The sequence below is a fragment of the Oncorhynchus gorbuscha genome, linkage group LG23 (assembly GCF_021184085.1).
Source record: "Oncorhynchus gorbuscha isolate QuinsamMale2020 ecotype Even-year linkage group LG23, OgorEven_v1.0, whole genome shotgun sequence".
NCBI lineage: Eukaryota > Metazoa > Chordata > Actinopteri > Salmoniformes > Salmonidae > Oncorhynchus > Oncorhynchus gorbuscha.
Window position 1 is genome coordinate 24852509 of NC_060195.1, and position 288358 is coordinate 25140866.

The window sequence follows — 288358 nt, forward strand, 5'->3', positions numbered from 1 at the left end:
CCTGACAGTCAGAGGGAAGTCTCTGTGGTGTGTATGGCTGATGTGGTGAAGGGGGAGAAGGAGGACCCTGCTGTGGCCCAGAGCCCCCCAGAGGAGGAGAAGGAGGACGAGGTGGAGATGGAGGACATAAAGAACTGTCGGGTCAGCCAGGAGGAGGAGGGCGTGTCTCTGAAGGAGAAGAGGAGATCAGTACACAGTCAGCACAAGTGGTGAGAGAGAGAGAGAGAGAGAGAGAGAGAGAGAGAGAGAGAGAGAGAGAGAGAGAGAGAGAGAGAGAGAGAGAGAGAGAGAGAGAGAGACTGTCCACGCCCCACTGTGACAAGGACAAATGGATATATAGCAATACTACGGAGGTAAACCAACCAGGCCATGTCAAAACTCAACTGAGTACACCATGCCAGGCTGGCTGAGACTGTCTGGCACCAACTGTGAAGTGACATGGCTTCAAAACGACAAGGCTGTGATTCATCCAGATGGATTGATCTTAAACACTTACATAATGTGACTAACAGCACAGCTATAATACTACTCCTTTTATAACCAGACAGTGCAAGCCCAGGCCTCACAGACTACACCAACAACAATCAACTATATCCCCAACAACAATCAACTATACCCCCAACAACAATCAACTATATCCCCAACAACAATCAACTATACCCCCAGCAACAATCAACTATACCCCCAACAACAATCAACTATACCCCCAACAACAATCAACTATATCCCCAACAACAATCAACTATATCCCCAACAACAATTAACTACACCCCCAACAACCATCAACTATACCCCCAACAACCATCAACTATACTCCCAACAACAATCAACTATACCCCCAACAACCATCAACTATACCCCCAACAACAATCAACTACACCCCCAACAACCATCATCTATACCCCCAACAACAATCAACTATATCCCCAACAACAATCAACTATATCCCCAACAACAATCAACTACACCCCCAACAACCATCAACTATACCCCCAACAACAATCAACTATACCCCCAACAACAATCAACTATACCCCCAACAACAATCAACTATACCCCAACATCCATCAACTATACCCCCAGCAGCAATCAACTATACCCCAACAACCATCAACTATACCCCCAACAACCATCAACTATACCCCCAACAACCATAAACAACAACCATCAACTATACCAACAACCATCAACTATACCCCTAACAACCATCAACTATACCCCTAACAACCATCAACTATACCCCAACAACCATCAACTATACCCCTAACAACAATCAACTACACCCCCAACAACCATCAACTATACCCCCAACAACAATCAACTATACCCCAGCAACAATCAACTACACCCCCAACAACCATCAACTATACCCCCAACAACCATCAACTATACCCTCAACAACCATCAACTATACCACCGTGTAAGTCGACCAAGAGAAAACAATGGGTAATATTGGTGTAGCCTAACTACTTGTCAGTCTGTTCTGTAACTCTACTACATACTATGGAATTAGAGGCAGAAACTGCCTCTGAGTAGGTTAACTCCAGGTTTTGATGTAGTCACCACTGGCTGTTTCTCTACCTATACAACCACATGCTTCCCATGTCATCTTGCAAATCAGTGGACCCATTTTGGTCCGCTAAAATGTTACCAGGGGCTCGATTAAATCTATTTCGGCGAAGTTCAGGTAATTTCCGATTGAGTCGACAAATGCAGCCTTTACATTTAATTTGCGTTATAGCACTGAACTTCAGCAATACGGATTCAATTGAACCTAGTCCCAAGTGTCATTTAGGACATATTATCATCAAGGGTATTGATACAGCCCAAAATAATTCATCTATCTGAGCTTCTAGATTCTAGCATGTGGATTCACTGTCTGTGTAGACTAATAGACTGAGAGACCAAAAGTCAGTCTTAAATCACTTTGAAACATCTATTCTTCCATTGACTCAGCTGTGTCCAATCTTATTAAGTTCTTCTGTGTACAGTGGGACAGAAGTTTCCCTGCCCTGAGAAATGTTGTGCTGGGTATGGTACAGTGGGACAGAAGTCTCCCTGCCCTGAGAAATGTTGTGCTGGGTATGGTACAGTGGGACAGAAGTCTCCCTGCCCTGAGAAATGTTGTGCTGGGTATGGTACAGTGGGACAGAAGTCTCCCTGGACTGAGAAATGTTGTGCTGGGTATGGTACAGTGGGACAGAAGTCTCCCTGGACTGAGAAATGTTGTGCTGGGTATGGTACAGTGGGTAGAAGTCTCCCTGCCCTGAGAAATGTTGTGCTGGGTATGGTACAGTGGGTAGAAGTCTCCCTGGACTGAGAAATGTTGTGCTGGGTATGGTACAGTGGGACAGAAGTCTCCCTGCCCTGAGAAATGATGTGCTGGGTATGGTACAGTGGGACAGAAGTCTCCCTGCCCTGAGAAATGTTGTGCTGGGTATGGTACAGTGACGTGATACAGAGGATAGTTATGTCACTTTTCATATTCTCAGAGAAAACTTTAAAAAACTAAAGCTAGTCCTTAACCAACCGTAACAAATACTCCAAAATGTTTCAGTCTGAATAGTGCTTTTAGCTACTGACTTTAGAATGTATGTTTACGGTACTGGAATATGTTATGTTGTTTACTTGGAAGCATACAGTAGCAGCGTACACGCTTAAGTCTTATTCATATAGAAACCATAGGCCAGCACTGCAGTTGATAAATATACATCATTAGGATGGTATTTTATCTGTAGTGGTCATTTGTTTTGTGTCAGGGTGGCTGGATAGAAACATCTATCCTGGATAGAAACATATACTTCCAGGGTTGTATTTACTAGGAACCAAACAGAAGCAATTTGGTTGAAACAGGGAGGGACCTACCTGATTTGTCCAATAAGAAATGCTTGTTTTTGTTTTCTGTTGCAAAACATTTGCTATGGTGTATCATAATGTATAGGCCCCTGATCCATAGTAGTGAACAGTGTTTCTCTCAAAGACATACAACACCTCTTCTCACTCGTTGACTCCAATTCCTTATTGCTGCACTTCATCATTTTAACAAAGAACCAATGGGATTTCAGTGTGATATGATGTTCAATGTCAACAGGGCATTAAGGCTGTGTTAATTTTTTTGCACAATAGATATTTCCTTATTAGCCAGAGAATTCGGTTTTAGCCATACGATGACAATATTCCTGAGTTGAATTTGAATTATGGAAATTATGTGAAACCCTTGATACCAGATTATTTCATCTAGTTTTGCTTGAAACTGATCTGTTTTCATTTACTACAGATGCATAGCACTTTGAAAATGCTTTTTTATTTTTATTTAACTAGGCAGTTAAGAACAACTTATTATTTACAATGACGGCCTACTCCGGCCAAACCCTGACAACACTGGGCCAATTGTGCACCGCCCTATGGGACTCCCAATCACGGCTGGATGTGATGTAGTCTGGATTCAAACCAGGTACTGCAGTGACATCTCTTGTACTGTGATGCAGTGTCTTAGACCACTGCGCCACTCGGGAGCCCCAACCTTGTAGAGATAGTATCAACATTGAAAATATTATAAAACGCAATAAAGAACAGCTAACAAAATGGCGTTTATATGCTAAAGACATGTTTACTTTAATATACATCATAGATGTGAAATGGTCAAGAAATCAAAAGCTTACTACTGTATATATCTGACTGTATGTCACAGTCATAAATGTTTCACCAGCGAACAGTACTGTAACTCCATATGTGAATGGTACTATATCTGGTTATAGCTCTGCTAAGCACAGAATATGACTGATTTCAATGAAGATTTCATGTTTTCAAATTAACTGGCAAACAAAAGCACACCAAAGTATTATTTTTGTGGATTCGAAGGAATCGTCACATACAGGAATCGAAGGAATCGTCACATACAGGAATCGAAGGAATCGTCACATACAGGAATCGAAGGAATCGTCACATACAGGAATCGAAGGAATCGTCACATACAGGAATCGAAGGAATCGTTACATACAGGAATCGAAGGAATCGTCACATACAGGAATCAAAGGAATCGTCACATACAGGAATCGAAGGAATCGTCACATACAGGAATCGTTTCCTGTATGTGTTACCAGGATGTGGTCTCCTCTGCTGGTCATGGCTGCTACATGCATTATCAGTTCACAGTAATGATCTAACTCCTTAGTCTTACACTGTGTCCATTGAGTGTAAAATATATTTAAATGTGTTTGTAATGGCCTTAGAATCATATATTGCATGTGTCTTCATTGACCGAAGCTGGAAATAACTCATGAGGAAAACATATATATTATATGCATACTATTAATCAACAACCTGATGTTTTGAGTCATCTCAAATGTGAAAATGCAGCTGTACAGTGAACAATTCTTAAGGAATCAAACTAAGTATATATTAAAGCTATGCATTTGACCTTTGTTGTTCGTATGACTAATTGTTGAGGTGGACTTAACCCAATGTGGTACTGTTAGAGCATTTCGTTCTGATACTTCAACCATCCTGTCATTCTGAGGTAAGAAATGAACAAGCACAAACACACCAGGAAGATTGTTTAATACATCTCAGTGTCCATGTTTGATTCTGGTTCTCATGGAAATAGAACATGACATGTAGAATATGGTTTACTACTGTATAATTAATACAGTGCATTATATGTGGTTTACTACTGTATAATTAATACAGTGCATTATATGAGGTTTACTACTGTAGAATTAATAAAGTATATTATCATGCAAGCAAAAAAAAGCATCAGGCACAAGCTTATTTGAACTGCAATACTGAACATTTAATTCTACAGGATCTCAAATAACCCTGTATCTTATCATACGCAAATTATAAACATCACTTCCTACAAGATAGTTTAATACTTCTGGTGAATGATGTCCCTGAAGCTCAGAGACAGATGAATCCATGTTTTTTGACATAATATCACGTAAACAATACAAGAATAATAACTTTCAAAAATAGTGTAGCCTGTCAGGAAGAGACAAAGCTCACCTGGTAGCTACATACTGTACAAGTCCCGGTGGGGGTGTGCACCACCAGACTCTCCTGTGGTGTCCACTCTGTCTCTTCTGAACACTCCCCCACACATGCTTCCTCAGGGCATGGGGGAGTGTCTCTGAGTCGGGGGAAGAGGGGGAGCCCTTGTCTGGGACAACAAAACAATGAATAAAGACAGACAAACAGATGAAACGCTTCAAAAGAGACTGAATGTAGTTATACAAAACATTCTAACTACAGTAATAGTGCATTTTGAGCTTTGGAGAGGGCATTTAGCAGATCAACTGAAAATATTTAAGAGCATGTTCACGCTTACGGAGCATAATATAATGGCTGAAAAACTGAGCCGCCTCGCTTTATGCACCAAAATTCAATGAAGATGATAGGACACCACAAAAAAAGGATATAAGAAAATGAGGAAGTGGCACAAACCCTGCCCAGCTCTACCCAGCCGTACCCAGCCCATCTCTACCCAGCTCTACCCAGCCCTATCCAGCTCTGTCCTACCCAGCCACCCCACCCCTACCCATCTTTACCCATCCCAACCCCACCCAGCCCAGCACTGCCCTGCCACACCCCGCCCTGCCCTACCCAGCCCTGCCCAGACCTGCTCTACCCAACCCTACCCAGACCAACCTATATCTACCCAGCCCTACCCACCTCTACCAAGCCCTGCCCAGGCCTACACAGCCCTTTCCAGACCTACACAGCCCTGCCCAGGCCTACACAGCTCAGCCCCACCCAACCCTGCCCAGCCCTGCCCAGCCCTACCCCCTACCCAAATCCTACCCAACACTACCCAGTCCTACTCAAAACTACCCAGTCCTACCCAGTCTGACTCAAAACTACCCAGTCCTACCCAGCCCTAATCAACACTACCCAGTCCTACTAAACACTACCCAGTCCTACCAAGCCCTAATCAACACTACCCAGTCCTACCCAGCCATACTCAACACTACCCAGTCCTACCCAACACCACCCAGTCCTACCCAACCCTACTCAACACTAACCAGTCCTACTCAACACTGCCCAGCCCAACCTTACTCAGCCCTGCTCAACACTATCCAGTCCAACCCAGCCATACTCAACCCTACCCAGCCCTACCCAGTCCTACCCAACACTACCCAGACCTACCGAGCCCTACTCAAAACTACCCAGTCCTAATCAACACTACCCAGCCCAACCCAGCCCTACTCAACACTACCAAGCCCTACCCAGCCCAACCCTACTCAATGCTACCCAGTCCTACCCAGCCCTACTCAACACTACCCAGCCCAACCCTACCCAGCCCTACTCAACACTACCCAGGTCTACCCAGCCATACTCAACACTACCCAGCCCAACCCTACTCAACCCTACCCAGCTCTACTCAACACTACCCAGCCCAACCCTACCCAGCCCTACTCAACACTACCCAGTCCTACCCAGCCATACTCAACACTACCCAGCCCAACCCTACTCAACCCTACCCAGCTCTACTCAACACTACCCAGCCCAACCCTACCCAGCCCTACTCAACACTACCCAGTCCTACCCAGCCATACTCAACACTACCCAGCCCAACCCTACTCAACACTACCCAGTCCTACCCAGCCCAACTCTACCCAGCCCTACTCAACATTACCCAGTCCTACCCAGCCCTACTCAAAACTACCCAGTCCTAATTAACACTACCCAGCCAAACCCATACCTACCCAACACTACCCAGTCCTACCAAGCCCTACTCAACACTACCCAGTCCTACCCAGTCCAGTCCAACCCTACCCAGCCCTACTTAACACTACCCAGCCCTACTCAACACTACCCAGTCCTACCCAACCCTACTCAATACTACCCAGTCCTACCCAGCCATACTCAACACTACCCAGTCCTACCCAACACCACCCAGTCCTACCCAGCCCTACTCAAAACTACCCAGTCCTAATTAACACTACCCAGCCGAACCCATCCCTACCCAACACTACCCAGTCCTACTCAACAGTACCCAGTCCTATCCATCCCTACCCAGTTCTACTCAACACTACCCAGTCCTAATCAACACTACCCAGTCCTAATCAACACTACCCAGCCGAACCAAGCCCTACCCAACCCTACTCAACACCACCCCGTCCTACCCAGCCATACTCAACACTACCCAGACCTAACCAGTCCAGTCCAACCCTACCCAGCCCTACTCAACACTACTCAGCCCTGCTCAACACTACCCAGTCCAACCCAGCCATACTCAACCCTACCCAGCCCTACCCAGTCCTACCCAACACTACCCAGACCTACCGAGCCCTACTCAAAACTACCCAGTCCTAATCAACACTACCCAGTCCTACCCAGCCCTACTCAACACTACCCAGTCCTACTCAACACTACCCAGCCCAACACTACCCAGCATTACTCAACACTACCAAGCCCTACCCAGCCCAACCCTACTCAATGCTACCCAGTCCCACCCAGCCATACTCAAAACTACCCAGTCCTACCCAGCTCTACTCAACACTACCCAGCCCAACCCTACCCAGCCCTACTCAACACTACCCAGGTCTTCCCAGCCATACTCAACACTACCCAGCCCAACCCTACTCAACCCTACCCAGCCCTACTCAACACTACCCAGTCCTACCCAGCCATACTCAATACTACCCAGCCCAACCCTACTCAACACTACCCAGTCCTACCCAGCCAAACCCTACCCAGCCCTACTCAACACTACCCAGGCCTACCCAGCCCTACTCAACACTACCCAGTCCTAACCAGCCCTACTCAAAACTACCCAGTCCTAATTAACACTACCCAGCCAAACCCATACCTACCCAACACTACCCAGTCCTACCAAGCCCTACTCAACACTACCCAGTCCTACCCAGTCCAGTCCAACCCTACCCAGCCCTACTCAACACTACCCAGCCCTACTCAACACTACCCAGTCCTACCCAGCCCTACTCAACACTACCCAGCCCTACTCAACACTACCCAGTCCTGCCCTACCCAGCCGTACCCAACACTACCCAGTCCCACCCAGCCCTACTCAACACTACCCAGTCCTACTCAGCCCTACTCAACACTACCCAGTCCTACCCAGCCTTACTCAACACTACCCAGCCCAACCCTACCCAGCCCTATCAAATCCTACTCAGCACTACCAATTCCTACACAGCCCTACCCAAACCTAACCAGACCTACCAGGTCTTACCCAGTTCTACCCATCCCTCCCCATCACATCCCTGCCCTACCCACCCCTAACCAACCCTACCCAGCCCTATCCTGTCCTGCCCAGTCGTACCATTTCCTACACAGCCCTACCCAGCCCAAGCCAAACCTTCCCAGTCTTACCCAGTACTACCCATCTCTCCCCAGACCTACCCTACCCACCCCTACCCAGCCCCTCCCTACCCATCCCTACCCACCCTACCCAGCCCAGCCCTACCCAGCCCAGACCTACCCAGCCCTGACCTATCCAGCCCTGCCCTACCCAGTCCATCCCTACCCTGCCCTGCCCTGCCCCTCCCTACCCAGCCCCTCCCTACCCACCCTACCCAGCCCTGCCCTACCCAGCCCTAGTCTAGTCTACATACCGGTCGTATTCTTCCAGCTGAGAGGTCAGGTGAGCTGTGTGTGCTGCCTGCACTCTCTGAGAGGATGTGAGAGAAAACAAGGCCAGATACACAGTGTTCAGAGAAAAGAAAAGGAACAAAACAGTGCGTGTACTGTACATTGTTAATGAAGACTACTGTGTTTCTAACAGTGCGTGTACTGTACATTGTTAATGAAGACTACTGTGTTTCTAACAGTGTGTGTACTGTACATTGTTAATGAAGACTACTGTGTTTCTAACAGTGCGCATAATGTACATTGTTAATGAAGACTACTGTGTTTCTAACAGTGTGTGTACTGTACATTGTTAATGAAGACTACTGTGTTTCTAACAGTGCGCTTACTGTACATTGTTAATGAAGACTACTGTGTTTCTAACAGTGTGCTTACTGTACATTGTTAATGAAGACTACTGTGTTTCTAACAGTGCGCTTACTGTACATTGTTAATGAAGACTACTGTGTTTCTAACAGTGCGTGTACTGTACATTGTTAATGAAGACTACTGTGTTTCTAACAGTGCGTGTACTGTACATTATTAATGAAGACTACTGGGTTTTTAACAGTGCGTGTACTGTACATTGTTAATGAAGACTACTGGGTTTTTAACAGTGCGTGTACTGTACATTGGTTTTATGTGATGACTGAGAGTTAATCCCCACCTGCCCTGCTGTCTGACAGGTTCTGTGATTTCAGTGAGAAAGAAGCCTGCAACCTGTCCTCCGGGTCCTTAGGGGGCGTACTGTTTACAGACCAGGACCCAGGGCCAGATGAGAAGCAGAGGAGACTGCAGGGGGTTCCAGAAATAGGGATGGGTGGAGAGAATGGAGGAAGAGTGGGGGTGGGAAGGCTCTGCAGAATTAAATGTAGAAACAATGGGAATTCAGATCGTGAAAATAATAGTAATCCCCTTGAGAATGCAGTTTTTTTAACAGACTCCAAATTCTATCTGCAGAGTTGAATCTTCTATCACTTGACTAGTCTTATGGAATGTGTTGTACAGTATTATACCACAAGGTGGAACACTTCACAAATAGACCTCATCCATACTGTATGTTCAAAGCTTTCTTTCTCATCACTACATGTATGTTTTGAGTCCAGATACTTTTGACAACAAAGTGTCATTCAGAGGGTAAACCAGATCTCTCACCTCCTCTTCCTCCTCTTTCTCCCCGTCCCCCAGCAGCTCCACCACCAGAGAAGGAAAGACCCCCAAGCGTCCGTCCAGCTCTCCCTCCCAGAAGCCGTCGTCAACCTCCCCCTGGCGGCAGCGCAGCAGCCTAATGACCGCCCCTTCTGGGAAGGACAGCTCCTCTGGACCCTGGCCCTGGTACTCAAACAGAGCCCGTGCCAGACCTACACCACAGAACAGACCAGACCAGAACCAAACACACAGACATCAGACTGGTACTCAAACAGAGCCCGTGCCAGACATTCGTCACAGAACAGACTCAGACAAGTCAGTAATACATGGGTAAACATTGTCTACATTAATAATGATTAACAAGATGGCGACAGCATTACTAATAATTAACAAGATGGTGACACAGTTATATCAATGACGGCTTGAACCTGGAATTTGGCCACTTGTCCAAATGGTATGAATCATGTCACAAACATTCAGAGGTGGGAGAAAAGCTTTCTGGTTAGTGATGATTCTTAAGACAGAAGAGCCCCTACTAACCCCCAGAGTGAGGGGAGCAGCCCTGCTGCCTCTTGGAATGTTCTGATGAGGAGCTGGAACTGTTGAAGGACCAGTCCAGCTGGGGACAAGGGAAGCCCTGCGCCAGGCAGACAGAGGAGCCCTCTCCTGGTGACCACAGGAACTGCAGGTACCTCTCAGGGACGTAGCCAACCTGGCCTGCTGCATTACGGGCCTGGAGAGGAGCACACAGTCAGTGAGTGTCAATAACATGGCTTTAGGGATGGTATATTCAGGGACAGTTGGACTTCATAGATGTGTTAAGAAGATAGTATTATAGCCATTCAATTATTGCGTCTAGTTGGGTCAATTATTGCGTCTCGTTGGGTCAATTGCGTCTCGTTGGGTCAATTATGGAGTCTAGTTAGGTCAATTATGGAGTCTCGTTGGGTCAATTATGGCGTCTCATTGGGTCAATTATGGAGTCTCGTTGGGTCAATTATGGCGTCTCATTGGGTCAATTATGGAGTCTCGTTGGGTCAATTGCAACCAACAGGCTTAACGCGCAGCTGCAGGTTAGTGCTGGATTTCTTAAAAAGCTACTAACGGGAGATTACGTGCACCAGCGTGTTAAAACAAACTGCTTGCAACCAAAAAGCCACAAGAATAAATCAGATCAGTTCATCTCCCGTTGTACTGTGTCAAATTAGTTAGATACCGCACAGCTGGGTCTAGCTTCACTACTCCAGGCCCCAATTAAATATTGACTATCAGGAACATTGAAAATAGCAAGGCTGGTAATTAATCAATATTTATTGTAAGAATATGCACTAGACAACACACATTATTGTTGTCTATCAACAATGACAAGCCACCAGGGTCTGACAATCTGGATGGAAAATTACTGAGGATAATAGTAGACGATATTGCCACACTTATTTGCCACATCTTCAATTGAAGCCTACTAGAGAGCCTGTGCCCTCAGGACTGGAGGGAAGCTAAAGTCTATCCGCTACCCAAGAATAGTAAAGACCCCTTTACTGGGCTCAAATAGCTGACCAATCAGCCTGTTACCAACCCTTAGTAAACATCTGATTTATTTTTTGTTGACCAGATACAATGCTATTTCAAAGTAAATAAATTGACAACTGACTTTCAGCACACTTATAGGGAAGGACACTCAACAAGCACAGCACTTACACAAATGACTGATGAGAAATTGACTGAGAGAAATTGATGATAAAATGATTGTGGGGCTGTCTTGTTCGACTTCACTGCAGCTTTTGACATTATTGATCATTGTCTACTGCTGGAAAAACATGTGGATAAGTTACTTGTCTAACAGGTGTTCTTTAATAGAAGCCTCTCAAACATAATCCAGGTAGAATCAGGAATTCCCTAGTAGCTGTTTAGGCCCCTTGCTCTTTTCAATTTTTACTAACGACATGCCACTGACTTTGAGTGAAGGCAGAGTGTCTACGTATGCGGATGACTTAACACTATACACGTCAGCTACTACAGCAACTGAAATTAATGCAACACTTAACAAAGAGCTGCAGTAAGCTTCAGAGTGTGTGGCAAGGAATACATTAGCCCTAAATATTTCTAAAACTAAAAGCATTGTATTTGGGACAAATCATTCACTAAACCCTAAATGTCAACTAAATATTGTAATAAATAATGTGGAACTGTATCAAGTTGAGATGACTAAACTGCTTGGAGTAACCCTGGATTGTAAACTGTCATGGTCAAAACATATTGATGCAGTAATAGCTAAAATGGGGAGAAGTCTGTCTATAATAAAGTGATGCTCTGCCTTCTTAACAACACTATCAACAAGGCAGGTCCTACAGGCCCTATTTTTGTTGCACCTTGAGGTCCCGGACCGTTGACCGTCTCAGGAGGTTCCGGACCGTGGAACGTCTCAGGAGGTCCCGGACCGTGGACCGTCTCAGGAGGTCCCGGACCGTGGACCGTCTCAGGAGGTTCTGGACCGTGGACCGTCTCAGGAGGTCCCGGACCGTGGACCGTCTCAGGAGGTCCCGGACCGTGGACCGTCTCAGGAGGTTCCGGACCGTGGACCATCTCAGGAGGTTCCGGACCGTGGACTGTCTCAGGAGGTTCCGGACCGTGGACCGTCTCAGGAGGTCCCGGACCGTGGACCGTCTCAGGAGGTTCCGGACTGGGAAATGTCGCCGGAAGCTCTGGATTGGGAAATGTCGCCGGAAGCTCTGGATTGGGAAATGTCGCCGGAAGCTCTGGACTGGGAACTGTCGCCGGAAGCTCTGGACTGGGAAATGTCGCCGGAAGCTCTGGACTGGGAACTGTCGCCAGAAGCTCTGGACTGGGAACTGTCGCCAGAAGCTCTGGACTGGGGATCATCGCAGGAAGCTTGGTGCTTGGGGCCGGCACTGGTGGTACCGGGCTGGTGACACGCACCTCAGGGCGAGTGCGAGGAGCAGGCACAGGACGTACTTGACTGGGAAGACGCACTTGAGGGATAGTGCGAGGAGCAGGAACAGGACGCACCTGACTGGGAAAGCGCACTTCAGGGCGATTGCGAGGAGGAGGCACAGGATGTACTGGACTGGGGACACGCATTTCAGGGAAAGTGCGAGGAGCAGGCACAGGATATACCGGGCTGTGGAGGCGCACTGGAGACACGGTGCGTAGAACCGGCACACATTGTACCGGAACGATGACACTTCACACGGTGAGTATGAGGAGTTGGCAGAGGACATACTGGGCTGTGAAGGCACACTGGAGACGCGGTGCATAGAACCGGAACACATTGTACCGGACCGATTACACTCTTCACATGGTGAGTAGGAGGAGTTGACAGAGGACATACTGGGCTGTGAAGGCGCACTGGAGACATTGTGCGTAGAACCGGGACACATTGTACCGGAATGATGACACTCTTCACATGGTGATTACGAGGAGTTGACAGAGGACATACTGGGTGGTGAAGGCGCACTGGAGATCTTGTGCGTATAGCCAGCATCAATGGTACCGGTTCGATAACACACTTTGCACAGCAAGTGCAAGGAGCAGGCACAGGTCGTACTGGGCTGTGGAAGCGCCGGCATCAATTGTTCCGGAACTTTAACACACTTCTCAGGATGAGTACGGGGAGCTGACTACGTAGTGCTCAAACACACTATACATAAACAATATCCCATAACCCAAGGGTGGAAAAATGCTTAAGTATGATCCCCAATTAGAGACAACGATAACCAGAGGCCTCTAATTGGGAATCATACTAATCACCAACATAGGAAATCAAACCTAGAACCCCACATAGAAGATATAAACTAGAACAAAAAACCCTAGTCACGCCCTGACCTACTCTACCATAGAAAATACAGGTTTTCAATATTCAGGTAGCTAAGATGGGAAGAAGTCCGTAATAAAGTGAGGCTTTGCCTTCTTTTTAAAAACTTTATTTAACTAGGCAAGTCAGTTAAGAACAAATTCTTATTTTCAATGACGGCCTAGGAACAGTGGGTTAACTGCCTGTTCAGGGGCAAAACAACAGATTTGTACCTTGTCAGCTCGGGGGTTTGAACTTGCAACCTTCCAGGTTACTAGTCCAACGCTCTAACCACTAGGCTATGCTAACAACACTATCAATAAGGCAGGTCCTACAGGACCTAGTTTTGTTGCACCTTGACTACTGTTCAGTCATGTGCTCAGGTGCCACAAAAAAAATGCAATTGATTCAGAACAGGTCAGCACGGCTGGCCTTTGGATGTACTCAGAGAGCTAATATCAATAACATGCATGTCAATCTCTCCTGGCTCAATGTGGAGGAGAGATTGACTTCATCACTACTTGTATTTGTGAGAGGTATTGACATGTTGAACGCACCAATCTTTCTGTTTGAACTACTGGCACACAGCTCGGACACCCATGTATATCCCACAAGACATGTCACAAGAGGTCTCTTCACAGTCCCCAAGTCCAGAACAGACTATAGGAGACACACAGTACTACATAGAGCCATGACTACATGGAACTCTATTCCACATCAAGTAACTGATGCAAGCAGTAAAATTAGATTTAAAAAACAGATAATAAAACACCTTATGGAACAGCGGGGACTGTGAAGCAACACAAACATAGATACAGACTCATGCACACACACACACACACACGATAACATACATACAGTACATAAAGCTAGCTGCCATTGGACTCTGCAGCAGTGGAAACGTGTTCTCTGGAGTGATGAATCACGCTTCACCATCTGGCAGTCCGACGGACGAATCTGGGTTTGGCGAATGCCAGGAGAACACTTCCTGCCCGAATGCATGGTGCTGACTTTAGAGTTTGGTGGAGGAGGAATAATGGTCTGGGACTGTTTTTCATGGTTCGGACTAGACCCCTCAGTTCCAGTGAAGGGAAATCTTAACGCTACAGCATACAATGACATTCTAGACGATTCTGTGCTTCTAACTTTGTGGCAACAGCTTGGGGGAAGGCCCTTTCCTGTTTCAGCATAACAATAACAGTGTGCACAAAGTGGCCTTCCCCCAAGGCCAGTCAAGTTCTTCCACACCGATCTCGTCAAACCATTTCTGTACGAACCTCACTTTGTGCACAGGGGTACTGTAGAGTACAGTACAGTAAAGTACAATACAGTACATTATAGACATCTATGTTTGGGCTACATTATAATATAATTTGATTAGACTATAATTTTATGAAAACATATATTCTATTAACTCAATCATGATTGGCTTGATTTAGTTACCAATTTTAGAATGTGGATAGTTCAGGATACTTTATCTTCCGATAAAATGTGAATGTTAAATTGTCACAGTAAACGAGGAATGATTGTTAAATAGTCAAATCTGTGCTTAGTCTGCTCAAATAGAAGGTTTAATTTATTCTGAAGATAATACCCACCAGAGGGCTAAATAGTCTTGAAAAATGTTGGCAGTAACCATGACTTAAAGTTAACACTTTTAGGGAGCGGTAACATGGTGGCCAATAGTTGTTGCAGTTGAGATCTCATTAATGGTTTACAGAGAGCTCGCCTAATGTTGACAGTGCTTAATGTTGGTTGTAATTGACCCGTTATTTTTCACAACTGTTACGGATCAGTAAATATGAAGTTGAAGCGACATAAAGCCTCTCTTTCTCAAACAGGAAGACCGACAGTTTGTTTACACTGTGCTTAGTAGAAACAGGAAGTGAGGAGACCGCAGGCATTTGGTAGAGTGGGCAAATGTGTGGGAACAACTGCCTGCTACAGTAAATAGCACTGTTCCATGAGACAAAAGTTGCATCGCAAATGGCACCCTATTCCCTACATAGTTCACTGCTTTTGACCAGAGCCCTATGGAGCCTAAATATGGAATAGGGTGCCATTTGGGATGCAGCCAGAGATAAATCTGTCCTCATTTACCTTCAGCCAGTCCTCCATGTCTCCATCCTCTATCACCTGAAGCTCTTCTCCCTCTGTGATTGACAGCTCGTCTCCTTGGCAGGCCTGCAGGAAGATGGGCCAGAAAATTACACACAATAACACCTGAGAGGAAAATCCCATTCCTGTAATGTTGACATTTCTAAAATGTTAAGTCCTGATATTGTCACCTGATAGCTGTAGAGAACCATGCAAGCCAAGGGGTATCCACACGGCACCGAGCAGGAAGTTGAATCGATGAAAGTGTCACCATCTTCATCGTAGTCGTCGAAGTCTGTGAACTCAAACTCGTCCTCGGAGATATCTCCGTTGGACATGCGTGCCTCGCTCAGCCTCCTGTCCCTCTCCAGCTCCTCGTCTGCCTGGGTCATAGCACTGCTCACCCATGGCTCCACGTCCACCCCCGCCGACGCCAGCAGCGCCAGCCTGGACTCCGCCTTCACCCGGCTCACCTGGACACACACACACCACTTACTACCTGTCACCCCTCCCACACGTCTTCCACACGTCTCTCACATGTACCTTGTGCCAGATTACTTTTCCTCAATGTCATCCCTTTTACAGTCACAACTCAATGTAACACCTCAGACACTGTAACAACTCAGACACTGTAAAATCTCAGACACTGTAACACCTCACACACTGTAACACCTCAGACACTGTAACACCTCACACACTAACACTTCAGACACTGTAACACCTCACACACTGTAACACCTCACACACTGTAACACCTCAGACACTGTAAAATCTCAGACACTGTAATACCTCACACACTGTAACACCTCAGACACTGTAACAACTCAGACACTGTAACACCTCACACTCTGTAACACCTCAGACACTGTAACACCTCAGACACTGTAACACCTCACACACTAACACTTCAGACACTGTAACACCTCACACACTGTAACACCTCACACACTGTAACACCTCAGACACTGTAACACCTCAGACACTGTAACACCTCAGATACTATAACACCTCAGACACTGTAACACCTCAGACACTGTAACATCTCACACACTGTACCAACTCACACACTGTAACACCTCACACACTGTACCACCTCACACACTAACCTCTCACACTGTAACACCACACACACTGTAACACCTCACACACTGTAACACCTCACACACTGTAACACCTCACACACTGTAACACATTAGACACTGTAACACCTCAGACATTGTAACACCTCACACTCTGTAACACCTCACACACTGTAACATCTCACACACTATAACACCTCACACACTGTAACACCTCAGACACTGTAACACCTCAGACACTGTAACACCTCACGCACTGTAACACCTCACACACTGTAACACCTCAGACACTGTAACACCTCAGACACTGTAACACCTCACTCACTATAACACCTCAGACACTGTAACACCTCACACACTATAACACCTCACACACTGTAACACCTCACACACTGTAACACCTCACACACTAACACCTTACACACTAACACTTCAGACACTGTAACACCTCAAACACTGTAACACCTCACACACTGTAACACCTCACACACTAACACCTCACACACTGTAACACCTCAGACACTGTAACACCTCAGACACTGTAACACCTCAGATACTATAACACCTCAGACACTGTAACATCTCAGACACTGTAACATCTCAGACACTGTAACACCTCACACACTCTAACACCTCACACACTGTAACACTTCACACACTGTAACACCTCACACACTGTAACACCTCACAAACTAACACCTCACACTGTAACTACTCACACACTGTAACAGCTCACACACTGTAACACCTCACACACTGTAACACCTCACACACTAACACCTCACACTGTAACACCTCACACACTGTAACATCTCACACACTGTAACACCTCAAACACTGTAACACCTCACACACTGTAACACCTAAGACACTGCAACATCTCACACACTATAACACTCACACACTGTAACATCTCACACACTGTAACACCTCAAACACTGTAACACCTCACACACTGTAACACCTAAGACACTGCAACATCTCACACACTATAACAACTCAGACACTGTAACACCTCACACACTGTAACACCTCAGACACTGTAATACCTCACACACTAACACCTCAGACACTGTAACACCTCACACACTGTAACACCTCACACACTATAACAACTCAGACACTGTAACACCTCACACACTGTAACACCTCACACACTGTAACACCTCACAAACTGTAACACCTCACACACTGTAACACCTCAGACACTGTAACACCTCAGGCACTGTAACACCTCAGATACTATAATACCTCACACACTAACACCTCAGACACTGTAACACCTCACACACTGTAACACCTCACACACTATAACAACTCAGACACTGTAAAATCTCAGACACTGTAACACCTCACACACTGTAACACCTCAGACACTGTAACACCTCACACACTAACACTTCAGACACTGTAACACCTCACACACTGTAACACCTCACACACTGTAACACCTCAGACACTGTAAAATCTCAGACACTGTAACACCTCACACACTGTAACACCTCAGACACTGTAACAACTCAGACACTGTAACACCTCACACTCTGTAACACCTCAGACACTGTAACACCTCAGACACTGTAACACCTCACACACTAACACTTCAGACACTGTAACACCTCACACACTGTAACACCTCACACACTGTAACACCTCAGACACTGTAACACCTCAGACACTGTAACACCTCAGATACTATAACACCTCAGACACTGTAACACCTCAGACACTGTAACATCTCACACACTGTACCAACTCACACACTGTAACACCTCACACACTGTACCACCTCACACACTAACCTCTCACACTGTAACACCACACACACTGTAACACCTCACACACTGTAACACCTCACACACTGTAACACCTCACACACTGTAACACATCAGACACTGTAACACCTCAGACATTGTAACACCTCACACTCTGTAACACCTCACACACTGTAACATCTCACACACTATAACACCTCACACACTGTAACACCTCAGACACTGTAACACCTCAGACACTGTAACACCTCACGCACTGTAACACCTCACACACTGTAACACCTCAGACACTGTAACACCTCAGACACTGTAACACCTCACTCACTATAACACCTCAGACACTGTAACACCTCACACACTATAACACCTCACACACTGTAACACCTCACACACTGTAACACCTCACACACTAACACCTTACACACTAACACTTCAGACACTGTAACACCTCAAACACTGTAACACCTCACACACTGTAACACCTCACACACTAACACCTCACACACTGTAACATCTCAGACACTGTAACACCTCACACACTCTAACACCTCACACACTGTAACACTTCACACACTGTAACACCTCACACACTGTAACACCTCACAAACTAACACCTCACACTGTAACTACTCACACACTGTAACAGCTCACACACTGTAACACCTCACACACTGTAACACCTCACACACTAACACCTCACACTGTAACACCTCACACACTGTAACATCTCACACACTGTAACACCTCAAACACTGTAACACCTCACACACTGTAACAACTCAGACACTGTAACACCTCAGACACTGTAACACCTCACGCACTGTAACACCTCACGCACTGTAACACCTCACACACTGTAACACCTCAGACACTGTAACACCTAAGACACTGCAACATCTCACACACTATAACAACTCAGACACTGTAACACCTCACACACTGTAACACCTCAGACACTGTAATACCTCACACACTAACACCTCAGACACTGTAACACCTCACACACTGTAACACCTCACACACTATAACAACTCAGACACTGTAACACCTCACACACTGTAACACCTCACACACTGTAACACCTCACAAACTGTAACACCTCACACACTGTAACACCTCAGACACTGTAACACCTCAGGCACTGTAACACCTCAGATACTATAATACCTCACACACTAACACCTCAGACACTGTAACACCTCACACACTGTAACACCTCACACACTATAACAACTCAGACACTGTAACACCTCACACACTGTAACACCTCACACACTAACACCTCACACTGTAACACCTCACACACTGTAACACCTCAAACTCTGTAACACCTCAGACACTGTAACACCTCACACTCTGTAACACCTCAGACACTGTAACACCTCAGACACTGTAACACCTCACTCACTATAACACCTCAGACACTGTAACACCTCACACACTGTAACACTTCACACACTGTAACACCTCACACACTGTAACACCTCACAAACTAACACCTCACACTGTAACTACTCACACACTGTAACAGCTCACACACTGTAACACCTCACACACTGTAACACACTAACACCTCACACTGTAACACCTCACACACTGTAACATCTCACACACTGTAACACCTCAAACACTGTAACACCTCACACACTGTAACAACTCAGACACTGTAACACCTCAGACACTGTAACACCTCAGACATTGTAACACCTCACACTCTGTAACACCTCACACACTGTAACACCTCACACACTATAACACCTCACACACTGTAACACCTCAGACACTGTAACACCTCACGCACTGTAACACCTCATGCACTGTAACACCTCAGACACTGTAACATCTCACGCACTGTAACACCTCACGCACTGTAACACCTCACGCACTGTAACACCTCACGCACTGTAACACCTCAGACACTGTAACACCTCAGACACTGCAACATCTCACACACTATAACAACTCAGACACTGTAACACCTCACACACTGTAACACCTCAGACACTATAATACCTCACACACTAACACCTCAGACACTGTAACACCTCACACACTGTAACACCTCACACACTATAACAACTCAGACACTGTAACACCTCACACACTGTAACACCTCACACACTGTAACACCTCACAAACTGTAACACCTCACACACTGTAACACCTCAGACACTGTAACACCTCAGGCACTGTAACACCTCAGATACTATAACACCTCAGACACTGTAACACCTCAGACACTGTAACATCTCACACACTGTAACACCTCACACACTGTAACACCTCACACACTAACACCTCACACTGTAACACCTCACACACTGTAACACCTCACACACTGTACCACCTCACACACTAACACCTCACACTGTAACACCTCACACACTGTAACACCTCACACACTGTAACACCTCACACACTGTAACACATCAGACACTGTAACACCTCAGACACTGTAACACCTCAGACATTGTAACACCTCACACACTGTAACAACTCAGACACTGTAACACCGCAGACACTGTAACACCTCAGACACTGTAACACCTCACACTCTGTAACACCTCACACTCTGTAACACCTCACACACTGTAACACCTCACACACTATAACACCTCAGACACTGTAACACCTCAGACACTGTAACACCTCACGCACTGTAACACCTCACGCACTGTAACACCTCAGACACTGTAACATCTCACGCACTGTAACACCTCACGCACTGTAACACCTCACGCACTGTAACACCTCAGACACTGTAACACCTCAGACACTGCAACATCTCACACACTATAACAACTCAGACACTGTAACACCTCACACACTGTAACACCTCAGACACTATAATACCTCACAAACTAACACCTCAGACACTGTAACACCTCACACACTGTAACACCTCACACACTATAACAACTCAGACACTGTAACATCTCACACACTGTAACACCTCACACACTAACACCTCACACTGTAACACCTCACACAATGTAACACCTCACACACTGTAACACCTCAAACACTGTAACACCTCAGACACTGTAACACCTCACACTCTGTAACACCTCAGACACTGTAACACCTCAGACACTGTAACACCTCACTCACTATAACACCTCAGACACTGTAACACCTCACACACTGTAACACCTCACACACTGTAACACCTCACACACTGTAACATCTCATACACTGTAACACCTCACACACTGTAACACCTCAGACACTGTAACACCTCAGGCACTGTAACACCTCAGATACTATAACACCTCACACACTGTAACACCTCACACACTGTATCACCTCACACACTAACACCTCACACTGTAACACCTCACACACTGTAACACCTCACACACTGTACCACCTCACACACTAACACCTCACACTGTAACACCTCACACACTGTAACACCTCACACACTGTAACACCTCACACACTGTAACACATCAGACACTGTAACACCTCAGACACTGTAACACCTCAGACATTGTAACACCTCACACACTGTAACACCTCACACTGTAACACCTCACCCACTGTAACACCTCACACACTGTAACACCTCACACACTGTAACACTTCACACACTGTAACACATCAGACACTGTAACACCTCAGACACTGTAACACCTCAGACATTGTAACACCTCACACTCTGTAACACCTCACACACTGTAACACCTCACACACTATAACAACTCAGACACTGTAACACCTCACACACTGTAACACCTCAGACACTGTAACACCTCAGACACTGTAACACCTCACACACTGTAACACCTCACGCACTGTAACACCTCAGACACTGTAACACCTCACGCACTGTAACACCTCACACACTAACACCTCAGACACTGTAACACCTCACACACTGTAACACCTCAAACACTGTAACACCTCAGACACTGTAACACCTCAGACACTGTAACACCTCACTCACTATAACACCTCAGACACTGTAACACCTCATACACTATAACACCTCACACACTGTAACACCTCACACACTGTAACACCTCACACACTAACACCTTACACACTAACACTTCAGACACTGTAACACCTCAAACACTGTAACACCTCACACACTGTAACACCTCACACACTAACACCTCACACACTGTAACACCTCAGACACTGTAACACCTCAGACACTGTAACACCTCAGACACTGTAACACCTCAGATACTATAACACCTCAGACACTGTAACACCTTAGACACTGTAACACCTCACACACTCTAACATCTACACTGTAACACTCACACACTGTAACACCTCACACACTGTAACACCTCACACACTAACACCTCACACTGTAACACCTCACACACTGTAACAACTCAGACACTGTAACACCTCAGACACTGTAACACCTCAGACACTGTAACAACTCAGACACTGTAACACCTCAGACACTGTAACACCTCAGACACTGTAACACCTCAGACATTGTAACACCTCACACTCTGTAACACCTCACACACTGTAACACCTCACACACTATAACACCTCACACACTGTAACACCTCAGACACTGTAACACCTCACGCACTGTAACACCTCACGCACTGTAACACCTCAGACACTGTAACATCTCACGCACTGTAACACCTCACGCACTGTAACACCTCACGCACTGTAACACCTCACACTGTAACACCTCAGACACTGTAACACCTCAGACACTGCAACATCTCACACACTATAACAACTCAGACACTGTAACACCTCACACACTGTAACACCTCAGACACTATAATACCTCACACACTAACACCTCAGACACTGTAACACCTCACACACTGTAACACCTCACACACTATAACAACTCAGACACTGTATCACCTCACACACTGTAACACCTCACACACTAACACCTCACACTGTAACACCTCACACACTGTAACACCTCACACACTGTAACACCTCAAACACTGTAACATCTCATACACTGTAACACCTCACACACTGTAACACCTCACACACTATAACACCTCACACACTGTAACACCTCAGACACTGTAACACCTCACACACTATAACACCTCACACACTGTAACACCTCACACACTGTAACACCTCACACACTGTAACACCTCAGGCACTGTAACACCTCAGATACTATAACACCTCAGACACTGTAACACCTCAGACACTGTAACATCTCACACACTGTAACACCTCACACACTGTAACACCTCACACACTGTAACACCTCACACACTGTAACACCTCACACACTGTAACACCTCAGACACTGTAACACCTCACACACTGTAACACCTCACACACTGTAACACCTCACACACTGTAACACCTCAGACACTGTAACACCTCAGGCACTGTAACACATCAGATACTATAACACCTCAGACACTGTAACACCTCAGACACTGTAACATCTCACACACTGTAACACCTCACACACTGTAACACCTCACACACTAACACCTCACACTGTAACACCTCACACACTGTAACACCTCACACACTGTACCACCTCACACACTAACACCTCACACTGTAACACCTCACACACTGTAACACCTCACACACTGTAACACCTCACACACTGTAAGACAACACTGTAACATCTCAGACACTGTAACACCTCAGACATTGTAACACCTCACACTCTGTAACACCTCACAGACTGTAACACCTCACACTATAACACCTCACACACTGTAACACCTCAGACATTGTAACACCTCACACTCTGTAACACCTCACACACTGTAACACCTCAGACACTGTAACACCTCAGACACTGTAACACCTCAGACACATTAACACCTCACACACTGTAACACCTCACACTGTAACACCTCACCCACTGTAACACCTCACCCACTGTAACACCTCACACACTGTAACACTTCACACACTGTAACACATCAGACACTGTAACACCTCAGACACTGTAACACCTCAGACATTGTAACACCTCACACTCTGTAACACCTCACACACTGTAACACCTCACACACTATAACAACTCAGACACTGTAACACCTCACACACTGTAACACCTCAGACACTGTAACACCTCAGACACTGTAACATCTCACACACTGTAACACCTCACGCACTGTAACACCTCAGACACTGTAACACCTCACGACACTGTAACACCTCACACACTAACACCTCAGACACTGTAACACCTCACACACTGTAACACCTCAAACACTGTAACACCTCGGACACTGTAACACCTCACACACTGTAACACCTCAGACACTGTAACACCTCAGACACTGTAACACCTCACTCACTATAACACCTCAGACACTATAACACCTCACACACTGTAACACCTCACACACTGTAACACCTCACACACTAACACCTTACAACTAACACTTCAGACACTGTAACACCTCAAACACTGTAACACCTCACACACTGTAACACCTCACACACTAACACCTCACACACTGTAACACCTCAGACACTGTAACACCTCAGACACTGTAACACCTCAGATACTATAACACCTCAGACACTGTAACACCTCAGACACTGTAACACCTCACACACTCTAACACCTCACACACTGTAACACTTCACACACTGTAACACCTCACACACTGTAACACCTCACACACTAACACCTCACACTGTAACTACTCACACACTGTAACAGCTCACACACTGTAACACCTCACACACTGTAACACCACACACACTAACACCTCACACTGTAACACCTCACACACTGTAACACCTCAGACATTGTAACACCTCACACTCTGTAACACCTCACAGACTGTAACACCTCACACACTATAACACCTCACACACTGTAAGACCTCAGACACTGTAACACCTCAGACACTGTAACACCTCACGCACTGTAACACCTCAGACACTGTGACACCCCAGACACTGTAACACCTCACGCACTGTAACACATCAGACACTGTAACACCTCACGCACTGTAACACCTCATGCACTGTAACACCTCAGACACTGCAACATCTCACACACTATAACAACTCAGACACTGTAACACCTCACACACTGTAACACCTCAGACACTATAACACTCACACACTAACACCTCAGACACTGTAACACCTCACACACTGTAACACCTCACACCTTATAACACCTCAGACACTGTAACACCTCAGACACTGTAACACCTCACGCACTGTAACACCTCACGCACTGTAACACCTCAGACACTGTAACATCTCACGCACTGTAACACCTCAAGCACTGTAACACCTCACGCACTGTAACACCTCAGACACTGTAACACCTCAGACACTGTAACACCTCAGACACTGCAAACACACTATAACAACTCAGACACTGTAACACCTCACACACTGTAACACCTCAGACACTATAATACTCACACACTAACACCTCAGACACTGTAACACCTCACACACTGTAACACCTCACACACTATAACAACTCAGACACTGTAACACCTCACACACTGTAACACCTCACTAACACCTCACACTGTAACACCTCACACACTGTAACACCTCACACACTGTAACACCTCACTCACTATAACACCTCAGACACTGTAACACCTCAGACACTATAACACCTCACACACTGTAACACCTCACACACTGTAACACCGCACTCACTAACACTGTAACACTAACACTTCAGACACTGTAACACCTCAAACACTGTAACACCTCACACACTAACACCTCACACACTGTAACACCTCAGACACTGTAACACCTCAGACACTGTAACACCTCAGATATTATAACACCTCAGACACTGTAACACCTCAGACACTGTAACACCTCACACACTCTAACACCTCACACACTGTAACACTTCACACACTGTAACACCTCACACACTGTAACACCTCACACACTAACACCTCACACTGTAACTACTCACACACTGTAACAGCTCACACACTGTAACACCTCACACACTGTAACACCACACACACTAACACCTCACACTGTAACACCTCACACACTGTAACACCTCAGACATTGTAACACCTCACACTCTGTAACACCTCACACACTGTAACACCACACACTAACACCTCACACTGTAACACCTCAGACACTGTAACACCTCATGCACTGTAACACCTCAGACACTGTGACACCCCAGACACTGTAACACCTCACGCACTGTAACACCTCACGCACTGTAACACCTCATGCACTGTAACACCTCAGACACTGCAACATCTCACACACTATAACACCTCACACACTAACACCTCAGACACTGTAACACCTCACACACTGTAACACCTCACACACTATAACACCTCAGACACTGTAACACCTCAGACACTGTGACACCCCAGACACTGTAACACCTCACGCACTGTAACACCTCACGCACTGTAACACCTCATGCACTGTAACACCTCACACACTGTAACACCTCAGACACTATAACACCTCACACACTAACACCTCAGACACTGTAACACCTCACACACTGTAACACCTCACACACTATAACACCTCAGACACTGTAACACCTCAGACACTGTAACACCTCACGCACTGTAACACCTCACGCACTGTAACACCTCAGACACTGTAACATCTCACGCACTGTAACACCTCACGCACTGTAACACCTCACGCACTGTAACACCTCACGCACTGTAACACCTCAGACACTGTAACACCTCAGACACTGCAACATCTCACACACTATAACAACTCAGACACTGTAACACCTCACACACTGTAACACCTCAGACACTATAATACCTCACACACTAACACCTCAGACACTGTAACACCTCACACACTGTAACACCTCACACACTATAACAACTCAGACACTGTAATATCTCACACACTGTAACATCTCACACACTAACACCTCACACTGTAACACCTCACACACTGTAACACCTCAAGCACTGTAACACCTCAGACACTGTAACACCTCACACTCTGTAACACCTCAGACACTGTAACACCTCAGACACTGTAACACCTCACTCACTATAACACCTCAGACACTGTAACACCTCACACACTATAACACCTCACACACTGTAACACCTCACACACTGTAACATCTCATACACTGTAACACCTCACACACTGTAACACCTCAGACACTGTAACACCTCAGGCACTGTAACACTCAGATACTATAACACCTCACACACTGTAACACCTCACACACTGTATCACCTCACACACTAACACCTCACACTGTAACACCTCACACACTGTAACACCTCACACACTGTACCACCTCACACACTAACACCTCACACTGTAACACCTCACACACTGTAACACCTCACACACTGTAACACCTCACACACTGTAACACATCAGACACTGTAACACCTCAGACACTGTAACACCTCAGACATTGTAACACCTCACACACTGTAACACCTCACACTGTAACACCTCACCCACTGTAACACCTCACACACTGTAACACCTCACACACTGTAACACTTCACACACTGTAACACATCAGACACTGTAACACCTCAGACACTGTAACACCTCAGACATTGTAACACCTCACACTCTGTAACACCTCACACACTGTAACACCTCACACACTATAACAACTCAGACACTGTAACACCTCACACACTGTAACACCTCAGACACTGTAACACCTCAGACACTGTAACACCTCACACACTGTAACACCTCACACACTGTAACACCTCAGACACTGTAACACCTCACGCACTGTAACACCTCACACACTAACACCTCAGACACTGTAACACCTCACACACTGTAACACCTCAAACACTGTAACACCTCAGACACTGTAACACCTCACACTCTGTAACATCTCAGACACTGTAACACCTCAGACACTGTAACACCTCACTCACTATAACACCTCAGACACTGTAACACCTCATACACTATAACACCTCACACACTGTAACACCTCACACACTGTAACACCTCACACACTAACACCTTACACACTAACACTTCAGACACTGTAACACCTCAAACACTGTAACACCTCACACACTGTAACACCTCACACACTAACACCTCACACACTGTAACACCTCAGACACTGTAACACCTCAGACACTGTAACACCTCAGACACTGTAACACCTCAGATACTATAACACCTCAGACACTGTAACACCTTAGACACTGTAACACCTCACACACTCTAACATCTCACACACTGTAACACTTCACACACTGTAACACCTCACACACTGTAACACCTCACACACTAACACCTCACACTGTAACACCTCACACACTGTAACAACTCAGACACTGTAACACCTCAGACACTGTAACACCTCAGACACTGTAACAACTCAGACACTGTAACACCTCAGACACTGTAACACCTCAGACACTGTAACACCTCACACTCTGTAACACCTCACACACTGTAACACCTCACACACTATAACACCTCACACACTGTAACACCTCAGACACTGTAACACCTCACGCACTGTAACACCTCACGCACTGTAACACCTCAGACACTGTAACATCTCACGCACTGTAACACCTCACGCACTGTAACACCTCACGCACTGTAACACCTCACGCACTGTAACACCTCAGACACTGTAACACCTCAGACACTGCAACATCTCACACACTATAACACCTCAGACACTGTAACACCTCACACACTGTAACACACACACTATAACAACTCAGACACTGTATCACCTCACACACTGTAACACCTCACACACTAACACCTCACACTGTAACACCTCACACACTGTAACACCTCACACACTGTAACACCTCAAACACTGTAACACCACAGACACTGTAACACCTCACACTCTGTAACACTCAGACACTGTAACAACTCACTCACTATAACACTCAGACACTGTAACACCTCACACACTATAACACCTCACACACTGTAACACCTCAGACACTGTAACACCTCAGATACTATAACACCTCAGACACTGTAACACCTCAGACACTGTAACATCTCACACACTGTAACACCTCACACACTGTAACACCTCACACACTGTAACACCTCACACACTGTAACACCTCACACACTGTAACACCCCAGACACTGTAACACCTCACACACTGTAACACCTCACACACTGTAACACCTCACACACTGTAACACCTCAGACACTGTAACACCTCAGGCACTGTAACACATCAGATACTATAACACCTCAGACACTGTAACACCTCAGACACTGTAACATCTCACACACTGTAACACCTCACACACTGTAACACCTCACACACTAACACCTCACACTGTAACACCTCACACACTGTAACACCTCACACACTAACACCTCACACTGTAACACCTCACACACTGTAACACCTCACACACTGTAACACCTCACACACTGTAAGACATCAGACACTGTAACATCTCAGACACTGTAACACCTCAGACATTGTAACACCTCACACTCTGTAACACCTCACAGACTGTAACACCTCACACACTATAACACCTCAGACACTGTAACACCTCAGACACTGTAACATCTCACACACTGTAACACCTCACACACTGTAACACCTCACACACTGTAACACCTCACACACTGTAACACCTCACACACTGTAACACCTCAGACACTGTAACACACACTGTAACACCTCACACACTGTAACACCTCACACACTGTAACACCTCAGACACTGTAACACCTCAGGCACTGTAACACATCAGATACTATAACACCTCAGACACTGTAACACCTCAGACACTGTAACATCTCACACACTGTAACACCTCACACACTGTAACACCTCACACACTAACACCTCACACTGTAACACCTCACACACTGTAACACCTCACACACTAACACCTCACACTGTAACACCTCACACACTGTAACACCTCACACACTGTAACACCTCACACACTGTAAGACATCAGACACTGTAACATCTCAGACACTGTAACACCTCAGACATTGTAACACCTCACACTCTGTAACACCTCACAGACTGTAACACCTCACACACTATAACACCTCACACACTGTAACACCTCAGACATTGTAACACCTCACACTCTGTAACACCTCACACACTGTAACACCTCAGACACTGTAACACCTCAGACACTGTAACACCTCAGACACATTAACACCTCACACACTGTAACACCTCACACTGTAACACCTCACCCACTGTAACACCTCACACACTGTAACACTTCACACACTGTAACACATCAGACACTGTAACACCTCAGACACTGTAACACCTCAGACATTGTAACACCTCACACTCTGTAACACCTCACACACTGTAACACCTCACACACTATAACAACTCAGACACTGTAACACCTCACACACTGTAACACCTCAGACACTGTAACACCTCAGACACTGTAACATCTCACACACTGTAACACCTCACGCACTGTAACACCTCAGACACTGTAACACCTCACGCATGTAACACCTCACACACTAACACCTCAGACACTGTAACACCTCACACACTGTAACACCTCAAACACTGTAACACCTCGGACACTGTAACACCTCACACTCTGTAACACCTCAGACACTGTAACACCTCAGACACTGTAACACCTCACACTATAACACCTCAGACACTATAACACCTCACACACTGTAACACCTCACACACTGTAACACCTCACACACTAACACCTTACACACTAACACTTCAGACACTGTAACACCTCAAACACTGTAACACCTCACACACTGTAACACCTCACACACTAACACCTCACACACTGTAACACCTCAGACACTGTAACACCTCAGACACTGTAACACCTCAGATACTATAACACCTCAGACACTGTAACACCTCAGGCACTGTAACACCTCACACACTCTAACACCTCACACACTGTAACACTTCACACACTGTAACACCTCACACACTGTAACACCTCACACACTAACACCTCACACTGTAACTACTCACACACTATAACACCTCACACACTGTAACACCTCACACACTGTAACACCTCACACACTAACACCTTACACACTAACACTTCAGACACTGTAACACCTCAAACACTGTAACACCTCACACACTGTAACACCTCACACACTGTAACACCTCAGACACTGTAACACCTCAGACACTGTAACACCTCAGACACTGTAACACCTCAGATACTATAACACCTCAGACACTGTAACACCTTAGACACTGTAACACCTCACACACTCTAACATCTCACACACTGTAACACTTCACACACTGTAACACCTCACACACTGTAACACCTCACACACTAACACCTCACACTGTAACACCTCACACACTGTAACAACTCAGACACTGTAACACCTCAGACACTGTAACACCTCAGACACTGTAACAACTCAGACACTGTAACACCTCAGACACTGTAACACCTCAGACACTGTAACACCTCAGACATTGTAACACCTCACACTCTGTAACACCTCACACACTGTAACACCTCACACACTATAACACCTCACACACTGTAACACCTCAGACACTGTAACACCTCACGCACTGTAACACCTCACGCACTGTAACACCTCAGACACTGTAACATCTCACGCACTGTAACACCTCACGCACTGTAACACCTCACGCACTGTAACACCTCACGCACTGTAACACCTCAGACACTGTAACACCTCAGACACTGCAACATCTCACACACTATAACACCTCAGACACTGTAACACCTCACACACTGTAACACCTCACACACTATAACAACTCAGACACTGTATCACCTCACACACTGTAACACCTCACACACTGTAACACCTCACACACTGTAACACCTCAAACACTGTAACACCGCAGACACTGTAACACCTCACACTCTGTAACACCTCAGACACTGTAACAACTCACTCACTATAACACCTCAGACACTGTAACACCTCACACACTATAACACCTCACACACTGTAACACCTCACACACTGTAACACCTCACACACTGTAACACCTCAGGCACTGTAACACCTCAGATACTATAACACCTCAGACACTGTAACACCTCAGACACTGTAACATCTCACACACTGTAACACCTCACACACTGTAACACCTCACACACTGTAACACCTCACACACTGTAACACCTCACACACTGTAACACCTCAGACACTGTAACACCTCACACACTGTAACACCTCACACACTGTAACACCTCACACACTGTAACACCTCAGACACTGTAACACCTCAGGCACTGTAACACATCAGATACTATAACACCTCAGACACTGTAACACCTCAGACACTGTAACATCTCACACACTGTAACACCTCACACACTGTAACACCTCACACACTAACACCTCACGCACTGTAACACCTCAGACACTGTAACACCTCACGCACTGTAACACCTCACACACTAACACCTCAGACACTGTAACACCTCACACACTGTAACACCTCAAACACTGTAACACCTCGGACACTGTAACACCTCACACTCTGTAACACCTCAGACACTGTAACACCTCAGACACTGTAACACCTCACTCACTATAACACCTCAGACACTATAACACCTCACACACTGTAACACCTCACACACTGTAACACCTCACACACTAACACCTTACACACTAACACTTCAGACACTGTAACACCTCAGACACTGTAACACCTCACACACTGTAACACCTCACACACTAACACCTCACACACTGTAACACCTCAGACACTGTAACACCTCAGACACTGTAACACCTCAGATACTATAACACCTCAGACACTGTAACACCTCAGGCACTGTAACACCTCACACACTCTAACACCTCACACACTGTAACACTTCACACACTGTAACACCTCACACACTGTAACACCTCACACACTAACACCTCACACTGTAACTACTCACACACTGTAACAGCTCACACACTGTAACACCTCACACACTGTAACACCACACACACTAACACCTCACACTGTAACACCTCACACACTGTAACACCTCAGACATTGTAACACCTCACACTCTGTAACACCTCACAGACTGTAACACCTCACACACTATAACACCTCACACACTGTAAGACCTCAGACACTGTAACACCTCAGACACTGTAACACCTCACGCACTGTAACACCTCAGACACTGTGACACCCCAGACACTGTAACACCTCACGCACTGTAACACATCAGACACTGTAACACCTCACGCACTGTAACACCTCATGCACTGTAACACCTCAGACACTGCAACATCTCACACACTATAACAACTCAGACACTGTAACACCTAAGACACTGTAACACCTCAGACACTGTAACACCTCAGATACTATAACACCTCAGACACTGTAACACCTCAGACACTGTAACATCTCACACACTGTACCAACTCACACACTGTACCAACTCACACACTGTAACACCTCACACACTAACCTCTCACACTGTAACACCACACACACTGTAACACCTCACACACTGTAACACCTCACACACTGTAACACCTCACACACTGTAACACATCAGACACTGTAACACCTCAGACATTGTAACACCTCACACTCTGTAACACCTCACACACTGTAACATCTCACACACTATAACACCTCACACACTGTAACACCTCAGACACTGTAACACCTCAGACACTGTAACACCTCACGCACTGTAACACCTCACACACTGTAACACCTCAGACACTGTAACACCTCAGACACTGTAACACCTCACTCACTATAACACCTCAGACACTGTAACACCTCACACACTATAACACCTCACACACTGTAACACCTCACACACTGTAACACCTCACACACTAACACCTTACACACTAACACTTCAGACACTGTAACACCTCAAACACTGTAACACCTCACACACTGTAACACCTCACACACTAACACCTCACACACTGTAACACCTCAGACACTGTAACACCTCAGACACTGTAACACCTCAGACACTGTAACACCTCAGATACTATAACACCTCAGACACTGTAACATCTCAGACACTGTAACACCTCACACACTCTAACACCTCACACACTGTAACACTTCACACACTGTAACACCTCACACACTGTAACACCTCACAAACTAACACCTCACACTGTAACTACTCACACACTGTAACAGCTCACACACTGTAACACCTCACACACTGTAACACCTCACACACTAACACCTCACACTGTAACACCTCACACACTGTAACATCTCACACACTGTAACACCTCAAACACTGTAACACCTCACACACTGTAACAACTCAGACACTGTAACACCTCAGACACTGTAACACCTCACGCACTGTAACACCTCACGCACTGTAACACCTCACACACTGTAACACCTCAGACACTGTAACACCTAAGACACTGCAACATCTCACACACTATAACAACTCAGACACTGTAACACCTCACACACTGTAACACCTCAGACACTGTAATACCTCACACACTAACACCTCAGACACTGTAACACCTCACACACTGTAACACCTCACACACTATAACAACTCAGACACTGTAACACCTCACACACTGTAACACCTCACACACTGTAACACCTCACAAACTGTAACACCTCACACACTGTAACACCTCAGACACTGTAACACCTCAGGCACTGTAACACCTCAGATACTATAATACCTAACTAACACCTCAGACACTGTAACACCTCACACACTGTAACACCTCACACACTATAACAACTCAGACACTGTAACACCTCACACACTGTAACACCTCACACACTAACACCTCACACTGTAACACCTCACACACTGTAACACCTCAAACTCTGTAACACCTCAGACACTGTAACACCTCACACTCTGTAACACCTCAGACACTGTAACACCTCAGACACTGTAACACCTCACTCACTATAACACCTCAGACACTGTAACACCTCACACACTGTAACACTTCACACACTGTAACACCTCACACACTGTAACACCTCACAAACTAACACCTCACACTGTAACTACTCACACACTGTAACAGCTCACACACTGTAACACCTCACACACTGTAACACCTCACACACTAACACCTCACACTGTAACACCTCACACACTGTAACATCTCACACACTGTAACACCTCAAACACTGTAACACCTCACACACTGTAACAACTCAGACACTGTAACACCTCAGACACTGTAACACCTCAGACATTGTAACACCTCACACTCTGTAACACCTCACACACTGTAACACCTCACACACTATAACACCTCACAAACTGTAACACCTCAGACACTGTAACACCTCACGCACTGTAACACCTCATGCACTGTAACACCTCAGACACTGTAACATCTCACGCACTGTAACACCTCACGCACTGTAACACCTCACGCACTGTAACACCTCACGCACTGTAACACCTCAGACACTGTAACACCTCAGACACTGCAACATCTCACACACTATAACAACTCAGACACTGTAACACCTCACACACTGTAACACCTCAGACACTATAATACCTCACACACTAACACCTCAGACACTGTAACACCTCACACACTGTAACACCTCACACACTATAACAACTCAGACACTGTAACACCTCACACACTGTAACACCTCACACACTGTAACACCTCACAAACTGTAACACCTCACACACTGTAACACCTCAGACACTGTAATACCTCAGGCACTGTAACACCTCAGATACTATAACACCTCAGACACTGTAACACCTCAGACACTGTAACATCTCACACACTGTAACACCTCACACACTGTAACACCTCACACACTAACACCTCACACTGTAACACCTCACACACTGTAACACCTCACACACTGTACCACCTCACACACTAACACCTCACACACTGTAACACCTCACACACTGTAACACATCAGACACTGTAACACCTCAGACACTGTAACACCTCAGACATTGTAACACCTCACACACTGTAACAACTCAGACACTGTAACACCGCAGACACTGTAACACCTCAGACACTGTAACACCTCACACTCTGTAACACCTCACACTCTGTAACACCTCACACACTGTAACACCTCACACACTATAACACCTCAGACACTGTAACACCTCAGACACTGTAACACCTCACGCACTGTAACACCTCACGCACTGTAACACCTCAGACACTGTAACATCTCACGCACTGTAACACCTCACGCACTGTAACACCTCACGCACTGTAACACCTCAGACACTGTAACACCTCAGACACTGCAACATCTCACACACTATAACAACTCAGACACTGTAACACCTCACACACTGTAACACCTCAGACACTATAATACCTCACAAACTAACACCTCAGACACTGTAACACCTCACACACTGTAACACCTCACACACTATAACAACTCAGACACTGTAACATCTCACACACTGTAACACCTCACACACTAACACCTCACACTGTAACACCTCACACAATGTAACACCTCACACACTGTAACACCTCAAACACTGTAACACCTCAGACACTGTAACACCTCACACTCTGTAACACCTCAGACACTGTAACACCTCAGACACTGTAACACCTCACTCACTATAACACCTCAGACACTGTAACACCTCACACACTATAACACCTCACACACTGTAACACCTCACACACTGTAACATCTCATACACTGTAACACCTCACACACTGTAACACCTCAGACACTGTAACACCTCAGGCACTGTAACACCTCAGATACTATAACACCTCACACACTGTAACACCTCACACACTGTATCACCTCACACACTAACACCTCACACTGTAACACCTCACACACTGTAACACCTCACACACTGTACCACCTCACACACTAACACCTCACACTGTAACACCTCACACACTGTAACACCTCACACACTGTAACACCTCACACACTGTAACACATCAGACACTGTAACACCTCAGACACTGTAACACCTCAGACATTGTAACACCTCACACACTGTAACACCTCACACTGTAACACCTCACCCACTGTAACACCTCACACACTGTAACACCTCACACACTGTAACACTTCACACACTGTAACACATCAGACACTGTAACACCTCAGACACTGTAACACCTCAGACATTGTAACACCTCACACTCTGTAACACCTCACACACTGTAACACCTCACACACTATAACAACTCAGACACTGTAACACCTCACACACTGTAACACCTCAGACACTGTAACACCTCAGACACTGTAACACCTCACACACTGTAACACCTCACGCACTGTAACACCTCAGACACTGTAACACCTCACGCACTGTAACACCTCACACACTAACACCTCAGACACTGTAACACCTCACACACTGTAACACCTCAAACACTGTAACACCTCAGACACTGTAACACCTCACACTCTGTAACATCTCAGACACTGTAACACCTCAGACACTGTAACACCTCACTCACTATAACACCTCAGACACTGTAACACCTCATACACTATAACACCTCACACACTGTAACACCTCACACACTGTAACACCTCACACACTAACACCTTACACACTAACACTTCAGACACTGTAACACCTCAAACACTGTAACACCTCACACACTGTAACACCTCACACACTAACACCTCACACACTGTAACACCTCAGACACTGTAACACCTCAGACACTGTAACACCTCAGACACTGTAACACCTCAGATACTATAACACCTCAGACACTGTAACACCTTAGACACTGTAACACCTCACACACTCTAACATCTCACACACTGTAACACTTCACACACTGTAACACCTCACACACTGTAACACCTCACACACTAACACCTCACACTGTAACACCTCACACACTGTAACAACTCAGACACTGTAACACCTCAGACACTGTAACACCTCAGACACTGTAACAACTCAGACACTGTAACACCTCAGACACTGTAACACCTCAGACACTGTAACACCTCAGACATTGTAACACCTCACACTCTGTAACACCTCACACACTGTAACACCTCACACACTATAACACCTCACACACTGTAACACCTCAGACACTGTAACACCTCACGCACTGTAACACCTCACGCACTGTAACACCTCAGACACTGTAACATCTCACGCACTGTAACACCTCACGCACTGTAACACCTCACGCACTGTAACACCTCACGCACTGTAACACCTCAGACACTGTAACACCTCAGACACTGCAACATCTCACACACTATAACAACTCAGACACTGTAACACCTCACACACTGTAACACCTCAGACACTATAATACCTCACACACTAACACCTCAGACACTGTAACACCTCACACACTGTAACACCTCACACACTATAACAACTCAGACACTGTATCACCTCACACACTGTAACACCTCACACACTAACACCTCACACTGTAACACCTCACACACTGTAACACCTCACACACTGTAACACCTCAAACACTGTAACACCGCAGACACTGTAACACCTCACACTCTGTAACACCTCAGACACTGTAACAACTCACTCACTATAACACCTCAGACACTGTAACACCTCACACACTATAACACCTCACACACTGTAACACCTCACACACTGTAACACCTCACACACTGTAACACCTCAGGCACTGTAACACCTCAGATACTATAACACCTCAGACACTGTAACACCTCAGACACTGTAACATCTCACACACTGTAACACCTCACACACTGTAACACCTCACACACTGTAACACCTCACACACTGTAACACCTCACACACTGTAACACCTCAGACACTGTAACACCTCACACACTGTAACACCTCACACACTGTAACACCTCACACACTGTAACACCTCAGACACTGTAACACCTCAGGCACTGTAACACATCAGATACTATAACACCTCAGACACTGTAACACCTCAGACACTGTAACATCTCACACACTGTAACACCTCACACACTGTAACACCTCACACACTAACACCTCACACTGTAACACCTCACACACTGTAACACCTCACACACTGTACCACCTCACACACTAACACCTCACACTGTAACACCTCACACACTGTAACACCTCACACACTGTAACACCTCACACACTGTAAGACATCAGACACTGTAACATCTCAGACACTGTAACACCTCAGACATTGTAACACCTCACACTCTGTAACACCTCACAGACTGTAACACCTCACACACTATAACACCTCACACACTGTAACACCTCAGACATTGTAACACCTCACACTCTGTAACACCTCACACACTGTAACACCTCAGACACTGTAACACCTCAGACACTGTAACACCTCAGACACATTAACACCTCACACACTGTAACACCTCACACTGTAACACCTCACCCACTGTAACACCTCACCCACTGTAACACCTCACACACTGTAACACTTCACACACTGTAACACATCAGACACTGTAACACCTCAGACACTGTAACACCTCAGACATTGTAACACCTCACACTCTGTAACACCTCACACACTGTAACACCTCACACACTATAACAACTCAGACACTGTAACACCTCACACACTGTAACACCTCAGACACTGTAACACCTCAGACACTGTAACATCTCACACACTGTAACACCTCACGCACTGTAACACCTCAGACACTGTAACACCTCACGCACTGTAACACCTCACACACTAACACCTCAGACACTGTAACACCTCACACACTGTAACACCTCAAACACTGTAACACCTCGGACACTGTAACACCTCACACTCTGTAACACCTCAGACACTGTAACACCTCAGACACTGTAACACCTCACTCACTATAACACCTCAGACACTATAACACCTCACACACTGTAACACCTCACACACTGTAACACCTCACACACTAACACCTTACACACTAACACTTCAGACACTGTAACACCTCAAACACTGTAACACCTCACACACTGTAACACCTCACACACTAACACCTCACACACTGTAACACCTCAGACACTGTAACACCTCAGACACTGTAACACCTCAGATACTATAACACCTCAGACACTGTAACACCTCAGACACTGTAACACCTCACACACTCTAACACCTCACACACTGTAACACTTCACACACTGTAACACCTCACACACTGTAACACCTCACACACTAACACCTCACACTGTAACTACTCACACACTGTAACAGCTCACACACTGTAACACCTCACACACTGTAACACCACACACACTAACACCTCACACTGTAACACCTCACACACTGTAACACCTCAGACATTGTAACACCTCACACTCTGTAACACCTCACAGACTGTAACACCTCACACACTATAACACCTCACACACTGTAAGACCTCAGACACTGTAACACCTCAGACACTGTAACACCTCACGCACTGTAACACCTCAGACACTGTGACACCCCAGACACTGTAACACCTCACGCACTGTAACACATCAGACACTGTAACACCTCACGCACTGTAACACCTCATGCACTGTAACACCTCAGACACTGCAACATCTCACACACTATAACAACTCAGACACTGTAACACCTCACACACTGTAACACCTCAGACACTATAACACCTCACACACTAACACCTCACACCTTATAACACCTCAGACACTGTAACACCTCAGACACTGTAACACCTCACGCACTGTAACACCTCAGACACTATAACACCTCACACACTGTAACACCTCACACCTTATAACACCTCAGACACTGTAACACCTCAGACACTGTAACACCTCACGCACTGTAACACCTCACGCACTGTAACACCTCAGACACTGTAACATCTCACGCACTGTAACACCTCAAGCACTGTAACACCTCACGCACTGTAACACCTCACGCACTGTAACACCTCAGACACTGTAACACCTCAGACACTGCAACATCTCACACACTATAACAACTCAGACACTGTAACACCTCACACACTGTAACACCTCAGACACTATAATACCTCACACACTAACACCTCAGACACTGTAACACCTCACACACTGTAACACCTCACACACTATAACAACTCAGACACTGTAACACCTCACACACTGTAACACTCACACATTAACACCTCACACTGTAACACCTCACACACTGTAACACCTCACACACTGTAACACCTCACTCACTATAACACCTCAGACACTGTAACACCTCAGACACTATAACACCTCACACACTGTAACACCTCACACACTGTAACACCTCACACACTAACACCTTACACACTAACACTTCAGACACTGTAACACCTCAAACACTGTAACACCTCACACACTAACACCTCACACACTGTAACACCTCAGACACTGTAACACCTCAGACACTGTAACACCTCAGATATTATAACACCTCAGACACTGTAACACCTCAGACACTGTAACACCTCACACACTCTAACACCTCACACACTGTAACACTTCACACACTGTAACACCTCACACACTGTAACACCTCACACACTAACACCTCACACTGTAACACCTCACACACTGTAACACCACACACACTAACACCTCACACTGTAACACCTCACACACTGTAACACCTCAGACATTGTAACACCTCACACTCTGTAACACCTCACACACTGTAACACCACACACACTAACACCTCACACTGTAACACCTCAGACACTGTAACACCTCATGCACTGTAACACCTCAGACACTGTGACACCCCAGACACTGTAACACCTCACGCACTGTAACACCTCACGCACTGTAACACCTCAAACACTGTAACACCTCGGACACTGTAACACCTCACACACTGTAACACCTCACACACTAACACCTCACACTGTAACTACTCACACACTGTAACAGCTCACACACTGTAACACCTCACACACTGTAACACCACACACACTAACACCTCACACTGTAACACCTCACACACTGTAACACCTCAGACATTGTAACACCTCACACTCTGTAACACCTCACAGACTGTAACACCTCACACACTATAACACCTCACACACTGTAAGACCTCAGACACTGTAACACCTCAGACACTGTAACACCTCACGCACTGTAACACCTCAGACACTGTGACACCCCAGACACTGTAACACCTCACGCACTGTAACACATCAGACACTGTAACACCTCACGCACTGTAACACCTCATGCACTGTAACACCTCAGACACTGCAACATCTCACACACTATAACAACTCAGACACTGTAACACCTCACACACTGTAACACCTCAGACACTATAACACCTCACACACTAACACCTCAGACACTGTAACACCTCACACACTGTAACACCTCACACCTTATAACACCTCAGACACTGTAACACCTCAGACACTGTAACACCTCACGCACTGTAACACCTCACGCACTGTAACACCTCAGACACTGTAACATCTCACGCACTGTAACACCTCAAGCACTGTAACACCTCACGCACTGTAACACCTCACGCACTGTAACACCTCAGACACTGTAACACCTCAGACACTGCAACATCTCACACACTATAACAACTCAGACACTGTAACACCTCACACACTGTAACACCTCAGACACTATAATACCTCACACACTAACACCTCAGACACTGTAACACCTCACACACTGTAACACCTCACACACTATAACAACTCAGACACTGTAACACCTCACACACTGTAACACCTCACACACTAACACCTCACACTGTAACACCTCACACACTGTAACACCTCACACACTGTAACACCTCACTCACTATAACACCTCAGACACTGTAACACCTCAGACACTATAACACCTCACACACTGTAACACCTCACACACTGTAACACCGCACACACTAACACCTTACACACTAACACTTCAGACACTGTAACACCTCAAACACTGTAACACCTCACACACTAACACCTCACACACTGTAACACCTCAGACACTGTAACACCTCAGACACTGTAACACCTCAGATATTATAACACCTCAGACACTGTAACACCTCAGACACTGTAACACCTCACACACTCTAACACCTCACACACTGTAACACTTCACACACTGTAACACCTCACACACTGTAACACCTCACACACTAACACCTCACACTGTAACTACTCACACACTGTAACAGCTCACACACTGTAACACCTCACACACTGTAACACCACACACACTAACACCTCACACTGTAACACCTCACACACTGTAACACCTCAGACATTGTAACACCTCACACTCTGTAACACCTCACACACTGTAACACCACACACACTAACACCTCACACTGTAACACCTCAGACACTGTAACACCTCATGCACTGTAACACCTCAGACACTGTGACACCCCAGACACTGTAACACCTCACGCACTGTAACACCTCACGCACTGTAACACCTCATGCACTGTAACACCTCAGACACTGCAACATCTCACACACTATAACAACTCAGACACTGTAACACCTCACACACTGTAACACCTCAGACACTATAACACCTCACACACTAACACCTCAGACACTGTAACACCTCACACACTGTAACACCTCACACACTATAACACCTCAGACACTGTAACACCTCAGACACTGTAACACCTCACACTGTAACACCTCACGCACTGTAACACCTCAGACACTGTAACATCTCACGCACTGTAACACCTCACGCACTGTAACACCTCACGCACTGTAACACCTCACGCACTGTAACACCTCAGACACTGTAACACCTCAGACACTGCAACATCTCACACACTATAACAACTCAGACACTGTAACACCTCACACACTGTAACACCTCAGACACTATAATACCTCACACACTAACACCTCAGACACTGTAACACCTCACACACTGTAACACCTCACACACTATAACAACTCAGACACTGTAACACCTCACACACTGTATCACCTCACACACTAACACCTCACACTGTAACACCTCACACACTGTAACACCTCACACACTGTACCACCTCACACACTAACACCTCACACTGTAACACCTCACACACTGTAACACCTCACACACTGTAACACCTCACACACTGTAACACATCAGACACTGTAACACCTCAGACACTGTAACACCTCAGACATTGTAACACCTCACACACTGTAACACCTCACACTGTAACACCTCACCCACTGTAACACCTCACACACTGTAACACCTCACACACTGTAACACTTCACACACTGTAACACATCAGACACTGTAACACCTCAGACACTGTAACACCTCAGACATTGTAACACCTCACACTCTGTAACACCTCACACACTGTAACACCTCACACACTATAACAACTCAGACACTGTAACACCTCACACACTGTAACACCTCAGACACTGTAACACCTCAGACACTGTAACACCTCACACACTGTAACACCTCACACACTGTAACACCTCAGACACTGTAACACCTCACGCACTGTAACACCTCACACACTAACACCTCAGACACTGTAACACCTCACACACTGTAACACCTCAAACACTGTAACACCTCAGACACTGTAACACCTCACACTCTGTAACATCTCAGACACTGTAACACCTCAGACACTGTAACACCTCACTCACTATAACACCTCAGACACTGTAACACCTCATACACTATAACACCTCACACACTGTAACACCTCACACACTGTAACACCTCACACACTAACACCTTACACACTAACACTTCAGACACTGTAACACCTCAAACACTGTAACACCTCACACACTGTAACACCTCACACACTAACACCTCACACACTGTAACACCTCAGACACTGTAACACCTCAGACACTGTAACACCTCAGACACTGTAACACCTCAGATACTATAACACCTCAGACACTGTAACACCTTAGACACTGTAACACCTCACACACTCTAACATCTCACACACTGTAACACTTCACACACTGTAACACCTCACACACTGTAACACCTCACACACTAACACCTCACACTGTAACACCTCACACACTGTAACAACTCAGACACTGTAACACCTCAGACACTGTAACACCTCAGACACTGTAACAACTCAGACACTGTAACACCTCAGACACTGTAACACCTCAGACACTGTAACACCTCAGACATTGTAACACCTCACACTCTGTAACACCTCACACACTGTAACACCTCACACACTATAACACCTCACACACTGTAACACCTCAGACACTGTAACACCTCACGCACTGTAACACCTCACGCACTGTAACACCTCAGACACTGTAACATCTCACGCACTGTAACACCTCACGCACTGTAACACCTCACGCACTGTAACACCTCACGCACTGTAACACCTCAGACACTGTAACACCTCAGACACTGCAACATCTCACACACTATAACACCTCAGACACTGTAACACCTCACACACTGTAACACCTCACACACTATAACAACTCAGACACTGTATCACCTCACACACTGTAACACCTCACACACTAACACCTCACACTGTAACACCTCACACACTGTAACACCTCACACACTGTAACACCTCAAACACTGTAACACCGCAGACACTGTAACACCTCACACTCTGTAACACCTCAGACACTGTAACAACTCACTCACTATAACACCTCAGACACTGTAACACCTCACACACTATAACACCTCACACACTGTAACACCTCACACACTGTAACACCTCACACACTGTAACACCTCAGGCACTGTAACACCTCAGATACTATAACACCTCAGACACTGTAACACCTCAGACACTGTAACATCTCACACACTGTAACACCTCACACACTGTAACACCTCACACACTGTAACACTCACACACTGTAACACCTCACACACTGTAACACCTCAGACACTGTAACACCTCACACACTGTAACACCTCACACACTGTAACACCTCACACACTGTAACACCTCAGACACTGTAACACCTCAGGCACTGTAACACATCAGATACTATAACACCTCAGACACTGTAACACCTCAGACACTGTAACATCTCACACACTGTAACACCTCACACACTGTAACACCTCACACACTAACACCTCACACTGTAACACCTCACACACTGTAACACCTCACACACTGTACCACCTCACACACTAACACCTCACACTGTAACACCTCACACACTGTAACACCTCACACACTGTAACACCTCACACACTGTAAGACATCAGACACTGTAACATCTCAGACACTGTAACACCTCAGACATTGTAACACCTCACACTCTGTAACACCTCACAGACTGTAACACCTCACACACTATAACACCTCACACACTGTAACACCTCAGACATTGTAACACCTCACACTCTGTAACACCTCACACACTGTAACACCTCAGACACTGTAACACCTCAGACACTGTAACACCTCATGCACTGTAACACCTCAGACACTGTGACACCCCAGACACTGTAACACCTCACGCACTGTAACACCTCACGCACTGTAACACCTCATGCACTGTAACACCTCAGACACTGCAACATCTCACACACTATAACAACTCAGACACTGTAACACCTCACACACTGTAACACCTCAGACACTATAACACCTCACACACTAACACCTCAGACACTGTAACACCTCACACACTGTAACACCTCACACACTATAACACCTCAGACACTGTAACACCTCAGGCACTGTAACACCTCACACTCTAACACCTCACACACTGTAACACTTCACACACTGTAACACCTCACACACTCTAACACCTCACAAACTAACAGCTCAGACACTGTAACACCTCACACACTGTAACACCTCAAACACTGTAACACCTCGGACACTGTAACACCTCACACTCTGTAACACCTCAGACACTGTAACACCTCAGACACTGTAACACCTCACTCACTATAACACCTCAGACACTATAACACCTCACACACTGTAACACCTCACACACTGTAACACCTCACACACTAACACCTTACACACTAACACTTCAGACACTGTAACACCTCAAACACTGTAACACCTCACACACTGTAACACCTCACACACTAACACCTCACACACTGTAACACCTCAGACACTGTAACACCTCAGACACTGTAACACCTCAGATACTATAACACCTCAGACACTGTAACACCTCAGGCACTGTAACACCTCACACACTCTAACACCTCACACACTGTAACACTTCACACACTGTAACACCTCACACACTGTAACACCTCACACACTAACACCTCACACTGTAACTACTCACACACTGTAACAGCTCACACACTGTAACACCTCACACACTGTAACACCACACACACTAACACCTCACACTGTAACACCTCACACACTGTAACACCTCAGACATTGTAACACCTCACACTCTGTAACACCTCACAGACTGTAACACCTCACACACTATAACACCTCACACACTGTAAGACCTCAGACACTGTAACACCTCAGACACTGTAACACCTCACGCACTGTAACACCTCAGACACTGTGACACCCCAGACACTGTAACACCTCACGCACTGTAACACATCAGACACTGTAACACCTCACGCACTGTAACACCTCATGCACTGTAACACCTCAGACACTGCAACATCTCACACACTATAACAACTCAGACACTGTAACACCTCACACACTGTAACACCTCAGACACTATAACACCTCACACACTAACACCTCAGACACTGTAACACCTCACACACTGTAACACCTCACACCTTATAACACCTCAGACACTGTAACACCTCAGACACTGTAACACCTCACGCACTGTAACACCTCACGCACTGTAACACCTCAGACACTGTAACATCTCACGCACTGTAACACCTCAAGCACTGTAACACCTCACGCACTGTAACACCTCACGCACTGTAACACCTCAGACACTGTAACACCTCAGACACTGCAACATCTCACACACTATAACAACTCAGACACTGTAACACCTCACACACTGTAACACCTCAGACACTATAATACCTCACACACTAACACCTCAGACACTGTAACACCTCACACACTGTAACACCTCACACACTATAACAACTCAGACACTGTAACACCTCACACACTGTAACACCTCACACACTAACACCTCACACTGTAACACCTCACACACTGTAACACCTCACACACTGTAACACCTCACTCACTATAACACCTCAGACACTGTAACACCTCAGACACTATAACACCTCACACACTGTAACACCTCACACACTGTAACACCGCACACACTAACACCTTACACACTAACACTTCAGACACTGTAACACCTCAAACACTGTAACACCTCACACACTAACACCTCACACACTGTAACACCTCAGACACTGTAACACCTCAGACACTGTAACACCTCAGATATTATAACACCTCAGACACTGTAACACCTCAGACACTGTAACACCTCACACACTCTAACACCTCACACACTGTAACACTTCACACACTGTAACACCTCACACACTGTAACACCTCACACACTAACACCTCACACTGTAACTACTCACACACTGTAACAGCTCACACACTGTAACACCTCACACACTGTAACACCACACACACTAACACCTCACACTGTAACACCTCACACACTGTAACACCTCAGACATTGTAAAACCTCACACTCTGTAACACCTCACACACTGTAACACCACACACACTAACACCTCACACTGTAACACCTCAGACACTGTAACACCTCATGCACTGTAACACCTCAGACACTGTGACACCCCAGACACTGTAACACCTCACGCACTGTAACACCTCACGCACTGTAACACCTCATGCACTGTAACACCTCAGACACTGCAACATCTCACACACTATAACAACTCAGACACTGTAACACCTCACACACTGTAACACCTCAGACACTATAACACCTCACACACTAACACCTCAGACACTGTAACACCTCACACACTGTAACACCTCACACACTATAACACCTCAGACACTGTAACACCTCAGACACTGTAACACCTCACGCACTGTAACACCTCACGCACTGTAACACCTCAGACACTGTAACATCTCACGCACTGTAACACCTCACGCACTGTAACACCTCACACTGTAACACCTCACGCACTGTAACACCTCAGACACTGTAACACCTCAGACACTGCAACATCTCACACACTATAACACCTCAGACACTGTAACACCTCACACACTATAACACCTCACACACTGTAACACCTCACACACTGTAACAACTCAGACACTGTAACACCTCAGACACTGTAACACCTCAGGCACTGTAACACCTCAGACACTGTAACACCTCAGACACTGTAACATCTCACACACTGTAACACCTCACACACTGTAACACCTCACGCACTGTAACACCTCACGCACTGTAACACCTCAGACACTGTAACACCTCAGACACTGCAACATCTCACACACTATAACACCTCAGACACTGTAACACCTCACACACTGTAACACCTCACACACTATAACAACTCAGACACTGTATCACCTCACACACTGTAACACCTCACACACTAACACCTCACACTGTAACACCTCACACACTGTAACACCTCACACACTGTAACACCTCAAACACTGTAACACCGCAGACACTGTAACACCTCACACTCTGTAACACCTCAGACACTGTAACAACTCACTCACTATAACACCTCAGACACTGTAACACCTCACACACTATAACACCTCACACACTGTAACACCTCACACACTGTAACACCTCACACACTGTAACACCTCAGGCACTGTAACACCTCAGATACTATAACACCTCAGACACTGTAACACCTCAGACACTGTAACATCTCACACACTGTAACACCTCACACACTGTAACACCTCACACACTGTAACACCTCACACACTGTAACACCTCACACACTGTAACACCTCAGACACTGTAACACCTCACACACTGTAACACCTCACACACTGTAACACCTCACACACTAACACCTCACACTGTAACACCTCACACACTGTAACACCTCACACACTGTACCACCTCACACACTAACACCTCACACTGTAACACCTCACACACTGTAACACCTCACACACTGTAACACCTCACACACTGTAAGACATCAGACACTGTAACATCTCAGACACTGTAACACCTCAGACATTGTAACACCTCACACTCTGTAACACCTCACAGACTGTAACACCTCACACACTATAACACCTCACACACTGTAACACCTCAGACATTGTAACACCTCACACTCTGTAACACCTCACACACTGTAACACCTCAGACACTGTAACACCTCAGACACTGTAACACCTCATGCACTGTAACACCTCAGACACTGTGACACCCCAGACACTGTAACACCTCACGCACTGTAACACCTCACGCACTGTAACACCTCATGCACTGTAACACCTCAGACACTGCAACATCTCACACACTATAACAACTCAGACACTGTAACACCTCACACACTGTAACACCTCAGACACTATAACACCTCACACACTAACACCTCAGACACTGTAACACCTCACACACTGTAACACCTCACACACTATAACACCTCAGACACTGTAACACCTCAGGCACTGTAACACCTCACACACTCTAACACCTCACACACTGTAACACTTCACACACTGTAACACCTCACACACTGTAACACCTCACACACTAACACCTCAGACACTGTAACACCTCACACACTGTAACACCTCACACACTGTAACACCTCGGACACTGTAACACCTCACACTCTGTAACACCTCAGACACTGTAACACCTCAGACACTGTAACACCTCACTCACTATAACACCTCAGACACTATAACACCTCACACACTGTAACACCTCACACACTGTAACACCTCACACACTAACACCTTACACACTAACACTTCAGACACTGTAACACCTCAAACACTGTAACACCTCACACACTGTAACACCTCACACACTAACACCTCACACACTGTAACACCTCAGACACTGTAACACCTCAGACACTGTAACACCTCAGATACTATAACACCTCAGACACTGTAACACCTCAGGCACTGTAACACCTCACACACTCTAACACCTCACACACTGTAACACTTCACACACTGTAACACCTCACACACTGTAACACCTCACACACTAACACCTCACACTGTAACTACTCACACACTGTAACAGCTCACACACTGTAACACCTCACACACTGTAACACCACACACACTAACACCTCACACTGTAACACCTCACACACTGTAACACCTCAGACATTGTAACACCTCACACTCTGTAACACCTCACAGACTGTAACACCTCACACACTATAACACCTCACACACTGTAAGACCTCAGACACTGTAACACCTCAGACACTGTAACACCTCACGCACTGTAACACCTCAGACACTGTGACACCCCAGACACTGTAACACCTCACGCACTGTAACACATCAGACACTGTAACACCTCACGCACTGTAACACCTCATGCACTGTAACACCTCAGACACTGCAACATCTCACACACTATAACAACTCAGACACTGTAACACCTCACACACTGTAACACCTCAGACACTATAACACCTCACACACTAACACCTCAGACACTGTAACACCTCACACACTGTAACACCTCACACCTTATAACACCTCAGACACTGTAACACCTCAGACACTGTAACACCTCACGCACTGTAACACCTCACGCACTGTAACACCTCAGACACTGTAACATCTCACGCACTGTAACACCTCAAGCACTGTAACACCTCACGCACTGTAACACCTCACGCACTGTAACACCTCAGACACTGTAACACCTCAGACACTGCAACATCTCACACACTATAACAACTCAGACACTGTAACACCTCACACACTGTAACACCTCAGACACTATAATACCTCACACACTAACACCTCAGACACTGTAACACCTCACACACTGTAACACCTCACACACTATAACAACTCAGACACTGTAACACCTCACACACTGTAACACCTCACACACTAACACCTCACACTGTAACACCTCACACACTGTAACACCTCACACACTGTAACACCTCACTCACTATAACACCTCAGACACTGTAACACCTCAGACACTATAACACCTCACACACTGTAACACCTCACACACTGTAACACCGCACACACTAACACCTTACACACTAACACTTCAGACACTGTAACACCTCAAACACTGTAACACCTCACACACTAACACCTCACACACTGTAACACCTCAGACACTGTAACACCTCAGACACTGTAACACCTCAGATATTATAACACCTCAGACACTGTAACACCTCAGACACTGTAACACCTCACACACTCTAACACCTCACACACTGTAACACTTCACACACTGTAACACCTCACACACTGTAACACCTCACACACTAACACCTCACACTGTAACTACTCACACACTGTAACAGCTCACACACTGTAACACCTCACACACTGTAACACCACACACACTAACACCTCACACTGTAACACCTCAGACACTGTAACACCTCAGACACTGTAACACCTCACGCACTGTAACACCTCACGCACTGTAACACCTCAGACACTGTAACATCTCACGCACTGTAACACCTCAAGCACTGTAACACCTCACGCACTGTAACACCTCACGCACTGTAACACCTCAGACACTGTAACACCTCAGACACTGCAACATCTCACACACTATAACAACTCAGACACTGTAACACCTCACACACTGTAACACCTCAGACACTATAATACCTCACACACTAACACCTCAGACACTGTAACACCTCACACACTGTAACACCTCACACACTATAACAACTCAGACACTGTAACACCTCACACACTGTAACACCTCACACACTAACACCTCACACTGTAACACCTCACACACTGTAACACCTCACACACTGTAACACCTCACTCACTATAACACCTCAGACACTGTAACACCTCAGACACTATAACACCTCACACACTGTAACACCTCACACACTGTAACACCGCACACACTAACACCTTACACACTAACACTTCAGACACTGTAACACCTCAAACACTGTAACACCTCACACACTAACACCTCACACACTGTAACACCTCAGACACTGTAACACCTCAGACACTGTAACACCTCAGATATTATAACACCTCAGACACTGTAACACCTCAGACACTGTAACACCTCACACACTCTAACACCTCACACACTGTAACACTTCACACACTGTAACACCTCACACACTGTAACACCTCACACACTAACACCTCACACTGTAACTACTCACACACTGTAACAGCTCACACACTGTAACACCTCACACACTGTAACACCACACACACTAACACCTCACACTGTAACACCTCACACACTGTAACACCTCAGACATTGTAAAACCTCACACTCTGTAACACCTCACACACTGTAACACCACACACACTAACACCTCACACTGTAACACCTCAGACACTGTAACACCTCATGCACTGTAACACCTCAGACACTGTGACACCCCAGACACTGTAACACCTCACGCACTGTAACACCTCACGCACTGTAACACCTCATGCACTGTAACACCTCAGACACTGCAACATCTCACACACTATAACAACTCAGACACTGTAACACCTCACACACTGTAACACCTCAGACACTATAACACCTCACACACTAACACCTCAGACACTGTAACACCTCACACACTGTAACACCTCACACACTATAACACCTCAGACACTGTAACACCTCAGACACTGTAACACCTCACGCACTGTAACACCTCACGCACTGTAACACCTCAGACACTGTAACATCTCACGCACTGTAACACCTCACGCACTGTAACACCTCACGCACTGTAACACCTCACGCACTGTAACACCTCAGACACTGTAACACCTCAGACACTGCAACATCTCACACACTATAACACCTCAGACACTGTAACACCTCACACACTATAACACCTCACACACTGTAACACCTCACACACTGTAACAACTCAGACACTGTAACACCTCAGACACTGTAACACCTCAGGCACTGTAACACCTCAGACACTGTAACACCTCAGACACTGTAACATCTCACACACTGTAACACCTCACACACTGTAACACCTCACACACTGTAACACCTCACACACTAACACCTTACACACTAACACTTCAGACACTGTAACACCTCAAACACTGTAACACCTCACACACTGTAACACCTCACACACTAACACCTCACACACTGTAACACCTCAGACACTGTAACACCTCAGACACTGTAACACCTCAGATACTATAACACCTCAGACACTGTAACACCTCAGGCACTGTAACACCTCACACACTCTAACACCTCACACACTGTAACACTTCACACACTGTAACACCTCACACACTGTAACACCTCACACACTAACACCTCACACTGTAACTACTCACACACTGTAACAGCTCACACACTGTAACACCTCACACACTGTAACACCACACACACTAACACCTCACACTGTAACACCTCACACACTGTAACACCTCAGACATTGTAACACCTCACACTCTGTAACACCTCACAGACTGTAACACCTCACACACTATAACACCTCACACACTGTAAGACCTCAGACACTGTAACACCTCAGACACTGTAACACCTCACGCACTGTAACACCTCAGACACTGTGACACCCCAGACACTGTAACACCTCACGCACTGTAACACATCAGACACTGTAACACCTCACGCACTGTAACACCTCATGCACTGTAACACCTCAGACACTGCAACATCTCACACACTATAACAACTCAGACACTGTAACACCTCACACACTGTAACACCTCAGACACTATAACACCTCACACACTAACACCTCAGACACTGTAACACCTCACACACTGTAACACCTCACACCTTATAACACCTCAGACACTGTAACACCTCAGACACTGTAACACCTCACGCACTGTAACACCTCACGCACTGTAACACCTCAGACACTGTAACATCTCACGCACTGTAACACCTCAAGCACTGTAACACCTCACGCACTGTAACACCTCACGCACTGTAACACCTCAGACACTGTAACACCTCAGACACTGCAACATCTCACACACTATAACAACTCAGACACTGTAACACCTCACACACTGTAACACCTCAGACACTATAATACCTCACACACTAACACCTCAGACACTGTAACACCTCACACACTGTAACACCTCACACACTATAACAACTCAGACACTGTAACACCTCACACACTGTAACACCTCACACACTAACACCTCACACTGTAACACCTCACACACTGTAACACCTCACACACTGTAACACCTCACTCACTATAACACCTCAGACACTGTAACACCTCAGACACTATAACACCTCACACACTGTAACACCTCACACACTGTAACACCGCACACACTAACACCTTACACACTAACACTTCAGACACTGTAACACCTCAAACACTGTAACACCTCACACACTAACACCTCACACACTGTAACACCTCAGACACTGTAACACCTCAGACACTGTAACACCTCAGATATTATAACACCTCAGACACTGTAACACCTCAGACACTGTAACACCTCACACACTCTAACACCTCACACACTGTAACACTTCACACACTGTAACACCTCACACACTGTAACACCTCACACACTAACACCTCACACTGTAACTACTCACACACTGTAACAGCTCACACACTGTAACACCTCACACACTGTAACACCACACACACTAACACCTCACACTGTAACACCTCACACACTGTAACACCTCAGACATTGTAAAACCTCACACTCTGTAACACCTCACACACTGTAACACCTCACACTGTAACACCTCAGACACTGTAACACCTCATGCACTGTAACACCTCAGACACTGTGACACCCCAGACACTGTAACACCTCACGCACTGTAACACCTCACGCACTGTAACACCTCATGCACTGTAACACCTCAGACACTGCAACATCTCACACACTATAACAACTCAGACACTGTAACACCTCACACACTGTAACACCTCAGACACTATAACACCTCACACACTAACACCTCAGACACTGTAACACCTCACACACTGTAACACCTCACACACTATAACACCTCAGACACTGTAACACCTCAGACACTGTAACACCTCACGCACTGTAACACCTCACGCACTGTAACACCTCAGACACTGTAACATCTCACGCACTGTAACACCTCACGCACTGTAACACCTCACGCACTGTAACACCTCACGCACTGTAACACCTCAGACACTGTAACACCTCAGACACTGCAACATCTCACACACTATAACACCTCAGACACTGTAACACCTCACACACTATAACACCTCACACACTGTAACACCTCACACACTGTAACAACTCAGACACTGTAACACCTCAGACACTGTAACACCTCAGGCACTGTAACACCTCAGACACTGTAACACCTCAGACACTGTAACATCTCACACACTGTAACACCTCACACACTGTAACACCTCACACACTAACACCTCACACTGTAACACCTCACACACTGTAACACCTCACACACTGTAACACCTCACACACTGTAACACCTCACACACTGTAACACCTCACACACTGTAACACATCAGACACTGTAACACCTCAGACACTGTAACACCTCAGACATTGTAACACCTCACGCACTGTAACACCTCAGACACTGTAACACCCCAGACACTGTAACAACTCAGACACTGTAACACCTCACACACTATAACACCTCACACACTGTAACACCTCACACACTGTAACACCTCAGATACTATAACACCTCAGGCACTGTAACACCTCACACACTGTAACACCTCACACACTGTAACACCTCACACACTAACACCTCACACTGTAACACCTCACACACTGTAACACCTCACACACTGTACCACCTCACACACTAACACCTCACACTGTAACACCTCACACACTGTAACACCTCACACACTGTAACACCTCACGCACTGTAACACATCAGACACTGTAACACCTCACACACTGTAACACCTCAGACACTATAACACCTCACACACTAACACCTCAGACACTGTAACACCTCACACACTGTAACACCTCACACACTATAACAACTCAGACACTGTAACACCTCACACACTGTAACACATCACACACTAACACCTCAGACACTGTAACACCTCACACTCTGTAACACCTCAGACACTGAAACACCTCAGACACTGTAACACCTCACTCACTATAACACCTCAGACACTGTAACACCTCACACACTATAACACCTCACACACTGTAACACCTCACACACTGTAACACCTCACACACTGTAACACCTCACACACTGTAACACCTCAGACACTGTAACACCTCAGGCACTGTAACACCTCAGATACTATAACACCTCAGACATTGTAACACCTCAGACACTGTAACATCTCACACACTGTAACACCTCACACACTGTAACACCTCACACACTAACACCTCACAATGTAACACCTCACACACTGTAACACCTCACACACTGTACCACCTCACACACTAACACCTCACACTGTAACACCTCACACACTGTAACACATCAGACACTGTAACACCTCAGACACTGTAACACCTCAGACACTGTAACACCTCACTCACTATAACACCTCAGACACTGTAACACCTGACACATTATAACACCTCACACACTAACACCTTACACACTAACACTTCAGACACTGTAACACCACAAAAACTGTAACACCTCACACACTGTAACAACTCACACACTAATACCTCACACACTGTAACACCTCAGACACTGTAACACCTCACGCACTGTAACACCCCAGACACTGTAACACCTCAGATACTATAACACCTCAGACACCGTAACACCTCAGACACTGTAACATCTCACACACTGTAACACCTCACACACTGTAACACCTCACCCACTAACACCTCACACTGTAACACCTCACACACTGTAACACCTCACACACTGTAACACCTCACACACTGTAACACCTCACACACTAACACCTCACACTGTAACACCTCACACACTGTAACACCTCACACACTGTAACACCTCACACACTATAACATCTCACACACTAACACCTCAGACACTGTAACACCTCACACACTCTAACACCTCACACACTGTAACACTTCACACACTGTAACACCTCACACACTGTAACATCTCACACACTAACACCTCACACTGTAACTACTCACACACTGTAACACCTCAGACACTGTAACACCTCACGCACTGTAACACCTCACGCACTGGAACACCTCAGACACTGTAACATCTCACACACTGTAACACCTCACGCACTGTAACACCTCACACACTGTAACACCTCACGCACTGTAACACCTCAGACACTGTAACACCTCAGACACTGCAACATCTCACACACTATAACAACTCAGACACTGTAACACCTCACACACTGTAACACCTCAGACACTATAATACCTCACACACTAACACCTCAGACACTGTAACACCTCACACACTGTAACACCTCACACACTATAACAACTCAGACACTGTAACACCTCACACACTGTAACACCTCACACACTAACACCTCACACTGTAACACCTCACACACTGTAACACCTCACACACTGTAACACCTCACACACTATAACACCTCACACACTATAACACCTCAGACACTGTAACACCTCAGACACTGTAACACCTCAGACACTGTAACACCTCACGCACTGTAACACCTCACACACTGTACCACCTCACACACTAACACCTCAAACACTGTAACACCTCAGACACTGTAACACCTCACACTCTGTAACACCTCAGACACTGTAACACCTCAGACACTGTAACACCTCACTCACTATAACACCTCAGACACTGTAACACCTCACACACTATAACACCTCACACACTGTAACACCTCACACACTGTAACAGCTCACACACTGTAACACCTCACACACTGTAACACCTCAGACACTGTAACACCTCAGGCACTGTAACACCTCAGATACTATAACACCTCAGACATTGTAACACCTCAGACACTGTAACATCTCACACACTGTAACACCTCACACACTGTAACACCTCACACACTAACACCTCACACTGTAACACCTCACACACTGTAACACCTCACACACTGTACCACCTCACACACTAACACCTCACACTGTAACACCTCACACACTGTAACACCTCACACACTGTAACACCTCACACACTGTAACACATCAGACACTGTAACACCTCAGACACTGTAACACCTCAGACATTGTAACACCTCACACTCTGTAACACCTCACAGACTGTAACACCTCACACACTATAACACCTCACACACTGTAACACCTCAGACACTGTAACACCTCAGACACTGTAACACCTCACGCACTGTAACACCTCAGACACTGTAACACCCCAGACACTGTAACACCTCACGCACTGTAACACCTCAGACACTGTAACACCTCACGCACTGTAACACCTCATGCACTGTAACACCTCAGACACTGCAACATCTCACACACTATAACAACTCAGACACTGTAACACCTCACACACTGTAACACCCCAGACACTATAACACCTCCCACACTAACACCTCAGACACTGTAACACCTCACACACTGTAACACCTCACACACTATAACAACTCAGACACTGTAACACCTCACACACTGTAACACATCACACACTAACGCCTCAGACACTGTAACACCTCACACTCTGTAACACCTCAGACACTGTAACACCTCAGACACTGTAACACCTCACTCACTATAACACCTCAGACACTGTAACATCTCACACACTATAACACCTCACACACTGTAACACCTCACACACTGTAACACCTCACACACCAACACCTTACACACTAACACTTCAGACACTGTAACACCTCAAACACTGTAACACCTCACACACTGTAACACCTCACACACTAACACCTCACACACTGTAACACCTCAGACACTGTAACACCTCACACACTGTAACACTTCACACACTGTAACACCTCACACACTGTAACACCTCACACACTATAACACCTCACACACTAACACCTCAGACACTGTAACACCTCACACACTGTAACACTTCACACACTGTAACACCTCACACACTGTAACACCTCACAAACTAACACTTCACACTGTAACTACTCACACACTGTAACACCTCACACACTGTAACACCTCACACACTGTAACACCTCACACACTAACACCTCACACTGTAAAACCTCACACACTGTAACACCTCACACACTGTAACACCTCAAACACTGTAACACCTCACACACTGTAACACCTCAGACACTGTAACACCTCAGACACTGTAACACCTCACACACTAACACCTCAGACACTGTAACACCTCAGACACTATAACACCTCACACACTAACACCTCAGACACTGTAACACCTCACACACTGTAACACCTCACACACTATAACACCTCACACACTGTAACACCTCAGACACTGTAACACCTCACGCACTGTAACACCTCAGACACTGTAACACCTCAGACACTGTAACACCTCACGCACTGTAACACCTCACGCACTGTAACACCTCAGACACTGTAACACCTCAGACACTGTAACACCTCAGACACTGTAACACCTCAGGCACTGTAACACCTCAGACACTTTAACACCTCATGCACTGTAACACCTCACGCACTGTAAGACCTCACGCACTGTAACACCTCACGCACTGTAACACCTCAGATACTATAACACCTCAGACACTGTAACACCTCAGACATTGTAACACCTCAGACACTGCAACATCTCACACACTATAACAACTCAGACACTGTAACACCTCACACACTGTAACACCTCAGACACTATAACACCTCACACACTAACACCTCAGACACTGTAACACCTCACACACTATAACAACTCAGACACTGTAACACCTCACACACTAACACCTCACACACTGTAACACTTCAAACACTGTAACACCTCAAACACTGTAACACCTCAGACACTGTAACACCTAACACTCTGTAACACCTCAGACACTGTAACACCTCAGACACTGTAACACCTCACAGACTATAACACCTCACACACTGTATCACCTCACACACTGTAACACCTCACACACTGTAACATCTCACACACTAACACCTCACACACTAACACCTCACACACTGTAACACCTCAGACACTGTAACACCTCAGACACTGTAACACCTCAGACACTGTAACACCTCAGACACTGTAACACCTCAGATACTATAACACCTCAGACACTGTAACACCTCAGACACTATAACACCTCACACACTAACACCTCAGACACTGTAACACCTCACACACTGTAACACCTCACACACTATAACACCTCAGACACTGTAACACCTCACGCACTGTAACACCTCACGCACTGTAACACCTCACGCACTGTAACACCTCAGACACTGTAACACCTCAGGCACTGTAACACCTCAGACACTGTAACACCTCATGCACTGTAACACCTCACGCACTGTAAGACCTCACGCACTGTAACACCTCACGCACTGTAACACCTCAGATACTATAACACCTCAGACACTGTAACACCTCAGACATTGTAACACCTCAGACACTGCAACATCTCACACACTATAACAACTCAGACACTGTAACACCTCACACACTGTAACACCTCAGACACTATAACACCTCACACACTAACACCTCAGACACTGTAACACCTCACACACTATAACAACTCAGACACTGTAACACCTCACACACTAACACCTCACACACTGTAACACTTCAAACACTGTAACACCTCAAACACTGTAACACCTCAGACACTGTAACACCTCACACTCTGTAACACCTCAGACACTGTAACACCTCAGACACTGTAACACCTCACAGACTATAACACCTCACACACTGTAACATCTCACACACTGTAACACCTCACACACTGTAACATCTCACACACTAACACCTCACACACTAACACCTCACACACTGTAACACCTCAGACACTGTAACACCTCAGACACTGTAACACCTCAGACACTGTAACACCTCAGACACTGTAACACCTCAGATACTATAACACCTCAGACACTGTAACACCTCAGACACTATAACACCTCACACACTAACACCTCAGACACTGTAACACCTCACACACTGTAACACCTCACACACTATAACACCTCACACACTGTAACACCTCAGACACTGTAACACCTCACACACTGTAACACCTCACACACTATAACACCTCACACACTGTAACACCTCAGACACTGTAACACCTCACGCACTGTAACACCTCAGACACTGTAACACCTCAGACACTGTAACACCTCACGCACTGTAACACCTCACGCACTGTAACACCTCACGCACTGTAACACCTCAGACACTGTAACACCTCAGACACTGTAACACCTCAGACACTGTAACACCTCAGACACTGTAACACCTCACGCACTGTAACACCTCACGCACTGTAACACCTCACGCACTGTAACACCTCAGACACTGTAACACCTCAGACACTGTAACACCTCACGCACTGTAAGACCTCACGCACTGTAACACCTCACGCACTGTAACACCTCAGATACTATAACACCTCAGACACTGTAACACCTCGGACACTGTAACACCTCAGACACTGTAACACCTCAGACACTGCAACATCTCACACACTATAACAACTCAGACACTGTAACACCTCACACACTGTAACACCTCAGACACTATAACACCTCACACACTAACACCTCAGACACTGTAACACCTCACACACTATAACAACTCAGACACTATAACAACTCAGACACTGTAACACCTCACACACTGTAACACCTCACACACTAACACCTCACACACTGTAACACCTCAAACACTGTAACACCTCAAACACTGTAACACCTCAGACACTGTAACACCTCAGACACTGTAACACCTCACGCACTGTAACACCTCACGCACTGTAACAACTCAGACACTGTAACATCTCAGACACTGTAACACCTCAGACACTGTAACACCTCACGCACTGTAACACCTCACGCACTGTAACAACTCAGACACTGTAACATTTCAGACACTGTTACATCTCAGACACTGTAACATCTCAGACACTGTAACACCTCAGACACTGTAACATCTCAGACACTGTAACATCTCAGACATAATAACTGAAACACACTACATATGAATAAGCAATAATACTAATAATATTCATTAAACAGCACAGCAAAATAATAGTTGTAGTCATCAAGGCCATCTGGGGTTGGCTGTCGCATCATACTAGGTTCATATTAGCAGTACATTAACAGCATATTGGCTGAATTATGTTTCCTAAACCCAACTTCTTTCTTGTAAGTAAAGAAACATGGTTTTTCAGGCCAATACAATAGATTGATTACATCACATAACACTTACTCTGAGCCCAAGACAACTGAATAAAGCAGGAGGAGGTGGTGGGTTGAATGAACAGTTCCAAGTGACGCATGATGCCAGCAGCATTTGCATTTGTCCTTGTGGGAAGTAGGAAGTAGGCAGTGACACACATTCCATTCAGATCCAGATAGAGGGCATCCACCTGGCTCATCAATGAGCCAGGCAGAGTGGAGGAGAGAGCCCTGCCGTTAGCTCTACAAAGGCTCAAGTAGTAGAAAGCATCCTGCATCTGCAGAAGCATGGCTATAGGCCTAGAACACACGCAGCCTTGGTCTCATCACCCACCAGTCACTTAGCATTAAATAACTACATCCACCTCTACACTGCACCATAGGTGAAACCTTTGAAGATCCCTTTTTAGTTCCAGGTAGAACCCTTTGGGTTTCATGTAGAACCCTTTCCACAGAGGGGAACCAAAAAAGATGATCTTATGGGGACAGCCAAAGAACCCTTTTGGAACCCTTTTTTCTAAGAGTGTAAAGAAGGCTAACACCAGCGTATCAAAGAGGAACTCTGATAAAGCCTGGTTAATGACTGCTTGCCTTATCATTATCCATTTCCTGGTAGGGTGGAATAGTAGGAGGGTAATGTGAGGTCATTAACATTACGTTGGGCTTGTAGTAGCTAACAGTAACATTACGTTGGGCTAGTTGTAGTCCTACCTGTGCTTTCCTCACACTCTCCTTCACCCCCACCATCTTCTGTTCCACGCTGACTCCTGTGTCTCCTGACAGCAGTTTGAAACGCCTGTCCAGCATCTGCAGTGCCTATGAGGAAGGTAGACAGAGGTTACACAAGGTCAAACTCCCGAACCAGAGGTAAACAGAGCTTTCGCCCACTACTCACCCTATCTCCGTGTGAGATGATCTTGTAGTCTTTGGCAGCCTTAGCAGACCACTTGCGGGCCTCCTTGTCCAAACAGCTCTCCCCCTCAGCACTGGAGATATGTTGCTTCAGAATGCACACCTTTTGAATGAACAGGAGGTGAAGCTGGGATTATCTCACACACAAAAGACTATATGGATATTTCAACATTTTCACCTCAATCAGGGTTTTATTCAAACAGCTTTGTGGATATTAATTGTGATATAATGGTGTTTACATGGTAATCAAGAACAGTGGTACTACAGTGAGCCACACCTTGTCTTTAGGGGCAACCTGGAAGTGAAAGCCGGCTGTTCTGGTGAAGACCGGGAAATCCTGGAGGAAGATCTGGATGTTCCGTTCTCTAGACACCTATCAGAGAACCAAACAAACTGTCACGTCCTGACCTCAGTTCCTTTTTTATGTCTCTATTTTAGTTTGGTCAGGGCGTGAGTTGGGGTGGGCATTCTATGTTTTGTATTTCTGGTTTTGGCCTGGTATGGTTCCCAATCAGAGGCAGCTGTCAATTGTTGTCTCTGATTGAGAACCATACTTAGGAAGCCTGTTTTCTCACTATGGGTTGTGGGTAGTTATTTTCTGTTTAGTGTGTTTTGCACCTGAAAGAGCTGTTTCGGTTGTTTCTTTTATTCCTTGTTGTAATTTAGTGTTCAGTTTATTAAAATAATGATGAACACTTACCACGCTGCATCTTGGTCCTCACCTTCTTCCACCAACGGTCATTACACAAACACTCATTACCTCCACATTGGTACATTATTTCTTACATAGTTCACTACTTTGGGCTAAAGCCCAAAGGTCAAAAGTAATGCAATATATTGTTATTTGGGACACAGACACTAGTTCACTTGTCTCCCATAGAACAGAACATCAGTCAGTGGTCTGTCTGGCCTCCATCAGCAATGCCCAGGTGAGGAATGTCACAGCTCTGGGTATTACAGTGGGGCTACTGTCTGTGGAAGGTTTTTACTGTGAAAAGGGCTTCAGTGGATCCCACGCACGGCCTCACCTTGGTGTAGTTCTCGCAGATCTTGCTAAAGTTACTATGCGTTGACCGGCAGGTGTCGATCTCTGTGCAGCACAAGAGAGTGAAGTGTTCTCGGATTTGCTCATACAGGTCACTGTCCAGTCTCTGTTGAGTAAACAACAGAGGTGAGAGCTGGGGTTATAGCCAAAGCCCTGATGCAAAACAAAATCAGAGGTGATTTGAGAAGGAAATGCCCTTTCCTTATTTTCCAATGTTTCAGTCATTCCAATGTTTCAGTCTGAGGGATTTGAATCAACTGATTCATAATGAATTACATTGGTTACTGCAATAACAAGAGTTGAGTCACTGAGTGATATTTCCCTTGATTGAGACATAAACACTTTCAAGAAGATTGTTGTGTTATGAATGTTCTGAGGGGGAAATTCCCCTGAAATGAATGGTTTCTACTGAGCTGAACTTATGACTCACCTGATTACTTTGCAAAGGTAAAAAGACAAAAAGGAACATTTGAGGATTTCCTATTTGGATGAATTTCGGTGTAGTTTGTGCTCTCCACTCTACAGCTAAGACAACCACAATGGGACAGGAAATTATGTCAACTAGCAGTGACTCATCACAAACACAAAGGAAGTCTTTTTTCACTGACAGGAGGTACGTCTGAGGGGACGATGCAGTGTGTTCAGTCTTATGACAGACTCATGATTAGAATCCAGAGAGACAGTATGCCGTTAGGAGATGCCAGGTGGTCTTACCCTCATGATGGCAGGCAGCTCTGCAGTGTAGTAGTATTGGTGATGAGAGTTGACGGCAGACAGTGTTAGAAGGTACTCATTACGCACCTCTGTCAGTCTCTGGTCACACTCCCTCAGCCTGGTATTCAGCTGGACAACGGTTACAGGGAGGAGTGAGTTGAGGATAAAATATGTTTCATTATTACAATCAATTCTACTATCAAAATGTGTTTGATAGGTAATCAATAGGCAAAGTGCAAGGTGAATAAGAAGAGTAGAATATTCAACAGCGCAAATGCATTATTCCTACATGTTTTATTGAAGACATTTCTTCATAGTAAAGCATATAACGGATAAAACACGATTTGCCCTTTCAGAAATATGTATACTCTCTGTGTACTAACTAGCCAGGTAACACTTATGTGGCGGTGGTGGGGTACTTCAGCCTATACAGACCTTCATGTGTGTCAGCCTACAGTAGCCTACCTTTGAACTCATTTTCTGCAAGCCTGTCCTAAAATGGAAAATTCCGTGGTCACTCTTCTTGAATCTGAAAAAGGTCACATGGGCACATGATAGAAATAATCAAACCAAGACTCTTAATGACATTGTTATAAATAATAATCGATAAACATAAAATATGCATCAACCACGTATCTGAACTAAAATGCAATGACTACAGGTTTACAGAACATTTAACATGCCACTACCTGCTCCCTCTCAGATGATGAATAATTTAACTATGTTACAAGTAGCCTTAAAGGCCCACTTTCAGTCAAAAACTTGATATTCCTGTGTGTTCTATATATTTACATACTATGAGGTTGGAACAATACTATGAAATTGTGAAAATTATGATAATGCCCTTTTAGAGTAAGAGCTGTTTGAAAAGACCACCTGAAATTTCAACCTGTTTTGGTGGGGTGGAGTTTTGGTTTCCCATCGTGACATCACCAGGTGGTACAGTGCCTTGCAAAAGTATTCATCCCCCTTGGCATTTTTCCTATTTTGCTGCATTACAACCTGTAATTTAATTGGATTTAAATTGAACTCGTACAGAATTTCCATGTGGATGGGGATATTGGGAAAAAAAAATTTAGACTTTCAGGTACTCAACAAGAAGGTCTGATTTCAGTATTACTAAAACAGGAAGTAAGTAAGTAAGTATAAAGATCCAGTCCATATAAAAAAACTGGAGGCCTCTTACACTTCAATGTGGTGATGTGAAAATCCTGGCAAAATGCATAGCACAAAGAATAAAAAATGTTTGACCAGATATTGTTCATCCCGATACTATTTTTTTACATGAACAATATATTGGAGATCATATACGACAATTACTTGAAACAACTGAATATTATATTATGAAACATCAAAGATACCAGGTCTGGTCTACATAGCAGATTTTGAAAAGGCGTTTGATAAAGTATGGCTACTTTAATTTCGGTGAATCTCTTACACAATAGGTTAAAGTTATGTACAGCAACCCCAGATGCAAAATAGTAAATAATTGTTTCTTCTCAGAAAGTATTGAGCTTTTAAGAGGAGTAAAACAAGGCTGTCGGTTGTCTCCATATCTATTTATAATGGCCATTGAATGCTAGCTATTAAAATTAGATCCAACAAAAACATCAAGGGGTTAGAAATCCAGGGGTTAAAAACAAAAAAGTGTCAATTTATGCTGATGACTCAAGTTTTTTCTAAAGTCTGCAATCGGGATCCCTGCACATTGAAGATCTTGATCACTTTTTTAGCCTCTCTGGACTAAAACCTAATTATGACAAGTGTATAAAATGGGCGGATGGTGAAGTAGACATACTTTTCACATCTCAAAAAATATAAATGAACTTACCACAATCAATTTCAACAGAAAGTTCGCAAAAATAGATAAGATTCTGCAGCCATGGAAAAATAGAAAAATATACCGGTTTCATTTGAGGACCAACATGTTGACAGCTGACCCATGCAGGTTGCAAAATAAATGGGAAGAGATTTTGGATTTACCGATTCCATGGCACATGGTTTATGAACTGGTACAAAAAAACAACACTTGATTCAACACTTAAGAGTTTTTCAATTTAAATTATTATACAAAATTCTTGCCGTCAACAGAAAGTATTAACTTTTTCCACATTTTGTTATGTTACAGCCTTCTTCTAAAATGGATTAAATGTAAATGCTTGGTCATTATGGGGTATTGTGTGCATATTGATGAGGGGGGAAAAACTATTTAATCAATTTTAGAATAAGGCTGTAACCTAAGAAAATGCGGAAAAAGTCAAGGGTTCTGATTACTTTTCGGGGGCACTGAATATGGGGCATACAACAGTCTCAGCTTTGTAGATATTGCTGCGATGAGACAGAATCACTAGATCATTTATTCTGGTATTGCCCCTATGTAGCTTGTTGCTAGTCACAGGTTCAGGAATAGTTAAAAAATCACAACCTTCACTTAAAATTAACCTTACAAATAGTGGTGTTGGGCGATTTGGTCAGTCAATAAATAATATGATAATACTTGTGGGAATGGCTTTCATCTTTAGCTCACAATCTGTGGATACTATATGATTAGAAAGGTTGAAAATGTATATACAACATCACAGAAGCTATTTTTGTTAATTATTCGCCATTTTAATAAAAAATGATCACATCAAATCAAATCAAATCAAAATCTAATCAAATTTTATTTGTCACATCTTCATTGTTACCCAGAAATAATTTGATATTGAGATAAAAACGTCTGCATTGGACCTTTAAGGCTGTCACATGGGAACAAAGCAGGGCTAAAGTAAGAGTATTACTGGACTTTTGTCTAACACAGGGATGGGCAACTTTGTTTGGGGTGGGAGCCACAAAAAAATGGAAGGGGCCACAGTGGCTGGTGAGTCTGCATACCCACATCCATAGCCCTTTACCAATCTAAAAGAAAGTTGCTGACATGGGCTAATTTAGTGACTGCTGATGCACAACCACATTTCAAAATTGCACCTTGAATATTATATTATTCTAACTCTCAACAGTAAGTTGAGACCCCGACTGTGTCCCCCCCCCAATTTTTTTTTTTTTTACTTACTTCATCTTTCTAATTATCTACAAAAAGGGGGACCACATGCCGCATGCCTCCAGTTGCCCATTCCTGGTATAACATACAGTAGTATATGGATGGATATTGCACACTGATCGGAAAAACAGACAAACTCCATTCCAAATCAACCTATTTCCTACATAGTGCGCTACTTTTGACCAGGCTCACACTCACAGACTTACTTGGCCTGTGCGTCAGCAGCTTTCTCCCTGGCCACGTTAGCCATGTGACTCAGCTGGTAGTATCTCTTCTTGACCTTGTGGAGCTCTCGTAGTGCATCCACTACCTCACCCTGTACTCTCTGCAGCTGCTCTAGACCCTGTAGGGCAACACAACGCATCATATTATTACAATGTAATAGAATAATATGCATGGGCGGAACAGCATATAGGGGTGACTGAAGGAGGAACTCACTGCATTTAAACTACGTCAAACTGTCTCTAGATTGACAGATTTAACAAATCCAATAGATTCAATGCTGGTTACGTTGTGCAACAGGCAGGTTTTAAATGATAAATACTGTCCGTAGTTTAACAGTGCGTGTAGCATGTGGAGGTCAAGGCTGTGCAAGTGTAAGGGTTTTTCCAGGGTTTTCCACTGCTTGAATAGTAACCTTTAGATCACAATATTTTCAACGCTAACAAGTGACTCACGTTCCTGCTTTGTTTGATTCTCTGTCATTAACAACAACTACCACAAAGTAGCATAAAAGTCGAGAGGAAGTCGTCAGTAAGTACTGGTGCCTTTCCTAATAAGGTATAGAGAAAATGAAAGGCTTTGGCTGTTTGTGTTAGATTGTCTTAGAATGTATTTCCCTCCTAAAAAAAGTGAAAGTATGACGTGAGAAAACCTCTGGTGATGAGTTGTGTGGTTTTGTGAATGGAGACATTGTGGGCTTCATGAAAACTCCACTCAAAAACTACCTAATATGTATTTTTTCATGATGATGTGGCAAGTGACGCTTCCTGAAAGGCCAGTCATCTAGAAAACTTGACTGCTGACATGCAAATCATTTTTAGTACTGTATCAAGAGAGGACTAATGGAGAACAAAAATATTGTTTTTGGAGTGGATTTCTTTCTTTAAAACAACATGCTCCGGTTACATAATTTAATCATTTTCATAAGGAGGAAGCTATCATAAGCTACTCTCTCTTTTAACCTATATATGTGTCGGGGGGCTAGGGTCAGTCTATTATATCTGGAGGATTTCTCCTGTCTTATGCCGCTGTCTTGTGTGAACTTAAGTATGCTCTCTCTAATTCTCTCTTTCCTTTTTTCTCACTCTCGGAGGACCTGAGCCCTAGGACCATGCCTCAGGACTACCTGGCATGATGACTTCTTGTTGTTCCCAGTCCACCTGGTCATGCTGCTGCTCCAGTTTCAACTGTTCTTCCGCCGGCTATGACCTGTTCACTGGGATTACTATTATTTGACCATGCTGGTCATTTATGAACATTTGAACATCTTGGCCATGTTCTGTTATAATCTCCACCCGGCACAGCCAGAAGAGGACTGGCCACCCCACATATGCTCTCTCTAATTCTCTCTTTCTTTCTCTCTCTCGGTGGACCTGAGCCCTAGGACCATGCCCCAGGACTACCTGACATGATGACTCCTTGCTGTCCCCAGTCCACCTGGCCGTGCTGCTGCTCCAGTTTCAACTGTTCTGCCTTATTATTATACGACCATGCTGGTCATTTATGAACATTTGAACATCTTGGCCATGTTCTGTTATAATCTCCATCCGGCACAGCCAGAAGAGAACTGGCCACCCCATATAGCCTGATTCCTCTCTAGGTTTCTTCCTAGGTTTTGGCCTTTCTAGGGACTTTTTCCTAGCCACCGTGCTTCTACACCTGCATTGCTTGCTGTTTGGGGTTTTCGGCTGGGTTTCTGTACAGCACTTTGATATATCAGCTGATGTAAGAAGGGCTATATAAATACATTTGATTTAGATTTATTTTAAATAAAGGCACCCACCCCCCAAAAAAAAAAATCTGAGTAGATTCATTCTAGTAGGCTTGATGTAAGTGTGTTCAAGCTGTAGATAAATCAAACAAGCTTTCACAGACTCCAAAACCTTTTCTACACAATGTTCTCAGCTTATTGAAGCCTGATGAAGAAAATGTACAGTTGTGAATAGATTATTTGTCTAAAAACATGCTTTTTCTTCTATCTGGTTACTCAGACTAGGCTGCACTGCAATGTGGATCATACATTATTTCAGTGCATCCTCCAATAAGCCACTGCACAGCTCAGCTCACCCTCTTGGCCTTCAGCTCCTTGGCTGCCCTCAGGCTCTTCAGAGCGTCGGCAGTGAGTGAGCGATATCCGTCGGCCGCCGTGAGACGACACACTCCACTCTGTGCCGTGGCCTCAATCAGAGACCTCCACACAGCAAACACACTCCTGGCAGTATACACACAGACAGAAAGAGAGCGGTGTTATTACACCAGCACTATGGCATCCCCCTGATGTTAGACTGTGTTATTAGGGACGGGAGCATCTTCAATCATGAATAATTACAGTATTTGACAGATATTTCCTTCATATATGTCTATGAAACTCTGAACGTAACTTGTTTTACAAAAATGGGGGTTGGAATGGCTGAGAGTAAAAAGGTCATTAACATGTAGCGGGATCAAACTATCAAGCTTATGATAGGTTACCCAGAGTTCAAAGAGTCTCCCTTGCCTCTTTGCCAGTCTTTCCTCTGGAACTGTATGGCCAGTCTCTGGAGGGCCTGAGAGAGAAGGATATGTTTTATTAAAGATGTTAGGAAACACAATCAGGGATATTTCATTACATTCACCTTATAAACCTTGTTGTAACCCTTAAATATGAATTTGGTCGGAGTGCAAGTGCAGGACCCAGCCTAAAGTGAACACGTCTTGTTTTTCTGTACAGGATAACATGTAGATTTGGAGCGAAAAGCAGAGTTTTTTATCAATACTAAAAGCTCTGCACTCGAGGCTCCTGGTGGAACATCAACACCCCAGTGAAAACATCGCTATCCAGTGTTCACTTCCTGTTTCAGATTAACTCACTGCCGACTTCAGAGAAGTGATCCAAGAGCTTGGCTCAGAAACACACTAGCTCCTTCACACCAAGACATCAAATAGCAGAGCCGCTATGCGCCACCAGTAGTACTAAAGCCACAGACCACTTTTATTCTGAACTTTTCAGATGTGGAGGGATCGGTTCACAGGCCCTTATTTCACCATCACCACCCTGCTACATTCCCCATGGTGCAAGGGTCTGAGGTGAAAACACTGGTCTGAGTGTGTAGGTTAGCATTATTACAACTGTTAGACCTACTCCATAGGTCCATGTTAATGCATTGTTAACAACAAACAGAATCAAGGGACAGCACCACAGGATACTCATTTCACTACGGAAACTAACTAGAAACCACAATGGCCAGAGGCAAGTTCAAAGTCCACGGCAACAAGTGGATAGGAGACTCAATACGAATGCTCTTATGTCAGACACTACAGGAAGTTACTACAGTAGATATAACCCAGGTAGGCATGTTAGAAAAGGAAAAGGGTCCGTTTAGTGTATCTAAAGCAGACATTTCCACAGCCATTTAATTAAGTTATCAGCTTATCAAACACCCTATTATGTAAATCTTCTCAGAATGACGTATACCATGGATAACTCCATCGGGAAACATCCAATGGGATATCAGCACTACAGTACAATATGGGACATAATTATCACTGTTGTTTCTGGTTCCTGTGACAGATGCATACTTTGTGTTGTATTCCCCTGCCTTGCTTATGGACAACACCAAGGTCCCTGAAATACTCACTAATATCTGAATCAATATCTGAATGCATTCCATTTCAAAACATTCAATATGAGTGCTTTGACTAATGCTTTTAATGTGTGGAGGAGGGTGGTAAGAGTGTTGCTTAAAATAGTTGTTGCGAGGATGCCACTAAAAACAGGTTAGTGTCCAAATACTCCAACCCCATTTCAGCTCAATGATACGCCACTCGACAAGATGTCCCAAGGTCGTATCACATGGTTTTACTGCCCCCCATCACTGGAAAGGTGAACATAAGACACGGACATACACCCAACTGGGCACAGATGTCAATTCAATGTCAATTCCACGTTTCGCTGAAACAATGTTGACTCAACCAGTGTGTGCCCAGTGGGACCTGACCACGGCTTGTCAATCAGCATCAACATTATGGGAGGCCTCTCACCTGACTGTACTCTTGTTCTATGGCAGCACGCTGTTTACTGAAGGACCTGGACAGAGAAAAATAAACATCACATCTAGGATATGTCAGTGAACTGCATTTAGGCAGTAATTATATCATCTATCCATCTTTATATATATGTATATATCTCCGAGAGATCATTGTCAGAGAGCATTAGTCAGCATATACCTCTGTAAACACCCAGGAGGCCTGACCACATGCTAGACATCTGAAGATGTGTTCATAAATCCTTCTGTTTCACTCAGCATCGTTAGTGTCTATTGGTTCTTGTTGTGATTACACTGGAGTCATACACACAATATTAACAAATATGTACAGTATGTATTATACAAACCCAGGCTTCTGTAGGATGGGGGGGGGACAAGCAGGAGCAGGGTAGGGTAAATGGAGTAGGGGGTGGGACAGTGGGCCTTGGTGGGGTAGGGTGATGCAGGGTAAGTCAGGGTATAGCAGAAACAGGTAGGGAGGATGGGGCAGGGTGGGACAGGATGGTCACACCTGATGTCCTCCAGCAGTTCTACCTCCTGCTGCTGTTTGCTCTGCAGCCGCCCCACTTGCTCCGCAAAGGCCATCTTCACCTGCTGGGTCTCCTTCACCTGTCAATCAAAACAGTGACACATACCTGTATCAGGACCGGCCAGCACCGGGACTAAATCAAATCTAAGTGTATTCGTCACGTGCACAGTGGATGTACACAGTACAGTCTATCCAGTCAATAAAAATAAGTGATTATAATTTACAGTGAGGTCCAAAAGTATTGGGACAGATAAAATGTTTTTGTTGTTTTGTCTCTGTACTCCAGGACTTGGATTTGAAATTATACAATGACTATGACGTAAAAGTGCAGACTGTCAGCTTTAATTTCAGGGTATTCTTATCCATATCAGGTGAACCGTTTAGAAATTACAGCACTTATTCTATGTAGTATTAGACGGGGCAAGGACTCTTCAATGTGTCTAAATTGTTCCGTAGGGATGTTGGCCCATGTTGATTCCAATGCTTCCCACAGTCGTGTCAAGTTGGCTGAATGTCCCTTGGGTGGTGGACCATTTTTGATACACACGGGAAACTGTTGAGCATTAAAAACCTAGCGCCGTTGCAGTTCTTGACAGAAACCGGTGCACCTGGCACCTACTACCCTACCCCGTTCAAAGGGACTTCCATTGTTTTGTCTTGCCCATTGACCCTCTGAATGACACACACACAATCCATGTCTCAATTGTCTCAATGCTTTAAAATATTTATTTAACCAGTCTCCCCTGCATCTACACTGATTGAAGTGGATTTAACAAGTGATAATCCTGGTCAGTCTATGCCATGGAAAGTGTTCTTAATGTTTTGTATAATCAGTGTACAGTTGAAGTCGGAAGTTTACATACACTTAGTATACTTTTGTATACGCAGTGTACAGTTGAAGTTGGAACTTTACATACACTTAGTCATTAAAACTTGTTTTTCAACCACTCTACAAATTTCTTGTTAACAAACTATAGTTTTGGCAAGTCCATTTTGTGCATGACACAAGTCATTTTTCCAACAATTGTTTACCAACAGATGATTTCACTTATAATTCACTGTATCATAATTCCAGTGGGTCAGGAGTTTACATACACTAAATTGACTGTGCCTTTAAACAGCTTGAACAATTCCAGAAAATGATGTCATGGCTTTAGAAGCTTCTGATAGGCTAATTGACATAATTTGAGTCAATTGGAGGTGTACCTGTGGATGTATTTCAAGGCCCACCTTCAAACTCAGTGCCTCTTTGCTTGACATCATGGGAAAATTGTAGACCTCCATTATTATATTATATATTATTATATTATATTATTATTATTATATTATTATTATATTATTATATATTATTAAGTCTGGTTCATCTTTGGGAAAAATGTCCAAACGCCTGAAGGTACCACGTTCAGCTGAACAAACAATAGTATGCAAGATAAAACACCATGGGACCACGTAGCTGTCATACCGCTCAGGAAAGAGACGCGTTCTGTCTCCTAGAGATGAACGTACTTTGGTGCGAAAAGTGCAAATCAATCCCGGAACAATAGCAAAGGACCTTGTGAAGATACTGGAGGAAACAGGTACGCAAGTATCTATTTCCACAGTAAAACATGTCCTATATCAACATAACCTGAAAGGCTGCTCAGCAAGGAAGAAGCCACTGCTCCAAAACCGCTGTAAAAAAGCCAGACTATGGTTTGCAACTGCACATGGGGACAAAGATTGTACTTTTTGGAGAAATGTCCTCTGGTCTGATGAAACAAAAATATAACTGTTTGGCCATAATGACCATCGTTATGTTCGGAGGAAAAAGGGGGAGGCTTGCAAGCCGAAGAACACCATACCAACCATAAAGCACGAGGGTGGCAGCATCATGTTGTGGGGGTGCTTTGCTGCAGGAGGGACTGGTGCACTTCACAAAATAGCTGGCATCATGAGGAAGGGAAAATTATGTGGATATATTAAAGCAACATCAGTCAGGAAGTTAAAGCTTGATCGCAAATGGGTCTTCCAAATGGACAATGACCCCAAGCATACTTCCAAAGTTGTGGCAAAATGGCTTAAGGACAGCAAAGTCAAGGTATTGGAGTGGCCATCACAAAGCCATGACCTCAACCCTATAGAAAATGTGTGGGCAGAACTGAAAAAGTGTGTGGGAGCAAGGAGGCCTACAAACCTGACTCAGGTACACCAGCTCTGTCAGGAGGAATGGGACAAAATTCTAAAAACGTATTGTGGGAAGCTTGTGGAAGGCTTCCCAAAACATTTGACCCAAGTTAAACAATTTAAAGGCAATGCTACTAAATACTAATTGAGTGTATGTAAACTTCTGACCCACTGGGAATGTGATGAAAGAAATAAAAGCTGAAATAAATCATTCACTCTACTATTATTTTGACATTTCATATTCTTAAAATAAAGTGGTGATCCTAACTGACCTAAAACAGGGCATTTTTACTAGGATTAAATGTCAGGAATTGTTAAAAACTGAGTTTAAATGTACTTGGCTAAGGTGTATGTAAACTTCCGACTTCAACTGAATATGTGTTTCAAAGTAGTCAAAAGTTGTATATCTGGTTCCATATTCATAGCATGAAATGACTACAACAAGCTTGTGACTCTACCAATGATGGATGCATTTGCAGTTTGTTTTGGTTGTGTTTCAGATTATTTTGTGCCCAACTTTTGTAGTCACTTTTATTGTAAATAAGAATATGTTTCTAAACACTTCTACATTAATGTGGATGCTACCATGGTTAATGGATAATCATGACTGAAATGTGAATGATGAGTGAGAAAGTTACAGATGCACAAAGACCATACCCCCAAGACATGCTAACCTCTCACCATTACCAATAACAGGGGAGGTTATAAAAATGTTTTGGGGGGTATGATATTTATGGGGGTGAGTGCTGGATTTTTGTCCCAGTCGCGCCTCTGGGTACATCAGCTGAAGACTTCAGTCTGAATGTCAGAGTCAGCAACATCAGCGAACTAGTAGCCACTTAGCTCCGACACGGAGCCTGTACATGCACTATGTTCATTAATTCATTAACTTTCTATCGCTCTCTCTATCTATCGCTCTGTCTCTCTCTCTCACTTTCTCTCTGTGTTATTGTGAATTGTGGACATCAGAATATAAGCAATTGCAGAATGAATGGTGCAAAATGTGCGTTGAGCATCATAAGGATGCTGACATCATTACTTGGAACCTACGAAAATGCCACAAGTGAAAACGACCAAATTCAAATTAAGACTACTTCACAGGAGTATGACTTTTCTAAACATGTTCTACTAAACAGTTCACTTCTTGTGAAATAATTCGCAATAACAACTTGCATTTTCAGAAACTTTACAATTATGTCAAATGTACTGTGCCAAATTAAAATAGAATAGAGATGTCAGAGGTACTTTCAACGTATTTCAACCTCTCTATGTTATTGCCACTTGCCACAGTTAATTTCGTTTGACATAATTGTGAAGTTAAAAACATGTCAATTGCTATTGAAAATTCTTGTAAAATTCTTACCTTTCTGGGAGGAGGTTGCATTTTCGGATTATTTAGCGTCTCCTTTTTATTGAAGCGCAATAGCCTACTTCCCGAAAGCTTTTGACACACAAAAGCATCTCTAGGTAGGTGGAGCATTACTTTGGACTAGCTGTTTTACATGCTCCAAACCCCCCTAATGGAATAGTGCCACCTAGCGGGCACGTATAATGCTGTCCTCTAAGAGTTTCACTTGATCGCCAGGAGCCACATATACTGTTAAGTTTTTTTTGTTGGAGAGCCTAGAAGAGCCCAGGAAGGTGGCATGAGAAGCTACCTAGGTATGAAGCCACATCAAACAACTCAAGTAGTCCAATGTCCAAAAACATCGAATGATTTCTTTATTGTTTATTACATTATTTGTATAATGTTGGTTTAGGATGAGATAGAAATTGTCTTTGTTTCTAACCACTATAATTGAAAGATCAACACCAGAAAGTAAAGGTCAACCAACGATATGGCTCTAATATTCTTCAGACAGATTTATCTGTGATGCACTTTGCCATATATAGACCTACATTCAGACCTAGGCTATGGTATCTAATTTACTGGTCATTTCACAATCAGGTCAATACAGGAACAGCAAACGCAGTAGCAGATACGTCTTCCAGGTGTTAATCCAATTATTAGCAATACAATTTCAAATGTATAAATAGTTAATAAAGAAATGATAAAGAAAATAATATAGAATCAAATGTTGTTATAGTTGATCAGTTGGGTGTAGAGCGGAGGTGTTGATAAATTCGAACACTTGTTTCAGCTGCTGCAGGAACATCTTCGGAGACACCACTGGTTCACAGTGCAGGGCCAGTTGAAAGCCCTTCAATGACAGAGAATAGCACATACACCTGGTAAGATCTTTGTAATTGTGAACAATGTAACAGTAATTTCATGGCTTTTTAGTTATCTCTGCCATGTCCAGAATGTCATTATAGTCTAAGAACAAATCTTTTTTGAAACCCTTTTTTCATGATATCCATTTGGTAGTTAGAGTCTTGTTCCATTGCTGCAACTCCCGTACGGATACGGGAGAGAGCCATGCGTCCTCCGAATCACGACCCTCTACACTGCTTCTTGACACAGTGCTCGCTTAACCCGGAAGCCAGCCACACCAATGTGTCAGAGGAAACACTGTACAACTGGTGACCATGTCAGCATGCATGCACCCGGCCCGCCACAGGAGTTGCTAGAGCACATTGGAACAGGGACATCCCGGCCGGCCAAACCCTCCCCTAACCGCTAGGCCAATTGTGTGTCGTCTCATGGGTCTCCCAGTCATCTGTAGTGACGTCTCAAGCACTGCAGTGCTTTAAACCGGTGCGCCACTCGGGGGGCCCATCTAAGAACAATTCAGTGCATTTTGAACAATTCTGTGCATGTTGAGGGGAGATAACTTACCTTGGACCAATGAATCCCTAATCTTTTCTTCAGTAGGCCTGCGATACGATGCACACTCTGCAGTGACTCCAGTCCCTGTTTGAAGTAGTCTGCTGTGCATGTTCCCTATTCAAAGTAACAGAAGAAAAGGGTTACAAAGGTACACATTGCATGACATCCCACTGGGCACAGACGTCAATTCAATGTCTATTCCACTTTGGTTCAACGTAATTTCATTGAAATTGTGTGGAAGCCATGGATTCAACCAGTGTGTGCCCAGTGGGATGGCTCTACTTACTGTAACTCCAATTAACATTTTATGTTTCTCTTACCACTGATGTGATGGGGATTTGGAGACACTGGCATTTTAGATCCTACAGAGATAAGTAAATGTTAGAAAACACAGTTGACAGAATTGTTTAATATAACAATTGTACTGCAATACATGCATCTAGGTTAACATTCCTTTGGCAGAGACCAATCCATCACATTAGGAATTCATATACTGTGATATGTAGTGGCAGGTAGCCTAGTGATTAGAGCGTTGGACCAGTAATCAAAAGGTTGCTGGATCAAGCTGACAAGGTTGTTCCCCGGTAGACTGTCATTGTAAATAAGAATTTGTTCTTAACTGACTTGCCTAGTTAAATAAAGCCATTTTTTAACAAAAAATATAAATGAGACAACACAACCAGGTTTTGCTAATTGAAATGAGAAACCAAAGGAAGTTAGTGCAGCCTGTGGTAGGAGGCTATGTTGTATCTGTGTGTATTCTGATTGAGATAAGCAATGTCACAAGACAGATTAGAGATGCTCTAGCAGCTTTGCTTTTCAAAAAAAGTGTTTCATGAAGTGCACAGCGTACATAAGAATCCGACAGGCATGTCTAGCAGTGAGATGTGTTTAACCTAGAGTACATTGAAGTGAAGAATAGATTGAGACAATTATCCAAGATTGTTATGGACTCACCATTCCAGATGTGCTGCAGCCTTCAGGACAGTTCTGTGGTTCAGGACACAAAGGTAACATTGGTTACATTACTTTCATCTCTAATAGTTGTCTGGACTTTTCAATTGTTGAAAATGTTTTTTTGTGCAATAATAACTGTCTTACCTTAAGTGCTCCATCAATATAAGATTTGATATCTTTAACATGCTCCAGAGATATTCCTAGGCGTTGTACTGGAGATGAGGCGGCCAGGCTAATCATCATTGAGAGCAGCAGAAGTATTGTACGTTTGTGTATTGCCATTTTTCTATTGATGAACCCAAGTAGACGACTGGTACCTAATGACTTGGTTCTGGACCTGTGTGGCAGCATTTAAGACCCATTGTTGAAATTTCCAAGCTTTTGGGGAATCCCTGTTGGCAGTTTTCTCACTATAATTATTTGTCATACTATATTCTCCCACACAGGCAACTTTAGTTTGATGCCATGGCATGAGTCTATGTGCCACTGTTAACCACATATCACTGAAATCATTTGTGTCATTTCCTTGGGTGATCTTCCATCTTTCTGGCAGGAACTTAGTCATTATTTACTACTTAGTTTTATTATCTAAACTATTCATTCATTTACATAAAGAGCCTTTGACAATCTTACAGACTAAGACAATCAGCACCCCATACATATTGACATATCATTTTAAATGGGCAATCAGCACACCATACATATTGACATATCATTTTAAATGGGCAATCAGCACCCCATACATATTGACATATCATTTTAAATGGGCAATCAGCACCCCATACATATTGACATATCATTTTAAATGGGCAATCAGCACCCCATACATATTGACATATCATTTTAAATGGGCAATCAGCACCCCATACATATTGACATATCATTTTAAATGGGCAATCAGCACTCCATACATATTGACATATCATTTTAAATGGGCAATCAGCGATTGGAACATCCATTTTTTTACTTAAAACTTAATTACACTACACGATCAATTTGATGTTATTTTAATGGACACACTTTATTTAGGCAAAAGTGCAAAACGCGCAAAACAGTCACAAGAATGATGTTGAACAATAAACATCTTTGTGAAAAATAACACCGAAAAAAACAAGCCAGTCTGGCACGTCAATAACACACACATAACACAAATAATCTCACACAAAGAAATGGGGAACAGAGGAATAAATACATGTAGATTGATTGGGGAATGAAAACCAGGTGTGCAGGGAACAAGACAAAACAAATGGATACATGAACAATGGAGCGGCGATAGCTAGAAAGCCGGTGACGTCGACCGCCGAACGCCGCCGGAACAAGGAGAGGAGCTGACTTCAGCAGAAGTCGTGACAGTACCCCCCGACGCACGGCTCCAGCGGTGCGTCGACACCGGCCTTGCAGACGATATCGACGCAACATCAGCCACCGGACTGTACCCCTCCCACTCCACGAGGTACTGAAGGCCCCTTGCCCGATGCCTCGAATCCAGGATGGAATGGACGGAGTATGCCAGGGCCCCCTCGATGTCCAGAGGGGAAGGAGGAACTTCCCGCACCTCAGACGCCTGGAGCGGAACAGCCAAGCTGTAACCTATAACATACCTTGTTCACTCTCCTCAGGACTTTGAATGGCCCCACAAACCACGGGCCCAGCTTCCGGCAGGGCAGGCTTCGGGACGAGAGCCAGACCCTGTCCCCCGGTGCGAACACCGGGGCCTCATTGCAGTGATGGTCAGCGCTGGTCTTTTGGCGCAGCGCGGCCTGCTGGAGGTGACCATGGGCGGCTTCCCAGGTCTCCTCCGCGCACCTGAACCAGTCATCCACCGCAGGAGCCTCGGTCTGACTCTGATGCCACGGTGCCAGAACCGGCTGGACCAACCCAGCACCGACCGGCAGTGTGCCCTCTGCGGCCACAGATGGTGCAAGTTAAGGCCCCTCCTCCAGCCTCCCTATGCACAGCCCCTCCCAACTCCATGGGCACCGGAGTGGGAGTGCTGGGAGATGGAACTGACACAGCCCCCTCAGGATGTCCATGGATGACCAGCAGGTTATCCAACCGGATGGACAGATCCACCAGTTGGTCAAAGGTGATGGTGGCATCCCTGCAGGCCAGCTCCCGTCGGACGTCCTCACGCAGGCTGCATCAATAGTGGTCAATGAGGGCCCTGTCGTTCCATCCTGCTTCAGCGACCAAGGTCCGGAACTCCAGCGCTCCTCGTCTCCTGCCTTAAAGGGAAATGTCGTTCCCCCGCCGCTCTACCTTCGGGCGGATGGTCAAAGACGGCTCGAAGTGGTCCAACGCCGCGTCGTCCTCTCCCCACACGGCGTTAGCCTACTCCAGAGCTCCATGAGACGAGGGCGAATACTCTCTCCCTTCCTGAGGAGCTGGGTGAACGGTGACCAGGTATAGGTCCAGTTATAAAAGGAACCCCTGGCACTGTGCAGCCGTCCCATCATACTCCCTGGGAAGGGAGAGACGCATCCCACTGGATCTGGATCCAGATGGGACGGCTAGAGGTAACCCCGGTTGCGCTGGTCGAGGTGCTGGAGAAACTTCCTGCCTCTCCCAGCGTCCATGGTCGGACAACGTGATCCATTATGGCACCGAGATGATGTAGCATTGCCGTGTGTTCCTGGAAGTGCTCCTCGACTCCTCTGACCGGGGTACCTGCTCCTGCTGACTCCATGGTAGGTGTACGATTCTGTCAGGTGTGTGCATACTGGTAGCGAAGTCAGGTGCAGAAGAGCAGAGATTTGTGAACAGGCGCACACTTTATTTAGGCAAAGTGCAAAATGCGCAAAATAGTCACAAGAATGATGTTCAACAATAAACATCTTCATGAAAAATAACACAGAAAAAAACAAGCCAGTCTGGCGCGTCAACAACACACACGTAACACAAACAATCTCACACAAAGACATGATGGGAAACAGAGGAATAAATACATGTAGATTGATTAGGGAATGAAAACCAGGTGTGCAGGGAACATGACCGTCGAACGCCGCCCGAACAAGGAGAGGAGCCTGGAGTCGTGGCAAATATAACTTACACATGCCTCATGACCTTAGTTCAACTGTAGCACCTCATCAGAACCCAAAAATAAAAGCAAAGTTTTATTCCATTGTATAAAAAAGTAAAACTCTCAACAGACACAATATAGCCTCAAAACATGGTAAAAAACTATATTTGTGATATCATTGTTGGTCAATCCTTGAATCCTTAGCTCTTTGAGAGTGGTTTGAGAGTGGTTACATTTCTGCAATCCCATCCCTCAGCTATTTACTGAAACAGTGGTGGGGTGAACACAGATATGAACTGCAGATTGCCCCTTGAACAAGAAATGCCAACCTTTGGTTATAAACAGATGCTATCTTTTACTATACAGCGATGCATGCTGATAGATGGTAAAATAGTTATCAATCAAACATTATTAACCACATCAAACACAACACTTGGCTTTCCCTGTGATGAGCCATTTACAGAAAATTCTGATGACCACACCAGCGACGTGCTTTTCAAAAAAGGTCACACTACACCAGCAACGTGCTTTTCAAAAAAGGTCACTCTACACACCAACCTGAATTGCTGACATGCTAGGAAAAAGTGAAGATAAGAACTTGGATTGAAGAGGTTATTTTCTTTGAAAGCAATACCAACTGCTATGTCATTGTGCACAGACCAAATTTATTAAGGAACTGTCGTTGAAATAACACTAAAAGGAGTCAAAAAATAACAATGAATTAAAAAACATCATACCTGTTACAGTTATATCACAAATTGATATATTACACTGCATACAAGATGTTAATGGAATGGAATTGAACATACAGTAACATCAGTTAGTTTTCTTCCTCAGCTCAGTCTAGTTTAACAAAACACTGACCTTTTATTAAACAATAGTGAGCTATATTCTTTAGATCAGATAGTGAGCTATATTCTTTAGATTAGACTATGGTGAGCTATATTCTTTAGATTAGACTATTGTGAGCTATATTCTTTAGATTAGATAGTGAGCTATATTCTTTAGATTAGACTATGGTGAGCTATATTCTTTAGATTAGACTATGGTGAGCTATATTCTTTAGATCAGATAGTGAGCTATATTCTTTAGATAAGATTATGGTGAGCTATATTATTTAGATTAGATAGTGAGCTATATTCTTTAGATTAGACTATGGTGAGCTATATTCTTTAGATTAGACTATGGTGAGCTATATTCTTTAGATTAGACTATGGTGAGCTATATTCTTTAATTAAGACAATGGTGAGATATATTCTTTAGATAAGACTATGGTGAGCTATATTCTTTAGATTAGACAATGGTGAGCTATATTCTTTAGATTAGACTATGGTGAGCTATATTCTTTAGATTAGATAGTGAGCTATATTCTTTAGATTAGATAGTGAGCTATATTCTTTAGATAAGACTATGGTGAGCTATATTCTTTAGATTAGACTATGGTGAGCTATATTCTTTAGATTAGACTATGGTGAGCTATATTCTTTAGATAAGACTATGGTGAGCTATATTCTTTAGATAAGACTATGGTGAGCTATATTCTTTAGATTAGACTATGGTGAGCTATATTCTTTAGATTAGATAGTGAGCTATATTCTTTAGATAAGACTATGGTGAGCTATATTCTTTAGATTAGACTATGGTGAGCTATATTCTTTAGATTAGATAGTGAGCTATATTCTTTAGATAAGACTATGGTGAGCTATATTCTTTAGATTAGACTATGGTGAGCTATATTCTTTAGATTAGACTATGGGTAGAGCAAAGAGTTAATTTCCTTAAATTCTACACATTTAGCCAAGAACAGAGACAAGATTTTGGCATTTTATAACTAACTGCATGCAATTCTACAAAATTTGCCATGAGATGAAGATAAAAAATTGCAGTTTTATAGCTAATTCCCTGCAGTTCTACACATTTTGCCAAAGGGTGGAAAGAAAATGTTGCTGTTTTTAATATGAGACATGAGCAAGCGTGACTAACAAAATCAATGGGGGCCAGCCGGGCGATAATTGAACCATGATTAATACAAGTTCAGATAGCTGGCCGCTAGACTAATTTACCAATCTAAAAAATGTTCGCTGAAATGGGTTAATTGAGTGACTATCAGTGACTGACATAAACAAGAAAAAAAACTGCTGATGCACAACCAAAATGTTGAAATTTAACTTAATTGATCAGCGGGCCTACGAAAGGTGTGTCTGCGGGCCGCCAGTTGCCCATACCTTCTATAGTGTAACATTTTATTTTACAAGATAGATCAAGTTGCCTGAATTCTAGGTCTAGTCCTGGACAATGTACCTCCACGAGGCACATAACACATAGCAGGGAATTGGTACTGGCTGAAGATCCAACATTGTTGACCATTATGACACAATATAGCTACTCTTCTACATCCTGTGTTGTGCTCTGTTGATGATGAAGGGGATCCAGAGTTGATATAGCTACTCCTCTACATCCTGTGTTGTGCTGTGTTGTTGATGAAGGGGATCCAGAGTTGATATAGCTACTCCTCTACATCCTGTGTTGTGCTCTGTTGATGATGAAGGGGATCCAGAGTTGATATAGCTACTCCTCTACATCCTGTGTTGTGCTCTGTTGATGATGAAGGGGATCCAGAGTTGATATAGCTACTCCTCTACATCCTGTGTTGTGCTCTGTTGATGATGAGGGGATCCAGAGTTTTCCTTTTAACTGCGTGGTGCATGATGTCTGAGGGTTGAATGTTGATGTGCTGTAGATTCTTGACCCAATAAAGGGGATTTAAAACTGGTCTATTCATTCAAGGAACTCACTCTTCAGGCTCCCTTCACTGTCTGAGAAGTTCAGCAGCTCCTCCAGCTCATCCCCTGTGTCATCTTCCTCCTCCTCTGCCTCCCGGAACATCTGGGGCTTCCCCTCACCTTTCCCTCCCAACTCCAGGTAGCCCTTGGCTGTGGGGTTAGGCCCTCCGCTCCGTATACCAGCCTCTGCCTTAGCCTTGGTGCCTTGCATCGTAGACGTGTGCTCCTCCCAGACTGGTGTCCCCCCTGGACTGCCACCTCCTGGCCGGGTGCCTGCCTCTCCGCTGGGGGCTTCTGCACTGGGGGCCAGTGACACCGCAGACTTGCTGGTACACAGCCCCATGAAGGTCTGCTTTTCTTGTGCAAGCTTACCCTCACTATTTCTCTCACACACTCCCTAGACTAGTGATGCACTGTGCGTTCTTGATGAGACTGGCTAAAACTGGGCATTACTACTGGTGTCTGTGTTGCTTCCAAGAGAGGCAGAGGAGCACCCTATTCAGTATTTTCCATAACAGCCGTTTTGAACAGAAGCTTTTGTTCTTCGGGTTCAGCTGGGTTTCAGAGAGCCCTTGACTTAAGACTAGTATCAAGACAGCTTGCCAGGGAAGTCTGTTGGTCGCAGTTCACCTCAGCTCTCAGAGCACACACCTAATCTAAATCATACCATCTCTATACTTACCATGCAGTGTTATTTAGACTATTTGTAAATGCTCTTTTTGGACACAATTTCTCTAAAAAGCTTCCAAATGTTTGCTGTTAACATTTAATCCGTTTTAAATCAATAAATACATTGATAAAATTGAATAATAATTATTGATGTAGAATTGAATTAATTACAATTATATGGATTAGGAGTCAGGTATAGTTCACAGCTATTAATGTCTCATGGACAAACACATGTAACAATTACATGAGATTATAATTCTGGGTTTCCAAGATTACACCACTACAAATGAGCTTTTTCTCTACTCATAATTATGTTTAAAAGGTGAATAATATACCTTTACCGTGTCATTTATTTTTCTCTGAAAGGAGAGAAGAGGTGCTTATCTAACAGTGGCATGACCACAGGTGAGCCTCGTTTACCAAATCACTTTGTTGAATTACCACCCTGTTTCAATCCCTCATTATATGGGGGGAATCATTTCTCAAATATTATCTAGTGGGAAAGCCAAATCATCTTACTGTGATGTTAAAAGTTCTGGATCATTTACTATACAGGATAGTTATGTACAGTTGAGGTCGGGAAGTCAGGTTGGAGTCATTAAAAGTAGTTTTTCAACCACTCCACAAATTTCTTGTTAACAAACTATAGTTTTGGCAAGTCGGTTAGGACATCTACTTCATGCATGACACAAGTAATTTTTCCAACAATTGTTTACAGACACATTATTTCACTTATAATTCACTGTATCATAATTCCAGTGTGTCCGAAGTTTATGTAAACTAAGTTGACTGTGCCTTTAAACAGCTTGGAAAATTCCAGAAAATTACGTCATGGCTTTAGAAGCTTCTGATAGGCTAATTGACATCATTTGAGTCAATTGGAGGTGTACCTGTGGATGTATTTCAAGGCCCACCTTCAAACTCAGTGCCTCTTTGCTTGACATCGTGGGAAAAATCAAAAGAAATCAGCCAAGTTCTCAGAGAAAAATTGTAGACCTCCACAAGTCTGGTCCAATGCCTGAAGGTACCATGTTCCTCTGTACAAACAATAGTACGCAAGTATAATCACCATGGGACCACGCAGCCGTCATACCGCTCAGGAAGAAGACGCGTTCTGTCTCCTAGAGATGAATGTACTTTGGTGCAAAAAGTGCAAATCAATCCCAGAACAACAGCAAAGGACCTTGTGAAGATGCTGGAGGAAACCGGTACAAAATTATCTATATCCACAGGAAAACGAGTCCTATATTGGCGTAACCTGAAAGGCCGCTCAGCAAGGAAGAAGCCACTGCTACAAAACCGCCATAAAAAACTGCACATGGGGACAAAGATCATACTTTTTGGAGAAATGTCCTCTGGTCTGATGAAGCAAAAATAGAACTGTTTGGCCATAATGACCATCGTTATGTTTGGAGGGAAAAGGTGGAGGCTTGCAAGCCGAAGAACACCATCCCAACCGTGAAGCACGGGGGGTGGCAGCATTATGTTGTGGGGGTGCTTTGCTGCAGGAGGGACTGGTGCACTTCACAAAATAGGTGACATCATGAGGAAGGGAAATTATTTGGATATATTGAAGCAGCATCTCAAGACATCAGTCAGGAAGTTAAAGCTTGGTCGCAAATGCGTCTTCCAAATGGACAATGACCCCAAGCATACTTCCAAAGTTGTGGCAAAATGGCTTAAGGACAACAAAGTCCAGGTATTGGAGTGGCCATCACAAAGCCCTGTCCTCAATCCCATAGAAATTTTGTTGGCAGAACTGAAAAAGTGTGTGCGAATAAGGAGAACCACATACCTGACTCAGTTACACCAGCTCTGTCAGGAGGAATGGGCCAACATTCACCCAACTTATTGTGGGAAGCTTGTGGAAGGCTACCCAAAACGTTTGAACCAAGTTAAACAATTTAAAGGCAATGCTACTAAATACTAATTGAGTGTATGTAAACTTCTGACCCACTGGGAATGTGATGAAAGAAATAAAAGCTGAAATAAATAATTTGCTCTACTATTATTCTGACATTTCACATTCTTAAAATAAAGTGGTGATCCTAACTGATCTAAGACAGGGAATTTTTACTTGGATTAAATGTCAGGAATTGTGAAAAACTGAGTTTAAATGTATTTGGCTAAGGTGTATGTAAACTTCTGACTTCAACTGTAGTTAGCCTACATAACGCCATCTCTTCAGGAAGCGTGTCCACACAAGACACATTGGTCACTTCCCTAGCTCCCTAGAATAGGGTGGTAATGTACCTCTAAACTAAACCACCGATACTGGGCGAGATATTTTTTTATCCACTTTGGGGCTAAGGTTAAGAATGGGGGTAGGCGATGGAAGTGTGATCCGAGATCTGTGGTTCGGGACAACTTCATTTGGTCTCACAGGTCTCATCGCATGCTGTTTGTGATTACAAAGTTTTGTCTGAGTTATAGCAGTCAGTGTGCAGGTTCCACCCTTTTCTCTGATGTTCTACAGGGGCAACCAACATGCCTGTGAGACTATGGAACACTTAGATACTGCTGAAAGGTGCAGTGTTTTTTTCCCTCATAGTATAAATGCTTAAAATCCTCAAATCTTTTAAAGGCAATGGTCAAGTAATACAGTAGATGTTTTCCTCTGCCCTAAGGACCCAATGCATTTAATCAGGAACAAGATTGAGAGAGAAGTTATCTCCCCTTGGATGCAGTAAATGGATGTGTGAGAAAGCAATTGTAGCCTATTTGACATGGAAGTGCAGACAACTTATATCCAGTCTCTTTGCTGTCACTGTCTCCTGTGAAGAGGCCAATCTCACATTTTATTGTTGTAGTTGGTGAGTGGGGCCAAAAGTAGACTGGTGCTGAAAGAGGACCACACAACTGGGGTGGCATTAAGTTTTGAAGAGGATCAACTGAAATGGAAGATTCCTGGTGTCTGTGAAGCCCACCGTTTGGTGTGACGCAGACCCGGTGAAGAGTGTGGTGAAACAGAGAAGACCCTGTCTGTCCTGTTGAGTTTTAATGCAGTCTTTTTACCCGACAAAGTCAAGTTATGATATGCCAATTATCATGTGAGAGCTTTTGTCCCAAACCCATTGAGGTGTTTCAGATGCCAATCTTATGGCCATGTTAAAACAGTGTGTAGGAGGGAGATTCCTAGATGTGAGAAGTGTGCAGGAGGGCATGGAACTGTAGGGGTAGCCATGTTTTTATTTTACTAGGCAATAAGAACAAATTCTTATTTTCAATGACAGCCTAGGAACAGTGGGTTAACTGCCTTGTTCAGGGGCAGAACAACAGATTTGTACCTTGTCATCTCAGGGATTTAATCTTGCAACCTTTTGGTTACTAGTCCAACACTCTAACCACTAGGCTACACTGCCACCCCAATGATACTGGGGATCAGAAGTGTCCAGTGACAGAAAGGGTCAGGGTCAGAGTAGTACAGAAGGTGTCATGTGCTGAGGCAGTGAAGAGAGTTGTAGAGGAGGAGGGATCCTAAGAGTGCTACAGTGCTTTTGTAAGGTTGGCTTCTCAGCGTTCATAGCCATGGTTATCAACTGTACTGCAGAAATAGAACGTAAATCACAGAAAATAGATGTGATGGCAGCTGCAGAGAAGAACTTAGGTGAGGCTTTACTGCAGAAGAGTTAGAAGGTGTGTTAAACTCTAGTGTCCCATCTTCCCAGGCTGCCAGTCTGGTATAGGACCAGACAGGGCCAAGTAGTGGAATGGGGTAGTGTGGTTTTAATAGGTAAAGGGTTGGTGTGGCAATTTTTTCTTCCATTTTCCCTGTCCTTTTGCCCCTTTTCATATCACAAAGTGCAAGAACTTCAAACTTACATAAATGTTTAAATAATGTTTACATAATGCTTTACTCATTTCATGTGTATATACTGTTTTCTATGTCACTCCGACATTGCTCGACCTAATATATATATATATTTTTTAATTACATAATTTTACTTTCAGATTAGTGTGTATTGTTGTGAACTATTAGATACTACTTCACTGTTGGAGCAAGGATCACAAGCATTTCGCTACACCCACAATAACGTCTGCTAAATTTGTGAACGTGACCAATAAAATTTGATTTGGCCAATGCAGTAGGTGGCGGTGTATGCACCTGTCAAATGGGTGCGATTCGCCAATACAAACAAGAAGAAGAACACCGCATGACGTGTGCATCACCTTGTGGTGTAAAAGTTGAACTACTGAAAAATGTCCAATGACGCTTTCTTGTAAGGGTTTAACATCTCTGGTGTCCGTTGGGTTTTTTGTTGCCAGTTGTGCCCACATCAGAGAGGTGGTAAATAATAGCCAGCTCTTCATTAATGCATGTTGATGAGCTGTGTTGTAAAGGGTGACACACATGAGAGTGTAAGGTAAAGTCCAATAGAGTAAAACAGATTAATAATATACAGAAATACAAAATGTCGGCCGATCCCTTGATATGGTCATGCACTTTCATTAACGTTAAAAATGTAGTTACTTTATCCAAATGTGGTGATGTTTCATCAGACCAGACACCGGTATTACTGATGTAATTCTCGTGAAAATGTTCACCCCTTTTTCAAAATGACCTTCATAAACCCCATGGTGTGTGATGGCCGCCTCTGATCATGATTATGTTTTAGCAGAATGTATCATATAAAATAATCATACTTCACACTAAACATACATTCCTGGTGTTCTGTGAGTATCTCGTCTGTGATAATTAAATATAATACATGTGGGAAGTATTTTTATTTCAAAATAAATAATTTGACTCAGGCAATCTTTGGGCTACTAAAAAGGGTCAGTTTCACAATGCATAGAGCGACCCATGTGTTGGATAATTCGAAATCGTAGTTTCAAGTCAACTGCGTTGCTGAATGAAGAGCAGTCGTGTTACCATACCGGGTCTGACAGGAGAAAGACAGTCCTCGTTTTACCTTGGGAATTGTATATTTCGTGATAAATAAGATATACAGAGAGCGGGGTTAATTTAAATTCAATATAAAGTCAACAACTTGGGTTTTCATTGGGGCTCCATTTTAAAGTCAGAATTGTCAAAATGTTGAGTGTTGCAAGAACAGCTTCAAGGTCTCTCCCCTCTCCAAACTGCTCAAGAAGTGTGTCCTCCTTGATAAAGAAGGTAAATCAGCCACAATTGACAAATGTTAGTTTAAATGTTTCCAATAGGTGTAATTGGACATGAAGGATAACTAATTCGAGGAGTAATGGCTAGTTCTAGCTAACGTTAGCTAACGTTAAATGTCGCAGCTAAAGTAGCTAGTTAAAATCGTTTGCTACTAGCTGAGTACCATCTAATGGTTAAAGCTGCCATCCCGAAAAAATACTAGTTAAATTAAACCTTAAGGATCGGCCCCTTTTTTTTATTTTTTATTTTTGCCAAAAATGACACCCATACCCAAATCTAACTGCCTGTAGCAAGGACATGCATATTCTTGGTACCATTTGAATGGAAACACTGACGCTTGTGGAAATGTGAAAGGAATGTAGGATAATTTAACACATCTGGTCAAAGATAATACAAAGAACAGACCAAATGTTTTTCTTGTACCATCATCTTTGAAATGCAAAAGAAAGGCCATAATGTATTATTCAGGCCCAGGTGCAATTTAGAACGTTTAAGACTGATCCAATAAATTATTGCATTTTTGTTCATGTTGAATCAAGACTGCCCAAATGTGCCTAATTTATTTATCAATAACTTTTCATTTTCAAAACTGCACTTTCCTCGAAAAATGGCATGGCATTCTTTCACTGTAATAGCTACTGTAAATTGGACAGTTCAGTTGGATATTTCTGCCAATATCAGATATGTCTAAAGTCCTGGGAAATGTTCTTGTTACTTACAACTACATGCTAATCGCATTAGCCTCCGTTATCTCAACCGTCCCGCAGGGGACCCACCAATGCTGAATAAGTTTTAACAATAGTCATGTCGGAAAACTAACTGTTCAAGAAGAGCTAACCAGTTAATGTTAGCTTGTCAAGGCGTGACTAGTTGTACTGTTAGTTAACTAGCTAACTTACAGTAGCCAGCTTGCTAACGTTTCGCCAAGCCGGGGTTAGCCAGGATGTTTTCTTTAACTATATCATGTGTTGTTCTTCTGAATAGACATACCAAGTAATGTACATTAGCGACCATAGTGGGAGCTTACTAAGGGACAAGTAATGGCTAGCTAGTTAACGTTACCCGCTTGAAGTGATTGAATTGGAAGTGGTTTCAAACCCTTAAGCGGCTTGTTATTTTGTGTAAGATAAGTTAATGAAATGTGCAGGTCTTGTTATAAAGGGGGGCGTCATTAATCGTGAAAATAACACCTGTGACGATCACTGTGGTGTCCCAGGGCATGATGTTCAAATGTCATAACCAAACATCATTTTAGACAAGCTATGTAGCTATTTCATTCTTAACTGCCTTCATGTTGCTGGACCCCAGGAAGACACGGCAGCGGCTAATGGGGTTCCTTAATAAATACAAGTACATTCATAGACAATGTTTTATACCACATTAGGATTATTGTGCATCCATGCCCTGTGTTAATTTAAAAATATACCTGTTTGTTTTCATTTATTGGTTGAAAAGGGTTAAGGACAGATTTCACTAATAAGTAGTCATGATGTGGTAGCTAACCAATATTTTCCCCATAGGCTTGCTGGAATGGATTTCAGCAAGATGCTCTCAGGTCTGTGGCCAGATGTGACTATTCGTGAGTATTCTTTCCTGAAGTTTCTTTCTTGAAGTTTCCCAAGTAAACTAATATGTAAACTAATGAATATCAATATAGCATCCAAGAACATCTCTGACCATTTGTGCTTACCTTGATTTACTTTGTTTTCCAGATCAGAGGCAATCAAAGGATCAGTGATTGGGATTGATCTGGGTACAACAAACTCCTGTGTGGCGGTTATGGAGGGAAAACAAGCAAAGGTCAGTTTATGTTTTGAGATGGCAGTGTTGTCACCCTCTGGCATGTTATCACATTTATTTATAAAGCTAATACAGAAGAGTGCTAATACAGAAACCCAACCTAAAACCCTAAAGAGCAAGCAATGCAGATGTAGAAGCACAGGTTATCATTTCATCAGGGATTTAATTACGAATGTTTGACCTGTGTGATGAAGAGCATGTCTTTGAAATCATCTTTTGATAGTTGTTTTTTTAGACTGTTACTGACTTGTTTGTTGTGACAGGTACTGGAGAATGCAGAGGGAGCAAGGACAACACCTTCAGTGGTCGCCTTCACAGCTGATGGCGAGAGACTTGTTGGCATGCCAGCCAAAAGACAGGCAGTCACAAACCCTAACAACACCCTCTATGCCACCAAGCGTCTCATTGGTCGTCGTTACGATGATGCAGAGGTTCAGAAGGACATGTGAGTGTTTTACTATATATCTCTTATATACCTTACTAGCCATCGTAAGGCATCATTAGTTGGAAATGATTTTGAGGTGTAGATAAATTCATGACAGGTTTTTCTTTGTGGCTTCACAGGAAGAACGTGCCCTACAAGATTGTCCGTGCTTCTAATGGTGATGCCTGGGTCGAGGCCCATGGAAAGCTCTACTCCCCCAGCCAGGCTGGTGCCTTCGTGCTGATGAAGATGAAGGAGACAGCAGGTAATCTACCTATCAATTAGTGTTCATTGCCCCCGTAGGGGGAACTAGCATGCCAATTCTCTGTTACCAACTACCCCTGTCTGTGTGCTAAAAAAAAGCATGCACTCATTGTAACATTGTCCTGGTTTTAGAGAACTACATGGGTCACAATGTGAAGAATGCAGTGGTCACCGTGCCAGCCTACTTCAATGACTCTCAGAGACAGGTATCAGCCTTACTTTATTTCTTCAACTTTGTCTGCTGAATCATTCATTACTGGCAAACACTGGTGACCGACAGTCACTTTGTCACTAGCTATGCGGCAGGGTAGCCTAGTGGTTAGTGTTGGACTAGTAACCGAAAGGTTGCAAGTTCAAATCCCCGAGCTGACAAGGTACAAATCTGTCGTTCTGCCCCTGAACAGGCAGTTAACCCACTGTTACTAGGCCGTCATTGAAAATAAGAATTTGTTCTTAACTGACTTGCCTAGTAAAATAAAGATTTTTATTTTTTTAAATGCCTTTGCCATTGACTCACAGAATGGTGCTCTATCAAGCCTCAACTTTGATCAGTGTATTTGTGTCTGGCTGCATTTACACAGGCAGCCCAATTCAGATTTTTTTATTTACAAATTGGGCTTCTTTTTTTTAAGAGGTCAACCGATTAATTGGAATGGCCGATTTTAAAGTTTTCTTAAAAATAGGTCATCTGCATTTTTGGATGCAGATTATATTGCAATCCACGAGGAGACTGGACCGGATTTGACCATATTAATGACCTACGGCTTGTATTTGTTTGTTTATTATAATTAAGTCTGATTTGATAGAGCGGTCTGACTGAGCAGTTGTAGGCAGCAGCAGGCTCGTAAGCATTCATTCAAACCGCACTTTCCTCCGTTTGCCAGGAGCTTTTCGTAATGCTTCAAGCACAGCGCTGTTTATGACTTCAAGCTCCCGAGATTAGGCTGGCAATACTATAGTGCCTATAAGAACATCCAATAGTCAAAGCTATACGAAATACAAATGGTATAGAGAGAAATAGTCTTAGAATTCCTACAACCTACAACCTAAAACTTCTTAACTGGGAATATTGAAGACTCAAGTTAAAAGGAACCACCAGCTTTCTCATATTCTGAGAAAGGAACTTAAACATTAGTTTTTCACATATTGCACTTTTACTTCTTCAACACTGTTTTTGCATTATTTAAACCAAATTGAACATGTTTCATTCTTTTTTTGAGACTAAATTGATTTTATTGATGTATTATATTAAGTTAAAATAAGTGTTCATTCAGTATTGTTGTAATTGTCATTATTACAAATATATATAAAAACTGTCCGATTAATCTGTATCGGCTTTTTTCGGTCCTCCAATAATCGGTGTCTGTGTTGAAAAATCATAATCAGTCAGCCTCTACTTTTGACCAATCGGATCAGCTCTGAAAAAGATCTTTAACTCCCAGATTAGAAACATTTATTGTGATATTGTGTAGAAAGACATGACTTTACAATTTCAATTACTAAAATGTCTTATTTTTTCATTTAGCCTATTTTGACAGGAAAGACCTATTGAGACCTAGGTCTCTTTTCCAAATGTGCCATGTATAATACAATATAAAATACATATTAAACACTATATACAGACCCAGTCAAAAGTTGACACACCTACTCATTCAAGGTTTTTACATTTTCTACATGGTAGAATAATAGTGAAGATGTCAAAACTATGAAATAACACATGAAATTGTGTAGTAACCAAAAAAGTGTTAAACAAATCCAAATATATTTGAGATTCTTCAAAGTTGCCACCCTTTGCCTTGATGACAGCTTTGCTTTGCTTACAATGTCTCAAGCAGCTTCATGAGGAATACTTTTCAACAGTCTTGAATGAGTTCCCACATATGCTGAGCACTTCTTGGCTGCTTTTCCTTCACTCTGCAGTCCAACTCATCCCAAACCATCTCAACTGGGTTGAGGTTGGGTGATTGTGGAGGCCAGGTCAACTGATGCAGCACTCCATCACTCTCCTTGGTCAAATAGCCCTTACACAGCCTTAAGTGTGTTGGGTCATTGTCCTGTTGAAAAACAAATGATAGTCCCACTAAGCACAAACCAGATGGCATTGTGTATTGCTGCAGAATGCTGTGGTAGCCATGCTGGTTAAGTGTGCCTTGAATTCTAAATAAATCACCAGGAAAGCACCATCACACCACCTCCTCCATGCTTCATGCTGGGAGCCACACATGCAGAGATCATCCGTTCACCTACTCTGCGTCGCAGAAAGACACGGTGGTTGGAACCAAAGATCTCACATTTGGACTCATCAGACCAAATGACCATCATATTTGGACCAGAATGCAACCACATCTGTATGTAATGACAATATGCTCATGTCTCCGCCCTAACAATGGGAGCCGTTGTCCCAAAGGCAGGAAGATAGGCGACAAGCTTAGGTCCAAAATAAGCCCATAGAAACGCAGTTGGCTTATTTTGGCAAGAGTGAAACTTCTCGCTTCGCCTCTAACTCTCTGCTGTGCTTCCCTGCCATCGTTCGCTTTGTGACTGACAGGCGCATGCCCTATCAATTGATCGCTAGAAGATGCATATGTTCATTCTAGTGGGAGGGGCCCGACGGACTAACGAATTGAAACTTTAAATTAAAAGTAGCCTAAATAATATGAAGTGGAAAATGTAGCAGGCTTAAAATGAGTCTAACCGGCTGAATAGCCGACACCCGGCACTAATGAAAAACGCTGTGTAATGAGTAGGTCATTTTGTTTACAGGCCACAAAGGATGCTGGTCAGATTGCTGGGCTGAATGTGCTGCGAGTCATCAATGAGCCCACTGCTGCTGCTCTGGCCTACGGTCTGGACAAGACTCAGGACAGAATGTAAGTATAACAACCCTACAAACTGCTGGAAAACCTCTACGACACCTAAGCAATGACCGTGACCTTATTTTTATCCATGCTTTTAGCTCATGTTTCACACCTGTCTCTGACTTGCAGCATTGCCGTCTATGACCTGGGAGGTGGCACCTTTGACATCTCTGTCCTTGAGATCCAGAAGGGCGTGTTTGAGGTGAAGTCCACAAACGGAGACACCTTTTTGGGTGGAGAGGACTTTGACCAGCACCTACTGACCCACATTGTGAAGGAGTTCAAGAGGGAGGTGAGGAGGAAGTATCCTGGATAAAGAACTATGTGATACCTTTATCTGACCAAGCACATCTGCCACATTCAAGCCAGCCATTTTTATCAAACCTTTGGTTTCTCCTTCCAGTCTGGAGTTGACCTGACCAAAGACAGCATGGCTCTGCAGAGAGTAAGGGAGGCAGCCGAGAAAGCCAAATGTGAACTGTCATCATCCCTGCAGGTGAGTTTCATCCCACAGCAGACATTTATTTCATTGCCAAGCTAATGATAAGAATAAACAAGATCTTGGTCAATAGAAACAACTTGCTTGTATTTTATACAGTCCCTTGACCCTCATGGTTTTTGTTGTAAGTTCTGTAACCCCTTGCTGTACCCTCACACGGGGGCAGCTCTAGTAGAACAAACATCACTGCTCTGAGCTAGGCTGTCCATCCAAATGTAAGATAGTTCAAGTATGGATGATGCAATATGTAAAACCGGTATATGTTACCTCCCTCTCAATCTTGATGTAAAACATTTTACGGAGACTTTTTCTCCCACAGACCGACATCAATCTGCCCTACCTGACCATGGATGCCTCTGGCCCCAAGCACTTGAACATGAAGTTGACCCGCTCCCAGTTTGAGGGCATTGTGTCTGACCTGATCCGCAGGACAGTGGCCCCCTGCCAGAAGGCCATGCAGGACGCTGAGGTCTCCAAGGGGGACATCGGAGAGGTGCTTCTGGTCGGTGGCATGTCCCGTATGCCCAAGGTGAGCAGATTTCCCAGTTTCTATCCCACCTCATCATGCTTTGCCCCTCTCTGACCCTCCATTCTACGGTCTCCTCTCAGGTCCAGCAGACAGTCCAAGACCTGTTTGGCCGTGCTCCCAGCAAGTCAGTCAACCCAGATGAGGCTGTGGCCATTGGAGCTGCCATCCAGGGAGGTGTTCTGGCTGGAGATGTTACTGATGTGCTCCTTCTGGATGTCACACCACTGTCTCTCGGTATCGAGACCCTCGGAGGGGTGTTCACCAAACTCATCAACAGGAACACAACCATTCCCACCAAGAAGGGACAGGTGCGGGACAAAAATCCAAATTTGTTCTGGCTGGTGAAACCTAAATTAATTGTATATACTTCATTGTCTTACCTCATCAGTGGTACTGATGCATTCCTCCTCCTCGTTCAGGTGTTCTCAACAGCAGCTGATGGTCAGTCCCAGGTGGAGATCAAGGTGTGCCAAGGGGAGAGGGAGATGGCAGCAGACAACAAGATCCTGGGACAGTTCACTCTGGTAAGTGTCCTTCCTAGCTGGTTCATACTAACTCAATTTAAATGGGATATCTTTAGATTCTCTGGTGTATCTGATGTAAACAATGTCTTACTGATGTATTGTTCATGCAGGTTGGAATCCCCCCTGCCCCACGTGGAGTACCCCAGATCGAGGTCTGCTTCGACATTGACGCCAATGGAATCGTCCACGTCTCTGCCAAAGACAAGGGCACAGGCCGCGAACAGCAGAGTAAGATCCTCAAACAACCCGCGCTTGAAATGCATGCTTTCTGTGTAGGGTGCCGTCTTTCGGATGGGACGTTAAACGGGTGTCCTGACTCTCTGAGGTCATTAAAGATCCCATGGCACTTATCGTAAGAGTAGGGGTGTTAACCCCGGTGTCCTGGCTAAACTCCCAATCTGGCCCTCAAACCATCACGGTCACCAAATAATCCCCAGTTTACAATTGGCTCATTCATCCCCTTCCTCTCCCCTGTAACTATTCCCCAGGTCGTGGCTGCAAATGAGAACGTGTTCTCTGTCAACTTACCTGGTAAAATAACTGATAAATGAAAGTAGGATTTCAGTAATGTATTTTTACTTTACACTGCTTCTCCTTCACTTCTCCAGTTGTTATCCAGTCCTCTGGTGGCCTTAGCAAGGACGACATTGAAAACATGGTTAAGAACGCAGAGAAGTATGCAGAGGAGGACCGGAGGCGAAAGGTAGGTTTGACATTGTCTTATCAGCTGTCCGTTTGAACTTTTATCAGTTACATCCCCAGCTGGAGTTGGGCTGTGTTTTGAATAAGGTGTGACTGAATGCCGACAGTAATCCTTTGTGTCCTGTTTGTTTTTGCCTAGGACCGTGTTGAGGCTGTTAACCAGGCCGAGGGCATCGTCCATGACACTGAATCCAAGATGGAGGAGTTCAAGGATCAGCTCCCTACTGATGAGGTATGTGGGACATTTTATTATAATAATACATAGGATTTTTAAAGCTTTTTACAAAAACCCAAGGACACTGAACAGCAAAATGTACATAACTATGCCTCTGAAACATCCCAAACAATCCCAAATATCAGGAAATTCCAGTAGTCCTAGTATTTGAGTTTGTTCCCCATCTTTCAGTGCAACAAACTGAAGGAAGAGATTGCCAAAGTGAGAGACTTGCTGTCACGGAAGGATGAAGAGACTGGCGAAAACATCAAACAGGCTGCCACCACCCTTCAGCAGGCATCACTCAAACTCTTCGAAATGGCTTATAAGAAGGTAATTATTTCAGCACCCCAACATTGTCCAGTAGTTTTTTATTTTCACTTGCATTTGTAAAGGATTCTGGCCAGCCTGGAAGAAGCCTGGATTGGTTGCTTAGCTTGTCAATTAAGAGCCCAAAATTCTATCACAATGGGTCAATTGATATATTGCTGTTATATTTATTAACCAGCTTTTCTCCATTTGGTCTCAGATGGCATCAGAGAGGGAAGGTAGCAACGGCGGCTCTGGATCGTCATCGTCAGAAGGTGGAACTGGAGAGAAGAAGGAAGGCCAGCAGTGAAACCTTTGCACTTGTGGTTGTCTGGAGACATGGACTGATGGGCTTGGGATTGTAGACCTGTTGTCCTGAGTGGCAGCTATTGTATTCTAGTCATTCTCACATGCTGTGTTTTTGCAGTAAAAAGTATACTGTATATGTCATTGAGTACATTTGCATGCACAGTAATAATTTGATATTAAACAGATTATGGCAGTAGGCAGATTACGCAATAGTCATGTAAACACCTTACTCTGCTTATCATAATCGGCGTACGGTCAAAATCAAAGTAAGCATACGCTGATTAAAACACCAGGACATGTGAACATTTTGTAATCGGCGAAGTGAGAGTTCAGAAACAACTGAATGTATGCGTCTTGGGAATCATATATGTGGTGGTAGAATGCTTTGATTGCCGATTTTCTGCATTTTTCAGAGTGCCATCGGGTAGCCTGATTTCATTTGTCCATGTAAACGTGATTATTAGGGAAATCGTTCTTCTTGCAAAGCTTGTAAATGTTTAAATTGAACTATTTATATTAATCTGACTATCCAGAATAATCTCATTAGTGTGTGCATGTAACTATACTCAGTGTATGTTCCTCCACCCCTTTGTAATTTAATTGTGATAGACTATATATCCTGTCCATTTTTAAGAAAAATTATTTACATCTTGTGAAGTAGTGAACTGTTTATAGCAATTGTGTTAAGTCTGACTGTGATGCCATTTTGGGTTTCATTTTTCAATGTAGCTCTGCTGGTCTAGACAACAGTGGAAATGCAATAGAAGAAGCTTGGCTTTTCTCTAGCTCCATCCTGTTTATCTGCTCTATGAAAACAGCATATGTACAGTGATATGAGTAGCGTGTGTGTGTGTGTGGTTAAAGATGTATAATACGACAATACAGCTGCAGGGTTTTATTTCTATTCTTTTGAATCTTTATTTGTTATTCCATTCAGTACAGAAGAGCACTCATTCTTCTTGACTTTGTCATGGGTATAAGCTGAGAGAATGATTAGAAGCTACCATGCATACAAATAGATTTCGTTTTGCCATAACTATTGTATGACGTTTGAGCTGCTGCCTATCTGACAGATATAATTGGCAGCAGTAGTCTGTGAAAATGAGAAAATAACCAGTCTGGTATGAGGTGGATTTATTGTCAAATTTTAGATTGATTTGATATTTGGGTTCTCAATTACGGTTGCTAACTTTCCTAATAAAATTCTACATTTCAACAGTGGTTTTGGATATGAGAAATTGGCAATACATTCATTGTACTTTTGCTGCGACTGAGGCAGATGATGTGGAGTCAAGCCAAATGTATTTGTCACGGCCATTAACCAGGTTTCCACCGAAATCGGTGAACTTTACCAATGTCGACAAAATACACTCAATAATGTGGCAACTTTTTGTGGAGGTAAAATTCCTTATGCGAGAATTGTCGGTGGAAACGCTTTAACGCGCAAATATTTATGAATATTGACATAACAATCATATCCAGGTTATATCACAACCAGTCGTGAATATTTGTTAGCCCATAAGGCGGCGCACAATTGGTCGGGGTTTGGCCGGTGTAAATAAGAATTTGCTCTTAACTGACTTGCCTAGTTAAATAAAGGTTACGTTTAAAAATAAATAATGTCGTAGTAAACTGCGTCACGCGATGACGTGTGGTCCTCCCACTACGACTCGCCGGGAATGCGGGCAGTTTATTGCCGCGTTCAATACAACTGGGAACTCGTAAATATCTGATTTCAGTGTGTTCAAAACATCTGGGAACTCGGGAAAAAAATTGAATGGTCATCCAACTTGGGCATTACCGCGTTCAAAACAACTGGGAACTTGGAAAAATAGATGCCAGTGATCTTCAGGTCGGATAGTCGGCGCTCTAGGAGGCCCGAGATCCCGAGTTGGATGACTGTTACAATCGATTTCTCCCATTCGGACCCCCCCTTCAATTGATACATTGAAGTCAGATATTCCTAAATTCCCAGTAGTTTTGAACGCGGCATAAGGTCACAGCGCCAACGTTTCTTTCTTGGAGGTATAGACCTATCCCACAATTCACAGCGGAACTGTAGTCTATGGTGCCAACAGGACTATAAATTTGCAAGGGACTGGATTTCAGTCTTTTTTTTCTCTGACATGACAATGAAGGTGAGTCGTGTTTATTTGTCGTCTGGTAAGCTTTTTTTAAAAAAAAATGAAAATCCAGATATTAATGACAACGTTTTAGTTAACGTTAGCTAAATAACACAATTGTGTGGAACTTGCAGGAGCAAGGTAGGAATGTTAATTAAACAATCTGCTGGCTAAACGCTAAGTTAGCTAACTAACTTAAATATACGATTAACATTACCTTGTTCAGGTAGTTACTAGTTTCAATGGCTGCCATTTTACTATTGACTGTTTGAGAGTCAATTTGGTAAGGCTAACTAACGTTACCTAAATAATTGGCAAGTTTCACATGCAAGGCGGAGATGGCACGTGGTGCCACGCAAAATGTCGGCCAAGTTGGCTAAAACAGTCATTCGCTACCATTTATTTCATAGTGCTTTGTCAGAAGTGATACTTTTTACCTAGACATGTTAGGAGATATGGAAGGGCTGCAAGTGGGAATAACTTGATCCCCCTTCAAGGGAACTGTTTCCCACATCCTAACATTCTAGACTTAGCAAATCACGATTGGCTAATTCGTGACCCAGTAGTAGTCAGCTGTACAGGCCAGCCCCATGCCTGAGTTAGTGTTACACTGCTGGGAGAGAAAGGCTCAGCTAATGTAGCTTGGTCCAGCAGACACTGTTTTAGTGGCTGTTGGTGCTGAGCTTGTAGCGGAGCTGTGCCCCTCTTGAGTGGGCTGTACCCACACTGGGGCAACCCTAGTAGAAGGGCTAACAAATATTTTTATTTAATACAGCCACATCTAGTTACTAGTGAAATTTATATTCTACTCTTATTATTTCAGGAAATCCTGCTGAATGAATTCCAACTATTGAAGGTGAGAATAAGAATATTGTAAATGGGAATGTTCTGTGCAGTGATTTAACACATTCTTGTGTATGGTGATGAACCTTTTGACACAGCACAATTCTCTATGCTTGTCTACATATTACTTGCTTATGTTTATGGGTTGTAGTGCAGTGTCTAAGCATTCTTTCTTTGCATTTCAGGAAAACTTTAATCTCTCAATTAAAGTCTCTTCCAACTCTATAAAATGTTTTGAAGGTGAGGACGTCTCAGTAGTTGTAGCGAAACTCCATGAACAAGTTCTTTAATGTGCAGTGATGTGAGCATTATAGCTTTAACCCAGCTTTCTTACTGGCGGTGACGACTTTCTAATTCTGAGCATGTTTTTAATGGCTGTTATGGCCGCTACATTGTGTTTGTGCTGTAAGGACTTTGATCATTCCTAACTAAATTATTTTGTTTCAGGGGAGCCTAACTGAAATATTACTTTACAACTCCATTGAAGGTGAGGGTTGATCGGAATTCTAGCCAACAGACATGTACTGTGCAGTGATGATGATATTTATCACCTACTTATTGTCTAGTGAAGAACCTTCGGAACCCTGAGCACATTTCGTTCCTGAATACCTCATGTCTACATTCTGTGTATATATTAATGTTTTCCTTCATCTTCCAGACGAAACATTGGATTGCTTTGACGGGATTTGATGGCTTTATTTGGTAATGTACCTGTACCATGTGGATTATCTTTTGGACCCAAGCTGTACTCATAATCATGGCAGAGGCTACTTCCTCGTTGGTGATCTCTTTTCCTTGGGAGAATAACCCAGGACTTTGGCACAGTTTGAAGTAGTCTCCATCTACTACAATCTGACTAGAAGACCTGAGACACTTTTTCTTGTCAAATGTTGAAACTAAACTAATGTGTTGCTGTGTAATGAGATTGGTTTGTGTACCTCAACAGGATTGTTCCTGTCTGGACTTGGAATGGGGGTATATAGACTTACGCATCCTGCAGGTGACTCCCTAAACTCCAGGCCAGACCAAGAGCAAGGTAATGACCTTTGAGCATTTTGATTTCTAAACCCAAATGGTACTGTCATAACCTAATGTGTGCTGATGAGAGCTTTATAGCTTTAACCCAGCTTTCTTACTGTTGGTGAAGACTAGTTAAATCTGAGCACAATTTTGTAATCGCTGTTACTGTGTACAGTATTTATTATAACTAATTCAATATCTTTGCATTTCAGGACTACTTGCCAACTACGAATGCTTCAACTATTCAAGGTGACGGTGGGCAATATTTTACTAAGACATGTACTGTGCAGTGATGACTTGTAATCACCTACTTGATGTCTAGTGAAGAACCTTCGGAACCCTGAGCACAACTTCCTGAATGACTCTTACTGTCTGTTCTTGTATATGTTGCTCATAGGCTTTCTCCTTTCCTCGTCAGGAATAATGTAGATGAGACTGGAGGTGCTTAGGCTGTTTTGGTGGCTTATTTGGAGTCGATGCAAGGTAATGCACTCTAAACATCTGAAGTGATTCTCCAACCCAAACGGTACTTCCATATACATGCTGTGTAGTGATGCAAGCATTAAAGCTTTAACCCAGCTTTCTTACTGCTGGTGACGACTTTTCAATTCTGAGCACGTTTGTAATGGCTGTTATGGCCGCTACATTGTGTTTGTGCTGTAAGGATCATTCCTAACACAATTGTTTTGGTTTTTCAGGGAAACCTGACTACAAAATATTACTTTACAACGCCATTGAAGGTGAGGCTGGATCAATTATACTAAAAGGCGTGCTGTGATGATATTTATCACCTAGTGAAGAACCTTTGGAACCCTGAACACAACTCTTCCTGAGTGACTGACTCTTTTCCTCAGGAACAATGGAGATGCTTGGGCTGGATTGATGAAGTCGCTGCAAGGTAATTACTTTTAAATAGGGGATTTCTGAACCCAAATGGTACAGTGCACTGATGAGATCTTCGTAACATTAACCCAGCCTTACTGTTGAAGACTTGTCAATGCTGAGCACAGTTTGCAGTGACTGTTACTGTGCATAGTATTTTATAAGGACTTTATTTTACTTATCAAGTAGATTTACACTTTAGTGGGATGCCACAGCTCCATTCAAGCTATGAATGGGTTAGAATGATTGTAGCTTAACATCACGCATGTACTGCATTGATAACTTTACTGACTTGTGAAGAACCCGGCGCACAGTTCTTTCCTGACTGTCTGTCGACTTTCATCTGTATTGTTCATATCCGTTTCCTTAATCTTCCAGACAAAGCATTGAGTTACTTCGACAGGATTCGATGGCTTGATTTAAAGCTAATGTACCTATAACATGTGGATTGTCTTTTGGACCCAAGCTGTACTCATAATCATGGCAGAGGCTACCTCCTCGTTGGTGATCTCTTTTCCTTGGGAGAATAACCCAGGACTTTGGCACAGTTTGAAGTAGTCTCCATCTACAACAATCTGACTAGAAGACCTGAGACACTTTTACTTGTAATATGTTGAAACTATTCTGTCGCTATGATAAGAGCTTTATAGCTTTAACCCAGCTTTCTTACTGTTGGTGAAGACTAGTTAACGCTGAGCACATTTTCTAATGGCTGTTACTGTGTGAAGTATTTATTATAACTAATTAGATTTCTTTGCATTTCAGGACAACTTGCCAGCTATGATTTCAAGGTGAGGATGGGTGAGGTTCTGTAGCTGAAAGACATGTACTGTGCAGTGATGATGACATTTATCACCTACTTATTGTCTAGTGAAGAACCTTCGGAACCCTGAGCACTTCTTTCCTGAATACCTCGCGTCTACATTCTGTTTACATATAGTTAATATTTTCCTTCATCTTCAACAGACAAAGGGGCGGCAGGTAGCCTAGTGGTTAAAGTGTTGGACTTGTAACCGTAAGGTTGCCAGATCGAATCCCTGAGCTGACAAGGTAAATATGTCGTTCTGCCCCTGAACAAGGCAGTTAACCCCATGTTCCTAGGATGTCATTCAAAATAAGAATTTATTTACTGACTTGCCTAGTTAAAGGTAAAATAAAACGGCATTGATTTTGTTGGACAGGATTGACATCTTGATTAAAGATAATGCACCTAGAATATCTGGAGTGATTTTAGTTTTGGACCCAAGCTTGTACTTATAATCATGACACAGGCTACATCTCTTTTCCTTGATAATAACACTGGACTTTGGCACAGTTTGACATCTCCATCTACAATCTAACTGGAAGACCCGGGACATTTGTGATGTTGTATGTATTCTAATGTGTCTTATTTGTGTGTACCTCCACAGGTTTGTTCCTGTCTGGATTTGAATGGGGTATAGACTGCTGCATCCTGCAGGTGATTGACAATGCCAGACCACTTGGCTTGACCACCACTGGCAGGGTTCAGTGACGTGTGGATCAATGGGCAATCCCTGTGGTTACATCTTTGGGGTTGGCATATTTAGGGTGATGAAATGTTTTATAAATCATTCAACCCAATCATGCTATTTCTTGAGCAAATCAGACAGGCTGAGATTATTTGGTATATTGGTCGGGTGCAGTTGAATATAAATCCCCAGTCAGAGGGTTTATTAATAATTGCGGGTGAACAAAAGCTGACCTGCACTAGTTCATATGACCCCAACTGTTCTATCCCGGGGAGTGGAGCATTGCATAATCCTGACATGTCAGTGTTTCTTAACAAATGTACCACAATGAAATGATTGTATTACCTCAATTGTAGGCCCAACTGCATGAAAATGATTTTCAAATAGTGTAAAATAAAGTGACCCTTATCAGTCATGTCATAAATCCATAACTGATTGTTTAACTGTTTAATAAAGACAATGGCACAACAGACTTGACTCATTGTGGTTACCCCAAATTAATCCATGTACAATAAATTCGTTGGTGGCTCTGCAGACTAGTGTAAGTGTTTAACGGTCATATTTTGGCAGAATGTTTGGCCTTTGCGTGCCGATAATACTTTGCTGGATGTCTAATTGGACGGTTGATTTGAAAATGGCAATGAATGTTTTACAATCTACGGTTTCGAGGGAAGATGCCACATTGTGCAAAGTAATTAAATGCACCAACCCGATGGGGGCGCCGGTGAGGAGCAGCGCTCGAGCCGGTCCAGGATTGGCCAATGGTATGCCACAGCTGTTCCTGGAAAAACTCGTGTATGTTCCTCATGGCGAAAGGGATTCAGAAAGGCACACCAGGAATGAAGAGAGCAGTGCGCCTCAAAACGGAACTTTTGCTTTTTGAGAGGAGTGGCGTTTTGTACCCTTTTTTTTCAGTTACTAGGGCAGGTAGTCATTGATATATGAATTATTTTCAAACGTGGAGGATAACCATACCGATGTAACTACAATATATTGGATTATTACTTCTGACTTGACAGTGAACGAATTGTTTACATCAGTTCAGTGGAAAGCATCTGGCTGGCCGAGGAGACCCAACATGTGAGTTTGCCCACTGTGCTCTCTTCACTGAAATTGTCTGTACATTCAATTATGTCAATGTGGAGATGACATTTCAACGTAATTGGGTTAACCCAATCAGGGTCCTAGTCATTGAATTCTATATTTTGCCCATTTTCTTTCAGAACCGAACTAAACCGCAGTTGCTGAAAATGTTCTCTAAGGATGGATGCCTGGCTGTGTGTACAGTGATATTTATTCTGTCATCAAGTGAGGCTAGAGGTAAGGGATCAACTTCGTGTTACCTTTGTGCAGTGTATTCAATGTCACAAATAACCTAAACGAAATATGGAAAGAATTATCAGCTTTCGTCTGTCCTCATTGATGTACAAATACATATGAAAATATATAACCATTTGAAAAGCTGAATAATATGTGGATGTGACACTGCACATTTTTTGACATATGTAATCTTTTACACTTTATATACGGCGAACGGTGCAGTTTAAGATGACGGATTCTTTTTTTTCTTTAATGAGCATGGCCTAATTTCTATTGCAGCATAATGGATGACTGTCATTCATATTCCATTCACCCAGTTCAATGTAACATCGATAGGTTTAGGCTACGTGATACTCAAATTTTTCCTATACCCATCACGAGGTTGTTGCAACCTAGCCTATGAATGAAAGTTTACAATGTAGCTGCACACAGTTTGAGAGAAAATGTTGACAGACCACCTTGCACACTCTTGCCTGCATCGAGCTGATCTAGGGTGTAGTCATTAGTCCAACAGTTTGCTTCCGTTTAAGAAACGTTTTTCAACAGATTCGGCAGTATAGCCGTTACACCGGTGAGCCCCAGTGGAAATAAATTAATAAAACCAAACATTTACCTTGATTTAGAAGAGTTCCAGTCTTGTGCTGGATAGTCATAACCATATAGCTAACATAGCATCCCTCTGTTTGAGCCGGTTGTTTCAAGTAGGCTAAACTAGCTAGCTAAATTAAACTGAAAGTTAAAAAAAAGAAATCTCTCGTTTCTTCTTCACTTTTGAAGAAAATATTTGGTAAAAACTGTTTTTCTCTCTATTTGAGTCAACCACTCACCACATTTTATGCATGGCAATGCTAGCTAGCTGTAGTTTATGCTTTCAGTACTAGATTCATTCTCAGATCCTTTGATTGGATGGACAACATGTCAGTTCATGCTGCAAGAGCTCTGATAGGTTGGAGCACGCCCTCTGGAAATTGTCATAATTACTGTGTAAGTATGGAAGGGGGTGAGAACCAAGAGCTTCCTAGTTTTTGTATTGAAGTCAATGTACCAAGTGGGGGATGGAAACTAGCTGTCCTCCAGCTAGATTATGCTGTTGAGGCCCCTGTATACATTAATTGCAGAACTGTGTTTTAAGAAATGATTTGGTGATGTGAATATATTTAGTAAAGTTCTTTCTAAAAAGTACAACTTTTTTAATGTTTTACAATTTTTATGAAATTCACTGAGGAGGATGGTCCTCCCCTTCCTCCTCTGAGGAGCCTCTGCAGAATTAGCACCATAGATCATACTGTGTTTCCAAGCAGACACTAGTTGATTATTGTTTATATATACAGTACCAGTCAAAAATTTGGACACACCTACTCATTCAAGGGTTTTTCTTTATTTTTTACTCTTTTCTACATTGTAGTGAAGACATCAGAACTATGAAATAACACGTATGGAATCATGTAGTGACCAAAAAAGTGTTAAACAAATCAAAATATATTTCAGATTCTTCAAAGTAGCCACCCTTTGCCTTGATGACAGCTTTGCACACTCTTGGCATTCTCTCAACCAGCTTCATGAGGAATGATTTTCCAACAGTCTTGAAGGAGTTCCCACATATGCTGAGTACTTGTTGGCTACTTTTCCTTCACTCTGCAGTCCAACTCATCCCAAACCATCTCAACTGGGTTGAAGTTGGGTGAATGTGGAGGCCAGGTCATCTGAGGCAGCACTCCATTGCTCTCCTTGGTCAAATAGCTCTTACACAGCCTGCAGGTGTGTTTTGGGTCATTGTCCTGTTGACAAACAAATGATAGTCCCACTAAGCGCAAACCATATGGGATGGCGTGTCGATGCAGAATGTTGTGGAAGCCATGCTCGTTAAGTGTGCCTTGAATTCTAAATAAATCACCAAAGGACAGATTTCCACCGGTCTAATGTCCATTGCTATTGTTTCTTGGCCCAAGCAAGTCTGTTCTTCTTATTGGTGTCCTTTAGTAGTGTTTTTTTTGCAGCAATTCGACCATGAAGGCCTGATTCACGCAGTCTCCTCTGAACAGTTGATGTTGAGATGTGTCTGTTACTTGAACTCTGTGAAGCATTTATTTGGGCTGCAATCTAAGGTGCAGTTAACTCTAATCAACTTATCCTCTGCAGCAGATGTACACTACTGTTCAAAAGTCACTTAGAAATGCCCTTGTTTTTGAAATAAATTTGTTTAAAAAATGGTCCATTAAAATAACATCAAATTGATCAGAAATACAGTGTTAATGTTGTAAATGACTATTGTAGCTGGAAACGGCAGATTTTTTATGTAATATCTACATAGATGTACAGAGGCCCATTATCAGCAACCATCACTTCTGTGTTTCAATGGCATGTTGTTTTAGCTAATCCAAGTTTATAATTTTAAAAGGCTATTGATCATTAGAAAACCCTTTTGCAATTATGTTAGCACAGCATATATATATATATATATATATATAACACAACATATAAAGTATTGGTCTCATGTTTCATTAGCTAACATAAAATATCCCAGAAATGTTCCATACTCACAAAATGTTTATTTCTCTCATGTTTTTTCATTAGCTGTTAGTGAGCATTTCTTCTTTGCCAAGATAATCTAGCCATCTTACAGGTGTGGCATATCAAGAAGCTGATTAAACAACATGATCATTGCACCTTGTGCTGGGGACAATAAAAGGCCACACTAAAATGTGCAGTTATGTCACACAACACAATGCCACAGATGTTTCCGTTTTGAGGGAGCGTGCAATTGGCATGCTGTCCACAGGAATGTCCACCAGATCTGTTGCCAGATAATTGAATGTTAATTCCTCCAATGTCTTTTTAGAGAATTTGTCAGTACGTACAACCGGCCTCACAACCACAGACCAAGTGTATGGCTTTGTGTGGGTGAGTGGTTTGCTGATATCGACATTGTATGCCCCATGGTGGAGGTGGGATTATGGTATGGGCAGGCATACTACGGACAGCAAACACAATTGCATTTTATCGATGGCCATTTAAATGCACAGAAATACCGTGACGAGATCCTGAGGCCCATTGTTAGGCCCATTTTCTGTAAGCTATCTTTGACCAACTGATGCATATCTGTATTCCCATTAAACTGAAATCCATAGATTAGGGCCTAATGAATTTATTTCAATTGACTGATTTCCTCATATGAATTGTAACTCAGTAAAGTCTTTGAAATTGTTGCATGTTGCATTTATATTGTTGTTCAGTATATACATTATTTTTTTAAATTATTTTTTTATTATTATTATTCATTTGTTTAACCTACAGTTGAAGTCGGAAGTGTACATACACTTTGGTTGGAGTCATTAAAACTCGTTTAATGCACAAATTTCTTGTTAACAAACTATAGTTCTGGCAAGTCAGTTAGGACATCTACTTTGTGCATGACACAAGTCATTTTTCCAACAATTGTTTACAGACAGATTATTGCACTTATAATTCACTGTATCACAATTCCAGTGGGTCAGAAGTTTACATACACTAAGTTGACTGTGCCTTTAAACAGCTTGGAAAATTCCAGAAAATGATGTCATGGCTTTAGAAGCTTCTGATAGGCTAATTGACATCATTTGAGTCAATTGGAGGTGTACCTGTGGATGTATTTCAAGGCCTATCTTCAAACTCTGTGCCTCTTTGCTTGACATCATGGTAAAAACCACAAGAAATCAGCCAAGACCTCAGAAAACAATTGTAGACCTCCACAAGTCTGGTTCATCCTTGGGGAGCAATTTCCAAACGCCTGAAGGTACCACGTTCATCTGTACAAACAATAGTACGCAAGAATAAACACAATAGGACCATGCAACCGTTAATACCGCTCAGGAAGGAGGGGTGTTTTTATTGTATTTTTATTTTACCTTTATTTAACTAGGCAAGTCAGTTAAGAACAAATTCTTATTTTCAATGACGGCCTAGGAACAGTGGGTTAACTGCCTGTTCAGGGGCAGAACAACAGATTTGTACCTTGTCAGCTTAGGGATTTGAACTTGCAACCTACCGGTTACTAGTCCAATGCCCTAACCACTAGGCTACCCTGCCGCCCCGTCTCTTAGAGATGACTATACTTTGGTGCGAAAAGTGTGTCACGTTCAACCTTAGTTCCTTTATTATGTCTTCGTGTTAGTTTGGTCAGGGCGTGAGTTGGGGTGGGTAGTCTATGTTCTTTTTTCTATGTTGCATTTCTGTGTTTGGCCTGGTATGGTTCTCAATTAGAGGCAGCTGTCGATCGTTGTCTCTGATTGAGAATCATACTTAGGTAGCCTGTTTTCCCCATGTTGGTTGTGGGTGATTATTTTCCCTGTCAGTGATTGCTCCATACCGGACTGTGTCGGTTTCCATTTATTATCTTATTCTTTTGTTTTCTGTGTTCAGTTATATTTCATTAAAATTATATTATGGACACTTACCACGCTGCGTATTGGTCCGATCCTTCCTACTCCTCCTCAGAAGAGGAGGACGAAAACTGTTACAAAGTGCAAATCAATCCCAGAACAACAGCAAATTACCTTGTGAAGATGCTGAAAGAAACAGGTACGAAAGTATCTATATCTACAGTAAAATGAGTCCTATATCGACATAACCTGAAAGGCCGCTCAGCAAGGAAGAAGCCACTGCTCCAAAACCGCCATAAAAAAGCCCAACTACGGTTTGCAACTGCACATGGGGACAAAAATTGTACTTTTTGGAGAAATGTCCTCTGGTCTGATGGAACAAAAATAGAACTATTTGGCCATGATGGCCATCGTTATGTTTGGAGGAAAAGGGGGAGGCTTGCAAGCTGTAGAACACCATCCCAACCGTGAAGCACGGGGGTGGCAGCATCATGTTGTGGTGGTGCTTTGATGTAGGAGGGACTGGTGCACTTCAGAAAATAGATGGAATCATGAGGCAGGAACATTGTGGATATGTTAAAGCAACCTCTCAAGACATCGGTCAGGAAGGTAAAGCTTGGTCGCAAATGGGTCTTCCAAATGGACAATGACCCCAAGCATACTTCCAAAGTTGTGGCAAAATGGCTTAAGGACAACAAAGTCAAGGTATTGGAATGGCCATCACAAAGCCCTGTCCTCAATCCTATAGAAAATTTGTGGGTAGGACTGAAAAAGCGTGTGCGAGTAAGGAGACCTACAAACCTGACTCGGTTATACCAGCTCTGTCAGGAGAAATGGGCCAAAATTCGTCCAACTTATTGTGGGAAGCTTGTGGAAAGCTACCCGAAATGTTTGACCCAAGTTAAACCATTTAAAGGCAATGGTACCAAATACTTATTGAGTGTATGTAAACGTCTGACCCACTGGGAATGTGATGAAATAAATAAAAGCTGAAATCAATTCTCTCTACATATTATTCTCTCTACTACATTTCACATTCCTTAAATAAAGTGGTGATCCTAACTGACCTAAGACCAGGAATGTTTACTAGGATTAAATGTCGGGAATTGTGAAAAACCGAGTTTAAATGTATTTGGCTAAAGTGTATGTAAACTTCTGACTTCAACTGTAATTATTCTCAGCAAATAGTTTTTTAATTAATAATTATGTTTACTCTACTTCCAATTGCACATTGAAATTTACTCTAAGCTCCAGAAAAAATTGTCTCAGTGGTAAATCTGTTTAATGAATAACTGCTCACCCAGAGAGAGTGGCCTGCGCTGTGTTTACAGACCACGGGGGCTGCACATAAATGTGGCTTTTGAAGCAACCCAGTTTTCATCAGTGGAGGAAGGAGGCTGTCAGAGAGCAAGCATGCCTTTTCTTGGAGTTGCTGTGGAAATATAGAGGTACCGAAGTTTGTATCTCCTGCCAAGTTGAAAGCCGTTAACGTATATCAAAGCAGGGCTGATGACATCTGCTGGGCTGTGTGGGTAAACCTGGGGAACAAGTGTTGCTTTATACGGAGCAGAGAGGAGCTGATGGTCTGGCCTCTGTGATCCTCTAGTCTACCCTGCTGACTCTAGTAGACTCAATGCCACTGGCACTGACATTTCAAACCAAATTTTATTTGTCACATGCACCGAATACTGTGAAATGCTTACTTACAATCCCTAAACTAACAATGTAATTTTAAAAAAATAATAAGAGTGAAGTAAAAATATTTACTAAATAAACTAAAGTAAAAAAATAAAATAAAATAAAGATCAACAATTAACGAGGCTATATACAGGGGGTACCGGTACTGAGTCAATGTGCCGGGGTACAGGTTAGTCAAGGTAATTGAGGTAATATGTACATGTAGATAGGGGTAAAGTGACTATGCATAGATAATATATAATAAATAGCGAGAAGCAGAGGCTTAAAAAAAAGAGGGGGGGTCGATACAAATATTCCGGGTAGCCATTTGCCTGGAGGCTAGAAGCTGCTTAGAAGCTTTTTGGTGCTCCGGTACTGCTTCCCATGCGGTAGCTGAGAGAACAGTCTATGACTTGGGTGGCTGGAGTCTTTGGCAATTTTTAGGGCTATAGAGGTCCTGGATGGCAGGAAGCTTGGCCCCAGTGATGTACTGGGCCATACACACTACCCTCTGTAGCTCCTTGCGGTCGGGGCTGAGATTTTGCCATACCAGACAGTGATGCAACCAGTCAGGATGCTCTTGATGTTGCAGCTATATAACCTTTTGAGGATCTGAGGACCCATGCCAAATCTTTTCAGTCTCCTGAAGGAAAATAGGTGTTTTCGTGCCCTCTTCACGGCGTGTATGGACCATGATAGTTTGTTGGTGATGGGGACACCAAGGAACTTGAAACTCTCAACCTGCTCCACTACAGCTCCGTCGATGAGAATGGGGGCGGGCTCGGCCCTCCTTTTCCTGTCGTCCACGATATCCCCAGAATTGCGCTGTTGGTCTGGCCTCTGTGATCCTCTAGTCTACCCTGCTGACTCAGGGTCACTGGCACTGACATGTCACCAGTATGTCAGAAAGTAAAATCTAAATTCAGGAAACAACAATCAAGGTCCAAAGCGAATGATTATTGTTTGTTTAATTTGAAGCAACATTACATTTTGTATTTCATTATACCTCATTGGATGGGTATGGCCTATTTGAATTCCCTTTGGATATGATATATGTTGAAATTAATTGACTAAATGTTGATTTGAGTGTCAATATTAGGTATAAGGATTTTACTGTTTTTAAACCTTTTTATTCAGTTCAGTTTGACACCTGTGATATGTTTCTGAAGTTGACATGCCTTCCTTACTGTAGAATTCTCACTATTGTGTCTGTGTTTAAGTGTGATATCATCATCCAGGTGGGCTCTGACTAAAGCTACCTGATGACATTCAGAGAGAGACTGCTGGGCTCTGACTAAAGCTACCTGATGACATTCAGAGAGAGACTGCTGGGCTCTGACTAAAGCTACCTGATGACATTCAGAGAGAGACTGCTGGGCTCTGACTAAAGCTACCTGATGACATTCAGAGAGAGACTGCTGGGCTCTGACTAAAGCTACCTGATGACATTCAGAGAGAGACTGCTGGGCTCTGACTAAAGCTACCTGATGACATTCAGAAAGAAACTGCTGGGCTCTGACTAAAGCTACCTGATGACATTCAGAGAGAGACTGCTGGGCTCTGACTAAAGCTACCTGATGACATTCAGAGAGAGACTGCTGGGCTCTGACTAAAGCTACCTGATGACATTCAGAGAGAGACTGCTGGGCTCTGACTAAAGCTACCAGATGACATTCAGAGAGAGACTGCTGGGCTCTGACTAAAGCTACCTGATGACATTCAGAGAGAGACTGCTGGGCTCTGACTAAAGCTACCTGATGACATTCAGAGAGAGACTGCTGGGCTCTGACTAAAGCTACCTGATGACATTCAGAGAGAGACTGCTGGGCTCTGACTAAAGCTACCTGATGACATTCAGAGAGAGACTGCTGGGCTCTGACTAAAGCTACCTGATGACATTCAGAGAGAGACTGCTGGGCTCTGACTAAAGCTACCTGATGACATTCAGAGAGAGACTGCTGGGCTCTGACTAAAGCTACCTGATGACATTGTTATCTCTGTTGATCCTTGTGTCTGTTCACTGCACTCCTCTCACACTGTCTGTGTGTGTGTGTGTGTGCTGGAATGGGTGGGTGGTAAAAGGGAAAATACTCTGTTGTCGTTGGATTGCTCCTTTCCTTTCTGCCTTGTGTGTGTGTGTGTGTGTGTGCGTGTGTGCGTGTGTGTTTGTGCGTGTGCGTGTGTGTGCGTGTGCGTGTGTGCGTGCGTGCGTGTGTGCGTGTGTGTGTGTGCTGGAATGGGTGGGTGGGTGGTAAAAGGGAAAACACTCTGTTGTTGTTGGACTGCTCCTTTCCTTTCTGCCTTGTCTGAGTCATCCTAGGAATGTCATGTCAGAGCCCAGGACGTTGGGAAACGTGTCTCTCTGGCAGTGTAGAGAGAGGTGCTATGCGGGAGGTTTGGAACGGGAACAGGTTCATTGTAAAGTACTGGTTTTGATCCAGGTGAGGGATGCAGCCTATTGGGTTTTGTCTCCGTTATGTATTGTCCCTTGCTGGCCTGATATACAAATACCTCTTGTTATTCTGGTGGGTCAGATCAAGTGTTCACAATCCTCATTTCATTGAAATTTTCTACAGTGTCAGTGTCATGCATTCAAGTATTTATTTTCCCGCAAGAGAGAGTTTGGTGTTTTTGAAGGGCTTCTACTTTTGTGTATGAGTGTGCTTGACATAACTGTTATCATACAGTGTTCACAGTTTCACCATGTGGGTTTAATCCAAAATTCATTTTCCCCTTGTTCACAGTATGAATCCTCCACTAATCATAGTTAGGACTCCCGAGACTGAGCAGGGCTCACGAAAGGAAGTCCAGGCAACATGTATGCCATTGACCGCTGAGAAATACCAAGTCCATGCTGGCTGGCCCTCAATGAATGAAGAATGATGCTGCAGGAGCAGGCACATCACTGGGTGGGCTAGCATAGATCCGCTCCACACACCAGCCAGCGAAGATAAAGTGAACACAGCCAGGTTGTGGAATGTTCTTGTTCCTCCTCTCCCTGGTGCGTCGAGAGAGTTCCTGTTTCTCACTGGCTCTTTGTGGTGTCTGGATTGGAAAGAAGTAGCCCACATTGACCCCCAGACACTAAGGCTCTAGCTAGTCTATCTGCCACTGCCAGCCCAACCCAGCTCAGTGCCCCGATGCTGAGCCACTCTCACCCAGCGTCCATGGCTCTGTGCCGGCTGTCACAGCTCCAGGACCAGCCAGCCATCTGCCGGACCGACATGTTCAGATGGGCTTGGAGATTGCTGGCTCTGAGCTGATTTAAAGCTCCAAGTCAACCAGACCGAACCCAAAGCTAATAATTAGGAAGTTGTTTAATTAGTACTTCCACTCAACGGTACAGAACTCTGAAGAAACGGTTTCTTTCTCCGACGCAGTGACAGTCATGTTTGTTCTTTTTCCTTTTTGTTGTCTTGGACATGCATCAAAGAACCCACCTTGCGCTTTAGCCTCTCAATCTGAAAATAATTTTGAGGAGTGTAGTTGGTGTTAAATGAGACATAGTAACATGCTGCATACTGCACAGTGTCAGTGAGGGAGTGTTTGTGCCATGGCCTCTCCTCCCAGAGACCTCACAGCACAACAAGGCCTTCTGGCCAATCAAGGCCCCTAAACAACCTTGTAACAATGTAATGAATAAATAGGAGATCAGGTTCAGCTGATAGGCACACAGCCAGGCTGCTGATTATACAGGCTCTGCTGAGGTATGGGGACTGACTGGAACCAGGTGACTGACTGGAACCAGGGGGACTGACTGGAGCCACGGGGACTGACTGGAGCCACGGGGACTGACTGGAGCCACGGGGACTGACTGGAGCCACGGGGACTGACTGGGGCCACGGGGACTGACTGGGGCCACGGGGACTGACTGGAGCCACGGGGACTGACTGGAGCCACGGGGACTGACTGGAGCCACGGGGACTGACTGGAGCCACGGGGACTGACTGGAGCAAGGGGACTGACTGGAGCAAGGGGACTGACTGGAGCCAAGGGGACTGACTGGAGCAAGGGGACTGACTGGGGACTGAATGAGGCCATGGGGACTGACTGGCACCATGGGGACTGGGGATTGGACTGGCCTCTTCAGCCTCTGATGGCCAGCAGTGTAGTCTGGCACAAATCCACTTGTCAGGAGGGTGGAGGATGGATTGAACCCTGGACTTAAGTTTCTTTAAGTTTCCTGGTTACAACTTGTTTAGAAATAAACACTTAAGGCCTCGTATCCCAGTATGTTTGAGGTACGTTTGAAGGATTGCAGGCGGCTGCAAACTTGTCTTTTAAAAGTGATTATTGTAATACTATCTGTCTTGAGTCCACACTGTTCTGTCCATTCTCTTATGGTATTTCCCCTTATGGTATTTCCCCTATCTTCAGAATATCTTCCATGTTCATCTCTTGCCTGATCCGTCTGAGTGCTATTTGCTAGTACCTCTTCCAGCTGGCTGTCTGATTATGTGCAGGGTCCTGTTTGAAGGTGTGCACACAGTTAAACAGTATCAGGTGCCCCCTGGGCTTCGCATCGAGGACCTGACAGTGTCTGAAGACGCAAACAAGAGCTGTAGCCAGAGCTGGCTCTCCTCTGACTGCTGTCCTGCTGCCCTGTCTTGCTACTCTGTTCTGCTGCTCTGTCCCTAACAGAGCGGAGGTCCAGTCTCATCCTATAGACAGCCTGAAGACACAGGTAATGCGGAGGGATACCAGGAGGGCTTTGTGTGCCAGGAGAATGACTGATGTCAGCCAGGATATAATGTAGTGCTAATGTTACTGATGTTTTTAGATTATGACTCATGGGTCAAGGTTAGAAGACAACAGAGTTTTTTGTCAATTGTGTAGATGAAGGAAACTCAGACCATTACTGTGGACCTATTGAAGCCTGTTGACCACCAAGATGACCCTGCTAAACATTTACATTTAAGTCATTTAGCAGACGCTCTTATCCAGAGCGACCAATATGTCAGGTATTATACACTTAACACACACATGATCCCATTCAGAGATAACACAAGCCCACCTTTCTCATATTGTGGTTGTTTTTACATTCTCTCTTAATTTTTGGCCTGGAAACGGACAGCTTGGCTTATGCTCCTGACTGTGTTCTCTGGCTCCATGCAGTTAGTGCTCCATACAGTTAGTGCTCCATACAGCTAGTGCTCCATACAGCTAGTGCTCCATACAGCTAGTGCTCCATACAGTTAGTGCTCCATACAGTTAGTGCTCCGTACAGCTAGTGCTCCGTACAGCTAGTGCTCCGTACAGATAGTGCTCCGTACAGATAGTGCTCCGTACAGATAGTGCTCCGTACAGATAGTGCTCCGTACAGCTAGTGCTCCGTACAGCTAGTGCTCCATACAGCTAGTGCTCCATACAGCTAGTGCTCCGTACAGATAGTGCTCCGTACAGATAGTGCTCCGTACAGCTAGTGCTCCGTACAGCTAGTGCTCCGTACAGCTAGTGCTCCGTACAGCTAGTGCTCCGTACAGATAGTGCTCCGTACAGCTAGTGCTCCATACAGCTAGTGCTCCGTACAGCTAGTGCTCCGTACAGCTAGTGCTCCGTACAGTTAGTGCTCCGTACAGCTAGTGCTCCGTACAGCTAGTGCTCCGTACAGCTAGTGCTCCGTACAGCTAGTGCTCCGTACAGCTAGTGCTCCGTACAGCTAGTGCTCCGTACAGCTAGTGCTCCATACAGCTAGTGCTCCATACAGCTAGTGCTCGTTAACCAACACATTTTCATTAGGGAGAAGCCTTCTTATTAGATTGGAACATGATGTTCATTGTGGCAGATCTCACAGTGAGTGAAGCACACACCAATGTGTTAACGTCCGGCTCTTACCAGTCCACATGAATTCAGCTTGCCAAACCCCATATTGTATATCTCACTCCATCTTTTTTCAATTCCACAGGAGAATTGTTTTGAAGTAGGTCCCAGTTGTCTTTGTTGTTGTGATCTCCGTTAAGCGTGCACACTTAAAACAAGTCTGTGGTGTTTCGCCTGAGGGGAAAGGAACTTAACGTAAACAAGCCAGTTAATGAGTTGCATTTGGTTTGAAGCATATTGCTCAAGCATGGCTATTTGAGAAGTGTTAAGTATTTATAGAAGAGACATTAAAACACGAAGGAAGGAGAGCGGCTGGTGTTCAAACATTCCCTGGTTTAGATGAAGGCCCCCACTCTGCTGGAGGTCAGTGAAGTGTCAACCTGAGTGTGCCCTGGGTGTGCTCTTTACCTGCCTGAGCCCGAAGCTGCACTGTTTGCACAGGTGGGAGAGGGTACCTTGGAGTGAATGAGAGATTGGAAAGCCACTGTCATCCCTCCCTCCATTGTTCACTCCATTCCCGTGGATTTAGCTTGTCGGAGCAGCGCACTGGTACAAGACCAGGCCGAGTGTTCGCCACGACCAATTTGTTCTCATGTGGGGCCCCTCCTCCTAATGGAAGCTTGCTTTGTGGCAGTCTCTTTGTCCCATGGTAAAGGTGGGATTACACAGCATTTAACCAGGAGGATTACAGGAGCCTACCAACCAGCACCACTCCTCATAGCCCTACAATCTAGGCTTTTAAAATGTCACAGAACAGACGCTGTGAATATGCCCATTCTGTGCGTTTGTCCCATTGACTCAGGGCGGCTTCTCTGTAGAATCCTGTGGTTTTCTCAGAACACCAACATTCCAGGCATTTAGAACCTGTGGCTCAATGGAAGGGCCTCCTTAATGGCTTTCATCCCTACTCTGCTGCTTCACCCATTCAATGGCAGCTAGAGCCCACTACTGCCTGGCCCTGGTTCAATGCCGTAGGTCCCCTGATGAGAGAGGGGGAGAGACGGAGCGCCCACCCGGCTCTCCTGATGAGAGAGGGGGAGAGAGGGAGCGCACACCCGGCTCCCCTGATGAGAGAGGGGGAGAGAGGGAGCACCCACCCGGCCCCCTGATGAGAGAGGGGGAGAGAGGGAGCGCACACCCAGCTCCCCTGATGAGAGAGGGGGAGAGAGGGAGCGCACACCCGGCTCCCCTGATGAGAGAGAGAGAGAGAGGGAGCGCCCACCCGGCCCCCCTGATGAAAGAAAGAGAGGGAGCGCCCACCCGGCCCCCCTGATGAGAGAGAGGGAGCGCCCACCCGGCTCCCCTGATGAGAGAGAGGAGCGCCCACCCGGCCCCCTGATGAGAGAGAGGGAGCGCCCACCCGGCTCCCCTGATGAGAGATAGGGAGCGCCCACCCGGCCCCCTGATGAAAGAGAGAGGGAGTGCCCCCCGGCCCCCTGATGAAAGAAAGAGAGGGAGCACCCACCCGGCCCCCTGATGAGAGAGGGAGCGCCCACACGGCTCCCCTGATGAGAGAGAGGAGCGCCCACCCGGCTCCCCTGATGAGAGAGAGGAGCGCCCACCAAGCCCCCTGATGAAAGAAAGAGAGGGAACGCCCACCCGGCCCCCTGATGAGAGGGAGGGAGCGCCCACCCGGCTCCCCTGATGAGAGAGAGGGAGCGCCCACCCGGCCCCCTGATGTGAGAGAGGAGCGCCCACCCGGCCCCCTGATGAGAGAGAGGAGCGCCCACCCGGCCCCCTGATGAGAGAGAGGAGCGCACACCCGGCCCTCCTGATGAGAGAGAGGGAGCGCCCACCCGGCCCCCTGATGAAAGAAAGAGAGGGAGCACCCACCCGGCTCCCCTGATGAGAGAGAGGGAGCGCCCACCCGGCTCCCCTGATGAGAGAGAGGGAGCGCCCACCCGGCCCCCTGATGTGAGAGAGGGAGCGCCCACCCGGCCCCCTGATGAGAGAGAGGAGCGCCCACCCGGCCCCCTGATGAGAGAGGGAGCGCCCACCCGGCCCCCTGATGAGAGAGAGGAGCGCCCACCCGGCCCCCTGATGAGAGAGAGGAGCGCCCACCCGGCCCCCTGATGAGAGAGGGAGCGCCCACCCGGCCCCCTGATGAGAGAGAGGGAGGAGTGCCCACCCGGCCCCCCTGATGAGAGAGAGAGGGAGTGCCCACCCGGCCCTCCTGATGAGAGAGGGAGCGCCCACCCGGCCCTCCTGATGAGAGAGAGAGGGAGCGCCCACCCGGCCCTCCTGATGAGAGAGAGAGGGAGCGCACACCCGGCCCCCTGATGAGAGAGAGAGGGAGCGCACACCCGGCCCTCCTGATGAGAGAGAGGGAGCGCCCACCCGGCTCCCCTGATGAGAGAGAGGGAGCGCCCACCCGGCCCCCCTGATGAGAGAGAGGGAGCGCCCACCCGGCTCCCCTGATGAGAGATAGGGAGCGCCCACCCGGCCCCCCTGATGAAAGAGAGAGAGGGAGTGCCCCCCGGCCCCCTGATGAAAGAAAGAGAGGGAGCACCCACCCGGCCCCCTGATGAGAGAGAGGGAGCGCCCACACGGCTCCCCTGATGAGAGAGAGGGAGCGCCCTACCGGCTCCCCTGATGAGAGAGAGGAGCGCCCACCAAGCCCCCTGATGAAAGAAAGAGAGGGAACGCCCACCCGGCCCCCTGATGAGAGGGAGGGAGCGCCCACCCGGCTCCCCTGATGAGAGAGAGGGAGCGCCCACCCGGCCCCCTGATGTGAGAGAGGAGCGCCCACCCGGCTCCCCTGATGAGAGAGAGGAGCGCCCACCCGGCCCCCTGATGAGAGAGAGGGAGCGCACACCCGGCCCTCCTGATGAGAGAGAGGGAGCGCCCACCCGGCCCCCTGATGAAAGAAAGAGAGGGAGCGCCCACCCGGCTCCCCTGATGAGAGAGAGGGAGCGCCCACCCGGCTCCCCTGATGAGAGAGAGGGAGCGCCCACCCGGCCCCCTGATGTGAGAGAGGAGCGCCCACCCGGCCCCCTGATGAGAGAGAGGAGCGCCCACCCGGCCCCCTGATGAGAGAGGGAGCGCCCACCCGGCCCCCTGATGAGAGAGAGGAGCGCCCACCCGGCCCCCTGATGAGAGAGAGGAGCGCCCACCCGGCCCCCTGATGAGAGAGGGAGCGCCCACCCGGCCCCCTGATGAGAGAGAGGGAGGGGAGTGCCCACCCGGCCCCCCTGATGAGAGAGAGAGGGAGCGCCCACCCGGCCCTCCTGATGAGAGAGAGAGGGAGCGCACACCCGGCCCTCCTGATGAGAGAGAGAGGGAGCGCACACCCGGCCCCCTGATGAGAGAGAGAGGGAGCGCACACCCGGCCCTCCTGATGAGAGAGAGAGGGAGTGCACACCCGGCCCTCCTGATGAGAGAGAGGGAGGGAGCGCCCACCCGGCCCTCCTGATGAGAGAGAGAGGGAGCGCACACCCGGCCCTCCTGATGAGAGAGAGAGGGAGCGCACACCCGGCCCCCTGATGAGAGAGAGAGAGGGAGCGCACACCCGGCCCTCCTGATGAGAGAGAGAGAGGGAGCGCACACCCGGCCCTCCTGATGAAAGAGAGAGAGAGAGGGAGCGCCCATCCGGCCCTCCTGATGAGAGAGAGAGAGGGAGCGCCCATGCGGCCCCCCTGATGAGAGAGAGGGAGCGCCCATCCGGCCCCCCTGATGAGAGAGAGGGAGCGCCCACCCAGCCCTCCTGATGAAAGCGTGAGAGAGGGAGCGCCCATCCGGCCCTCCTGATGAAAGAGAGAGCGAGGGAGCGCCCATCCGGCCCTCCTGATGAAAGCGAGAGCGAGGGAGCGCCCATCCGGCCCTCCTGATGAAAGCGAGAGAGAGGGAGCGCCCATCCGGCCCTCCTGATGAAAGCGAGAGAGAGGGAGCGCCCATCCGGCCCCCCTGATGAGAGAGAGGGAGCGCCCACCCAGCCCTCCTGATGAAAGCGAGAGGGAGCGCCCATCCGGCCCCCCTGATGTGAGAGAGGGAGCACCCACCCGGCCCCCCTGATGAAAGAGAGAGAGAGGGAGCGCCCACCCGGCCCTCCTGATGAAAGAGAGAGAGGGAGCGCCCACCCGGCCCCCCTGATGAAAGAGAGGGAGCGCCCACCCGGCCCCACCGGTTGAGAGAGAGGGAGCGCCCACCCGCCCCCCCCTGATGAAAGAGAGAGAGGGGTGGCGCCTATCCGGCCCCCCTGATGAAAGAGAGAGAGAGGGAGCGCCCACCCGGCTCCCCTGATGAAAGAGAGAGGGAGCGCCCACCCGGCCCTCCTGATGAAAGAAAGAGAGGGAGTGCCCACCCGGCCCCCCTGATGAAAGAGAGAGAGAGGGAGCGCCCACCCGGCCCTCCTGATGAAAGAAAGAGAGGGAGCGCCCACCCGGCCCCCTGATGAAAGAGAGAGAGGGAGCGCCCACCCGCCCCCCCTGATGAAAGAGAGAGAGGGGTGGCGCCCATCCGGCCCCCCTGATGAAAGAGAGAGAGAGAGGGAGCGCCACCCGGCTCCCCTGATGAAAGAGAGAGAGAGAGAGAGGGAGCGCCCATCCGGCCCCCCTGATGAAAGAGAGAGAGAGGGAGCGCCCATCCGGCCCCCCTGATGAAAGAGGGAGAGAGGGAGCGCCCATCCGGCCCCCCTGATGAAAGAGAGAGGGAGCGCCCATCCGGCCCCCCTGATGAAAGAGAGAGAGAGAGGGAGCGCCCATCCGGCTCCCCTGATGAAAGAGAGAGAGAGGGAGCGCCCATCCGGCCCCCCTGATGAAAGAGAGAGAGAGGGAGCGCCCATCCGGCCCCCCTGATGAAAGAGAGAGAGAGGGAGCGCCCACCCGGCCCCCTGATGAAAGAGAGGAGCGCCCACCCGGCCCCCTGATGAGAGAGAGGGAGCGCCCACCCGGCCCCCCTGATGAAAGAGAGAGGGGTGGCGCCCATCCGGCCCCCCTGATGAAAGAGAGAGAGAGGGAGCGCCCACCCGGCTCCCCTGATGAAAGAGAGAGAGAGGAAGCGCCCATCCGGCCCCCTGATGAAAGAGAGAGAGAGGGAGCGCCCACCCGGCCCCCCTGATGAAAGAAAGAGAGGGAGTGCCCACCCGGCCCCCTGATGAAAAGAGAGAGAGGGAGCGCCCACCCGGCCCCCTGATGAAAGAAAGAGAGGGAGCGCCCACCCGGCCCCCTGATGAAAGAGAGAGAGGGAGCGCCCACCCGCCCCCCTGATGAAAGAGAGAGAGGGGTGGCGCCCATCCGGCCCCCTGATGAAAGAGAGAGAGAGAGGGGGCGCCCACCCGGCTTCCCTGATGAAAAGAGAGAGAGAGTGAGCGCCCATCCGGCCCCCTGATGAAAGAGAGAGAGGGAGCGCCCATCCGGCCCCCTGATGAAAGAGGGAGAGAGGGAGCGCCCATCCGGCCCCCTGATGAGAGAGAGGGAGCGCCCATCCGGCCCCCTGATGAAAGAGAGAGAGGGAGCCCATCCGCTCCCCTGATGAAAGAGCGCCCATCCGGCCCCCTGAGAGGGAGCGCCCATCCGGCCCCCTGATGAAGAGAGAGAGGGAGCGCCCATCCGGCCCCCTGATGAAAAGAGAGAGAGGGAGCGCCCATCCGGCCCCCTGATGAAAAGAGAGAGGGGAGCGCCCATCCGGCCCCCCTGATGAAAGAGAGAGGGGTGGCGCCCATCCGGCCCCCCTGATGAAAGAGAGAGAGAGGGAGCGCCCATCCGGCTCCCCTGATGAAAGAAAGAGAGAGGGAGCGCCCACCCGGCTCCCCTGATGAAAGAGAGAGAGAGGGAGCGCCCATCCGGCCCCCCTGATGAAAGAGAGAGAGAGGGAGTGCCCATCCGGCCACACTGTGATCCTACAGCAGCAGCAGGTTTGTTTAAAGCAGTAGTGGTCTGGCCCTCCCTGGCCCTATGCTACACGTTCTTGTCTGGGTGAATGTTATGCAGCCCTCCCTCCCTGCGCTCCCTGCCCTGCCTTGCCCTCCCTCCCTCCCTCCCTCCCTGCGCTCCCTGCCCTGCCTTGCCCTCCCTCCCTCCCTGCCTGCCTACCTTGCCCTCCACCCTCTCTCCCTGCCTAGTCCTCCCTGCCCTCCATTCCCTGCCCTCCCTCCCTGCCTGCCTACCTTGCCCTCCACCCTCTCTCCCTGCCTAGTCCTCCCTGCCCTCCATTCCTTGCCCTCCCTGCCTAGTCCTCCCTACCCTGACCTCTCTCCCTGCCTTCCATGCCCTGCCCTCCGTTCCTACCCTCCCTGCCTTGCCCTGTGCAACACACTCTTGTCTGGGTGCTTGTTATGCAGCCCTGCCTTGCCCTCCCTGGCCCTGTGCAACACACTCTTGTCTGGGTGTTTGTTATCCAAGCTATCCTGCCCTTCCTCCCTCCCTGCCTTGCCCTCCCTCCCTGCCCTGCCCTGCCCTCTCTACCTAGTCTGCTCTGGCACGCACATCACGCAGTGACAGACAGACCAGCAGCCTCAGCGGTAGCAAGCTGTGTCTGTGAGACACAGCTGAACATGTAAACATTAAATACTGTCGAGCAAAGAGCCAAACCAGGATTAGGAGCCTGGCATGAGACCCTAGCTGTCTGTCGGTGTGGACTGTTGACACAAAGGGTTGTGTTTAATAAGCAGGTGCTCATTACTTCTGATGGGGCCGGCGTTCTACAACATTACCCAGAATCCCTGTGGAGCTGTGGCTCTGTTTATGAGGGCAAAATTGGCGCATTGTTGCCCTTCCCTGTGGTCTGAGATGCTGGTGGTCCACCCTGTGTGTGAACAGATACATGTAGTCCCATACCACCTCCACTGGGTGACTACAGGCCAGGGCTGTGGGTTGGGTCCTCTTACCTTCAGAACATTGTGCCCAGATCTGATAGGAAACAACACAACTATGGAACCTGAGCCTCCAGGCTTCAAACAGAGTGTGTAGATAGAGCGCCCAGTCCCCATCACTCCCTCCTCTGACTCACATGAATTCCATTCACGCTGAAAGGAGAGAAGGACATTTATATCTGCTCCAGTGAGTGTGTTAGGACCGGTGGTATGGAGAGGGGAGTCAGAGGTGGGTACATCATTGCCCCCATGCCCATACTACACAATCACCCACCCACCTCCGCACACGGGCCTGATGTCAGGGCGAACAGATCAGGCCTTGTGCCCTTGCCAGCTTCTGCCATGGTGGAGGTGGAGCGGGCATGGCATTTGCTCCAACATGCCAGAGCTAAAAAGAGGCAGACACTCGACGTCACCCTCCAGAAATGTAAAATGGTCTGAATTTAAGGAATGACCAGGTTTCTGTGTGTTTTTCTATGAAGGTAGGGGAGCGAGTGTTCTTCCAAGATTCCAAGACTGAGTTCTATGGTGTCTGTCTGAGAGACAGCTGGAGGGTTGGATGGGCTCTAGTGGGGTGAGATGGACGGAGAGGGAACCAAGGAAAGCCAGCGTAATGACAGACACACACTACTGTCCATTTATAGCCACGGTTGTAGCACTATAGTCAACTCCAGCTTGTCTCAAAACACCTCTAGGTGGAGTGTTGGAAGAGACTGAGTAAAATAACGCTGAAGTGACCTGCCCATGAAATCATCATGGGATTGAGATGTCTTGGATGTGCAGAGTTACACTGAACAAAAGCATAAATGCAACATGTAAAGTGTTGGTCCCATGTTTCATTAGCTGAAATAAAAGATCACAGAAATGTCCCATATGCACAAAAAGCTTATTGCTCTAAAATGTTGGGCACAAATTTATTTACATTCCTGTTAGTGAGCATTTCTCCTTTTGCCAAGACAATCCATCCACCTGACATGTGTGGTATATCAAGAAGCTTATTAAACAGCATGATCATTACACAGGTGCACCTTGTGCCTGGGGTAATAAAAGGCCACTCTAAAATGTGCAGTTTTGTCACACAACACAATGCCACAGATGTTTCAAGTGTGAAATTGGTATGCTGACTGCAGGAATGTCCACCAGAGCTGTTGCCAGATAATTGAATGTTCATTTCTCTACCATAAGCCACCTCCAAAGTGGTTTTAGAGAATTTGGCAATACGTCCAACTGGCCTCACAACCCCAGACCACGTGTAACCACATCAAGCCCAGGAACTCAACATCTGGCTTTTTCACCTGCGGGATCGTCTGAGACCAGCCACCTGAACAGCTGATGAAACTGTGGGTTTGCACAACCAAATAATTTCTGCACCAACTGCCAAAAAAAGGTCTCATCTGCATGCTCGTCGTCCTCACCAGGGTCGTGACCTGACTGCAGTTCAGCGTCGTAACCGACTTCAGTGGACTAATGCTCACCTTCGATAGCCACTGGCAGGCTGGAGAAGTGTGCTCTTCACGGATGAATCCTGGTTTCAACTGTACTGGACAGATGGCAGACAGTGTGTATGGCGTCATTACATTTACATTTACATTACATTTAAGTAATTTAGCAGACGCTCTTATCCAGAGCGACTTACAAATTGGTGCATTCACCTTATGACATCCAGTGGAACAGTCACTTTACAATAGTGCATCTAAATCTTAAAGGGGGGGTGAGAGGGATTACTTATCCTATCCTAGGTATTCCTTAAAGAGGTGGGGTTTCAGGTGTCTCCGGAAGGTGGTGATTGACTCCGCTGTCCTGGCGTCGTGAGGGAGTTTGTTCCACCATTGGGGGGCCAGAGCAGCGAACAGTTTTGACTGGGCTGAGCGGGAACTGTACTTCCTCAGTGGTAGGGAGGCGAGCAGGCCAGAGGTGGATGAACGCAGTGCCCTTGTTTGGGTGTAGGGCCTGATCAGAGCCTGGAGGTACTGAGGTGCCGTTCCCCTCACAGCTCCGTAGGCAAGCACCATGGTCTTGTAGCGGATGCGAGCTTCAACTGGAAGCCAGTGGAGAGAGCGGAGGAGCGGGGTGACGTGAGAGAACTTGGGAAGGTTGAACACCAGACGGGCTGCGGCGTTCTGGATGAGTTGTAGGGGTTTAATGGCACAGGCAGGGAGCCCAGCCAACAGCGAGTTGCAGTAATCCAGACGGGAGATGACAAGTGCCTGGATTAGGACCTGCGCCGCTTCCTGTGTGAGGCAGGGTCGTACTCTGCGGATGTTGTAGAGCATGAACCTACAGGAACGAGCCACCGCCTTGATGTTAGTTGAGAACGACAGGGTGTTGTCCAGGATCACGCCAAGGTTCTTAGCGCTCTGGGAGGAGGACACAATGGAGTTGTCAACCGTGATGGCGAGATCATGGAACGGGCAGTCCTTCCCCGGGAGGAAGAGCAGCTCCGTCTTGCCGAGGTTCAGCTTGAGGTGGTGATCCGTCATCCACACTGATATGTCTGCCAGACATGCAGCGATGCGATTCGCCACCTGGTCATCAGAAGGGGGAAAGGAGAAGATTAATTGTGTGTCGTCTGCATAGCAATGATAGGAGAGACCATGTGAGGTTATGACAGAGCCAAGTGACTTGGTGTATAGCGAGAATAGGAGAGGGCCTAGAACAGAGCCCTGGGGGACACCAGTGGTGAGAGCGCGTGGTGAGGAGACAGATTCTCGCCACGCCACCTGGTAGGAGCGACCTGTCAGGTAGGACGCAATCCAAGCGTGGGCCGCGCCGGAGATGCCCAACTCGGAGAGGGTGGAGAGGAAGATCTGATGGTTCACAGTATCGAAGGCAGCCGATAGGTCTAGAAGGATGAGAGCAGAGGAGAGAGAGTTAGCTTTAGCAGTGCGGAGCGCCTCCGTGATACAGAGGAGAGCAGTCTCAGTTGAATGACTAGTCTTGAAACCTGACTGATTTGGATCAAGAAGGTCATTCAGAGAGAGATAGCGGGAGAGCTGGCCAAGGACGGCACGTTCAAGAGTTTTGGAGAGAAAAGAAAGAAGGGATACTGGTCTGTAGTTGTTGACATCGGAGGGATCTAGTGTAGGTTTTTTCAGAAGGGGTGCAACTCTCGCTCTCTTGAAGACGGAAGGGACGTAGCCAGCGGTCAGGGATGAGTTGATGAGCGAGGTGAGGTAAGGGAGAAGGTCTCCGGAAATGGTCTGGAGAAGAGAGGAGGGGATAGGGTCAAGCGGGCAGGTTGTTGGGCGGCCGGCCGTCACAAGACGCGAGATTTCATCTGGAGAGAGAGGGGAGAAAGAGGTCAGAGCACAGGGTAGGGCAGTGTGAGCAGAACCAGCGGTGTCGTTTGACTTAGCAAACGAGGATCGGATGTCGTCGACCTTCTTTTCAAAATGGTTGACGAAGTCATCTGCAGAGAGGGAGGAGGGGGGGGAGGATTCAGGAGGGAGGAGAAGGTGGCAAAGAGCTTCCTAGGGTTAGAGGCAGATGCTTGGAATTTAGAGTGGTAGAAAGTGGCTTTAGCAGCAGAGACAGAGGAGGAAAATGTAGAGAGGAGGGAGTGAAAGGATGCCAGGTCCGCAGGGAGGCGAGTTTTCCTCCATTTCCGCTCGGCTGCCCGGAGCCCTGTCATGTGGGCGAGCGGTTTGCTGATGTCAACGTTGTGAACAGAGTGCTCCATGGTGGCGGTGGGGTTATGGTATGGGTTGGTATAAGCTATGGACCAAGAACACAATTGCATTTTTATCGATGACAATTTGAATGCACAGAGATACCGTGACGAGATCCTGAGGCCCATTGTCCTGCCATTCATCCGCCACCATCACCTCATGTTTCAGCATGATACAACCCCATGTCGCAAGGATCTGTACACAGTTCTTCCATGGCCTGCATACTCACAAGACATGTCACCCATTGAGCATGTTTCGGATGCTCTGGATTGACGTGTACGATAGCGTGTTCCAGTTCCCGCCAATATCCAGCAACTTTGCAAAGCCATTGAAGAGGAGTGGGACAACATTCCACAGGCCACAATCAACAGCACGATCAACTCTATGCGAAGGAGATGTGTTACGCTGCATGAGGCAAATACTGACTGGTTTTCTGATCCACCCACCTACTTTATTTTTAAGGTATCTGTGACCATTAGATGCATATCTGTATTCACGGTCATGTGAAATCCATAGATTAGGGCCTAATGAATTGATTTAAATGGACTTGATTTCCTTATATGGACCATAAAATCAGTCAAATGAAATTGTTGCATGTTGCGTTTATATTTTTGTTCAGTGTAATTGATGAAGTGTTGTGTGGCTCCTAGGATGACAGGATGGATTAGTACCTAGCTGCTCCTCTATAGACTAACAGCTGGACCTGGAACAGCACAGGAGAGGACAGGCGACCCCTTTTATAGACATAATCAAGATTTAAGGGAAGGCAGAAGACACCAGGATGAGGGTTTTCAGGATGTAGGGAGTATTCAGGTAGATGTCACTCAACTGAGAAAGGGATCAGAGTGAGGAATGGGAAGAAGAGACGGGACCCTACCATTATAAATAGCCTGACCAAGAATTTGCCTAAGTAATGGCCAAAGTTATTAGATATGAAGGTAGCAGGCCTGCATGCAGGAATGACTACTAATGAGGAGTTGACTGACTGGGTGTTTGATTGAGGAGTGGGAGTGACAGACACCGGGGTGAACCAGAGGTAGACAGGGGGATTGTTTACCTAGCTCTGTTGACCAAAGCCCTCTTATTGTTGTCTTTGACTCATTTCCCTATACATTACCATGTCACGCATCAGGCCAACGGTGTAATCTCTCACCGGTGATCTGGAACCTGATTTCCACACACTAGACCGAGACCTGGCTCTGTTTGGTCTAACCGTCCTATCAGTGAAGGCAAACATTACATTAGGCCTCTCTGCCTAGCCCCCCCCCCATGCCAGGATATGGGCACAGAGATGAGCAGGGTTGCTCTCTGAATGAGAAGAGATCAAACTCAAGATGGATGGCACCTTGGCAGGAACTCGTTTAAAGGCTGCCTATCTTCTGCCTGATAACATTGTATCAGCACTGTGGTGTTTGATTTCTCCCCTCGCTTGCCGTTGAAAGCTGCTCATATACTTGCGATGTCTCTTCTTATGAATCTAGCTGTAATGGTATCGCCCACCAGCCTGTCTGGACGCCCAGAAGAGCTTCTCTCAACATGATCTTTTGATGAGCTGTCCTTTGATGGAAGTTATTGCAGTGCTCTCCCTTGTTCTAGTCTGAAGGACACATGTTCAGTAGTCCTTCGCGATGAGCATGTGGCGATCTGCATGTGTCCATTCTACTCTACTCACAGCAACAAGCAGGTTCCTCCAATATCTTCCTTCCAATCTCTCTCTCTCTGTCACTCCCTCTCTCTCCTTCCTCTCTTGCTCTCTCTAGCTCTCACTCTCTCGCTCTCTCTCTCTTTCTCTGTTTCTCTCTATCTCTCCCACTCATCTCAAAGCCCTGCTACTTCCTTAACCATAATAATTTATCCAGGCAGAGCGCTGTCGAGGTCCGTTTGAAGCTCTCCGTATGACACCAGCCCAGCTCCTTCCTCCTGACTCTGGTGAGGCCGCCCCAGCTTCAAAGCTCCTCTGGGGCTGCGGCTCGGGGGCGGCCTCCCTTTCCCATAAATCCTCCCTGAAATCAAAAACCCCTATCAAAATGTCTAAAACAGAGTGGGCCACAAGAGTACAAGCACAGTGGAGATTTAAAGTGATCCCTGGTTATCCATAGGTTAGGCGACCTCCTTCTGTCTTACACAGATTAAATGTCTTGGCTGGTTCCAGCTGTTTTGGATTCTGCTGCACTGAAATCCCTCTGACAACCAGACCAGTAACAGTTTCACCACTGCACTGAGGACGTCATGTCGTTCCTCTTTGTTGTTGTTGATGTCGTTACCTGTCTGGATCAATAGGATTCATCGGCCTTCATTCCTAATGGTGGAAGTAGGAATGTTGTTTGCTGTAGGTTGTGGCACTGGGAGGTCTGTCTGTCAGGATGTCCCGTCTGCTGATGGAGTATCACTCTCAGCTCAACAGCAACTTGGATTTAAAAAAAACACTGAATGGGGAAGACATTCAAACTTAACAAGACAAATTAGGAAAAAAGGCTGACATTAATTTCAGATCAATGCTGCTATACATCTGTGTGCGTCTGTGTGTGTGTGTGTGTGTGTGTGTGTGTGTGTGTGTGTGTGTGTGTGTGTGTGTGTGTGTGTGTGTGTGTGTGTGTGTGTGTGTGTGTGTGTGTGTGTGTGTCACTCCCCGTTTCTACCACACTTGGCCCTCCCTGTCATTGTTGGACAGAGAACAGAAGGCAGGTGTAGGGCTTGGTGGGATCTACCAGGCAGGGTGTTTATTACGCTTCAATAGGGAGTAGGAAGGCTGTTTATGTTGTTTCCAGAGCTGGAGCATGGGTCTAGGTGCATGGGTCTAGGTGCATGGGTCTAGGTGCATGGGTCTAGGAGCATGGGTCGAGGAGCATGGGTCGAGGAGCATGGGTCGAGGAGCATGGGCCGAGGAGCATGGGCCGAGGAGCATGGGCCGAGGAGCATGGGCCTAGGAGCAAGGGTTGAGGAGTATGGGCCTAGGAGCAAGGGCCGAGGAGCATGGGCCGAGGAGCATGGGCCGAGGATCAAGGGTCGGGGAGCATGGGCAGGGGAGCATGGGCCGAGGAGCATGGGCCGGGGAGCATGGGCCGAGGATCAAGGGCCGAGGAGCATGGGCCGAGGAGCATGGGCCGAGGATCAAGGGCCGAGGAGCATGGGCCGAGGAGCATGGGCCGAGAAGCATGGGCCTAGGAGCAAGGGTCTAGGAGCAAGGGAGGAGCACGGGTCGAGGAGCACGGGTCGAGGAGCATGGGCCTAGGAAAGAGCTGCCTCTATAGAGCCAATGGTCAGTCAGGTACCTCTGTCTCAGTCCAGCTGGAGAATCTCAACAAGACTACATCTCCTACTGCAGGGTTTCTCAACAGGTGGTTTTAGCAGTGTGTGTGTGTGTGTGTGTGTGTGTGTGTGTGTGTGTGTGTGTGTGTGTGTGTGTGTGTGTGTGTGTGTGTGTGTGTGTGTGTGTGTGTGTGTGTGTGTGTGTGTGTGTGTGTGTGTCCAACCAGACTGACTGACAGACTCCCTCTACTCTCCTCCTCTTCTGTCTTTTATTCCACCTCTCCCCGGTTGTGTGTGATTGGGAGCAAGCTCTTGGATCAGATCGGGGAGAAGGAAGGCTCTTTACTTCAGCCTCTTGGTCTCACTCTCATCTGGTGCTGCCTGATTTATTGGCAGCCAGGCTGTTTCAATGAGGCCACCCAGATATTGCCAGGCTGTTTCAATATTTCAACTAACAATACTAAGTCATATCTTGCCATTTTCCCAGTAAGGTGAATTAGTGGTCAATGTAATGATTTGTTTATGACAGAATGCTGTGTTAACATTGAAACCTGCTGAAATAGGTCTTTATGGTCAACCTTTTGTTCTATTCGTGGAGACAGGGGAATTTTGATTCCATACTTGGTGCCGTGAAACCGTCTCGGTCTAACATTCTGGAATGTGCTGTAATTTAATTCCGTCTCCAAAACAATCTTTACTTTTTTCTGCTGCTTTTTCTTCTGGCACTTTCCTGGATGGCAACCAGTAGACTCCAGGTGAAAACACTTCACTCCTACACAGAGATGTGTAGTGCAGAGAGAGAGAGAGAGAAATCATTTTTCAATTTCCATAATCTTGGCAGTTCTCACAGCAGCTGCTGGTACAGCTACAGGATGTGACGGTACCAGGCATGAATGAGCACTGCCGTCCAACACACACATAACCGGGCTCCAGTTCTGAGGCAGCGCAGGAGGGCCAGAGGAAATGGACCCCGGAGCTCTCATGGGAGTCTCAGAGCGCTGAACGAACAGGATGAAAAGAACGTTGTGCACGCAAGGACCGTACCGAAAGAAGGCAAGAAATTCCCCGTCAAATAGTTGACTTAACTTCCCCGAAGTTGCCCCTCGCTCTTCTTGAGAAGGGTTATGTTTTTGAGTGGACTTTGGGTGGACCCAAGTTGGTTTGTTTTGCTGATTGGAATGTTCCCTTGGGGTAGCCTGACCCAGTTCTATACAGGCCTTCTCACACAGGGCCTATCTGTGGGCCTGGACACGTACAGATTGCGGTTTGGAGTGGTGACACAGGGCCCCCTCAGAATCAGACAGACACGGCAGGCCAGTGTTAGTTAGGGGGAAGCAGGTCTCTGGTCTGCCTTTGTAATTCCATTTTATTTTCCATGGTTCGTCTGGTTCACCGGCCCAAGGTCAGTTGACCCTGTGTTGCCGCTGGCAACAGAATGAATCAAATGTTTCATGTGATAGCCGGAGTCAGTAAAACATCTTTATGTGTTTTGAATTAAGCAGCAAATGAAGTGTACAGTACTGGCTATTCTTGAATGGTGGAATTATATTCAGTTGATATAAATGACTTAGCCAGCAAATACACAAGGCCCATTGATACAATAACATGGAAAAGGAATGAAAAGTTGTGTGAAATATGAAAGGAAACTATGCTATGAAACGTTGATTAATGTGCACTGTCCCTCTAAAAATAAAATCAACTCAAACAATCCCCAATGTATGAATAGAGCAGCTTGTCCAGCTTCATAGCAAATGGAGCATGATTCAACCATGGATCCTGTCCACTGCAGGCTACTGTATAATACCCATGAGGAGAACTTTACTATGTCTTACCAGATGCCCAGGTCTGGCGAATAACTGATGAATAAGTCCAAAAAGTATTAGCTGTAAACTGATAGGTAAATGATTAAGTTTGTTTGATCAAGTTGTTGTGGAGTATCATCACAATCAGCCAATCAAATGTATTTTAAAAAGCCATTTTTTACATCAGCAGTTGTCAAAGTGCTTTACAGATACTCAGCATAAAACCCCAGACAGCAAGCAATGCAGAGGCCGAAGCCCAGTGGATCCAATATGACACAGGGTTTATATTTAGAAAGGAAAGCTGTAGAGAAAAACATATTTTGTGGAACCGAACAATGACCGTACTCTGCCCATCTCTCTCTGCTCCTTCCAGGTCCACCGTGGGTGAGTCGTCAGGTGGAGGAGCGTCAGACGGCCAGGCTGGGGCGGACGGTGCGGCTTGCTTGCCCCGTAGTGGGTGACCCTCCTCCCCTGGTGCTGTGGGTGAAGGATGGGCGTAACGTCCACCCGGGCTGGAGCCGCTACCGGGTGCTGAAACAGAGCCTGAAGATCAAAGAGGTGGAGCTGGGGGACGCGGGGGTTTACATGTGCCGCGTCACCAACGGCTTCGGAAGCATCGCTCTCAACTACACCCTCATCGTCATGGGTAAGGCCAGGGAGGGACTGACTTGATCCATAGTCAGTGCACACCCTTGTACTGCATACACATACTGTAAATACAAATATTACATACACACTTCATGCTTTATGTTCCAATTATCTTCAACTCCTTTAACTCCTTTCATATCAAACCTCAGGAGAACATTACAGAACCCCAGCATATCCTCTGTCAGATTTCATATCAAACCTCTGGAGAACATTACAGAACCCCAGCAGATCCTCTGTCAGGTTTCATATCAAACCTCTGGAGAACATTACAGAACCCCAGCAGATCCTCTGTCAGGTTTCATATCAAACATCAAGAGAACATGCTTCTCCTGTCACACTGCACCCAGGTACTTGTTTCTAGTGCCGGTAACTTCATCCAGTGTTCCTTATTTTATATGCACTGTTGGGGGTTTCACCCCCCTCTGACACAATGAGAAATTCATTTAAAAACGAATTCAGTAAGGGAGTATATGGCGTGTGTGTCAGTGTGTGAGGTTGTGTGGTAAAAGAGTGAACTCTGGAAGGTGATTGGAGGGGGTGGGGGAGGGTGTAGAGGGTTGTGGGAGGTGTAACACTAGATGACCTGCACCACTAGATGACCTGCACCACTAGATGACCTGCACCACTAGATGACCTGCACCACTAGATGGATGACCTGCACCACTAGATGGATGACCTGCACCACTAGATGGATGACCTGCACCACTAGATGGATGACCTGCACCACTAGATGGATGACCTGTAACACTAGATGGATGACCTGTAACACTAGATGACCTGCACCACTAGATGACCTGCACCACTAGATGACCTGCACCACTAGATGACCTGCACCACTAGATGACCTGCACCACTAGATGACCTGCACCACTAGATGGATGACCTGCACCACTAGATGGATGACCTGCACCACTAGATGGATGACCTGCACCACTAGATGGATGACCTGCACCACTAGATGGATGACCTGTAACACTAGATGGATGACCTGTAACACTAGAAGGATGACCTGTAACACTAGATGATCTGCACCACTAGATGACCTGCACCACTGGACGACCTGAAGCTTGCATCACTATAAATTAGCTCTGGTCCAGTGATGATGATAGGCTCTGAGTGAGGAGTTGTGACGAGCAGTGCGAGCACAGATAAGGATAGCAGCCAGTGTGTGTGTGTGTGTGTGTGTGTGTGTGTGTGTGTGTGTGTGTGTGTGTGTGTGTGTGTGTGTGTGTGTGTGTGTGTGTGTGTGTGTGTGTGTGTGTGTGTGTGTGTGTGTGTGTGTGTGTGTGTGTGTGTGTGTGAACGTACAGTGGGGCAAAAAAGTATTTAGTCAGCCACCAATTGTGCAAGTTCTCCCACTTCAAAAGATGAGAGAGGCCTGTAATTTTCATCATAGGTACACTTCAACTATGACAGATAAAATGAAGGAAAGAAATCCAGAAAATCACATTGTAGGATTTTTCATGAATTTATTTGCAAATTATGGTGGAAAATAAGTATTTGGTCACCTTCAAACAAGCAAGATTTCTGGCTCTCACAGACCTGTAACTTCTTCTTTAACTTCTTGCGTCGAGCAATCCCGTATCCGGGAGCGTAATCATAGCCTCAAGCTCATTACCATAACGCAACTTTAACTATTCATGAAAATCGCAAATGAAATGAAATAAATATATTGGCTCACAAGCTTAGCCTTTTGTTAACAACACTGTCATCTCAGATTTTCAAAATATGCTTTTCAACCATAGCTACACAAGCATTTGTGTAAGAATATTGATAGCTAGCATAGCATTAAGCCTAGCATTCAGAAGGAAACATTTTCACAAAAACAAGAAAAGCATTCAAATAAAATAATTTACCTTTGAAGAACTTCGGATGTTTTCAATGAGGAGACTCTGTTAAATAGCAAATGTTCAGTTTTTCCAAAAATATTATTTGTGTAGGAGAAATCGCTCCGTTTTGTTCATCACGTTTGGCTAAGAAAAAAACCCTGAAAATTCAGTCATTACAACGCCAAACTTTTTTCCATATTAACTCCATAATATTGACAGAAACATGGCAAACGTTGTTTAGAATCAATCCTCAAGGTGTTTTTCACATATCTATTCGATGATAAGTCATTCGTGGCAGTTGGGTTTCTCCTCTGAAGCAATTGGAAAAATACACGCAGCTGGAGATTACGCAATAATTGCAACGGAGGACACCAAGCGAGCACCTGGTAAATGTAGTCTCTTATGGTCAATCTTCCAATGATATGCCTACAAATACGTCACAATGCTGCAGACACCTTGGGGAAACGACAGAAAGTGTAGGCTCATTCCTTGCACATTCACAGCCATATAAGGAGACATTGGCAACACAGCGCCTTCAAAATCTGAGGCATTTCCTGTTTGAAATTTCATCTTGGTTTCGCCTGTAGCATCAGTTCTGTGGCACTCACAGATAATATCTTTGCAATTTTGGAAACGTCAGAGTGTTTTCTTTCCAAAGCTGTCAATTATATGCATAGTCGAGCATCTTTTCGTGACAAAATATATTGTTTAAAACAGGAACGTTTTTTTATCCAAAAATTAAAAGAGCGCCCCCTATATCGAAGAAGTTAAGAGGCTCCTCTGTCCTCCACTCGTTACCTGTATTAATGGCACCTGTTTGAACTTGTTATCAGTATAAAAGACACCTGTCCACAACCTCAAACAGTCACACTCCAAACTTCACTATGGCCAAGAAACAAAGAGCTGTCAAAGGACACCAGAAACAAAATTGTAGACCTGCACCAAGCTGGGAAGACTGAATCTGCAATAGGTAAGCAGCTTGGTTTGAAGAAATCAACTGTGGGAGCAATTATTAGGAAATGGAAGACATACAAGACCACTGATAATCTCCCCCGATCTGGGGCTCCACGCAAGATCTCACCCCGTGGGGTCAAAATGATCACAAGAACAGTGAGCAAAAATCCCAGAACCACACGGGGGGATCTAGTGAATGACCTGCAGAGAGCTGGGACCAAAGTAACAAAGCCTACCATCAGTAACACACTACGCCGCCAGGGACTCAAATCTTGCAGTGCCAGACGTGTCCCCCTGCTTAAGCCAGTACATGTCTAGGCCCGTCTGAAGTTTGCTAGAGAGCATTTGGATGATCCAGAAGAAGATTTGGAGAATGTCATATTTTCAGATGAAACCAAAATATAACTTTTTGGTAAAAACTCAACTCGTCGTGTTTGGAAGACAAAGAATGCTGAGTTGCATCCAAAGAACACCATACCTACTGTGAATGAAGCATGGGGGTGGAAACATCATGCTTTGTGGCTGTTTTTCTGCAAAGGGACCAGGACGACTGATCCGTGTAAAGGAAAGAATGAATGGGGCCATGTATCGTGAGATTTTGAGTGAAAACCTCCTTCCATCAGCAAGGGCATTGAAGATGAAACGTGGCTGGGTCTTTCAGCATGACAATGATCCCAAACACACCGCCTGGGCAACGAGGGAGTGGCTTCGTAAGAAGAATTTCAAGGTCCTGGAGTGGCCTAGCCAGTCTCCAGATCTCAACCCCATAGAAAATCTTTGGAGGGAGTTGAAAGTTTGTGTTGCCCAGCAACAGCCACAAAACATCACTGCTCTAGAGGAGATCTGCATCAGTGTGTGAAAACCTTGTGAAGACTTACAGAAAATATTTGACCCCTGTCATTGCGAACAAAGGGTATATAACAAACTTGTTATTGACCAAATACTTATTTTCCACCATAATTTGCAAATAAATTCATAAAAAATCCTACAATGTGATTTTCTAGATTTTTTTTCTCTAATTTTGTCTGTCATATCTGAAGCGTACCTATGATGAAAATTACAGGCCTCTCATCTTGTTAAGTGGGAGAACTTGCACAATTGGTGGCTGACTAAATACCTTTTTGCCCCTGTGTGTGTGTGTGTGTGTGTGTGGAGGATGGAGGGTTAATGACTCAGTTAATGACTGAGATGGTTGAACTGGCCCTGGTCAACCTCTGTGGACCTCGTCCCCTGTGTCCACCTCATCATGTTGGAGCTCTGAGCAGGTTCTCCTTCCTCCCTCCATCTAGCCTCCCTCATCCCTCCAGCCTCTCTGCGTGGGGAGTGAAGGTAGCATGCTGCTTTCCTGTTTGGTCCCTGGGAGGGAGTAATGTGGAACTGAGTTATAGTGCCCTGGCTCCCCCTGGAACTGTGCTGAAGTCTTACTGAAGTCATTAATTAACAATGGCCTCAAAACAGCCCTTGAACAAAACAAGGGCTACAACGCTGAATGCACAGGTTGCATCATTACATTGCCCTACAGTACATTTTACGTGGTCTTCACAATCCATGTGCCACATCACAACAAAAAGAATCACGCTACATATTAGCAATTTCTTCGGTGGTTTGTCTACTTCCGTGTCTGATACCGCATGGCAAAGCAACGCACAAGTTGGAAAAGCCCAACGCACACGACACACTGCACACAGTGCCACGCACCGCAACCTAGTCCAGCTGATGAGTCGCAGCGGTGTAGATTACCGGCCAATGAAATGAATGGACTTCTGCCAGAACGCATACAGTTTGACGCAACAGGTGTGCACAAGGCTGAACTCAGAGGTAAACTATATGTAGAAGTACAGGAACTCAGGGCCATTTATGAAGGGGCTGATGATGGCTTATACTGGTTGTGAGTATGTGAGACAAAGCAGAGGATGTGATGTTGCCAAATTGGATCTGTTGGATTAAGTTTAAACAGGGTATAAATATCTCTAGTGACCCCTCCGAGGCCCCTGACTTGATCCACTCAGGTCCTCCCCTGCAGCAGAAACACTATGCAGATGTACAGTACGAGTCGGTGTGTCTCCAAAAAATTGTGTGAAACTAATCAAAATATATTTTATATTTGAGATTCTTCAAAGTAGCCACCCTTTGCCTTGATGACAGCTTTGCACACTCTTGGCATTCCCTCAACCAGCTTCACCTGGAATGCTTTTCCAACAGTCTTGAAGGAGTTCCCATATATGCTGAGTACTTGTTGGCTGCTTTTCCTTCAGTCTGCGGTCCAACTCATTCCAAACCACCTCAATTGGGTTGAGGTCGGGTTATTGTGGAGGCCAGGTCATCTGATGCAGCACTCCATCGCTCTCCTTCTTGGTCAAATAGCCTTTAAATAGCCTAGAGGTGTGTTGGGTCATTGTCCTGTTGAAAAACAAATTATAGTCCCACTATGCGCAAACCAGATGGATGGTGTATCGCTGCAGATTGCTGTGGTAGCCATGCTGGTTAAGTGTGCCTTGAATTCTAAATAAATCACAGACAGTGTCACCAGCAAAGCACCATCACACCACCTCCTCCATGCTTCATAGTGGGAACCCCACATGCGGAGATAATAATTTACGTATGTCCCAACTACCAATAAAGCATAACCATAAACATTACCATCAAAACCTATTTATTTAACTGACTTGCTGTACTGATTTGTTGTTCACCTGTTCAGTCATTTCATTCTCAACTAGGATTGCTATGGAACGCCGTTTGGGTCTTTTGCGTGCCAAAAAAGATACACATCAAATAACACTATTTGACATGTCAAATAAGCTTGTTGACCAATCAGGACCTGAATATGACTGCACGTCACATAATAATTTAACACGTTCATACACTTTTACGTAGTTATTACACATTGATTAGACTATCACTCGTATTTCATATGTCACAAAGATTCATCAATACGTATGCTATGATGCTGTTAAAGTTGTCTCGCGCACCTACAGTGCTGGTCATAAAAAAAAGCTAGCCAACTCATGGATGCAAAAAAAAATATTTCCCCAAAAACATAGCAAACGACAATCTGTTTCAGTAACTATAGTTAGCTAGCTAACTATATAGCTAGGTGTCATCATATAAAATAACCCTAATTTATAAGACAGTTCTTATCTGATTAATGGTGGTCGGACCCATCTATGTGAAGCTAGCCACAATAAGGATTAGCCACAATAGTGGACTTTGCGGTTAGCCTTCAAAATAAAAGTATGGAAATTCTACTATTTGTATGCATTTGCATCACTGTCAATGACATACATTTATTTTGAAGGCAAACCGCAAATTCCACTATTGTGCCTAATCCTTATTGTGGCTAGCTTCACAACACAAACCGTTGCAGTAGAGCCTCACTAGTCAGATGAAGCTCGCTGGCTGTGGAAAGCCATTTGGATCTTTTCTTGTCAAAAAAGATACACGTCAAATAACACTATTTGACGTGTCAAATAAGCTTGTTGACCAATCAGGAGCTGAATATGACTGCACATCACATAATAATTGAATGTGTTCATACATTTTTATGTAGTTATTACACATTGATTACACTATCACTTGTATTTCATATGTCACAACGATTAATCGATACGTATGCTATGATGCTAGTAAAGTTGTCTCGCGCACCTGCCCTTCCCCAAGCTCTGGACAGTAAAAAAGTTAGCTAGCTGATGGATTTGATCAAATCAAATGTATTTATATAGCCCTTCGTACATCAGCTGATATCTCAAAGTGTTGTACAGAAACCCAGCCTAAAACCCCAAACAGCAAGCAAGGCAGGTGTAGAAGCACAGTGGCTAGGAAAAACTCCATAGAAAGGCCAAAACCTAGGAAGAAACCTAGAGAGGAACCAGGCTATGTGGGGGTGGCGATTATAACAGAACATGGCCAAGATGTTCAAATGTTCATAAATGACCAGCATGGTCGTATAATAATAAGGCAGAACAGTTGAAACTGGAGCAGCAGCACGGCCAGGTGGACTGGGGACAGCAAGGAGTCATCATGTCAGGTAGTCCTGGGGCATAGTCCTAGGGCTCAGGTCCTCCGAGAGAGAGAAAGAAAAAGAGAAGGAGAGAATTAGAGAACGCACACTTAGATTCACACAGGACACCAAATAGGACAGGAGAAGTACTCCAGATATAACAAACTGACCCTAGCACCCCGACACATAAACTACTGCAGCATAAATACTGGAGGCTGAGACAGGAGGGGTCAGGAGACACTGTGGCCCCATCCGATGCAAACAATGTTCTTCCCCAAAAACAGCAAAACGACAAGTTGTATTGGTGCTAGCTAGGCTAAAGCTAGCTAAATATCAAATAAGTTGTGGTAGGCTGGTTGTCAAGCTGGTTGTATTGGTGCTATCTAGGTACCAAGCTAAAGCTAGCTACCCCAGAAGCTGCAGTTGAAAAAATGATGCTTTACCAACGCAGTATTCGTGGCCAGTGTTTGCTTGTTTGTTGACTTTTTTTGTACAGCTTTGACAGTGCTACTGTATCTTTTTTGATACGCAAAGACCCAAACTGCATTCCATAGTATGTACAGTTTAAGTTTACATACACCTTAGCCAAATACATTTAAACTCAGTTTTCACAATTCCTGACATTTAATCCAAGTAAAAATTCCCTGTCTTAGATCAGTTAGGATCACCACTTTTATTTTAAGAATGTGAAATGACAGAATAATAATAGAGAGAATGATTTATTTCAGCTTTTATATCTTTCATCACATTCCCAGTGGGTCAGAAGTGTACATGCACTCAATTAGTATTTGGTATCATTGCTTTTAAATTGTTAAACTTGGGTCAAACGTTTCGGGTAGCCTTCCACAAGCATCCCATAATAAGTTGGACAATTTTGTCCCATTCCTCCTGACAGAGCTGGTGTAACTGAGTCAGGTTTGTATGCCTCCTTGCTCGCACACTTTTTTGCAGTCCTGCCCACAAATTTTCGATAGGATTGAGGTCAGGGCTTTGTGATGGCCTTTCCAATACCGTGACTTTGTTGTCCTTAAGCCATTTTGCCACAACTTTGGAAGTATGCTTGGGGTCATTGTCCTTTTGGAACACCCATCTGCGACCAAGCTTTACCTTCCTGACTGATGTCTTGAGATGTTGCTTCAGTATATCCACATAATTTTCCCACCTCATGATGCCATCTATTTTGTGAAGTGCACTAGTCCCTCTTGCAGCAAAGCACCCCCACAACATGATGCTGCCACCCCTGTGCTTCACAGTTGGGGTGGTGTTCTTAGTCTTGCAAGCCTCCCCCTTTTTCCTCCAAACATAACAATGGTCATTATGGCCAAACAGTTCTATTTTTGTTTCATCAGACCAGAGGACATTTCTCCAAAAAGTATGATCTTTGTCCCCATGTGCAGTTGCAAACCGTAGTTGGGCTTTTTTATGGCGGTTTTGGAGCAGTCGCTTCTTCCTTGCTGATAGGCCTTTCAGGTTATGTCGATATAGGACTCGTTTTACTGTGGATATAGATACTTTTGTAACTTATTCTTCCAGCATCTTCACAAGGTCCTTTGCTGTTGTTCTGGGATTGATTTGCACATTTCGCACCAAAGTACGTTCATCTCTAGGAGACAGAATGCGTCTCCTTCCTGAGCGGTATGACGGCTGCGTGGTCCCATGGTGTTTATACTTGCGTACTATTGTTTGTACAGATGAACGTGGTACCTTCAGAAATTGTTCCCAAGGATGAACCAGACTTGTGGAGGTCTAGAATTTTTTTCTGAGGTCTCATTTCTTCTGATTTTCCCATGATGTCAAGCAAAGAGGCACAGAGTTTGAAGGTAGGCCTTGAAATACATCCACAGGTACACCTCCAATTGACTCAAATTATGTCAATAAGCCAGAAGCTTCTAAAGCCATGACAATCTTTTCTGGAATTTTCCAAGGTGTTTAAAGGCACAGTGAACTTAGTGTATATAAACTTCTGACCCACTGGAATTGTGATACAGTGAATTATAAGTGAAATAATCTGTCTGTAAACAATTGTTGGAAAAATTACTTGTGTTTTGCACAAAGTAGATGTCCTCACCGACTTGCCAAAACTATAGTTTGTTAATTAACAAGACATTTGTGGAGTGGTTGAAAAACTAGTTTTAATGACTCCAACCTAAGTCTGTGTAAACTTCCTACTTCAACTGTATGTCGTGAAGCTAACAGCAGTGATGCTATTACTGTGTAACTCAGGTGGGGCAACATCTGAAAAATAGCGCACTTGGTAGTGTGTACCGTGCTCAACCAGTCGGCAAAAGCCAACATCACCCACGACAGAACGGTTGATTGTCAAGGGCAAGGAATTCCATTATCTTGGTTTTAATGGATTTAGCCTTTGAGTTGTCTCGCTGAAATGTTCTTACTCTTTTAAATGACTGCTCGACTTGTTGACTGCTCACAATTGTATGTGGCGCCATTACATCATGTACCTACGTTATATAGGTAGGCACCTCAGCTTTGACATCGGTTTTGCACATCAACATTAAACTAGACATTGGCCGATACCGATGTTCGACATTTTGAGCTAATATCGGCCAATTCCGATATGTTCACCGATATGTCATGCATCCCTACAGCAGTAGTTAAATTGGATAAGCCTTGACTAGAATACAGTATATACAAATACAATGGGTAAAACAGTATGTGACAAGTGTTCAATGACTGTGTACATATGGCAGCAGTCTCTAAGGTGCAGAATAGAATACCGGGTGGTAGCCGGCTAGAACAGTGACTAAGTTCTGGCCAGGGTACTGGGCGGAGGCCGGCGAGTGAGGACTGTTTAACAGTCTGATGGCCTGGAAATAGGAGCTGTTTTTCAGTCTCTCGGTCCCAGCTGTGATGCACCTGTACTGTCTCCGCCTTCTAGATGGTAACGGGGGGAACAGGCCTAGGCTCTGCCACGAGGCCCTTGAGGATCTTCTTGCCCTTCCTGTAACACTGGGTGCTGTACAGTCGTGGCCAAAAGTTTTGAGAATGACACAAATATTAATTTGCACAAAGTTTGCTGCTTCAGTGTCTTTAGATATTTTTGTCAGATGTTACTATGGAATTCTGAAGTATAGTTATGAGCATTTCATAAGTGTCAAAGGCTTTTATTGACAATTACATGAAGTTTATGCAAAGAGTAAATATTTGCAGTGTTGACCCTTCTTATTCAAGACCTCTGCAATCCGCCCTGACATGCTGTCAATTACCTTCTGGGCCACATCCTAACTAATGGCAGCCCATTTTTGCATAATCAATGCTTGGAGTTTGTCAGAATTTGTGGGTTTTTGTTTGTCCACCCGCCTCTTGAGGATTGACCACAAGTTCTCAATGGGATTAAGGTCTGGGTAGTTTTCTGGCCATGGACCCAAAATATTGATGTTTTGTGCCCTGAGCCATTTAGTTATCACTTTTGCCTTATGGCAAGTTGCTCCATCATGGAAAAGGCATTGTTTGTCACCAAACTGTTTCTGGATGGTTGGGAGAAGTTGCTCTCGGAGGATGTGTTGGTACCATTCTTTATTCATGGCTGTGTTCTTAGGCAACATTGTGAGTGAGCCCATTCCCTTGGCTGAGAAGCAACCCCACAAATGAATGGGGTCAGGATGCTTTACTGTTGTCATGACACAGGACTGATGGTAGCGCTTACATTGTCTTCTCCGGACAAGCTTTTTTCCGGATGCACCAAACAATCAGAAAGGGGATTCATCAGAGAAAATGACTTTACCCCAGTCCTCAGCAGTCCAATCCCTTTACCTTTTGCAGAATATTAGTCTGTACCTGATGTTTTTCCTGGGGAGAAGTGGCTACTTTGCTGCCCTTCTTGACGCCAGACCATCCTCCAAAAGTATTCGCCTCACTGTGCGTGCAGATGCACTCACACCTACCTGCTGCCATTCCTGAGCAAGCTCTGTACTGGTGGTGCCCCGATCCCGCAGCTGAATCAACTTTGGGAGACTGTCCTGGCACTTGCTGAACTTTCTTGGGCGCCCTGAAGCCTTCACAACAATTGAACTGCTCTCCTTGAAGTTCTTGATGATCTGATAAAATGGTTGATTTAGGTGCAATCTTACTGGCAGCAATATCCTTGCCTGTGAAGCCCTTTTTGTGCAAAGCAATGATGATGGCACGTGTTTCCTTCCAGGTAACCATGGTTTTACAGAGGAAGAACAATGATTCCAAGCACCACCCTCCTTTTGAAGCTTCCAGTCTGTTATTCGAACTCTATCAGCATGACAGAGTGATCTCCAGCCTTGTCCTCGCCAACAATGTGTTAATGAGAGAATCATTGGCATGATGTCAGCTGGTCTTTTTGTGGCAGGGCTGAAATTCAGTGGAAATGTTTTTGGGGATTCAGTTCAGTTCCATGGCAAAGAGGGACTTTGCAATTAATTGCAATTCATCTGATCATTCTTCATAACATTCTGGAGTATATACAAATTGCTATCATACAAACTGAGGCAGCAGACTTTGTGAAAATTAATATTTGTGTCATTCTCAAAACTTTTGGCCACAACTGTAGATGTCCTGGAGGGCAGGCAGTGGGACCCTGATGATGCATTGGGCTGACCGCACCACCCTTTGGAGAGCCATGCGGTTGCGGACAGTTCAATTGCCTTACCAGGGGGTGATACAACCGGACAAGATGCTCTCAATGGTGCATCTGTTGAAGTGTTTGAGGGTCTTAGGGGGCCAAACACATTTATTCAGCCTCCTGAGGTTGAAGAGGTGCAGTTGCATTTTCTTCACCACACTGTCTGTGTGGGTGAACCATTTCAGTTTGTCAGTGATGTGTACGCCGAGGAACTTCGATGTGGATGGGAGCGTGTTCCCTCTGCTGTCCACTGTAGGCCACGATCAGCTCCTTCGTTTTGTTGACGTTGAGAGAGAGGTTATTTTCCTGGCACCACTCTGCCAGGGCCCACACCTCCTCCCTGTAGGCTGTCTCGTTGTTGTTGGTAATCTGGTTTATCACTGTTGTGTCATCTGAAAACTTGATGACCGAGTTGGAGATGTGCATGGCCACGCAGTCATGGGTGAACATGGAGTACAGGAGGGGGCTGATCACGCACCCCTGTGGTCCCCCCGTGTTGTGGATCAGCGTGGTGGAGGTGTTGTTGCCCACCTTCAGCACTTGGGGTCGGTCCATCAGGACACAGTTGCACAGGGAGAGGTTCAGACCCAGGGCACTGAGCTTAGTGATGAGCTTGGAGGGCACATTGGTGTTGAAGGCTGAGCATAGGTATTTATCTTGTCCAGGTGGAAATGTGAAAATGAGCAGTGTAATGGTGATTGCGTAGTCCGTGGATCTGTTGGGGCGATATGCGAATTGTAGTGGGTCTAGGGTGTCAGGTATGGAGGTGATATGGTCCTTAACTAGCCTCTCAAAATGCCCCTCATGATGACAGAAGTAAATGCTATGGGCCGATAGTCGTTCAGTTACCGGCACTTTCTTGGGTTCAGGAACAATGGTGGACATCTTGGAGCAAGTGGGAACAACAGACAGCAATAGGGAGAGCTTGAATATGTCCGTAAACACTCCAGTCAGCTGGTCTGCACATGCTCTGAGGATGTGGCTTGGGACGCTTAAATTACTTACATCGGCCACGGAGAATGAGAGCACACAGTCCTCATGAGCGTCGGGGCCTGCGCCGGCGGCTCGATGTTGTTTTTGTTGAAGTAGGCGAAGAAGGTGTTTAACTCATCCTGGAGCAAGGCGTCGGTGTCCGCAAGGCGCCGGTCTCCGTGATGTGGCTGGCTTTCCCTTTATAATCCGTGATTGTCTGGAGTTCCTGCCACATACGCCTTGTGTCTTAACCGTTGAATTGCGATTTAACTTGGTCCCTGTACTGTCATTTTGCCTCTTCGATGGCCTTACGGAGGTCATAGCTGGTCTGTTTGTACATGTCCATGTTCCCAGTCACCTTGCCATGGTTAAATACGGTGGTTCGCCCTTTCAGATTAGCGTGAATGTTGCCATCTATCCACGTTTTTTGGATTGGATAAATTCTAATTGTCACAGTGGGAACAACATCCTCTGCACTTCCTGATGAACCCAGTCACAGTCAGTGTATACGTCAATGCTATTCTGAGAGGCGACATCATTAACACAGGTTGTAATCTCACACTGCTGGGTGAGTACTGCTGCTTTATGTGCTGCTGCAAAAACAAGGCTTTAAAATTTCTCCCTCTTTTTACCTCCATGGCAGTACAAGTTATTTTGTCAGGGGATGAAACATTTGGAAGGTGTCAGAGTTCAGGAGAGAGAACACCTTGACCCTTGACCTCTGGTGAGCCCACCCCTAATCCCCAGTGTCCCACACACTGTGCTCCAATAGCTCACATTTACATTTACATTTAAGTCATTTAGCAGACGCTCTTATCCAGAGCGACTTACAAATTATTACTGCTGCCCAAGGGCATGGCTGTATATATCCCTGGCTCTAGCCCTGGCTCTAGCTCTAGCCCTACCAATCCCCAGCTGTGTAACTCTGCTATTTTAGGGCCAGGCCGCATGCAGTTAATGCGCAGCACTAGTGCTTCGCTTGGGAATTCAAAAGGAAAGGACTGTAGCTCTCCCTCAACCGATGTACATAAGGGATGGAGTCAGGAATAGTTATTGCCCCTTTTCTGGGTCACATACCATGCCAATACAAGAGGCAAAGGAAGTCTACCAGACCCAGAACTGATACTGGAACAGAAATAGAAGATCATTCATGCATAGATTGATACTAGGCAGGTGAGTCTACTTGGCTTGCATGACCTTGCTGTTCTATATATGCCCGGTGTCAATGTTGACTCTGAACAACCACACAGGGTAGGCGAGAGACAGACATTCTTTCCTTGGAGAGTTCTCTCTGCTTGGGTTCCTTGTCTCTCCAACAACACACCTATAGCAGCACTCACAGCGGCATCCCCGGACACCCACCCCACTGTCTGTCTGTCGTTATGGTGGAGACTGTGAGACCGTGGTCAGACGAGAGGCGGGCGCGGTCTGAAGGTTGGTCGGTGAGTTAGGGCTGAAGGTTTTCTAGAGGGCCTGGTGGAGCAGCTCCAGCCCCAGACCTTTTGTTCTTTGTTTGCCGCTGTGAGGTACATGTGTTGCAGTTTAGCCCACGCCTCCCACACCTAAATGGATAATTGTATCAAAATTTCAATGGCAGGACCAGCTCAGACCACTGCTGCGGCCACAGGGGAGTTACTCAGAAGTGCAGGCACACTTTGGATTGTGCCATGTTAAGGAAAGAGGGGGGTTTGTTGCCACCAGTGTTAATACATGACTCATGTGGTGAAAACTGAACACTCCTCTCCCAGTTTCCTCCTCCTGCCACCAAACTCATAATACTCCTGGAAATAGAGTGCCTCAACAGTTACCACCACAAACTCCTATCTGTTGCCTTGAGGGACAATGATTGACACTTACTTTCCAGACGGCTCACAGTTTCTTGTCTCTAATGGCTCGTGAACTATCGGTGAGGTAAGGTTTGTGAGTCTATAACATGTTGAGAGACGAAAAGCTGTTGACAGTGAGTAGCGTGAGTAGTGTTTACAGTGCTACAGTTGACACTGGAGATGACACATTAACACTTCTGAACAGTGAAATATGCGTGTGAGGGAGAGAGTCGTCCCTTTTGATCACGTTTTCACCGACGTGACAATGATCTAATTCTGATTACTGCTTTTGTGACAGAACCACAGAACTCCATGACCCGACCCACCCAGGCATCCTAGGACATGTTTGTTTTTGTCCTCATTCATTGTAGTCAAATATGTTGCAGCAAGTTCAAAGCACAAGCACATATGGACACATGAATCCATGCTAGTGAGTAGTGGATGAAAGACAGAAAGATGAAAGGATGTTTGATGGAATTGAATCCATTCTGGTCTCAGATGAAATGAAGCTGAACAAGGAGAGAGACAGAGAAAGAGTTGTACGTTGTAAGTATTAGAACAAGCAGTGAGGGAGTCAGTTCTGTCTAGACGTTGATACCTAGGGCAGCAGGAGTTTGGGGTTAAGTCTGTCTTGACATTGATACCTCGGGCAAGAGGAGGTTGGGGTTAAGTCTGTCTAGACATTGATACCTCGGGCAAGAGGAGGTTGGGGTTAAGTCTGTCTAGACATTGATACCTAGGGCAAGAGGAGGTTTGGGTTAAGTCTGTCTAGACATTGATACCTAGGGCAAGAGGAGGTTGGGGTTAAGTCTGTCTAGACATTGATACCTAGGGCAAGAGGAGGTTGGGGTTAAGTCTGTCTAGACATTGATACCTAGGGCAAGAGGAGGTTGGGGTTAAGTCTGTCTAGACTTTGATACCTAGGGCAAGAGGAGGTTGGGGTTAAGTCTGTCTAGACTTTGATACCTAGGACAAGAGGAGGTTGGGGTTAAAGATAGTGGGTGAACTTAAATATGGAAATATGTTAAAGGATATAGTTAGTTGAGGAGAGGTTTTGGCCGGGAGCCAGAAAGGTTCATGGTCAGGGTTAGTGTCAGGGTTAGCAATAAGTAATCTTCTAAACATGAGTACATTGTAATAACAATACAAGTAGGTGATGGAATTTTCATTGTGCTATAATTAATATGCTATCCGTACCAAAGACACCATTACGCTCGTCTATTCTCACGTAATGTTAGTGAGAACAGCTCAGAACAATGTTATCCTAAATAACCCCCCACTCCCCCCAGGCCCTGTGTGCCTAGCTAGGCCCTCCATGACCCAACAGAACCCTGCCAGTCTCCGCTAGGCTGCTGGTAGAAACAGGGGTTTGATCCAACTGAAAGGATGCAAATTAGCCACCTTGACCAGTTCACCACATTATAGTAGCTTTCATCCAGAGGCTCCTTGGAGTGGCCAGCAGGTAGCTGACTGACTAGAGGATTGGGCTGGGCCCTCAGCAGGCAGGATTCACCGTGGCCTGCCCCCCCCCCCCCCCCGCCACACCCTGCCACACCCTGCCTCGCCCCTCACAGCCAAGCACAACAGAGAAGAAAAGAAAATGCTGGATGTAATTTCCTCTGGAGTCACCATGTGCCTGTTGCTGCAAACCGCTTATGGCTCTATAAAAGATACCAGAAGACTTCTAATTAGCATTTCCTCCAGCGCAGCGCTAGCCTCCCCTCTGTCTCTCATGCTGTGTGGAGGGACGCTGACGATAACGCTCTCTAATTTGCCTGACTGCCGTCCTGCCTGCTTGCCTCTCTCTAGCTTTAATTCATGTGAGGTACAACAGACACTCAGTCACTGCTGTAATTAGCCATCGGCAGGCAGTCATACAAAGAAACATGTCAATTTTACATTGTGAAAAACATGGCTCCATGAGATTTCTAATGAGGTCTTGATAATTGATTAACTTGATAGTCACTGTCATGTTTGTCATTTATTATCATGTCTTGTCCCTGTGCTCCCCATTCTGTTCGTTTCCCTCTGCTGGTCTTATTGGGTTCTTTCCCTCTTTCTATCCCTCTCTCTCCCCCTCCCCCTCTCACTCTCTCGCTCTCTCTTCTCTCTATCGTTCCGTTCCTGCTCCCAGCTGTTCCTATTCCCCTAATCATCATTTAGTCTTCCCACACCTGTTCCCGATCCTTTCCCCTGATTAGAGTCCCTATTTATTCCTTTGTGTTCCGTTCCTGTCCCGTCGGTTCCTTGTTTTGTATTCACCATGCTGTGATTGTGTTTCGCCCTGTCCTGTCGTGTTTTTGCCTTCGTCAGATGCTGCGTGTGAGCAGGTGTCTCTGTCTACTACGGCCTGCGCCTACCCTAGCGACCTGCAGTCTGTGGCCGCTTCTCTTGTTATTCCCCTCTACAAACTAGAGGATTTCTGTTATTCCCTGTTTGGACTTGAATAAACTCTGTTTCTGTTAAGTCGCTTTTGGGTCCTCTATCACCTGCATGACAGAAGGAACCGACCAAGGAATGGACCCAGCGACTTCAGACGCTCGTTACACTGCCGTCGAGATCCAAGGAGCCATGCTCGGCAGACACGAGCAGGAATTGTCTGCTGCTCGCCATGCCGTGGAGAACCTGGCCGCTCAGGTTTCCGACTCTCTGGACAGTTCCAGAGTCTACGTCTCGTGCCACCTGTTACTTCCTGGCCTGCCGAGCCTCCAGAACCTAGGGTTAATAACCCACCTTGCTACTCCGGGCAGCCCACTGAGTGCCGCTCCTTTCTCACGCAGTGTGAGATTGTGTTCTCTCTCCAACCCAACACATACTCTAGAGAGAGAGCTCGGGTTGCTTACGTCATTTCACTCCTTACTGGCCGGGCTCGAGAATGGGGCACAGCTATCTGGGAGGCAAGGGCTGATTGCTCTAACAAGTTCCAGAACTTTAAAGAGGAGATGATTCGGGTTTTTGACCGTTCAGTTTTTGGTAGGGAGGCTTCTAGGGCCCTGGCTTCCTTATGCCAAGGTGAACGGTCCATAACGGATTATTCTATTGAGTTTCGCACTCTTGCTGCCTCTAGTGAGTGGAACGAGCCGGCGCTGCTCGCTCGTTTTCTGGAGGACTCCACGCAGTGGTTAAGGATGAGATTCTCTCCCGGGAGGTTCCATCAGATGTGGACTCTTTGATTGCTCTCGCCATCCGCATAGAACGACGGGTAGATCTTCGTCACCGGGCTCGTGGAAGAGAGCTCGCATCAACGGTGTTTCCCTGCTCCGCATCGCAACCATCTCCCTCCTCTGGCTTTGAGACTGAGCCCATGCAGCTGGGAGGGATTCGCATCTCGACTAAGGAGAGGGAACGGAGGATCACCAACCGCCTGTGCCTCTATTGCGGAGTTGCTGGACATTTTGTTAATTCATGTCCAGTAAGAGGCCAGAGCCCATCAGTAAGCGGAGGGCTACTGGTGAGCGCTACTACTCAGGTCCCTTCATCTAGATCTTGTACTACTATGTCGGTCCATCTACGCTGGACCGGTTCGGGTGCTACATGCAGTGCCTTGATTGACTCTGGGGCTGAGGGTTGTTTCATGGACGAAGCATGGGTTCGGAAACATAACATTCCTTTCAGACCGTTAGACAGGCCTACGCCCATGTTTGCCTTAGATGGTAGTCATCTTCCCAGTATCAAATTTGAGACACTACCTTTAACTCTCACAGTATCTGGTAACCACAGTGAGACTATTTCTTTTTTGATTTTCCGTTCACCGTTTACACCTGTTGTTTTGGGTCATCCCTGGCTAGTATGTCATAATCCTTCTATTAATTGGTCTAGTAATTCTATCCTATCCTGGAACGTTTCTTGTCATGTGAAGTGTTTAATGTCTGCCATTCCTCCCGTTTCTTCTGTCCCTACTTCTCAGGAGGAACCTGGCGATTTGACAGGAGTGCCGGAGGAATATCATGATCTGCGCACGGTCTTCAGTCGGTCCCGAGCCAACTCCCTTCCTCCTCACCGGTCGTATGATTGTAGTATTGATCTCCTTCCGGGGACCACTCCTCCTCGAGGTAGACTATACTCTCTGTCGGCTCCCGAACGTAAGGCTCTCGAGGATTATTTGTCTGTGTCTCTTGACGCCGGTACCATAGTGCCTTCTTCTTCTCCGGCCGGGCGGGGTTCTTTTTGTTAAGAAGAAGGACGGTACTCTGCGCCCCTGCGTGGATTATCGAGGGCTGAATGACATAACGGTTAAGAATCGTTATCCGCTTCCCCTTATGTCATCAGCCTTCGAGATTCTGCAGGGAGCCAGGTGCTTTACTAAGTTGGACCTTCGTAACGCTTACCATCTCGTGCGCATCAGAGAGGGGGACGAGTGGAAAACGGCGTTTAACACTCCGTTAGGGCATTTTGAGTACCGGGTTCTGCCGTTCGGTCTCGCCAATGCGCCAGCTGTTTTTCAGGCATTAGTTAATGATGTTCTGAGAGACATGCTGAACATTTTTGTTTTTGTCTATCTTGACGATATCCTGATTTTTTCTCCGTCACTCGAGATTCATGTTCAGCACGTTCGACGTGTTCTACAGCGCCTTTTAGAGAATTGTCTCTACGTAAAGGCTGAGAAGTGCTCTTTTCATGTCTCCTCCGTTACTTTTCTCGGTTCCGTTATTTCCGCTGAAGGCATTCAGATGGATTCCGCTAAGGTCCAAGCTGTCAGTGATTGGCCCGTTCCAAGGTCACGTGTCGAGTTGCAGCGCTTTTTAGGTTTCGCTAATTTCTATCGGCGTTTCATTCGTAATTTCGGTCAAGTTGCTGCCCCTCTCACAGCTCTTACTTCTGTCAAGACGTGTTTTAAGTGGTCCGGTTCCGCCCAGGGAGCTTTTGATCTTCTAAAAGAACGTTTTACGTCCGCTCCTATCCTCGTTACTCCTGACGTCACTAGACAATTCATTGTCGAGGTTGACGCTTCAGAGGTAGGCGTGGGAGCCATTCTATCCCAGCGCTTCCAGTCTGACGATAAGGTTCATCCCTGCGCTTATTTTTCTCATCGCCTGTCGCCATCTGAGCGCAACTATGATGTGGGTAACCGTGAACTGCTCGCCATCCGCTTAGCCCTAGGCGAATGGCGACAGTGGTTGGAGGGGGCGACCGTTCCTTTTGTCGTTTGGACAGACCATAAGAACCTTGAGTACATCCGTTCTGCCAAACGACTTAATGCCCGTCAAGCTCGTTGGGCGTTGTTTTTCGCTCGTTTCGAGTTTGTGATTTCTTACCGTCCGGGTAGCAAGAACACCAAGCCTGATGCCTTATCCCGTCTGTTTAGTTCTTCTGTGGCTTCTACTGATCCCGAGGGGATTCTTCCTTATGGGCGTGTTGTCGGGTTAACAGTCTGGGAATTGAAAGACAGGTTAAGCAAGCACTCACGCACACTGCGTCGCCGCGCGCTTGTCCTAGTAACCTCCTTTTCGTTCCTGTTTCCACTCGTCTGGCTGTTCTTCAGTGGGCTCACTCTGCCAAGTTAGCTGGTCATCCCGGTGTTCGAGGCACTCTTGCGTCTATTCGCCAGCGCTTTTGGTGGCCGACTCAGGAGCGTGACACGCGCCGTTTCGTGGCTGCTTGTTCGGACTGCGCGCAGACTAAGTCGGGTAACTCTCCTCCTGCCGGTCGTCTCAGACCGCTCCCCATTCCTTCTCGACCATGGTCTCACATTGCCTTAGACTTCATTACCGGTCTGCCTTTGTCTGCGGGGAAGACTGTGATTCTGACGGTTGTCGATAGGTTCTCTAAGGCGGCACATTTCATTCCCCTCGCTAAACTTCCTTCCGCTAAGGAGACGGCACAAATCATTATTGAGAATGTATTCAGAATTCATGGCCTCCCGTTAGACGCCGTTTCAGACAGAGGCCCGCAATTCACGTCACAGTTTTGGAGGGAGTTCTGTCGTTTGATTGGTGCGTCCGTCAGTCTCTCTTCCGGGTTTCATCCCCAGTCTAACGGTCAAGCAGAGAGGGCCAATCAGACGATTGGTCGCATACTACGCAGCCTTTCTTTCAGAAACCCTGCGTCTTGGGCAGAACAGCTCCCTGGGCAGAATACGCTCACAATTCGCTTCCTTCGTCTGCTACCGGGTTATCTCCGTTTCAGAGTAGTCTGGGTTACCAGCCTCCTCTGTTCTCATCCCAGCTTGCCGAGTCCAGCGTTCCCTCCGCTCAAGCGTTTGTCCAACGTTGTGAGCGCACCTGGAGGAGGGTGAGGTCTGCACTTTGCCGTTACAGGGCACAGACGGTGAGAGCCGCCAATAAACGCAGGATTAAGAGTCCAAGGTATTGTTGCGGCCAGAGAGTGTGGCTTTCCACTCGCAACCTTCCTCTTACGACAGCTTCTCGTAAGTTGACTCCGCGGTTCATTGGTCCGTTCGTCGCGTCCATCCTGTCTTCCATGTCTCCTGTGTTAAGCCCTTTCTTCGCACCCCCGTTCGTCTTCCCTCCCCCTCCCGTCCTTGTCGAGAGCGCACCTATTTACAAGGTACATAAGATCATGGACATGCGTTCTCGGGGACGGGGTCACCAATACTTAGTGGATTGGGAGGGTTACGGTCCTGAGGAGAGGAGTTGGGTTCCGTCTCGGGACGTGCTGGACCGTTCACTCATCGATGATTTCCTCCGTTGCCGCCAGGATTCCTCCTCGAGTGCGCCAGGAGGCGCTCGGTGAGTGGGGGGGTACTGTCATGTTTGTCATTTATTATCATGTCTTGTCCCTGTGCTCCCCATTCTGTTCGTTTCCCTCTGCTGGTCTTATTGGGTTCTTTCCCTCTTTCTATCCCTCTCTCTCCCCCTCCCCCTCTCACTCTCTCGCTCTCTCTTCTCTCTATCGTTCCGTTCCTGCTCCCAGCTGTTCCTATTCCCCTAATCATCATTTAGTCTTCCCACACCTGTTCCCGATCCTTTCCCCTGATTAGAGTCCCTATTTATTCCTTTGTGTTCCGTTCCTGTCCCGTCGGTTCCTTGTTTTGTATTCACCATGCTGTGATTGTGTTTCGCCCTGTCCTGTCGTGTTTTTTGCCTTCATCAGATGCTGCGTGTGAGCAGGTGTCTCTGTCTACTACGGCCTGCGCCTACCCGAAGCGACCTGCAGTCTGTGGCCGCTTCTCTTGTTATTCCCCTCTACAAACTAGAGGATTTCTGTTATTCCCTGTTTGGACTTGAATAAACTCTGTTTCTGTTAAGTCGCTTTTGGGTCCTCTATCACCTGCATGACAGTCACACAAAAAGCTTTAGTCTATTTTTAAAATGAACCTCAAATCCTCTGAACTTACGATCTTCTTCTGACGTTCTTGACATGTCGAGTTCTATGATTATCTTCTAGTCTGTGAATGTCTTTGCTCAAGTAGAACTCATATGTCATGCAGGTCCATATCACTGCTCAAGTCTAATGACCTGTAAGAGGAAGGTAAAATAGCTCTGCTTCATCCTCTTCATGAACAGTATTGTTTTGGTAATAGTGGACCATCATGGAATGGAATACCACATAACTCTATTCTATGTTTTCTAACATAAAAAGAACAACTCATCTTTCCATTATTTTGATGTTTTATTAAAGACTGTTATTTTGGCTTTTTGCTCCATTGCAGACACAGTGGCACGTGTTTGAACACAGGTACCCGGTATGAATGGAGAATGAGGCTTTTTGAGGGGGAGGCCCAAAAAGTTCTCCCAGTAGGAAAAAATAATATGGGACCTTATAAACACGGCCTAAACATTAAGAGTGTTTGTAAGGAAACCTGCAGAGTTCGAGCTCCCCCAGACTAACCGTCTCCACCCTTACCGCCGCCCTCTACCTTCCCCCTGCCCGTCTGTGTGCTCTGTGGGACTGGAGCAGAGGAAAAGTGGCCCCCTGTCCCCCAGCCTCTCGCTACAGCAGTCCAGCACCACTTTCCTCTCCACTACACACAGGAGCCAGAGCTGGAGCTGTCTGCTCAGCCGTGCTTTGCCTCCGTCATCGTGTCAGGCCATGCTACTGACGGCTGCCTGCCTGACGTACTTTCTTCAACGGGACAATCTTTTTCCACCACTCACTAAAAACTCCACCTGGTCACAGATGACATCAAATGTATTGAATGTATAAACATAGTATTAGAATAAAATAAATCCAATCCTTAGGAAAAAGTCCAATGATCTAATAGCGCTGCATCAGGGAAAACCTGTTCTCTCCCTCCACACCTGTTTAGGGATAACATCCCCAAACATTAGCGTAGAGTGAAGGAATGAGCCCTGGCTGAAACCTCTTTAGACAAGATAATGCCCCCCTAATTCCACCTCAGTGCTGCTGAATAGCCCCCTCTCCCGTGCCAATGGAACCATTACTATACCCAGGCTTACTCTCCCAGAGCCCTGGGCCAATAGTAACAATGGGGGCTGGGCTAGAAAAAACACTTGGTGCTGGCTTTGGGCTCTCTGGACTCTCCTGTGCCTCACTACACTGTGTTGAGAAGCAAGGTGTGGCATTTGCGCTGTAGTAAGACCCTCTGGACCAGAACAGTGGGATGAAATCAGGACAAAGGACAGCACACACACACACACACACAGGAACGCCCACGACACACACACACCTGACCTGACCCTAACACATCTGGTGACTTGAGGTTCCATCAGACAACAGGGATGTTGATGCTATGTAGAGAAGACAGTGGACAATCAGCTTAGTCTCTACTCCTGTGGTGTTCAGTGCTACTAGGAAACTTTTACATCTCAAATCAAATTTTATTAGTCACATGCGTGGTGTAGACCTTACAGCAAAATGCTTACTTACGAGCCCCTAACCAACGATGCGTTGAATTTAAAAAAAATACAAATAAGAATAACAAATAAAGTAACAAGTAATTAAAGAGCAGCAGTAAAATAACAATAGCGAGACTATATACAGGGGGGTACCGGTACAGAGTCAATGTGCAGGGGCACTGGTTAGTTGAGGTAATATGTACACGTGGGTAGAGTTATTAATGTGACTATGTATAGATGAGGATAACAGAAAGTAGCAATGCTGTAAAAGAGGGGGGGGGCAATGCAAATAGTCTGGGTGGCCATTTGATGAGGTGTTCAGGAATCAATCTCACTATTGGTCATTTACAGATAAATACTCAATGTTCTTATTTAAAATGTAAATAGATCCGGTGTGTTATTTTACACAGACTCTGTTGTCACAATAAGGAGTTGTTACAATTCATCTGTGAATGTTTTAACAACGTGTGAATCATTATTTCCTGCGTACCACACACAGTTGTTGACACAAAGTTAATCAAAACACAGTTGGATTGTGTGTGTGTGTGTGTGTGTGTGTGTGTGTGTGTGTGTGTGTGTGTGTGTGTGTGTGTGTGTGTGTGTGTGTGTGTGTGTGTGTGTGTGTGTGTGTGTGTGTGTGTGTGTGTGTGTGTGTGTGTGTGTGTGTGTTTACAGTATATACAGTGCATTCGGAAAGTGGTCAGACCTCTTGACTTTTTCCACATTTTGTTACTTTACAGCCTTATTCTAAAATGTATTGAATAATTATTTTCCTCAATCTACACACAATACCCCATGACAAAGAGAACTGATTTTTAGAAGTGTTTGAAAAACAGAAATACCTTATTTACATAAGTATTCAGACCCTTTGCTATGAAACTCGAAATTGAGATCATGTGCATCCTGTTTCCATTGATCATCCTTGAGATGTTTCTACAACTTGATTGGAGTCCACTTGTGGTAAATTCAATTGATTGGACATGATTTGGAAAGGCACACACTTCTCTATATAAGGTCCCACAGTTGACAGTGCATGTCAGAGCAAAACCAAGCCATGAGGTTAAAGGAATTGACCATAGAGCTCAGAGACAGGATTGTGTCGAGGTACAGATCTAGGGAAGGGTACCAAAACATTTCTGCAGTATTGAAGGTCTCCAAGAAAATAGTGGCCTCTATCATTTTTAAATGGAAGAAGTTTGGAACCACCAATACTTCCTAGAGCTGGCTGCCCGGCCAAACTGAGCAATTGGGGGAGAAGAGCCTTGGTCAGGGAGGTGACCAAGAACCCGATGGTCACTCTGACAGAGCTTCAGAGTACTTCTGTGGAGATGGGAGAACCTTCCAGAAGGACAACCATCTCTGCAGCACTCCACCAATCAGGTCTTTATGGTAGAGTGGCCAGATGTAAGCCACTCCTCAGTAGAAGGCACATGACGGCCCGCTTGGAGTTTGACAAAAGGCACCTAAAGACTCTCAGACTATGAGAAACAAGATTATCTGGTCTGATTGAACTCTTTGGCCTGAATGCCAAGCGTCACATCTGGAGGAAACCAGGCACTGCTCATCACCTGGCCAATATCATCCCTACGGTGAAGCATGGTGGTGGCAGCATCATGAAGTGGGAATGGTTTTCAGCAGCAGGGACTGGGAGACTAGTCAGGATCAAGGGAAAGATGAATGGAGCGAAGTACAGAGCGATCCTTGATGAAAACCTGCTACAGAGCGCTCAGGACCTCAGACTGGGGCGAAGGTTCACCTTCAATAGCACAATGACACTAAGCACACAGCCAAGGCAACGCAGGAGTGGCTTCGGGACAAGTCTCTGAATGTCCTTGAGTGGCCCAGCCAGAGCCCGAATATCTCTGAAGAGACCTGAAAATAGCTGTGCAGCGACGCTCCCCATCCAACCTGAGAGAGGTTGAGAGGATCTGCAGAGAAGAATGGAAGAAACTCTCTAAATACACAGGCCTGCCAAGCTTGTAGAATCATACCCAAGAATACTCGGGACTGTAATTGCTGCCAAAGGTGCTTCAACAAAGTACCAGTTAAAGAGTCTGAATACTTAGGTAATTTTAACATTTAAAAAAGTATATATTAATACATATGCAAAAAAATCTAAACTTGTTTTTGCTTTGTCATTGTAGGTTATTGTGTATAGATAGATGACGAAAAAAATGATTTAATACATTTTAGAATAAGGTTGTAACGAAACAAAATGTGGAAAAAGTCAAGGGCTCTGAATACTTTCCGAAAGCACTGTATGTGTGTGTGTTAGCCCAGTCTGTAATGGACTTTGGGTTAGAATAGGTTCACTGTGTATTCCTGTGGGTCGTGCCAGAGGGTCGGCCCAAACAAAGCAGCGCTCTCTCTCAGCCTTGTCCGTTTGAACTGCCTGCCTGCGCAGTTTAGGTTAAAGGCAGTTAATTGGTTTCCTGCTCAGGGTTACGTCAACACGCTGTCTTGTTTTAAACATTGCGGAAACTTGAGAGAAGCAACAATATGGCACTGTTTGCTCACCCCTGCCTCACATAGCCAGTTAGAATAATACCAGAGTTTTACCTGCTTATCATTCCTATAGATCTGTAGAACTTCCTACGCTCTGAAAGCCAAACACACGGTCATTTAGACACCTCACACTCCACTGATCTCCAAGCAGAATTATTCATCCTGTTTCACACAGAGCGGTCCTGAACACTGGTCACTTTAATTATTACATACTGTTTTATCCACTTCAATATGTATGTACTGTATTCTAGTCATGGCTCATCCTATATAACTACTGCTGTACACACCTTTTCTATTCATATACTGTCTATACACACCATCCTATATAACTACTGCTGTACACACCTTTTCTATTCATATACTGTCTATACACACCATCCTATATAACTACTGCTGTACACACCTTTTCTATTCATATACTGTCTATACACACCATCCTATATAACTACTGCTGTACACACCTTTTCTATTCATATACTGTCTATACTCACCATCCTATATAACTACTGCTGTACAAACCTTTTCTATTCGTATACTGTCCATACACACCATCCTAATATATACAGTGGGGAGAACAAGTAATAATATAATAATAATATATGCCATTTAGCGGACGCTTTTATCCAAAGCGACTTACAGTCATGTGTGCATACATTCTACGTATGGGTGGTCCCGGGAATCGAACCCACTACCCTGGCGTTACAAGCGCCATGCTCTACCAACTGAGCTACAGAAGGACCAAGTATTTGATACACTGCCGATTTTGCAGGTTTTCCTACTTACAAAGCATGTAGAGGTCTGTAATTTTTATCATATGTACACTTCGACTGTGAGAGACGGAATCTAAAACAAACATCCAAAAAATCACATTGTATAATTTTTAAGTAATTAATTTGCATTTTATTGCATGACATAAGTATTTGATCACCTACCAACTAATAAGAATTCCGGATCTCACAGACCTGTTAGTTTTTCTTTAAGAAGCCCTCCTGTTCTCCACTCATTACCTGTATTAACTGCACCTGTTTGAACTCGTTACCTGTATAAAAGACACCTGTCCACACACTTAATCAAACAGACTCCAACCTCTCCACAATGGCCAAGACCAGAGAGCTGTGTAAGGACATCAGGGATCAAATTGTAGACCTGCACAAGGCTGGGATGGGCTACAGGACAATAGGCATATTGTGTGTGTGTGTGTGTGTGTGTGTGTGTGTGTGTGTGTGTGTGTGTGTGTGTGTGTGTGTGTGTGTGTGTGTGTGTGTGTGTGTGTGTGTGTGTGTGTGTGTGTGTGTAATATATATATATATATAGCTGTACACACCTTTTCTATTCATATACTGTCTTTACACACACACACACAAACACATGCATATTCCATTCTCTGACATTGCTCATTCTGATATTTCTTAATTTAGATTTTTCTGAATTGTGTGTATTTTTTGTTTTTATTGTTAGATATTACTGCACTGTTGGAGCTAGAAACACAAGCATTTCACTGCACCTGTGATAACATGTCCAAATCTGTGTACACGACCACAAAACTTTGATTTGATCCGGTTGGAGCTCCAAAGCAAATAAATCAGAGATCCTCCAGCAGTTTGTACTCATCCTTAGACCCCATGTGATTTATGCGACTCCATTTGCAGACATTAGTACTTGGATCCTAGATGAAATCGCTCACCTCACTGAAACAATAACTGACCACTAGATTTATGTGGCCATATCTGAAGGATACTTTGTGGTAATGGCAGGGGGTAGGATAACTCTTGTCTTTGACCCATTGGTTTTATATTGGCTTCGTTTCCTCTGTAGAGTGACAAGTAGATCATTTTTCAGCAATATTTTTAAAAATTAAGACTACATAAACACCCAACTTTGATGTTTTTTTAGATACTAGAGTAATGTGTTTTGTCTTCCACAGTCCTATGATCAGATTTATTCAGAATGGGAATTAATAGTCCTATGAATGTTATAAGCCCTTTCTTTTGCTATGAAATGATCTTCATACTCCATACATGGGTGTAAGTCACAGAGGCTAACCCTCAGTCAATGACTGACTGACTGTTTTTCAGATGACACAGCAGCGAGCCAGACAGACGCTCCACCTGCCATAGTGGAATCCAATGCTGAGCTCACCCAGCTTGACCCTACAGGAGAGCCCTGGGGTGAGTAGCCGACTGCCTCCCTTCACTACATTACAGCCCTGCAGAATGTTATTGAAGTCTGTGTTAACCTTCATAATGTGTCTTCTCTGCAGTGAAGCCTCGGTTTAGTCAGCCCACTAAGATGCGCAGGCGGGTGCTGTACAAGCCGGTGGGCAGCTCAGTGAGGTTCAAGTGCCAGGCCAGCGGCACCCCTCCCCCCATCATCACCTGGTGGAAGGACCAGACCCCTCTGCCACCCCCGCGCCAGGGCAAGCGCCCCCAGTGGACCCTCACCCTAAAGAACCTGCAGCCCCAGGACAGTGCCAAGTACACCTGCCATGTCTCCAACCCAGCCGGGCACATCAACGCCACCTACAAGCTGGATGTCATCGGTAAGGACGGGTCACTGCACTGGCCAACACCACCACCGCAAATAATTTTACAGCACACTCCAGTTGTATTTATACCCCAGGCCTCTCTTACGTTGCCAGGGTAATTGTGCTGAGTGTGTTTGCATTATGATTCACATGCTTATGAATCCTGTCCATCTCCCTACAGAGCGCTCTCATTGCAAGCCTGTTCTGACCGGCACCCACCCGGTCAACACCACTGTGGAGTATGGTGGCACCGCCTCCTTCCAGTGTAAGGTCCACAGTGACGTGAAGCCTGTGGTCCAGTGGCTGAAGAGGGTTGACGCAGGCACAGAGGACCGCTATAACTCCACCTTGGAAGTCGGAGGGCAGCATTTTGTGGTTCTGCCCACGGGGGACGTGTGGTCCCGGCCTGACGGCTCCTACCTCAACAAGCTGGCTATCATCAAGGCCCGTGATGGGGATGCTGGGATGTACATTTGCCTGGGAGCGAACACAATGGGTTACAGCTTCCGCAGTGCTTACCTCACTGTGCTGCCAGGTGAGTACAGCCATTCACTAACTGTAGAATGGGACTTTACTGGGATGGAATGGCAGTGGGTTATTCTTGTTATATCTTGTCAGAAAGCTTAGATCTGTAGAGCTCACTGATCTCTCCACTGTTGTGTGTCCAGACCCTCAGGTGGAGAACACAGTGACTCCTCCACACCTGAGCTCCGGCCTGCCCTGGCCTCTGATTATCGGCATCCCTGCAGCAGCCCTCCTCATCGTAGGCACCATTGTACTCTGGCTGTGCCACAGCCGCCGACGCCACAACACCTTGCCACCCCGCCCCATGACCATGGTCCACCGAGACCAACACATCTCGGACAAAGAGCCCAGCACCAACACCCCCTGTAATGCCCTGAATAGCCCTGACTACCCCAGCCATAGACTGGTGGGCCTGGGAGCCCCAGTCCTTAGTGGGCCCCCTAAGATTTACTCCAACGTTTACACAGACATGCACTCGCACACACACTCCCACGCCCATATGGATGGTAAGGTCCATCAACACCAGCATTTCCACTACCAGTGCTAACCAGCCCCCTCTCATCCCAGCCCCCTCTCATCCCACCCCACACCTACGGCCTTGTCTCCTAGCCACTGCTGCTATTCCCACCCAACAATGGACTATGAGCAAGGTAGATGGAAACTAGGAAAGGCTTGTAGTTCATATGAACTACACCTCCCATGATAAGCAGTGCTAAAACCCTTACCTGGGATAGACATATTACTAAGCTGCCTGCTTTGTAGGAATAGCGCTTCATTGAGAAGTCTCAGGGCAAGAAATACCCTCTCACATGTGTGCTAGAGTCATTTCTTTATTATGTGTTTTTATACTAGACAACCAAGAGCAAACTCTAATTGTACTTTAAAGGATGAAAATTACTTACAACAAATATTTAGATGTCTTTGGATGCATGTTGCCCTGGATAAATCATTAATTAGTTCATATGAGATATTACCAGGTTTAGGTTCAATTTAGATCAACTGAAATTTGATTAAAGGTGTTCCAATTTACACAAATGAACATTTCTAATAGAATTAACCCCAACTCTGGAATGTACAATTGTATTTTTTTTAAACATTCATCTAAACATGTACCGGTATCCAAACTCCCAAAGCATTAAGTAATATAAGGAACTTTTACGTTTGTGTAAATTGGAAAATGTAACTGTGACAATTTAAAATCTAGACAAAATGTTTACAAATGTGAAAGCTTTTCTATTCTCATTATAGCAACACAAACTATGCTGTTCTCGGTTCTGATTAGGTGGTATTATTTTTGTTTCATGTAGGGAAGTACAATTCATCAGGGAAATTAGATGGATTTGGTGATGAGGGCTTTTTTATTTTTGTATTCAGATATTGTATATGTATCCAACTAAAAAAAGCAGTATTATTAGTTGTATTATTCACCCTATATGTGTAAGATGCCAAATGATTTTACAGCGCTATAGATGTGTATTTGACTTACATTTCTTGTGAGGTATATTTTTATATAAGGTACATGAGGATGAGTATTGTACCTGTGTCTATTGGTTTTTAAAACTCACCAAAAAGCTATTTAGTTGTTTTTACTTTATTCTTCTATTTTTCTTTTGGTAACAACCATTATTCCAGATTGGATTGACCTATGGGTCATTTAGTGAAAAATGACAAGTGTTGATTGTATTGTTAAGTTGAATTACAACTTTATGCTGACCTAGTTGTCTCATATTTGATTAAGAATCTGACCATATGATGTATACTGTATATAAGATAACGATTACAAAGAAAATGTAACAGTCATTCCCCCTCATGTCATAGGTCTAGTCCTCAAGTGGTTTAGAATTGCCATGTTAATCTTATGCAATTCCTCTGTGAAACATTGCATGCTGCAACTCACCTCTGGTGCTCATGTACATTTAGTACTGTACAATAATATTTTTGTAATAAAATTTTGTTTTTTTAATACTGTTTTCTGTTTCGTGTAATGTTTGCGAAATGCATTTCAATTAAAACATTTTATTTTTTTACTTGTGAAATGTTTGTCTCTCTCAGAAAACAAAATGCTTACAAAACATTATCTTAAGAGGATTAACAGAGTAACAAATTGCATCAAAATATCTATTTACCATGAAAACGTCAGGGAGTTCAGCTGTTTCTTACCATGTAAAATACTCAAGTTGTGTTGAGAATGTTTTTTATGCCATCTAGTGGCATTTTAGCGACAGCTTCATTCTTAGAAAAGACGTGTTGTTGAACAACAATTTATGTGTAATGATTTCTTAACAACATGTTGTGTCAGTTCCTGAATGAATTTGTTAAACGCTGAAAACGTCCGTTTTTCTGTATCTCAGGTCCAAAATAGTCTGAGTTGGTCAATCTGGACTGCATATCTGACTGGCTGACATATAATAAATAACTTGTTTGAGATGTTTCAAGAATGATCTTTTGCATGTACAAAAATGTGTTTAATGTAAAAGTTTGGTATATAGAGCACTATATTAATTGAATAAATGGCTACTGTTTTTCTACACGTCTTTCCCATTTACAGAATTGTTAAGTGGAATGTAATGCAATATGTGAAGAATCGGCTGTGTTTACACAGCCCAATTCTGATCTTTGTTTCGCTAATTGGTATTTTGACAAATCAGATGAGCTCTGTAAAATATCTGATGTGATTGGTCAAAAGACCAATTAGTGAAAAATATGACCGTGACAACAAATATTTTTTTTATAGCTAATCCAAGATAGGCCAGAGCCTGTCGTTTTCAATTGGAGCAAATTAATCATAGTGGGCAGAGCCAAGCATGAGCTAGGGAAATTCTATTGTCGCATTTTAGCATTTATTTGCATATTTCCATTAGGGAGCGCCCACTCTGAAGCGCGTGTGTACAATAACTCAATTCGCCCTTGCACTTCTGAACAATGCATTTTTTTAACATTTTGGCAAAGCTAAAGTTTACAGAACGCATTCCATTCTGTTTTGTTACAGATTCTAGTTTTGGAAACAGTAAACTGTATGGAGATTAAATGTTTAATCTTCAGAAAATTTGCAGAATGTCAGCCAAAATCTGTCTCCCTCCATCTTCTCCCACTGCCATCATCTGGGCTTCTTCTCATCACCATATTTGGTAGTGAGTGGACCGGGTAACTGGATGCTTCACGTTTATACATCTGGTGAAATATCTGACTCATTGTTCTGAGATGATAGGGTAGCTGTGAATATTTCTTCTCTTTTTAAAATGTATTTTCTATTTTATCTTTATTTTGACAGTCATGCTGAGACCCAAGGTCTCTGTTTCATAGGATCCCTGTAATTACAAAAATATACATATCAATACATTAGTGTTGCACGGTATACTGAAACTTCAGTACTTTTTTAATAGCAGATCATAAAATACGTTGGGAAACTTTCAGTACTTGTCAAATGTGTGTCACAGAGCAAGTCTATCAGCGCAGCCGATGTAACCCTTATAGCATGAGCACACCGTGCCTGCTCCACATCTTTATGTAATACATGTATCTCTAGCCACTTTAACTATGCCACTTTGTTTACATACTCATCTCATATATATACTCGTATATACTGTACTCGATACCATCTACTGCATCTTGCCTATGCCGCGCTGTACCATCACTCATTCATATATCTTTATGTACATATTCTTTTTCCCCTTACACTTGTGTGTATAAGGCAGTCGTTTTGGAATTGTAAGTTAGATTACTTGTTGGTTATTACTGCATTGTCGGAACTAGAAGCACAAGCATTTCGCTACACTCACATTAACATCTGCTAACCATGTGTATGTGACAAATAAAATTTGATTCAATTAGCCTGCAGTGGGAGTCTGGGCAGCATCATATTAGCTCCCCACTCATACTGCACAGAAGTTAACACACTTGAATAATGCAACATGGTATATAGAAATGTTGAAACTGTTATATACTGTTTGCTATGTCTATACAGGCTAGAACACGTTACATTGGAAGAAGATTCCAGGATCCTCCAGCTTAGGACGCTATCTTTCCTTGCTAGTTTACAGCTGAAGCAAACATCATTTCACTACCCAAATACATAGTTTGTGATAAAATGCAAACCATAATGCAAAATATGCTTATTTCTAAGGCGATTGCCACCAATCGGGGGGTTCTGACGGACCGCCCCTCTCTTGCCTCATAAATGACCTCATTACTGGTTAGAAACAGCACCAAAAAAAATAAGATACTTTTATGAAAATGATGTTGATCAGTACAATAAAATAAGTCCCAAATGGAAGGGAAACATATTGACATCTGAAATCAGCCTAAACAAGCTCAAACTCAATGCATGCACACACTCCTATTGAATATGCATTCACCTGTCTTGTGAATAGGCCTAGGCTACATCGTGATTTACCCAGTTTATCAATAGATTTACCATTAAATTATTACCATTATGTAGTTAGATTGGTAAAAAAAAAACTCATTAATTGTATAATTTATTCATTAATGCATACATTGCTGTTTCTGAAAAATGTTGACGTAATTTTCTTTATAATGTAATGATATTGAACTTGGCAGTAGCTGAGTTTATCTGCCTGGATCAAATGCCATTCTGTGACTTTGAAGATTATTCCACAAGTAATTTAAAAAAGCATATTTACCTAACTCAGTGGAGATAGAAGGGATCTCCAGAGTTAGCCGTCCCTGAGACCGGGTCTGGTTTCTCCTACATCTATAGGCTAACAATGAAGTAAGGTATGGCGGAAGTTTGTGTAAGAGGGCTTTATAAACAAAAGTAGTGCAATGCATCGATCTATGAAACTTCAGAGAGTGCCAGCCGGTTTTCTGATACAGAATGCAGTGATGTGTACTGAACCTGTCGCCCGTAATTAAGCGTAGTGTGATGATAAACTGTGTCAAATGGCTTCAATACAGTGGCAGCTGCATATCCCCATAGTCTATAACCGGTAAGAATATTGACTGAATAATGTGTTTTCTTCTGTTTAATGAAATGCATCGGTGGAGGCTCCTGAGGGGAGGACAGCTCATAGTAATGGCTGGAACAGAGTGAATGGAATGGCATCAAACCTTGTGTTTGTTACTATTCCACTTCAGTCATTACCACAAGCCCATCCTCCCCAATTAAAGTGCCACCAACCCCTTGTGGAAGGCATGCCCTATTCCCATCAAGGGCTTTCCTCGTCCATGCAGGACGTCATGTGTATGAAGTGCCTGTCTCGGAAGCTCCGAGAGGCGGTAACACAGTACCTGCGGGGTGGTGAAGGTGCTTTGAGTGAAGCTACAGGGGATTGATTATAATATTGATCCTATGCAGAATAGTTAATATTTTTTTGAATGATACATTTTTTGGGTCTGTCAAACACAAATGAAAGATTAAAGCACTTAAGATTGCAGGTAATATGTATGTACTCTGTGATAGGGAACCTATACAGACTGCACTCTGTAGTTATCCCTCTGTAACTGTTCTGGCCTGGTGCAATGAAGCAGGATTCACGGACCCCAGTTTCCTCATGCTTGCTGAAGAAGATGCCAGACCTGGAGCAGCTGTATGGGCTACACCCCCGCTACCTGGAGCGCCACAGGGTCCGGGGATACCATGCTTTCAGCATCCCAGGAGTACTGGAGGCTCTTCAGGCCTGGCCCAATTTGCTGGTGAGTCTAGGGTTCATGTGTACTGCACTACTTTTGACAAGGGCCCATAGGGCTCTGGTTGAAAGTAGTGCACTATATATATAGGGAATAGGGTGCAATTTGGGATCCGGCCTGTGACTTGTGTTCAATTCAGAAAACAACATTCATGTTGAGGTGATCTTGAAAGCCATTTAGATAGGTTTGCATAAAGATCTTTTATAGTGATGTGATACATTTTGAGCTATACCAGCTCTATGATACTGTATGCCTAGTAGAGATGTTGTATATGCTAAGATGTCTTCGTCTGTCCGTGTACGCTAAGATGTCTTCGTCTGTCTGCAGGGAGTGGAGACGTCTCATCTGGAGCTGGTGGAGGTGATCTGGCACTACATACCTCAGGTCCACATCCTGGGGAAGTTCCGCAGTGGGGCATTCCCTATTTCCCCCCGAAAACAAGCTCACCATCCCCATCGCAGCCAGTATACAAACCCTGCATCTCGTCGGTGAGTGCATCAGGGAGTATAGCTACCTGTCTGTTTACGCCATGATACCCTAGCCTGGTAACAGTGCTGTGTGGGCTTTAGCTAACTCCTCTGTTGTGCTGTATTTACCAGGCTTAAGACACTCACCACTATGTACTAAGTTATTGTACACATCTTATGTCCCAGGGGTGAATGTCCCAGAGATCCCTTGTGTGTTCATGCTGAGACACCTCTACCTAAAGTGGGTTTGCCTGACCAAGCCCCAGCCCTTCAAAGACTTCCTGTGTGTCAGCCTACGGACCTTTGTGATGAGGAACTGCGCGGGCCCCACCAACTCCCTGAGTATGTTCCCCTGGTGACAGGCCTGACCTCTGTCCGCAACCTGGAGCAGCTGGAGTTTGTCAGAGTACCCTTCCTGGGGGGGCTCATCCAGCACGTGGAGGAGGACAGCTGGAAGTCAGGTAAGCTGAGGGACCATCTTAATGATATTCAATTCAGTACAGTTTGTGTGTTTCAATCACCCTCTGCATTTACTCCTACCTATTGTGCCCAAAAGGGATTTTGAAAATTTGCACACTATTGTATTTGGTGCCTGTAAGCATGCACTTGAAGTTGACCTGGGCTACCTCATCATTACTGCTGCACGCAGGTAACAACCTACTGTTTAAGATCATTCAATAGATAAACATGATGAATGGGGAGATTTAGCGATTTAGTGCTTTGGGTTTTCCTCAAGATTGTGTGAGGTTCGAATCCAGCCTTGCCTAGCCAAAGATGGGGTGTTCTCTGCACTGTAGATGGGTCTACTGGAGTTTGAGACTTTGCACCTTGGATATGTTGATGAGTTCCTATTGCAATGTGAGTCAGTCAAGGTCTAAGATGTTATACTGTATAGTTACTAGTGCTGAGCAATTAGTGCTTAATGAGGTCAGTTTCAATTTGATAACAAATATATATCACGATTTAGGTTTCTATAATTAAAAAAAAAACATTAAATGTATTATGTGGGTTGAATGCTTTAACAACACAGAATACAACCATGAATTAAAGTCCTGTGATGGTAGTGACTGCCCAAGACTGCTTATCACCAATAAACCAACAGTTATTCACATTACTTCACTTTAAAGAGGCAATCAGCAGTTGCTACTTTCATTTTTTGACTTATAAATGAATATGTACCCATTGATTCTTGAAGCACATAATTTATAAATGCCTCATGAGCTTAGTTCAACAGTTGTACCTCACCGGAACCCAAAATATAAGCTTGTTTTACTCCAATGTTTGTAAAAAAATGTAAAAAAGGAAATATAAACAAACACTACAGTATATAGCCTCAAAACATGGTTAAAACATGGTTATAATTTTGATATCATGGAAGGTCAGACCTTGCATCCATAGTTCTGACTGAGAGGTTACAATTCTCCATCCCTCAGCTGTTTACCAAAACAAAAATATGTAAGGAGTGCGATGCTCCAAAATAGTGTCACCTTAAACAGTTGGCAATGATTATGCTATTACATATGATGTATTGATTGATGTGTTCTCCTGGTCAGGTAAAACGAGTCACTCTGAGCTAGTGAAGTATGGCCTGGCTTATGTAATTGAGAACCCAGGGGTCATCACAGACATTGGGATGAAGGCTGTCAACAAGGTGTTCAGCTCCATCTAATTTAAAAAATGTTATGGAATATCTACATAGGTGTACAGAGGCATATTATCAGGAACCATCACTCTGTGATCCAATGGCACTTTGTGTTAGCTATTCCAAGTTTATAATTTTGAAAGGCTAATTGATCATTAGAAAACACTTTTGCAATTGTTAGCACAGCTGAAAACTGTTGTTCTGATTAAAAGAACTGACCTTCTTTAGACTCGTTGAGTATCTGGAGCATCAGCATTTGTGGGTTCTATTACAGGCTCAAAATGGCCAGAAACAAAGACTTTCTTCTGAAACATGTCAGTCTATTTTTGTTCTGAGAAATGAAGGCTATTTCATGTGAGAAATTGCCAAGAAACTGAAGATTTCGTACAACACTGTGTACTACTCCCTTTACAGAACAGTGCAAACTGGCTCTAACAAGAATAGAAAGAGGAGTGGGAGGCCCCGGTGCACAACTGAGCAAGAGGACAAGTACATTAGTGTCTAGTTTGAGTCCTCAACTGGCAGCTTCATTAAATACTACCCGCAAACACAAGTCTCAACGTCAACAGTGAAGAGGCGACTCCAGGATACTGTCCTTCTTGGCAGAGTTCCTCTGTCCGGTGTCTGTTCTTTTGCCCATCTTAATCTTTTTTTTTATTGGCGAGTCTGAGATATGGCTTTTTCTTTGCAACTCTGCCTAGAAGGCCAGCATCCCAGTGTCTCCTTTTCATTGTTGATGTTGAGAATGGTATTATGCGGCTGCAATTGTCATTTACAACATTAACAATGTCTACACTGTATTTCTGATCCCAAACTGTAGGGTACATTACATGACCAAAAGTATGCTCGTCAAACATCTCATTCCAAAATCATGAGCATTAATATGGAGTTGGTCGCCCTCATTTATTTTATACTCTTCTGTGAAGGCTTTCCAGTAGATGTTGAGACATATCTGCTGGGACTTACTTCCATTCAGCCACAAGCATTAGTGAGGTTGGGCACTGATGTTGGGCGATTAGGCCTGGCTCGCAGTCAGCGTTCCAATTCAACTCAAAGGTTTTCGATGGGATTGAGGTCAGAGCTCTGTGCAGGCCAGTCAAGTTCTTCCACACCGATCTCGACAAACCATTTTTGTATGGACCTCGCTTTGTGCACAGGGGCATTGTCATGCTGAAACAGGAAAGGGCCTTCCCAAACTTTTCCCCCAAAGTTAGAAGCACAGAATTGTATGCAGTAGTGTTAAGATTTCCATCACTGGAACTGAGGGGCCTAGCCTGAACAATGAAAAACGGCTCCAGACCATTATTCCTCCTCCACCAAAACTTTATAGTTGGCACTATGCATTCGGGAAGGTAGTGTTCTCCTGGCATCCGCTGAACCCAGATTCGTCCGTCAGACTGCCAGATGGTGACGCATGAGTCATCACTCCAGAGAACGTGTTTCCACAGCTCCAGAGTCCAATAGCCATGAGCTTTATACTACTCCAGCCGATGCCTGGCATTGCGCATGGGGATATTAGGCTTGTGTGCGGCTGCTCGACCATGGAAACATACTTCATGAAGCTGCTGACTAACAGTTAATTTGCTGACCTTGCTTCCAGAGGTAGTTAGGAACTCAATAGTGATTGTTGAAACCGAGAAGACGTATTTTGCACGCTAGGTTCTTCATCATTCATCGGACCCGTTCTGTGATCTTGTGTGATCTACCAGTTTGTGGCTGAGCCGTTGTTGCCCCTAGATGTTTCCTCTTCACAATAACAGCACTTACAGTTGACCGGGGCATCTCTAGTAGGGCATACATTTTACCAGCTGACTTGTTGAAAAGGTGAAAAGGTGACGGTGCCACGTTGAAAGTAGAGGTCGACTGATTATGATTTTTCAACACCGATACCGATTATTGGAGGACCAAAAAAAGCCGATACTGATTTGTAATTTTTTTTAAATACTGAATGAACACTTTTTTATTTTTAACTTAATATAATACATAAATAAAATCTATTTAACTCAAATAAAAAATGAAACATGTTCAATTTGGTTTAAATAATGCAGAAACATAGTGTTGGATAAGAAAGTAAAAGTGCAATATGTGCCATGTAAAAAAGATAACGTTTGAAAGCGTTTGAAAGTGAGAACATATGAAAGCTGGTGGTTCCTTTTAACATGAGTCTTTAATATTCCCAGTTAAGAAGTTTTAGGTTATATTTATTATAGGACTATTTCTCTCGATACCATTTGTATGTCATATACCTTTGACTATTGGATGTTCTTATAGGCACTATAGTATTGCCAGCCTAATCTCAGGAGTTGATAGTTGATAGTCATAAACAGCGCTGTGCTTGAAGCATTACTAAATACTGCTGGCAAACGGAGGAAAGTGCGGTTTGAATGAATGCTTACGAGCCTGCTGCTGCCTACAACTGCTCAGTCAGACCGCTCTATCAAATCAGACTTAATTATAATAAACAAACAAATACAAGCCGTAGGTCATTAATATGGTCAAATCCGGAAACTATCATTTTGAAAACAAAACGTTTATTATTTCAATGAAATACGGAACCGTTCCGTATTTTATCGAACGGGTGGCAACCCTAAGTCTAAATATTGCTGTTACATTGTACAACCTTCAATGTTATGTCATAATTATGTAAAATTCTGGCAAATTTAATTACGGTATTTGTTAGGAAGAAATGGTCTTCACACAGTTCACAACGAGCCAAGAGGCCCAAACTGCTGCATATACCCTGACTGTGCTTGCACTGAATGCAAGAGAAGTGACACAATTTCTCTAGTTAATATTGCCTGCTAACATGAATTTGTTTTAACTAAATATGCAGGTTTAAATAAATGTACTTGTGTATTGATTTTAAGAAAGGCATTGATGTTTATGGTTAGGTACATTGGTGCAACGATTGTGCTTTTTTTGTGAATGTGCTTTTGTTACAGTTTTTCTCAGTCGCTTTGGTGCATTTTTCGCATCATCCCTAACATGTGCAAAATAATAAGTGCATTTCTCAGAACAATTTGTACAAATTGCAATATAGAATAGATATGTTTCTAAAGCTAGTCAGTCACTAAAAATCATTAGTACATCTCTCAAGAGTAAATATTCATGCCAATGATCATGTCAGTGTCATCAGAATGATAAGTCATTGAGTCATTGTTCACGAACAAGGTCGTCAAAATGTTTAGGCATGTTGTCAATGTAACTGTGTACTTTGACAGTATTACCGTAGGGATTTTTTCCTAGCCACCGTGCTTCTACATCTGCATTGCTTGCTGTTTGGGGTTTTAGGCTGGGTTAGCACTGTTAAAATGGATATATGCCATAGAAGTGCAGCCTAGTGCATTTTCAATACAGTAGCTGTCATCCAAACTGTAGCCTAATTTGACATCAAATCAAATCAAATCAAATGTATTTATATAGCCCTTCGTACATCAGCTGATATCTCAAAGTGCTGTACAGAAACCCAGACTAAAACCCCAAACAGCAAGCAATGCAGGTGTAGAAGCACGGTGGCTAGGAAAAACTCCCTAGAAAGGCCAAAACCTAGGAAGAAACCTAGAGAGGAACCAGGCTATGTGGGGTGGCCAGTCCTCTTCTGGCTGTGCCGGGTGGAGATTATAAACCTAGAGAGGAACCAGGCTATGAGGTATGGCCAGTCCTCTTCTGGCTGTGCCGGGTGGAGATTATAAACCTAGAGAGGAACCAGGCTATGAGGGATGACCAGTCCTCTTCTGGCTGTGCCGGGTGGAGATTATAAACCTAGAGAGGAACCAGGCTATGTGGGGTGGCCAGTCCTCTTCTGGCTGTGCCGGGTGGAGATTATAAACCTAGAGAGGAACCAGGCTATGAGGGATGGCCAGTCCTCTTCTGACTGTGCCGGGTGGAGCCTATGTCCTCTTCTGCCTCTTCCTCTGTTTTGCCTTTCCACCAGACATCCTTGCTCCTCTTCTTCCTCCTCCTCTTGGCTGTTGACCCTGTTCATTTCCTGGTCCATCCATTATTGGAAAATTGCAACTCTGTGTTTTTGGTCTGTCTATATATGCTTGCCAATTGATTCTTCATGAGATGCACCTTTGAGAAATTTAGACAACTGGTTGATTGTTGGTTGAACTAACACTTTACATTCCTTCATGAGTGAGGGTCAATTTCACCTGCACGATTCATCAATTCACGTTTTTGTACAAAAGGTCTAATAGAAATGTGTAAAACTATGCTTGACAGTTTATGACAAATAGTTCAACAATTTTGCATGTAATGGCTTATGCAAGGAACTAATGCCTAGATGTTTTGAGGGGTAAGACTATTCAACAGAGAACCATCTACTACATTTTGATCAACATGACATGAGCAATTGATAATGTGGAAAAAAGCTGACACTTGTACATTATCAATTGCAATTTGCTCAAAAGGAATAAGAAATTGCTTTAGTGATGTGCACAAGTGACTAGATGATTTGGAATTTGTACAAGTAGTTTCAAGAATTGCACATTTGATCTAAGAAATGCACCAAAGCGACTGAGAAAAACTGTAAATCATCACCTGTTTGGAAAAGTTGAAGGCTGTGATTCAATGATAAATTAACAGGCACCACATTGATTATATGCACCGCAGAACAAGCTAGTTAAACCATTAATATCATCAACCATGTGTGATTATGTTAAGATTGATTGTTTTTTATAAGATAAATTTAATGCTAGCTAGCAACTTCCCTTGGCTCCTTGCTGCACTCGCGTAACAGGTGGTCAACCTGCCACTCAGTTTTCTCGTGGATTGCAATGTAATCGGCCATAATCGGCATCCAAAAATGCCGATTACCGATTTATGAAAACTTGAAATCGGCCCTAATTAATCGGCCATGCCGGTTTTAATCAGTCAACCTCTAGTTGAAAGTCACTGAGCTCTTCAGTGAGACTATTTCACTGACAATGTTTGTCTATGAAAATTGCATGTCTGTGTGCTAAATTTATACACCTGTCAGCAACGTGTGTGCCTGAAATAGCCAAATCCACTCATTTGAAAGGGTTTCCACATACTTTTGGATATATAGTGTATAACAATGTCATTTAGCAGATGCTTTTATCCAAAGCAACTTAGTCATGCATGCATACATTTCAGGTATGGGTGGCTCCCAGGAATCAAACCTGCAATTGTGGCATTGCAAGCGACATGCTCTACCAACTGGGCCATACAGGACCAGTATACAGTGGCGGAAAAAGTATTTAGTCAGCCACCAATTGTGCAAGTTCTCCCACTTAAAAAGATGAGAGGCCTCTAATTTTTATCATAGGTACACTTCAACTATGACAGACAAAATGAGAAAAAAAATCCAGAAAATCACATTGTAGGATTTTTAATGAATTTATTTGCAAATTATGGTGGAAAATAAGTATTTGGTCAATAACAAAAGTTTATCTCAATACTTTGTTATATACTCTTTGTTGGCAATGACAGAGGTCAAACATTTTCTGTAAGATTTTCACACACTGTTGCTGGTATTTTGGCCCATTCCTCCATGCAGATCTCCTCTAGAGCAGTGATGTTTTGGGGCTGTTGCAGGGCAACACAGACTTTAAACTCCCTCCAGAGATGTTCTATGGGGTTGAGATCTGGAGAGTGGCTAGGCCACTCCACTGGCTAGACCTTGAAATGCTTCTTACGAAGCCATTCCTTCGTTGCCCGGGAGGTGTGTTTGGGATCATTGTGATGCTGAAAGACCCAGCCACGTCATCTTCAATGCCCTTGCTGATGGAAGGAGGTTTTCACTCAAAATCTCACGATACATGGCCCCATTCATTCTTTGCTTTACACGGATCAGTCGTCCTGGTCCCTTTGCAGGAAAACAGCCCTCGAGCAAACTTCAGACAGGCCTGGAAATGTACTGGCTTAAGCAGGGGGACACATCTGGCACTGCAGGATTTGAGTCCCTGGCGGCGTAGAGTGTTACTGATGGTAGGCTTTGTTACTTTGGTCCCAGATCTCTGCAGGTCATTCTCTAGGTCCCCCCGTGTGGTTCTGGGATTTTGGCTCACCGTTCTTGTGATCATTTTGACCCCACGGGGTGAGATCTTGCGTGGAGCCCCAGATCGAGGGAGATTATCAGTGGTCTTGTATGTCTTCCATTTCCTAATAATTGCTCCCATAGTTGATTTCTTCAAACCAAGCTGCTTACCTATTGCAGATTCAGTCTTCCCAGCCTGGTGCAGGTCTACAATTTTGTTTCTGGTGTCCTTTGACAGCTCTTTGGTCTTGGCCACAGTGGAGTTTGGAGTGTTACTGTTTGAGGTTGTGGACAGGTGTCTTTTATACTGATAACAAGTTCAAACAGGTGCCATTAATACGGGTAACGAGTGGAGGACAGAGGAGCCTCTTAAAGAAGAAGTTACAGTTCTTTGAGAGCTAGAAATCTTGCTTGTTAGTAGGTGACCAAATACTTACTTTCCACCATAATTTGCAAATAAATTCATTAAAAATCCTACAATGTGATTTTCTGGATTTTTTTTTCTCATTTTGTCTGTCATAGTTGAAGTGTACTTATGATGAAAATTAAAGGCCTCTCATCTTTTTAAGTGGGAGAACTTGCACAATTGGTGGCTGACTAAACTTTTTTGCCCCACTCTATATGATATTAAACACCTTGGAAGACTGAATATGAAGTGCTTAATACAGGCTGGTCTCTATAGTTAACACCTTCTAGGTCATAATGTTCCCTGTTCTGAGCCGTTGTCTCTGAGTGACCTCTGTTTCTCCCTCAGGGCTGTGCCCGTGTGGGTCTGAGTGCTGGCACTGGGATAGGTGTCTCCTCAGCTCTGGTCAGCAACCAGTACTCGCACAACAACAACGCACCCAACATCCCACCGCACAACAATGACAACTTCTCCCATCTCCACAGAAGTACTCTAGAGATCTTTCAAAGTGACCATCGGGTTCTTGGTCGACTTCCTGACCAAGGCCCTTCTCCCCTGATTTCTCAGTTTGGCCAGACGGCCAGCTCTAGGACGAGTCTTGGTGGTTCCAAACTACTTCTATTTAAGAATGATGGAGGCCACTGTGTTCTTGGGGACCTTCAATGATGCATACATTTTTTTGTACCCTTCCCCAGATCTGTGCCTCGACACAATCCTGTCTCTGAGCTCTACGGACAATTCCTTCGACATCATGGCTTGGTTTTTGCGCCGATGTACACTATCAACTGTGGGACCTTTTTATATAGACAGGTGTGTGCCTTTCCTAATTATGGCCAATCAATTGAATTTACCACAGTTGGACTCCAAGTTGTAGAAACATCTCAAGGATGATCAATGGAAACAGGATGCACCTGAGCTCAATTTTAAGTATCATAGCAAAGGGTCTGAATACTTATGTAAATAAGGTATTTATGTTTTTTTTCATTTTAACACTTTAGCAAACATCTCTAAAAACCTGTTTTCACATTATCATTGTGCGGTATTGCGTCTAGATTGCTGAGGATAATTATTATTACTTTTAATCAATTTTAGAATAAGGCTGTAACGTGTGTGTGTGCAATTTATTTTTTACTTTTTTAAAGTCAAGGGGTCTGAATACTTTCCGAAGGCACTGTATATTATAGTGAATTTAATTTTGAATAGCCTAGTGATAGGGCATTTTTTGTTTTCATAATAGGCTGACACATTACCTTTTCGATACAGAGTATCTCACCACCATGTTTTTCCATCTCTCCTCTTTCCCTCATTCCTTTCTCTAGCACGCAAAGATGGGGGCTGTCAACCGTTTAATATGTTTCGTTGTGAAAACATGTTACTATTGATGTTCCCGAACAGATTTCACTTGGTTTCCCAAATGAAGCTTTGGGTAGCTGCAGGTCAGGGTTGAAGAGCCCATGGCATACAGAGATTGGGTGGAATATCACCTGTAGCGCAGCAAGAGGCAGCATGCTCCTCAGTGGTTGATGCGTGACGTGAAATAACTGTTCTTATAAGCACAGACATTTCTATATATGCAATCCTGTGTGAAAGCAGAGTTGTTGTGATGGTTGAGGATCCCAGCTGTTATTATATGTATTTCTCAGGGGCTCACCTTTACAACGGCATGATTTAAACTGCGGGAAAGCGGGAAAGCGGTCTCTGTGCATACAGATGAGGTCTTTTTTTCCCCTGACCCTGTTCCTACCCATTTAATAATTGTCCATTTCTAAATCGAAACAAATTTTCCACATAAGACAAGATTTAAATTGAGAATAGTCTGATGGGTGACAATATATGATCACTTGATGAGAGAACAGGGTGTGCAGCCCGAGGCAAGGAACAGGGCGCAAGCTTTTTTTGCTACCTTTTTCATATAGTCAATAGGATAGTGGCAGCATGCAGCCCATGTATATTAGATTTCTTAGGCATTCTAAGGTTTGTAATGCACAACTAAATTTGCCAAATAAATCTAGTGTATTAGACTTTTACGCTCGACATAGCCACTTCATATCCTTTTCTAGTTTATTCAGCTAAGATGCAAAACATATTTGTTAATTAATGGTCAATTACTGTAAGACCGGCCCCCATTTGCAGTACAATAATCGTCTGACAATATTTCATGACTGCCATAGTCCTAGTAGTGAGTCTCTCAAATCTTTACTCCTCACATTGAAAAAGGCTTTTACACTTCTGGTAGAATATGAGACCATGAGCCAAAATGTTGATGATGAAAAGCTATTTTCTATCCTTACCATGAGTCAAAATTATTTCCATGGCTTGTACTTACATTGTCACAGGTAGTCTCAGTATGTTCTGAGTCCTGTGCTGTGTGTGTTCCAGGTAAAGGGAAGTGGGTGGCCCCTGCTTCAGCCTCACAGGGGGCTGTGTATGCTCTGTCCCTGTTGAGGAGAGCCCAGCCAGGGCGAGGGGTATGGTGGTGAGAGGATGTCGGGCCATAGCTTCAGGGAGGTCCACGGACCTTTCACCCGCGCCCGCAGCAGACTGTCGTCTGTACCCCTGGTGTCTGAGTCGGGTAAGACCGGGGATAAGAGATCGCTCTCTATCAGAGCATGGAACATTTGTAACACTCATCAGTTGAAATCCGTGCCATCAAATTGTATTCCATATTGTAAGCTGAAGAAACACAGGTAGTCGACTGTGCCTGTGGCATTAATAGTGATGGAGGAAGCCTGTGGAAAATGTGAGTTCCTCATAGAGCTTCTGTTTCTTCTCATGCAGAGCTGTCCAAGCCTCGGGTCATGGTGAAGAGGAGACCCACAGCAGACAAGTCCACCAGCACCAGCGACCCGGTCACTGAGGACGATCATGTACAGGTAGGGACACAACACCTACTAAGATGAGTCTCAGGCTGTGTCCCAATGGCCACTACATAGGGGGGGGGGCTTCTCCCTGAGCAAAGCAGCACAGAACTTCATGGTGAAATGAAGGATATGAACTCCCTTCTAACTGCAGCACCCTGTGACACAATACCTTCCTATGCCATGAAGGTGCTGAGGCTGAAATCCAAAAACCTGGTGGGAATCACCCTCACTAACTGTGGCATCACTGACCTGGTGCTGAAGGACTGCCCCCAGATGATGTTTGTTCACGGTAGGTTTCCCTTCCATGTATAATCAGGGCTTGATGAGGAACACAATTAGTGGGCCATTCTCTCATAAGGTTAAGTCCCAAATGGCACCGTACTTTTGAAAAGTATTGTACTATATAGAGAATAGGGTGCCATTTAAGAGGCATTTGGGCCCTGGTCAAAAGTAGTGTTCTACATAGGGAGTAGGGTGCCATTTGGGATGAACATTAACCCTCTGCTGTCCCCCGCTGTGTCCCTCTAGCCACGCGCTGCAGAGTGCTGAAGCATCTGAAGGTGGACAGGGCTCCCATAGTGAACCGTTTTGACTACGTACAGTGTAAGAAGCTGGACATGGAGCAGATCCTGGATCAGATACTCCGCATGCCCCCTGAGAGTAACCGTATCATCTACATGCGTCCCATGCAGAAGTTCAGGACCACTGCCTGGAACTCCTTCTGAAACCTTGGATTGTAACTTAGGTCAATATGTATATAATCTCAATTCAGTCTGTCTGCACAATGAATATGATTTGCAGAGGAAATGTGACCAGGTTTTCTCCATAAAGCACATTATCCCCTTTGTGCATGATATGGTTTGTAAACCTAGTCTTACTCTGACCATCTCCTTGTCCCCTGTCCTATATTGACCTTCTGTCCCTGGAGAGGAAACTGTTCCATGGGCCGTACTTCTACCATATCGCCATCATACATGAGTTCAGATACCCCCCCAACGTCAGGAACAAGGTCAGAGTATGCAGCTGGATGGACACCATCGCCAACATCAGCCAGTGAGTAACACATACTGCTATCTAGTAATGTTACTTTCACCTGAAAGATATTCTGTTAAATAGACAGTACATGACCAAAAGTCAGTACATCACCAAAAGTCAGTACATGACCAAAAGTATGTGGACACCTGCTTGTCGAACATTCTAAAATCTTGGTCATTAATATGGAGTCGGTCCCCCTTTTGCTTCTATAACAGCCTCCACTCTTCTGGGAAGGCTTTCCACTAGATGTTGGAACATTGCTGCAGGGACTTTCATTCAGCCACGAGCCTTAGTGAGGTCTGGCGATTAGGCCTGGCTCGCAGTTCGCATTCCAATTCATCCCAAAGGTGTTTGATGGGATTGAGGTCAGGGTTCTGTGCAGGCCAGTCAAGTTCTTGCACAGCGATCTCGACAAATCATTTCTTTATGGACTTGGCTTTGTGCTCGGGGGGGCATTGTCATGCTGAAACAGGAAGGGCCTTCCCAAGATGTTGCCACAAAGTTAGAAGCACAGAATCGTCTAGACCACATATGTCAGAGTCAAGGCCCGCGGGCCACATCCGGCCCGCGAGAAGGTTTTTTACGGCCCCTGGGATGATCTTGATTTATTATTAGAACCGGCCCGCAGACCGCAGCAAGCCGGCAGCCCGCAGATCTTTTACACGCACCAATACTACATTTCCCACAATGCAACGGTGACGCACCGAGCAGTAGGCTGCTTCATTTCAATATTTATTGGCACAGCAGTTGTCAGCATCACAGTAAAATTAACTTTCAGATACCCATCAAAAATGGCAAAACGGAAGGTGGACACTGAGAACCGGGGGGTTTCAAACAAGGTGGGAGTCGGAGTATTTGTTCACGGAGGTAGCTGGAAAACCTGTGTGTCTTCTGTGTGGAGAAAGTGTGGCGGTACTGAAAGAGTATAATCTGAGACGACATTATGAAACGAAACACGCGGACAAAAACAAGAATATGGACATGGAACAAAGGCTACAAAAGGCAGAGGAATTAAAACGAGGCCTCAAATCTCGACAGGCTCTGTTCAAAAAAGCCAAATCACAAGGCCAGGCTGCTGTCAAGGCCAGTTTTATTTTGGCAGAAGAGATCGCTAAATCAGCCCGGCCATTTACGGAGGGGGATTTCATCAAAAACTGCATGATTAAAGTTTGTGACGAAGTTTGCCCAGAAAAAAGGCAACTCTTTTTAAATGTGAGTCTGAGCAGAAACACCATTGCCGAGAGAGTAGACCAGTTGTCCATCAATCTAAAAGAGCAGCTTGTGAAAAAGGGAAAAGATTTCATTGCATATTCCTTGGCTGTGGATGAGAGCACCGACATTTCTGACATTGCCCAGTTGTCAATTTTCATCCGCGGAGTGGACTCCAGCCTAAGCGTGACAGAGGAGTTTTTGGCTTTACGTCCTATGCATGGCACAACTACGGGGCATGATTTGTATGAAGAGGTGTCAAGATGTGTAAATGAGATGGAGCTGCCTTGGGAAAAACTCGTGGGTTTGACAACCGACGGAGCACCTGCGATGTGTGGACACAGGAGCGGACTGGTGGCGAAGATACGGGAAAAGATGCAAGAGGAAAACGCGACAGGTGAGCTGACAGCTTATCATTGTATCATACACCAGGAAGCGTTGTGCGGTAAAGCCTTGAAAATGGAGCATGTAATGAGCATCATCACGCGCACAGTTAACTTTATCAGAGCCAAAGGTTTGAATCACCGCCAGTTCAAGGCATTTCTGACGGAGTTAGAAACGGAGCATGGTGATTTGCCTTATCACACAGAGGTGCGATGGCTAAGCCAGGGAAAGGTGCTTCAAAGATGTTTCGAGCTTCGTGAGGAGATTTGTCTGTTCTTGGACAGCAAAGGGAAAGACACAACACAACTCCGAGACGAAATGTTTCTGTGTGAAATGGCTTTTCTGTGTGACATTACGAGTCATCTGAATGCAATGAACTTGCAGCTGCAGGGTCGGGATCGTGTCATCTCTGATATGTACAGTACAGTGAAGGCATTTAAAACCAAACTGACTCTGTGGGAGACGCAGATGCGGAAAGAAAATTTGAGCCACTTTCCCAGCTGCCAGACCATGAAAGAGAAGCTCTCTACCAGTGCGTTCCCGAGCGCACAGTTGGCTGATAAAATAGGTATGCTTGCCGCTGACTTTCGACGCCGATTTGCTGACTTTGAAGCACAAAAAAGCAGGTTGGAACTGCTCGGTAACCCATTTGCTGTTGACGTGGAAAGCTCACCACCAAACCTCCAAATGGAGTTGATTGACCTCCAATGCAATGATGCACTGAGGGCAAAATATGCGGCAGTGGGTGCTGCGGAGTTCGCCCGTTTCCTCCCCGACACAATGCCCCAGCTGCTCATCCAGGCTGCTCAAACGTTGTCTATGTTTGGCAGCACATACCTGTGTGAACAACTGTTTTCTTTGATGAACTTGAACAAAACATCACACAGAAGTCGACTTACTGCTGAACACCTCCACTCAATTCTGAGGATTTCCTCAGCTCAGAGCCTTACCCCGAACATTGATGAACTTGTGGAAAAGATGGGACACCACCAAGTATCACCCTCAACCTCAAACAAGTGAACATTACTGTGCAATCACATATTTAGAGTTTTTACTCAGTTCAAGTTTAAAAGTTAAAGTTTAATATTTGTTTTCACTGCATGTTACTTCTCCTTAAACAAAGTGTTGTTTTTGATTAATAGATTTTTGCACTTTATTTTATTGTATTTCAATCCAATTATATTTTTAAAATATTTCAGTTGAGTGGATGATAGAAAATTGCTATTATTGTTTTTTTCTTTGAAGTAAATTTAGCCCACTTTTGCTAAAATAGAAAATATAGGCTACTGATGGTGCCTTGAATACCGGTTTCTTTCATTTAATGTTCATGTTATGGGGATTTTTATATAAAGGAAATTTGTCTTTTGTGTCTGTTGAAAATTAAAGATTACTGACAGAGCCATAAGAAAATATTGCTTTATTTATCTGATCATATTGGAATATATTTGTTAGGTTTTCAGTAGGTTCAATTAGGTTCACTAGACTATATGCGTCATTTAAAACATTTTCAATGAACATTCGAACAGTCCAGCCCTCGGCTTGTAGCTAAATTTTTTATTTGGCCCTCCGTCCATTTGACTTTGACACCCCTGGTCTAGACTGTCATTGTATGCTGTAGTGTTAAGATTTCCCTTCACTGGAACTACGGAGCCGAACCATGAAAAAACAGTCCTAGACAATTATTCTTCCTTCACCAAACTGTAGAGTTAGCACTATACATTTCCACATCACAATAACAACCCTTACAGTTTACCAAGGCAGACATTTTAACAAACTGACTTGTTTGGAAAGGTGGCATCCTATGACGGTGCCACGTTGAAAGTCAGCGGGCTCTTCAGTAAGGCCATTCTACTGCCGATGTTTGTCTATGACTATGTGCTCGATGTTATACACCTCTCAGCAACCGCTGTGGCTGAAATGGCCCAATCCCTAATTTGTTTTATTCTAACACTTTTCCCACCAGCAAAATAAAGTTCTGAACCTGTTAGTCAGTTCATATGGCTCCTCTCTGTTCCTTTTTAAACCTCTTATTTATTCTTTTTCATTTAGCTCGACATTCAAATACTTCAATAGGTAGAGCAGCTTACTATGGAGCGGGCAATCTATGTACATGTAGGGTGCGGCATGCGACTGAAATATTGCGGGTGAGGAGAGCGCTGGGCATGAAGCGCTGGCCATCTTGTTATGACATGCATTGCCTGAATTAGGCCAACGGAGGAGTGGCTTTTATGGGGGAACTTTGTATTTGAACTTCAGAGAGTTGTTAACTAACGTTGGACCAGAGCTAGCTCTTGACCATGACTCTCCGTTCCATTACATTACACAAAGTGCTGCAAAGTTTTAGAGAGCTAGACCAGAGCTAGCGAACAAACTAGCTAGCTAACACGCTTGTGTGTGCAAAGCGGCACCAGAATTCAAATAAACCCCCCTTTTTTGTCATTTAATAAATCCAATGATACATCTCATAACTGGAGTATACTTAACTAGCATTGAAAAAGTGAATCGACCTGTTCTCTAATAAAAAAATCTTTCTCCCTAATTTGTGAATCACGCCTGTAGAGGCTGCTGCCCTATAGACATGGAATCACTGGCCACTTTTAATAATGGAACACTAGTCACTTTAATCATGTTTACTCATCTCATGTATATATATATATATACTGTATTATATTATACTGTATTATATTATACTGTATTATATTATACTGTATTATATTATACTGTATTTTAGTCAATGCCACTCTGACATTTATATAGGTGTGTATTGTTGTATAGTGTTAGATACTACTGTACTGCTGGAGCGAGGAACACAAGCATTTTGCTACACCCGCAATAACATCTGCTAAATAAGTGCATATGACCAATAACATTTGTAATGTCACTATCTACAGTAGACTATGCAGGCTTTAGGGGAGGGGCAGGTAGCCTACACACACAAACTGGCAAAGATTTTCAGCTGGCAGGCAGGCAGACACTGGAATAAACCATGAGTGCTTTACCTAGCCACTTTGTTTTTTTTTTGTGGAACTGGAAAGAAATGCCCTGAACATTAAATAATGTTATTAACTGGTTCCCATGCTTTTAAAATAATGGATCTGTTCCGGAACTGTATAGATCACATTCGTTCTTGCATCTGGTTATTTTCCTCAAAAAAATGTTCTTCTTTCACAGTTTTCTGTTCCCTGAATGGGTTCCAACCCCTGAAATTTGGTGTGTTGCTGCCCTTCTGTTTCCTACAGTAGATTGCTTTCTTTATCATGGCCCTGGTGTCATTCTAACTACAGCCAGTAGGTGGTGCTGTTGAGTCCCTTCTGACCTCAATCAGCCATATTGTACTGTACTGTTGACATGGTGGTCAAGAACCAGTTCCTTCCTTCCTCTATCTAAAAACCTGACATAAACAACCACTTTCATTTAATCAACAGGGAGCTAATTATGTATGAGTTCTTCCCGGAAGCCATGCGGATGGAAGAGGATGTGAAGAAGTATCCCAACTACCCCTGGGGCCGAGACATCTACACCTTGGAGGGTGAGATGGAGGAAGTCCTGTTCAGCACCCTGAGACTGAGATTTGGTCTCTTCACAGCGGAGCTATGTCCTCCCGTAGGGTCACTATGCTACGTCCTCCCGTAGGGTCACTATGCTACGTCCTCCCGTGGGGTCACTATGCTACGTCCTCCCGTGGGGTCACTATGCTACGTCCTCCCGTGGGGTCACTATGCTACGTCCTCCCGTAGGGTCACTATGCTACGTCCTCCCGTAGGGTCACTATGCTACGTCCTCCCGTGGGGTCACTATGCTACGTCCTCCCGTGGGGTCACTATGCTACGTCCTCCCGTGGGGTCACTATGCTACGTCCTCCTCTAGGGTCACTATGCTACGTCCTCCCATGGGGTCACTATGCTACGTCCTCGCGTAGGGTCACTATGCTACGTCCTCCCTTAGGGTCACTATGCTACATCCTCCCCTAGGGTCACTATTCTACGTCCTCCGGTAGGGTCACTATGCAACGTCCTCCCGTAGGGTCACTATGCTACGTCCTCCCTTAGGGTCACTATGCTACATCCTCCCCTAGGGTCACTATGCTACGTCCTACTGTAGGGTCACTATGCTAAGTCCTCCCGTAGGGTCACTATGCTACGTCCTCCCTTAGGGTCACTATGCTACATAGTGGGATTTAGTGTTTTTCCATGCTCCATTTATTGTCCCAGTGATCTGATTCCAGTGATCTGGCTCTTTGTCTGTTGAGCCATTCACATGAATGTTTAGATCTTTTCAGGGCCTTCTTCTGTGATCGGTCTGGTACCTACCTGATAGGTAGCACTGAGTCTGTGCCAGTCAATCATAAGGTGCAGCCACTCTCTTTGTCCTGCGGCCACTCTCTTTGTCCTGCGGCCACTCTCTTTGTCCTGCGGCCACTCTCTTTGTCTTGCGGCCACTCTCTTTGTCCTGCGGCCACTCTCTTTGTCTTGTAGTGCTCCTACTGTGACTTCTGCACCCACCCAACGTTGAGTGAGAACTAGTGCTTTACTGCCTTTCCTATGGCGCTCCAGGGAGTTGGCACTGGGGTGTCTGTCTCGAGTTGCCTTGTTTTTGTATTTGCTGACCTTACATGAAGGAAGAAAGAGAAACCTATAACCACCTAAAAGAAAGCGATTCCCAAACCTTCCATAACAATGCCATCACCTACCTGGAGAAGAGTCCCCTGAGCAAGCTGGTCCTGGGGCTCTGTTCACAAACACAAACACACCCTACAGGGCCCCCGGACAGCAGCACAATTAGACTCAACCAAATCATGAGAAAACAAAAAAATGATTACTTGACACATTGAAAAGAATTAACAAAAAAACAGAGCAAACTAGAATGCTATTAGCCCCTACACAGGAAGTACACAGCGGCAGAATACCTGACCACTGTGACTGACCCAAAATTAAGAAAAGCTTTGACTATGTACAGACTCAGTGAGCATAGCCTTGCTATTGAGAAAGGCCGCCGTAGGCAGACATGGCTCTGGGAGCAGGAACGGAACTCCCTCCAAAACTGTGGCGTGACGGGCCTCTGTCTGGAAGAGAAGACAGGCTAAGTGCTCACTGCCCACAAAATGAGGTGGAAACTGAGCTGCACTTCCTAACCTCCTGCCCAATATATGACCATATTAGAGAGACATATTTCCCTCAGATTACACAGATCCACAAAGAATTCAAAAACAAATCCAATATTGATAAACTGCCATATCTACTGGGTGAAATTCCACAGTGTGCCATCACAGCAGCAAGATTTGTGACCTGTTGCCATGAGAAAAGGGCTACCAGTGAAGAACAAACACCATTGTAAATACAACCCATATTTATGCTTATTTATTTTATCTTGTGTCCTTTAACCATTTGTACATTGTTAAAACCTATTATCCATATATGTACATTGTTGAAACATATGTATATATATCCATGATATAATATGACATTTGTAATGTCATTATTGTTTTGAAACTTCTGTATGTTTAATGTTTACTGTTAATTTTTTTATTTCACTTTATATATTCACTTTATATATTATCTACCTCACTTGCTTTGGCAATGTTAACACGTTTCCCATGCCAATAAAGCCCTTGAATTGAATTGAATTGAGAAAGGCTGCGCAGTGTGTTTGTTCTCTTCTTAGCCATGTTTTAGGGATTGTTTCTCTCAGTGGGGGAATGACAGCTGCTTGAACTTCGAGGAGTGAAGAGCTCTGCTCTGTTGCTACCATTCATACTCATAGATACGCCATCTTTTCATGCACTGCCTCTCAGAAAAGGTCATGTTGGAATTGTGTGGGGGCCGGTGTATGGGTGAAAGCACCCAGGGTAGGGTGTATGCCTATGTTATTGTATGAATTGGATATCTGCATTGAGAGAAAACAGCGTGCATTAACTTGGTGGAGAATTGAAAGCGCAGGGCTTTGTATTCTGCTCTCACTGGGATGTTATTTTTCAGAGGTTTTGAAATCCCTTTTTGTGTTTCGGAGAGATTTCCACTGCCATGGAAGAATATCAGTGTTTGAGAGTTTGGTGTTCTCACCTCCTACCTCTGGTGCTGACAGAAACCAGCTTCAGAGAAGCACCCTCAAGCTAAACGCTGCAAGTGCCCTTAGATTTGTTTGTAAAGAACATTTAGCTTTTTAGTTTTTTCAAATTCTTTTTTTTTTCTTATTTCTGCTTTGCTTTAATTAGTATTTTCTTCACCTCTTTTCCCGAGGTCTGTCATTTGGGGGGGTCGGTTGGTTGGGCGTGTATTATGAGTTATGGTCTATATTGCTCAGTTCTATTTACCTCATGACTTGGTAAAATGAGAGAGGACCGCGGAAGAATCCAAAGAAAGGAGTTACCAAATCATTTCCACAAATTGTCCTGAAGAAGAAAAAGGGGGAACAATTAATTGAGTCTTTCATGCATACAAGCATTTCAGAATTCTCCCTGCCTCTAATTGAACCCTCATTTCAAGAGACTAAGAAGGGCGCTGGCTGCTTTGTTTAAGGGGCATCTCTAGTTAGGGTACTAAAAGCATCTCATTCATCTCTAGATGACTGCAGGCATGCGGACTGTGTCCAAGCAAGAGGACCATCAACACATTTGCTCCACATTGTGTTTTTTATGTGGAATAATAATACTTCTCTTTGGGAAGCACAACTAAGTTTTGTTCAAGCCAGTCTGGGTGACTCCCTCCACCCTCCTCTTCCAAAGCCAAGCCAGTCTGGGTGACTCCCTCCACCCTCCTCTTCCAAAGCCAAGCCAGCCTGGGTGACTCCCTCCACCCTCCTCTTCCAAAGCCAAGCCAGTCTGGGTGACTCCCTCCACCCTCCTCTTCCAAAGCCAAGCCAGCCTGGGTGACTCCCTCCACCCTCCTCTTCCAAAGCCAAGCCAGCCTGGGTGACTCCTCCACCCTCCTCTTCCAAAGCCAAGCCAGCCTGGGTGACTCCCTCCACCCTCCTCTTCCAAAGCCAAGCCAGCCTGGGTGACTCCCTCCACCCTCCTCTTCCAAAGCCAAGCCAGCCTGGGTGACTCCCTCCACCCTCCTCTTCCAAAGCCAAGCCAGCCTGGGTGACTCCCTCCACCCTCCTCGGAACCGGACCACCCGTCTTGAAATTGCCAAAGCCAAGCCAGCCTGGGTGACTCCCTCCACCCTCCTCTTCCAAAGCCAAGCCAGCCTGAGTGACTCCCTCCACCCTCCTCTTCCAAAGCCAAGCCAATCTGGGTGACTCCCTCCACCCTCCTCTTGCCAAGCCAGCCTGGGTGACTCCCTCCACCCTCCTCTTGCCAAGCCAGCCTGGATGTCTCCCTCCACCCTCCTCTTGCCAAGCCAGCCTGAGTGACTCCCTCCACCCTCCTCTTCCAAAGCCAAGCCAGTCTGGGTGACTCCCTCCACCCTCCTCTTCCAAAGCCAAGCCAGCCTGGGTGACTCCCTCCACCCTCCTCTTCCAAAGCCAAGCCAGCCTGGGTGACTCCCTCCACCCTCCTCTTCCAAAGCCAAGCCAGCCTGGGTGACTCCCTCCACCCTCCTCTTCCAAAGCCAAGCCAGCCTGGGTGACTCCCTCCACCCTCCTCTTCCAAAGCCAAGCCAGCCTGGGTGACTCCCTCCACCCTCCTCTTCCAAAGCCAAGCCAATCTGGGTGACTCCCTCCACCATCCTCTTCCAAAGCCAAGCCAGCCTGGGTGACTCCCTCCACCCTCCTCTTCCAAAGCCAAGCCATTCTGGGTGACTCCCTCCACCCTCCTCTTGCTAAGCCAGCCTGGGTGACTCCCTCCACCCTCCTCTTGCCAAGCCAGTATGGGTGACTCCCTCCACCCTCCTGTTGCCAAGCCAGCCTGAGTGACTCCCTCCACCCTCCTCTTCCAAAGCCAAGCCAGTCTGGGTGACTCCCTCCACCCTCCTCTTCCAAAGCCAAGCCAGATCAACTCCCTCCACCCTCCACCCTCCTCATCCAAAGCCAAGCCAGCCTGGATGACTCCCTCCACCCTCCTCTTCCAAGCCAAGCCAGCCTGGGTGACTCCTCCACCCTCCTCTTCCAAAGCCAAGCCAGCCTGGGTGACTCCCTCCACCCTCCTCTTCCAAGCCAAGCCAGCCTGGGTGACTTCCACCCTCCTCTAAAGCCAAGCCAGCCTGGGTGACTCCCTCCACCCTCCAAATCTGATCTTCCAAAGCCAAGCCAGCCTGGGTGACTCCCTCCACCCTCCTCTTCCAAAGAAGCCAGCCTGGGTGTCTTCCGAAGCCAAGCCAGCCTGAGTGACTCCCTCCACCCTCCTCTTGCCAAGCCAGCCTGGGTGACTCCCTCCACCCTCCTCTTGCCAACCAGTATGGGTGACTCCCTCCACCCTCTTCTTGCCAAGCCAGCCAGTGACTCCCTCCACCCTCCTCTTCCGAAGCCAAGCCAGTCTGGGTGACTCCCTCCACCCTCCTCTTCCAAAGCCAAGCCATTCTGGGTGACTCCCTCCACCCTCCTCTTGCTAAGCCAGCCTGGGTGACTCCCTCCACCCTCCTCTTGCCAAGCCAGTATGGGTGACTCCCTCCACCCTCCTGTTGCCAAGCCAGCCTGAGTGACTCCCTCCACCCTCCTCTTCCAAAGCCAAGCCAGTCTGGGTGACTCCCTCCACCCTCCTCTTCCAAAGCCAAGCCAGCCTGGGTGACTCCCTCCACCCTCCACCCTCCTCATCCAAAGCCAAGCCAGCCTGGATGACTCCCTCCACCCTCCTCTTCCAAAGCCAAGCCAGCCTGGGTGACTCCCTCCACCCTCGTCTTCCAAAGCCAAGCCAGCCTGGGTGACTCCCTCCACCCTCCTCTTCCAAAGCCAAGCCAGCCTGGGTGACTCCCTCCACCCTCCTCTTCCAAAGCCAAGCCAGCCTGGGTGACTCCCTCCACCCTCCTCTTCCAAAGCCAAGCCAGCCTGGGTGACTCCCTCCACCCTCCTCTTCCAAAGCCAAGCCAGCCTGGGTGACTCCCTCCACCCTCCTCTTCCAAAGCCAAGCCAGCCTGAGTGACTCCCTCCACCCTCCTCTTGCCAAGCCAGCCTGGGTGACTCCCTCCACCCTCCTCTTGCCAAGCCAGTATGGGTGACTCCCTCCACCCTCTTCTTGCCAAGCCAGCCTGAGTGACTCCCTCCACCCTCCTCTTCCAAAGCCAAGCCAGTCTGGGTGACTCCCTCCACCCTCCTCTTCCTGCTCGTGTCTGCCGAAGCCAAGCCAGCCTGGGTGACTCCCTCCACCCTCCACCCTCCTCATCCAAAGCCAAGCCAGCCTGGGTGACTCCCTCCACCCTCCTCTTCCAAAGCCAAGCCAGCCTGGGTGACTCCCTCCACCCTCCTCTTCCAAAGCCAAGCCATTCTGGGTGACTCCCTCCACCCTCCTCTTGCTAAGACAGCCTGGGTGACTCCCTCCACCCTCCTCTTGCCAAGCCAGTATGGGTGACTCCCTCCACCCTCCTGTTGCCAAGCCAGCCTGAGTGACTCCCTCCACCCTCCTCTTCCAAAGCCAAGCCAGTCTGGGTGACTCCCTCCACCCTCCTCTTCCAAAGCCAAGCCAGCCTGGGTGACTCCCTCCACCCTCCACCCTCCTCATCCAAAGCCAAGCCAGCCTGGTGACTCCCTCCATCTTGAAAGCAGGTGAGCCAGCCAGGTTGCCTCCACCCTCCTCTTGAACCAGCCAGCCTGGGTGACACCTGCTCACCACTCCATCTGAGGAAAAAGCCAAGCCAGCCTACAAACACAGCACGGTGAAATCTAGACAAGGAACCGACAGGGCAGAAACGAATAACAAGGAGAGAAATAGGGACTCACAAAGGATCGGGAACAGTGTGGGTGACTCCCTCCACAAGGAGAGAAATAGGGAGGATCTTCCAAAGCCAAGCCAGCCTGGGGAAGGCTAAATCCTGATTCCAAAGCCAAGCCAGCCTCCCTCCACCCTCCTCTTCCAAAGAGAAGCCAGCCTGGGTGACTCCTCCACCCTCCTCTTCCAAAGCCAAGCCAGCCTGGGTGAGAACCTCCACCCTCCTCTTCCAAAGCCAAAGCCAGGGAGCACAGGGACCAGCCTGGGTGACTAAATCCACCCTCCTCTTGACAATAACAAAGCCATCACCTACCTGGAGAAGAGTCCCTGAGACTCCCTCCACCCTGGTCCTGGGGACTCCCTCCACCCTCCTCTTCCAAAGCCAAACCAGCCTGGGGACTCCCTCCACCCTCCCTTGACAGCCAGCCTGGGTGACTCCCTCCACAATCCTCTTGCCAAGCCAAATCATGAGTGACTCCCTCCACCCTCCTCTTGAGCCAGCCTGAGTGACTCCCTAACAAAAAAAAAGCCAGTCTGGGTGACTCCCTCCACCCTCCTCTTCCAAAGCCAAGCCAGCCTGAGTGACTCCCTCCACCCTCCTCTTCCAAAGCCAAGCCAGCCTGGGTGACTCCTCCACCCTCCTCAAAGCCAAGCCAGCCTGGGTGACTCCCTCCACCCTCCTCTTCCAAAGCCAAGCCAGCCTGGGTGACTCCCTCCACCCTCCTCTTCCAAAATAAGCCAACCTGGGTGACTCCCTCCACCCTCCTCTTCAAACAAGCCAGCCTGGGTGACTCCTCCACCCTCCTCTTGATAAAGCCAATCTCTGGGTGACTCCTCCACCCTCCCTTGCCAAGCCAGCCTGGGTGACTCCCTCCACCCTCCTCTTGCCAAGCCAGCCTACCAGTGACTCCCTCCACCCTCCTCTTCATACCATTTACTTATCCATTTTATCTTGTGCCAAGCCAGTCTGGGTGACTCCCTCCACCCTCCTCTTCCAAAGCCAAGCCAGCCTGGGTGACTCCCTCCACCCTCCTCTTCCAAAGTTTAGCCAGCCTGGGTGACTCCCTCCACCCTCCTCTTATAAAGCCAAGCCAACCTGGGTGACTCCCTCCACCCTCCTCTTCCAAAGCCAAGCCAGCCTGGGTGACTCCCTCCACCCTCCACCCTCCTCATCCAAAGCCAAGCCAGCCTGGGTGACTCCCTCCACCCTCCTCTTCCAATGCCAAGCCAGTCTGGGTGACTCCTCCACCCTCCTCTTCCAAAGCCAAGCCAGCCTGGGTGACTCCCTCCACCCTCCTCTTCCAAAGCCAAGCCATTCTGGGTGACTCCCTCCACCCTCCTCTTGGTGTAGCCAGCCTGGAATTGACTCCCTCCACCCTGCTCTTGCCAAGCCAGGAGTGACTCCCTCCACCCTCCTCTTCAAAGAAGCCAGTCTGGGTGACTCCCTCCACCCTCCTCTTCCAAAGCCAAGCCAGCCTGGGTGACTCCCTCCACCCTCCTCTTCCAAAGCCAAGCCAGTCTGGGTGACTCCCTCCACCCTCCTCTTGTGCTGAAGCCAAGCCAGCCTGGGTGACTCCCTCCACCCTCCTCTTCCAAAGCTAAAGCCAGCCTGGGTGACTCCCTCCACCCTCCTCTTCCAAAGCCAAGCCAACCTGGGTGACTCCCTCCACCCTTTTCTTCCAAAGCCAAGCCAGCCTGGGTGACTCCCTCCACCCTCCTCTTCCAAAGTCCAAGCCATCTGGGTGACTCCCTCCACCCTCCTCTTGCCAAGCCAGCCTGAGTGACTCCCTCCATGGCCAAGCCAGCCTGGATGACTCCCTCCACCCTCCTCTTGCCAAGCCAGCCTGAGTGACTCCCTCCACCCTCCTCTTCCAAAGCCAAGCCAGTCTGGGTGACTCCCTCCACCCTCCTCTTCCAAAGCCAAGCCAGCCTGAATGACTCCCTCCACCCTCCTCTTCCAAAGCCAAGCCAGCCTGGGTGACTTTGTTCCACCCTCCTCTTCCAAAGCCAAGCCAACCTGGGTGACTCCCTCCACCCTCCTCTTCCAAAGCCAAGCCAGCCTGGGTGACTCCCTCCACCCTCCACCCTCCTCATCCAAAGCCAAGCCAGCCTGGGTGACTCCCTCCACCCTCCTCTTCCAAAGCCAAGCCAGTCTGGGTGACTCCCTCCACCCTCCTCTTCCAAAGCCAAGCCAGCCTGGGTGACTCCCTCCACCCTCCTCTTCCAAAGCCAAGCCATTCTGGGTGACTCCCTCCACCCTCCTCTTGCCAAGCCAGCCTGGGTGACTCCCTCCACCCTCCTCTTCCAAAGCCAAGCCAGCCTGGGTGACTCCCTCCACCCTCCTCTTCCAAAGCCAAGCCAGTCTGGGTGACTCCCTCCACCCTCCTCTTCCAAAGCCAAGCCAGCCTGGGTGACTCCCTCCACCCTCCTCTTCCAAAGCCAAGCCAGCCTGGGTGACTCCCTCCACCCTCCTCTTCCAAAGCCAAGCCAGCCTGGGTGACTCCCTCCACCCTCCTCTTCCAAAGCCAAGCCAGCCTGGGTGACTCCCTCCACCCTCCTCTTCCAAAGCCAAGCCAGCCTGGGTGACTCCCTCCACCCTCCTCTTCCAAAGCCAAGCCAGCCTGGGTGACTCCCTCCACCCTCCTCTTCCAAAGCCAAGCCAGCCTGGTGACTCCCTCCACCCTCCTCTTCCAAAGCCAAGCCAGCAGCCTGGGTGACTCCCTCCACCCTCCTCTTCCAAAGCCAAGCCAGCCTGAGTGACTCCCTCCACCCTCCTCTTCCAAAGCCAAGCCAGCCTGGGTGACTCCCTCCACCCTCCTCTTCCAAAGCCAAGCCAGCCTGGGTGACTCCCTCCACCCTCCTCTTCCAAAGCCAAGCCAGCCTGGGTGACTCCCTCCACCCTCCTCTTGCCAAGCCAGCCTGGGTGACTCCCTCCACCCTCCTCTTCCAAAGCCAAGCCAGTCTGGGTGACTCCCTCCACCCTCCTCTTCCAAAGCCAAGCCAGCCTGGGTGACTCCCTCCACCCTCCTCTTCCAAAGCCAAGCCAGCCTGGGTGACTCCCTCCACCCTCCTCTTGCCAAGCCAGCCTGGGTGACTCCCTCCACCCTCCTCTTCCAAAGCCAAGCCAGCCTGGGTGACTCCCTCCACCCTCCTCTTCCAAAGCCAAGCCAGCCTGGGTGACTCCCTCCACCCTCTCCTCTTCCAAAGCCAAGCCAGTCTGGGTGACTCCCTCCACCCTCCTCTTCCAAAGCCAAGCCAGCCTGGGTGACTCCCTCCACCCTCCCTCCAGCCCCTCCTCCTTCCAAAGCCAAGCCAGCCTGGGTGACTCCCTCCACCCTCCTCTTCCAAAGCCAAGCCAGCCTGGTGACTCCCTCCACCCTCCTCTTCCAAAGCCAAGCCAGCCTGGGTGACTCCCTCCACCCTCCTCTTCCAAAGCCAAGCCAGCCTGGGTGACTCCCTCCACCCTCCTCTTCCAAAGCCAAGCCAGCCTGGGTGACTCCCTCCACCCTCCTCTTCCAAAGCCAAGCCAGCCTGGGTGACTCCACCCTCCACCCTCCTCTTCCAAAGCCAAGCCAGCCTGGGTGACTCCCTCCACCCTCCTCTTCCAAAGCCAAGCCAGCCTGGGTGACTCCCTCCACCCTCCTCTTCCAAAGCCAAGCCAGCCTGGGTGACTCCCTCCACCCTCCTCTTCCAAAGCCAAGCCGAGCCTGGGTGACTCCCTCCACCCTCCTCTTCCAAAGCCAAGCCAGCCTGGGTGACTCCCTCCACCCTCCTCTTCCAAAGCCAAGCCAGCCTGGGTGACTCCCTCCACCCTCCTCTTCCAAAGCCAAGCCAGCCTGGGTGACTCCCTCCACCCTCCTCTTCCAAAGCCAAGCCAGCCTGGGTGACTCCCTCCACCCTCCTCTTCCAAAGCCAAGCCAGCCTGGGTGACTCCCTCCACCCTCCTCTTCCAAAGCCAAGCCAGCCTGGGTGACTCTGGGTGACCTCCACCCTCCTCTTCCAAAGCCAAGCCAGCCTGGGTGACTCCCTCCACCCTCCTCTTCCAAAAGCCAAGCCAGCCTGGGTGACTCCCTCCACCCTCCTCTTGCCAAGCCAGCCTGGGTGACTCCCTCCACCCTCCTCTTGCCAAGCCAGCCTGGGTGACTCCCTCCACCCTCCTCTTCCAAAGCCAAGCCAGTCTGGGTGACTCCCTCCACCCTCCTCTTCCAAAGCCAAGCCAGCCTGGGTGACTCCCTCCACCCTCCACCCTCCTCATCCAAAGCCAAGCCAGCCTGGGTGACTCCCTCCACCCTCCTCTTCCAAAGCCAAGCCAGCCTGGGTGACTCCCTCCACCCTCCTCTTCCAAAGCCAAGCCAGCCTGGGTGACTCCCTCCACCCTCCTCTTCCAAAGCCAAGCCAGCCTGGGTGACTCCCTCCACCCTCCTCTGCCAAAGCCAAGCCAGCCTGGGTGACTCCCTCCACCCTCCTCTTCCAAAGCCAAGCCAGCCTGGGTGACTCCCTCCACCCTCCTCTTCCAAAGCCAAGCCAATCTGGGTGACTCCCTCCACCCTCCTCTTGCCAGCCAGCCTGGGTGACTCCCTCCACCCTCCTTCCTTGCCAAGCCAGCCTGGGTGACTCCCTCCACCCTCCTCTTGCCAAGCCAGCCTGAGTGACTCCCTCCACCCTCCTCTTCCAAAGCCAAGCCAGTCTGGGTGACTCCCTCCACCCTCCTCTTCCAAAGCCAAGCCAGCCTGGGTGACTCCCTCCACCCTCCTCTTCCAAAGCCAAGCCAGCCTGGGTGACTCCCTCCACCCTCCTCTTCCAAAGCCAAGCCAGCCTGGGTGACTCCCTCCACCCTCCTCTTCCAAAGCCAAGCCAGCCTGGGTGACTCCCTCCACCCTCCTCTTCCAAAGCCAAGCCAATCTGGGTGACTCCCTCCACCCTCCTCTTGCCAAGCCAGCCTGGGTGACTCCTCCACCCTCCTCTTGCCAAGCCAGCCTGGGTGACTCCCTCCACCCTCCTCTTGCCAAGCCAGCCTGAGTGACTCCCTCCACCCTCCTCTTCCAAAGCCAAGCCAGCCTGGGTGACTCCCTCCACCCTCCTCTTCCAAAGCCAAGCCAGTCTGGGTGACTCCTTCCACCCTCCTCTTCCAAAGCTAAGCCAGCCTGGGTGACTCCCTCCACCCTCCACCCTCCTCATCCAAAGCCAAGCCAGCCTGGGTGACTCCCTCCACCCTCCTCTTCCAAAGCCAAGCCAGTCTGGGTGACTCCCTCCACCCTCCTCTTCCAAAGCCAAGCCAGCCTGGGTGACTCCCTCCACCCTCCTCTTCCAAAGCCAAGCCATTCTGGGTGACTCCCTCCACCCTCCTCTTGCCAAGCCAGCCTGGGTGACTCCCTCCACCCTCCTCTTGCCAAGCCAGCCTGAGTGACTCCCTCCACCCTCCTCTTCCAAGCCAGCCTGGGTGACTCCCTCCACCCTCCTCTTCCAAAGCCAAGCCAGCCTGGGTGACTCCCTCCACCCTCCTCTTCCAAAGCCAAGCCAGCCTGGGTGACTCCCTCCAAAGCCAAGCCAGCCCTCCTCTTCCAAAGCCAAGCCAGCCTGGGTGACTCCCTCCACCCTCCTCTTCCAAAGCCAAGCCAGCCTGGGTGACTCCCTCCACCCTCCTCTGCCAAAGCCAAGCCAGCCTGGGTGACTCCCTCCACCCTCCTCTTCCAAAGCCAAGCCAGCCTGAGTGACTCCCTCCACCCTCCTCTTCCAAAGCCAAGCCAATCTGGGTGACTCCCTCCACCCTCCTCTTGCCAAGCCAGCCTGGGTGACTCCCTCCACCCTCCTCTTGCCAAGCCAGCCTGAGTGACTCCCTCCACCCTCCTCTTCCAAAGCCAAGCCAGTCTGGGTGACTCCCTCCACCCTCCTCTTCCAAAGCCAAGCCAGCCTGGGTGACTCCCTCCACCCTCCTCTTCCAAAGCCAAGCCAGCCTGGGTGACTCCTCCACCCTCCTCTTCCAAAGCCAAGCCAGCCTGGGTGACTCCCTCCACCCTCCTCTTCCAAAGCCAAGCCAGTCTGGGTGACTCCCTCCACCCTCCTCTTCCAAAGCCAAGCCAGCCTGGGTGACTCCCTCCACCCTCCTCTTCCAAAGCCAAGCCATTCTGGGTGACTCCCTCCACCCTCCTCTTGCCAAGCCAGCCTGGGTGACTCCCTCCACCCTCCTCTTGCCAAGCCAGCCTGAGTGACTCCCTCCACCCTCCTCTTCCAAAGCCAAGCCAGTCTGGGTGACTCCCTCCACCCTCCTCTTCCAAAGCCAAGCCAGCCTGGGTGACTCCCTCCACCCTCCACCCTCCTCATCCAAAGCCAAGCCAGCCTGGGTGACTCCCTCCACCCTCCTCTTCCAAAGCCAAGCCAGCCTGGGTGACTCCCTCCACCCTCCTCTTCCAAAGCCAAGCCAGCCTGGGTGACTCCCTCCACCCTCCTCTTCCAAAGCCAAGCCAGCCTGGGTGACTCCCTCCACCCTCCTCTGCCAAAGCCAAGCCAGCCTGGGTGACTCCCTCCACCCTCCTCTTCCAAAGCCAAGCCAGCCTGAGTGACTCCCTCCACCCTCCTCTTCCAAAGCCAAGCCAATCTGGGTGACTCCCTCCACCCTCCTCTTGCCAAGCCAGCCTGGGTGACTCCCTCCACCCTCCTCTTGCCAAGCCAGCCTGGATGACTCCCTCCACCCTCTTCTTGCCAAGCCAGCCTGAGTGACTCCCTCCACCCTCCTCTTCCAAAGCCAAGCCAGTCTGGGTGACTCCCTCCACCCTCCTCTTCCAAAGCCAAGCCAGCCTGGGTGACTCCCTCCACCCTCCTCTTCCAAAGCCAAGCCAGCCTGGGTGACTCCCTCCACCCTCCTCTTCCAAAGCCAAGCCAACCTGGGTGACTCCCTCCACCCTCCTCTTCCAAAGCCAAGCCAGCCTGGGTGACTCCCTCCACCCTCCTCTTCCAAAGCCAAGCCAATCTGGGTGACTCCCTCCACCCTCCTCTTGCCAAGCCAGCCTGGGTGACTCCCTCCACCCTCCTCTTGCCAAGCCAGCCTGGATGACTCCCTCCACCCTCCTCTTGCCAAGCCAGCCTGAGTGACTCCCTCCACCCTCCTCTTCCAAAGCCAAGCCAGTCTGGGTGACTCCCTCCACCCTCCTCTTCCAAAGCCAAGCCAGCCTGGGTGACTCCCTCCACCCTCCTCTTCCAAAGCCAAGCCAGCCTGGGTGACTCCCTCCACCCTCCTCTTCCAAAGCCAAGCCAGCCTGGGTGACTCCCTCCACCCTCCTCTTCCAAAGCCAAGCCAGCCTGGGTGACTCCCTCCACCCTCCTCTTCCAAAGCCAAGCCAGCCTGGGACTCCCTCCACCCTCCTCTTCCAAAGCCAAGCCAGCCTGGGTGACTCCCTCCACCCTCCTCTTCCAAAGCCAAGCCAGCCTGGGTGACTCCCTCCACCCTCCTCTTCCAAAGCCAAGCCAGCCTGGGTGACCCTCCTCTTCCACCCCCCTCTTCCAAAGCCAAGCCAGCCTGGGTGACTCCCTCCACCCTCCTCTTCCAAAGCCAAGCCATTCTGGGTGACTCCCTCCACCCTCCTCTTGCCTTGCCAAGCCAGCCTGGGTGACTCCCCTCCAGCCAGCCTGGGTGACTCCCCTCCTCTTGCCAAGCCAGCCTGGTGACTCCCTCCACCCTCCTCTTCCAAGCCAGCCAGTCTGGGTGACTCCCTCCACCCTCCTCTTCCAAAGCCAAAGCCAGCCTGGGTGACTCCCTCCACCCTCCTCTTCCAAAGCCAAGCCAGCCTGGGTGACTCCCTCCACCTCCCTCCATCCTCCTCATCCAAAGCCAAGCCAGCTCTGGGTGACTCCCTCCACCCTCCTCTTCCAAAGCCAAGCCAGCCTGGGTGACTCCCTCCACCCTCCTCTTCCAAAGCCAAGCCAGCCTGGGTGACTCCCTCCACCCTCCTCTTCCAAAGCCAAGCCAGCCTGGGTGACTCCCTCCACCCTCCTCTTCCAAAGCCAAGCCAGCCTGGGTGACTCCCTCCACCCTCCTCTTCCAAAGCCAAGCCAGCCTGGGTGACTCCCTCCACCCTCCTCTTCCAAAGCCAAGCCATTCTGGGTGACTCCCTCCACCCTCCTCTTGCCAAGCCAGCCTGGGTGACTCCCTCCACCCTCCTCTTGCCAAGCCAGCCTGGGTGACTCCCTCCACCCTCCTCTTGCCAAGCCAGCCTGAGTGACTCCCTCCACCCTCCTCTTCCAAAGCCAAGCCATTCTGGGTGACTCCCTCCACCCTCCTCTTCCAAAGCCAAGCCAGCCTGGGTGACTCCCTCCACCCTCCTCTTCCAAAGCCAAGCCAGTCTGGGTGACTCCCTCCACCCTCCTCTTCCAAAGCCAAGCCAGTCTGGGTGACTCCCTCCACCCTCCTCTTCCAAAGCCAAGCCAGCCTGGGTGACTCCCTCCACCCTCCTCTGCCAAAGCCAAGCCAGCCTGGGTGACTCCCTCCACCCTCCTCTTCCAAAGCCAAGCCAGCCTGAGTGACTCCCTCCACCCTCCTCTTCCAAAGCCAAGCCAATCTGGGTGACTCCCTCCACCCTCCTCTTGCCAAGCCAGCCTGGGTGACTCCCTCCACCCTCCTCTTGCCAAGCCAGCCTGGATGACTCCCTCCACCCTCCTCTTGCCAAGCCAGCCTGAGTGACTCCCTCCACCCTCCTCTTCCAAAGCCAAGCCAGTCTGGGTGACTCCCTCCACCCTCCTCTTCCAAAGCCAAGCCAGCCTGGGTGACTCCCTCCACCCTCCTCTTCCAAAGCCAAGCCAGCCTGGGTGACTCCCTCCACCCTCCTCTTCCAAAGCCAAGCCAGCCTGGGTGACTCCCTCCACCCTCCTCTTCCAAAGCCAAGCCAGCCTGGGTGACTCCCTCCACCCTCCTCTTCCAAAGCCAAGCCAGCCTGGGTGACTCCCTCCACCCTCCTCTTCCAAAGCCAAGCCAGCCTGGGTGACTCCCTCCACCCTCCTCTTCCAAAGCCAAGATAGTAATGCTTGTGGATTTCATCTAAATACGCTAATCACTGCAGAAAAAAGCCTGTACAGATACGCTGTATTTAATGGATCTTGGATTTGTTTTATATGTTTATATAAAAACAACTATTTCACATAATAAAAAGGGAGACCTGAATCAAGTGGAGCACCACTGTGTGTCATGAGTTGTCTGTTAGTGATTTAAATGTGAATTATCTTTTTATTGAAACTGACCAGTTCACAGTGAGCTCTATAGAGTCTTTATACTGAAAATGTGTGTCCCAAATGTCACCCTATTCCCTATATAGTGCTCTACTTTTTAATAGAGCCCTATGGACCCTGGTCAAGAGTAGTGCACTGTATCGGCTCTAGAAAGCACCTGTGCATTATTCTAATCAAAATCCATCGATTTAAGCTAGAGATATCTGATTGTCAGCCTTCCTCATCGTCGGCTGTTTAGAGACCAGGAGACATCCCGAAAATCACTCTTCTCACACGTCTTTAGCGTCTGAAAGGTTTGGCCTATTAACTAATATCACCACTCTATGGAAAGGTGAGACTCAAACACGATGGTGTTCTCTTTTGTTTTTGTAGCGGGTCGCCAAACGAGCTTTGGGAACTCCTTCCCCTCCACGTGATTGTAAATATCTTCGATATTAAGCATATCTGTCACGCCACACCCTTACTGTACCCATGTGACCTGTCTCTAAAAATGGCTGTGTGGCATGACATACTGTCTATTTCGTCACTCACGTTTGTTTTACATTACGAGTTTGCTATTAATCACCTTCAGATTACTTTTATACAATTCTTCAACTAGCTAACTTGATTGCTTTTTGTCGGGCATGTCCATCCTTGTGTTAGCTCGCTAGTTCTATGCAATCTGATGATGATGATGCTATGCACCACAGCTACCCGCGGTGACGGTTGACCAGAAAAAATCCATGTCTGAAATCTTTGAGAGGGTAAACAAAAACCTCAATGTGGAGCATGTACCTACTGCCTTGGCGTCCACATCCAAGTTTGGATTAATACATTTCTTCAAAGACTGAGACGTCCATCCTGTTGTTCAAATACTTTGAGTGAGCTCCAATGCACGTGGAGCATGCCAAATGACCGAACCCCTGCCATGCCAAACATACACACTCGCTTAGCTACAGTTCCTGGTGCAGATGAGAATGATTTTGTCCATTTCTCCCGTGTGGACAAGTCATTTGCTTCGCTTGTTCTGCCTGCTTCTCACAGTTAAGGCCAAGAGCTGCCTAACAAATGATGCAGGACATCTGATCGCTTCCTACCCAGGACACACGACAGCACTGCTTCAGCCGCTAGGCTTAGAAATTGAGCAGCGATACCGGCCTTCTATCAGAAGGAGCTGCGGGACCGCCTCTCTGCAAACTAGGATGCTGAGACGATGAACGAACAAACTGTATACAGTTACAGACCTACTCATCCAATTCCTTCAGGGCAATGATCACGTTTGGCAATACTGTGTGTTGCACGGTGCCACCTATGGTTACCGCAGTCCAAGCTCCCTGACAAAGAAGGTTCCACTCCTAGGTGTACCCATATCACCAGGCCAGACATTTGGCCCAGCAGCGCCCTACCTCCAAGTGTCTAAAGGAGGACAGGGAAGCACAGATGGAGGTTCGGCGCCTCATCCCAAAGCCTGGAATGCTTCAGCAGAAAACCGTTAATCCCGTCGCAGGGCCCCAACTGGGATGCCAAGAAACCAGGCCCAGACTCACACTGCACCTGCTGTGGAGAAACAGACCCTCTCAGCCATACCGAAGAGGTGGAGCGCAGAAGCGACACCATATGCAGGCCGCATCCCCTCTGCACCATAGAACGCAGAGCCTGGACCAAGACTCAACACAGTTTCCTCTGGAGAAAGTCAACGGCCAACAAATGGGTGTTTTGTGCACTCTAACGCAAGGCTACGCAGTTCAATTTGTCAGCAACCCCCACACTTCAGGAGTGCCTTAAAAACAAAAGCAAATACTCTGCTCAGAAATCTCCTTGTTCCTGGAAAAGCATGTAGTCAGAGGTAGAACCAGCGCAACAAAACAGCAGGTTCTAATCAATCTATTTTAATGCGCCAAAAAAGGGGCGGAGGCCTCCGTCCGATCCTGGTTATAATATACCTGAATAGTCATCTTTCAGCACTTCAAAATGCTGCCAATCAAAACTATCCTTCAGTCAATAAAACCAGGTGATTGGTTCATCACAGTGGCATACTTACATATCCCCATCACACAGAAAATACCTGATTTGCTATTGAAAAACATGTTTTTCAGTTTCCTGTTCTACCCTTATGCCTTTTGCTCACCCCTCGCACTTTCATAAAGTGCATGATCGACACTATCCAGAAAGAGTAGTAATCTTTAACAAATTGTCTTTTAACATTCAAACTGAGAAAACAGGTGATGGCGCTAGAGAGTCAGAAGCTCCTAGCTCCACATGTGGTTAATACAGCACTGGTACAACAGACACAATCTATGTCCCAGAAAGGACCAAAACAAAAAGCTGGACATTTTAATGACTTGCTGGAAAGTAATAAAATGGTGGTGCATAGCACTTAAATTCCCAGTGGAGTTCTCCTAGGTGCAGTTTGCAACCGGGTGACTTTGATCACAGACACTTCTGTACAGGGATGGGAAGTCTTGAAACATTCAGGGCTCCATGGTGTATGGTCGGCACCATGAACAACATGTCACCTTGGACTCCGGCACATCCTCCCGGTACTGATACGGACAGACAACAGAACCATAGATGCACACTTCAACCGCCAGGGCAGACAATAAGTCGCTTTGGATAAAAGCGTCTGCTAAATGGCATATATTATTATTATTATTATATCTCCTAGATTTAGGACAGATACTTCAAAACCTTATTTCTTATGATACATTTTTTAACTTTGTTTTGCTATTTATGAATGTGTTATTCAAGGTGTTTAGTTGGGCTATAGCAGTTAAGACCAAATTCAACATATATATATTTTTTATACTTACAGGGATCCTAAAATTCACAAGCAACAAACATTCATAGACTCGATTATGGATACTCTTACTGACAGTTGTGGCTGCTTTGTGTGATGTATTGCTGTCTCTACCTTCTTGCCCTTTGTGCTGTTGTATGTGCCCAATAATGTTTGTACCCTGTTGTGCTGCTTCCATGCTGTGTTGTCGTGTGTTGCTGCCATGCTATGTTGTTGTCTTAGATCTCTCTTTATGTAGTGTTGTCTCTCTTGTCGTGATGTGTTTTTTTGTCCTATATTTTTAATTCATTTATTGGTATTTTTAATCCCAGCCCCCCCCTGCAGGATGCCTTTTGCCTTTTTGTATGCCGTCATTGTAAATAAGTTAATAACTGACTTGACTATTAAGTTAAACACTTATCCATATATTAGCTTAGTAGAACCCCTAAAAGACCTGGAGACGAGGAGAGGAGACTGCCAGCTTTCAAATTAGCCAGTGTACTATGTAATGCTGCCCTGCGTCTGGACAATCCATTTCCTTGCTGGAGTTTAATTGGACTCACAAGACAAGTACTGTAATATAGGTTGTGTGTCTGGTCTGGAGTAAGTCATTGTCACACTGTTTATACATTCTGACACATAATAGGTGTGTAATGTCCCCTTCTACTTAGTCTAAGCAGGAAGAGGAGAAGATTTGTGGAGATAGCATGTTGGACCTGCAGTATGTCTGTGTGACAGAGTTTGGCTAATCCCAGTAAGGGCTAGAATTAGTTTATCTTTCAACCTCAGAAAAAGGTTTAATAATTTTTAACATCAAAATAATATGCCACTTAATATGTAATATCTAAGTATTGATGTGTTAGGTAATGTTGTGTATTAAGTCTGGTACGGCAAAATGTTTAACAGAACACCTCGAACACCCTACTATTTAATTGTGCCAAAACTGCATATTAGAGGAGAGGGGAGGGGTGAACCTACAGATTAATTAAAGCACAGATTATCCATTATATTGACCAGATACTCAAGTGGCCACTCTAACAATGAAAATAAGTCTTCAAAAATTGAAGATAGATTGGAGAATGCTTGATCTGGTGGGACCGAGAGGGCAGATATCCGTGTGACCAACGGTTGCCACTGGTTACCACAGCCACAAAGTCAGTTCGGAAGAATTCATGAAAAAGTAAAACCAAAAAGCACATGTTAGTTAAGGTTAAGATTAGGCTTAAGGTTACCCGTGTGGGTAGGGTTAGGTTTAAAATCACATTTTAAGAAGATGAATTGTAGAAATAAGCAGGGTGTTTGACTTTGTGGCTGTGGTAACTAGTGACGATCAGGCACAAGTCAGAGAAAGTGTTTTTTCTCAAAATTGCTCAAAATCGTCATATCAGTACACAACCTAAGCATTACGAAACTTCTATACGATCAAATAAGCCACATGTAGCACATAAGCCCTAACATGTTTTGTTAACCAAATTTGACACTCATTGATGTCTATACAAAAACTCCTCGCTTGATGATCGAGATACTAAAAAACGCTCCCTGCTGGAGAAGACAGATTTTGGGGCCCAGTTAGCCCTCTTGCTTCGCCTCTTCCACTTTGATTAAAAGGAAAATCTGTCCCTGAACAGGATCTGGTGCCTATGCCCACCCTCCTAATTACCAAGCCTCACAGCCTGACTCTTTCCTGTTGATGTTTCCAAAGCTGCCTGTGTCTGTGGAAAACTACATTCCCCACACACATGATTTGAATATTTACATCCCAAAATGGCACCCTATTCCCCATAAGTAGTGCACTATGTAGGGAATAGGGTACCATTTCGGATGCAAAAACATCTGGCAAGACCCTCCTCCTTCTCAACCCAAGGCTATTATTGTTATCTATGTTAGCGTGCTCAGCCCCAACATCCATATCTTGATTTCCACCAGAACAAATCTGTGTTTTATAATTGACCACAGTTGTGAAATGACTCCTAACTGTGTTCATGACGTATAAACATAATTTCCTATAGTTGGTACTTTGCAGACGTCTATAGACCGAGCGGAGTGTAGGACGCTAGATCTTTTCAGTCTTTTCAATCAATATGACCAAAACAGGCAAGCTATGTCGGAGTCAGGCAAGGCTATATTTCATTTGAATGGCTTACAGGCTCACTATCTGTGTGATAAATGTAATGTAAATGTGATGTAGATTGTTGAAAGAGGGGGGATTCAGTGTGGTGACTCAAACCAGTAACGGTTCCAGCCTCTGTGACTGTCGTTTTATAGCTGAGACCCGTAGTTTCCCTTCTGAATCCCAGTCCAGCTAATTGAACTGTTTTGTGCTCCCTGTTTGTTAGTTAGTAATAACAATCTTCTCTCCCCAGATTGTTTCGCTGTAATTGGTCTGACTGGCTGCAAGAAAATCAAGCAAACTGAAATTATCTAATTATCTATTTTTCTTATATCTTTGGAACACACCGGTGGTTGTGCAATACAGCAGGCCGCTGAAGTGCTCGGCTGGCAAGAGAGCTAACGAACGAGGGCAGCCAGTGCTGATTCTGAAAGCCACTTCCTTATATAGCCCTGTCATCTATTTGTCCCAGCAGCAATGGGAAGACTCAAGACTCCTAAATTGAGGGATCCGTTCGGTTCCATAAATGGCTGCTAAGTTCACGACTCCACCAATTCACCCCCATCCATTTACCTTCCTATCCCTCTATTTGTCTCCCTCATACATCCAGAGTTCTGACTGTCAGCCAAATAGGATATGTGCTCCTCTCCTCTCCTCCTGCTACAGTTTATCCTGCTGCCAGGCTGTATGGTTTCTGTCATCCCTCTCCCGGTCAGTCAGGCAGGGAGTCCGGCTGGCAGGCACAGAGGCAGATAGGCTGGCAGGCAGGAGGGAGGGAGAGAGGTAAGCAGGTCCCCAAGGCATGCAGCCAGGGTGGCAGGAGGGAGGCAGGCAGGTCCCCCAGGCAGGCAGGCAGACAGGTCCCCCAGGTAGGTCGGCAGGTCCCCCAGGCAAGTCCCCCAGGTAGGCAGGCAGGCCTCCCAAGTAGGCAGGCACCGCAGTCAGGGAGGCTAGGAGGCAGGTAAGTCCCCCAAGCAGGCAGGTTGGCAGGTCCCCAGGCAGGCAGGCAGGCAGGCAGGCAGGCACCCCAGTCATGCAGTCAGGGAGGCCTCCCAGCCTCTCTACCTCCCTGCCTATCTGCCTCCGTGCCTGCCAGCCTGACTCCTTGCCTGCCTGACCGGGAAAGGGATGACAGAAGCCAAGCCACTAGGCAGGTCCCCTAAGCTGGCAGGTAGGTCTCCCAAGCTGGTAGGGAGGGAGGCAGGCAGGGAGGCAAGCAGGCAGGGAGGAAGATGGAGTGAGGGAGGAGTTGGTCCCCCCATTCCTTCTATAACAGCCTCCACTCTTCTGGGAAGGCTTTCCAATAGATGTTGGAACATTGCTGCGGAGCATTAGTGAGGTCGAGCACTGACGTTAGGCCTGGCTCGCAGTCAGCATTCCAATTCATCCCAAAGATGTTCGATGGGGTTGAGGTCAGGGTTCTGTGCAGGCCAGTCATGTTCTTTCACGCAAAAATATTTCCCTTCGCTGGAACTAAGGAGCCTAGCCTGAACCTTGGCTATTAGCCCCAGACCGTTATTTCTCCTCCCCCTAACTTTACAGTTGGCACTATACATTTGGGCAGGTAGACTTCTCCTGGCATCCGCCAAACCCAGATTCCCCCGCCGGACTGCCAGACGGTGAAGCATGATTCATCACTCCAGAGAACGCATTTCCACTGCTCCAGAGTCCAATGGTGGCGAGCTTTACACCAGTCCAACTGACGCTTGGCATTATGCAAGGTGATCTAAAGCTTGTGTGTGGCTGCTCCGCCACTGAAACCCATTTCATGAAGCTCCCTGACGAACAGTTATTGTGTTGATGTTGCTTCCAGAGGCAGTTTGTAACTTGGTAGTGAGTGTTGCAACTGAGGGCTAAAGATTTTTACAATCTACGGGCTTCAGCACTCGGCAGTCCCGTTCTGTTAGCTTATGTGGCCTACCACTTCGTGGCTTAGCCGTTGTTGCTCCTAGATGTTTCCACTTCACAATAACACCACTTACAGTTGACCAGGGCAGCTCTAGCAGGGCAGAAATTTGACAAACTGACTTGTTGGAAAGAGCATCCTATGACGGTCCACGTTAAAAGTTATTGAGCTCTTCAGTGAGGCCATTCTACTGCCAGTGTTTGTCTATGGAGATTGTATAGCTGTGTGCTCAATTTTATATACCTGTCAGCAACGGTTATGGCTAAAATAACCAAACCCACTATTTGAAGGTGTGACCACATAGTTTTGTATATATATAGTGTATGCCTTTGAGAGCAGAGACACATCTGCCTCTTGTCAACCTATACTGTGCTATATAATAGTAAAGGAAAGGGGATACAACTGAAAGCATTCAACTGAAATGTGTCTTCTGCATTTAAATTTATTTCTCCCATTGCCCACATTGTTTAGCGTCAGTCCCTCCAATAACAACAGACTGCTATTGCTTCTAGATGGGATTGGTTGGTGACATCCATTGAGACAGTGAATGTAGGACTTGGTGGGAATTCCCATTGGTTTGAGTGTGTTTTACGCATTTGTGTTGCATGTGGCAAAACAACTCTAGACCCCAGTGGTATTACATAATGCTGAAGGTATTCAAGTCATTAACAACTCTAGACCCAGTGGTATTACATAATGCTGAAGGTATTCAAGTCATTAACAACTCTAGACCCAGTGGTATTACATAATGCTGAAGGTATTCAAGTCATTAACAACTCTAGACCCAGTGGTATTACATAATGCTGAAGACATTCAAGTCATTAACAACTCTAGACCCAGTGGTATTACATAATGCTGAAGGCATTCAAGTCATTAACAACTCTAGACCCAGTGGTATTACATAATGCTGAAGGCATTCAAGTCATTAACAACTCTAGACCCAGTGGTATTACATAATGCTGAAGGTATTCAAGTCATTAACAACTCTAGACCCAGTGGTATTACATAATGCTGAAGACATTCAAGTCATTAACAACTCTAGACCCAGTGGTATTACATAATGCTGAAGGCATTCAAGTCATTAACAACTCTAGACCCAGTGGTATTACATAATGCTGAAGGCATTCAAGTCATTAACAACTCTAGACCCAGTGGTATTACATAATGCTGAAGGCATTCAAGTCATTAACAACTCTAGACCCAGTGGTATTACATAATGCTGAAGGCATTCAAGTCATTAACAACTCTAGACCCAGTGGTATTACATAATGCTGAAGGCATTCAAGTCATTAACAACTCTAGACCCAGTGGTATTACATATTGCTGAAGGCATTCAAGTCATTAACAACTCTAGACCCAGTGGTATTACATAATGCTGAAGGCATTCAAGTCATTAACAACTCTAGACCCAGTGGTATTACATAATGCTGAAGACATTCAAGTCATTAACAACTCTAGACCCAGTGGTATTACATAATGCTGAAGGCATTCAAGTCATTAACAACTCTAGACCCAGTGGTATTACATAATGCTGAAGGCATTCAAGTCATTAACAACTCTAGACCCAGTGGTATTACATAATGCTGAAGGCATTCAAGTCATTAACAACTCTAGACCCAGTGGTATTACATAATGCTGAAGGCATTCAAGTCATTAACAACTCTAGACCCAGTGGTATTACATATTGCTGAAGGCATTCAAGTCATTAACAACTCTAGACCCAGTGGTATTACATAATGCTGAAGGCATTAAAGTCATTAACAACTCTAGACCCAGTGGTATTACATAATGCTGAAGGCATTCAAGTCATTGGCAACTCTAGACCCAGTGGTATTACATAATGCTGAAGGCATTCAAGTCATTAACAACTCTAGACCCAGTGGTATTACATAATGCTGAAGGCATTCAAGTCATTAACAACTCTAGACCCAGGGGTATTACATAATGCTGGAGGCATTCAAGTCATTAACAACTCTAGACCCAGTGGTATTACATAATGCTGAAGGTATTCAAGTCATTAACAACTCTAGACCCAGTGGTATTACATAATGCTGAAGACATTCAAGTCATTAACAACTCTAGACCCAGTGGTATTACATAATGCTGAAGGCATTCAAGTCATTAACAACTCTAGACCCAGTGGTATTACATAATGCTGAAGGCATTCAAGTCATTAACAACTCTAGACCCAGTGGTATTACATAATGCTGAAGGTATTCAAGTCATTAACAACTCTAGACCCAGTGTTATTACATAATGCTGAAGACATTCAAGTCATTAACAACTCTAGACCCAGTGGTATTACATAATGCTGAAGGCATTCAAGTCATTAACAACTCTAGACCCAGTGGTATTACATAATGCTGAAGGCATTCAAGTCATTAACAACTCTAGACCCAGTGGTATTACATAATGCTGAAGGCATTCAAGTCATTAACAACTCTAGACCCAGTGGTATTACATAATGCTGAAGGCATTAAAGTCATTAACAACTCTAGACCCAGTGGTATTACATAATGCTGAAGGCATTCAAGTCATTAACAACTCTAGACCCAGTGGTATTACATAATGCTGAAGGCATTCAAGTCATTAACAACTCTAGACCCAGTGGTATTACATAATGCTGAAGGCATTCAAGTCATTAACAACTCTAGACCCAGTGGTATTACATATTGCTGAAGGCATTCAAGTCATTAACAATTCTAGACCCAGTGGTATTACATAATGCTGAAGGCATTCAAGTCATTAACAACTCTAGACCCAGTGGTATTACATAATGCTGAAGGCATTCAAGTCATTAACAACTCTAGACCCAGTGGTATTACATAATGCTGAAGGCATTCAAGTCATTAACAACTCTAGACCCAGTGGTATTACATAATGCTGAAGGCATTAAAGTCATTAACAACTCTAGACCCAGTGGTATTACATAATGCTGAAGGCATTCAAGTCATTGGCAACTCTAGACCCAGTGGTATTACATAATGCTGAAGGCATTCAAGTCATTAACAACTCTAGACCCAGTGGTATTACATAATGCTGAAGGCATTCAAGTCATTAACAACTCTAGACCCAGGGGTATTACATAATGCTGGAGGCATTCAAGTCATTAACAACTCTAGACCCAGTGGTATTACATAATGCTGAAGTCATTCAAGTCATTAACAACTCTAGACCCAGTGGTATTACATAATGCTGAAGGCATTCAAGTCATTAACAACTCTAGACCCAGTGGTATTACATAATGCTGAAGGCATTCAAGTCATTAACAACTCTAGACCCAGTGGTATTACATAATGCTGAAGGCATTCAAGTCATTAACAACTCTAGACCCAGTGGTATTACATAATGCTGAAGGCATTCAAGTCATTGGCAACTCTAGACCCAGTGGTATTACATAATGCTGAAGGCATTCAAGTCATTAACAACTCTAGACCCAGTGGTATTACATAATGCTGAAGGCATTCAAGTCATTAACAACTCTAGACCCAGTGGTATTACATAATGCTGAAGGCATTCAAGTCATTAACAACTCTAGACCCAGTGGTATTACATATTGCTGAAGGCATTCAAGTCATTAACAACTCTAGACCCAGTGGTATTACATAATGCTGAAGGCATTCAAGTCATTAACAACTCTAGACCCAGTGGTATTACATAATGCTGAAGGCATTCAAGTCATTAACAACTCTAGACCCAGGGGTATTACATAATGCTGGAGGCATTCAAGTCATTAACAACTCTAGACCCAGTGGTATTACATAATGCTGAAGGCATTAAAGTCATTAACAACTCTAGACCCAGTGGTATTACATAATGCTGAAGGCATTCAAGTCATTGGCAACTCTAGACCCAGTGGTATTACATAATGCTGAAGGCATTCAAGTCATTAACAACTCTAGACCCAGTGGTATTACATAATGCTGAAGGCATTCAAGTCATTAACAACTCTAGACCCAGTGGTATTACATAATGCTGAAGGCATTCAAGTCATTAACAACTCTAGACCCAGTGGTATTACATAATGCTGAAGTCATTCAAGTCATTAACAACTCTAGACCCAGTGGTATTACATAATGCTGAAGGCATTCAAGTCATTAACAACTCTAGACCCAGTGGTATTACATAATGCTGAAGGCATTCAAGTCATTAACAACTCTAGACCCAGTGGTATTACATAATGCTGAAGGCATTAAAGTCATTAACAACTCTAGACCCAGTGGTATTACATAATGCTGAAGGCATTCAAGTCATTGGCAACTCTAGACCCAGTGGTATTACATAATGCTGAAGGCATTCAAGTCATTAACAACTCTAGACCCAGTGGTATTACATAATGCTGAAGGCATTCAAGTCATTAACAACTCTAGACCCAGTGGTATTACATAATGCTGAAGGCATTCAAGTCATTAACAACTCTAGACCCAGGGGTATTACATAATGCTGAAGGCATTCAAGTCATTAACAACTCTAGACCCAGTGGTATTACATAATGCTGAAGGCACAAGTCATTAACAACTCTAGACCCAGTGGTATTACATAATGCTGAAGGCATTCAAGTCATTGGCAACTCTAGACCCAGTGGTATTACATAATGCTGAAGGCATTCAAGTCATTAACAACTCTAGACCCAGTGGTATTACATAATGCTGAAGGCATTCAAGTCATTAACAACTCTAGACCCAGTGGTATTACATAATGCTGAAGGCATTCAAGTCATTAACAACTCTAGACCCAGTGGTATTACATAATGCTGAAGGCATTCAAGTCATTAACAACTCTAGACCCAGGGGTATTACATAATGCTGAAGGCATTCAAGTCATTAACAACTCTAGACCCAGTGGTATTACATAATGCTGGAGGCATTCAAGTCATTGGCAACTCTAGACCCAGTGGTATTACATAATGCTGAAGGCATTAAAGTCATTAACAACTCTAGACCCAGTGGTATTACATAATGCTGAAGGCATTCAAGTCATTAACAACTCTAGACCCAGTGGTATTACATAATGCTGAAGGTATTCAAGTCATTAACAACTCTAGACCCAGTGGTATTACATAATGCTGAAGGCATTCAAGTCATTAACAACTCTAGACCCAGTGGTATTACATAATGCTGAAGGCATTCAAGTCATTAACAACTCTAGACCCAGTGGTATTACATAATGCTGAAGGCATTCAAGTCATTAACAACTCTAGACCCAGTGGTATTACATAATGCTGAAGGCATTCAAGTCATTAACAACTCTAGACCCAGTGGTATTACATAATGCTGAAGGCATTCAAGTCATTAGCAACTCTAGACCCAGTGGTATTACATAATGCTGAAGGCATTCAAGTCATTAACAACTCTAGACCCAGTGGTATTACATAATGCTGAAGGCATTCAAGTCATTAACAACTCTAGACCCAGTGGTATTACATAATGCTGAAGGCATTCAAGTCATTAACAACTCTAGACCCAGTGGTATTACATAATGCTGAAGGCATTCAAGTCATTAACAACTCTAGACCCAGTGGTATTACATAATGCTGAAGGCATTCAAGTCATTAACAACTCTAGACCCAGTGGTATTACATAATGCTGAAGGCATTCAAGTCATTAACAACTCTAGACCCAGTGGTATTACATAATGCTGAAGGCATTCAAGTCATTAACAACTCTAGACCCAGTGGTATTACATAATGCTGAAGGCATTCAAGTCATTAACAACTCTAGACCCAGTGGTATTACATAATGCTGAAGGCATTCAAGTCATTAACAACTCTAGACCTAGACAAATAGATAAGTCCCTATTAATGACCTAGAATCCCACTGCCACCAAATACTTCTCCAGGGAGTTCCAATGAAAGAGAACTGAGAAACATACTATTTGTTGTGTCTTGTCTTGTGCCTCTGCACCCTATCCTAGACTATCAGACTCCAATCTAGACACATAACTGAGTGTTGCAAAATAGCAGTTTGAGAGATAGAAACGGGCAACTCACCACAAATCTGAGTTTAGAGGTGGTGGATGGACAACGGGGTCAAAAGACAGAGATTTTGCACATGTTTTGATAGGTGAATGTTTGTACAATGCTGCTTGTATTTATCTCTGTATATTTATGCTGCCATAGAATAATTTCTCATCCAATCTAAACAAGCTGTGTAATGTGAAGCCACAGTCTGAGTAAAGTTGATAATGTATCACCCCTTTGGTTTCTATAACAATTCATTTTCCATGGTGGGTCTCTATTTCAACAATGTTCTCTTAACATATCCATCAATTCTTGGTTCTTCGCTCAGTTCAGAGAAAGAACAAAAAAAGAACACAGGAGCACACATTTGGGGCTCTGGAGGAAGATGGATGCATAAAATATATTTTAACAACATGGGTAAAATCACTACGCTATAGAGCAAGACACAATATATACAACTACTTAGGGGGAAGCCCATAAGTCATGGGTCCTCTCCATATGAGGGAAAAAGTGTACACACATGAAGCCTGCAATTTACAAGAAGAAAAAAGGGCCATATCGGCTGGGCTATTAGGGTTTGGAGCTGCCAAGCCATGAGGCACTGGTTGGCTGCAGTCTTTAATAGCCCTCGTTTCTCCAGATGTAAACAGAGGAGCTTCTCCTAACATTGCCTTTTTAAGGCCTCTCCGGGAGGGAGGGAACAGGGCAGGGGGTGACCCTAGATTTCTGCACAACCCTAATGAAGGTTCTGCCCCGCCCAGCCATGGTGCAAACCAACATTCCCTCATTTGTTTTACTCTTTTCACTTTTTTCCCCGTCAATGCCGTCCCCTCTCTGTCTGAATGTAGTCTTTTCCAGCCAGGCAGTACCTCAGGAAGCAACAGCAGCATCTAGGCTTCGAGAGTCTGCAGGATGAGGGGTACGGGTCAAGGGGTGGGGGGTGGCTGACACAGAATGAGTGACATTTCACAGACATGGCAGGGCGCTCCCCCCACCCCCAGGAGATCCCAGTCCATTCTGTGTGTTGGATCCCCACAGCTGTAGGCGTACAGTATGAGCCACAAGGTTATGACTTTGTGTCCCGTTTTTTAAAAATGCACTCTCAATCTTTTGTATAATTTCAGCCAGTAGTTTTGAAAGTGGTGCTCATGAGACAAAGTTATTCTAATTCATGCTATATGTTACAAACATGTTATGCTTAAGATCCTGGACTGCATTTTTAATGAATGAATACTCTGATGAATCTTCTTAGCTGACTCGGCTTGGTGAGCAGAATGTCTGAACACCACAATATATGATAGTGTTAAAGACATACAGTGCCTTCAAAGTATTCATACCCCTTGACTTATTCCACATGTTGTGAGGAGAAAATAAATGAAAATAGATTTTTAAAATTATACCCAATAATGATGAAGCGAAAACATGTTTTTAGAAATGTTTGCTAATTTATTGAAGATGAAATACAGAAATATCTAATTCAATTAAATGTTGGTGATCATTGCTAGACAACCATTTTCAGGTCTTGCCATAGATTTTCAAGTAGATTTAAGTCAGAACTGTAATTCGGCCACTCAGGAACATTCACTGTCTTGGTTAGCAACTTCAGTGTAGATTTTGGCTTTGTGATTTAGGTTATTGTCCTGCTGAAAGTTGAATTAATCTCCCAGTGACTGGTGGAAAGCAGACTGAACCAGGTTTTCCTCTAGGATTTTGCCTGTGCTTAGCTCCATTCGTTTCTTTTTTATCCTGAAAGACTCCCCAGTCCTGAAAGATTATAATCATACCCATAACATGATGCATACTTGAAAATATGGAGAATGGTACTCAGTAGTGTGTTGTATTGGATTTGTCCCAAACATAAGACTTTGTATTCAGGCCAAAAAGTGAATTGGTTTGCAACATGTTTTGCAGCATTACTTTAGTGTCTTGTTGCAAACATGATGTATTTTCCGGAATATTTTTATTCTGTACAGGCTTTCTTCTTTTCACTTTGTCAATTAAGTTAGTTTTGTGGAGTAACAACAATGTTGTTGATGCATCCTCAGGAGAAAACTACCACAGCCATTAAACTCTATAACTGTTTTAAAGTCCTCATTGGCCTCATGGTGAAATCCCTGAGCGATTTCCTTCCTCTCCGGCAACTGAGTTAGGAAAGACGGCTGTATATTTGTAGTGACTGGGTGTATTGATACACCATTCAAAGTGTGATACATTTCACAAAGGGATATTCGATGTCTGCTTTTTATTTTAACCCATCTACCAATAGGTGCCCTTCTTTGTGAGGCATTGGAAAACCTACCTGGTCTTTGGTTGAATCTTATTTTAAATGCACTGCTCGGCTGAGGGACCTTACAGATAATTGTTTGTGTGGGGTACAGAGATGAGGTAGTCATTCAAAGATGAGGTAGTCCATGTAACTTATTGTGACTTGTTCGGCTGATTTTTACTCCTGAACTTATTTAGGCTTACCATAACGAAGGGGTTGAATACTTATTGACTAAAGACATTTCAGCTTTTCATTTTTAATGAATTTGTAAACATTTTTTTTTAAATGTCACTTTGACATTATGGGATATTGTGTGTAGGCCACTGACAAACAAATCTCAATTGAATCCATTTTAAATTCAAAATGTGAAAGAGTCGAGGGGTGTGAATACTTTCTGAAGGCAGTGTATCTAAATGTTCCTGAGATGTAGGATTAAGTGCACGTCTGTGGTGAGGGCTAACGTCTGTGGTGAGGGCTAACGTCTGTGGTGAGGGCTAACGTCTGGGCTGAGGGCTAACGTCTGGGCTGAGGGCTAACTAATGTCACCCGTAGTTTCCTAACTTGCTCCTCACCACGGTCTCCCCTGCAAACTGTGACAGCAGTTGGAAGATGATTGCCAGTCTTCTCATGTTGGATTGGCACCAGCTGCTTTGGCATGTTTCTCTCTCTCGGCCACAGGATATGTAGCCAATTACCTTGATGAGCCGATCTGTTGGCCCGTCACACTTCCTGTTGCTCTCCCTCCCATAGTGCTCTGACTCATTCCCATCATCATTTGACATGAGCCAGACCTAGCTGTGTTTTTCTGTGCATGTGGTTGGCTCTCATAAAATGTCTTCATCGAACACTTCCATGCTCTAGTGAGCTCTCTTTACAGTCACCCTGATGGTTAGCAATGAAACATTCACTACCTCCATCCCCTTTATTCTCCCTCCTTTCTAAAAGCAAACAAACTTATTTTCCCTCTGTTCTCTGGTATTCCCTCCTCTTTTTCCCCCTGACCTTTCAGTATATGATTCCCAGCTAACATTCAGCGAATGCTTTCCCATATGGGGCAGTCAGCCTTTTTGAAAGGAAGATAATTATTCCAAATAGCTGTGTCTGAGTGCTGTACTCATGTTCCCAGACCTGACTCGACCAGGCTAGAGCAGGCAGGAATGGCAAGGATCCCTCTCTCCTCCTTAATGGTTTCCACATGGAACTCTGGAGTGGGCGGCCAAGCCTACAGTACAGGCAGAAAACTCCAAATTTAGAAGAAATATGAAAATTGTCAAATGCGGCTTCCTTTGCAAGGGAGACAAGCCCAGCCCCCCCTCCACCTTGCCCCCTCCCTCCCCCGTAGATCTCCTTCTCAGACATTGCAGGTCATAGGCTGAGGTTACGGGGCCCTCACGCTAGCAAATCACAGAGCTCTGGGGGCTTTCCCTCGTAGGTGCCTGCCCCTCGCCTCATATAAGGTCAAAGAAAAGTCTGTGCTCCCCAAGCCTTGTACCGGGAACCCCCATTCAACCAGTTGGGCTCACACATCGGCCATGGTAGCAGTGTTGGGAAGCTCCCCAACACCTCCCACTTCCACCTCCCACCCCCACCCGGGCCTCACCACTCAGCATCAGCCACCGGGCCAAGTCTAGGACAGACAGCAACACAGGAGCCACCGAGGACCAGGGCCACAGGCAAAAGACAGCAGCACAAAGGTAAGTCTGCCTCTGCTACACAGCCTTACACACACCCCCTTACGTACCGTATTTATTTGGAGAGTGAAGCTAACTTTTAATTTGGCTCTATACTCCAGCATTCTGGACTGGAGATGAATTGTTTTGTATGAGGAGAAAGTACAGAATGTCACCTTTTTATTTGAGAGTATTTTCATACATATCTATTATACCGTTTAGAAATTAAAGCACTTTGTATCTAATCCCCCCATTTGAATGTGTCTTAAGTATTTGGTTAAATTATTTTACAGTATATTAAAGTAGTCAAATGTTTAGTATTTGGTCCCATATTCCTAGCACACAATTACTACATGAAGCTTGTGACTTTACACACTTGTTGGATGCATTCGCAGTTTGTATTAGATGCATTTTGGGTTATGTTGTGCTCAATATAAATGAATGGTAAATAATGTATTGTGTCATTTTGGAGTAACTTTTATTGTAAATAAGAATAGAATGTTTCTGAACACACACAAAGAGCATGCACCTCAAAGCATGCAAACCTCTCACCATTACCAATAACAGGAGAGGTTAGCATTTTGGGGGGTATGATCATTGTTCCTCTATAACTTTCTCACTAAGCATTATTCACAATTCATTAATATAAGTGAATTTGTCCAAATACTTATGAAAAAACATGTTAAAATGGGGGACTACATACATAAAGAGCTTTCATTTCTAAAACACATACTTTATGAAACAAACCTCAAATAAGATGTGACATTCTGTACTGTCACCTCATATAAAACATTTGATCTCAAATCCAAAATGGTGGAGTATAGAGCCATATGTACATATTTTAGCTTCACTGTCCAATTACATACTTAGGGGAGTGTACATCTTTAGAGACAGGGTTCACTCCCCCAAAGTGGAAAATAGTCCACAGTTGACTGGTATATGTGACATATTGTATGGTCAAGTGATACCCTGATAGATGCTCATAGGTAGAAGTCTTGATGTGGCAGACAGGTAGGCGATCAACAGAGTACAAGGTTGAAGGTGACTGATAGAGAGTTCTTTGTCACCTGTCATCTTCTCCTGTCTGTGCTGGAGGCTGAGGGCTGGATGACCTGGGGTCACGGTGTTTTTGTCTGCCAGGCGCGTCTGTGGTCGCGCCACGGTGACATGTCTGTTGTAGCGCCACGGTGACATGTCTGTTGTGTCAGTGTGTCATGATGACAGAAAGCAGGTTAAACTGACACTGAGCTGATGAACAGCCAGGAGAAAGAGATGACTCTCAGTGGGACACAGAATCAGTGTTACTCTTCGTACTGTTTGGTTTCAACCTTAAGGCTGCTGCCATTGTCAGCAAGACAATGGTTTACTGAGTTAGTGCGGGCGGGAGTGCATTAGGCTTCTTCAGTGAATACTTGACCTTGTGTTAGGTGACACAACAACTCATCTGAATGTGGTGGGGCCAGACGAGCACCACTAACAATGATCTCATGTCTATATTCTTGTGGTTTAATATAACAATCAATAAGAGTGTGGAGGTATAACTGAAGTTGTAATCATGTCAGGGTGGAGGTATAATTTAAGTTGTAATCCTGTCAGGATGGAGGTATAACTGAAGTTGTAATCCTGTCAGGTTGGAGGTATAACTGAAGTTGTAATCATGTCAGGGTGGAGCTATAACTGAAGTTGTAATCATGTCAGGGTGGAGGTATAACTGAAGTTGTATTCCTGTCAGATTAGAAGGAATAACTGAGGTGGTAATCCTGTCAGGATGGAGGTATAACTGAAGTTGTAATCATGTCAGGATGGAGGTATAACTGAAGTTGTAATCATGTCAGGATGGAGGTATAACTGAAGTTGTAATCATGTCAGGGTGGAGGTATAACTGAAGTTGTAATCCTGTCAGGTTGGAGGTATAACTGAAGTTGTAATCATGTCAGGGTGGAGCTATAACTGAAGTTGTAATCATGTCAGGGTGGACCTATAACTGAAGTTGTAATCATGTCAGGGTGGAGCTATAACTGAAGTTGTAATCATGTCAGGATGGAGGTATAACTGAAGTTGTAATCCTGTCTGAAGTTGTAATCCTGGGTGGAGTTGTAATCATGTATGACTATGAAGTTGTAATCATGTCAGGGTGGACCTATAACTGAAGTTGTAATCATGTCAGGGTGGAGCTATAACTGAAGTTGTAATCATGTCAGGGTGGACCTATAACTGAAGTTGTAATCATGTCAGGGTGGACCTATAACTGAAGTTGTAATCATGTCAGGATGGAGCTATAACTGAAGTTGTAATCATGTCAGGGTGGCGGTATAACTGAAGTTGTAATCCTGTCAGGTTGGAGGTATAACTGAAGTTGTAATCCTGTCAGGATGGAGGTATAACTGAAGTTGTAATCATGTCAGGGTGGCGGTATAACTGAAGTTGTAATCCTGTCAGGTTGGAGGTATAATTGAAGTTGTAATCCTGTCAGGCTAGACAAGCAGCATTTACAGTCTCTGTTGTCCTTTTACTTATATAATGGAAATAATGTGGTCACTTTTCACCTCTGCTATTTCAATATGTGTGTGTTTACATGAAGGAGAGTGAAAGTGGTCAAGGTTGAGGGCTAATTAATATAATAAATAAATATAATAATTTACTATTACCTGAACAATGGCAGACACTTTCTACTGGTGGGACTATTCTATTACTCAGTTCCTTCACAACAAGTGGCTAGCAATACAGCCTGAATCTAATCACCATGGAAACTAAAAATAATGTGTTGTCTGCTTTATATTACCTCAACATGCCTAGCAATTCTATTAACTGTCTAAATTTAGTTCAAGATGTATGTATCTGTTGTTTTCCTCTTTTGCTGCTTTAACTTTGATACAGGCCTGGTGTTTAGCTGTTTCCTATAAATCAGTGGTGTGATCCTGATTAATGCAGCACTTCATCGTGTCGGTCAGTTGGTTGATATTAGGCAGCTACGCAACAGAACGACCGATGCCTCCACACACCGCTTCAGTGTCATAAGCAGACGGTTCTATAAACATGGATGATATTCATTAACATTGTGACAGTCTACAAAATGTGTACACAAATAAATGCAACGCTGTAGCGTCTTCCGACATGAAGTTATATTTCATCAGGGTATGAAAAGGGAAATGTGAACACAACCCCCCCCCCCCCCGCCCTTAACCTATTTATACAATCAGTCATTTCTGGTAGACTTGTCTTTGGAAAATCAATGGTATTTTCCACCATATCTGTGTATTAATGCAGAATGCCATATTAGTACATGGATGGATGGTATAGATAGATTGATTGATTAAAATGAGGGGATTGGAGATGGAGACTGTGAGGGAGGGAGAGGAAACCGTCTGGAAGCCATCAAACCACAGAGCCTTTTCACATGACCCTGTAATGACCCTGGCTCTTCCTCCCCAGGGGACCCCCGTTCCCAGGGTCCCTCTCACATGTACACCAGGGTGGGAGGGGAAACAAGGGGTTAAGTCCTCAGAGAATGACCAAGACCTCTTTCCAGATGCTCAAAGGAGGACAGACAGAAAACCCTGGCCTGATCATACACACACCTACATACTGTATTCTCTCCCTCCCTCTCACTCTCAGGAACACACACACAATACCACAGAGGTTGTTTGGTTCTCTTCTATACTGTCTATATGGGTGGGTGAGGTTATCTCCATACTTTGTCTTACCATCCTTTGGATGCTATAGCAGCTCAAGCAATTTTTCCGTAGCTACACCCTCACATTCATGATTCCATCTCTCTCTCTCTCTCTCTCTCAGCATTCTGGGAATGCTTCAGTCGTTTTATAACTTCCTCCCTGGGTTGTAAAATGCTTTTCCTGCTGGGCTTATATGACTCCTCAAAAAGATACTAGATTGTCTTTTTGAAATCTCTGATTTATCTAGTCAATTTAATGCCCACTGTTCTTTGCCTCTTACATATGGCTAATTCCTTCTCTTATTTAATTGTGTGCATGTTTGATGCACATTCACAACCTTTGACACCTGGCTGAAGAAATTGGCCAATTATTGCTCAATTCTGTTTATCCATGAGCTGTATGAGCGTAAGAAGGAACTTCACCCCCTGTGTAAGAAAGTCAGTCGTAAATCAGTAAGTGTATTATTCGTCTGTAGTGTTTTTAAGTCCATTATAGTTCTTGTTAATAGTGTATTATTCATCTGTAGTGTTTTAAGTCCATTATTGTTGTATTATTTTTCTTTAACCTTTATCTAACTAGGCCGGTCAGTTTAGAACAAATTCTTAATTACAATGACGGCCTACCCTGGCCAAACCCTAACCCGGACCACGCTGGGCCAATTGCGCACCGCCCTATGGGAATCCCAATCACGGCCGGTTGTGATACAGCCTGGAATTGAACCAGGGTCTGCAGTGACACCTCTAGCACTGAGATGCAGTGCCTTAGAACGCTGCACCACTCGGGAGCCCAAGATAGTGTATTATTCATCTGTAGTGTTTTAAAGTAAATTATAGTTCTTCATCATCTTTGTTTTATTTTCTGGCTATTCTAAAAAATAATTTACAATTCACTATCTAACCTACACACAAGCCAATGCGCAGGCACACACACACACACACACACACACACACACACACACACACACACACACACACACACACACACACACACACACACACACACACACACACACACACACACACACACACACACACACACACACACACACACACACACACACACACACACACACAACCTTCTTTGGCCCATTGTGATAGGATGAATCTCTTTCCTCAGAAATTCTCTTGAGAAATCCACCCAACCCAAATTACCAAAGTGCTGGGAATCCTGTGTTTATGGAAGGCATCTGAGGGAGCGTTGTGGGATCAGGCATGGGGGGGGGCTCTGCTGTCCTGGATCTGAGATAGGATGAGAAACACAGCACATTGACCTACCATGGTGAAGATGGGGCAAGTACTTTCAAGTCCAAACAAGACGGGCCCCCAAAACTAGAAATATGCTTCAAGTAAACAGTTTATTATGTAAGAGACGCATTGACAGCCTTTGATTTCACAGCTTATTTGACTGTCGCTTAGGCATTAGCACAATCGATCACAGTAATAATTTATCTTCTGGATGGTTTAGTTAGACAGGGATGCACAAAGTTGCTTCCATAAGTTGTCAAATACTACTCTGATCATAATGTCTCAATGTATATGCATGTGTTACAAAGTAAGGCCCACGTGAATGTTTACCATGACTATTCAATTAGCCTCTACTGTGACATTCATTTGTTTCTTTGTTCTTTGCCTCTGAATTCTGAGAGAGAGAGCTCAGAAGTACTAGAGAGGGCTGAGCTTCATCAACATCTGATTCATCCTCTGTGGTAGACACAGAGAGCAGGCAGAAGAGGGAGAAAGAAAAGAGGAGAGGGAGAGGGAGGCCCCCCCTCACCCTCCTCACGCTTCCTGCCTAGATGATTTAAGGAGATGGGGAGAAATGAGAGGGGACCTTAAAAGGCAATGTTTGGGCGTCCATTATCAGGCCATGGGTCTGTGTAAACACAGTGTCTGCCTGCACGTCTGTCTGTATATCTGTGGAGGTGAGCACTTTGGCACAAGCTTCACAGTTAGAGACACTTGCACACACTCACTCACATACACACCAAAGTAAGCAAGTGCTGGCAATGTATTTTTCACCTTGTCACTTTCAAGTGATAGTTTCTTGACATCGGAGAAGAGTTGAAGTGAAAAGGTTTACAAATCATTTTGACAGATGTTTAGGCTGGAAAGGTCTTCAGTTATACGTTAAAATAGCCAGGTATTTAAACCAATGATATTCAGAACATTACATTCATAACATCTAGCATATGCCGTATACACGGCTCTTTCCATGACATACTGACCAGGTGAAAGCTATGGACCCTTATTGATGTCACTTGTTAAATCCACTTGAATCAGTGTAGATGAAGGGGAGGAGATAAATTATGGAAGGATTTTTAGGCCTTCAGACAATTGAGACACTGTGTATGTGTGCCATTCAGGGGGAGAATGGGCAAGACAAAAGATTTAAGTGCCTTTGAACGCGGTATGGTAGTAGGTGGGGGGGGGGGGGATTGTTCATAATGTGTATAGCAAACTGTAGGCAAAGGTATATCCTTGCCTATACATGCATAGTAGTACAGACACCATTTAATAATCAAAATAATGTGCACCCTTGCTGTTGTATATGGCTAGATAACATTGATGTCATAACAACTACACTAGGTAAAACCGGATAAAACCGGATAAAACCGGATAAGTTCTAGCTACTCAAAACTTATGAGGAATCCCGAGTCCGTACAGCGATGAAACAAGACAGTAACTGCTAACAAATGGATACCAAGAAATTGGGGGGTAAAAAATCATTTAAAAAATGAGTATCCTGATTGAATTATTTTGATTTCTCTATACATATACACACTGACTGGTTCAAATAAATCAATATGGTGAAGTGGCAGCAGCGTAGCCGGAAGGTTGCAAGTTCAAACCCCCGAGCTGACAAGGTACAAATCTGTCATTCTGCCTCTGAACAGGCAGTTAACCCGCTGTTCCTAGGCTGTCATTGAAAATAAGAATTTGTTCTTAACTGACTTGCCTGGTTAAATAAAGGTAAAAAAGTGAACACGACATCATCTTTATAAGTCAAAGTAATTTAATAAGTACTTGAAATGTTTGAGTTTAGCAGTCCACCTTACTTAGAAACTATGAATTATCATTACTCAAATGTAACTGTAAGTTTCCTTTTACTCATAGCCAGTCAATCATTAATATAACAATAATATAACAATACTTTTAGCAAAAAAAAATATATTTAATTACAAATCCGTAGAAACTATGAGAATAAAAAAGGTTTTGTGAAACATCACAGCACAGTTGAATTCGGAAAGTATTCAGACCCCTGACTTTTTCCACACTTTGTTACGTTACAGCCTAACTCTAAAATTGATTATATCGTTTTTTCCCTCATCAGTCTACACACAATGCTCCATAATGACAAAGAAAAAACTGTTTTTGTTATAAAGAATAGAAAATGTAAGTACATAAATATTCAGACACTTTTACTCAGGACTTTGATGAAGCACTTTTGGCAGTGATTACAGCCTCGAGTCTTCCTGGGTATGACCCTACAAGCTTGGCACACCTGTATTTGAGGAGTTTCTCCCATTCTTCTCCGCAGATCCTCTCAAGCTCTCAGGTTGGATGGGGAGCGTTGCTGCACAGCTATTTTCAGGTTTTTCCAGAGATGTTCGATTAGGTTCAAGTCCAGGCTCTGGCTGGTCCACTCAAGGACCTTCAGAGACCTGTCCCAAAGCCACTCCTGCATTGTCTTGGCTGTGTGCTTAGGGTTTTTGTCCTGTTGAAAGATGAACCTTCACCCCAGTCTGAGGTCCTGAGCTGGTTTTCATCAAGGATCTCTCTCTACTTTGCTCAGTTCTTCTTTTACTCAATCCTGACAAGTCTCCCAGTCCCTGCCGCTGAAAAACATGCCCGCAGCATGATGCTGCCACCACCATGCTTCACCGTAGGGATGTTGCCAGGTTTCCTCCAGACATGACACTTGGTATTAAGGCCAAAGAGTTCAATCTTGGTTTCATCAGACTGGAGAATCTTGTTCCTCATGGTCTGAGAGTCCTTTAGGTGCCCAAACTCCAAGAGGGCTGTCGTGCCTTTTTCTGAAGAGTTGCTTCCGTTTGGCCACTCTACCATAAAGGCCTGATTGGTGGTGCTGCAGAGATGGTTGTCCTTCTGGAAGGTTCTCCACAAAGGAACTCTGGAGCTCTGTCAGAGTGACCATCGGGTTCTTGGTCACCTCCCTGACCAAGGCCCTTCTCCTCCGATTGCTCAGTTTGGCCTGGCGGCCAGCTCTAGGAAGAGTCTTGGTGGTTACCATCTTCTTCCATTTAAGATTGATTGAAGCCATTGTGCTCTTGGGGAACTTCAATGCTGCAGAAATGTTTTGGTACCCTTCTATGGACCATTCCTTCAACATCATGGCTTGGTTTTTGCTCTAACATGCACTGTCAACTCTGGGGCCTTATATAGACAGGTGTCTGCCTTTCCAAATCATGTCCAATCAATTGAATTTACCACAGGTGGTAATCAAGTTGTAGAAACATCTCAGGGATGTTCAATGGACACAGGATGCACTTGAGCTCAATATTGAGTGTCATAGCAAAGAGTCTGAATACGTATGTAAATAAGGTATTTCTGATTTTATGAATTAGCAAAAATGTGCCTTGTCTCCCCTCTTCCCTCACTGTAAACGCCAATGTGCTGTCATTACTCACATTTTTGGAGGAAACCTGTTGCACTAAATATTTCTGAGTACAGTAACATAAAGTGGTTTTATATTCATTACTGAAACCGATAGTCACTGTGACCCTGTAGGCCAGGGATCCAGATTTGAGTTGTATCAGCTTGATATTCTTTATTAACGCCCCCCAATAAGCCACCCCTCCAATATAATTTCCCAGTGGGCCTTGCCTTTTTGAGTGAATTGTGGAGTTTACTACCCATGGCTGTATTTGTTAGTGACAGAGACATGGTTGTTGAATTTGTTAATTTTCAGTCCTGTGGCCTTCACCAAGTGAGTCCATAGGCAAATGTTATCATTAGAATTAAACTCTTTATGACAATACATTACATATCTCATAAAGTCTTATTTTGAGGCTTAGCTTAACTCGATTACAGTGGTCTGAAATTCATGGTTTGCAGGCCACATTAGATCTGCAAGTAGGGTTGCTAAATTCCAGTAGCTTTCCCAAAATTCCCAGATTTTCAAAAAAAGGAGGATTTCCAGGAATCTTACATTTCCCAGGTTTTCCATAAATCTCGGTAGTAACAGAACTTTGCAACCCTACCTGCAAGTCACATTATTCTGCCTTGCAAAGTGATGTGTAATTCCTATTAGAATCCATCCAGAGTGGGGATATCCAACAGCTTAAATGTGTATCCACCAGCAGCCTGCATTCATAATGTCTGCCAGGGTCAGTGGGAGACTACCTAAACCATTTAAACTGGAATAACTGGAATAACCATTTCAATAACAGTTGCAAAAATTCTAACTAAATGATTGGATTAGTTTAAAAATGTATGTTATTTATCTTTGGGTAACATAAAATCAATCACCACATGCAAAACATGCAAAAACACAGATATACAGTATATCTTTTTTTCAAAGAATCTACCTGCAGTAGAGCATACTGGGAAAAAGTTAATTTGTTCTCATAACTTTTTTTTAAATTGTTGGTGTGACTTCTCATTTAGTTGTGAGTCAGTATCACAAACATTTAAGTAACAGTGGCTTTGAGTTCAACTTACTAGAAGTATTTGAGTTGGAAATAGCTTTGGGTTTACAGTGTAATAGTAAAATGTTTTTAACAAGGAGCATGGGAAACAGGAAATGATTACAGAATGTGATGTTTATTGTTTTGTGTTGGTTATTAAGTGTCTGTGGTATCAGTATCATTAGACACAGAGCATGGGAGAGTGTTGTGTTTGTTAGTAATGTTTTCCCGGCCTGTAGATATCTGTTTGGGTAAGACATCCGGGGTCCTGGGTGAGACCTGTATATACAGTGCATTCAGAAAGTTCACACACCCCTTGACTTTCTCCACATGTTGTTGTGTTATATGCAGCCTGAATTGAAAATGGATTCAATTGAGATGTTCTGTCTCTGGCCTACACACAATACCCCATAATGTCAAAGTTGAATAATGTTTTTAGAAATGTATACAAATTACCCTGGCTGCTGCAATACTTCACTTTAGTCTCTGGTAGACTCCCAGCACTTTATTTAGGAAACACCTCACTTTAGTCTCTGGTAGACTCCCAGCACGTTATTTAGGCAACACCTCACGTTAGTCTCTGGTAGACTCCCAGCATGTTATTTAGGCAATACTTCACTTTAGTCTGTGGTAGACTCCCAGCACGTTATTTAGGCAATACTTCACTTTAGTCTCTGGTAGACTCCCAGCACTTTATTTAGGAAACACCTCACTTTAGTCTCTGGTAGACTCCCAGCATGTTATTTAGGCAATACTTCACTTTAGTCTGTGGTAGACTCCCAGCACGTTATTTAGGCAATACTTCACTTTAGTCTCTGGTAGACTCCCAGCACGTTATTTAGGCAACACCTCACGTTAGTCTCTGGTAGACTCCCAGCACGTTATTTAGGCAACACCTCACTTTAGTCTGTGGTAGACTCCCAGCACATTATTTAGGCAATACTTCACTTTAGTCTCTGGTAGACTCCCAGCACGTTATTTAGGCAACACCTCACGTTAGTCTCTGGTAGACTCCCAGCACGTTATTTAGGCAACACCTCACTTTAGTCTCTGGTAGACTCCCAGCACGTTATTTAGGCAACACCTCACTTTAGTCTCTGGTAGACTCCCAGCACGTTATTTAGGCAACACCTCACGTTAGTCTCTGATAGACTCCCAGCACGTTATTTAGGCAACACCTCACGTTAGTCTCTGGTAGACTCCCAGCACGTTATTTAGGCAACACCTCACGTTAGTCTCTGGTAGACTCCCAGCTCGTTATTTAGACAATATGGCAGCCCTTCTTTGTGACTGCTCTTGGATTTTTCTGGCTTCTCCTTCACCTTCGCGCCCTTTTCCCTTTTATGTCAGTCAGCAGCATTCTGTGACTAGAAAAGGGAATGTATGCAGCCAGCCGACAAGAGAGCGAGAGGTGGAGGAGGGGCATGCACGTTGAGAGCAGAGACAAACTATCTGCCTTCCTGCAAGAGCCTGAAAGAGTGAATGCTTATCGAAAGTTCAGCTACATTTTCCGGCTCAGAATTCCTTATAAGGGCAGAGGGAGGCTCCAGGAGAGGTTGGTTGAAACAACCTCGAGCTCTTTCGTCTTGGGGAGAGCTCCAAATTGCTCTGGAATTCTCCCCTTGTTTCTTCTTTATTTTCTTCACCTCTTTTTGGTTTTGCTTTCCCTCTTTGGACTAAACTGAAAACTCATTCAGTTGAATTACATGAGATTTATTGTACTCCTAAATAGACCTCATCATAGCAGCTTTTGGACACTTAGTTTGGACTCTTGTCTGTGAGAACAACGTAGAGCATGGCTCTGTATAGGTCCTCTCACTAAGCTAGTCAGTATCTCTACAGGCCATGTCTTAGCCACAAAACGTGACACCGCTATCCATGAGCCCATACTGTTGAGTGTCCAGTTCCTGTGTGTGTCTGTGTGAAGTCTTGTGAGTCTGCTGGAACTAGTGTTGAACTGTTCTCTTCTATATCTATCCTATTTCATTGTGGGGTAAACAGCAGAGGTCTGCCGGGACACACTGAACTAAAGAGCAGGACATACACTGTATCCCATATGTGAGAATCACATGCAGTCCCACAGTTACATCAACCTAATCCTCCTCAGAGTTCAGAAATCATAGTTGTGATAGACAGCTGATGTCACTTATTAGAAATGTTATTAATAATGCTTTCATTTAGTCTGGTGTGTCACTGTGAGTATCACAACTCCCATTTCTCATCCTGGGTCAACTCCCACCCTCATCCTGGAGCCAACTCCCATTTCTCATCCTGGGTCAACTCCCATCCCTCATCCTGGGTCAACTCCCATCCCTCATCCTGGGTCAACTCCCACCCTCATCCTGGGCCAACTCCCATTTCTCATCCTGGGTCAACTCCCATCCCTCATCCTGGGCCAACTCCCATCCCTCATCCTGGGTCAACTCCCATCCCTCATCCTGGGTCAACTCCCATCCCACATCCTGGGTCAACTCCCATCCCACATCCTGGGTCAACTCCCATCCCACATTCCGGGTCAACTCCCATCCCACATCCTGGGTCAACTCCCATCGCTCACCCCGGGTCAACTCCCATCGCTCACCCCGGGTCAACTCCCATCGCTCACCCCGGGTCAACTCCCATCCCACATCCCGGGTCAACTCCCATCGCTCACCCCGGGTCAACTCCCATCGCTCGCCCCGGGTCAACTCCCATTGCTCACCCCGGGTCAACTCCCATCCCTCACCCCGGGTCAACTCCCATCGCTCGCCCCGGGTCAACTCCCATTGCTCACCCCGGGTCAACTCCCATCGCTCACCCCGGGTCAACTCCCATCGCTCGCCCCGGGTCAACTCCCATCCCTCACCCCGGGTCAACTCCCATTCCTCACCCCGGGTCAACTCCCATCGCTCGCCCTGGGTCAACTCCCATCGCTCACCCCGGGTCAACTCCCATTGCTCACCCCGGGTCAACTCCCATTGCTCACCCCGGGTCAACTCCCATCGCTCACCCCGGGTCAACTCCCATCGCTCACCCCGGGTCAACTCCCATCGCTCACCCCGGGTCAACTCCCATCGCTCACCCCGGGTCAACTCCCATCCCTCACCCCGGGTCAACTCCCATCCTCACCCCGGGTCAACTCCCATCGCTCACCCCGGGTCAACTCCCATCGCTCACCCCGGGTCAACTCCCATTGCTCGCCCCGGGTCAACTCCCATTGCTCACCCCGGGTCAACTCCCATCGCTCACCCCGGGTCAACTCCCATCGCTCGCCCCGGGTCAACTCCCATCCCTCACCCCGGGTCAACTCCCATTCCTCACCCCGGGTCAACTCCCATTCCTCACCCCGGGTCAACTCCCATTCCTCACCCCGGGTCAACTCCCATCGCTCGACCCGGGTCAACTCCCATCGCTCACCCCGGGTCAACTCCCATTGCTCACCCCGGGTCAACTCCCATCGCTCACCCCGGGTCAACTCCCATCGCTCACCCCGGGTCAACTCCCATCGCTCACCCCGGGTCAACTCCCATTGCTCACCCCGGGTCAACTCCCATCGCTCACCCCAGGTCAACTCCCATCCCTCACCCCGGGTCAACTCCCATTGCTCACCCCGGGTCAACTCCCATCGCTCACCCCGGGTCAACTCCCATTGCTCACCCCGGGTCAACTCCCATCGCTCACCCCGGGTCAACTCCCATCGCTCGCCCCGGGTCAACTCCCATTGCTCACCCCGGGTCAACTCCCATCCCTCACCCCGGGTCAACTCCCATCCCTCATCCCAGGTCAACTCCCATCCCTCATCCCGGGTCAACTCCCATCCCTCACCCTGGGTCAACTCCCATCCCTCATCCCGGGTCAACTCCCATCCCCAAAGGGCACAGTCAGTACGTCTGTCTAAGTTGGCTGAAAGTCACCGAGGGGAAGGCTGTGTATCAGAAGATATCAGATCCAAGGAAATTTGTTTGAAACCTTACTATCCCCAGCGTCCCACAACATCACTTCCCCCGCGATAGAATAAGCTGATAGTGTGTTCTTTACTCTAATTCCATTATGGGTGTTGTTGACTCAGAGTTGTATTTTTACAACCAAGCATAATCACTAAATAAGTTACTGTAACTAAAATCAGATATAGTCTCTGAGCTCCATGGGAGTTTCCTCCTCCCTCCTCCCCCTGTTTCTCCTCCTCGTGGTGGCTGAGGTCTGATGTTGGGAGGCAGGGCACTGTGGTGTCCTGACCTTAGTGATTCCCAGAGTCCCAGGGACCTAGTAACCATGACACACAGTGACACACATTCTGCCCCTACAACTAGCAACTAGCATAAACTAGCATAAACACCAACTAGCAACTAGCATACATAAACTACCAACTAGCATAAACACACACATCTACAGTCAGTTAAATTGTTGTTATAATGTTAAAATATTTAACTGGTTATCTTATCTAACGTATATGTTTACACCTGTCTACATTCTAAATAAATAGCAATAAAAATCTACTGAGAAATGGTGCATGCCGACTTTAATTGAGAAAGGAGTGGGAGCAAGGCTAACGGGATGAGAAATGAGAAGTACCTATGCAGTGATTGAGCAAGAGATTTCAGAGTGGTATAGCTGAGGGAGGAATCCTGGATGTAGCATGAAGAGTAGAGGAAGTGGGTTTAGAACAGAGGGAGAGGGGGAGCTGGTTGGGGTTTGGCTGGGCGTCCTGCAGGTAGGGGCTTAGTTTGGGTGATGCTGCTGGCACTCTACCCCATCTGCAGTTGCTGTGAGAAGAACGTGCTGGAACAGGAGATGGCACCACACCCTTACAGTCATTACGGCAGCATCTCTTAACAACATGCTGCTGATCAGAACTCTCTGTGGCCACAATCCAACATGGCTAAAGCTCCTGGAAAATCAGTGCCACAGGCATCCCAAAACATCCCCAGTACACCAATCCCTAGCAGTGAGGGACCGGGATATAATAATAATAATAATATATGCCATTTAGCAGACACTTTTATCCAAAGCGACTTACATATAGATAGGGGTAGGGTGGGATGGGCTAACAACTTGCACACAGGTGGGTGGGCTGTTGTGTGCAATGACGGGGGGTTGGGAAGCTACAGGGAGGAATGCTAGTGGGAGCAGGGAGCAAAGGGAACACGGACAGGATGGAGCAGCGTTTAAATATGCAGGCAGGAAGGCAAGCAGGGGTCAAAGTCGTTTCCTGTTCCCCAACAATAACGTTTACAACCCCCACATTCCCCAACATAGAGCCAGCCAGCCTCACTCTTTATGGTACCACCTCTCTTACAGTTTCCAATTAGAAAAGAACTGTACAGACAAGACAACTTTCACAATTGAGTTCAGAATGGGTGCTTCATGTTGTTTGGTGAATGCCCTTAAGAATACTTCCGTTGCTCTTTTTTCCCTACAGGTCAGTCTGAGCTGGGGTCTTAGACAAGAAACAAACCAGAGAGGTTCTAACACCATCCACTTTGCTAGTCAAAACAACCCTTATCTTTAGTGACGTGAAGAGAAGACAGGTAAGGTATGATTGGGTGGGTGGGTGTGCCAGAACATTGGCATTGATATTTTACTGTGTAACTCTATTGCTTGGTCCTCAGGCCCCAGGTGCAGTGCTGCATCTCTGGTCAATTGGGAGTCTGAGATGAAGCACTGTAGCTCGGGAAGGAGGGTGCTGCTACAGTGGGGTGAGCAGTCTGGGACAGAGGGATAGCTCTTTCTATCTCTATGCCTTATAATCATGGAGACCATACATGGAAGCTGTTATTGTGGCGATATGAGCTCAGAATATTAGGGAAGAAGGACCCCCGTAACAGGTTCTGCCCCTCCCAGTCTCTTTTGCTTTCTCTCTCTCTCTCTCTCTCTCTCTCTCTCTCTCTCTCTCTCTCTCTCTCTCTCTCTCTCTCTCTCTCTCTCTCTCTCTCTCTCTCTCTCTCTCTCTCTCTCTCGCACTCTCTCTCTCGCACTCTCTCTCTCGCACTCCCTCTCTCGCACTCCCTCTCTCTGTCTCTCACAGGTCTGGACACATATCTGAGATACCAAATCATCATTCCACCCATGATGTTAACATGTTAATGGACCATTAAAGACTAGTTCCTGGTGTGTTTTCCATGCTATAATTGATCTCCTCCTCCTGAGTGCATTACCCTGGGCTTTTCCTCGCCCCCGGGGTCCAGTTTTCCCAGGAATCCCTTGGGTAATCACAACGGGGATTCCTGGAAATACTGTTCTTGGGGGTGGGGCTTGACTACATGGATCTGGGATAGTAATACAATCTGCTTGTAAGATGTTCCACAGGCATGTGGTTGCATCGTAATGTCATGTGAAAATGATATGACTGGGGAAGGACGATAAATAAACAGATGGAACTAGCTACTGCATACGGTACAGAATATCTTGATGCAAGGCCATTCTGGGTGCATACTCTGATGTAAATTACGCTACACCATTTTATATGCATTTCACTGTCAGAGGATCTTAATAAAGGCATATCATGTTATATAACAGCTATTTATAACTCCACTTTTTTCTTATTTTTTTTATGGGCAATGTTGCCACTGTGCAAATGTTAAAACTCAATAAAAGTTAACAATTCCAACATGTCTATCTCAGTCTTTCAACTTTATTGCAACACTGCAATTTTGATCATCATGTAAACATGCTGGAATGACCCAAATCTAATTCTGGACAAACTGCCAAATATGAACACAGTGCCCTCTACGTGTAGAAATCAACACTACACATTGCTTGTCAAATCTTTCACCACAAGGGGTCAGAGTTGAGCCACTTCCTTACATGTACTAGAGGTAGGCCATCATCCTACATGTGCTACATCAGATTGCCATTATGGCAGACCAAAAATATTTGAGTCTTAACATATTTTAGTTCACATGGAGTAGCATTTAGACATAGAGGAAATGTGTATGAGTTTTTGTGGGCAATATTCTACAAACATCTTCAAGATGACAAGGAGCGTGTACCCCAAACGTGATGTTCTGTGTCCAATACAAGACGAGTTGAAGCAATGTGTAAGTTTTAGACAAATAGATCTCCTTTGGTGGGAAAACCTAAATCACTTTTGTATGTGTCAAATTATTAAAATGGGTAACTTGGACAAAGCTCATATGACTACAGGCAGGGGACTGTACAATGTTCATATAATATGTGAAACAATAAAAACCTTTATTTGGGCACTGGGAAAAGGGAGAAGAAAGTGCTTTGACATGAAATCATTTATGAAGAGATTTAGAAAATCTCTGGGAATGTAGCGTTCTTTTGGGCTCCAGAAACAGGTGCTATACAACCTTACCCCTTCAGGCATTCAGGAAGAACATGCGTCAAAGTAGGCGGGTAGATAGTCACATTCGTAATAGCTTCGCTACACAATATCATCTGTTCATCCATTGACCATCTACTAGACATAGAACATTGTGTGGGCTGCAGAAATCTGAGCTTTCTCCAGCCTGGTATAAGAAAGACGAGCACCCCCTCGGTAAATGTTCCCTAGCTCTGCTGTCGCCTGCCTGCAGTCAGTTGTAAGAGGGTCTTCACGGGAGGGGGAATGTAACGGGCACAGCGTATGAGTAGGAAGGCAGGTAACGAGAGACAGGGAGAGGGTGGCCCTATAAAACTCACTCCCTTCAAGGTTATCTGGAGACACCTCTGGGATCTCATCCAATCAACAGGAGACTCCTCAGGGACCTCTTTCAACCATCTGGGGACTCCTCGGGGATCTCTTTCAACCATCTGGAGACTCCTCAGAGACCTCTTTCAACCATCTGGAGACTCCTCAGAGACCTCTTTCAACCATCTGGAGACTCCTCAGGGACCTCTTTCAATCATGTGGAGAATCCTCAGGGACCTCTTCCAACCAACTGTGGAAGCCCATTCCTCAAAGGAGGGTGGGGGAGGGGAGTGCACACACACAGACACACAAGGCACTTCTGGCATGCCTATATGCTGTAAGCTCTTGGTCATGTTTGGCTCTACTTGCCAACTGGAATCCACTACTGTGTTGATTTGAAATGTTAATGCTGTTCCCTACTGTTGTTCCCTACTGTGAGAAACAGTGGAGACACAGAGAAGGTAATGTAATTCACAGCAGTAAATAAACATATTCATACATTGAATCTGTTGACTTCAATGGCTCTTTGTAAGACTGTGGGTGGCCGTATGTATCAGAGAGGACTTATATTTGCTTTGGAGATGAACTGCTGCATTCAAGATAGACAAAGATGTTAGCAATATGAATAAAACAATTATCAGCATCAAATGACAATACTTAAACCATTAATAGATACATAAGGAAGTTAACACTTTACTCTTTAGTGGCATTATTTCTGTCTGAACTTTGCCTCTTTGGACTAGGGTATTAGCATTTCCCAGATTCCATGTCAACCATGCTATGTCACAGCTCAGCTAACTCACTAGGCTCTAAATGTTATCCACGGTACACAAAAGGTTTCTAAAGTAACCTATGAAAGGTAGCATAGCATGTGTCCCACCAATGAATGAGAATTCAAATACAACAAACATATAACCTTGTAGATAAGTCCTCTGATTAAGTTGGTCTGGTTAATATGCTCCTCCTGCTATCTGCTCCCTCCCGTTGAGTCATCAATGGGAGGGGCACACTTAGCGTTGAGGCACTTGAATACACACCCAAACTCCCTTACCTGCTGATAAAGCTGACTGCAACACACCTTGAATTGGGTTCGGCCCAGTTCAACCCCCTCGCTGAGTCACCAGCTGCTGTCAAGGCCTTGGAATCAGAGGCAGAACAAGCTGAGTCTAACTTTTTACATCCAGACTGAAGAGTGGATAAGGGAAGGGTGACTGACTCGGCTTCGCCAAAGTCAAACCATAGCGTTTGACCAGCACCTTGCCACGTCGACAGGTCACTCTCTGCTAGTGTGAAAGGAAGACTCCCAGTGCTCTTCATGCAGTCAGACTTGTTGGGCCAGGTGCAGGACAGGTATTGGAGATAGAGGAATCTAGTGCCCAAAAGCCAGTTTTAGCATGGGAAACGCCATTGAGGATTTTTACTATTATTTAAAAGTAGTCAACTGGGTGGGACTTCCTAACAGTAGCGATGCGTGGGTCAAATCACTGGGAAGGCCGAGCCCCCCCACAGACACCTTTGTTTTATCACAAAAACCTCCGTCCAGTGAAGTCCACAAAGCATATTGTATGTACAGTAACAGACAGACTTACAGCATGGTCAAGCAAGTTAATGTTTCTAACATTTTTGGACAACTAAACAACTATTGATTTAGAACCACAGATATTTACCGCAAGTCGCAAAGAAAACAGGAGCTGCCTCCACTATTCCAAAACCATTTCAACTTCAACATCATCAAATCTCCTCTGCTTAGTCTAATACAGTGACAACTGCAAGATAACAAAAACAATTTAGTCCAATCAATGTAAACTAAATATTATGTGTGTGCGTGCGTGTGTGTGTGTGCACATTCATGCAAGTAGAAAAACATGTTGACTCACCCTACTTGAACAGAAACGCCAATGCCAACATCTCTTTCACGTTCACAAAACGGTCTTTCACTTATACGTACACGCTTCTATTTTTTGTTGTCCAGGGCTAACTGGCTAAAATGCTTGCTAGCCTAACTTCCATTCGTGGGAAATGTTAGCTAGTTAACATTAGCCTTCTACATTTAGCTACACATTGAACTTCCATCATCTCAGGCCAGGGGCACAACAATGTATGAATTAATGGTTGGATCTGAATCACCGTTATAATCATCGGCCAGTACAGAGAATTAAGTAAAACTACAAGTTCAAATCTCCATCCATGGATAATTTAGGAAGGGGACAATTTTGGTCAGAGAGGTGACCAATAACCCGATGGTCACTCTGTCAGAGCTCCAGAGTTCCTCTGTGGAGATGGGAAATCCTTTCAGAAGGACAACCATCTCTGCAGCACTCCACCAATCAGGCATTTATGTTAGAGTGGCCAGACAGAAGCCACTCCTCAGTAAAAGGCACATGACAGCCCACTTGGAGTTTGCGAAAAGGTACCTAAAGGTCTCTCAGACCATGAGAAACAAGATCCTCTGGTCTGATAAAACCAAGATTGAACTCTTTGGCCTGAATGCCAAGCATCACGTCTGGAGGAAACCTGGCACCATTCCTACGTTGCAGCATGGTGGTGGCAGCATCATGCTGTGGGGATGTTTTTCAGAGGCAGGGACTGGGAGACTTGTCAGGATTGAGGGAAAGATGAACAGAGAAAAGTACAGAGAGATCCTTGATCAAAACCTGCTCCAGAGCGCTCAGGACCTCAGACTGGGGCAAGAGTTTACATTCCAACAGGACAAGGACCCTAAGCACACAGCTAAGACAAGAGTGGCTTCAGGACAAGTCTCTGAATGTTCTTGAGTGGCCCAGCCAGAGCCCGGACTTGAACCCAATCAAACATCTCTGGAGAGGCCTGACAAAAGCTGTGCGATGCTCCCCATCCAACCTGAAAGAGTTTGAAAGGATCTGCAGAGAATGGAAGAAACTCCCCAAATACAGGTGTGCCAAGCTTGTAGCATCATACCCAAGAAGACTCAAGGCTGTAATCGCTGCCAAAGGTGCTTCAACAAAGTACTTAGTAAAGAGTCTGAATAATTATGTAAATGTGATATTTCTTTTTTTATATATATAGATTTGCAAAAAATTCTAAAAACCTGTTTTTGCTTAATTTGGAAAAAGTCAAGAGGTTGTCACGCCTTGGTCATTGTATTTTGTGTTTTTGTTATATGTTTGGGTAGGCCAGAGTGGCTGAGTCAGGGTTCAGACCTGAGCCAACTCTCCCTGTTAATCGTGAAGAGCAATTGCAGTGGGAGAGGCTGCACCACTTGGAGAATTGGACATGGGAGGAGGAATTAGAGGGGAAAGGACCCTGGGCTCAGCCTGGAGAATATCGCCGTCCCAAGGAAGAAATAGAAGCGGATAAAGCGGAGAGGCGCTGGTATGAGGAGGCAGCACGGCGAAGCGGTTGGAAGCTCGAAAAGCAGCCCAAAAAAATTATTGGGCGGGGGCTAGAAGGGAGTATGGCTATGCCAGGTAGGAGACCTGCGCAAACTCCCTGTGCTCACCGTTGGGTTAGAGAGACCGGGGAGCATAGCCCGGAGCGGCACATACCAGCCCTTCCTATTGGCCGGGCTAGAGTGGGCATCGAGCCAGGTAAGCTTGGGCAGGCTCGGTGCTCAAGAGCTCCAGTGCGCCTGCACGGTCCGGTCTATCCAGAGCCACCTCCACACACCAGTCCTCCGGTAGCAGCTCCCCGCACCAGGGTTCCTGTGCGTGTCCTCGATCCAGTACCACCAGTTCCAGCACCACGCACCAGGCCTTCAGTGCGCCTCGCCTGTTCAGCGCAGCCAGCGCTTTTCTCCTCTCCTGCGCTGTCGGAGTCTCCCGCCTGTTTAGCGCAGCCAGAGCCTTTCTTCCCTCCTGCGCTACTGGAGTCTCCTGTCTGTTCAGCGCTATTAGAGCCTTCCTTCCCTCCTGCGCTGTCGGAGTCTCCCGCCTGTTCAGCGCTATCAGAGCCTTCCTTCTCTACAGCGCTGCCGGAGCCTCCTGCCTGTTCGGAGCAGCCTGAGCTGTCAGTCTGCATGAAGCAGCTAGAGCTGCCAGTCTGCCAGGATCTGCCAGTCTGCAGAGAGCTGTCAGGCTGCATTGAGCAGTCAGAGCTGTCAGTCTGCATGAAGCAGCCAGAGATGTCAGTCTGCATGAAGCAGCCAGAGCTGTCAGTCTGCATGAAGCAGCCAGAGCTGTCAGTCTGCATGAAGCAGCCAGAGCTATCAGTCTGTAAGAAGCAGCCAGAGCTGTCAGTCTGCATAGAGCAGCTAGATCCGCCAGTCAGCCATGATCTTCTAGATCTGCCAGACAAGCAGTCTCTTCCAGATCTGCCGGACAACCAGTCTCTTCCAGATCTGCCAGACAACCAGTCTCTTCCAGATCTGCCAGACAACCAGTCTCTTCCAGATCTGCCAGACAACCAGTCTCTTCTAGATCTGCCAGACAACCAGTCTCTTCCAGATCTGCCAGTCAACCAGTCTCTTCCAGATCTGCCAGACAACCAGTCTCTTCCAGATCTGCCAGTCAACCAGAATCTTCCAGTTCCGCCAGCCAGCCAGGATTTACCGGAGCCTACTACCTGCCTGAGCTTCATCTCAGTACTAGGCTTCCTCTCAGTACTGGGCTTCCTCTCAGTACTGGGCTTCCCCTCAGTCCTGGGCTGCCTCTGTCCCGAGCTACCCCTCTGTCCCGAGCTGCCCCTCTGTCCCGAGCTGCCCCTCTGTCCCGAGCTGCCCCTCTGTCCCGAGCTGCCCCTCTGTCCCGAGCTGCTCCTCTGTCCCGAGCTGCCCCTCAGTCCAGTGGGGATCTGGGTGAGGACTATTAGGCCATGGTCGGCGGAGAGGGTGGATTATCCCAGGACGCGAAGGGGAGGAACAAGGACATTAATGGAGTGGGGTCCACGTCCCGAGCCGGAGCCGCCACCATGGACAGACGCCCACCCGGATCCTCCCTATGGTTTGAGGTGCGTCCGGGAGTCTGCACCTTAGGGGGGGGGGGGGTTCTGTCACGCCTTGGTCATTGTATTTTGTGTTTTTGTTATATGTTTGGGTAGGCCAGGGTGTGACATGGGTTTTATGTTGTTTTCGTATTGGGGTTTGTATTATTTGGGATCGCGGCTGATTAGGGGTGTTGTATAGGCTTGGCTGCCTGAGGCGATTCTCAATCAGAGTCAGGTGATTCTCGTTGTCTCTGATTGGGAACCGTATTTAGGGAGCCATAGTTTCGCTTTGTATTTCGTGGGTGATTGTTCCTGTCTTTGTGTAGTGTTCACCAGATAGGCTGTAATAAGTTTCACATTCCGTTTGTTGTTTTTGTATTTAGTATCAGTTATTTCATGTACCGCGTTTCTTTCATTAAAGTCATGAGTAACCAACACGCTGCATTTCGGTCCGACTCTCTTCTTTCAACAGACGAACGCCGTTACAGGGGTCTGAATATTTTCTTACTGCACTGTACATATACACAAAGCAGTACCAGCAAGACTGAGCAAGACCCAGAGATTATGTTCCAAAGAAAATACATAGATTTAGTAAAACATAATGTTGTCCTCTCTGATGTGTTGAATGCTTCACACACAACTGTAGCAGAGAGAGTGGGCTTCCCCTAGGGGCAGCTCATCTTTTTATAGCCTCCCTCATTGATAAAAAAGCCTTTCCAGCTACTGTGCCAGCTTTCTCCTCCCATCATCCATCTTTATCCCTACAAGGTTTCAGGGGAGAGATATACAGGAAGTGTGTGGGGTGGGGTCTCTCTACCCGCATGGACGACCACATATTTTATAATGAAAGTGGTAGCATAGATTCTGTGTATTCCTACATGTATATGACCCACTTTAGGCCACATGTAAGATGATACAGTACCTGGGTACTGCAAGGCTTAGAAAGACACCCACACAGGAAACCTACAAAGAAGTGAAAAGGAAAATACAGGTCACACAAAGCCATCCTATACCAAACAAATTGGCAAAAAACAATCTGAGGTGATTTGCTGCTTCATACCAGCACACAAATGAGCTGGTTTGAGATAAAGACAGGATTAGGTTATGTAGCAGGAAAGGTTTACCTAATATGTGGGACATAAAGAAAGCAACATTGTTGTGTTACTGTGCATGGGGGTATTTCACTGACCCAATCCTTTCACATTACTTAAGGAGGTAAACTACACCGCCTAGCTATTGGTAGGTGATACACAGTGGTGGAAAAAATATCCAATTGTCATACTTAATTAAAAGTAAAGACACTAATAGAAAATGTCTCCAGTAAAAGTGAAAGTCACCCAGTAAAATCCTACTTGAGTAAAAATCTAAAACTATTTGGTTTTAAATATACTTAAGTATCAAAAGTAAATGTAATTGCTTAAATGCACTTAAATATAAAAGTGCAAATTCCTTATATTAAGCAAACCAGACGGCACGGTTTTCTTGTTTTGTTTCATTTACGGATAGCCAGGGGAACACTCCAATACTCAGACATCATTTACAAACGAAGCATGTGTTTAGTGAGTCTGCCAGATCAGAGGCAGTAGCGATGACCAGGGAATATAACAATTTTCCTGTCCTACTAAGCATTCAAACTGTAACGAGTATGATAGGGTGTATGATAGTGAAAATGTATGGAGTAAAAAGTACATTATTTTCTTTGGAAATGTACTGAAGTAAAAGTCTAAGTTGGCTATAAACTCGAAAATGAGGTGGACAAGCATTTCTGAGGTGACTTTATGCACTGGAAAATAACAGTAGCCCATTGTACCATCAACAGTAAACAACATAATTGAGAGACTATAAAAAGGGAAAACATTTTTTTTATATTGATCAGGTTGGCTGACCGACAGAAACATCTGCATATGGTGGGGGTGGTATTATTGGAGGGGGATATGTATTCGTGTTCACAAATAGACCATTCTGTAGGCCTATTTTGTTGCAACAAAAATTGCAACGTTCTGCCAACCAGCTGAGGAATGGATATGACAGATGGAAATGTAATAATTGTGTTCATACACAATGCTGTCGCGCAGTTTCACATGGACGCTACATCTGTCATATTGTGGGGTATAGTACAATGTTCACATCGCAGATGATAACGTTTCTGTTTCACAGTGAACACAAACGTTACACCCTGCTGCTATAAATGTAGCATTCCGCACATCAATTGTACAAACTGTAATCGCGGGTGAATATCGAACGTCCAATCAGCAGCTGAGATACAATGCGGCCTTGATAAAACGGGACACACTCTTTTCACGTCACTTCGATACAAAGAGATTTTCGTGGCAGGTTAGGGGAGCATTTTCGCTAACCCTAACCCTTTTCCCAACCTTAACCTCAATCTCCTAACCTTCTATATTTCCTAACCTGTCGTGTTTTCCTAGCCTGCTACCAAAAAGTCACTTCGCTATGGAAGTGGCGTGAAGAGTGTTAGCCTTGTTAAAAGGTTACATTTAGTCCTAAAGACATCCCCCTCCCATGTGGAATGCTGAAATCATGTTCTGAAATATGCACTGCAGACACAAATCCTTGGGGATCTGGTCCATATTATGTCTTTACTGTTCATGTATTTGCAGAAGCTGATGATGTACAAGATGTGGCTAAACAACATTACAAAGACAAATAACTTACTAGGATTAGGATAACAACATAGTTATCTTCAATTAAAATGTCTGTGAAATTAGATTGGTGGTGCTGCTACTCAATTTTAACCTGGCAAGAGAGAGCTGAGCAGCAGAGCTTTTAACAATCCTTCAGCCCTTCCCCCACACCACACCAGCAGCCTAGGCTCAGTCTACTGTACAATAGCAACCAGGTCATGTCAATAGGGGATAAGTTGAGCCAAAGGGATATGTTGAGCCACCCTTGTTTCTAAGAAACCATACACAAAATGAATCAATTGAACAAGGAAGGCTCTAAAAATGATCAAAGACTCCAGCCACCCAAGTCATAAACTGTTCTCTATGCTACCGAACGCAGCAGCACCGATGTACCAAGTCTGGAACTAACAGGACCCTGAACAGCTTCTAACCCCAAGCCATAAGCCATATTTATTCCTTGTGCTATTATTTTTCTATTATTTCTCATTGTTTCCCTCTGCATTGTTGTGAGGGGCCTGTAAGTAAACATTAACACTCAGTGAAGGCTCATCAGAAGAGGAAGGGAAGGACCATCCTCCTCAGTGAATTTCAAAATATAAAAAATAGTGAAACATTTAAAAAGTTATCATATTTAGATAAAACTATTCTAAATATATTCATGTCACCAAATAATTTATTAAAACACTGTTTTGTAATGAAGGTCTACAGTAGCCTCCACGGCACTCTGTGGGGGAGCACCGTGGCGTAGCCGGAGGACAGCTAATTTCTGTTTTCCTCTGGGTACATTGACTTCAATACAAAACCTAGGAGGCTAGTGGTTCTCACCCCCTTCCATAGAGTTACACAGTAATTATGGCAACTTCCGGAGGACGTCCTACAACCTATCAGAGCTCTTGCAGCATGAACTGACATGTTGTCCACCCATTCAAAGGATCAGAGAATGAATCTAGTACTGAAAGTTTAAACTACAGCTAGCTAGACTGCAGTGCATAAAATGTGGTGTGTAGTTGACTCAAAGAGATAGAAAAACAACAGTTGTACAGTTTAACAAATTAATTTCTTTAAAAAATTAAGGAGATGCAAGAATGCAGCCAGCTAGTTTAGCCTACTCAAACACCCAGCTCAAATAGATGCTGTGTTATCTAGCTGGCTATGGCTATCCAACACTGGAACTCTTCTATGTCAAGGTTTTATTAATTTATTGCCACCGGGACCTGACGGTATAACTGCTAAACTGCTTGTTAATTGTACACTGTACTGCATGATTGTAGCGGGTTTACTAACGCGTTAGTTCTAGTAGATGTTGTTGACTTGGCATTAGCTAATATACTGACAACGACGTAGGCTGTATGTAGCAGTTATGATATGAAGATTTGGCTTGGAAAGTTTTTTTCGCCTGGTCACTGACAGCTGATTTGTTGTGCAATGAAGTCCACAAGCGAAGGGAAGAGGTGAGAGGAGGAGAAGGCATAGATGCGAGAAGGAATTATGCAACAATCTGGTTGCTATGAAAGTGAACTGTGTTTGCGTGTGATCACGGGTGTATTCATTCCCCCAATTCTGTTGAAAACATTTTCTTAAACGGAACAAAACTGGGATAAACATAACTAAATTTGTCCCATAGAAACTATTGTTTGGAAATGTTGGACTAATGATTACACCCTAGATCAGCCAGATGCAGGCAATATTGTGCAAAGCGGTATTGAATGTGTCAATGTCTGTCACCTTGATTACTCAAATTCTTCTCAAATTTGTCATAGGTTAGGTTGTAGCAACCTCATGATGGGTATAGTAACATTTGAGTATGCTCATAAAAAAAATGTGCGTCCTCCCTCATCATTAACACCATTAGGATTATTTCCAGGGATACACATCATCCTGAAATATATGTACAGTTGAAGTCTGAAGTTTACAAACACTTAAGTTGGAGTCATTAAAACTCATTTTTCAACCAACAATAACTATATAACTACAACAAACTATAGTTTTGGCAAGTCGGTTAGGACATCTACTTTGTGGATGACACAAGTAATTTTTCCAACAATTGTTTACAGACAGATTATTTAACTTATAAATCACTGTATCACAATTCCAGTGGGTCAGAAGTTTACATACACTAAGTTGACTGTGCCTTTAAACAGCTTGGAAAATTCCAGAAAATGATGTCATGGCTTTAGAAGCTTCTGATAGGCTAATTGACATAATTTGAGAGTCAATTGGAGGTGTACCTGTGGATGTATTTCAAGGCCTACCTTCAAACTCTTTGCTTGACATCATGGAAAATCAAAAGGAACCAGCCAAGACGTCAGAAAAAAAATTGTAGACCTCCACAAGTCTGGTTCATCCTTGGGAGCAATTTCCAAACGCGTGAAGGTACCACATTCATCTGTACAAACAATAGTATGCAAGCATAAACACCATGGGATCACGCAGCCGTCAGACCGCTCAGGAAGGAGAAGTGTTCTGTCTCCTAGAGATGAACGTACTTTGGTGTGAAAAGTGCAAATCAATCCCAGAACAATAGCAAAGGACCTTGTGAATATGCTGAAGGAAACAGGTACAAAAGTATCTATATCCACAGTAAAAACAAGTCCTATATCGACATAACCTGAAAGGCTGCTCAGCAAGGAAGAAGCCACTGCTCCGAAACCGCCATAAAAAAACAGACTATGGTTTGCAATTGCACATGGGGACAAAGATCATACTTTTTGGAGAAAAGTCTTCTGGTCTGATGAAACAAAAATAGAACTGTTTGGCCATAATGACCATCGTTATGTTTGGAGGAAAAAGGGGGATGCATGCAAGCCGAAGAACACCATCCCAACCGTGAAGAACGGGGGTGGCAGCATCATGTTGTGGGGGTGTTTTGCTGCAGGAGGGACTGGTGCACTTCACAAAATAGATGGGATCATGAGGAACAAAAATTATGTGGATATATTGAAGAAGCATCTCAAGACATCAGTTAGGAAGTTAAAACTTGGTTGCAAATGGGTCTTCCAAATGGATAATGAACCCAAGCATACTTCCAAAATTTGGACAAAATGGCTGAAGGACAACAAAGTAAAGGTATTGGAATGGCCATCACAAAGCCCTGACCTCAATCCTATAGAAAATCTGTGGGCAGAACTTGAAAAGCGTGTGCGAACAAGGAGGCCTACAAACCTGACTTAGTTACACCCGTTCTGTCAGGAGGAATGGAACAACATTCACCAAACTTATTGTGGGAAGCTTGTGGAAGGCTATCTGATATGTTTGACCCAAGTTAAACAATTTAAAGGCAATGCTACCAAATACTAATTGAGTGTATGTAAACTTCTGACCCACTGGGAATGTGATGAAAGAAATAAAAGCTGAAATAAATCACTCTACTATCATTCTGACATTTCACATTCTTAAAATAAAGTGGTGATCCTAACTGACCTAAGACAGGGAATTCTTTACTTGGATTAAAAGTCAGGAATTGTGAAAAATGAGTTTAAATATATTTGGCTAAGGTGTATGTAAACCTACGACTTCAACTGTTTTGTTAGAAATAATATTATATTACACTTGACAGAGTGAGGCTGAATGTAAAAAAGGACTCAACTTATCCCACTCTTCCCTATAGCTTTTGTCAAATTGATTTCAAAAGTAGTTTTTTCATTTGAGCTAACCCTAACTCTTTTCCTAACCTTAACCTATTTCTCCTAACCTGCTGCGTATGTTCTTAAAAGCTGTATCCCTTCGAGACAAAACCCAGCAACCAGGCTTCACCACCTCATACAATGGACCCTTCCCTCTCTAACACCTCCCAGCATTATACAACAGTTCTCTAATTCCACTTTCTAGTGCCCACATGCAGCTGAAATTCTTTGTTTTGTGGGTAGTGCCTGCCTGCTTTTTAGTGGGAGAAAAGGTATAATGGAGGACAAGGCCAGAGAGAGAGAGAGCTAGGGTTTAGTTAGTATGGCATAGGTATTACATTACACCGCAGTAGCAGCTCTAGCAGGCAGTCATGTCTAGAAGGGATACATATTTTATTTTAGAGAACCGTAACCTAATTCACCTAACCTGTTACGTTAATTCTCCTAGTCTGCTCCGAAAATACAATTTTAGCATAAACTGTATCCCATCTAGACAAAACCCCATCAGGGAGAGGGAAAGGGGGGAGCCAGATCAGCATGTGATACCTCCCAACCACTCGATCTGCCTGTATCACGTCGAGGCCATTCCTCTGCTTAGGAGCCTTTTACGAAGAGGCGGCACTGAGGTAGTTATATAAATTCTCTATTACTGAGATGGTGAATTAATCTGGATCCTGAATGGGATTGGTTAATTAGCAAAATAATAATAATTATGAATACTGTTTTTCAAAATAGTATCCTTTCCAAGACACTGGGCTACTGCTGTGGGTCAATAATGGTTGAATTGAACAGTTTGAAATGGCGGATGATATCGTACCTTTAAAACATCAACAGTGACAAATTGTGAGATTCAAGTTTGACCTACTGTTTTTATTTACCTAGCTCACATACTAGCCTTGTTTTTTTACTCTCCACAGTGCCACCCCTTTTGTCCAACCAGAAGGCTGTCTGGGGCCTCTCTTTCTCTGCAAACAGCTGCTTTCTGCATGTGTTCACCTCACAATGGATAAAATGACAAACATGCCTCACTCACCCTGTCGCAACCCTTGTGCTGTTGTGTCTTCCTAGCCTGGAGAATGAAGTCTCACAGACCTCTCTCTTGGTCTAAAAACCCTCCCATCCTCCACTCCATCCATTTCTCTAAGCAGTCTGGTGTCTTGTGAGCCATGGTTGACAAATCCCTGGCCACACACAAGGTCCCTTCTAGGACTCTGACTTTCCAAAGGCAGTTAGGTATTTACACAAAACCAGAAAACAAACTGGGGGATATATTGCCAGTGTGCTATTGAGAGATACAGCATCTTAGATCACTTCACTTTTGCTACATATCCTACCAGCTTTGGAAGTGACCATGCAGGACTGGCAATGCACTATGACTACACTGACAGATGCTACATAACAATGCAAACACCCCAACAATGTTGTTAGGGGGATGTCAACTTTTACTTGAAATAGTCCCATTTCCATGCTGTGTGTGTGTGTGTGGGGGGGTACCTTCTGTTGCATTGCACTTTGCTCCTAAACCTATTGTATAGTTCCCACATTCCTTCACAGTTGTCCCACTAACCCTTGACACTACCATTGTCCTACAAGTGTATAATGAGGCATATGAGTCTCATACAGAGGACTTACTGCTAGGCCAGATTCTTCTTTGCTTTGGCCAGTTTTATGTAGAGTTGATGAGGTGTAGATAATTAAAACGATTTTCCACGACAGCCATTTGAAGCCATTTTAATATTTACAGATATAAATCCTGGAAGATTTTTTTTTCAAAACACCACCACAAGCACCTACAACTACCCATCAACATCATTTACCAGGAACTGCTTTTTCTAGATTACAGCAATACCTTTTTAGACCATTTCCACAAATGTGTCCCTTTTTCTAGAGCAATCAGTCTGATATCTTTGAAATAAAGTCTTTCCTTATCTATCCCCAATCCTGCCGATGTCTCCAGTTTCCAAATGCTTACAATACTAAGGTTGTGTGGTAGTCAACAGGTAAATGTGTAAAGACAAGCAAATGGAAAGCAAAAAAAATGCTTTTTTTCCCTTTCTTCAACAGCCATCATCATCATCCAGGCATAAGGCATAAGAAGTCAGTGTGTTCTTCAAATTACAGACTGGGACAGTGGTGCTGACAAGTCATTTGAATTTATTCTGACATGCTAAAAGGGAATAAATTACACTTTTATAGAACGTCCAGCTGTAAAATAGCTAATGCTGGGTCAGCGGGAATAATGGGGGGGAGACAAACTGCCCCTGGTGTACATCTGTTGTGACTACAGGCTGACTGAAATCCAAATGGTACTTGCCTTACAAGACTCAAAGTATATAAAAAAAAACAACAACCCTCCAACACTTTCTTCGCAATAAAAAAAAAGGAAAATTAGGAAACGGTTGCTACTCTATGCAGCAGCAATATGTAGTTGCAGAGAGAAAGTCCCAGAGTATTTTACAACAGGATCTGCTTCCCCTTAGAAAGTAACAAAAACACCCTTTCCCCAAAATGATCAATTCAATACAGGGAAAGACGACTGACTATAAAACGGGAAAAAAAAGTTCTGATTTTAAAAAAAGTGTATATATATATATATAAATTATAACAGGAAGGGCGGGTGGAGTGAGCACGTTTGTCTGTCTCAAAAACGGAACATTGAGGCCATCCATCATAGCAATTACATAAAACAAAAACATTTTCAAAATAAATTCATTGATGCATCATTTTTTCTAAGCAATTTACAAATAGGTTTAGTCAAGTGGTGCCTAATTTATAATGAATATGCTTTTGTGGAGTTCATATTTTTTATTTGTTGTTTGAGACTTCAGAAGTACAATATTAATGCAGCATTCTAAAGAGAAACCTAGTGTTTTCATCTTCACATTAGAAGCTCTTCTAGCACATATCTGCAGGCAGAATCTTAATTACCTTTTCATAAAGGAAACAGTTTCAGATTACATCTTTCATTTTGCTTGAGGATGAGGGAAAAAAGTTGAATAAGGAAGAGAAAATGGTTGTTTCAAATGTTCAATCTGACTGACGTGTGTCTGGGTCATCATGCCACACTCGGTGACAGAGGGAATGGGGGCAAAGCTGCTCTGACAGGCAGCCATGACGTGAGGGAGGCACCCAAACAGCAGCTCTCAGAGGGAGAAAGTATCAAGGGGAAAGTATTGGCAGGTGCACAAACATCCGCAGTGAGCCAACCATTTCTTAGTTTTCCGTTTTGAAGAAACAAAAAATCTTCAGGGACAGGACAATAGAGAAGGCTACAGCTTCGGAAAAACCAAGCCTGCTTTCTGTGTGGATATAGTATATACATACCAATATATAGATATATGCAGAGCATGTTATCTATATAGAGCGATTACATATATAGTATATGGAAGGAATAGTTCTTTAACAGGAAAAAAGGGTTGCCCACAATGCCTGGCAGGTTCTGGTGAATTTGATCCTAGATGCCGGGGTGTGATTAGAAGGCAAATCCTGCTACGGCCACTCTGCTCTGCTTCCTTTCATTGTCTTACTGCTCAGAAACCTGCAAGACAAACGAAGAGACAGAGGGGCCATTGGTTACACATCAAGTAGAACAGGTTATCAAACAGGGTTGAGCGACTGCTATAAACGAGGCCAACTAAGTCACTGCAATTTTCCATCCCTGTAACATAAAAGTGCCCAGTCACCAGTCCCGCTCTGCAGCAAAGCTGGGACCTGCTGCTGCAGAGTGCCTGAGATGGGGGAATCAAACATTTATGCAGCCTTTACTCTGAGCCTCCTGTAATGAAAACATTAACCACCACTTCAGCTTAAGAGGTTCACAACTAGCACAGGTGACAACAGCAGCTGTGTAGTGTACAGGGGAGTGAGTACAGACAGAAAGACACTAGTGGAACGGTGATGAAGGAAACAATGCGGCTTATCAATAAACCTATTTGAAAGGGCAACGTTACAGAGATCAAACAAAAACACAGTTAAAAGACAAATAGGGATGTGGCCTGCTTATGTGAGCCACACTTCCTTCATACTTGTCTGCAGTGGAAGGTAACCTTTAAAGACAGCCATTAACCAATTACATGCAGCACACCCATGCAGCAGTTGGCCTTTAGAGAGGTGCCAATCCACAGGACACAAACATGAGCACAACAATCCTAAAAGATGTGAGGATTCCTTAATCTTTCTTATGGGCTCCTACAATCTTGTCTTCCTCAAGCAAGCCTTCGCCCATTGATGATGCATGCCGAGCCTCATCCAGTGGGTTTAACTTCTTGGTGACGGGGGCAGTATTGAGTAGCTTGGATGAATAAGGTGCCCAGAGTACTCTGCCTGCTACTCTGTCCCAGATGCTAATATATGCATATTATTAGTCGTATTGGATAGAAAACACTCTGAAGTTTCTAAAACTGTTTGAATGATGTCTGAGTATAACAGAACTCATGGCAGGCAAAAACCTGAGAAAAATCCAACCAGGAAGTGGGAAATCTGAGGTTTGTAATTTTTCAACTCTTTGCCATTCCAATATACAGTGTAAATGGGGTCATATTGCACTTTCTAAGGCTTCCACTAGATGTCAACAGTCTTTAGAACTTTGTTTGAGGCGTCTGCTGCGAAGTGGGGGCGAATGAGAGGGGATTGAGCCAGGTGTCTGTCAGAGTGCCACATGCTCGTGAGGCGCGGTCACGGGAGAGTTAGCTCTCGTTCCATTGCTTTTCTACAGACAATGGAATTCTCCGGTTGGAACATTATTGAAGATTTATGATAAACACATTGATTGATTGATTCTATACTTAGTTTGACAAGTTTCTACGACCTGTAATATAACTTTTCGTCCGACGTTCAGCTGGACCTGAACACGCGTTTGGATTTGTTTACCAAACGCCCTAACAAAATAAGTTATTTGGACATAAATGATTAACTTTATCTAACAAATCAACCATTTATTGTGGAACTGGGATTCTTGGGAGTGCATTCTGATGAAGATCATCAAAGGTAAGTGAATATTTATAATGCTATTTCTGACTAATGTTGACTACACAATATGGTGTATATCTTTTTTGGCTGCTTTGTTGTCTGAACGCTGTACTCAGATTATTGCATGGTTTGCTTTTTCCTTAACTAAAAAGAAAAATCGGACACAGCGGTTGCATTAAGGAGAAATATATCTAATTCCACGTATAACACTTTCATTTTCATCAACATTTATGATGAGTATTTCTGTAAATTGATGTGGCTCTCGGCACAATCACTGGATGCTTTTGGAACTACTGACCGTAACGCGCCAATGTAAAATTGGATTTTTTTATATAAATATGCACTTTAGCAAACAAAACATACATGTATTGTGTTACATGAAGTCCTATGAGTGTCATTGATGAAGATCATCAAAGGTTAGTGATTCATTTAATCTCTATTTGTGCTTTTTGTGACTCCTCTCTTTGGCAGGAAAAATGGCTGTGTTTTTCTGTGACTTGGTGGTGACCTAACAATCGTTTGTGGTGCTTTCGCTGTAAAGCCTTTTTGAAAACAGACACTGTGGCTAGATTCATGAGAATTTTATCTTTAAAATGGTGTAAAATACTTGTATGCTTGAGGAATTTTAATTATGAGATTGTCGTTTTGAATTTTGGCGCCCTGCACTTTCACTGGCTGTTGGCGAGGTGGGACGCTACCGTCCCATATATCCCAGAGAGGTTAAATGAGTGCAGCGCAAGTCAGGACATGATCTCATCAGATCTGAGTGATTTGAGAAGCATTTTTCACACAAGCTCTCACGAGTCACGTTCCTCTACAGCTGTACCCTCCAGTAGTTTTGCTGCAGGGATGACATGGGAGGGTGTCTACAGAGTCAGAGGATTAATCCACCATGCAAATAAGCAAAAGTAATGGGTCTTAATTACACATGAAATGGTCTGCAGCTTTCGCTCAATGTGAATTGTTGGTTCAATTCAAAACCTAACACTGATCTGACGGATGTTCCTGGCGTTTTAAGTGTCTGTAGGGACCAGCTGATGCAACAGACAAGTCTCACTCACAGGGGTGAAAGGGCAGCTCAATTCTCCATATGCAAACCATTAAAGGATCAAGCCTCTTCTAATATAGCAAATAGCCTTTAGGAGACTTCACAGCAACATGGTGATGATCATCAAAATGTTTTGAGAGTATGGCTGGGTTAACGGAGTTTGCTTTGAGCTTTGGCTACTTGTATTTGCCTGATTGTCAACATGGCTTGTTATAACATGTCCTTTCTATACATCTTCATAACAAAAACATGAGATAAAAAGGCTGGGGGTCCATTTACAAAGGTAAAACTTTGATTTCTCCACCCCTGCATGAAAGGCACATAAGCAGAGATCAACTGTGCTGCAGGCTACTGTGTGCATGGAGTCCACATACTAAAACAGACACCGTGTACACAATGGATTAGACCAATACCACGTCATCAACAAAATAATATTTATAACTAGCCCCTCACAGCACTTGTTCAGTGCCATCATGCGGGATGTTCCTTCAAAGGGGGGGGGGGCATAGAGAGTCCTCGTGCTTTGATTTCCTATTCATATTTAATGGATTTCAAAGCTCTTCTCGGCAGTGAAGACACAGCACTGGTATAATTCGGGCCAACAGAGGGGCCAACAATGATTTGCCTGACGTCAGAGAGAACATCTAATACAAAAAAAACTGTAACCCACAGTAAATATAAGCCACAGGAAGCCCTGTTCGAAACACGGTTTAACCAACAATACGTCACACAAACAAAATGGTAGAGGAGCAGAAAATGTAATGTGCTAAGTCAGAGGGGCTGGAGTGCTGGGGAAGAGCAGGACCGATACACTGAGCCCTCTCAGGGGTGCCATCCAGGTCACATCACCCATTTACATGGGCATTTTTTCTCCCCAATCAACCTGCATTCAAACCAAAAACATTTTTTGTCTAATAAATACTTCATCCGATTGTGCATTGAGAATTTAATTCAGCCCTGCCTAAAATGTTGGAACCAGGCACCTATGGACTAATACACGTGGGAGGGCTTCATTTGAGTCCTCCATGCACTGTGTGTACAAACACATGGTGTGTGTGGAGCAGTGAGTTCTGGGCCAATGTGACAGCTATGGTTTAAAGGGCAACTACACTTCCTGATTTGGCCTCATTTTAGATTTGGTTCATTAAGAAATGCTAGCGGCCATAACTGAATTCAAACCTGAGTTAGTTTCATGTGGGTGTTCACAGGTGGGAAGAGTTAGCCAATTTATTTAGCCAATTCGATTCAGCCCGTTGTTGTGTGACCATGGCAAATTTGGTTAAACTTTGGATAGCCCATCTCTGGGGATAGTTAGGGACCGTCAATAAATTACACAATGCAAAATGGGACAATATTTTTATGTTGCACATCTTTTCTCATTAAATGCTTTCAATAATTGTATATGAATTTCTGCAATTTAGTTGGTTTAAGTTTTTTAAGTCATTGAAATTTGGAGTTCAACTTTTTAAAATATTGTCCCATTAACATTGTGTAATTTACTGATGGTCCTTAATTAACTAACCCCATTGGGATATCGAATGTCATTAAATTAACCATGTGCATTATGATCGGGTCGTGTGCCGCTGCGCTCCGAATTGATGATTACTTGGGTGCTGGCAGCTGTGGGTAGGATTAAAATAAACCCAACCCACAGAAAATGTTATGGTACCCTTCATTATTTAACATAATTCTTTCCTATCATCTCTCAAATCTCAATATTGGACAAGACTAAGACCAAAATGATCCTATTTACACTTTGTAGGGAATTTTGACACTAATCAATGTTTGACTCAAATCGATGCCACATACGCCATTTTGAAAATGATAAATTGCATCTTAGGCGAAGTCGCTGTTTAATTTGGGGTGGGGACAAATAAAACACCACCACTATGGTGGTTTTAAGTAAAACGGGGTGAGGCATTGACTTGGTATAAGTGTTCCTTTTACTACCAATACAGGTCAAGTGGAAGGCTGCTCTGCAATTTCATGCCAGAGATTACACACCTAAATGGGCTATTGCCTAATCCCTGTGGAAATCCTAGTCATCACCTGATGAAAACTGCTTCAGGTTTTTTGAAAAATTGGGTTGACTCCTCTGACATCAACCCTGGGCACCCGGGATACCCTCTACGAGAGGGAGGGGAGAGACTGGAATTAAAAGAGGTTATTCAAGAGTCACATCACATGAGCACTAAAATCCACATCAAAACAGGTGGCCATTTATTACCATGAACAATTGTATCATACATGTGTGTGCAGTGTGTGGCTAGAATCTCACTCCCACTGTATATGAGAGCATTACAATAACGATTAACAAGTGTTAGATCCAGGAACAATGATTGTGAGAAATCAAGAGTCAATCGTACATCATTTAGAGAAGGGGTTAATTCAAGAGGGAAATCAATTTTAACACCCACAGAAGATAATAAAGCCACAACCCTTTGTCCCAGAGAAGAATAAAATACATTGGGGTACAAAGTTAGTAGTCAAATTTCCCAAGGACGTCTTTGCATCTGCAAGACAGACCAATTGAATTTCTCTTTATCTTTCAGGGGCCTCCTCGAACTAACACTGTTGTGTTGTTTGTGGTCTCATTAATCCGCTGGGAGTTAATAATGTTCCAAATCCACTTTTTAAAAATATTTTTCTCCCAAGCACTTTGAAGGGGGAACGAAAATGAAAGCAATTGGCGTCTCCATTTTTGCACTTGAAACGTCGCTTGGCTTTTTGCTACTAACCTTTCATGTTACTCTTGGGTTTGTCAGTTTGCTTGCCTGAGGGAGTTTGTGCCGGTTGCCCCTGTCCCCCTGAGGACGCAGCCTGCTGGGCTGCTTTCTGCTTCAGCATCGTCCAGTCAAACGTGTAGTCGTACTGGTGGTTCAAAGTCCTAGACACACAGACACTTTCAGACATGCAGTCACACTGAGCTCACCTATATTCATCAACTCTACTGCTGCCAAAGGACAAATTGTTTTCAGCCTAAACATATATAAAAGCAGAAAGAGACTAAATGAAAAACACAGGTCTATAGAGGTTGCTCCTTTCACTGTTGTTTCACAAAGAACACTTCATTATTTTTAATATCTAGTACACCTTAAGGACCCCATATGCTTTACATGCAATGCAACCAATTCATTTTTCCTGCTTCGTGGGTCTCGACAGTGAGAGAAACATGTGATTTGGTGCACGTGCATTTCAGCTCCCTTGGGGACAGAGAGGTTCATGTTAGAGGTTGAGAAATGACAAGCACCTGAAGAGAATGCGGAACAGCTGACGCAGGTACATGTAGTCAGGTGCCTCCTCAAACCGCAGCCCACGGCAGTAGTTCAGGTACATGGCGAACTCTGCTGGGAAACCCTGGAAACAACCGCAGGAGAGTAAGAAGGTTATCTATCGATCCATGCCCAACTGTCTGGCATACGGTCATGTATACATTATTTACCATGACAGTCGGTGCCAAAAAATACTCTTGAGATGCATTCTGGTAAGGCAAGTTACCGAAAGAAAAGAGCGAGCGTGTTTCACAAGTTAGTCCACAGCCTAATGCAAGGCATCAGGTTCAGCAGCACACTTTCTCAGCCAGCTACTTAAGTATTTTAATGAGCAATGGCCATCATGCTTTCAGGTCCAAGGTGATGGATGCACAACAGCCACTATTTAAAGACTGGATTAGATTAGTGACACCAGCCAACATCTCTACTCTCGTACGCTACAAGACAGCCTTTAGAACTCCTTCAAACAGGCTCGTACTTCACTGGCAGATGTGGCTACTCAAGGACTTCCATAGTAAGCATCTACCTTTCTGACCCGGAGGCACCAAATAAAAATAGGACCAACTCAGTCCGCTGGTGGGCGTGCCAGGTCGATTCTTCTATGTTCACTCACCTTACACAAAACCTCAACTGGAGTGGACATCTTCTTCTCGCTAATCTTCTCGTACTTCTGTTTCTTTGTGGCAGCCTGTGGAACATGTGGGCGAGAAATGAAAATGTTGTGCACCACAGTTTAACACTACCCTTTGCAATTTCTCAACACACACAAGCTTGTCACTGCCGGTGAGGTCAGTGGTCCATACAGAATGTAATGTAATGTATTAGTTTGGCCTGATGTGACTTAAAGCACCGTGAAAGAGCCACCTAAGGGAAATATTCAGGAAAATATTGGGACGTTTGAGGAAGTTTAATATTTTTCTCAGTAATACAAATATGTGTACATAGTGTTTTGTGACATAGCCTATCTTGATAGGCCGGGCAACTGGGGCTGTATGTATATGAAGAATGGCTTGGTTCTGTAGGTATGTACCCAACACCTTGCTGAGGACTTTAGTTTCTATCACCGTAGGCTGCTGTTCCATGCAATTACATTAACACAGCACAGATCTCTCGTGTTCCCTATTTAACCCTTGTAGCGTCAGAAAGGGGGAAGGCGCATTATGCTGCAAATGCAAGTCTTGGTGACTTTACAAAAGCATATAACTGAGTACACTCAAGGCACCCCATATCTCTGGAGTATTTATTCATAAAAAATAAAAAGGTATCTAGCTAAACCTTTGGGAAGTAGCTGACCTCAACACTACAACTTGAATGGAACATTAGGGGTTATCTACAAGGCTAGCTAACATTCTGCATTGTACAAGGCATATTATGTCATGCTAAACAATTTAATTCCTGAAGTGGTCAGAGAATCCAACTATAAAATAAAACATGCAAATGTGAATAAGTCATAGAAATTGTAAATAATCTGAAATCAAGTTATGGAGACAGCTGACAATCCGTTTATTTTATTGGGGGGGGGGGGGGGGGGGGATCTAGTAGCAGAATCATGGAGGAAAAGCTGTGGCGAACGAGCAAGTTGGTTTCAATGTGAGTTGGTGAAATATGAACCACTTATATAGTGGACTGGGAGCCCTAGAGTACCTGCCTGGCCTACCTTTAGACCCTGCCAGGGCAGGCTGGTTCTGTTGAAGTACATCAGGACGTAGCCTAGCGACTCCATGTCATCTCGGCGACTAGAAACAAACAAGCAGAGACATTTAGTATTCAGCACGTAAAAAGGTAACATCACGGTTGGTTCAAGAGCAACATATTTGACATTAATCTCAAGGCCCTTTGTAATTGTAATGGCTAAGCTGTACACTAACTTTCAGACCAGTAACATAGCATTTAACTGGTAAAGTGCAAGCAGGGACTGTCATTGAATAATTCACTTGAATTAGAGGGTGGGATGTCTATCCTGTTACGGTGTTTCAACAGAAGGCAATCCTTCTCCACTACTTCATATATTTTGTTTTTGGAGCACGGCTCAGTAGAGAAGCCACATACTGTTTTTTTATATCCCAACGGAATGCTTCAAATGACATGAAAACCAACATTCATAAAAAGCCTGTTTAGACAGGAACAAAAGGATTTCTAGAAATGTTGAATTCTATCTTATTACGAAAGTCAATGCTCACAACGTATCAAAGGTTTAAAGAAAATTACTGCACGCTTACGTTGCTGTAATATGCAATACAAATAAAATAAAAACATCTAGTCTTGGACTTCCATGCCTACTGTACAGCTCAATGCAGAGTTTTGGTATATAATGGAAGCATGACTGGCTAAATCACACAGCCCTGTTTGTCAAAATTAGGATTCTGGGTCAGCCAAGCTGTTGGTGGAGGCTAGATTCTAACACGACCAATGAGTGCAGCTTGGTCATCTTGAAGACAAGTCCTCAGAGAGCCAGCTTGCAGCCCCAGCTGGAACACAGTCTGAACATCAAAAGCTCCTTCATGCCACTCAAAAATGTGGCATAAAGTGCACAAAAAGACATATTAACCTCTATATTAATCCCTAGGAATCCTATCACTCCGGCTGAAAGAGTGCAAACGATAAGGAGTGAGAAGAGAATATCCAGCGAAGGCTGAACTAGATTCCAGATGACTATAGTTACTGGGTGGCGATCTCTTACCTCTGCTCGATGCCCAGGTGCGCGTTGATGCTGGCATAGCGTGCTGTGCCGGTGAGATTCTTGTCTTCTCGGTAAGGTATGTGCTGTCGTGTCCTGTTGTCCCGGTATTTTTTGGCCAGACCAAAGTCGATGAGGAACAACTGAAAGGATGGGGGAAAGAAAAAACATTGACATTTTAGAGATATCCTGATTCAAAGGGAACGATTGACAAAATGGAAGCTGCCACTGTGCGAGATCATGGGTCTACTCTTCAAATATCCTGCTCTGCTCCGTGTACCATTTTACTAGCGAGGCAGCCATCCTCAAGGCCCCTGCTTATTATCGATGAAAAACTGTGCTGGCAGGATCAGGGAACACCCAGGGGTCAGAGTCAGATGGAATCTCTGCAGCAAACTCACGAAGGTTTTCATTCACTAATAGCTCCCTGCCTGCTAACAGCTCTTTATGGTTGTTGAAAGCCCCGGCCATCACAGTCTTGTCTCAGATCAGAATGATCTCATTTGTTGACTGCCTGCCATACTTCTCCACTCTACTGCCCACACACAACTGCAGATTGCAGTCCCTGAGTGCCTCACCCAACAGACGTTTTTCACTGAGGCAGCAGTGACCGGACTGGCAGATCCACTCAGCCGTGCCTATGCCTGCTTGGCTCAGCTGGGGATTCAAACCTCATTTCCTCCCGTCTACGCCTATCGGAACGTTATATTGTGACGCTTCGATCTGAAAAGTCAGGCCGGGAGGAAAGTCAGTTTCACACACAACTGTCCACTTGCTGTAATCTAAGTAACACTCCCTTTTCCGCAGTATTCATTAACTTGCACCTTTGTCCTCTACCTTGATATACCCTCAGCTGGTGTTCAATAGCAACATTGCAGGCAGAATGAAACATTTCAGAGTCTATAAATACACAACGTAGCGAGGACAATGGCCACTCTAAATAAAATGTTCCAGTGTTCACAGAACAAAAGCAGGGGCTGAAGGAGCTTCCATTAAACCTGCAGAGCTGAAATAGAAAATCAAGGAAGTGTTAAGTTTAAGTAAGCTGCTATCTGGTAAGACATTTGAACATTCACTGACTTCACCTTGGTCTAGGTCCTTAAGAACTACATAAATGGTGAGTTTTTTAAAATGTGAAAATAAGCCAACCATTACACTACAGCACTTGCATGAGCAATGCGTACAGTCGAAGGATTGCTGAAACTTAGTGTCATAATTTAAACCATCAGTAGAAATGAGAATGTGGTCCAAATACACAATCTATTCAATGTGTGGAGGACAATTTCACCAAAAAAAAACACTTGTTCTGATGAAAAGCATCCCATTTTCTTCTCCATCTGCTAATATTCAAGGTCCCTGTGAATGGGTGGTCAGTTACCTTGTAAATGATACTTCAACATCAGAACTGTATCTGACAAGCCAATGACTTTCAAAATAGGCTACATGTTGGTTTCAACTCTAACATGCAGAGTCACTCCATTTCTTTGAATTTTGGTTCTTAGTTCAATCTTCAACAACCATACCATACATACCATTTCCTGAACATTCACAACCGTTTCAAAAGCAACCAAAGACTTCACAGGCCCACTCTAACCAAGCAAACTGTGAAACAAAGCAGCACAAACCTAGATACTTTTAAAAGTCAAAGTATGTTTCATCAGAAGAGTTTCAGACTGAGGATTCTGGTTGCAAAGCCATACTAGTAATTAACCTTCAAGGAGTCAAGTTCACTTCCCCGCTGAAAAACAGGAACTGAAAAATTTTGAACTCTAGGTCTGCTAATCTGCGAGCAAGCGTAAGCTAACCACACCAATCTGCCTGGCTGGTCCCCGATCTGGCCTTTCAGGTCCTACATCTTCCAAACATGATTTTTTCTCTTCTCATCATGGGTCAGCAGGTAGCCTAGTGGTTAGAGCGTTGGGCCAGTAACCGAAAGATTGCTGGATCGAATCCCCAAGCTGACATGGTAAAAATATGTCTTTCTACCCATGAACAAGGCAGTTAACCCACTATAATGCTACATGCAGGTCAAGTAGCTACAGTACTGCTGAGCCTACAAAAAATTCTGTAGGAATTTAAGAAAATTGCCCTCAACTCAATGTTGGCTCATTTTGGCCAACACACATTTTCTGTGATGACATATCCTGAAACCACAAGAGATAATAATTTGTGAAACCAAGAGAAATATAATCCTCTGTTTAACTGGCAAGTAAATCTCAAGAAACAGCGCCAAGGAAATGGAAAAGAAACCAAAATATAAAATTAGCCTAGTGGGCGCGGTGACGACTTCAAATGAGGAGCACGTCCTCCTCACAAAATCCGACAGCATCTTCCACTACTAGTCACCATATGTCCTTCATCCACCTAAACACAGATCCCTGCAATCTGGAGTAGGTGTTCATCTCTAGATTTGTTTAGCATGTGTGTCTGGTTTAATGCCAATATGGTGTTCACCAAATTAATGAAATAAAAAAAGTAGTACTCCTAAATGGGTAAAATAAATCCCAAAAGCAAACACAATTTGGGGGAGTATTAAGAGGCGGTTGTAGTTTCAGACCTGGTTTAATCCTGAGAAAGATGGGTCCTGAGAAGAACTAACAGCCAAGCTTCTTTTCCTCTTCCCCACTGGAGATTCCAAACACTGAACAAATAGAGGGTGCAGTGCATCAAACAGGATTGCTGACAATCCCACAAGGCCAGCGCAGACAGGCAACACCAAGGCTCAGAAAAAGAACGGGAGGAGAGGGAGGAGAAGGGGAAGAGAAAGCCAAAGGCCAACCTTCATCCACCAGCAAAGCATGAGCTAAAATCAGAGAGGAATCTGTGGTAGGACTTCCTAGGAGTTAGCCTTGGCTTAGATGCAAGTCAGTATTTAGGCTTGGCAGATGGGGGCGGGAGGGAGATATCCTGCAGGATATGCAGTCCACACTGCAATACCAATTTCAGAGGCAGAATTGAAGACAATATAACGGCCCAATCCAGATTTTATTCTTTCATGTAAAAAAACGCCCAGTATTTCCAAGCCTGTTATATGTTTTTGACTTTGCATTGGATTTTTGATATTGCAGCATTTAATGCTAGCATTGGCCACAGTATAATTGCTTAGTACCATAATCATTCTAAAAATTTGGACCAACAGTCTGCCTGAGTGCAGAACCCAATACGCAGTTGACTGACTGGCACAACTAGGGTTAAAAGAGAACTCAAATAATGAAGGCCATTCCCTAACATGGGTACTCATTTAGCAATAAGGCGTGAAAAGGCTTTGAAAAATGCAGCCACCCAACCCACCACCTCCTTGAGATCTCACATGAAGCAATGGGTCCCCCAATTAAAAAAATATTTTTTTTTGTATTATCCTGAAACGGCTTTGAAACAGTAGATACCTTCAGTAAGGAAGAGGGTAGAATACTTTTGGCAGACTTTGGAAAAGCCCAATCTGGCAATTAGCAGCTCTACAGCGCCAAATAGAGGAAAAGCGTGCAGTACAAGAAAGAAGCATAAACTAATCTGCATGTAGCCGTCAATACATAGAGTAGATTTAGTACAGCTGTGAGAAACGCGTGACAAGACAGCCTTTGTGATAGTGGCTCTTGATTAGAGGATTTCGATAGAGCAGCCCTGGACAAAGCAACAAAACAAGCGGAGTATCACTCTCCAAACCATAGAGAGGAAGCTAGTGTTGGTGCAGTGTTCACATGCAATCTATTAAGAGGGGGGATTAAGGTTAAGGTTTAACAATTGCTCTTTGGCAGAGATTTATTTTCACCAATGGAGCCATGTCCAAATGAAGACTATTTCAGAAACACACTTCCTAAATTAAAGGCGACCACCCTATTGGGCACAAGCTAAGGGGCATATAAGCACCATTGTAAAACAGCAGATAGGAAGCAGAATGCAAAGTGAGTTCAGGTGAAGAGAAAGGCAGTTGATTTACACATTAGGATAGAGTGGGGATCGCAGAAGCTACTGCTATGCCAGTCTTCCCATCCATTGAGTTCAGTGTCAGAACTTGCGATCCAAAAGGATTGTATGCGCACCCTTGATAATGTTGTTCAATTTCAGTAAATAAACAAAGTGAAAAATTTCATGTGTATGAAAAAAATAAAATACGCTTTAGGCTGGCATTCACACAGACACACAATGGTAAACACTTATTCCAGACAGCACTGCCAAAAATGGTAATACAGGCTTCAATCCTTGAATACCCAAAAGGTACCGTTTCATTTTGATTAGACTAGTCTGATGAGTTTATATCAAGTAACACTAACGACAGCCACAGCTGGTGTGGATAGGTCCGTGTTAAAACACACATCATGCTTTAACTTTGCCAAATGTTGCCTGTCTGCAAGGGCTCAAAATAGTGAGTTATTTAAAAACAAAATACAAATCAGGCAACTTGAGATACAGTTTGTATATGAAAAAAAGATTCACAAAAACGCCTTAACATTATTTTCTGCAAAGGGGAAAGAATTAATGGGATTACACATCATGCAGAAACCTTTTTGTTGTCCTGTCTAAGAACTCAAACAGATCCACACCTATGGTGCTGTCTAAGAGGGCCTGTATTTCCTGATTGTAAAAGTACCTAAATGTGACTAACAATTCCATCCACATAACAAGTGGACTAAACCAACCACAAACAATTAGCCTTGAAAGTGTCCATTATCAGGACATGAAGCCTATTCATATATATATATTTTTTTAAATCACATTGACCTCACTGAGGATTAGATAGTCAATATTTCCACAAGAAAATACATGAAACCACCAAAAGAAGAGAGTTATATTAACAATATGGGCTACTTGTATCACTTCACACAATGGTGTATAAAATAAAAGTAAAACTAGGTCAGAGCTTCACTCAACTTACTGCATCTCAGGAGGGGGAAACTGCTGAAAGCTTACCTTGTTACAGTGACGGCCAATACCCATTAAAAAGTTGTCTGGCTTGATATCTCTGTGAATGAAGTTCTTTGTGTGCACATACTCGATTCTGCTGATCATCTGTGGGGAAAACGCCGGTCAATCAGCTAACGCAGAACTTCAAAGGAGACTGGTCTTCTTAGTCCATTTTCAAACAATTCATAAGAATGAGAAATGTACAAGTAATATTCTCCCTTTGGAGAATATGTAACCAGACAAAGTTAAGCGAAGGGCCAAAGTGGAAGATAAAGAGCGTTGATTAAATTTAGTTTTACCTGGTCTGCGAGCATTAGAACAGTTTTCATTGTGAACCTGCGCGAGCAGAAGTTGAAGAGGTCTTCCAGACTAGGTCCCAGCAGGTCCATCACTAGGACATTGTAGTCCTTTTCTTGGCCATACCACCTGCAAGACAGCACCAGCCATGCATCAATATTCATAATAACCATAAAATGTTATTTCAGTGTTTTCAGTATTTCAGTTGTAAAACTTTACATAGCAATTGCAGAGTTATTTATTAGGCCTATGTAAAATAACCGTTAATGCAACAGTTGTGTGGTCAAAGCTCATATTTCAAAACCAGAGGCAAAAATGTATGTGGAGGTTGAACTTTAGTCTTTAGGACAAAAACTGTTTGTATGTAGGTCATAATAACTCCATCCCAAACCCTAGGACTCCAGTGAGTTATTATAGGAGGCCTCAGCTATCATTAACAGAGATGACTGTTTTTTTAAGGCTGGCCTGACAATAGTTAAATCAGGGCTCTTCAACCCCGTTCCTGGAGAGCTACCATCCTGTAGGTTCACTCCAACCCCAATCTAGCACACCTGATTCTAATAATTAACTGGTTGATAAGTCAAATCAGGTTAGTTACAACTGGGGTTGGAGCAAAAACCTACATGAGTGTAGCTCTCTAGAAACAGGGTTAGAGAGCACAGAGTTAGAGTCGGTCTAATCCTCACAGCTCTGACATTCGAGGTCAAAGAGACTCCAAACACTTCTCCAGTACACTGCCAGGCCAGCAGTCGCCAGGCAACCATCTTGTCCAAGATTCCTCTAAACAAAGAGGTATTGTCTGGGAATGATGTACTGCAAGAGTCGACACAGCCATTTGGCTACTCTGACAGATCTTGTTTGCGGAATTAGTTACGGGTGTGGTTAGTCAATAACACTTTCACAAGACCGTCCATGATGGCAGCAAAGAAAATACACTTTGAATAAAGTAAACAGTTCCAAACTCTGCATTTCTATGAGCTTACACACTCCCAAGCACAACAGCCAACATGTGGCAGCCAAAAAGTATGGTACTAGAATTTGGTAGGTCTATGCAAAGCTCTTGAATGATTGGTCAATAGGCTGATGGTCGGCCGAGATTTTTAGTCAAGCAGTGACAACTATATATTTAAAAAATTGTATGGCACACGAGACACCTGTCTGCTTCAATCCATTGCAGGGGCAGTGGGTATGGCACACCAGTAGTACATTTACAGTTACTTATCATAAATTATAATCCAGTGTTTGGTTATGGTAATTTCTGTTAATGCATTAAACACATTATTATTACAGTCCCACTGTTGTCATTGTAGGAGTGGACACATTTCTTATTTAAAAGCTCCAGCGATGGTGAGTAAAGAAAGTAATTTTTTCTTTGCCTCAAACAGCAATGTAAACAGTCTGTTTTTACATCCATTGAGAATGACCATAGTTCCTTAACATAGCCTATTTGAAAAATATTTCCAGCTCTCTCCTTTTACATAACCACTCAGCATGAAAGTGTGTGTGGGGGGGAGGAAAAATGTCATATTTTGATCCGGGGGAAACGTCATAAAATAGACCTACCTGATTACTTCTTATGCATAGCGCAAATAGCAGACAGCTGTGTCTGTCTGGAGCTCACTGGCATGGGAAACTGAGGTCTCAGAATATTTTATACAATGTTTTAAGTTTGCTAGCAGTAGCTTCTGACTGGACTAAGTTAGTTGATATAATGTTTCCAGTTCCTTGCAAATATTATTTTCCTTCTGTTTAGGCTACATTGATTCATTATTAAATCACAGTGCCTAAAGCATCTGAAAAGCTCAGTAGCCTACATAGATTTGATTTTATTCAAACAGGGTCTCTCTAAAATTTGGGAAATTGAACAGACGACTCTCGGTCAACACTCCTATAGACAGTTCAGATGCAGAACAATATAAACCTGCCAATCTTTAGAATGCAAAACAAGAATTTAAAAAATCAATATGCTATTGAAGCAAGTGGCACGACCTCTTGAAGGTAGCATCCTCCTACATTTGAGAATGTCAAATAGAGTGTTGACAGTCAAACAATAGCTTGTGAATACAAAGATAATCTTGGCGGATCTGGGTAAACTCAATTCTTTACTCAAACTCACCATAGAAATATAATTGTACAGACAATGTACAGTTGCGGCCAAATGTATTGGCACCCGTGCACTTTTCTTAAATAGTTCCATAGTTCTAAAATAAGCAGATTCTTTTTTTTAAACAGGAGAAATATGGACATAATATATCAGTGGAAACTCAGGCTGCTTTAGAGACAATCTAAAATGTAACTACAAAGGAAACTAAATTAAGGAAAGAAACAAGTATTTAACCGATAGGCCTAGCATTTTTTAAAGGTGGAATTTTAAAAAGAGCCGAGTTTCATAATCTCAATGGACCCAAGAGAAAATGCATAAGAACAAGACTTCCCTTTGTTGATTATGCTGCGTTCACGTCATGTCGGAAACGAGGAACCTCCGACTTAAAATGAACCAAAGTTATTTGCGTAGGGCTTCCTATTGGTTGATTGTGGGGAGGCTTGTTCAGCAGGTTGTTCTGGCATTGACAAAGTTCCATGAGTTCTTTCACCCTCTCAGCTAGTTCCTACAGTAACCTTTACAAACAAACATTCTAAAACTCGATTCAAAAGCACTATACAGCTCCTGATACTACCCACTGAGCCTCAAAGCCTGCACTGCACATTAATGTACGATTCACACTCATGTACCAATAACTCTGAAATGGCCTTTAGCCCTTTGAGGTGCCCAAGAGATGAAGTCACCTGCCTGGGTAACACCCAGTATCTGCTGGAGGCACCAGCTGATAACCAACTTTTCAGTTGTGCAAATTAGAAATCACCAACCCCCTCCTTACCTACCAACAGCCAATGGCTGGGCATATCCATGAATAGTTAACCAACACAAAATGGGTCTTATCTGTACACTGTATGTAGCTAAGTAACAGAATGCAGCTCTAGAGATAAGGTTACCAGTACCACCATGCCTTGGTCAACAAGCATCAACTTAGTTTGAATATACCAACACACAGCCGGCAGTTGGCTTGGTTTCAAGTGGACTTCATCTGTTGATGGTCTTCTTTACTAAAGAGGAAGTTGGGCTCTCTGAGGCAGCAGGCAGCCTAGTGGTTAAGAGCAGTGTGTCCTTGAGCAAGGCACTTAAGTTTAAGCCAGTCTGGATAAGAGCATCTGCTAAATAAATAAATAAAAGTTTGCACAAGCTTCCGAAGAAGGTAATAATGGAATTATTTTCATCTCAATAACTTGGCTCTACAACCCTTGAGTCAATTAAGTGGTACCATTTTTCCAGAATGTTTGCACTTAAGTTTAACCACTGGCTCTAGTCTAATATCCCTTTCATACACAGACCAAAATATGTCTAATATACCACACCTGCATTTTTATACCAGCTTTTTTAAACATCTGAAAACAGTAAAAAAAAAAAAAAAGGAAAAATAAAAGCCACCTAAAGACAAGTCATGATTCCTGCAATTTCACAGACCCTGTAACCAAAATACAAGTACTGGTCTGTGTGAATGGTTCTCTGCTTTTTAGCAGGTCAATTCATAAATTGTGTTGAACACCTCCCTAATTTTAAATGTGGTCCTGTGTAGCTCAGTTGGTAGAGCATGGCGCTTGTAACGCCAGGGTAGTGGGTTCGATCCCCGGGACCACCCATACGTAGAATGTATGCACACATGACTGTAAGTCGCTTTGGATAAAAGCGTCTGCTAAATGGCATATATTATATTATTATATTATCATATTATTAAATGCAAACAGCCGCATGGTTAACCAACACCCCCACTTTGCCAGTTACCCACAATATGTATGCAAGGGGTATGTATACCTGCAAATAAGCTAAACAGGGGGATGTTTGAAAGAGGGTCATAAACATGGCCTTGTATTGTTTACATGTAACATCACATATTGTCTGAAATGGGTATAAGTAGGTCTAATTAAAATGTGATGAAAACAGGAGATGGGGAAAAGCATTGGAGAACTTTCCAGATTAAACCTTCCAACTCTCGTTGTGGAAAGAAAATGTCAGGTGAGTTGCATAACAGAAAAGTCCCTAGACAGGTGCACCAGCCAGATGCTGATGTACCTAAAAACCACTGGCTATGAGAGTACAGAACAGCAGATAAAATAGTGTGGCAGCCCCAACATTTCTAGTCAAAATTGTTCTAGTTGGGTAGAGCATAATATTCAACAATGTATACAGTGCATTCGGAAAGTATGTAGACACCTTTGACTTTTTCCCCACATTGTGTTACGTGAGAGCCTTTTTCAAAAATGTATTTCATATTTTCCCCCCTCAAGCTACACACAATACTCTATAATGACAAAGCAAAAACAGGTTTAGAAATTTTAGCACATTTGTTAAAAATTAAAACCATAAATCACAACTATTCAGACCCTTTTTACTCAGTACTTTGTTGAATCAATTACAGCTTCAAGTCTTCTTGGGTATGACGCTACAAGCTTGGCACACCTGTATTTGGAGAGTTACTCCCATTCCTCTCTGCAGGTCTTCTCAAGCTCTGTCAGGTTGGATGGAGAGCGTTGCTGCACATTAGGCCACTCAAGAACATTCCAAGACTTGTCCCAAAGCCTGCTTTGTGCTTAGGGTCGTTGTCCTCTTAGACGATGAGCCATCGCCCCAAGTTGGAGGTCCTGAGCGCTCTGGAGCAGGATTTCATCAAGGATCTCCCTATACTGGGCCTCCCGGGTGGCGCAGTGGTCCAAGGCACTGCATCGCAGTGCTAGCCGTGCCACCAGAGACTCTGGTTTAGAGCCCAGGCTCTGTAGCAGCTGGCCACGACCGAGAGGCCCATAGGGCAGTGCGCAATTGGCCTAGCGTCGTCCGGGTTAGGGAGTGTTTGGCCGGCAGGGATATCCTTTTCTCATCGCGCACTAGCAACTCCTGTGGCGGGCCGGGCGCAATGCACACTGACCAGGTCACTAGGTGTACATTGTTTCCTCCCGACACATTGGTGCAGCTGGCTTCCGGGTTGGATGCACGCTGTTTTAAGAAGCAATGCGGCTTGGTTGGGTTGTTTCGGAGGACGCATGGCTCTCAACCTTCCCCTCTCCCGAGTCCGTGCGGGAGTTTTGGATACCACAAAATTGGGGAGAATTTGATTTTAAATTAAAAATACGGATCTCCCTATACTTTTTTTTCTCTGTTCATCTTTGACTATCAGGACTACTCCCAGCCCATGCCGCTGAAAAAAATCCCCATAGCATTTTGCTGACACCACAATTCTCCCATTTAAGAATGATGGAGGCCACTGTGTTCTTGCGGACCTTCAATAATGCATTTTTTGGTACCCTTCCCCAAATGTGCCGCGACACAATCCTGTCTAGGAGTTCTATTGACAATTCCTTCAACCTCATGGCTTGGGTTTTGCTGTGACATGCACTGTCAACCGTGGGACCTTAAATAGACACGCGTGTGCCGTCCCAAATCATGTCCAATCAATTGAATTTACCACAGGTGGAGTCCAATCAAGTCGTAGGATCATCACAAGGATGATCAATGGAAACAGGATGCACCTGTGCTCAATGTCGACTCTCATAGCAAAGGGTCCGAATACTTGTGTAAATAAAGGTATGTTTATTTTTAATCCATTTGAAAACATGTCTAAAAAAACTGTTTTTCCTTTGTCATTATGGGGTATTGTGTGTAGATTGCTGAGAATACTTATTTATTTAATCCATTTTAGAACAAGGCTGTAATGTAACAAAATGTGGACAAAGTCAAGGGGTCTGAAAACTTTCCAAAGGCACCGTAAATAGGCCTCGTTAGAAGGTGGGAAAAAAGTTATCCAGAAGGGTCATGGAGGGGCCAGTAGTCTTATCTTTCTATTAAATCATTCTAAATACCAGAACCTAATGATCGAGGGTACCCAAGTGGTGCAGCGGTCTGAAGCACTGCATCTCAGTGCAACAGGCATCACTACAGCCCCTGGTTCGAAACCAGGCTGCATCACATCTGGCTGTGTTTGGAAGTTTTTTAGGGCGGTGTTCACAATCTCATATATGGTATATTATCCATTCATGCTTTTATATGTTCTATTTACACTACCGGTCAAAAGTTTTAGAACACCTACTCATTCAAGGGTTTCTTTATTTTTACTATTTTCTACATTTTCTGCATAATAATGAAGACATCAAAACTATGAAATAACACATTTGGAATCATGTAGTAACCAAAACAGTGTTAAACAAATCCAAATATATTTGAGATTCTTCAAATAGCTACCCATTTGCCTTGAGCATTGCACTCTTGGCATTCTCTCAACCAGCTTCATGGGAAAGACACCTGTAATGCCTTTCAATTAATAGGTGTGCCTTGTTAAAAGTTAATTTGTGGAATATCTTTCCTTCTTAATGCGTTTGAGTCAATCAGTTGTGTGGTGACAAGGTAGTGGGTACAAAAGATAGCCCTATTTGGTAAAAGACCAAGTCCATATTATGACAAGAACAGCTCAAATAAGCAAACAGAAATGACAGTCCATCATTACTTTAAGACATGGTCAGTCAATACAGAAAATTAAGAACTTTGAAAGTTTCTTCAAGTGCAGTCACAAAAACCATCAAGTACCATGATGAAACTGGCTCTCATAAGGACCGCCACAGGAATGGAAGACCCGGAGTTCATTAGAGTTACCAGTCTCAGAAATTGTAGCCCAAATAAATGCTTCACAGAGTACAAGTAACAAACACATCTCAACATCAACTGTTCAGAGACTATGAATCAGGCCTTCATGGTCAAATTGCTGCAAAGAAACCACAACTAAAGGACACCAATAAGAAGAGACTTGCTTTGGCCAAGAAATGAGAAATGGACATTAGACTGGTGGAAAATTGTCCTTTGGTCTAGAGTCCAACCACCGTGTCTTTGTGAGAAGCACTGTGGGTGAACGGATTATCTCCACATGTTTATTTCCCACCGTAAAGCATGGAGGAGATGGTGTGATGATGCTTTGCTGGTGACACTGATTTATTTCAAATTCAAGGCACACTGAACCAGCAAGGCTACCACAGCATTCTGCAGTGAAACACCATCCCATCTGGTTTGGGCTTAGTGGGACTATCATTTGTTTTTCAACAGGACAATGACCCAACACACCTACAGGCGGTGTAAGGGCTATTCTACCAAGGAGAGTGATGGAGTGCTGCGTCAGATGATCAGGCCTCCACAATCCCCCAAACAAATTGAGATGGTTTGGGATGAGTCGGACCGCAGAGTGAAGGAAAAGCAGCCAACAAGTGCTCAGCATATGTGGGAGCTCCTTCAAGACTGTTGTAAAAGCATTCCTGGTGGAGCTGGTGTGCAAAGTTAGGCTCAAACATTAAAATATTCCACAAATGAACATTTAAGAAGGCACACCTGTTTATTGAAATGCACTCCAGGTGACTATCCCATGAAGCTGGTTGAGAGAATGCCAAGCGTGTGCAAAGCTGTCATCAAGGCAAAGGGAGGCTATTTGAATAATCTCAACTATAACATTGATTTATTTAACACTTTTTTGATTACGACATGATTCCATTTGTGTTATTTCATAGTTGTGATGTCTTCACTATTATTCTACAATGTAGAAAATAGTAAAAATAAGGAAAAACCCTTGAATGAAGTTCTAAAACTTTTGACCGGTAGTGTTTCTGTAAATTACCCAATGAAATCAAGCCACACCCAGCCATGATTACAGACACCTGTGTTTCCCTCGAAACTATATAAACTAGTGACCCGCAGTGTTTGTCATTATACCCTGATGAAGACAAGCTTGTCTGTTGAAATGTTGGTAATTAAATTATATATATTTTTAATTAAAAACCCATTGGAGGTTAAAAGCATATTATACGAGGTGATCTGGCAAGAAAGCAAAAGGGAAATAGCAACGTGTACATAAATGACAGAAAATGACAGAATATACTCGTAAAAAAACAGTCACAAGTCGCAGATACAATTGAAGATTAGAAACAACTGCAGCTATCACAAACCGTGTTGCCTGTTTTTAGACTGATCGACAAGGGCACTAAATCTCCCAACTTGAATATATTTTGAAACATGTTCCAGGATGAAGGGGCATTATTGTATCTGAGCTCCTAGTGTTCTACCCAAGCCAGCACCTCGCCAAAGCAGGTGTGCGTTTCTTTCGCCTCCACCCAATCTTAAAATAGCCACATACATATTCCACATTTCCCTACATTCAGTACTCTGCTGAATATAGGAGAAATATGCAATATGTATGTGGCTATTTGAGAAGTGCACAATGTGTACGTTGGGTAAGGTTTAACGGCAGCGTAGCCTAGTGTAGCTACGTCAGCGTAGCCTAGTGGTTAGAGCGTTGGACTAGTAACCGATAGGTTGCGAGTTCAAACCCCCGAGCTGACAAGGAACAAATCTGTCGTTCTGCCCCTGAACAGGCAGTTAACCCACTGTTCCCAGGCCGTCATTGAAAATAAGAATATGTTCTTAACTGACTTGACTGGTTAAATAAAGGTAAAAATAAAAATGCGTAAATTATGCTGAATGTGTAATGTACAATGTATTTTGTAAACGGCACTACTGTGTCCAAGAATTTTCACCTTGGGGACATTAAAGTTGATCCTATCATCTTTGATGGCTTTAGTATCCTTATGCCCCTTTTCCAAGTCAAATGCAAACAAGTGGTGTATCTTGTCACAACACCATAAAACAATTGTGTATCACTGATAATATCGATAAATTATAAGTCAACTGGGTAATTGAGCCTAACTCAGTTGTTTAAACGTGCACAGCCAGTTTACAAGCCTGCCTGCCTCGATTATTAATTTCACCAATGTGTCAGTGAACTAACCCATTACCCAAGTTATACTCTACATATTGCCCTATAACCCATGAAATCTAAAATAAACTAATTGTAGGTGTTTAATGAGAGCGAGATATGGTCCTACTTCAGGGTTGAAGTCACCTTGAGACAAAAGCAATTGGCCCAGAAAGCTAGTTGTTTTCGCTAGTGCTGAGCCGCCATTTCCTAACAGGGAAGGAAGACATGTTGGAACAAACAATAAAAGAGGAGCGGCCATTTCCAGCACACCGATTTTTTTTTCGTGGCCTGGTGATTTTTTTGCACGTTAAAACTAGAGCAGTGAACACACATTGTGAAAATATACATGGCTCATGAAGGATGGGTCATTAGAATAATATTAACGTTAAAGGGAATGTATAAGTGGAACGTTTACATAAGCAAAGATCAAGGAAAATCAGGAAGCCTTGGCGATTAAAGCGAACTAATGCCAGCTAACTAGCTTAACTTACCAACTACAACTGGCATATGGAAGTAAACCAGACATGTTTGCATGAGAAATGTAACTGTACAAATATTATACAATTAGCTATGACTTTTCTCCACATACATCTCCGATATTAAATTGTCCAAAATAATGAATACGTATATTACCTTATGTGTGGGATTCCAACTCCTCCTTGTAATATTTTGTACAGTTTGCTTTCATATAACAACTGTGGGTGTCTGGCTTTCTGAGACTCCAATTTTACAGCTACCTCCTGTAAAACAAAATGATCAGTAAGTTAGCTAACGTAGTAGTCCACCGAGTTAGTAACACTTTAGACTAGCCACGTTAGCTAGGCAGCGTTTAGTTATTAACGTCACAGATGCATAGTCTATCGTAATTTACTAACTAGGTACAACAGTGTTATTTCTAAGAAACAAACGTTATGTAGTCGGTTACACGTTTTAGTGTGGCCAATATCGACAAGTATCTTAGATGACAGTTAGCTAGCTAGGCTAATGTTAGCTGGGTATTCATTGAGCATCGTTGGCAAATATTTCAGCTAACTTAGCTAGCTAACGTTAGGAAGGCTAACTAAGCAATCTTCTGTTCAATCTCGGAGTCGGCTTGGCTGTAGGTTAACACAGCGAACACTATGTTAAGCACTAGTTAAATGTTTATTACCTCTCCATTTGTGATGTTGATCGCCAGGTATATGTCACCAAATGATCCAGATCCAATTTTTCTGACAAGTTTGTATTTTCCACCAACAATGAATTCGGCTTTTGAGCCGCTGCTGCTGGCCATATCCTCAAAATCACGAGCAACCCCAATCAGTTTAAAATAGTATTCTCTGGGACTGCTCCGTCGGTTCCCCTACTCGGCCAGCTCGTTATCAGAACATATCGTGAACATACAATCCTGGTTGGTCGTGGGCTATGTACTTGAAACAATGTAATGTTAGCGAACTAGGACAGACTTTGCTTATTCTCATGCGATATTCACAAGCTAGTTAGTAAAAAACATACAAAATAAACCCAACACTTATCACGAAAAAAGGCCAAACAATTATTCTGAAAACACTTCTAATGTGCCGTGTTAGTCCGTCGCCAAGTGCCTCGTCGCTAGCCTGCTAGCGTCGAGCTATCGAAATGACACCAGTGGTACTGCGAAGCCTGGTTCGATAATCTGTTTGTACCACCTCCGCGAGAGGGGCAATATTGTTCTTGTTTGTCAAATTTTTGATGAAAGTTACAGCTTTTATGTGGTTCTCCTTTGTTCGTATTATATTTTACGGAAACCTAGGGTCGCTGCTTTCCTTCAAAGCGCAACCCACTCACTCCGCCATTTTCTTGTCACTACTCCACAAAAATGCACTGTCCGTCTCGAGGTGATTCTAGCTAGCTTAGCTTCAGAACAAGGCGCAGGCGGGCGCGAGGAACACTGGGGGGCGCGAGCGCAGAGGACGCCTTGTGACGTTTTGAATTTGCGCTTACGAAAGAGAGCCTTGCCTAGTAAGTGCGCGTGAGAAAAATAAAGAAACAGTTTAGCATATTACAACGTTCAATGTATGCATTGTAATTAGTGTGCAAGGTATCAAGTACTTTCCACTGATGTTTTCAGATCAAAAGCCGCTCTACCTTTTCATTTAATGTTCGGGACACATTTCAAATCTAAGCGAATGTTATGCCATGGATCATATAGCCAAAGCCTATGCGTTTGGGACTTGGCATTAGAGAACCCATTTTTAACAAATGTCGGTTTAATTTTGGTGACAGTTATTTCTACATAGGCTACTATATTGACAGCGTCATTGTAATAAGTGTCACCAGTGTTACAACGGTTCACTGGTGCCATCTATTGCCTCACTGATTCACATATCTTTTTCGTGAAACAAATCCTAGCCTGTTTGACATTATCCTCCCTCTTAACACTTATTATGTTGTATTCTCCTGCCCAGACATTGCTGACGCATACCATATTTTACAACGCCTGGATAGGTATTTTACATATCAGCTAATCACATAAATTATAGCAATCTGGTGCCGTTGAGAAAGTTAAACAAGAAACAGTCATTTGTGTTGGTAACATTATTTCTAGTCAAGAGCACATCTAGAAAAGTAAAGAAGTGGAATTTATGGAAGCCCCCCCCCAAAAAAAAATCTGACTAGGAGTTATGCAATAGTAAATCATAATTATGAGATAGTAAGTCATTATGGGATAGTCAGTCATAATAAGGAGATAGTAAGTCATAATTATGAAATTGTAAGTCATTATTATGAGATATCAAGTAATTATGAGATAGCAAGTCATTATGAGAAAGTAAGTCATAATTATTAGATATGTAAGTCATAATAATGGATTACTAAGTCATTATTGTGAGATACTAAGTTATTGTTGTGAGAAAGTAAGTCATTATTGTGAGATAGTAAGTCATAATTATGAGATATGTAAGTCATAATAATGAGATACTATGTCCTAATTAAGAAATACAAAGTCATTATTATGTGATATAAAGTCATAATTATGAGATAGTAAGTCATATTTATGAGCTCGTGATAATAATGAGATAGTAAGTCATAATTATGAGATTGTAAATCCAGTTTTGATAGCCTTTAGCCGTACCCTCATACTACTCCTTCTCTGTTCCGCGGGTGATGTGGAGGTAAACCCAGGCCCCGCATGTCCCCAGGTACCCTCATTTGTTGACTTCTGTGATCGAAAAAGTCTTGGTTTCATGCATGTCAACATCAGAAGCCTCCTCCCTAAGTTTGTTTTACTCACTGCTTTAGCACACTCTGCTAACCCTGATGTCCTTGCCGTGTCTGAATCCTGGCTCAGGAAGGCCACCAAAAATTCAGAGATTTCCATACCCAACTATAACATCTTCCGTCAAGATAGAACTGCCAAAGGGGGCGGAGTCGCAGTCTACTGCAGAGATAGCCTGCAAAGTAATGTCATACTTTCCAGGTCCATACCCAAACAGTTTGAACTACTAATTTTGAAAATTACTCTCTCCAGAAACAAGTCTCTCACTGTTGCCGCCTGCTACCGACCCCCCTCAGCTCCCAGCTGTGCCCTGGACACCATTTGTGAATTGATCGCCCCCCATCTAGCTTCAGAGTTCGTTCTGTTAGGTGACCTAAACTGGGATATGCTTAACACCCCGGCAGTCCTACAATCTAAGCTAGATGCCCTCAATCTCACTCAAATCATCAAGGAACCCACCAGGTACAACCCTAACTCTGTAAACAAGGGCACCCTCATAGACGTCATCCTGACCAACTGGCCCTCCAAATATACCTCTGCTGTCTTCAACCAGGGTCTCAGCGATCACTGCCTCATCGCCTGTATCCGCCACGGAGCCGCAGTCAAACGACCACCCTCATCACTGTCAAACGCTCCCTAAAACACTTCTGTGAGCAGGCCTTTCTAATCGACCTGGCCCGGGTATCCTGGAAGGACATTGACCTCATCCCGTCAGTTGAGGATGCATGGTCATTCTTTAAAAGTAACTTCCTCACCATTTTAGATAAGCATGCTCCGTTCAAAAAATGCAGAACCAAGAACAGATACAGCCCTTGGTTCACTCCAGACCTGACTGCCCTCGACCAGCACAAAAACATCCTGTGGCGGACTGCAATAGCATCGAATAGCCCCCGTGATATGCAACTGTTCAGGGAAGTCAGGAACCAATACACGCAGTCAGTCAGGAAAGCTAAGGCCAGCTTCTTCAGGCAGAAGTTTGCATCCTGTAGCTCCAACTCCAAAAAGTTCTGGGACACTGTGAAGTCCATGGAGAACAAGAGCACCTCCTCCCAGCTGCCCACTGCACTGAGGCTAGGAAACACGGTCTCCACCGATAAATCCATGATTATCGAAAACTTCAATAAGCACTTCTCAACGGCTGGCCATGCCTTCCGCCTGGCTACTCCAACCTCGGCGAACAGCTCCGCCCCCCCCGTAGCTCCTCACCCAAACCTCTCCAGGTTCTCCTTTACCCAAATCCAGATAGCAGATGTTCTGAAAGAGCTGCAAAACCTGGACCCGTACAAATCAGCTGGGCTTGACAATCTGGACCCGCTATTTCTGAAACTATCTGCCGCCATTGTCGCAACCCCTATTACCAGCCTGTTCAACCTCTCTTTCATATCGTCTGAGATCCCCAAGGATTGAAAGCTGCCGCAGTCATCCCCCTCTTCAAAGGGGGAGACACCCTGGACCCAAACTGTTACAGACCTATATCCATCCTGCCCTGCCTATCTAAGGTCTTCGAAAGCCAAGTCAACAAACAGGTCACTGACCATCTCGAATCCCACCGTACCTTCTCCGCTGTGCAATCTGGTTTCCGAGCCGGTCACGGGTGCACCTCAGCCACACTCAAGGTACTAAACGATATCATAACCGCCATCGATAAAAGACAGTACTGTGCAGCCGTCTTCATCGACCTCGCCAAGGCTTTCGACTCTGTCAATCACCATATTCTTATCGGCAGACTCAACAGCCTCGGTTTTTCGGATGACTGCCTTGCCTGGTTCACCAATTACTTTGCAGACAGAGTTCAGTGTGTCAAATCGGAGGGCATGCTGTCCGGTCCTCTGGCAGTCTCTATGGGGGTGCCACAGGGTTCAATTCTCGGGCCGACTCTTTTCTCTGTGTATATCAATGATGTTGCTCTTGCTGCGGGCGATTCCCTGATCCACCTCTACGCAGACGACACCATTCTATATACTTTCGGCCCGTCATTGGACACTGTGCTATCTAACCTCCAAACGAGCTTCAATGCCATACAGCACTCCTTCCGTGGCCTCCAACTGCTCTTAAACGCAAGTAAAACCAAATGCATGCTTTTCAACCGATCGCTGCCTGCACCCGCATGCCCGACTAGCATCACCACCCTGGATGGTTCCGACCTTGAATATGTGGACATCTATAAGTACCTAGGTGTCTGGCTAGACTGCAAACTCTCCTTCCAGACCCACATCAAACATCTCCAATCGAAAATCAAATCAAGAGTCGGCTTTCTATTCCGCAACAAAGCCTCCTTCACTCACGCTGCCAAGCTTACCCTAGTAAAACTGACTATCCTACCGATCCTCGACTTCGGCGATGTCATCTACAAAATGGCTTCCAACACTCTACTCAGCAAACTGGATGCAGTCTATCACAGTGCCATCCGTTTTGTCACTAAAGCACCTTATACCACCCACCACTGCGACTTGTATGCTCTGGTCGGCTGGCCCTCACTACATATTCGTCGCCAGACCCACTGGCTCCAGGTCATCTACAAGTCCATGCTAGGTAAAGCTCCGCCTTATCTCAGTTCACTGGTCACGATGGCAACACCCATCCGTAGCACGCGCTCCAGCAGGTGTATCTCACTGATCATCCCTAAAGCCAACACATCATTTGGCCGCCTTTCGTTCCAGTACTCTGCTGCCTGTGACTGGAACGAATTGCAAAAATCGCTGAAGTTGGAGACTTTTATCTCCCTCACCAACTTCAAACATCAGCTATCCGAGCAGCTAACCGATCGCTGCAGCTGTACATAGTCTATAGGAAAATAGCCCACCCATTTCCACCTACCTCATTCCCATACTGTTTTTATACTGTTTTTATTTATTTATTTTTCTGCTCTTTTGCACACCAATATCTCTACCTGTACATGACCATCTGATCATTTATCACTCCAGTGTTAATCTGCAAAATTGTATTATTCGCCAACCTCCTCATGCCTTTTGCACACATTGTATATAGACTGCCCATTTTTTCTACTGTGCTATTGACTTGTTAATTGTTTATTCCATGTGTAACTCTGTGTTGTCTGTTCACACTGCTATGCTTTATCTTGGCCAGGTCGCAGTTGCAAATGAGAACTTGTTCTCAACTAGCCTACCTGGTTAAATAAAGGTGAAATAAAAAATAAATAAATAAATAAAAGTATTACAGATAGTCTTAATTACGAGATAGTAAGTCATAATAATGAGATTGTAAGTCATTATTATGAGATTTAAAGTCATAATTATGAGATAGTAAGTCATATTTATGATATAGCGATAATAATGAGATACTATTTTTATTTATTTCACCTTTATTGCCAGCCAGCCAACGAGAGTGTACAGCCAGCCAACGAGAGTGTACAGGTCGCAGTGGTGGGAAGTATATGGGGCTTTGGTGACAAAACTGATGGCACTGTGATAGACTGCATCCAATTTATTGAGTAGGGTATTGGAGGCTATTTTGTAAATGACATCGCCAAAGTCGATGATTGGTAGGATGGTCAGTTTTACAAGGGTATGTTTGGCAGCATGAGTGAAGGATGCTTTGTTGCGAAATAGGAAGCCAATTCTAGATTTAACTTTGGATTGGATATGTTTGATGTGAGTCTGGAAGGAGAGTTTACAGTCTAACCAGACACCTAGGTATTTGTAGTTGTCCACATATTCTAAGTCAGAGCCGTCCAGGGTAGTGATGTTGGACAGGCAGCGATCGGTTGAAGAGCATGCATTTAGTTTGACATGTATTTTAGAGCAATTGGTGGCCACGGAAGGAGAGTTGTTTGGCATTGAAGCTCGTCTGGAGGGTTGTTAACACAGTGTCTAAAGAAGGGCCAGAAGTATACAGACGGGTGTCGTCTGTGTAGAGGTGGATCAGAGAATCACCAGCAGCAAGAGTGACATCATTGATGTATACAGAGAAGAGAGTCGGTCCAAGAATTGAACCCTGTGGCACCCCCATAGAGACAGCCAGAGGCCCGGACGACAGACCCTCCGATTTGACACACTGAACTCTATCAGAGAAGTAGTTGGTGAAGCAGATACCATGCTCCAGCCCCTTTACTTTCAGTGCAGCAAACTCTCTCCAGAAGTTCAGTGAGGATCTCTGAATGATCCAATGTTGACCTAAATGACTAATGATGATAAATACAATCCACCTGTGTGTAAAACAAGTCTCCGTATAAATGCACCTGCACTGTGATAGTCTCAGAGGTCCGTTAAAAGCGCAGAGAGCATTATGAAGAACAAGGAACACACCAGGCGGGTCCGAGATACTGTTGTGAAGAAGTTTAAAGCCGGATTTGGATACAAAAAGATTTCCCAAGCTTTAAACATCCCAAGGAGCACTGTGCAAGCGATAATATTGAAATGGAAGGAGTATCAGACCACTGCAAATCTACCAAGACCTGGCCGTCCCTCTAAACTTTCAGCTCATACAAGGAGAAGACTGATCAGAGATGCAGCCAAGAGGCCCATGATCACTCTGGATGAACTGCAGAGATCTACAGCTGAGGTGGGAGACTCTGTCCATAGGACAACAATCAGTCGTATATTGCACAAATCTGGCCTTTATGGAAGAGTGGCAAGAAGAAAGCCATTTCTTAAAGATATCCATAAAAAGTATTGTTTAAAGTTTGCCACAAGCCACCTGGGAGACACACCAAGCATGTGGAAGAAGGTGCTCTGGTCAGATGAAACCAAAATGGAACAAATGCAACAATGCAAAACGTTATGTTTGGCGTAAAAGCAACACAGCTCATCACCCTGAACACACCAAGCCTGGTTCCTCTCTAGATTTCTTCCAAGGTTCTGGCATTTCTAGGGAGTTTTTCCTAGCCACCGTGCTTCTACACCTGCATTGCTTGCTGTTTGGGGTTTTAGGCTGGGTTTCTCTCCAGCACTTTGTGACATCAGCTGATGTAAGAAGGGCTTTAAAAGTACTTGTTGATTGATTTATTGGGTAAAAATAAAAAAGCAGACATTGAATATCCATTTGAGCTTGGTGAAGTTATTAATTACACTTTGGATGGTGTAGCAATACACCCAGTCACTACAAAGATACAGGTGTCCTTCCTAACTCAGTCGCCGGAGAGGAAGAAAACCACACAGGGATTTCACCATGAGACCAATGGTGACTTTAAAACAGTTTTTGAGTTTAATGGCTGTAATTGTCATGTTTTGTCTTAGATTGTCTTGTCATTTTGCTTTTTCCTCTGTTCATTTTCCCCCTGCTGGTCTTTTTAGGTTCGTTCCCCTTTTTCTCTCTCCCTTCCTCTCTCTCTTCTCTCTATCGTTCCGTTCCTGCTCCCAGCTGTTCCTATTCCCCTAATCAATCATTTAGTCTTCCCACACCTGTTCCTTATCTTTTCCCCTGATTAGAGTCCCTATTTCTTCCCTTGTTTTCCGTTCCTGTCCTGTCGGATCCTTGTCTATTGTTCACCGTGCTGTGTCTGTGTATCGCCCTGTCGTGTCGTGTTTCCCTCAGATGCTGCGTGGAGAGCAGGTGTCTGAGTCTGCTAGATTCAAGTGCCTTCCCGAGGCAACCTGCAGTTCTTGATCGAGTCTCCAGTCTGTTCTCGTCATTACGAGTGGAATTATGTCTTATGTTTGTAGAATTACTTTACTGGATTAAAGACTCTGTTGTCGCCAAGTCGCTTTTGGGTCCTCATTCACCTGCATGACAGAAGGATCCGACCAAAGAATGGACCCAGCGACTACAGACGTTCGTAACACTGCCGTCGAGATCCAAGGAGCCATGCTCGGCAGACACGAGCAGGAATTGTCTGCTGCTCGCTATGCCAAGGTGATCGATCCATAACGGATTACTCTAGAGTTTCGCACTCTTGCTGCTTCTAGTGACTGGAACGAGCCGGCGCTGCTCGCTCGTTTTCTGGAGGGACTCCACGCAGTGGTCAAGGATGAGATTCTCTCTCGGGAGGTTCCCTCCAGTGTGGACTCTTTGATTGCTCTCGCCATCCGCATAGAACGACGGGTAGATCTTCGTCACCAAGCTCGTGGAAGAGAGCTCGCGTCAACGGTGTTTCCCTGCTCCGCATCGCAACCATCTCCCTCCTCTGGCTCAGAGACTGAGCCCATGCAGCTGGGAGGTATTCGCATCTCGACTAAGGAGAGGGAACGGAGGATCACCAACCGCCTGTGCCTCTATTGCGGATTTGATGGACATTTTGTCAATTCATGTCCAGTAAAAGGCCAGAGCTCATCAGTAAGCGGAGGGCTACTGGTGAGCGCTACTACTCAGGTCTCTTCATCTAGATCCTGTACTACTATGTCGGTCCATCTACGCTGGACCGGTTCGGGTGCTACATGCAGTGCCTTGATTGACTCGGGGGCTGAGGGTTGTTTCATGGACGAAGCATGGGCTCGGAAACATGACATTCCTTTCAGACAGTTAGACAAGCCTACGCCCATGTTTGCCTTAGATGGTAGTCATCTTCCCAGTATCAGATTTGAGACACTACCTTTAACTCTCACAGTATCTGGTAACCACAGTGAGACTATTTCTTTATTGATTTTTCGTTCACCTTTTACACCTGTTGTTTTGGGTCATCCCTGGCTAGTATGTCATAATCCTTCTATTAATTGGTCTAGTAATTCTATCCTATCCTGGAACGTTTCTTGTCATGTGAAGTGTTTAATGTCTGCCATGTCTCCAGGCACTTGTCATCTCCCGTCTGGATTACTGCAACTCGCTGTTGGCTGGGCTCCCTGCCTGTGCCATTAAACCCCTTCAACTCATCCAGAACGCCGCAGCCCGTCTGGTGTTCAACCTTCCCAAGTTCTCTCACGTCACCCCGCTCCTCCGTTCTCTCCACTGGCTTCCAGTTGAAGCTCGCATCCGCTACAAGACCATGGTGCTTGCCTACGGAGCTGTGAGGGGAACGGCACCTCAGTACCTCCAGGCTCTGATCAGGCCCTACACCCAAACAAGGGCACTGCGTTCATCCACCTCTGGCCTGCTCGCCTCCCTACCACTGAGGAAGTACAGCTCCCGCTCAGCCCAGTCAAAACTGTTCGCTGCCCTGGCCCCCCAATGGTGGAACAAACCCCCTCACGACGCCAGGACAGCGGAGTCAATCACCACCTTCCGGAGACACCTGAAACCCCACCTCTTTAAGGAATACCTAGGATAGGTTAAGTAATCCCTCTCACCCCACCCCCCCTAAGTTTTAGATGCACTATTGTTAAGTGACTGTCCCACTGGATGTCATAAGGTGAATGCACCAATTTGTAAGTCGCTCTGGATAAGAGCGTCTGCTAAATGACTTAAATGTAATGTAAATGCCATCCCTCCCATTTCTTCTGTCCCCACTTCTCAGGAGGAACCTGGCGATTTGACAGGAGTGCCGGAGGAATATCATGATCTGCGCACGGTCTTCAGTCGGTCCCGAAGCCAACTCCCTTCCTCCTCACCGGTCGTATGATTGTAGTATTGATCTCCTTCCGGGTACCACTCCCCCTCGGGGTAGACTATACTCTCTGTCGGCTCCCGAACGTAAGGCTCTCGAGGATTATTTATCTGTGTCTCTTGACGCCGGTACCATAGTGCCTTCTTCCTCTCCGGCCGGGGCGGGGTTTTTTTTTGTTAAGAAAAAGGACGGTACTCTGCGCCCCTGCGTGGATTATCGAGGGCTGAATGACATAACGGTTAAGAATCGTTATCCGCTTCCCCTTATGTCATCAGCCTTCGAGATTCTGCAGGGAGCCAGGTGCTTTACTAAGTTGGACCTTCGTAACGCTTACCATCTCGTGCGCATCAGAGAGGGGGACGAGTGGAAAACGGCGTTTAACACTCCGTTAGGGCATTTTGAGTACCGGGTTCTGCCGTTTGGTCTCGCCAATGCGCCAGCTGTTTTTCAGGCATTAGTTAATGATGTTCTGAGAGACATGCTGAACATCTTTGTTTTTGTCTATCTTGACGATATCCTGATTTTTTCACCGTCACTCGAGATTCATGTTCAGCACGTTCGACGTGTTCTACAGCGCCTTTTAGAGAATTGTCTCTACGTGAAGGCTGAGAAGTGCTCTTTTCATGTCTCCTCCGTTACTTTTCTCGGTTCCGTTATTTCCGCTGAAGGCATTCAGATGGATTCCGCTAAGGTCCAAGCTGTCAGTGATTGGCCCGTTCCAAGGTCACGTGTCGAGTTGCAGCGCTTTTTAGGTTTCGCTAATTTCTATCGGCGTTTCATTCGTAATTTCGGTCAAGTTGCTGCCCCTCTCACAGCTCTTACTTCTGTCAAGACGTGTTTTAAGTGGTCCGGTTCCGCCCAGGGAGCTTTTGATCTTCTAAAAGAACGTTTACGTCCGCTCCTATCCTCGTTACTCCTGACGTCACTAGACAATTCATTGTCGAGGTTGACGCTTCAGAGGTAGGCGTGGGAGCCATTCTATCCCAGCGCTTCCAGTCTGACGATAAGGTTCATCCTTGCGCTTATTTTTCTCATCGCCTGTCGCCATCTGAACGCAACTATGATGTGGGTAACCGCGAACTGCTCGCCATCCGCTTAGCCCTAGGCGAATGGCGACAGTGGTTGGAGGGGGCGACCGTTCCTTTTGTCGTTTGGACAGACCATAAGAACCTTGAGTACATCCGTTCTGCCAAACGACTTAATGCCCATCAAGCTCGTTGGGCGTTGTTTTTCGCTCGTTTCGAGTTTGTGATTTCTTACCGTCCGGGTAGCAAAAACACCAAGCCTGATGCCTTATCCCGTCTGTTTAGTTCTTCTGTGGCTTCTACTGATCCCGAGGGGATTCTTCCTTATGGGCGTGTTGTCGGGTTGACAGTCTGGGGAATTGAAAGACAGGTTAAGCAAGCACTCACGCACACTGCGTCGCCGCGCGCTTGTCCTAGTAACCTCCTTTTCGTTCCTGTTTCCACTCGTCTGGCTGTTCTTCAGTGGGCTCACTCTGCCAAGTTAGCTGGTCATCCCGGTGTTCGAGGCACTCTTGCGTCTATTCGCCAGCGCTTTTGGTGGCCGACTCAGGAGCGTGACACGCGCCGTTTCGTGGCTGCTTGTTCGGACTGCGCGCAGACTAAGTCGGGTAACTCTCCTCCTGCCGGTCGTCTCAGACCGCTCCCCATTCCTACTCGACCATGGTCTCACATCGCCCTAGACTTCATTACCGGTCTGCCTTTGTCTGCGGGGAAGACTGTGATTCTTACGGTTGTCGATAGGTTCTCTAAGGCGGCACATTTCATTCCCCTCGCTAAACTTCCTTCCGCTAAGGAGACGGCACAAATCATCATCGAGAATGTGTTCAGAATTCATGGCCTCCCGTTAGACGCCGTTTCAGACAGAGGCCCGCAATTCATGTCACAGTTTTGGAGGGAGTTCTGTCGTTTGATTGGTGCGTCCGTCAGTCTCTCTTCCGGGTTTCATCCCCAGTCTAACGGTCAAGCAGAGAGGGCCAATCAGACGATTGGTCGCATACTACGCAGCCTTTCTTTCAGAAACCCTGCGTCTTGGGCAGAACAGCTCCCCTGGGCAGAATACGCTCACAACTCGCTTCCTTCGTCTGCTACCGGGTTATCTCCGTTTCAGAGTAGTCTGGGTTACCAGCCTCCTCTGTTCTCTTCCCAGCTTGCCGAGTCCAGCGTTCCCTCCGCTCAAGCGTTTGTCCAACGTTGTGAGCGCACCTGGAGGAGGGTGAGGTCTGCACTTTGCCGTTACAGGGCACAGACTGTGAGAGCCGCCAATAAACGCAGGATTAAGAGTCCTAGGTATTGTTGCGGCCAGAGAGTGTGGCTTTCCACTCGCAACCTTCCTCTTACGACAGCTTCTCGTAAGTTGACTCCGCGGTTCATTGGTCCGTTCCGTGTCTCCCAGGTCGTCAATCCTGTCGCTGTGCGACTGCTTCTTCCGCGACATCTTCGTCGCGTCCATCCTGTCTTCCATGTCTCCTGTGTCAAGCCCTTTCTTCGCACCCCCGTTCGTCTTCCCTCCCCCCTCCCGTCCTTGTCGAGAGCGCACCTATTTACAAGGTACGTAGGATCATGGACATGCGTTCTCGGGGACGGGGTCACCAATACTTAGTGGATTGGGAGGGTTACGGTCCTGAGGAGAGGAGTTGGGTTCCGTCTCGGGACGTGCTGGACCGTTCACTCATTGATGATTTCCTCCGTTGCCGCCAGGATTCCTCCTCGAGTGCGCCAGGAGGCGCTCGGTGAGTGGGGGGTACTGTCATGTTTTGTCTTAGATTGTCTTGTCATTTTGCTTTTTCCTCTGTTCATTTTCCCCCTGCTGGTCTTTTTAGGTTCGTTCCCCTTTTTCTCTCTCCCTTCCTCTCTCTCTTCTCTCTATCGTTCCGTTCCTGCTCCCAGCTGTTCCTATTCCCCTAATCAATCATTTAGTCTTCCCACACCTGTTCCTTATCTTTTCCCCTGATTAGAGTCCCTATTTCTTCCCTTGTTTTCCGTTCCTGTCCTGTCGGATCCTTGTCTATTGTTCACCGTGCTGTGTCTGTGTATCGCCCTGTCGTGTCGTGTTTCCCTCAGATGCTGCGTGGAGAGCAGGTGTCTGAGTCTGCTAGGTTCAAGTGCCTTCCCGAGGCAACCTGCAGTTCTTGATCGAGTCTCCAGTCTGTTCTCGTCATTACGAGTGGAATTATGTCTTATGTTTGTAGAATTACTTTACTGGATTAAAGACTCTGTTGTCGCCAAGTCGCTTTTGGGTCCTCATTCACCTGCATGACAGTAATAGGAGAAAACTGAGGATGCATCAACAACATTGTAGTTACTCCACAATACTAACCTAAATGAGAGAGTGAAAAGAAGGAAGCCTGTATATAATAAAAGTATACATAAAAATGCATTCTGTTTGCAAAAAGGCATTCAAGTAAAACTGAATACAAAGCATCATGTTTGGGGAAAATCCAAGACAACACATCACTGAGTACCACTCTTCATATTTTCAAGCATGGTGGTGGCTGCATCATGTTATGGGTATGCTTGCCATTGGCAAGGATAGGAAATGGAATAGAGCTAAGTACAGGCAAAATCCTAGAGGAAAACCTGCTTGAGTCTGCTTTTCAACAGACACTGGGGGACAAAGTCACAATTCAGCAGGACAATAACCTAAAACACAAGGCCAAAATTACACTGGAGTGGCTTACAATGTCAAGACAACATTGAATGTTCCTGAGTGGCC

General features: G+C 45.1%; 5 protein-coding genes, 1 non-coding gene and 1 pseudogene across 17 annotated transcripts in view; 5 read left to right on the forward strand and 2 right to left on the reverse strand.

The window, feature by feature from the left end:
• Positions 1 to 680, forward strand: part of LOC124010365 (uncharacterized protein DKFZp434B061-like) — a 14533-nt gene extending 13853 nt beyond the window's left edge. The window contains exon 6 of the mRNA XM_046322732.1: positions 1 to 680. This exon is cut by the window's left edge and continues 1750 nt beyond it. Coding sequence (XP_046178688.1) covers positions 1 to 213 — 213 coding nt within the window. The 3' untranslated portion in view covers positions 214 to 680.
• Positions 681 to 4543: 3863 nt separating this feature from the next.
• LOC124010366 (F-BAR and double SH3 domains protein 1-like) lies at positions 4544 to 78019 on the reverse strand. 2 transcript variants are annotated; one of them, XR_006834417.1, is made up of 19 exons: positions 77921 to 78019; positions 74377 to 74474; positions 73861 to 73906; positions 72313 to 72386; positions 71908 to 72052; positions 69825 to 69961; positions 67044 to 67107; positions 66579 to 66707; positions 65848 to 65970; positions 65097 to 65192; positions 64803 to 64922; positions 64619 to 64723; positions 15838 to 16119; positions 15650 to 15733; positions 10279 to 10471; positions 9745 to 9950; positions 9257 to 9381; positions 8577 to 8632; positions 4544 to 5158 (listed from the first exon to the last, which is right to left on the reverse strand). XR_006834417.1 is itself a non-coding variant. In XM_046322733.1 (19 exons), exons 1-19 carry the CDS (start codon positions 77939 to 77941, stop codon positions 5108 to 5110), a joined length of 2220 nt encoding a protein of 739 aa, XP_046178689.1. In that variant the 5' UTR covers positions 77942 to 78019; the 3' UTR covers positions 4544 to 5107. The 2 variants fall into 2 exon arrangements, 1 of the variants encoding a protein (XP_046178689.1); XM_046322733.1 differs by having other exon boundaries at positions 9257 to 9446.
• A 13535-nt stretch (positions 78020 to 91554) lies between these two features.
• Positions 91555 to 107137, forward strand: LOC124011021 (stress-70 protein, mitochondrial-like). 4 transcript variants are annotated; one of them, XM_046323951.1, is made up of 29 exons: positions 91555 to 91871; positions 93398 to 93456; positions 93590 to 93677; positions 93941 to 94122; positions 94242 to 94366; positions 94498 to 94571; positions 97129 to 97235; positions 97353 to 97515; positions 97627 to 97719; positions 98042 to 98251; positions 98332 to 98559; positions 98671 to 98775; positions 98886 to 99003; positions 99384 to 99478; positions 99617 to 99709; positions 99884 to 100024; positions 100221 to 102447; positions 103256 to 103288; positions 103461 to 103515; positions 103723 to 103762; positions 103934 to 103977; positions 104222 to 104311; positions 104508 to 104550; positions 104714 to 104778; positions 104994 to 105035; positions 105150 to 105193; positions 105943 to 105968; positions 106144 to 106227; positions 106587 to 107137. In XM_046323951.1, exons 1-17 carry the CDS (start codon positions 91791 to 91793, stop codon positions 100308 to 100310), a joined length of 2052 nt encoding a protein of 683 aa, XP_046179907.1. In that variant the 5' UTR covers positions 91555 to 91790; the 3' UTR covers positions 100311 to 102447; positions 103256 to 103288; positions 103461 to 103515; positions 103723 to 103762; positions 103934 to 103977; positions 104222 to 104311; positions 104508 to 104550; positions 104714 to 104778; positions 104994 to 105035; positions 105150 to 105193; positions 105943 to 105968; positions 106144 to 106227; positions 106587 to 107137. The 4 variants fall into 4 exon arrangements, with proteins under 4 accessions (XP_046179907.1, XP_046179906.1, XP_046179904.1 ...); XM_046323950.1 differs by having other exon boundaries at positions 104508 to 104544; positions 104693 to 104778; XM_046323948.1 differs by having other exon boundaries at positions 104508 to 104544.
• On the forward strand, positions 102991 to 103189 carry LOC124011718. Its single transcript, XR_006834617.1, has one exon. It is a non-coding gene; the product is annotated as a small nucleolar RNA SNORA74 (small nucleolar RNA).
• A 369-nt stretch (positions 107138 to 107506) lies between the features above and the next one.
• Positions 107507 to 166485, forward strand: LOC124011226 (fibroblast growth factor receptor-like 1). Its single transcript, XM_046324370.1, has 7 exons — positions 107507 to 107747; positions 107891 to 107987; positions 135743 to 136015; positions 163544 to 163636; positions 163729 to 164007; positions 164174 to 164527; positions 164661 to 166485. The coding sequence occupies exons 2-7, from the start codon at positions 107918 to 107920 to the stop codon at positions 165062 to 165064; spliced, it is 1473 nt and encodes a 490-aa protein (XP_046180326.1). The 5' UTR covers positions 107507 to 107747; positions 107891 to 107917; the 3' UTR covers positions 165065 to 166485.
• A 3183-nt stretch (positions 166486 to 169668) lies between these two features.
• Positions 169669 to 188691, forward strand: LOC124010645 (annotated as a pseudogene).
• Positions 188692 to 249661: 60970 nt separating this feature from the next.
• LOC124011363 (casein kinase I-like) lies at positions 249662 to 275855 on the reverse strand. Of its 8 annotated transcripts, none has more exons than XM_046324666.1 (11): positions 275101 to 275855; positions 274584 to 274690; positions 265113 to 265239; positions 264820 to 264918; positions 262469 to 262552; positions 259915 to 260054; positions 258883 to 258970; positions 257848 to 257922; positions 257213 to 257319; positions 256737 to 256849; positions 249662 to 251484 (listed from the first exon to the last, which is right to left on the reverse strand). In XM_046324666.1, exons 1-11 carry the CDS (start codon positions 275221 to 275223, stop codon positions 251477 to 251479), a joined length of 1071 nt encoding a protein of 356 aa, XP_046180622.1. In that variant the 5' UTR covers positions 275224 to 275855; the 3' UTR covers positions 249662 to 251476. The 8 variants fall into 8 exon arrangements, with proteins under 8 accessions (XP_046180622.1, XP_046180618.1, XP_046180623.1 ...); XM_046324662.1 differs by having other exon boundaries at positions 256701 to 256849; positions 275101 to 275853; XM_046324667.1 differs by having other exon boundaries at positions 258892 to 258970; positions 275101 to 275850.
• Between the last annotated feature and the right edge of the window lie 12503 nt (positions 275856 to 288358).

What these genes read in the sequence shown, in the direction of transcription:
- LOC124010366 (XM_046322733.1), bottom strand. Translation starts at nt 77,941, where the DNA reads ATGCAACCTCCTCCCAGAAAG. An exon ending in AGCTGCCTGCCATCATGAGG is followed by an intron (nt 65,971 to 66,578) that starts GTAAGACCACCT and finishes TTTACTCAACAG; the next exon opens with AGACTGGACAGTGACCTGTA. An exon ending in ACATGGAGGACTGGCTGAAG is followed by an intron (nt 10,472 to 15,649) that starts GTAAATGAGGAC and finishes GCTCCTCTCCAG; the next exon opens with GCCCGTAATGCAGCAGGCCA.
- LOC124011021 (XM_046323951.1), top strand. Translation starts at nt 91,791, where the DNA reads ATGTTGAGTGTTGCAAGAACAGCTTCAAGGTCTCTCCCCTCTCCAAAC. An exon ending in TCAATGACTCTCAGAGACAG is followed by an intron (nt 94,572 to 97,128) that starts GTATCAGCCTTA and finishes TTTTGTTTACAG; the next exon opens with GCCACAAAGGATGCTGGTCA. An exon ending in TTCCCACCAAGAAGGGACAG is followed by an intron (nt 98,560 to 98,670) that starts GTGCGGGACAAA and finishes CTCCTCGTTCAG; the next exon opens with GTGTTCTCAACAGCAGCTGA.
- LOC124011226 (XM_046324370.1), top strand. Translation starts at nt 107,918, where the DNA reads ATGTTCTCTAAGGATGGATGCCTGGCTGTGTGTACAGTGATATTTATT. An exon ending in GTCATCAAGTGAGGCTAGAG is followed by an intron (nt 107,988 to 135,742) that starts GTAAGGGATCAA and finishes TGCTCCTTCCAG; the next exon opens with GTCCACCGTGGGTGAGTCGT. An exon ending in CCCTACAGGAGAGCCCTGGG is followed by an intron (nt 163,637 to 163,728) that starts GTGAGTAGCCGA and finishes TCTTCTCTGCAG; the next exon opens with TGAAGCCTCGGTTTAGTCAG.
- LOC124011363 (XM_046324662.1), bottom strand. Translation starts at nt 275,223, where the DNA reads ATGGCCAGCAGCAGCGGCTCAAAAGCCGAATTCATTGTTGGTGGAAAA. An exon ending in CTTTCTCAGGATTAAACCAG is followed by an intron (nt 260,055 to 262,468) that starts GTCTGAAACTAC and finishes CCATCCTTTCAG; the next exon opens with TTGTTCCTCATCGACTTTGG. An exon ending in AGGGTCTAAAGGTAGGCCAG is followed by an intron (nt 257,923 to 258,882) that starts GCAGGTACTCTA and finishes CATGTTCCACAG; the next exon opens with GCTGCCACAAAGAAACAGAA.